Source organism: Dermochelys coriacea, chromosome 3 (genome assembly GCF_009764565.3).
Source record: "Dermochelys coriacea isolate rDerCor1 chromosome 3, rDerCor1.pri.v4, whole genome shotgun sequence".
NCBI classification, from domain to species: Eukaryota; Metazoa; Chordata; order Testudines; family Dermochelyidae; genus Dermochelys; species Dermochelys coriacea.
The window spans coordinates 31,995,111-32,258,626 of record NC_050070.1 but is presented as its reverse complement, the minus strand read 5'-3'; the positions used below and the strand labels follow the sequence as shown (position 1 = coordinate 32,258,626).

Genomic DNA, 263,516 nt, shown 5'->3' with positions numbered 1-263,516 from the left:
TCTGACCTCCTCTATACACAGGAGATAAACCTTCCCCGAATAATTCCTAGCGCATATCTTTTAGAAAAATATCCAATGTAGATTTAAAAAGTGATCAGTGATGGAAATCCACCATGATCCTTGGTAAATTATTCCAATGGTCAATTATTCTCACCATCAAAAATTCTGACTTATTTCTACCCTGAATTTGGTCTAGCTTCAACTTCCAGCCCTGGATTGTGTTATACCAATCTCTAATAGATTGAAAAGCCATTATTAAATAGTTGTCCCTGTGCAGATACTTATAAACTGTAATCAAGTCACCCCTTAATCTTCTCTGTTTCACAGAATCATAGGACTGGAAGGGACCTCAAGAGGTCATCTAATCCAGTTCTCGCACTCATGGCAGGACTAAGTATTATCATTCTAGATTAGAGGTGGGCAACCTATGGCCCACGGGCCACACCTGGCCCGCAGGACCGTCCTGCCCAGCCCCTGAGCGCCTGCCCCCGGCCCCTCCTCCACTGTCCCCCCTTCCCCGCAGCCACGTTGCTGCGTGGGGAGCCCTCTGGGCAGCAGGGCCGTGCGCTCCTGCAGTGCAGAGCGGCAGCGTGTCAACCTCTGGCCCGGCGACGCAGCTGCCAGACATGCTGCTCTGAGAAGCATGGTAAGGGGGTGGGGGTTTGGGTAAGGGCAGGGTCAGTTGGATGGGGCAGAGGTTCTTGGGCAGGGGCAAGGGACGGGGAATTCTAGGGGGGCAGTTTATGGGTGGGGGTCCCGGGAGGGGGCAGTCAGGGGACAAGGAGCGGTGGGGTTGGAGGGGTGGGGAGTTCTGAGGGGGGCAGTGGGAGAGGCCAGATAGGGGCGGGGGCCAGGCTGTTTGGGAGGCACAGCCTTCCGTACCAGGCCCTCCATACAGTTTCACACCTCGATATGGCCCTTGGGCCAAAAAGTTTGCTCACCCCCGTTCTAGATCATCCCTGATAGATGTTTGTCTAACCTGCTCTTAAAAATCTCCAATGATGGAGATTCCACAGCCTCCCAAGGCAATTCATTCCAGGGCTTAACCGCTCTGACAGTTAGGAAGTTTTTCCTAATGTCCAACCTAAACCTCCTTTGCTGCAGTTTAAGCCCATTGCTTCTTGTCCTATCCTCAGAGGTTAAGAACAACAATTTTCTCCCTCCCGCTTGTAACAACCTTTTATGTACTTGAAACTATGTCCCTTCTCAGTCCTTTGCTTTTCCAGACTAAACAAACCCAATTTTTTCCATCTTCCCTCAAAGGTCAGGTTTTCTAGACCTTTGATCATTTGTTGTTGCTCTCTCTTGACTTTCTCCAATTTGTCCATATCTTTCCTGAAATGTGGAACCCAGAACTGGACACAATACTCCAGTTGAAGCTAATCAGTGCGGAGTAGAGCAAAAGAATTACTTCTCTTGTCTGCATACGACACTCCTGTTACAACATCCAAGAATGATGTTCGCTTTTTTTGCAACAGTGTTACATTGTTGACTCATATTTAGTTTTTGGTCCACTATGACCTAATCTCCCTGTAAGCTGCGCAGCGGCCTACTTGGCACTGTGCAAGTGCTCAGGAAACCCACCCGGGACCTGCTGCAGCTGGATGGGACCGCGCAGGGGTGCCCCACCCCACCTGCCATGGCCAGGTACCCTCTGTCGGCCCCAACTTTGCTGTGGGCCTCAGATGCAGGCAGCCCAACCCAACATATGGCCGGAGTTGGCCCACCCGGCCCAGACCCAGGCATGACCCAGCCATGCTGCGGCCAGGGAAGGGGCACCTATCCTGAAGCCCCAGCCCCAGAACTCCCATGGCAGGGAGAGACACCTCTCCCCCCAGCCCAGGTCCTGCTGCAGGGACAGAGAGCTGGGTGGAGACTTCTCTTCCCGCTGTAGCCCTGGAGCACCCTCCTACACCCCAATCCCCTCTGCCCCAGCCCTGAGCCCCTCATCCCAGGCCCCACAGCAGAGCCCACACCCCCAGCTGGAACCCTCACACCCCAACACTCTGCCCCAGCCTGAGCCCCCTCCCGCACTCCAAACCCCTCAGCCATATCCCCACCACATGAATTTTGTTATGTGCACCAATATGGAGGTGATATGTCACACATCATCTCCATATTGGTACACATAACAAAATTCATTCCACACATGGGTGGGAAAAATTAGAGGGAACACTGACTCTGACCCCCAGATCCCTTCCACAGTACTCCTTCCTAGGCAGTCATTTCCCATTTTGTATGTGTGCAACTGATTGGTTCCTTCCTACGTGGAGTACTTTGCATTTGTCCCTTGTTGAATTTCATCCTATTTACTTCAGACCATTTCTCCAGTTTGTCCAGATCATTTTGAATTGTAATCCTATCCTCCAAAGCTCTTGCAATCCCTCCCATCTTGGTATCGTCCACAGACTTTATATGTATACTCTCTCTGCCATTATCTAAATCATTGATGAAGATATTGAACAGAATCGGACCCAGAACTGATCCCTGCAGGGCCCCACTCATCATGCCCTTCCAGCACGACTGTGACCACAGATATGCACCCACTTATAGTAGCTCCATCTGAGTCGCATTTCCCTTGTTTGTTTATGAGAAGGTCATGCGAGACCGCATCAAAGCTTTACTAAAGTCAAGATATACCACGTCTACCACTTCCCTTCATCCACAAGGCTTGTTACCCTGTCAAAGAAAGCTACCAGGTTGGTTTGACATGATTTGTTCTTGACAAATCCAGCTGACTGTTACTTATCACCTTATGTCATAAATAGAAAGGGAAGGGTAACAACCTTTATGTACGCAGTAAAATAAAATCCCTCTTGGCCAGAGGTACAGAAACCCTTACCTGTAAGGGTTTATCAGTTCAATTAAACCCGGTTGGCACCAGACCTGAAGGACCAATGGGGAAAGAAGATACTTTCAAATCTGGGGGCTTCGTTTTTGTGCTCTGTGTGTGTTCTCTTGGGAGACAAAGAGAGAGACCAAACACGTAATCCAGCTCCTACTGATTGATACATCTAAAATTACAGGAATAGTAAGTAATAGCAAGGAAATGCGTTAAAGTATTTTTTATTTTAGCTTGTGAATTTTTCTTATGCTTAGAGGGAGGTTTATCCCTGTTTTTCGTAACTTTAAAGTTTTGCTTAGAGGGTAATTCTCAGTGTTTTGAATCTGATTACCCTGTAAAATTACCTTCCATCCTGATTTTATAGAGGTGCTTCTTTTACTTTTTTTTCTTGATAATAAAGTTCTGGGTTTTTTTTAAGAATCTAATTGGTTTTAATGTCCTAAAAACTCAGGGATTTGGTCTGTGCTCACCTGTACCAATAGGTGAGGATATTATTCTCAAGCCTCCACAGGAAATGGGGTGAAGAGGCTTGGGGGGGAATATTTTGGGGAACAGGAACACCAAGTGATTCTTTTCTCTCTAACTCACTTGGTCATGGCAGTGAATACCGTCCAAGGACAAGAAGGGATTCGTGCCTTGGGGAAGTTTTAACCTAAGCTGGTAGAAATAAGTTGAGGGGGTCTTTCATGTGGGTCCCCACATCTTTACCCCAGAGTTCAGAGTGAGGAGGGAACCCTCACACCTTATTATCTTCTAGACGTTTGCAAATTGATTGCTTTATTATTTGCTCCATTATCTTTCCGGGTACAGAAGTTAAGCCGACTGGTCCGTAACTCCCCAGGTTGTCCTTATTTCCTTTTTTATAGATTGGCACTATATTTGTCCTTTTCCAGTCTTCCTGAATCTCTCCCATCTTCCATGACTTTTCAAAGATATCGCCAATGGCTCAGATATCTCCTCAATCAGCTCCTTGAGTATTGTAGGATGCATTTCATCAGGCCCTGGTAACTTGAAGAAATCCAACTTGTTTAATAATTTTTAACTTATTCTTTCCCTACTTTAGCCTCTGATCCTACCTCATTTTCACTGGCATTCACTACGTTAGACGTCCACTCACCACCAACCTCCTTGGTGAAAACCGAAAAGTCATTAAGCACCTCCGCACTTCCACATTTTCTGTAGTGTTTTTCCCGCCTCATTGAGTAACAGGCCTACCCTATCCTTGGTCTTCTCTGCTTCTAATGTATTTGTAGAATATTAAACTAAACAGATTGAGCTCATCGCTCTAAGGACTGTTTTCTAATCCTTAATGATCATTCTTGTGGCTCTTCTTTCAACCAACCTCTCCAGTTTATCTATATCCTTTTGAATTGTAGATAGCAGCGGCAGTTGGGAACCAATGCCAACATAGAGATCAATTCTCTCTATTCCTACTTGAGATTCCCTTGTTTCTGCATAGAAGGATCACATTAACTCTTTCGGCCACAACGTCATACTAGGAGTTCATGTTCAGCTGATTATTCACCACAACCCCCAAATCTTTTTCAGAGTCACTGTTTCCCAAGATAGAGTCCCCCCTCCTTGAAGTATGGCCTACACTCTTTGTTCCCAGATGTATACATTTACATTGGCTGTATTAGAATGCATATGTTTGCTTGCACTTAGTTTGCAATCGATCCATATCCCTCTGAATCAGTGACCTGCCCTCTTTATTACTTACCACTCCCCTAATTTTTGTGTTGTGTTATCTGCAAACTTTATCAGTGATAATTTTCCAGATCACTGATAAAAATGTCAATAGCGTAGGGTCAAGAATTGATCCCTGACGGCCCCACTGAAAACACTGTGATTCAATGACAATTCCCCATTTACAATTACATTTTGACACCAGTTCGGCAGTTTGTGCGTACATCATGTTAATTTATATCATTTTAGTTTTTTTAATCAAAATATTGCGTGGTACCACGTCTTAATATGCTACATCAACGTTATTATCTTTGTCAGGCAAACTTGTAACCTCATTTTAAAAAAAATCAAGTTAGTTTGACAGGATCTGTTTACCACAAACCAGTGGTTTTCAACCTTTTTTTTCATTTACAGACCCCCTAAAACATTTCAAATGGGTATGCAGACCTCTTTGAAAATCTTAGATATAGTCAGCAGACCCCCCAGGGGCCCACAGACCACAGGTTGAAATTTATTGCCATAAGCCAATGTTGATTTGCATGAACTACATTACCCTCCTTTAATTCTTTATTAAGCAAGTTCCATATCAGCCACTCCATTACCTTGCCTGGGATCAATGTCAGGGTGACAGGCCAACAATTACCCGGGTCGTCCCATTTACCCTTTTTAAAAACTGGCACAACATTAATAAGACCCTATGAAATCTGTGTTAATGAGAACACAGACCAAATCGCAGAATCAAAACATTAATGTGGAATCCTGCTCTCTCCGGCACTAGAACCACAGAGGCAGGCAGACAGGGCAGATTGCACAACTGAGCTACGTGCAGCTGCACTTGAGAGTCAAGCTGCTCTGGATCAGAGCCTCCTGATCTGCTGCGTAGAGCTGGGCAGGATAGGGGGCTGTCAGGGTGTCCCCCGCCTGTATACCTGGTCTCTGCTGAGCCAGGGTAGGGGAATAAGGGAGCACCTGTCTGTGCACCAGCCTCAGGCTCAGGAGCGGTTGCAGTTGTCTGAACAAGCGTTTGTTAACAAGTGCTTAACAAGAAAGCAGTGAACACACTCCCTCACTCCACACACACAGATGTATACTCCCTCCTCCCCCACAGACACAGGTCAGTGGACTTCTTGTGTTACTGTTTAACAATGTCAGTTTGGTCATATTACCTAGTACTACTTTAAAAAGTGATTTAAAACATGTTACTTTTACCATATACTTATACTGTATAACTGTTTAAATTGTAGGGTTTTGGGTTTTTTTTTTCAAAATCAGTTTTTCACACTGCAGTCCAATTCTGAACACTTTTATGCATTTATAGTAAGGCTACTTATTTGTTGTCAATGTAGCAAACAGTTTTGATTTAAAAAATACCATAAAAATGGAAAAAAAACAAAATCAGAAAATAAATCCAAAAATCCACAATAATAAAAAGGATTTCATAGGGCCCTACAGTAGCTTTCTTTCCAGTCTTCTGGAACTTCTCCAGTGCTCCAAGACTTAGTGAAATCAACATTAATGGTTCAATGAGAATCTCAGCCAGCTCTTTTAAAATTCTTGGATGAAAGTTATCTGGATCTGCTGATATGAAAATGTCTAATTTTAGAAGCTTCTGTTTAACATCCTCCAGAGATACTAGTGGAATGGAAAGAAAGTCTCATGAAATGGCGATAACAATCTCATCTGTTTGTCCCCAAAAATAGAACAGAAATATTAAAATGCTTCTGCCTTACTGTTTACAACTATATCATTTCCATCTACTAATGGACCAATACCATGTCTCCTCACAACTAAAATGTAACCCTTCATGTCCTTAATGAGGATAGGTAGGCATATCATCCCAATTCTTCTTGGCTGCTGTACTGATAACATCCAGTAATTATGGCAACGCAAATCAATGCTACCTACCCTACAGTGATTCTGTCTTACCTCATTAATTAGGTTGGTGCCAAATCTTGGCATCTTCACCCATGCCTGCTGCACATGCAGTGTACATAATAGACAACAGCAATTCCTCAATGACAGAAAGTCATGTGATATCCAGAAGGGTATAATTTCCTGAAGTCAGCACGGACACCAAAACCTGTACCCAGGCAACCCAGCATTTAATGAAGCATGGAAAATTTTCTACTCAAACATCTCTACACAATCACAGAAAAAGCACAACAATCTCAAAGCTTCTATGGATTCATTTTATGCTGCTGTCCTCATCCACAAGAATGAGGATGATCTTGTGATTCGGGCAGTGGACTAGGACACTGGAAAAGATCTGGGTTCTATTTACAGCTCTTCCACAGACTGCATGACTTTAGACTAGTCACTTAATCTCTATATACCTCAATTATCCATCTGAAAGTCATGATTTAATGACATTATGGAAGGCCACTTAGGATAAATACAAAATTAAAGAATTAGAATTAGCTAATGTGTGTGTGTGTGACACTCTGTACCGCGGGGGAACACCTAGCACCCCCATGTTCATCCTTGTAAAATGATTGTGTGGTATCCTATGCAAAGTTTGTCATGTCAGGTGTCTTCGGAAGGCTCATGATGCACTGAGCATTGTTGTTACAGTGATGTTATAGTAATGTTGTTATAGGTTGTAATTTCATGTATATAGTTATAAGGCTGACAATGTATCCTTCATGGCTTAAAATAAGCCCAGGCAAAAACTCTCCAGGAGCAGAGAGGCAGTTCACACCTCATCAGGGCAGGTATGGGACAAACCCAGCCCAGCCTCACAGGAACAAAGGACACTGGCCTAGGCAACAACAAAAGAATCTGTTAAGACTCTTGAGGGAGTCACCCCCCTTCCTCTGGTCAGTTTGGAACTACAATGAGGTAATGCTCACCTGACTCTGAAGGTGGTGGAGGGGCAAAGCCAAGAGGAAAGAAAGGACATGATAAAAGGGAGAGACATTTGCCATGCTCTTCCTCTCTCTTCCACTAACTCTACAGACACCATACCAAGTGACTGAAGCACTGATCAAACAGGAGAGCCTGGCTGAAGAGGAACCAGCCAGCCTGTGATGAGAAGCATCTAAGTTTGTACGGTCATGGAAAGTGTTAAGATCAGCTTAGAATGCATTTTGCTTTTATTTCATTTGACCAAATCTGACTTGTTATGTTTTGACTTATAATCATTTAAAATCTATCTTTATAGTTAATAAATGTGTTTGTTTATTCTACCTGAAGCAGCGCGTCTGGTTTGAAGCATGTCAGAGGCTCCCCTTGGGATAACAGGCCTGGTACATATCAATGTCTTTGTTAAATTGACAAACTCATACAAGCTTGCAGCGTCCACTGGGCATAACTGGGCACTGCAAGACAGAGGTTCCTGGGGTTGTGTCTGGGACTAGAGATATTGGCTAGTGTCATTCAGTTGCACAATCCAAGGAGCAGTTTACATGCCAGAAGCTGTGCGTGAACAGCCCAGGGGTGGGGGTTCTCACAGTAGAGCAGGGTAAAGCTGGTTCCCAGATTCAAGGATTGAAGTGACCTAGCAGATCACCAGTCTGGATAACACTGGAGGGGAACGTCACAGTGTGTGTGTTGTAAAGAAAGACCCTGACTAGCAAGTAGAAGGAAGGACTTGAAAATAATGAGTTATAAAGCCAGAAGGAATGAAGTAGGGAAGATGTCTGGTTAAAAGAATAACTAATGAGATAAGGGGAATTTCTAAAAAGAAGACCTCACTCTGACCAATAGGGATGACTACAGATGGTTTTAAATAAGAAAACAAGAATGTCTTAAAAGGAGCCAACATAGACCCTTCTACACCACATACCAGTGTTATCTTAAAAGTAAAGCCTATTTGAAACCAAGTCTGAGCAAAAAAAAAAGGTGATGGTCAGCAGAAGAGACAACGAGAAAAGACCTTAGGGAGAAAGGAGGTTGGAAATGTTATCTAAATTAAATCTGGAAATAAAGATGGTGGAACTGTCTCAAATTGGTTTGTTAGCTAAAATGGTAATTGGCTATGCCATTTGTTTGTTAAAGAGTATAACTCTTGTTACGAATTTGTGGGTTCTTTGTCAGACCCTACCTCCTCATGCTGGAGCACACCAGGATGAGACAGTTTTCCTAGGTCTGGGCTATTTATGAGTATACTGATCACATGCTTATGAATACTTTGTTAGTGTATTGGATGTAGTGACTGCTTATTTTTAGGCTGTTTGGAGCAATTATATAAAGCACAATTTGGTCTTTAGACTACTTAAAGGAATTTATGGTTAAATTGGTGTCCGGTGGTCTCCCATATTAATATTAAAAATTTATATTATTAATAATTCCAACAGACATAATTTAAAAATTACAATCCGTTCCAGACAAACAGTATATAAGCATCCATTATTATAATAATGGGCCCCATTGTGCTAGGCTCTATACAAGCACAAAAGTAGATAGTCCCTGCCCCAAAGTATGCACAATCTAAATAGACATATCAGACACAGGGTATGTGAAAGGAGTATAATATACAAGCACAGTGAACAATGTGATGATGGCAAATATCCTGTTAATTCCACTTGTGAAGGTAGTGTTCTGGGGCAGTGGTTCTCAACCAGGTGTCTGGGGCCCACTGGGGGGCCGCCACGCAGGGCCAGCATTAGACTCGCTGGAACCCAGGGTAGAAAGCCGAAGCCCCACTGCATGGGGCTGAAGCCCAGGGCTCTGAGCTCCACCACCCGGGGCCGAAGCCAAAGCTTGAGCAATGTAGCTTCGTGGGGGCCCCTGTGGCATGGAGCCCAGGCAACTGCCCTGCTGGCTACCCCCGAATGCTGGCCTTGGCATTTATATGCAAAAAAACAGTTATAGTGGTACAGGTGGGCTATGGAGTTTTTATAGCATGTTTGGGGGGCCTCAGAAAGAAAAAGGTTGAGAACCTCTGTGTTAGGGGATAGTTAGGAAAGCTTAAGATAAAATTAAAGAAAAGTGAAGGTGATGAGCAGATTAGGGCAGGGGGAAAGAGAAGGGCAAGAGGGGTAGGTGTGGAGTGAGGCTGAAATTAAGAAACTGTTAGAGAGGGGGCAGATGGGAGTTGGAGCAAATTGTTGATCAGCACAAGGCAGAGTAAGTCTGGTCAAAACTGCAGAAATTTCTTGGAGATCAGTGTAGAGGAGTCCCCCCTTTAGCTGCTCCTATCAGCTAGTTTCTGGCTGGCTTGGGCCTGCAGTTTCTTTTCTCAAGGCCAGATAGCAGGTTGGTTCCTAGGGCTTGGGAGAGGAGTGTCTCCCCTGCACAGTTCTAGGTATGGATTGTGGTGGGGTAGCCCTGGTTGGGGCCCATTTCCCCCCCCCCCCCCGCCCCTTCTCCCAGTGCAGCAGTCCCTGCTTCAGCCATTTCTGCAGTGGTTCCTATCAGCTTTTGTCGCTTTGTTGCCATGAGGGCCGGACAGTCACAGGACAAAAACAGAAATGTGAGTTTTTTCCATCCCATAAGAAACTATGGATGAGTAGTCAGCTGCCACAATATATCACAAAGAGGAACAATACAGACAATCAAAAGTTCACATCCTGAGCATGCTATGATGTGACCAACATACAAAGGGGTTTGATATCCCCTCCAAACAAAATCATACAAAAGGCATCAACAGAATTAGGGCTTGTCTACACTGGCACTTTATAGCACTTCAACTTTCTCGCTCAGAGGTGTGAAATAACACACCCCTGAGCACTGCAAGTTTCAACACTGTAAAGTGCCAGTGTAGACAATGCACCAGTGCTGGGAGCTACGCCCTTCATGGAGGTGGTTTGTTAAAATGCTGTGACTACACAAGCTACGTTAAAGTACTGCCATGGTATAGACTGCCACAGTACATACTAAGGAAAACATTACTTCCATCCACCATTTTCAGCACTAGAGCTCTAATTCACAAGGTACTTAATCCCATGCCAAATGGAATATTCACATGCTTAAAGTTAAACAAGGGTTAAGTACCTTGCTGTATGAAGGCCTAATAGCCCAATAAGGAAAAAACTGCCACAGTAACATTTATCAACCATTGCAACAATAGGCACTGCAAACACAAAACTTTTCAGTTAACATTAAACTTTTAAAATTATATTTTGTAATTCCAACAAAACTATTTTTTTAAGTCTACTGATTAGCCTTCTACTCTATCATTTTTTACATATTATTCTGGCATTTTCTTGAAAACATTCTGCCAGAGGAACAAATATTTCTATACCAAAAAGAGTTGCAATAAATAAAATGTATTAGCAAAAAATGATGAATGTTTTCAGAATAAATTACACTACATATTTGTGGTCAACATTTTATCAGCAAATTCTCAGTTAGCATTCTACAGTGAGTATGAGGGAACACAGTATTCAGCATACCTCCCCTACTGAAAGCAAGATTCTTCCCTTAACGTAACTGACTTCCACATTTCAAAAGTGCAAAGACAGTCCTGTTGCACTGTAGATAAATGCACAGTCTTGTAAATGATTCAACTGGTGAACATTCTGATTTAATGTAGATTTTTATCCCTGAGATATCAATTAAACCTTCAGAAAATAGCTAAATAACTGACATTGCAGTCCTCAGGAAAAAAAATATCAACAGTGGCTTAAAACAAATCTGTTATGTTAGATGCACTTTGAAGTTTTACTTTTTGAAATGCTAAGCACCATGAAATAAACCATTTCTTAACAGCACAGTAAAACTGTTGTTTAGGGTTCCCACACGTCATGGACATAAAATAATTACCTCCTTAAAATTAAGACTTTCCCCTTTTAGGAATAAAATCCTGAAAGTATGATTAAGCCTAATTTCTAAATTGTTCTTCCTCCTTGTTTAGCCATTTTTTCTTGTAAGTTCTATAAGGCAGGCGATCAATCAGCATCTATACAGTAAAACTACTGCAATTGAGCAGTGATCCTCCTGATTGGGGACTCTGAAGTAAATATGGATGCACCCAGTTGCAACTACATAAATTAGGATTGCATTCTAAATTGGGCTCAAAATGCGACAAATTCCTGTTAAGTCTAAAAGCAGTAGGTCAATCAGTGTGGAATTTCACACAGGGGTAGTTTTTATGCTCTTTGAATTTTGTGTAGTTTTATTTTGGTTTCTTTTGTAAATTTTGAATAGAGAAGTCAAGTGGATAAAATTCAAGTTTTGTTAATACAAAAATAATTTATTTAAATCAAAAATGTTTATTTTTCATTTTTAAAATAAACCTACTTAATGTTAAATTTGAAATTATGACAACCTATGTTAAGGCCTAATCTTATTATTCAAGCAGTTAATCTGTGCTGTCAACGTTTTATAGAAAGTCAAGCCACTGAACTAGTGGAGAGTTTGTTGAAGTACCAAATTATTTTTGACTTCAGTAGCTTTTTCGGCAGGTCCAGAGAACATATTTTGAAATCATTTCAGCTGATTCAACTAGTTCATTCAAAGTTGTGAAACCAAATGGGCAAAACTCATCTGTGATCTTAAAAACATGAGAGAATAAACTCTGTGAGAGTATATTGAGTGACTGCAAAGGTTAACATGAAATAACATTTTTTTCCCTCTATGGAATTTGAAACTGGTGTGAGTAGGATTGTGAGAGTAAATAGAAGCTTACAGGTTTTGTTTGTGAGGTTTGTTTGTGAGCTACCTGTGCAGCTAGCTTTAGGAGCATTTGCAGTTTAGATAGACTAGATTTCTGATAAATCAGCAAATCATTGCTGTTTTTACTGAGAGTGGTAATCTCTTTTGAAGCTCAGGAAATGTGAGCTTTACAAAAAAAATGCTGCAATTTACTGTCTGAGTTGCCTAGTCTAATTTTAAACATTTTTTCCCTATCATTCCATATTTTGCAATAATAGCATCAGAGTAAAACATAGGACTAGAAGGAACCTCAGAAGTGACCAAATCCTTCCCTCTGCAATGAGGCTATACCGAGTAAACCTAGACCATCCCTGACCGGTGTTTTTCCAACCTGTTCCTAAAAACCTCCAATGATGAGGATTTCACAACCTCTTACGTAAACCTATTTCAGAGCTCAACTACTCTTATAGTAAGTAAGCAAGCTTTTCCTTATATCTGACCTACATATCCGTGTGATGGGGTGTATAAGCCCCACACTGGGGAACCAAGGATTAAAGAGGAGCTCTGGGCCCAGAAGGCCCTACCCAGCTGCACCTGCTGGACATGTTCAAAACAGTGGACACAAAGCTGGGCAGAGTAAGGAAGAAATCCTAAACTGTTTGCTACTGCAGAGAGGCCAGAGGAGCTCCACACCATCCAGACCAGACCCTGTTTCTGAGCCACCCCATGGAGACCTACCAAATCACTGTCAGGGAGAACTCCCTTGGCAACAGGTAGAAAGTGACTCAGGGAGCAGGCTTGTGGCATCTGCCCCGAGGTCACATATCCAATGTGCCAATCACAAGGCCTGGGGCGGAACCTGATGAAGCAGGACTGGCCTGGGTTTCCCTACCCCCAGCCCCACAGACTCTCGTCGCAGGCCGATACCACTGGACTCTGACGAAAATCCCTTCCCCACTCCATCCCAGTGACAACTGGAGGAGAATGCAGGCACCAGCCCTGTCCTGTTAGAAGGACAGCAGATGTACCAGCATATCCACCCAAGAAGAGAGCCAACAATAGCAACCATTCCAGCAACAGCAGGGTCAGTTACTGCCCAGAAGCAACAGCAAGCGATCCAACAGCAGCAGCAGCTACTCCAAGAGGTGTTGGCAAAGCAGCAGGAACTATAGCCACACCTAATTCAGCAGGTAGCAACACTCCTGCAGCCGCAGGTTGCATCTAATGTCATGGCACCAGGACCCTCAGATAATGTCCTCCACCCATCAGGCAGCCCATCAGACTCTCAAAAATGGGCCCGGCAACCAAGAAGCGTTCTTGGTCAGCTTTGAGCGGATAGTCTTGTTGATTTCAGATCAATTCTCCAATTTGTCAAGATCATTTTGAATTCTAATCCTGTCCTCCATAGTGCCTGCAACCCCTCCCAGCTTGGTGTCATCCACAAATACTCTCCAATCCATTATCCAAGTCATTAATGAAAATGTTTAATTGTACTGGACCAAAGACTGCCCCCTGTGATACTCCACCAGACATGCCCTCCCAGTTTGACAGCAAACCGTTGATAACTACTCTTTGAGTACAGTTTTTCACCCACCTTAACAGTAATTTTACCTACCCACATTTTCCTAGTTTCTTAGTTATGGGGATGTCATATGTGACTGTGTGAAAAGCCTTAAAAAAATTAAAATACAACATGTCTAGTGCTTCCCCCCTACTCCTTAGGCCAGGAACTCTGTCAAAGAAGGATGTTAGGTTGGTTTGGCATAATTTGTTCTTGACAAATCCATGCTGACTATTCCTTATAAACCCATTATCCTCTAGGTGCTTAAAAACTGATTAATAATTTGTTACAGTATCTTTCCAGGCATTGAAGTTAGGCTGACCAGTCTATAATTCCCCAGATCCTCTCTTTTCTTTTTAAATATAGGTATTATATTTGCCCTTCTTCAGTCTTCTGGGACCTCACCCATCCTCCAGGAGTTTTCAAAGATAATTGCTAATGGTTCCAAGATTGCTTCAATACCTTAAGTACTTAGAATGAATTTTATCAGGACCTTCCAACTTGAACACATCCGACTCATCTAAATAGTCTTTAACCTGTTCTTTCATTATTTTGGCATATGTTCTTTCCCCCGGTGGTTAATGGTAATTGTGTTACATATCTGGTCACCATTAAACTTTCTGGTGAAGACTAAAGCAAAACCAGGCATCTAACACCTCAGCCATCTTGATGTCATCAGTTAGTAGCTATCCTGCCATGCTAATAGTGGACCTACACTTTACTTCATGTTTCTCTTGTTCCTAATGTATTTAATGGTTATTCAATTGATAACAAATATGATTTATTGACATAATATCAACCCATCTGAGCGTCTAATAGATGAAGAGGAATAGATAATATTGGAGCAGGGACTGCCTGACACAGTGGAAGGAGCAAGAGGGTTCAACTTGAACTGGTCATATGGAATAGAAAAGCAGCAACTATTTTCACCAGGAAGTACCAGAGTATTATAATAACCAATACTGTATCACAGTAAGAATGATCTAACTAGGTAATGTTGCAGGTACCATGTGAAAGAAGTGCTGCCTCCTTTTGAATACACTTCAGTAGGTCCTGAGGACTAATATAAGATTTTTGGTCAGAATTCTAATTAACATCTAATTATAATCAAATTTTCATACAGCTCTCCTGCCAAAGGATGGACAAGAGGTTGGAGACAAGGGCTTGGGAAGATCTAATTCTGGCCCTCAGGAAAAGGGAGGATGAATGTTTGCGAAAACACCTCAATCATCCTCTCCTGAATCATCATCTTCCCCTTGTCTCAATTCCCCTCCTGACTAATACCCTATGTTGATTGTTATCTTTTCTCAGCATTTGAAAGCATTTTTTTCAACCATGTTTGAATGAGTCAGTTAAGGAATAAGGAGAAATCAGACAACCTTTATAAAAACTACGTATCAGAGTCAAAAAATTTCTGAAGAGTCACTGAGAATTGGGAAGGTACCAAAAGACTGGAACAAAGCAAATGCAGTATATATTTTAAGCAAAGGCTAAAAAGTGGTAATTACTATCTTATAAATCTAACTTCCCTGCTTAATAAAAAGAGCAAACATTAAAAGAAAATGAACATCTAGCAGATAACAGACCCATGAACAGCATGTGACAAGGGTTTATAAAGCATAAATCTTGCCAGAAAAATCTTGCACTCTTAAGACAGAATTTAAATATTGGTGGATGAACAACAAATGATTGATCCAATATATTTGGATTTTAGTAAAATATTGCACTACCTATTTCCTATAATACACTGAAAACTTCTACATAATAAAAGCATTACTATTATATGTCATTTTCTGTTTCAAACAATTTTTAAAGAAAAATAAAAAGTTTCAAAGCAAACAAAAGTACCAATGTGAACTATCTCAAATGACTGTAGTAAGGAAGAATAATCCATTCTGTGTGATCTTTGTACCAAGTGGAATCCAAGTGTGGCCCAGAAAATAAGCCTGCTTACACACTATTTCTTGCCGACAACATGATTCTCTAAATCACATTCAGGATATAGAGTACTTAGATTTTCAGAAAGCCTTTGACAAGGTCCCTCACCAAAAGCAAGCAAAGTAAGCAGTCATTGGATAAGAAGGAAGGTCCTCTCATGGATTGGTAACTGGTTAGATAGGAAACAAAGGGTAGGAATAAATGGTCTGTTTTCAGAATGGAGAGAGATAAGAAGTGATGTCTCCCAGAGGTCTACAGTGGGACAAGTCCTATTCAACATATTCATAAATGATCTGGAAAAAAGGGTAAACAGTGATGTGGCAAAATTTGCAGATGATACAAAACTACTCAAGATAGTTAAGCAGATTCCAAAGAGCTACAAAAGGATCTCACAAAACTGGGTGACTGGGCAATAAAATGGCAGATGAAATTCAATGTTGATAAATGCAAAGTAATGCACATGGGAAAACATAATTCCAACTATACATATAAAATGATGGGGTCTAAATTAGCTGTTACCACTCAAGAAAGAGATCTTGGAGTCATTGTGGATAGTTCTCTGAAAACATCCACTCAATGTGCAGCGGCAGTCAAAAAAGCCAACAGAATGTTGGGAATCATTAAGAAAGGGATAAATAATAAGACAGAAAATATCATATTGCCTCTATACAAATCCATAGTATGCCCACCTCTTGAATACTCATGCAGATGTGGTCGCTCCATCTCAAAAAAGATGTATTGGGCTTGGAAAAAGTTCAGAAAAGGGCAACAAAAATTATTCAGGGTACAGAACGGCTTCCATATTAGGAGAGATTAATAAGACTGGGACTTTTCAGCTTGGAAAAGAGATGGCTAAGGGGAGATATTTTTTATCTCAATCATATAAAATCATGACTGGTGTAGAGAAAGTAGATAAGGAAGTGTTGTTTACTCCTTCTCATAACAGAAAAACTAAGGGTCACCAACTGAAATTAATAGGCAGCAAGTATAAAACAAACAAAAGGAAGTATTTTTTCACATAATGCACAGGCAACATGTGGAACTTCTTGCCAGGCCAAGATTATAGCAGGATTCAGAAAAGAACTAGATAAATACATGGAGGATAAGTCCATCAATGGCTATGAGCCAGGATGGGCGGGGATGGTGTCCCTAGCCTCTGTTTGCCAGAAGCTGAAAATGGGCAACAGAGGATGGATAACTTGATGATTGCCTGTTCTGTTAATTCCCTCTGGGGCACGTGGCATTGGCCACTGTCAGAAAACAGGATACTGGGCTAGATGGACCTTTGGTCTGACCCAGTATGGCCGTTCTTATGTAAAAATCATGACTTTCCCATTTGACTGTTTTTGGTTTTTTTCCCCCAAGAAAAACAAATCAGCCTCCTTCAAGATCATAGTACCTAATGATGGAAGCGTCTCATTCCCTGCCAGAACAAGACAGTTGTCTATAGTACACTTTCTAATATTTTGACCAGATTTTAGCCTGCCAAGCAACATAGTGCTTATTAGACTTTGGAATATTCTCTCTTCAGGAAGTTTTCCACGATATTCAGCCAAAAGATCAGATCATTCCTCTCCATCCTAACCAGCACGGGATTCATGCATGGGTTATGTCTTGCCTTGACTCACTCACTATTCCTTTCTGGTTTCATGGATTTCTGCTCGCAGCTTTTCATTCCCAACATGTTACTGCTAACATCTTTTTCTTTACTAACAGTAAATGCCTAGTTGATTCCTAAAACAGACAGTGCATTTTATAGTACATAGTTACTAAAATCTACACTCGTGCCTCAGATGTGCAATGGGGAAGAAATACTCATTAAAAAAGATATATGATCTATGAATATAGGGAACAATTATACGTACAATTCTTTGTCTACAGACAGAACCAATGACCTAATTTCCGACACTGTACAAAATAGCTGAATGGTTGGGTAATAGCGCAGATTACTTTCTGCTCTGGTAAAAAAGCGAACACTGAGTCTATATCATATTCCACTAGTGTATTTTATCATTTGTTAGCTTTCAACATTAACACTACTCATCATACACGTATCCCATATAGCATTAATGACAAGTCCATAAACTTTTAAATTAACAAGAAAAACAAAGGTATCAGAGTAGCAGCCATGTTAGTCTGTATTCCCAAAAAGAAAAGGAGTACTTGTGGAACCTTAGAGACTAACAAATTTATTTGAGCATAAGCTTTCGTGAGCTACAACTCACTTCATCAGATGCATTCCACTGAAAGCTTATGCTCAAATAAATCAGTTAGTCTCTAAGGTGCCACAAGTACTCCTTTTCTTTTTAAGAAAAACAAAGTGTTCAACTCTGACTATTAAAACATCCAACTGCCAACAAAACAATCTAGATACATGCAAAAAAAACAGGCATTTACAGCTATTCTGACAACAATTACTGAAGATAATCAAACAAAATTAAAATGATATATAATATATTAAAAGCTAAAGATCTAAGGTTTTTAAAAATTGTTTTGATTCTTATCTTGTATGTATGAACATGTTTATTCACCATGAAAAATAACTGCACCAAGATCCCTATCTTTCCAACTGATCCATATGGGCAAACCTCTGTGCTTACATGGAGCCTCAGTGAATTCACCAGTGCTTCATGCCAACACGGGAGTCTACCCGCAGTGATACATTTACTGGATTGAAGCCTAAATTACCACTTTGTGTCACCTAGTGCATCTTGTGCAATCTATGTTTTAGACTAACTCCTTGCAGCAGTTTCCTTGTCAATTTCCCATCTCGTTGTCAGTTTCCCATCTTTACATGTTTACTGTTAACTCATTTCTTTTTATCATTTAATGAGATTTCAAAAAGACAGAGACTTCATTTCTCATATTTATACAACTAACAAGCTGTAAAACAGCAAATTTGTTAGATTATAGCATTTCATGTATGCTATAATCTATTAATTCACTTCAATGGCTCGTTCAAATGACACTGTCTCTATAATAGGAGTACTTGTGGCACCTTAGAGACTAACAAATTTATTAGAGCATAAGCTTTCGTGAGCTACAGCTCACTTCATCAAGAAAAGGAGTACCGGTGGCACCTTAGAGACTAACAAATTTATTAGAGCATAAGCTTTCGTGAGCTACAGCTCACTTCATTGGATGCATTTGGTGGAAAAAACAGAGGAGAGATTTATTGTGTGTGTGTATATAAATCTCTCCTCTGTTTTTTCCACCAAATGCATCCGATGAAGTGAGCTGTAGCTCACGAAAGCTTATGCTCTAATAAATTTGTTAGTCTCTAAGGTGCCACCGGTACTCCTTTTCTTTTTGCAAATACAGACTAACACGGCTGCTACTCTGAAGCTCACTTCATCGGATGCATTTTCGATGAAGTGAGCTGTAGCTCACGAAAGCTTATGCTCTAATAAATTTGTTAGTCTCTAAGGTGCCACAAGTACTCCTATTCTTTTTGCAAATACAGACTAACACGGCTGCTACCCTGAAACCTGTCTCTATAATGTAAAAACATGTTTAACCCTTTAAAAAAAATTATATTACTTGCCTAACAGATGTTAAAGTTCTTGAAGTTGGTCCAATAAAAGATATTACCTCACCCCGTCTCTCAAGTATATTTTAGACATTTAAAAAGCATCTACCCAGAAAATCTATAATTACTTTTACTTTTTTATATGGTTTTTGGATTTGAAGAGCAATTCCCTTTCCCTTTGTTATGTTGTCTTTCCACCTGCTCTGCTGCTTATTTTTTTTTTTTAAATTTTCTGCAACATGGCATGAGTAAGCAGGTTTGACTGAGAGTTATACCTTGCATCAAGACCATGTTTGTCTTCGCACATTAGCAATAATGAAAAAAAAAAAATTAGAAGACAGATGCTCTGGAGTGGCTGACAGCCGTGCTCGTTCATGACTGTAGTGTCCCATGAGCTGTTCATTAAACGGGTGCTTGTGCATGGGCAAGTGCGTGTGGTGAAGGGGTGTAAATGAAAATTCCCTACACGGGGGTGGTGAAAGGGTATAAATGCAAATTCACTGCACAGGGGTGTAAATGGACCAAGGACGGGCCCGGGCAGCGCTCTGCCTTGACACACACACACACACACACACACACACACACGCGCTGCTGAGAGAGCTGGAGGAACAGAGCAGGCGGGCGGTGCCTCTCCCTGGACAGCCTCGCCGCCGCCCTGCCCACCCCCAGGCAGCGGGCGGCGCACGGGGCCGGGACGTTACCCAAGGTCCGGCCGCAGACAGGGCAGAGCCGGCAGCCGCCGCCGCCGCCGCCGCCGAGGGGTCAAGGCGCCTCCCTCGCGCCCTTCGTGTGACAGCTCCGCGCTCTCCCGCTATTTACCCTTAGCCGGCGGGACTCGACCCCCGCGGGCGGCCTCTCGGGTCCTGGGAGATTCTGCCGAGGCGGCGCTGGCGGCAGCTCCAAGGGCGCCTCACTTGCACCCGGCAGCGGCGGCCATGTTGCCTCCTCCTTGTCCCCCTCCCTCCTCGGAGCCGGTCACGTGAGCCCTCCCGTCGCCGAGGGCACCGGAGGGGCGGGGGAGGGCAGGGAGGCGGCTGGCCTAGCCCTTGGTGCCGGACTCGGAGCCGGAGGGGCGGGGTTCGAACCGCCGCGGGGGGCAGCGGGAACCCAGCAGCCTCCCCTTCTCCTCGAGGGAATTCCTCCTTCGACAGACTCCGCCTCAGCGGCTGCCGGCTCAGACACCTGCCCGGGATGCCCCGCTCGGAGTTCTGCGCCAGCGCCCCTGCTGGCCTCCGGCCGCGGCCGCCGGTCCCTGGGCAGAGCGGGCGGGATTGGCCCGGCTGCTGAATGTTCCCGGCCTCAGCACCAGGACCGTGTCGTTTGGGCCGCTGAGAGGGCTAGTAAGATAAGCAAGTTGGTGCGTGCGCCGGCAGCAGGCGGGCTGGGGCGCTGCCCGCCCCCGAAGGCCGAGCTCTGACCGCTGGGCCGCTGGGTGAGTGTCAGACGTTATTTTAGCGAACGGGTTCTTCCACCGCACGCCTCTCACCGTGGTGTCTGGGGCTCGAGGAGTCCCTGCAGCGGAGACTGCAACTGCACTCTTGTCTCAAGCCCAGCTGATGCGGCAAGACTGAACACAGACAGTCAACTTGTGCAGCCCTCAGGATAGGGGATCTGAGCATGTATTAAAAACAGACCTGATTACTTTTTTTTTTTTTTTTTTTTTTTTTTTTGGAAATCACCAGAAAAGAAAGCTGCAGTCGTTGTGCTCAGCTCGGTAATCTGAATTCACAAGGGAGATGCGGCTCATTGTGAATTCATTTAAATGGGCTTGAACTCAAACATTTTAAGAGCAAACGCAATTGTTATTTCTGAGCTTTCAGCTAGCAGCGGCCATCTGAGAAGTGAGATGCACCTAAGGGTTTACCAAGGCGAGAAAACCGGCTCCCTGTGCTGAAGAGCGTCAGTGCCAGGTCGTGATTCTTGAAACACCTACAAGATTTTATCCACATAAGTAGTTCCATTAGTGTACTCTCTCTCTCTTGTGTTAACCTCCTGAGCTTTATGGAGTTGCAAACATTTCGCAGACATAATTAGCTCTTTTCACAATTCAACGTGTTCCATTGTGTCTGAATCTAAGCAGCTGGAGGACTTGGTGATGCTATGCAGAAAGTTATTGTTTTTAGCCTTCTGCGCATATTACTTCTCCCTTCTGTAGTTTATCAAAAGTGTTGCTTCTAAAATCATCTCAAACTTCACTACCACCACCCCCCTTTTCAAGTCCCTTGACAAGGTTCCCATCTTTTTCCAATTTGTCCTCATCTTCTAGGTCCTTCACAACTTTGTCCTACCTATATATATTTTCTGATCTCTTTTGCTCTCAATACTCCTACAGTCCTGTCTCACTTTTATGCTATCACCTACTCGTGGAACAGCCGTCCCTTGCCTCACACAGAGGCACTATTGAAGTCAACGCCACACTTCCACTGAATTCCAGTGCGGCCAGGATTTCAACCCTAAGCATCATCCTTCTCCTCCTTCAAATCCAATTTTTTTGTAAAACCTTTAAACACTAATCTCAACAGACATCCCAACATCATCTTGAATTTGTTATGTCGTCCAGTGGTCATTTGTCTGAGCTAGATTGCTAGCTGCTCAGGTTAGGATGTTTTCAGATTTTGTAAAGTGCCATTTACCTTACCCTTAGGTTGTTTATAAATATAGTATGATCAATATTAATGCTTGCAAACTAGTGCAGTTGGGGATATGGTCCATAGAAACCTAAAAAAATTTTCACCCAGCACATTTACCTCCTCTTCCCCCCATCAAGGATTTATATTTGAAGTTTGATGCATATGTTAAAATTAAGTTTGGGGGCGGGGGTTGAACACAAACAGAAAAACTAGGAAAGGACCCAACTCAGTCTACAACCTGATTCAAGCAATGTGATATGGAACTCCACCTCTTCAGAGGTTCTTCTACCATCTGACTACAAGCTAGTTGCTTTTATAGTTTGTGTGTGTACGCATATGCATGTGTGGGAGAGAGGAAGGGAATGAAGGACTGAGTCTCAAATCCAGGACCTTGTGAAAGATGTATAGCTCACTTGCAATAACACTATGTTAACCATCCTTTAAAAAAACAGCCCAGCAAAAAAAAAAAATGTAAAAAAAAATCCCAACCCTTTTCAGAGCTTGAAAATTAAACATTAGTTTAAATGTTTGGCATTTTTCTCGTCCCTTCAAACAAGAGGCCAAAATGTTAAATACTATGAAAACAATATTAAAGACACCAAACACTTCTCTCCAGTCCCAACCAGAGTTGATGGTTGGATCCAGTAAAATAACCCTTACAACACAAGCAAACTACGCAATGGCTGGCAGGAAAATCCAAGAGCACAAACAGTGGCAACAAAATCAATCAATCAATCTCATGAATCTCACAAACAAAAATGCGTGGTTTCATTTCTTACCCCTCTCCTTGAGATGCATTTGCTTTGTCTCGGTTTGGAACTGCACCAAATGCATCCGATGAAGTGAGCTGTAGCTCACGAAAGCTTATGCTCTAATAAATTTGTTAGTCTCTAAGGTGCCACAAGTACTCCTTTTCTTCTTGCTCACACACACATCCTGGAGATGAATACGTGGCTGCACAGATGGTGTCAGCAGGAGGGCTTTGGCTTCCTTGACCAGGGATGCTGTTCTGGCAATGAGGATTGCTGGCAAGAGATCGGATCCACCTAACTAAGAATGGGAAGAGCAGTGTTGTAAGCAAGACACAAGAAGTAATTCTTCCGCTCTATTGCGTGCTGATTAGGTTTCAGTTGGAGTTTTGTGTTCAGTTCTGGTGCCACATCTCAGGAAAGATGTGAACAAATAGGAGAAAGTCCGGAGAAGAGCAACAAAAATTATCAAAGGTCTAGAAAACATAACCTATGAGGGAAGATTGAAAAAACGGGATTTGTTTAGTCTGAAGCAGAGAAGACTTAAAGGGGACATAACAGTTTTCAAGTACATAAAAGATTGTTATAAGGAGAAGGGAGAAAAATTGTTCTCCTTAACCATAGGACAAGAAGCAATGGGCTTAAATTGCAGCAAAGGAGGTTTAGGTTGAACATTAGGAAAACCTTCCTAACTGTCAGGGTGATTAAGCACTGGAATTAATTGCCTAGAGAGGCTGTGATGTTACTCCAAAATTTGAATTTAAGGCATCCCAACACTGGACTGCCTATAAGGAGCTAAATCTACCATTACTTTCTTTGAGGAGTAAGTGGGGTCTATTATCAATTGTTTCTTGATATCTTCCTTTACTACATATGGGCCAACATCGATTGAGGTTTAGATATCCAAAGAACAGTAAAAATATAATTAATTTGAAGGCCCATAATTCTCTATGTTCCACTTCATGCCTTTTTGTTATGTTCATATTACCTTCACACCAATAGTGAATTAAAAGTTGGCCTCTATTTTCTTCTGTATACTTACTGGTTTTTATTATATGCGTATACCAGGGTACCTGAAACTTTAATTGCTTCCAAAATATAATTTCAGTTTGTAATTTACATTGAATATTTTACTAATTCCTTCTCATGGATCAATGATCTGAAATTTAGCTTCCATTTTATTAATAAGATTATGATACCATTGTATAATTGATACCATTAATAAGATTGATACCATTGTGTATTATGATACCATTGTGTATATTACATCACTGTTTTTTTATTTATTGCAATCCATATAGGTACATACCATGCTATAATAGCACATGAAGAATTCTGGTCTGGTCTATTATAAGATTATATGAGCATGCGATTTTTATAGATCCATCAATGTGAAAGATCACTGCACATTGCCATTGCCCAGTTTTCCCCATATTTTATATACATTATCAATAGCGTCTCAATTGCATCTTGAGGATTTTGGCAAAGTATGGTAATCCAAGTGGGTCATTAAATGTCCTTGTCCTTGAAAGGCATAGGTAATAGAACATTTATGAGCATCATAATATATAATAAGCGTTTTACCTTTCTGATTCTGTGCACCAGACTTTATAATCCCCATGGTCCCCATTATAATCGTACAGATACAGACAGACATCATCTTCCTTTCCAAATGCAAACAGATGGATGTCGTACCAAAAGGACTAAAGGTAAAAAATCCATTACAATCTACATCACATAGACTATGCTGAGAGATTGTGCCACACACTCTCAAAGAAACTGCAAAACCACCTAATCAACATCCTATACAGCAAACAGAGAAAGATTAAGAATAAGCTCTCAAAACTGGACACTCTCATAAAAAATCAACCTTCCACACAAACTTCCTCATGGATAGATTTTATACAAACTAGACAAGCCATTTGACAACTAGACAACACAAATTTTGCTTCTCTACAAAGGAAAAGGGACACTAAACTATCTAAACTGTTACAAGCCACAAGGAGCTACAAGAGTAGTTCCCTTAAGCCAACCAACAATATTGTTAATCTTTCCAGCTATACTCTTAGCCCGGCAGAAGAGATTGTCCTATCTCGTGGCCTCTCCTTTTGTCCCTCCAGGGCCACAAACATGATACTGTTCTGTGGTGACCTAGAATCCTACTTTCGATGTCTCTGACAGAAAGAATATTTCCAACACACCTCTGAACAAAGTAACCTACAGAATCCTTCCTACCAACACTACAAAAAGAAGGATTTGGACTCCTCCTGAAGGTCGAAACAACAGACTGGACTTGTACATAGATTGCTTCTGTCGACATGCACAGGCTGAAATTGTGGAAAAGCAGCATCACTTGCCCCATAACCTCAGCCGTGCTGAACACAATGTCATCAACAGCCTCAGGAACAACTCTGACATCATAATCAAAGGTTTCAGAGTAGCAGCCGTGTTAGTCTGTATTCGCAAAAAGAAAAGGAGTACTTGTGGCACCTTAGAGACTAACAAATTTATTAGAGCATAAGCTTTCGTGAGCTACAGCTCACTTCATCGGATGCATTTGGTGGAAAAAACCACCACTCACGAAAGCTTATGCTCTAATAAATTTGTTAGTCTCTAAGGTGCCACAAGTACTCCTTTTCTTTTTATCATAATCAAAAAGGCTGACAAAGGAGGTGCTGTCATCATCATGAATAAGTTGGAATATGAACAAGAGGCCGCTAGGCAGCTCTCTAACTCCACATTCTACAGGCCATTACCCTCTGAACCCACAGGATTACCAAAAAAAAGTACACCATCTGCTCAAGAAACTCCCTGAAAAAGCACAGGAAGAGATCTGTGCTGACACATGCCTAGAACCCCGACCAGAGTTATTCTGTTTGCTACCCAAGATCCATAAACCTGGAAATCCTGGATGCCCCATCATCTCAGGCATTGGCACCCTAACAGCAGGATTGTCTGGTTATGTGGACTCTCTCCTCAGGCCCTACGCTAACAGCACTCCCAGCTATCTTTGGGACACCACTGACTTCCTGAGGAAACTACAATCCATCGGTGATCTTCCAGAAAACACCATCCTGGCCACTGTGGATGTAGAAGCCCTCTACACCAACATTCCACACAAAGATGGACTACAAGCTATCAAGAACAGTATCCCCGATAATGTCATGGCAAAGCTGGTGGCTGACATTTGTGACTATGTCCTCACCAACAACTGTTTCACATTTGGGGCAATATATACCTTCAAGTCAGTGGCACTGCTATGGGTACCCACATGGCCCACATTATGCCAACATTTTTATGGCTGACTTAGAACAACGCTTCCTCAGCTCTCGTCCCCTAACGCCCCTACTCTACTTGAGCTACATTGATGACATCTTCATCATCTGGACCCATGGAAAAGAAGCCCTTGAGGAATTCCACCATGATTTCAACAATTTCCATCCCACCATCAACCTCAGCCTAGACTAATCCACACAAGTGGTCCATTTCCTGGACACTACTATGCTAATAAGCGATGGTCACATAAACACCACCCTATACCAGAAACCTACTGACTGCTATACTTACCTACACGTCTCCAGCTTCCATCCAGGACACATCACACGATCCATTGTCTACAGCCAAGCTCTACGATAGAACCGCATTTGCTCCAGTCCCTTAGACAGAGACAAACACATACAAGATCTCCTATCAAGCATTCTTACAACTACAATACCCACCTGCTGAAGTGAAAAAAACATATTGACAGAGCCAGAAGAGTACCCAGAAGGCACCTACTACAGGACAGGTCCAACAAAGAAAATAACAGAATGCCACTAGCTGTCACTTTCAGCCCCCAGCTAAAACCTCTCCAGCACATCATCAAAGATTTACAACCTATCCTGAAAAATGATCCCTCACTCTCACAGATCTTGAGAGACAGACCAGTCATTGCTTACAGACAGCCCCCCAACCTGAAGCAAATACTCAGCAGCAACCACACACCACACAACAAAAACACTAACCCAGGAACCTATCCTTGCAACAAAGCCCGATGCCAACTCTGTCCATATATTTATTCAAGTGACACTATCATAGGACCTAATCACATTAGCCATGCCATTAGGGGCTCGTTCACCTGCACATCTACCAATGCATCCGATGAAGTGAGCTGTAGCTCACGAAAGCTTATGCTCTAATAAATTTGTTAGTCTCTAAGGTGCCACAAGTACTCCTTTTCTTTTTACATCTACCAATGTGATATATGCCATCATGTGCCAGCAATGCCCCTCTGCCATGTACATTGGCCAAACCAGAAAGTCTCTACACAAAAGAATAAATGGACACAAATCTGACATCAGGAATCATAACATTCAAAAACTGGTAGGAGAACACTTCAACCTCTGTGGCCACTCAGTAAAAGATTTAAGGGTGGCAATTTTGCAACAGAAAAGCTTCAAAAACAGACTCCAACGAGAAACTGCTGAGCTTGAATTAATATGCACACTAGATACCATTAACTTGGGTTTGAATAGAGACTGGGAGTGGCTGGGTCATTACACATATTGAATCTATTTCCCTATGTTAAGTATCCTCACATCTTCTTGTCAACTGTCTAAATGGGTCATCTTGATTATCACTCAGAGTTTTTTTTTCTCCTACTGTTAATAGCTCATCTTAATTAATTAGCCTTTTACAGTTTGTATGGCAACTTCTTACTATATGTTCCTTTCTATGCATCCGATGAAGTGGACTGTAGCCCATAAAAGCTTATGCTCTTATAAATTTGTTAATCTCTAAGGTGCCACAAGTACTCCTATTCTTATTATAATCATTATTACTCTGAGCTTATTTTTTTGAATTGTAAAAATTCACTCTTGAATACTATTGACATTAGCTATTTTATTGGATTTGATTCAACGTATGGTTTTCGTATCTGAATCTACTGTTCTTTTTGAACTTATCAAGAGATTTGGTGAGCTTCCAATCATTTTTAATCCTTCTATTAGTGCACACTCCCACAGTCCAACTCTTAATGCTCTACCGTGTATTGTACCTATCCCTTCCTGAGACTTCTATGTACATTCTGAGGTTGTGGTACATTTTTGCCATATCTTTGGGCCATTAGATTTTCTTTGCCTTGAGCATCAAATAAAATATTGTACTTATGGGCATCATCAGTAATAAGTTTTCTACCAATATGATTTTGTGCAATGAATTCTATAATTCGGACAGGTCTCATTATCACTTTTATCACCCTTGGCTTATTTTCTATTCTTGGAATTGTAAAAACACCTTCCTCAGTATTATTGGCAACAGCTTCATTACTGAGATGGGACTTGGTCCACTATTGTAATAACAAACTTTTCAAAAATAACTTTTAATAACAATCGCTTTTCTTAAAATCTATTATTTACATTACTTATCCTACCTATATCTATTTTAATCCAATGATTAAGTATGTTATTCTAATTCTAATATGTATTAAAGCACATCTTAACTAATCACATTATACTATCTTAATACACATTACTGACTAATACAGACAATATACATATAACATACAACTTTGTAATTTAAAAAAACAAAAGCAAAAACAGCTGTATTCCACAGTGCCCTGTGTCCCACATCAATAAAACAATTCAATATCCTTATCGCATCTATTCCTATGATCCCTTAGGACGCCACTCCATGGTCCATCAGACTGAGGTGGACATTAGTTAATTGCCATGCTCCTATGCTGATCGATATGGACTGGGTCAAAATCATGGGGACTTGTTCTCTTATGACTCCCAGGATCATGTATATATCCTGAGATGCACAGTGCCTTAAATCAAAGTTTATTGTGGTGTTCAATATAGAAATACTTGACCCTGTGTCCAGGTAACATAACATTCCGACACCTATCTCTGCCGTATTGAAAACAATTGGAACTAAGGGTCTTCCAGATGGGTCAAGATACAGTCGAGAAATCAACGCCTGGCCTAGATTCTCTTCCTCTCCCTTGTCTGTATCTATGCCACTATCCTCGCTGTTTTCCCTTCTTCTTCCATTAAATCTAATAATTCTTCTTTTTCCATTTCAAGTAAGTCCAATATTTCCTCTTCATTTGCCTCTGGGAGATTCTGGAACAATTGCCTGCCATTTTCTCCTGTCTTTCTCACTTTTTTTCTTTCTTTCTTTTCTACCTCTCTCTCTTTTTTACTTGTTACTTTCCTTTTTCCCTATTTATTTAAAACAAAAAGTATTCTTATTATTTTTAATTTATGTAATTATACTATTACTTGTTATAATTTTTTCCATTACTATCACTTGTCGTATTGTCTACATAATCTTTTTCTATTCTTACTGCTATCATTAAACTTATTCCATATTTATAGTTATTATTATTGCAAAACTTAATACTTACTAACTTTATCTACTACATCAGCTGTTCTCAAGGTTTAACAACCCAAGGACTCCCATTTTTATTTTAAAATTTTGGGGACCTCCCATCCTCCCCCCAACCAGTCCTTGCTCTGCCCCTTCTCTGAGACCCCACCTGTGCTCACGCTATCCCCACTCCTATGTGGCTCGCTGTCCCCCACCCTCACTCACTTTCACCAGGCTGGGGCAGGGGGTTGGGGTGCAGGAGGTGGGTGCAGGGTGCAGGCTCTGGGACAGAAGTTGGGTGTAGGAGGGGTTTGGGGTGCAAGCTCTGGGAGTTTAGGGTGCGGGCTCTGGGCTGAGGCAGGGGGTTGGTTGGGTGCAGGAGGGAATGAGGGGGATGGGCTCCTGCCAGGTGGCACTTACCTCTGGCAGCTCCCGAAAGTGACTGGCACATCCTTCTGGCTGCGTCTCCTAGGCAGGGGTCCAGGGGGTCTCTGTGCGCTGCCCCTTGCACGCAGGAACTGCCCTTGCATCTCCCATTGGCCAGGAACTGTGGCCAATGGGATCTGCGGAGTCAGCGCTCGTAGCAGGGGCAGCATGCAGAGACCCCTTGCCACCTCCCCCCAGGGGCTGCAGGGATATGCCAGCCACTTCCAGGAGTGGCATGGAGCCAGGGCAGGTAGGAAGACTGCCTTAGCTCCATTGCACCGCTGAACTTTTAGCGTGCAGGAGTTGAGGGAGGGCGGGGGAGGAGTTGATCAGCAAGGCCCCTGGGGAATCCTCGAGGACTCCCAGGCGTCCATGGATGCCAGTTTGAGAAACGATGTACTACATGCTTATTTATTCATTTCTCTTAGAAGTATTGTTCTATTCACCTGCATTCCACAGTACTTTTACATTTATATCAATCATACAATTCAAATTTTTTTTATATCTATTCCCATAAGCCTTCTACTGCTGATTCTCATGTTTGCCAAATCTTACATTTTCTCTCCATCTAATACCTAGGCTGACAGATAGAGGAATACTTAAAGGAATGGGTATCTGTTCTCCCAATACTCCTGTAAGCGTATACATGTCTCCTGACATATATTGTGTAATATCTATATCTATCACTGTATTAATGAAATTAATGACCTAATATCCATATAACAAAGTGTTTCAATTTCTGCTTCAATGACTTGAATGGGGTCAAATGGTCCAGATATATCACAGATACAATTAATGGAGAGATTCCTTCCTCTTTGGGCTTATAGATTCCACTTTCTTCATCATCTGTTGCATCTGTCTATGCTAGTTTTATAAATTCATCTACTGCATATCTAGATTCCACTTTCTTCATCATCTGTTGCATCTGTCTATGCTAGTTTTATAAATTCATCTACTGCATATAGATTCATCTACTGCATATCTAGATATACTTTCTCATCTCGTCTTAATCCATCAGATTTCCCATTTCTTCTTCATTCATATCTGGCACTTCCCCAAACCATTATGCCATTTTTTTTATCTATCTATTCTATTCTTCCCTTTTCTTTTTCTATCAAGTAATAAAAATGAAAAAAAATACTATGTACATATATACGTACACATTTTTTATTTTACCTATTTTTATACTACTGTCTATAAAATATTTCTTTCTAAGTCTATTGGGCATTGTAGTGCCATAAGAATAACCATTCCCATTATTCCAAGTCCATTCTCTCCTAGATTTTTGACCCCAGAACATATACCATATACTGTCACATTTCCCACCTTAACTATTAATGGTGTTACCCCAAAATCTCTGTTATAGAATAATAAGGAGGTGACATATAAATAACAGGTTCAACTGCTACCAGCATCTATCAACTGGAAGAGTTAGAAATCTGTGTGCCTCCCGCCCATGCTGCATTGAAATAAAGGATAGAGAGTATATCCTTACACAGAAAGATGATTTATTAAGGGGTAGTTACAACTGGGGAGAAAGAACCACTAAGGGGATTATTACAAATACCCAAGAATAGATTCCAGCAAGGGCATAAAGCCCAGACCTTTAAACCATCCCTTGGTTAAACTATTAAGTGCCCAAAAAACAATTACTGTCTCTCTTTCACTGCAGATGGAGATCACCGGCAACTGATGGACCCTCTCAGGAACATCAGAGGATCTGGCTGTCTACCACCAAAGCAGGAGATAAACAGATCTGGGCTGACGGCAAAGTCTTCACTGGATCCTTTAATGGAATACAGGAATCGGATATCAGGTAAGTATCAAAGTCCTTGGCAAGTGTTAGTAGCTGAAGTCTTGATCTGATGGCCACGCAAAGAAACTGGACTTGGCTGTCTAGATGGTGGACAACCCCGTGTCATCAATGACAGTTCCTTATATGCTCTCTGTGGTGCGAATTCCTGAGGCACATTCTGCCCCCAACTGGTTCCAGCCAGCTCTCAGTCTCTCAAGTTATGGCGAGAAACAGAGTTTTGGAGGGAAAATGCCATGAAGAAAGGATAACAAGATGGAGTTCAAACCTTTCTTGCCACATGCACCATCTTGAATTCTTAGACTCCATTTTGAATTGCAGCAACATTTATTATAATACATGACAAAAGTATAACCATACACCAATAACACCTTACATATCCCCTCCTTGAAAGATGTGACCACCTTTAATAAACATCTGACATTATTGTTACATCAATACCATTGAACATCGCCCCCATAATGTGGTTCTGCAGGTTGACATATTACAAAAGGCATTACTGTAAAATCTTTAGATTTCTTTTTACACACATACACATATAATTACTAGGTATACAATTATAACCAGCTGCATGAGTAATATTTTTACAATTGGATGGAGCATGATTTCCCAAGCCTTTTTATATTCACCCAATCTAGCTATTAAAAGATCTTCCCATCAATAGAATGATATGGCTTTACCACCAATTCTTTTTAACACCTTTGTGATTTGACCCACAGAATGATGTACAGTGAGTAAGGTGTGAAATCCTTGAGCCTGAAGCTGCTTTAGGTGATAAACCATATCCTTATAGTGCATTAAATGTTGTAATGCTTGGAAATTTGCTCATATATGAATAGGTTGAAGATAGTCATAGATCGAGTAAGATGCCATTGTGTTCTGCACTTCCACTTCTGACGGTAATATTTATATCGCAGCCCATCGCAGAAAAGACTGCACATAAACATATTATCTCCTGCATCGTGTTCTATGTGATAAAAGCCATTAATTAACACATTTTTACATAAAGTTCTTACACACAGATGGTGACAATTAGCAACCATTCTAGCGGAATTTTGAAAATATATAGGATGATGGAGGTGGTAATTAAATTTTCCTTCATGGGAATCTAAACGTATACGAGTTTCCTTCCATACTGCGGTGGTACAGGTAAAACCCAATTTGTCTTGCTCCACACAAGCTTGTAAATTTAAAGAATAATATTGCTCTCCTCTTCCATGTACCCATTTGGCATTTTCCATAGGCATCATTAGGGAATTGATCACAAACATTCGCAAAGGAATCAGGGGGTGAATCCTTTCCTCCTTGGAATTCTTTAAATTAAGTATGTATGCCACAATAGTCTCATTAGCATGGTCATAGGTGAAATTCACCATTTTCCACCATTGCTGCTTTTCTTTTTCAAATTTGGTGGCATGAGACCAGATAATGTATTTAATTTCCTGTGGCACTATAGCATTATAACCATTCCTGAGTATAGCCTTTGCAATATCGAGAAGCAACTGCTGTACTTGCATAGTGCCTCTGTTAGATTAGACTGCAGTTTGTCCAGTGCTCCTATAATCTCCAGGTGGTCCATTTCTTGCACTTCTAACCATGTTGGTAATGTATTAGGAATATTAAATTCTAACTTACCCAAGTCATGTGTTTTAGTAGCTAATGTCAATCCTCTTTCATGCTGCCAAATTTTCCATCCCCGGTGTTTTCCTTTCTACACCAATTTTTTTTTATCTCTGGATCTTTTCTTTGTAATGCTACTAAATTGACCTGTTCTATTTTCTTTTCTTCTATTTTAGCTATTGGGACCAATTGGAATTTTGGCTGCCATGCTATCCCCTCTTTGGCTCTTTCTTTAGCCTGTTCATCTGCCTTCTCGTTCCATTGAGCTCCTTCAACATTCTTCCAGTGGGCTTTTACCTTGCCCATTAATACAGGCTGTGTTCTTTGTTAAATCCCAAAAATAAGTTAATTTTTCAACATGAGGGATGGGTTTACAATCTGCTGATTTCATGCCCCTCTGGCCACTTAGGCATCCAGTTCCCAATACCCATTCAGAATCTGTAAAAATAGCCACAGTTTCATCCATTGATGTATTTTCCAATGCCACTGCTACAATTTCAGCAGCTTGTGCCGAATGAGGTGAGCATTGTCCCTTAAAAAATTTTAATCGGATATTCTTACGCTGCATATCCAGTATATGGTTTACCATTCTTGTAAAAGCTAGAACCATCCACAAACCAAATTACATCTACTGTATCTATGACTTCGTTTAAGATTGCTCCACCTTGGAACAATATAGTTCCTTTGGGAGGAATTTCTGGTAAGGGACACTCATGTTGTTCCCCTTCAATTATAAGACCATAAGGAACTGGTGATAAACTTGGGACCTTCAATAAAGCTAACGTCCATTTTGCTAATCTAAGGCTAGAAACATGTCCATCATGAATCTTTCCTGTTTATACACATCTCACAGGAGAATGGGATGTTTTAAGAAGCACTAGGGATATTCCTACTAAATATTCCCAAAGTTGTAAAGCCCAAACTAAGGCTAATACCTCTTTTTCACAAGGAGTGAATCCTTGTTCTACTCCATTCAGGATCTTAGAGGCATATGCTACTGGTCGAAGACCTGTACCATGATCTTGGCTTAATACAGCACTCATTCCAGTGCTAATGGTAGCGAATTGGAGCACAAAAAGTTGTCCTACTTTTGCATATGCTAAAGCTGGGGCTTGTACTAATCCCTTTATAAGATGAGTAAAGCTTTCTGCTGTTCTAATCCCCATTCCCAATTTTTACCTTTCTTTAATAACTCATACAATGGACTGGCTTTTTCAGCATAATTTTCTATAAAATCTCTGAATTTTCTATAAAATCCCTAAAAATGACCTTAAAGTAGATATATCTGTCTGGGATCGTAACTTTTGCAATAATTCCACCTTTTGCTTATCTGGTGATCATCCTTCTTCTCCCAACATTATTCCTAAATAATTTACTTGCTGCTGGAATATTTGAACCTTCTCTGGACTAACCTTAAACCCTGTTTCCTTTTATCTTTTGTAAAATCTGATCTAATATTTCTAAGTTTTCTTCCCTAGTTTTTGTACAATAAGGATATCATTTATGTGCGATATGATGCTATCCTTATTAGGCATTTTATCCCACATCTTATTTACGTGTATATGACAAATAGCTGGTGAATTTTGAAAACTCTGTGGAGTCCGAGTGAAACAGAACTGTAATCCTTGGAATGTAAAAGCAAATTTATACAAGCTGCATGGTTTCTTTTTTTCTTTTCACCTGCATCCGAGAGTATTACTCTAATTGCAGCTTGCCTATCCATTGCTTTATGCTTCCATTCCTCAACTTCTTTCATTGACTTTTCCTGTTCTTCTTTTATTTTGCTCATTTTGGGACTCCACAATTTGTACTGTTTGAGTCAACATTGAGAGCAACTATATATCAACTTCTGCTTTTAAATTAGCTAACTCTTCATCCTTACTTTTTTTTTCTTTTTAATTCTTGTATTTCTTTTAATAACATATCCATTTCTGCATCTAAAGTTCCAGCTATAATCTGGAGCCCTTGCAAGGCAGCTTATTTTTTCTCCTTCTTACTTGGTTCTCCTGAGAAAAAGCCTTTTTTCTTAGGCTGAACCCATTGGTCCCATAGTCTGCAGAGTTGCTAATAAGCACCAGGCCTAATGAACACATTTTCCTTCCAAGGACCACATCCTACCTTTCTATCAAAATCTTTCAAATTGTTTCCTAACATTTCTAAAATGCTATCGTGCCTTGGTTTCCCTTTTGCTGTCATTTTTGAAGTTACTTGCTTGGCCAGGTAGTGGTATCCAGGTATGATTACAACCCCAGCCACACCTGAGTTGGTAATTTTTCTCAAAACCTACAAACTGCTGCTAGCCCTTAAAAATTTCACTTCTGTATGATCACCCTATCCCCTTTTTTTTATTTAAAAGTTTTACTATTAATCCTTAATCTCTAATATTCTACTCATTTCACTTTTTCAACTCTTGGAATAAAGCCAGCCTGCCTCCCTCAAGCCTTCTGCTGTAGATGCTTGACCCTGTTCTCTGAGTTTGTGGGATAAAGTCTGCCTCCCTAGCCTCTGTTTGCCAGAAGCTGGGAATGGGAGACAGGGAATGCATCACCTGATGATTACCTGTTCTGTTCATTCCCTCTGGGCCACCTGGCATTGGCCACTGTTGGAAGACAGGATACTGGACTAGATTGACGTTTGGTCTGATCTAATATGGCCCGTTCTTATGTCCTTCCTATCCTCGGTGTCTGACCCCAGAATCTGCCTTCCTTAGGCCTTATGTGCCTGATTCTGTTTCCCGTGGGTCTGATTGCCCTTCTTCCGGCCTGAAAACATTTACCTAGGCTTTTTCACTTTGACTCAAATGACTTACTAGGTGAAAATTTGAGTTGTGATGCTTGCTTTGCACCTACAATTGTATCTTCTAAATCTAACCTACAACACTATACCTACTGTGATCTTGATCTTGACTGCAGCTGTTTACTGAATTACGACAATCCCTGTGTTCTGAGTATGACAGCTCAAACTAATAGACAGCTCAGCCTTAGCCACTCACCAGGGCATGATGACCCCGTGCTAAGGTATGATGGCCTGAATTAATGAGTGACCCTACCTTAGCTATTCACGGGGGCATAACGACCCCTACACTCGAGTATGATGGCCTGAACTAATGAATAGCCTGATCACAACTATACTGACCCTTCCACCAGTCCTTAAACATTTACCTGGGCTTCCTAATTCTATTAGGATTATGGCTCCAGCAGCAGTATAAACAAAAATTCCTAGTAAGGTACCTTTTAGATCTTCTAACTGAAAGCTTTCACTTACCTTTAGTTACTTACCCTTAGCATGCTTCATGAAAAACTGGTTTTTAAGATAAACGGCAGAAAAAGGTAAAAAGAATGAGAAAGAAGGGAGAAAAGAAAATGTACTGCTTGGTGTCAATCATCCTTCTATCCAATAGGAGGCATATTTATCTTAAACTAATGCCTCAAGCCCACCCAGAGACGCCAGTTTGCTACCCTAAAATTTAAACTTAAGGCATCCCAACACTGGACTGCCTATAACCATAAATTGATTGTCAACTTATTCTGCCCAGAGGGGTAATAAGAAAGTGACCTGCCTTAGAGGAATTGCCAAGATATTACCAGGGAGTTTGTCTCTGACCTGCAGAGGACTCCCCAGATAACACTAGTTCTGCTAACTCTTGGGAAGACACGGATATAGCCTTCCATTCAAAGGATTGACATACAAGCAGCAATTCTTTGAAAAGTCTTATTTATTAAGAGAAAATTAGGCAATTACAGTATATTCAATAAGCAAGAAAGCAAGCATTACAGCATATAATAGGTAGTAAGGCAATTACATTCCACTTAAAGATCATATATTCAAATGGCACAGAAGACTACATTGACTGTATGACAAATACAGTGTTGCATTATTGGTACATACTGACCCTTTCAAACATATGCATAAGGCCTTTAATACAATAACATTAGACTCATTACAATGTAGCATACAAATACCCTATGCACGTGTATAAAATAACATTAACATTAAAGAAACACTGAGTAGTTAAGATTACCATTCTGTGAACGGTGATCAAACAGATCACACTGAGAAACAGGTATTCAGCTTTATTGACAGGCATACCCAGTTTTTCCTTAGGAATCATCATAAAAATCAGACTTAGACTTCTTCTATAATCCTGCCATATCGTTTCAGTTCTTCTGTTCTATTGCTACTGCTGCCTACGATCTTCTCCCTCTGCTGCTTTTCTCTACTCTCTGTTCTCCTTTTGCTGTCTTCTTCTTCTGCTACTTCTTCTTCTTCTTCTCAGATACACCAACCTGTCAGCTGTCCTTATATTCAGCTTCCAGCCTTCTCTAATTGGTTGGTAATTAACATGGATCCTCCCCTTGATCCTCCCTGTGTGGGTGGCAACTGTTCAACCAATCAGCTCCGCCTGTCACTCTAGCTACTCCTGCTCCTAAAGTCTCCCTTCAAGTATTTTGGCATGGGTTGGGTCATCCCTGTTTGAACTTTATTTTACCCTTCTTTCTGATCTGCTATTGGTCAATTTAGTCTGTGTCCTCCATTTTTGATGTTTTCTAATATAAAATCAGTGTGGCCACCATTTTAGATTTTTAGTAAAACTACAATTAATTATAACTCATCTAAAGCCTCAAATCTAAAACTAACTACTGTTCTCTGCAAACTAAAACATTATGATGCTTTCACTACCTTCGTTATGCTAATTGGGAGAGGTGAATTGTTCAGGATGTGTCTCACCCCCACCTCTGACTGTCAGTATCTTTATGCCTGTCCCTACCCTGGATGCTGCAATCTTCATTCAGGATCAAAGGAGGTAAAAACCTCTTGTAACAGTGGAATCTTCACCACTGGAAATTTTTAAGAGTAGGTTAGAGACAAACATCTGCCAAGGATGGTCTAGATAATACTTAGTCCTGCCATGAGTTCAGGGGCCTGGATTAGAAGACTTCTTGATGTCCCTTCCAATCCTACAATTCTATAAATGCTGGGGATGGAGAGGGAGTGGAAAATTATAATAGAATCATAGGAGTAACCATAGGGATAACTGTGGGGATCTGCTAAACATCATAAATATCTATACATAAATGCAAGGCATATGGGGACTAAACAGAAAAAACTGGAAGTATTAGTCTATAAGCTAAATTATTACTTAATTGGCATCACAGATGCCACATTTGGTGGGATAAATCTCATTACTGGAGTATTGGTATAGAGGGATATAGCTTATTCCAAAAGGACATGTGGGGGCTGGGGGGAAGGGAGGTGTTCCATTTTACATCAAGAATGTACACAATTGTCCTGAGGGCCAGAAAGATGAAACAAACCAGTTGAAAGTCTCCAGGTGAAGACAAAAGGGGGAAAAATAAACATGATGTCATGGTAAGGATCTACTTACCAAGAGATGTCAAGAGTAACAAGAAGGGTTTCTTCAGGTATGTTGGCAACAAGAAGAAAGCCAAGGAAAGTGTGGGCCCCTTACTGAATGAGGGAGGCAAGCTAGTGACAGAGGATGTGGAAAAAGCTAATGTACTCAATGCTTTTTTTGCCTCTGTTTTCACTAACAAGGTCAGCTCCCAGACTGCTGTGCTGGGCAACACAAAATGGGGAAGAGATGGCCAGCCCTCTGTAGAGATAGAGGTGGTTAGGGACTATTTAGAAAAGCTGGACGTGCACAAGTCCATGGGGCCGGACGAATTGCATCCGAGAGTGCTGAAGGAATTGGCGGCTGTGATTGCAGAGCCCTTGGCCATTATCTTTGAAAACTCGTGGCGAACGGGGGAAGTCCCGGATGACTGGAAAAAGGCTAATGTAGTGCCCATCTTTAAAAAAGGGAAGAAGGAGGATCCTGGGAACTACAGGCCGGTCAGCCTCACCTCAGTCCCTGGAAAAATCATGGAGCAGGTCCTCAAAGAATCAATCCTGAAGCACTTAGAGGAGAGGAAAGTGATCAGGAACAGTCAGCATGGATTCACCAAGGGAAGGTCATGCCTGACTAATCTAATCGCCTTTTATGATGAGATTACTGGTTCTGTGGATGAAGGGAAAGCAGTGGATGTATTGTTTCTTGACTTTAGCAAAGCTTTTGACACGGTCTCCCACAGCATTCTTGTCAGCAAGTTAAGGAAGTATGGGCTGGATGAATGCACTATAAGGTGGGTAGAAAGCTGGCTAGATTGTCGGGCTCAACGGGTAGTGATCAATGGCTCCATGTCTAGTTGGCAGCCGGTGTCAAGTGGAGTGCCCCAGGGGTCGGTCCTGGGGCCCGTTTTGTTCAATATCTTCATAAATGATCTGGAGGATGGTGTGGATTGCACTCTCAGCAAATTTGCGGATGATACTAAACTGGGAGGAGTGGTAGATACGCTGGAGGGGAGGGATAGGATACAGAAGGACCTAGACAAATTGGAGGATTGGGCCAAAAGAAATCTAATGAGGTTCAATAAGGATAAATGCAGGGTCCTGCACTTAGGATGGAAGAATCCAATGCACCGCTACAGACTAGGGACCGAATGGCTCGGCAGCAGTTCTGCGGAAAAGGACCTAGGGGTGACAGTGGACGAGAAGCTGGATATGAGTCAGCAGTGTGCCCTTGTTGCCAAGAAGGCCAATGGCATTTTGGGTTGTATAAGTAGGGGCATAGCGAGCAGATCGAGGGACGTGATCGTTCCCCTCTATTCGACACTGGTGAGGCCTCATCTGGAGTACTGTGTCCAGTTTTGGGCCCCACACTACAGGAAGGATGTGGATAAATTGGAAAGAGTACAACGAAGGGCAACGAAAATGATTAGGGGTCTAGAGCACATGACTTATGAGGAGAGGCTGAGGGAGCTGGGATTGTTTAGTCTGCAGAAGAGAAGAATGAGGGGGGATTTGATAGCTGCTTTCAACTACCTGAAAGGGGGTTTCAAAGAGGATGGCTCTAGACTGTTCTCAATGGTAGCAGATGACAGAACGAGGAGTAATGGTCTCAAGTTGCAATGGGGGAGGTTTAGATTGGATATTAGGAAAAACTTTTTCACTAAGAGGGTGGTGAAACACTGGAATGCGTTACCTAGGGAGGTGGTAGAATCTCCTTCCTTAGAGGTTTTTAAGGTCAGGCTTGACAAAGCCCTAGCTGGGATGATTTAACTGGGACTTGGTCCTGCTTTGAGCAGGGGGTTGGACTAGATGACCTTCTGGGGTCCCTTCCAACCCTGATATTCTATGATTCTATGATTCTACTACAGATCACCAAATCAGGTAGAGGTGAATGAGGCATTTCCAGAACAAATAAAAGCTACAGCTCAGATTTTTTGTAACCTTTTTATAATTTTTGTTGTTCTCTTCTGGACTCTCCAAATTTTGTCCACAGTTCTGCACCTCAGGCCTTATCAGTGTCAAATAGTGTGGAACAATAACCTCCCATGTCTTACATGTGACACTCCTGTTAATACATTGCAGAATGATATTAGCCTTTTTTGCAACTGCATCACATTGTTGACTCATTTTCAATTTATGATCCATTATAACCTCAGATCCTGTTTAGCAGTACTACTGCCTAGCCAGTTATTCCCCATCTTGTAGTTGTGCATTTGATTTTTCCTTCCTAATGAAATATACTTTGCACTTGTCTTTACTGAATTTCATCTGATCAATTTCATATAAATTCTCCAATTTATAAAGGTCACTTCAAATTCTATTCCTGTCTTCCAAAGTGCTTGCAACCCCTTCAAGCTTGGTGTCATGTGCAAATACTCTCCACTCCATTACCAAGTTATTGATGAAAATACTGAATAGTACTGGACCCAGGACTGGAGGACCTGACAAGATATGTGCCCCCAGTTTGACAGCAAATGATTGATAACTACTCTTTTAAGTAGTCTTTTGACCAGTTTTACACATACCTTATAATAATTTCATTTAGACTATACTTCCCGAGTTTGTTTACAAGAATGTTATGCGACTGTGTCAAAAGCCTACTAAAAAAAATCAAGATACTTCTTCATGTCTACTGTTTCCCTCCTATCCACTAGTCCAGGAAACCTGTGAAGGAAGGACATTAGATTAGTTTAGCATGACTGGTTTTTGACAAATCCATGCTAGCTATTCCTTATAATCCTATTACCCTCTAGGTGTTTACAAATTAAACAAATAGGTCTGCCTACAAATAAATAAGCTAAATGCTGTGTTCCTATGCCTGTAGTTGGACTTCATTATATCTAAGTTGGAAACAGTATGCCCTTGGGGAGTATCAATGGTACTGCTCATTTTGTACAACAATATATATTGGCAAAGAGCAACATTTTACCAAATCTGCTTTAAATATTATTGTTAGCCAACAAGGACAAGGTAAGTCCTAATACCAGAGCAAAAACTGCTGAAGCTCTGATGCATTCGAGATGCATTTTAACAATCCTATTTCTTTGGGATGGGTGAACCAAATAAGTAGTTTGTTAAACAATATGAATGTTGAGCCATTTGAGTGAGGCTATTTCAAAATATCAAGCTGAAGATATTTGGGTGGTTGCATATTCAGGAATGTATCCACCTAGGTGGGTTGAGAGGGAGATTTCAAAGTTTTGTGAGAGTGTCATCCAACTAGTCAGTGGATGGATTTGGAGTAGCCTTACAAAATTCTGCTCACCCACTCATTCTTTGGGGTAATTACTGTACACACACAAATATATTTACATGTCTGTAAAATTATTTTTTAGAGCAGAGGTGGGTGAACTATGGCCTGTGGGCCACATCTGGCCTGTGGGACCATCCTGCCTGGCCCTTGAGCTCCCGGCCGGGGAGGCTAGCCCCTGGCCCCTCCCCTGCTGTCCTCCCTCCCCCGCAGCCTCAGCTCATCATGCCACCAATGCTCTGGGTGGCGGGACTGTGAGCTCCTGCCAGGCAGTGCGGCGGTGTGGCTGGCTCCGGCCAGGCAGCACAACTGCCAGGCCGGCTGCTCTGAGTGGCATGGTAAGGGGGTGGGGAGCCAGGGGGTTGGATAAGGGGCAGGGGGTTCTGGGGGGCATTCAGGGGACACGGGGCAGTTGCATGGGGTGGAGGTTGGGGGGTGGTCAGGGAACAGGGAGATTGGATAGGTGTGGGAATCCCGGGGGGCCGGGCAGGGGTGTGGATGGGGTCAGGGCAGTCAGGGGACAGAGAGCAGGGGGGGTTGGATAGGTGGTGGGGTTCCAGAGGGGAAGTTAGGGGTGGGGGGGGGTCCTGGGAGAGGGCAGTCAGGGGACAAGGAGCAGGAGGGGTGGATGGGTCTGGGATTCTGAGGAGGGCGGGGGCAGTCAGGTGGTGGGAAGTGGGAGGGGGCAGATAGGGGGCACGGGCCAGTCTGTTTGAGGAGGGACAGACTTCCCTACCCAGCCCTCCATACAGTTTTGGAACCCCAATGTGGCCTTCAGGCCAAAAAGTTTGCTCACCTGTGGTTTAGAGAGATACGTGGGTGAGGTAATATCTTTTATTGGACCAACTTCTGCTGGTGAGAGACAAGCTTTCAAGCTTACACCGAGCTCTTCCTCACGTCTGGGAAACTTACTTGGTGTCACAGCTAACTTGCGGAACAAGTTATTTAGCACAAGTAGTTAACACATATTGTAAGATGCAGTGTTGTTGTAGCTGTGTTGATCCCAGGATATTAAATGACAAGGTGGGTGAAGTAATATCTTTTATTGGACTAATTTCTGTTCATGAGAAAGAGAAGCTTTTTTTCAAGTTTACACAGAGCTTTTCTTCAGGTAAGTTTCCCACATCTGAAGAAGAGTTCTGTGTAAGCTCAAAAACTTCTCTCTCCCTTCAGAAGTTGGTTCAATAAAATATATTATCTCACCCACCTTGTCTCTCACATACTATAAGAGACCATTCTAGGTGAAGTGATCAGTTAACACATCTGCAGTCACAGGGGAGGAGGCTAGTGTGTTACAGATTGTTGTAATGAGCCATAAATCCAGTGAGTTAATTCAAGAGAACAGTGATGGTCTTATTTCACCCACATGTGAAGGATGTTACACTTTACTATATCTACAACAATACAATTTTTTGTGAGGTCATTTTCACTAATCCCCACACAGCAAATGACAGGTCAGTTGATTTTGTGCCTGGTAAATTATCATAACAGCTTTGCAAAGTTGATTTAGGCTCAGTCATGTAGCTTAAGTATTTAAAAGTCATCCCTAACTCATTTGGGGTATTGGCTGGGAGAAGTGTTTCTGTGCCCTGTAGTCTCACTATTGTGAAATTTACACAGATACCATAAAAACAAAATTTTTATAATAAATATTATATATACACACACACAGCGTTCCTTTCTTCTCTGCCTGTTACTGTGATCTTGCTACCAGGATCTGGTCATGTACCATGTCCACTCAGTGCTGCCTGAATCACTTTGCCATTACCTCCTCTTGAAGGATACACAGACACTCGGTGAAAAAACTCAGTTCTTTCTCACTATTTCTGTGAGGCTGGTGTTGATGCCATCCTAACTACACTGGCGATCATAGCTCACATTTTACCCCCTATTAGTTCCATTATAGTTTTTTCCCATATCCCTAAAATCGATAACCCTTAATATTCAGTTTGAATTAAATTATTTGGAGGCTCTTCATCCATCCCTACTATTCCTTCATTATTATTTTTAACATTGTTAGATAGTCTAACTGTAGTGGTGAATAGTTCAGGTATCAGAGGTCTGATCTCCTGGTGAAGAAAACATTTCTTTTTTAGCAAAGGGTCTACTTAGCTTGTTAGATCTCATGGTTTGCTGCAATGCACTGAATAACTTTACTACTTAGCAGTTATTTAAGACACAAATGAAATTAGCAGAACAAATTCAAGGTTTCTTTAAACTACTGTTTAATCAGATTTTAAAGACACAAATTAGAAAACATTTATATGCAAGTTAAAAACACCTTTAAAACATAACAACTTGCTACCTGTGCAGCAATGCTGAGACAAATTAGAAATGAGTAATTATTAAAATATCACATAACAGTGTAACTAACACAGTGGTATTTTAATTTACCATACATCAAGATCTAGGTTTATGGATCTGTTGAAAAATAACACTTTTTAAAAAATATATATTTTGGAATAATAAAAATGAAATTCACGGACAATGCATTATATTCTGAACCAGAAAAGGCAAGTTGAGGAATACTCATATAACTATCCACTTTTAGGCCTATTTTCTCAACTCTCTGTGTGGGTATTTGGGTGCATAACTATGTCTGCACTGAGGTAAATAATATACCTTTAAATATGTAACCAAGACAGGAAAGAACTAAATTTCATATTTTAGATTCTTAAATTGAATAATTTATTACATCATCTTATATTGTTTGAATAATGCTATGTTCACCCATCTTGACTTAAACTAGTTTCCATTCAATACATTTGGAATTTTCTTTTCTAACTGATCTAGAATACTCTTGAGGTCTGGAATTTAAAAATAACTACCTAGTAACTACTAAATCATATTACACCATTTGTCACTCTAAGACGTGTCAGAAGACTCTTCATAGAAATAGTCAATATCACTGGTCAAGAAAACTTGTATGAAATGAGAAACTTGTTAATAAAAAAAAAGTTAAGAGAACTGAAACACACAAAAAGGCAAAAAAGAAACCTGTAGGCAAATATCCTTTTCTTTAACCCATTGTGACAAAATGTTGCTGCACCATTGATATGCTATGCCATACTGTTTAGAGATTTCCAGTACTTGGCACTCTGTTTCATTAAGCTGTGATTGTAATTAGTTGGACATACAAACCCTTTTCAGGGTTTGGAGGAAAGAGAATTAAAATCATAACCCTGGATGAACCAATGGCGTCTGCTCACATTGTAAATTTTGGTAAGAACTCTACCATGAATCCAAGTTGGGTGTTCTTCCTGACTCAGTCTAGTTCCCATGCCAGGTCAATATCTCAGTGAATTAAACCTCTTTCTCCAAAATCTCCTTTCCTTATTCACTTCCCTTCTCTGATGGAGCAATTGGAAAAGGTCCACCTGAAAGCAGCCCTACATTGTTTTCCATTCAAATAATTTGGCAATGGGAAGTCAAATTTTGTGTTCAAAGACTGGGCTGCGGGCAATCTTTAAGTGGAGATTGTTTTGAAACTTCAGCTGAGACCTTTACTTTGCATTTGGATTCTGGCTTAACAGTTATATTTTCACTTTAGGATACTGATCAGGAGATCATTTTTGCCACAGCCCAGTCGAGTCCTTTCATACATTTTATTCAGACCTTAATGTGACTGACATTCTGAGGTTTATCTTTTCTTTGAAGTAGCAGCATAAAAACAGAACTTAATTCAGTGGTGTATGATATATGATCCGAGGGGAACAAACTAGTTTTGTGTAAATAGTTATAAAGACACTTACATATGGTTATGCACACCACAGACCATAACAGTTTCTCGGTCCAGAGAGTTGCATTTTCACAATTTTATAAGGATATACATAATAAATTATGAAAACATGTCATTTTTTATTTTTAAAATACTAAACCAGGACTAATCCATTGAAGACTAATAGCCTGGAGAAAGATACAAGAGGATGAACTGGCCAACTTACTGGTACAGTTATTTGCTTACTTTTGCACTCTTCTGTAACCAAAATGCTTCCAAAAGAATTTAAAATATTGTTAAAGGGAATACAAATAGGCTTGAAATGCAGGTTTTGGTAACCAAAGAAATACAAAAATCTAATCAGAAATCTATGAAATTAAAATATTAAAAAGTAATTTTAGTTTATTTTATTAATCACCCCCTGCAGTTTTTCTGTTTGAAACACCGCATCATTGAGGAAGGCCCCAATTTAGCAGTGTACTTAAGTACCTGCTTAAGTTCATCCTTATTCAGCACAGAACTTAGGCACATTCTTCATCTCAAACAAACAGTTATTAAGTCCCATTGACTTCAGTTGGATTTAATCACATACCTAAGTGCTGTGCTGAATAAGGATGGGGTTAAGAACATATCTGAGGCTAAACATGTACTTAAATGCTGTATACAACTGGAATATTAATGCACGAGAACTATGGATGTAAAATATTTTCCATTAAATCTGAAAACTTCACATTTAATTGTGATTTTGTAAAATTGGTTAATTTTCAGGAAAAAAGGCAACATTTCAATTTTTCATTTGAAAACACATCTATTTTTAGGAAAAACCTTGAAATTTTCAAGGCTGATTTCACATAACCCCAATGAGAATTAGAAACATTAAACACACCAAGGTAGTTACAAAGCAAAGTTTAACAAACATTGCGATTGTTGAGGAGGAAATTACATTATACTTTTAAACTTCTTTATGTTTTATCTAAGGCCAGGTTTTTAAAGTTTATGTAAGCCCATATTCAGATACTTGCATGCACACATGGAGAAGAGGTAGCCATATGTGTATGCTGATATACAGTTTGCACTCATGGGGTAAAATTTTGGCCCCAATAAAGTCAATGGGAGTTTTGCCATTGACTTCAAAGAGGCCAGGATTTCATCCATGATATCTTAGTACTTAGGTTTGTCTTTACTTAACAGTTGTACTGTACTATAACTATATCAGTATTATTAATATGGTATAATTCTCTCCCCAGTGTGGATGCACTTCAATTGATATAAAGGATTTTATACTGGTATGGCTTATTCGCCTAAGGGCAGAGGAATAAACTACTGTGTTATAAGCACTTTTATATAAACTAGCAGTATAATGGAGTCCACTCTAGGTGTTACCATATATGTATTTTGATAAAATAGCCACATTGTTAACCAAAATGCTTATACAAAATCTGTGTGTAGACCAGGGCACATGCAATTATTTATATGCACCTCTCTTTGAACATCTTCTCTCTTAAGGTGTTATTTGAAATAGACAAGACTATTTTTAAAGAAAATATCTTTTCACATGTCCCTTTAAAAAAACCTTTACCTGTGCAGAAATCTTGTATGATAAGTGTCTGTTGAAATGTCTATGGCTGAATAAAACAGGATTTATATACATTTTTAAAACTAACAGATCTTTCACTCTAGTGACAGTAGTAGGCACCACTCAAAGTATTCTTCTTTAAATTTCTTTTCTTCAACGAATGCATAAGCGTAAAATATTAAAAATAATTAGTGAACAGTTACTATGAGGGATACTACATTTAAAAATGAGCATTAACTCTTCATTAAGTGCCCAGAAGAACTGTCCTCAATATGCAACTGTCTAAAAAGCACCATAACATTACAAACAAGGATGAGTTATATTTAGCCCTCATAAAAATGTTTAATTGGAATTCAATATAATCCCTCATCTAATGTGTATATGAGGCAGTAAATAAAATGAGACTGAATATTTAAAAGCAGATGACTTTTGTATGTGATAAACTTCAAATTTCTTCTTAAAGATTACAATATCACTAAAATAGCCATCTAAAAAGATTACATAAGCCTTTAAAGTGAAATACTGTTCTTAAATATTTCTTATCTGAATAACCTTTAAATAATTAAATTTACTGAAGGCTGCTCTTGAACTTAATTCACAAACAGAATTTGGTATTTTTAATTTGTTATAGCAAAGTAAGTAACAAAAAGCAGAGAAAGCAACAGTATAAAGCATGAAGACTGAAGGCTGCCCTGAGATAAACATACACAACTCCCATTGCAATCAATAGGAGGTATTCTCATCTAAGAGCAGAATTTGGCTCTATGTATTTTCATGTTCACAGATGAGCATATTACAAAGAGATAAAATTCTAAGGGTACTAATTCTACCCAAGACTAATGAAATTCATTTTCTTTTGTTTCTTATGCAGCAATGGTAACATTTGTGGAATTTCAAAATTCCAAATTGGAATCAAGAGTGATAAATATGACATTAAATGCAGAAGCAGACAGATATGTCCAATTTAAAGCTAGCAATCTTGCAGATAGTGCTCAATTGGTGCATGTACATAGTTGCTTAACTATCTATACTCCCTCATATCCAAGTATTAAATGATACTGTATCTATGCCAATTCCCCAGGAAGTTAAGGGCCAGCACAAATTGTATTTGCATCAGAAGCCTGCTTAATTCTGTGAGTGCTTTCTTCTACAGGATATTCACTCTTGTTACTGCAAATGCACAACTAATGGCAAATGTCTTTTTAAAAGTGATGATGTCTACTGGCGTGCATACCAAAAGAAAATACCAGATTACTAAGGGAGAAGGAGACATTTTGGTTTGAGGCTACCAAATAAAGATTGTATTGCATTGGCATCCTGGCAAATCTGTTTGCATATGTAGTGCTTATACATGTAGATATGTATATGACGTGCCAGATTAGACTCTATGCCATTTGGGAGAGGGCCCGGGTTCTGAAGGAGAGGACCCAGCTCAACAACAACAGAAAGGGACAAACCAAACGAAGCTGAGAAGTGTGTTCAATGTCGACTAGTCTCCTGTTTAGTCTGATATCCTTTCAGAAAGAGAAAATGCAAGCGATGTTACAGATTTATGGGTAAGATCCGCACCTGGCTAGATTGTCGGGCTCAACGGGTAGTGATCAATGGCTCCATGTCTAGTTGGCAGCCGGTGTCAAGTGGAGTGCCCCAGGGGTCGGTCCTGGGGCCCGTTTTGTTCAATATCTTCATAAATGATCTGGAGGATGGTGTGGATTGCACTCTCAGCAAATTTGCGGATAATACTAAACTGGGAGGAGTGGTAGATACGCTGGAGGGGAGGGATAGGATACAGAAGGACCTAGACAAATTGGAGGATTGGGCCAAAAGAAATCTAATGAGGTTCAATAAGGATAAGTGCAGGGTCCTGCACTTAGGATGGAAGAATCCAATGCACCGCTACAGACTAGGGACCGAATGGCTCGGCAGCAGTTCTGCGGAAAAGGACCTAGGGGTGACAGTGGACGAGAAGCTGGATATGAGTCAGCAGTGTGCCCTTGTTGCCAAGAAGGCCAATGGCATTTTGGGATGTATAAGTAGGGGCATAGCGAGCAGATCGAGGGACGTGATCGTTCCCCTCTATTCGACACTGGTGAGGCCTCATCTGGAGTACTGTGTCCAGTTTTGGGCCCCACACTACAAGAAGGATGTGGATAAATTGGAAAGAGTACAACGAAGGGCAACGAAAATGATTAGGGGTCTAGAGCACATGACTTATGAGGAGAGGCTGAGGGAGCTGGGATTGTTTAGTCTGCAGAAGAGAAGAATGAGGGGGGATTTGATAGCTGCTTTCAACTACCTGAAAGGGGGTTTCAAAGAGGATGGCTCTAGACTGTTCTCAATGGTAGCAGATGACAGAACGAGGAGTAATGGTCTCAAGTTGCAATGGGGGAGGTTTAGATTGGATATTAGGAAAAACTTTTTCACTAAGAGGGTGGTGAAACACTGGAATGCGTTACCTAGGGAGGTGGTAGAATCTCCTTCCTTAGAGGTTTTTAAGGTCAGGCTTGACAAAGCCCTGGCTGGGATGATTTAACTGGGACTTGGTCCTGCTTTGAGCAGGGGGTTGGACTAGATGACCTTCTGGGGTCCCTTCCAACCCTGATATTCTATGATTCTATGCTTTTTTGTGGAATAAGATAGATCAACCTGCCCTTAGCCATATACTATGTGAAAAGATAGATGTGTTTGGGAAAAACAAGGTATGATAACCATTGCCCAGTGGATGGAGTGGTCTGTTTGCATAACCATGGTAGGAGTTTACAAATCTGTTCATTTTCTTTTAAGGGTGATCATTTTCAGTTACACGGACTGCCAGTATCCAAGCCATTTTTGAAGTGCAGAGTTAACTGCTCTCTCAGGGTATGTCTATACTGCAATATGACCCATGGGTTAGCTCTGGCTCGCTCAGATCAGCTCACTTGGGCTTGCAGGTCTCAGGCTGCAGGACTACAAAATTGCAGTGCACATGTTCAGGCTTTGGCATCCTCACCCATGGAGGGGGTCTCAGAGCCCAGGCTCCAGCCTGACTCCGAATGTCTACACTGCAATTTTATAGTCCACAGACTGAGCCCCCCGAGTTGGAGTCACCTGACCCATGCCAGCCACGGGTCTTATATTGCAGTGTTGATATATCCTGAGACCCTGCAAGGGGGGAGGGTCTCAGAGCCTGCAGTCCAGTCCAAGCTCAAACATCCACACTGCTATTTTTAGCCCTGTAGCCTGAGCCTTGGGAGTCTGAGTCAGCTGATCTGGGCTCAGACTCAGTGCCATGGGGTTTTTAATGTAGTGTAGACATATCCAGGGTATACTCAGTTCTGCCTAGCTGTGTGGATTGATAGATTTGTGCTAATATCCACATGTAAGAGAAGCTTGTCTTCATCTTCCTTGGAATTTTGGGAACGTAATTCTGACCCAGCTCAAGAGTAGGTTCTGTGGAAACTGAGCTGAAGAAGCCTTCTGACATTTAGATGACGAGAAGACTATATTTTTTCTTGTTAGTGTCCCTAAAAGCTAAAAATTGCCTTTTTTGTACTCATTCACAATATTCAGTCAACTAATGTTGGAAGATGCATAACCAAGAAGTTTTTAGGATCCAAAATATTAATCAAGAAATTTATTACTCACCTCATTTGCCGGTTGTTTGATAATAAGTTTCATTACTGTTGCTCTGGCATTTTTTGTACAAGTTTCAAAGTTAAAACACCATGTGGATAAACACAGTTTGCATTTACTAAAAATCATATGAAAATAATACAGAATATAAGCAAATAAAAACATAGCCCTTTAAACACATTTTTTTCTCTAGCAGACGCCATTACCACAATACATGTCTGTTACAGATATTATCACAACATTACTTCCTTGATATAATTTCAAAATGAAATATCAGTCCCACATTCCCGAACACTGCTTTCTCCCATGATCTTACCTAAAAGTGTAGTATGAATTCTGCATCTGAAATCTTAATTTAAAAAAAAAAAGCTTTTCTTAAAGCCCACAGGCATTTTGGGGTGAAGGGCCATGGATGACCAAGATGAAGCATACAGTGCCTTACTGACATATGATTTCATCTTTTGTTTTCTATTAACTTGAGTTACAACCTCAAGGTAATCTGGTTATATTTATGTGATATGGTAAGCACCTTCAACTAACCATTTTATGTCTGAGAAACTTCAGAGGGGCTTCTTAAAGATTATAAAATCACTATTTGTAAAATGTTTAAGTGCTAGAATAAGGAACTCCAGTAGCTGAGGGTAAGAAGCACTTTCACTGATGGAAAGCCTGGTGGCTTGCGCAGTGTCTTCATCTGTATTCTACTATGGCTGCCATTTTGTCTCTAGCTTCAAAGTCCACTTAGTGTTTTAAAAACAACAAAATAAAATAAACCTAGAACAGAGCTATTAGCCCTGGCAAAAAAGGTGAATCTTTAATTTTAAAAAAATCCTTTCAGAAGGGCTCTTTGTAATTAGACTCTCTTTATCAAGCTAAGCTATAATTTGGCATTGGTAACGTTTACAGTTCCGCAACATACTGTAATAGTTTGAGATCTAAGAAAACCCTCCAAATACTGAGATGTTTATTGCAATACCTTTTTAAATATTCACAGCCTTTCAACAGTTTCCCATTTCATAGTCCTGTCTTTTTTTAAAACAGCACCCAACGTTATACAGTTTCCACATAATATTAAACATGAAATTACCATTTAGAAACAATATTTCAGTAGATAGAGGGTTTAAGGCAAGTCATTCATTTGGAAAAGTTAATTTCCATGTGTTAATTTAGACTGACACAGCTGTTTTCCACCCCATCAGTGCCTTGGGATACACAACGTACATTCAGCAAAGGGGCACACATCTGACCCTATGGACATACGTTGTAAGTCCTGAGTGCCCATTGAAATAATGGTAATATTTTTATATAAGGCATGACCCACAGGGACACGGCATAGGAGGGGTTAATTTGCTTTGTTTCCAGTCTTACTATTGTATATGATATTCCCTAGGCAACAGCATTCTTTTCTTACTAAACACCTTTGCAAACAAATACAAACCCCTTTAAAAGGTGCTAAAAATGGGTTTTGAAAACATACAAAATATATTCATCATAGTATTTCCCAATCATTGCTTTAGTGCTGGATATCTGCAGGTTATTTCTCGTTTCTGATTGAAACTATTATTTGTTGTGGAATAACTGTTCTGTCCCAAAACATTTTCTTCTTCTAGTTTTTTGGGCCATGAGGACTTGATGCTTTCCTGCTCTATACTTCCTTTTTGAGTTCTTTTCAATGGCAATATCAGCAACACTAAGATGCAGGCAATGTGAAGACAGAAATACCAGGAGCTAAACAAAGAAGAAGAATAAAAAAAATAATTAATCAGAACTTTGGCCACTATTATAGCTACTTTAAATACCTGACTGCCCATACATATGCCGTATATATGATCTTTAGCAGCAAGGCATCAACATTTCCACTAGCGTTCTTTCAAATATCTTTTATTGTACTGGAGAGTAGAGTGGGAATCAATAAGAAGTGAACTCTCTCCCAGTATATTTACTGCTAGAATGTAAAATAGACAATTCTGGACTATAACCAGCTTCAAAGTAAAATGCTACATTTACCATAGCAAAATTTAATTTTTGGTGACCCCTCACTCTGCTATAAGCTGTAATGGACATAACCCAGCTTTGTAGTCACACATGTCATTGGATATTTTGGAAGTATGATATATTTTGATGTATTCCATACTCTGGCCTGTCTCCCAAGATCTGAGAGAGTGACAACAACGAAAGTAACAGAATGTCACTAGCCGTCACTTTCAGCCCCCAACTAAAACCTCTCCAACGCATCATCAAGGATCTACAACCTATCCTGAAGGACAATCCCTCACTCTCGCAGATCTTGGGAGACAGGCCAGTCCTCGCTTACAGACAGCCCCCCAACCTGAAGCAAATACTCACCAGCAACCACACACCACACAACAAAAACATTAACCCAGGAACCTATCCTTGCAACAAAGCCTGATGCCAACTCTGTCCACATATCTACTCAAGGGACACCATCATAAGACCTAATCACATCAACCACATCATCAGGGGCTCGTTCACTTGCACATCTACCAATGTGATATATGCCATCATGTGCTAGCAATGCCCCTCTGCCATGTACATTGACCAGACCGGACACTCTCTACACAAAAGAATAAATGGACACAAATCAGACGTCAAGAATTATAACATTCAAAAACCAGTCAGAGAATACTTCAGCGTTCCTGGATACTCAATTACAGACCTAAAAGTTGCAATCCTTCAACAAAAAAAACTTCAAAAACAGACTCCAACGAGAAACTGCAGAACTGGAATTAATTTGCAAACTGGACACCATTAAAATAGGCTTGAATAAAGACTGGGAGTGGATGAGTCATTACACAAACTAAAAACTATTTCCTCATGCTAATTTTTCCCCTACTGTCACTCACACCTTCTTGTCAACTGTTTGAAATGGGCCATACTGATTATCACTACAAAAGTTTTTTTTCTCCTGCTGATAATAGCCCACGTTAATTGATGAGTCTCGTTAGGGTTGGTATGGCAACACCCATTTTTAATGTTCTCTGTATATGTATATCTTCCTACTGTATTTACCACTGCATGCATCTGATGAAGTGGGTTTTAGCCCACGAAAGCTTATGCTCAAATAAATTTGTTAGTCTCTAAGGTGCCACAAGTACTCCCCGTTCTTTTCTCACACTGTATAATATGTTAAATATCTGTGTCACTTTAAAACTGCAAACAAATAATGCAAAGAAAAAGAATGGTTTTCCTGCTACATTTAAGAGCCTTCTGTGAAGCACTTTCTCTCTTTTGAGAAATATATGCCTATTTACCCTTTTATCGCTGGTTATTCATGAGAGTTACTTTAGGCAGTGGTCACTTATTTCTGTTGCTCTGTGCCCCTTAACCCATTTTCTAATCCTAGATGTGTGCTCTGAATGGCTCCTAGTCCAGTAAATTCAAGAGTGCACTTGTGCTCTGTGTGCTTAAGAAACTAGGAAAATTGTTACTTATTTTGTTTGTTCAAACTGGATGACAACTCACTTAGTTGGCAAGGTAGTGATCCAAATACTAAATTTTTATCACCACTCAAAGGAGATCTTCTGCCACAAGAATAATTTAACTTGCCTCTGAGTTCAGTGATTTTTAAAAAACCCGTGAAGTGTACTTACCTGTAAAACATGAAAGAGGGTTTTACAGAGAGCAGCACAAATGGCACAACTGTGTAACTTATTGCTACTTGAGTTGCTATCCATGTGATGACATCGTAACATAATTTAACAGGAGGAGATTCAACAAAGTAGTGTCTAATGTTGTTTCTCATCTAAAAAAAAAACAGATAACAGTAATCAGTATTAGTAACTAAAACGTTGTTATTGAGAGCTAGTTTTATTGTATTTTGTTTGTTCCATTGCCATGAAAGCCCTCAGGCACTAAAGACTTCATCTTATCTCCAGTCTCTTTCCTCTTCTCACTTTGTCCTGAAGTACACCTGATGGGGAAAGGGTTTCATATACTTTATGCTGAGACAAGGAACCTGTTGGAAAGAAGATTCCAATGCCACTCTATATGTAAGTCAAAGGATTCATCCAAGAACACTGCAGCTGGTACATGTGCATCCAAACCATACCCAGCATCCACTGGCCTAGGGTACAGATAGCTTGCACACCTGGCCTTCAGCTTACCATGCATTATCTGGCCTAGGAATTTAGTATTAGAATTTAGTATTTTCAATATTTCCAATCTAAATTGAGACTTCTTGTCCGATTGAAACAGCCTTGTTTTACAGTAAGTGACATCTAATTTTCTGTAAATGTACATTTGTGAATAATATGAAAATAGAATACTTCAGCAAAAGTCTCCTTATGGTAAGCCATTCCCATACACTCATTGACAGGATTACAGTCCAAAGCATTAAAAAGCATCCTGTTTGATCTAAATGTAAGAAATTTTAATTGTGTATTTCAGAAGTCTCAATAATGTAGTAGTTAATATAACAAAATATGTACATAACACATTCACACACAGCTCCTGTAAGTTTCTTTGAGAACCTTGTGTAACCCAGGGATCTCTTGGTGCTAGGGTTGCCAACTTCCTGTTTGCCTTCTCCGAGGCCCCACACCCTGCTTACTCCATTTACCACCCCCCAACACTGTCGCTCACTCTCCCCATCCTAACTCACTCGCTCATTTTCACCGGGCTGGGGCAGGGGGTTGAGATGTGGGAGGAGGTGAGGGCTCTGGTTAGGGCGTGTGGGCTCCAGGGTGGGGCCAGAAATGAGTAGTCCATGGTGTGAGAGGGTGTCTGGAGTGGAGCCAAGGGATTCAGAGTATGGGAGGGGGCTCTGGGCTGGGGGTGCGGGTTCCAGGGTGGGGCCAGAAATGAGGGGTTCAGGGTGTGGCAGGGGGCTCCTGGCTGGGTCAGGGGGTTGGCGTGCACGGGGCGGGGGTGAGGGTTCCGGCTGGGTATGCAGGCTCTTGTGTGGGGCCAGGGATGAAGAATTTGAGGTGCAAGAGGGGGCTCCGGGCTGGGGCAGGGGGTTGGGGTATAGGGGTTGTGAGGGCTCCAACTTGGGGTGCAGGCTCTGGGGTGGGACTGGGCATGAGGGCTTTGGGGTGTAGGAGTGTGCTCTGGGCTGGGACCGAGGGGTTCAGAGGGCAGGAGGGGGATCAGGGCTGGGGAGGGGATTGGGGAACGGAAGGGGGTCATGGGTGCAGGCCCTCACTGGCGCTTACCTCAGGCAGCTCCTGGAAGCAGCGGCATGCCCCCCCCCCGACTTCTAAGTGATGGTGCAGCCAGGCAGCTCTGCGCGCTGCCCCATCTGCAGGCGTCACCCCCGCAGCTCCCATTGGCCGTAGTTCCTGGCCAATGGGAGCTGCAGAGCTGGAGCTTGTGGCCCCCTGGCTGTCCTTACAAGTAGGAGCCAGAAGGGGGACATGCCATTGCTTCCAAGAGCCATGCAGAGCCATGGCAGGCAGGGAGCCTGCCTTAGCCCCACTGCTCTGTCAACTGGACTTGTAACAACCTGGTCAGTGGTGCTGACCAGAGCCGCCAGGGTCCCTTTTCGACCAGGTGTTCCGGTGGAAAACTAGATACCTGACAACCGTATTTGGTGCCAACTGACAGAGTTCACAGGGGTGCATAAGGGTTACGGGGTTTTGGGAGCAAAGGTATATTTAGGATTGAGAGAAACCTGCTGTGAATTTTAAGTGTCTGGTCTGATCACGTTTAACAGCATAAGCGTAAGTAGAACTGTGCATGTGTAAAATTATAGAGTAATCATGTTTAGTGTTGTGCATGCGTAACAAATTTCAGAGAAATCATGTTTGTGAGTGTGGCAGGGTGGACTAGGTCTGGAGGCACCCTGCTGGAGACCTCGTGGCCCTGTATCACCCTGTCCCAGAACAAAGCAGCAAGAAGTCCTCCAAACAGTCTAGAGTGGCTGCCGAAGAGCGGCCAATCGGAGGGGCTGCTGGAGCAACCAATAAGGGGCCAGAAAGGCCAGATAAAAGGCAAACAGCAGAGCAGAGCCTTCAGTGACTGTGTGGAGCTTGACAAGGGAGGATGGAGAACCTGGCCGATTAGACAAACGGTAGGACTGTAGCTAGCTCACCAGACAGAACAGAGTGCAACAACAGGCTACCAAAGATCAGGTGTCTGTCTGGATAGAATAGCAGTGAAGCCGTCAAAAGGTCAGTGTGGGCAGGCTGAGCCTGGGGGACTCAGCATAAAACCTAGCCAGACAAGGTTGTTGGTCTGGTAGCAGACTGAGCCGAGGGAGGGCTGCTGAAAAGGACACCAGTTGAGATGTGACCCGGTGTGCCTAGGGCAGTCCTCACTAGAAATGCCAAGGTCAGGGCAGGCTGTAAAAGGGAGAGCAGATACCCACCAGTCTTGGGAGTAACACTGAATTTAAAGTCACAAACTGTGCTTCTGATTCCCCACACTGGTTATCAAAAAGCAAAAAAAGAAATCATACAGCCCCCTTATTGCATTCCAGTTCTCTGGCTCCCAATCAGCACCTAGGTGCAGTACAGTGAGAAGTTATTTAAAAAAACTCTGCTCACATATACAAAATGTTCTTCTGACCCCAAAGGGTCGGCCACTTTGCCAGGTCAGCATAGGTTTGGATCTTACCCAAAATACCATGCTGCCAGCCAATCCTTTAGTGTCTAAAACTAAAGGTTTGTTGTTAAGAAAGGGGGGGAACAAGCACAAAAAGAGAGATGTTAAATGGTAAAGCAGTCACATACATACAAAGACTTCAAAGTCCATATTTCAGGTTCCTAGCAGTATTGGTGAGTTTGCTGGCTTGAAACTCCTTCTGGAACACATCCACAGCTTGGATGGGTCATTCAGTCCTTTGTTCAGAGCTTCATTTGTAGAAAGCTTACTCCAGAGGTAAGAAGCAGGACTGAAGACAAAATGGAGAAGATGCAGCTGCCTTTTATAGTCTTTTGCCATGCAGCTTGTATTTCTTTTGTTACAAACACAAGCTGCCCACACATGGCCTGGAAGCCTTAGAGTTCTGTCCATAGGCATGCCCTTGCATGCCTTGCTGAGTCATAAAATGTAGCCTTTGCCCTCTCTCAATAGGTCAATTGTATAGCTGATGTCCCTTGATGGGCCATCAAGAAGTCTATGCAGTGCTAATGCCAATCTGTCTGGGGGTGTCACCCAGACACACAGCACAAATTTGAACTACAGACCTACCATACATGTAACTTATAATACAAAGGTGATGCAAACAAACAAGATTACCATATCTGGCAAATTATAACATTTTTGCATATACCTTACATGGCATATCTGATTGCAATTTCACAATATTGGTATTCATAATATCCTAAAGTGTCCCACAAATTCCATACAGCATCACAGAGGGTACTAAGATGGGCCCCGGCTAGGTGTCAGAAGAAGGCAGTGCCTCTGGGAAGAAGCCTAAGAGCTACAGCCCCATACCAGGGCTGAGATAAGAACTCGGGATGACATACCCTGGAAGGGGGGACCATGTGTGTGGCTCGACCAGAGGGCTAAACTACGAAAGACCAGCTGAGAGAACCAGCGGCCGGGGGCTCCTCACAAGAGGCAGGTACCATCCTGAGGTAAGACCAAAAAAGAAAAGCAGGCTCATGCCTAACCGAGAGAAAGGGGGCCATCCATGATAGGTGGGTTCCCCTCCCCATGAAAAGAACTGTGTTTGCAGGCACTGTCGGCTAGAGAAAAGGGGGCACACACAAGAAGTGGGTGCTGATCCCATTACAGTGAGAAAAAGAAAAGATGACTAATACACACATACTTATATAAATAAGAAAAGATAACAGAGTTATAAATAAGTGAGTGTAACAAAGGGAGGTTGAAGCTATATTGTGTGGTGCTTGAGGCGACTGTGATGAGATCATCCTGATGAGTTTCCCATTCTTAAGTAACCACTAACTGCTGAGTGTTTTGCCTGAATAAAGATTTGTTAGACACATCTTGAGTAAGGAAAAGGAGTACTTGTGGCACCTTAGAGACTAACAAATTTATTAGAGCATAAGCTTTCGTGAGCTACAGCTCACTTCATCTAATGCATCTGATGAAGTGAGCTGTAGCTCATGAAAACTTATGCTCTAATAAATTTGTTAGTCTCTAAGGTGCCACAAGTACTCCTTTTCTTTTTGCGAATACAGACTAACACGGCTGCTACTCTGAAACCTATCTTGAGTAAGGGAATCACAAACCAACACTGAGGTCCCCGGGTCTGGTAGCTACATACGAATTTGCCAAAGACCATCAAAAATTCTCTACTGAAAGCCTGTTTCACACTGATAATCATAATAGTTGTGAAATGTACATACAGATGATATGTAAGGAGTTACGTGTGTGTATATATATACTGAAAACTGTGGTTTTAAGGTATGTAAACATGTTCTATTCAGTCAAGTCAGACTGAGATTTGTTTACAGGTCATAAAATGAGATAAACTAAGCAGTGGATCCTAAAACCTGATTTCCCTTTTCCCCCACTCTCATCCCCCTCTCATATTCTTCCTCAACCTCTTCCTTTCTTTAGGTTCATTCCCCTTACACACAAGCATGCGTTGTCTTTATCTCTCACATCATTAAAAATATCCATCGTGAACTCCACTTCCCTTTCCAACTATTGCCTGATCTTCCTTCTCTTCTTCATCTGACATGCTGGATAAAGTTTTCAAAACACTGAAATGTCTAAATCACTTTTGAAAATAGGATATAGGTGCCTAAGTGATATAGATTCCATTGAAAATTTTACTTGCTGTCTGTAATTGCCATCCGCAGTTTTTCCTTTTAGTTTCCATCTTGCCCTTCTTCAATCTGGCTTCTACCCTCTACATTCCACCAAAACTGCTCTCCCCCAGATCTCTAATGACCTCCTCTTGATGAAAGCTTGGGTTCTTTATCCTTGACCACCTTGACCTCTTGGAGATTTCTGACACTGTCAACCAGTCCTGACTTCTTGAAATTTTGTCCTCCATTGACTTTCGTAGCTCTCACTCTCACAATTTTTCCACCTCTCCAATTAGTCCTTCAGGGTCTCACCTGTTGGGTTATCTTCCTTCTCCCCCCTCCTATTCTGAGGAGGCATCCCACAACTCTGTAATTAATCCACAAGTCTGGCTCTATCAGTTTTATGCTACTAACTCACAAATCTACCTTTCTACAGATGAGCTATCCTCCTCCTACTAAGACAGCATATCTGTCTGCCTTTCTAATATTTCTCTATAGACGTCCAATTGTCATCTTAATTTGAACGTGGCCCAAACTGAGCTTTGCTCTTTCCTCTCAAGCCTTTCCCTTCTCCATCATTTTTCACATCACCCACCTCCTAGTCACACAAGCACTTAAACTAAGAGTCATTTTGATTTTCTCTCTACACCCTCCGTTCAAACTCTGTGTAAACACTGCAGATTTTTCTACAGAATATCTAAGATCCAACCTTTCTTCTTTCCACACACCTTAACTCTCACCCAGGCCCTCATCTCTCACCTTGACTATGGGAACCTCCTCCCTAAGAGCACCCCAGTGCCCGGGGGGCAAGAGGCTCACTGGTATCAGACAGTGAGTTTCAGCTGGTCTGACCAGTTTAGTTCACTTACGTCATAATCTGTATCTAATAGGTGTTGTGTAAGGTGTAATTGGAAAACCAATAAATTAATTATCATTACTATTGCATTGTGCGTATATGGTAAATCCCCAAAGGACTGTACAAATGTGAAAGAAATATGGGACTAAATGTGTATGAACCAGATAAGTCTGGGGAGTGGGTAAATAAATTTTTCCAGACAAAGAAAAGACCAATGCCTCCATCCAGGTGCAATCACAGACAAATGACAGAGTCATTCATTGGTACATCAGAGGCTGCATGGACAAGTCAATTTGCATTGTAGAAAGCACCAGCAGTGAAAAAGAAATATGGAACCCTCTCCATCATACTCCCTGGCACCTTTCCCTACAGCAGGGGCACTTGAACTTTAAGGATACATTTTAAAAATTCACTGGACTATAAAAGAATCTCCTAGTGACTGTTCACCTCAGAAGACAAAGGAACTGAGCACTTAGGACTTTGTGGAACATCCTGAGTAAGGCAGTGGTCAGCCATCTTGCTGGAAGGAAGTGTGGTAAGAATCTTAACAAAACTATGGTCTTGGTTCAAGGTAAGTCTTAGTCACTGGAGCGTGTTTTTTACTTTTATTTATTGGTAGCTATTTCTGACCTTAACCATCATAATTTCTCTTTACAGGAGCAATGTACCTTATTACTCCTCTGAGTGTTCCAGGTGAGGGCTGGACATTTCAGGGCAGATAATTTTGTAGTAATTCAGGACTGGGTGTGTGCTGGACTAGTAATAACCAAGGGTACGGGAGACCAGAGTGTGGCTATAGTGTAACAAACAGTCTTCTGGAGTCAGAGCTGCTGAACAGGGCTGCTCAACACACGGACACTTAGAGTGCATGCATGTATGCTGACTGGGACAGCAGCCAGACAGGGAGCTACAGCAGCAGAGCATTTTAAGGCACTGAGGGTTACAAGACAAGCCATGACAACCTCTCACTGGTCTGGGTTGAACTTCAAATCATGGCATTCCCCCCCCCCCCGACCCTCCTTACTGTGACAAATGCCATCTTGCCCTTCTCAAACCCATTCAAAACTCTGCTGCCAAGATCACATTCCTGGATTCTTGTTGTGACTAAGCCATACTGGCTTACCTCCACTGACTTCCTGTTCTCCACAGCAAACACACAACAACTACTCAAAAAAACCCACAACAACCTTTAAAGCCCTTCATTGTTTAACCCTGCAATTCTAATAAAGAACGGAGCGACTGATTTGCATCTCAGCTGTGCCAACGATCCCAGCCCCTATCATTTAGTCCAGTTTTCTTTCAAGAACTTTTGTGTTTCTTCCAATGTGGCTCCTTCAGCATGACAGGAGGAGCTCCTTTTAAAATACCATAAGGTAACTATGCTGTCATCCTTCACATCCTTCAAGACTCATCACCTCAGACATGATGTCAATTAAACACTTGACAACTACAGTTGGTGTCCTGAAACTACTACTTACTATACCAAACAATGTCACTGTTGCTTTGTCCTCCCCATGCTCCCTGTTGTATGTTCTTTGTTTTGCTGTTGTATGCACACTTGCTGTGTTTTGTTATTGCTTAGATTGTAAACTCTCTGCAGCAAGAATGTGTTTTTTTTTTCCCTTCCCCCTCTTTCATTATGGATGGATAGTGAGTGCCTAGCTAGCACACAGTGGAGGCTTGATCTCTGGGGCCCCTATGGATCACAAGAAAACAAATGAGTACTGTGGATGACATTTAAAACACAGTCTGGAAAAAAGTATGCAATTTTTAGTAAAACGAAATTCTAGTACCATAAGTCAGATATAAAGTACCCATTAGATCATATAGTCCAGAACCTGCCCAAGCACAATTGTCCTGTACATACATCTTGTGCTTTGAACAGCATAGTTTTACATTTTTCTATGGATTAGGCTTCCACCACTTCCTTGGGAATATGATTATTCCAGTTTCTCCTTCCCAATAAGCTACTGCAATCTTTTACGTGTGTATGCAAGTATTTTGGACAATTTTTTGTGGATGCTATTTGTTGATTACTTACTTAAGTACTCTGCAAACAAATGTATAACATACTAGATTTGTTGCCTGACCCTTTTTGAGGTTAATGATGTTTGAATTGATGGCCAATTGATCTAACTATGATGAAGTTCTTACCCCAGAATCAGTCTACAGAGAAGTAACACTACAGAGTTCAATATCTTGTGGAGAGTCTCCAGGTGGATGACAAGGACACTCACACTGAGGGCAAAGTAAAACCTTAGATATCTTTATTGAAATAATGAACAAAGACAGAAAGGACCCAAGTCTCATAAAAAGGTAGAAATAATACAATATTGGAATTATCTGTGGTAGCATTCTTTGCATAAGCTCTTTAGAATTGCATACTCAAACCCTTCCTTGAGGACTTGGTGGTAAGAGACAAAGGGGTCAGCCCTGACTCTGGTATGCATGCCATAGTGTCTGATGGTCCAAGTTCCTCAATGAATTGAAGGAACAAGTAGTGGAAAGTAGACAGGGATGGAAGAAGCCCAGAAAAGAACAAGCCCCAGACCACATGGTTGCTGCCCTGTTATAAGGCTTGAACATCATCTGCTCATGTTCAGTCTTCCATACCTAAATTTAGCCTTTTCACCCACATAATATTGAGGTGTAATTTCTCTGTAGGTTAACATATTGATACGTGTAACTGCCATCTTAGCTCATTATCATACACATCACCCCTTGCTTAAGCAGATTTGTGGTTATTACTTCCATGTTCTTTATGGTAGCATTTACTGGTACATTCTAACTCCTACCATTGAGCAAGCTCTCCTAACTTCCCAAAAGGGAAAGATAACCTGTGATAGGGCATCTGCCCCACACTGGTAGAGAAAGGGTTAAAAGCATCCCTGAGGAGGCTGTGCAGCAGACAGCCAATCAGAGAGGGGCTGCAATGAGCATCCAATTAGGGCAGAGCAGGCCCATATATAAAGAGAGCTGTAGGGCAGAGGGGGCAGTTCCCTCTTGGAAGCCCAGGGAGAAAGGACTGGGTCCCTGAAGGGCTAAGGGAACTGCCAGCACCGTGGACAGAACAAGGCTGGGCTGGGCTGGGCTGGGTCAGGTCAGGGGAGCGAGAGGGATCTCCAGCCTGACTGGCTGAAAGACTAAAGCCCAGATAGGGCTATGGGGAAGTGGCCCAGGGAAATGGAGGGCGGGGGCTGAAGGAGACGCAGCACATGGCTGCTGCCTAAAGGGTCTCTGGATCGGGACCTAGAGTAGTGGGAGGGCCCAGGTCTCCTTTCCTGCTCCATTGCCCCCACTTGCCACTGAAAGGAGTGGCCAGTGAAAGGCTGCAGTTTGCCACGGAGGCGAGTGGCTAGACGGGGCAGTTGTTCCCCTGGAATGGGGGGGAGGGGGGAATGGAATGGGGCATGGCGGGACGGCTGTGTCCTGAAGAGGATGCTGCGATCCTTGAGGTGATGCGGATCCAGTGCAGAAATGATGGTGAAGAGACTGAGCTAATTCCCAGAACGACCAGCAGGAGGCGCCATGGTGGTGAGTCAGCACAATTACATAACCATTAAGCCATTTATCTAAGCCAAGGGTTATGGCATACTTAACGACCCTTATGCTAATTTATGCTTAAACTAATGTTTTACAGGATACAGACCTGTAGGTTTCTTGCATTACAATTGAATATAATGAAAGCAGCTAACTATAATGAAGGCAAGTCAGGGAATAATAGGCAAGCTTGCCCTACAGGCTTCAGATTTTAACAGCCACTGTTAAATATTTAAACACTGTATTAATCCATAGTATAAATTTATCACATTTAAAGAAATATGCAAAAAGTACTATGAAAAAAATTAGTCATATTAAAAGCTTTGTGATTCCAAGACCTTGTCAGCACTGGATGGCTCTCATAAGTTTATTCAGGGCCACAAGGTTAAGCTGACAGCAGTGAGGACTGATTCGGGAGGTTTCTAGTTCAACACATAGGTGGCAGGATATATTTGGGTTCTCATTTTTTGGGCTAAAAGTTGAAGTCTGTAGGGCCAGAAATTGCACAGCATGTTGAGAGAGTAGAAGATGGAGCATTTTTGAAGTCTTGGGCCTTAGCTATGGGAAAGGGCAGAAAAATTCTTTCTTCCTGTAATGTCCACAAAGTCACAGTTAACAAAACTAATCAGGCTGCTCACCACTTAGAACAATCTGGCTGTCTCATATTAGCCCAGACCTGTAGAAGAACTCTGTGTAAATTGGAAAGCTGAAGCTGGTCCAATAAAAGACATTACCTCACCCACCTTATCTCTCTAATTGGGAAAGAGTTGTACGTATCTTAGGAGATTTTTCTACCTATTTGGGGATAAATTCTATCAGTATTTGGACAGTATTGTCTAGAAAATGGTTGACTTGTGGCTGGATGAAACAATCACTGGATGGCCCATCACTCTCACAGATCTTGGGAGACAGGCCAGTCCTTGCTTACAGACAGCCCCCCAATCTGAAGCAAATACTCACCAGCAACCACACAACAGAACCACTAACCCAGGAACCTATCCTTGCAACAAAGCCTGTTGCCAACTCTGTCCACATAACTATTCAGGGGACACCATCATAGGGCCTAATCACATCAGCCACGCTATCAGAGGCTCGTTCACCTGCACATCTACCAATGTGATATATGCCATCGTGCCAGCAATGCCCCTCTCCCATGTACATTGGTCAAACTGGACTGTCTCTACGTAAAAGAATGAATGGACACAAATCAGACGTCAAGAATTAGAACATTCAAAAACCAGTTGGAGAACACTTCAATCTCTCTGGTCACTCGATTACAGACCTAAGAGTGGCTATCCTTCAACAAAAAAAGCTTCAAAAACAGACTCCAACGAGAGACTGCTGAATTGGAATTAATTTGCAAACTGGATACAATTAATTTACGCTTGAATAAAGACTGGGAGTAGATGTATCATTACACAAAGTAAAACTATATTTCCCCACTCCTACTGTTCTTGTACAGTGCTGGAAATGGCCCACCTTGATTATTACTACAAAAGGTCCCCCCCACCCCACCCCGCTCTTCTACTGGTAATAGCTCACCTTTCTTGATCACTCTTGTTACAGTCTGTATGGTAACACCCATTGTTTCATGTTCTCTGTGTATATAAAATCTCCCCACTATATTTTCCACTGTATGCATCCGATGAAGTGAGCTGTAGCTCATGAAAGCTTATGCTCTAATAAATTTGTTAGTCTCTAAGGTGCCACAAGTACTCCTTTTCTCCATATCGTTGAGTACTGACTGTTTTTACCTACTGAGGATCAGTGACCTACAATAAGCAATATGCAGTCATGCCCCTCATGGTTATTAAAGACAAGCAGAGTGGAAGGGTTAGGATTATTATTGACAAATACTGTTAACACTTTCTTATGGAAGGGCAAGATGCCCGCTTCCCTCTAATGAATAGTAGTTTGTCCTTTGTCTTCACTTAGATCATTTTGCCAGTTACCGACCTGTACCGTCAGATTTTGTATGTTTGTGGTTTTTTGGAGGGGTAGTGGTGATAAAGCAGTTCTTCTATCATCTGCAGCCTTCTTACAGACCCCTTTCAAACTGGCTTTGAATCTAGGTACAGGCAGTTTTTGCTTCCCTGTCATATCTCAAAAAACAACTGCAACAAAACATGCTCTTGTGAATTTGTAAATTACTTTACATCCTGAGATCTTGAGTGTCATTTTAAGCCAAGGTTAAATATTCATATTTCAGTTACAATTCCCATAAAAAAGTGTGGTTATAAATTGTACCTGCAGCATACTATTATGGCAATTGTAACACATACTAAGGTCTAAATGCACAAACAGAGAGAAAAAGCACACAAAGTATATTTTAAATGATTATTCTTTCATTGGCCAAAGAGCTGCTTCTTAATGACAGAGACACCCCTTGAGGGAGGGAGGGGTCATGGTACAGGCACTGGCATTTTCATTTGCCCAGGGGTGCTCATCTCCTGCTCAGCCCCAGGCCTCACCCCCACTCCACCCCTTCCCCCAAGCCCCACCTCCGCCCTGCTTCTTCCCACCCAGTTCCGCCCCCTCTCCCAAGGCCCCACCCTGCCTCTTTCCATCCTGCCTTTTCCCACCCAGTTCTGCCCCCTCCCCTGAGCATGCCCCATCCCCCCTCCTCCCCTTCCCTCTCAGTGCCTCTTGCACACCTTGAAACAGCTGATCACGGCTGCTGGGAGGGAAGGGGAGGAGTTGATCAGTGGGGCAGCCGGCAGGTGGGAGGTGTTGGGGGGGGGGGAGGGAAGCTAGCTGCCGTTAGGTGCCAAGCACCTGCTAATTTTTTTTTTCTGTGTGCGCTCCAGCCCTGGAGCACCCATGGAGTTGGCGCCTATGGCAGAGCATGAAAGAGCTCATTACAGGTGAGTTGGCCCAGCTGCAGGGTCAGTTACAGTAATATCCCTTAAGAACCTCACAAGACTGGAAGATCAGTGTACTTTCATTCCATCCTACCCCACTCCCCTGTCACACCTCTTACCCTTGGTTGGTTACCTTTTCCAACAAAAGAGTTTTCCTTCACAAGGGGTATTACTTATCACCAGAATCCTGTCCCTTTGTGCCACCTGAGCAGTGCAACAGTGTCACATCATAGTGGATAATCTGGCCATGGGCATAATGCCCTGTGCACATGACTCAAAAGAACTCCTAAACCCAAATCTTGGGATTATATACATTTCTTCCATGGTCTTAGAAAAGTCATGCCGCTCTGTTTCAGTCAATACTGAAATGAGATTAAGGCTTTCTTATCTCACAGGATTATGAAGATTGTTGAAGATGAAAAAGTGCTATACAATTACTACATATGATTATCATGATTGTCATATCCTGTTCAATGAAATGCCTCAGCAAGTTTCCTCCCAACATCACACCCATCACAGAATTGTGTGGAGCCTGTGTTGAACAGGAAGATATGGTCCACTTCCTCTCCCACTCTCCAAAGATGCCATGTTTTAATGATGCAATAAAAAATAAGGGCTTTTTTTTAAAAAAAAGTATATATTATACATAAACAATTGTACCTTTAATTTGTATGCACAACTACAACTGCACGTGAAAAATTCAAGTAACCAAGTTACTTATATGGCTCCCATCAACATAATACCTGAGTGCCTCACAATCTTAAGTTTTTATCCTCACAACCCCACTGTGAGGCAGGAAGTGCTATATTCCATTTTACAGAAGGGAATGGGGGCACACAGAGGCTAAGTGACTTGACCAAGGTCACAAAGGAAGTTTGTGGTAGAGCAGGGAATTAAACCCAAGTCTCCCCAAATCCTAAATTAGCATCCTATCCATTGGGCCATTCATCTGCTTTAGTTGTTCAAGAAAATGGTCAGTTATGCATCTACATGGCCATTTGTGCCAATCTGTAGTAAATTGAAGTAAATTAGTAAAATTGTATATGCAGTTTAAAAAAAATCAGCCCAAATTTATCATCCAAATTCTACAGAGTTAGCTGCATAGAAATCTAGGTTATTTACACTTGAAAGGATTAGATTTTAATTAGTAAATGTCATTAATAAGGAATTGAGAGGAAGGTGGTGATCACACAGAATCTGATATTTACTGTCCCTTGTTAAGTCTGTGAACTGACATGATAAAACACCTCAACCTGTTTTCGATAGTCAGTCAGTACTACTAAAATACTTGCACACAAACACAAGTTCTGAAAATTAGAGGGTTAAACATACCCGTGAGAGAGATGAAATATGGCAGTGAGGGATGCTCCACCAGAGAGTGGAGTGTTGCAATTTGTGCCAGGGAACTGTTCATGGGCCTTGTCTGGGGCTCTAGCTTTTGTATCAGCCTGGCTGAAAAGTGCAAAGATCCACCCCTCTAGTGGCAGGAAAGGGGAAGGGCATTTATGTCTATATACTGCTCCTCCAGAGACGGCTGTTAGGAAAGGGTCACAGCTGTAAAATGGGACAATAATGCTAACCCATGTTTGTAAAATGCTTTGAGATATATGGAGGAAAGTATTACATGTTTTATTAGTAGGAGGAGGAGTCTGATCAACTGAAGCTCCAGCTCCCACTAGCAGTTGGAAGGTGCAGAGAGTCTTCTGTTCCATCTCTCTCTCTCCCCTTCACAGTCTCCTGCCTGCTCTGATGGCAAAGAGGTCTCTGTTACTGTATCCCTCCCTGCTCAGCCTCCATTTTTGGGGTCCTCTTCCTCCTTGATTAACTCAAATACCGACTTTCCCAAGCAGCACTGTGACACTGACAAATTTCTTGACAGGTTTACTTCTTTAGTTTCTGGGTTTATTTTTCTGGATCCACAGGGTTCTGAATAGCAGCAGTAAAACTGACCCGAATCTTATTAACGTCACTCTGCTGTTGCTTGGCAGAACTCTGAGCAGCAAATGTACTAGAGACGTTTGTCTGCTGGCTGAGGAGAACACTGCTTTACTTTAATAGCTTTACAAAAGTACCAAACACAAGTTTATTTTAAAATTATTAAATTCTACAGAAATTGTTAGCTTAGACCTCCAAACCCTAAGGAAAGATTCCTCCTCCTCACTGGCATGTAAATGACTTTTTAATATCACTTTAACTATCTCTGTTCACATCACAGTAATATTGTACGAGATCGTCAGTGCAGCTTGAGAACTTCACATGAAAGATGTGCTACAAATGCACTAACAGCAATGTAGTCCTTCCTCTCGTCTTTCCTCCCATCCCTCCCTTCTATTCATCACTCCCACTGCTGTTACATCTAAAATATAAATTATATTTTTTGGGCCCAGACTGTGTCTGAGTTTTCCTTGTGATATACACACCTGCGGGCATGGTAGCATAGTCACTTTGCTTTTACAAAACTAATTACTCATTAAAATACATGGTTGGTACTTACGGCTCGTGCTGCTAATGTCATTAGTACTCCTGTTAAAAATGTTAAATAATATCCTGGGTACACACCATGCCAAATAGCTGAAAGGATGAAGGTCTGGATCGTAGGACTGAAGGAAGCTCGCTCATAGCATACTCTAAGAAGCATAAATAACATAAAATAAACATATTAAAGGCAAAGGGTATAAGGGAGGGAAGATGATCAACAATAGTGCCAATAACCATTTAAAACCTAGCAAGCCATAGATTAAATAGCAGTTGCTATTTGATTACATAGTTCTATTGAATCTTGGATTTAAACATTAACATATTATGATTTACAGAAAATGCTGTAACTTTACTCTCAGCTTTGATACCAGATCTCAGTGCTACCATGTATGCTCCTTCACAATGGCATGACACCACTCCTCAAAGGCAGAACTCTACTGGCCAGCTACTATAGCTGGATGGGAAATGCATTATCTGTCTGAGAATTTTGAGATTTCAAAAAAAAAAAAAAAAAAAAAAAAAAAAAAAGTTCCCATCCCAAACTGGGATGAAAATGTTCATGTACCAAAAATCTGAAGAAATTCTGATTGCCTCAATTGAAATGTTTCATTGCAATAATTTCAAAACATTTAATTTCAATATTGACCTTTTGTTTCTTTAAGCCTTTTTTCTTCACTATAAATTAACTTAATTTTGAAATGAAGTCATTATGACCCCAAAACTGGAGCTTTTCCAGAAATAGGAAAACACAGAAATGGAGAAACACAGAAACACATCTCAACAATTTCAATTTTTTTTTCAAAATGAGAAACTTATTAAAACCAACCCTTTGCAGAAAACAGTTTTGGTTTTGACAAACTGGCATATTCTGATTAAAAAAGGTTTTGTTGAAAAATTCCCAACCAGCCCGAGTAGGGAGTACGTCTCTAGACCCTGAGCTATATGTGCGACTGCACCTTCTTGCTGACTTCTCTGATAATAAATTCTATGACGACATGAGTTTTGGCTTGCAAATAGGTGTTTACATTAGCAGACATAACTTGATCTTCCCTGCAATAAAATTTAAATTATTAAAACCATTTCTGCTTTTCAAGGATAGAACAAATGTTTGGGGAGGAAGGTGTACACCCTTACACACACTCCTCTTGTAAGGAGAGAAAATTTGAGGGATACACCTTACTTTCTGGAAGAGGCAGTTGCGGGTGTGTTCCACTATGAGACGAGCACGTTTACATTTGCTGGGAGCCCTTTCCCTGTTATGAGCAGTGTTGGACTTGGAGGGAGGAGTTCGATTAGACAGAGCAACTACAAAGTCAAAGAGCTCCTATTAGCATGTATGCCTTCCCTAATCACTGCACTAGATCTGGTATTACAGCAAGATTGTAATACTTGCACTGAGAATGAGTATCAATCTACTCTACAGGCTTTATTCCATATTTCCACCATACCATTGGAAAGGCATTGCTAATTCAAGAGGCCAATCCAGCAGAATACATAAGAATCAACCACAGGTTGCAGAAGACTGTAGTTACTGTCTTTACACAGGTTGTCTATTCAGAGATGCTAATCATCTTTTGAATAGTGCCAAAACTTAGGAAAGACATTTCACAACTAGAAGTGACTTCATAGAACAGGAATCTTATATAAATTAGCTTCTCCTGATTACCAACATCCTATTTCCTGGACCTGTGGCTATTAAGCTTCTGCAGTCCGAAGTGTTTAGTAAAGGCATATGTAAGGCTCCAAGATGTGGTCTACCCAGGCTGCCAGCTATTAATAAAGTTTTTCTGCTGAGGGGAAAATAGACCTGCCTCAATATAATTGCCAAGAAGGATGGCCATTTTCTGCCTTCTATTCACCTAGCTGAAGTGGTATGTTTCATTTGGCTCTATATTCATCCACCCTCACAATCATTTCAAGGGGGAACAGCAGGGAAGCATTAGCCCATTGGAAACCATCTCCTATTTCTGGCCAAGCCTGGGAACAATGAATCTACCATTTACACGAGGGAACTGAAGAAAACAATGTGCACACAGCATAATCTCCCAACAGCATTCTTATGTGGTTTAGAGCTTGCAGTGTAGTTTCTAGGAAGGGAGAGGATATAGACAGTTCCCATTCATAATACAGGGAAGATTCTGTGACTGGGTAGTTAAAGAAGATCATAGGGTCCTCCACAGGCCAGCAGCCAGAGGCAGATAACGCTATAATTAAAGCGTACCATCGATTATGCAGCTGCACTGGTTTAGAATTTCTAATAACACGTATTCATAGATTTTTAAAGATAAGTAATAAAGAAACTTCAAAGCAGAAAAGCTTTCTTTTAAGAAATACAATACCTTTTAAGCCAAAGAGCTGTTTGAATATTCCAGTTATCAAGAAACATCTTGAAACTTGTTGAAAACTGTAAAACCAAAACATTAATTATTTCTGCAAAACATAAAGACACCATATTAAAGAGTCATGCTGTATTTCAGAATAGTGTGATACACAAACCAAGTATTCTTTGGGGATGAGCTGAATAAGGACAGCAGGAAGTTACTTAACAGCTCTATTATGAGCCGGCTTTTATTCCTTCATTTGTAACTCTACATTTAGAGTGTTCATAATCACAAAAAAATTCCACAAGCTAGTTGGCTTGCAGAAGATATCCAAAATGTATGTGATTTGTCACTCCTTCCCCTATACACTGATTGTCACCTCTGATTTGTGACACCTTTGGAATCCTGAGAATAGAAAAAGCGTAAGACAATTTAATGCCTTTAAAATTTTCTACATGAGGACAATTTTATTTGAAAGAGCCATGAACAAACCTCTATATGCTCGATTCTTAGATTTGATATTAAATCCCAGCGTGATGCTCCATTTTTGTCATATCCTCTAAAACCAAACCCTGCTGCATTATTAATTGCATCTGCTGCAATGAAACAAGAGAAAACAATTGACGTAACTACATTACAAATATTGTGCATCCTACGACAAGTACTTTGTATACATGATCTGTTGTATTAATGTACTTTTTTGGCTGTATATTTAAATGTTTAGAAGCACCTAGAGTCACTGGATTAGGCACTTAACTATCAAGAGAAAAGAATAAGACAAATAAGGATATATGTTTGCAAACCAAGTTATTTTCAATCTTAAAATAATTTTTATAAAAAAAAGAAAAGCAAACAGGAATATAATACACCAGCAGTTTCACAATGTAGGCATCTTCTCCTATCAGTCCATTTATTTCTATTTGGTCCTTTCTTTCTACTTGGGAGAGGGTATCTTTGCCTTCCAGTATGCCTGTTTGATCAAACTGCCAGAGAAACCCATTCAAGCTCACTGTGATGCATGGTATTAACTACCACCCAAAGAGAAGAGAAAAATTGGAATTCGATCAGTTCTATTTTGAATATAAACTGAACTCAATTTAAGATTAGAAAGCACAGGCATATCCACTGGTTGCAGTGGTTTGAGAAAGTGTCCCAGTGTTAAGATGCCTTCCTTCACTTTGTGAGGGATACACAAGCTGAATCTGTAAACATAAAAATAAAAAATGTCTCACTGCATGATGTTTCAGATAGCATACCAAAGTCTGATGCTCTAAATATGTGCCTGTTAAAAATCAATCGGGAAAAATGAATTACTGAGAAAGACATGATTTCTAATGTGTACTCAAAATTTCTTCTAATAGTACAAGTCCTGATATCAGGACAGCCCACAGTTCTTTCTGATGATTCAGGGGCCCCTGAAGAAAAAATAGGGGAAGCAAAAGTGGCTCTGAAGAGGCAATATAATCCAAGTACTCCAATAGAGCTGGTGTGGCTGCGGTGGATTTGAGGATGAGCTCTCGCTACCTAGAAAATGCTTCATGCAGCAAGTGTAATATATAGCCTCTGACAGCTAAATTATTACCACTTGCCTTGTCATGGTGCAGGTGTTTTTCACTGAAAGTGGGGGCATGAAAGGCAGGCATCTGTTACCTTGTAACAAAATTGCTCCAGGCAGATGGGACTCATTTGCTGTGATATGCAGTCCACCTACAAGAAGGGATGCTGATTTCAAACCAAAAACGTCAGGCCTGAAAGCCAGTTTGTAAACGTTGTGCCTATCACACATGCTGTATGGGCCTTGGTCTTCAGGGAGTATACCAGTACCACGCTAGTACAACACTTACACCCCTGTAAGTGACTGACAATCTCTTCGCCTGATGCCTGTGGAAAATGGAGAAAGGCTACCACATTCTGGGCACATGTGGCTAAAGAAGTGAGACCATAGTGAGACTATGTTTGGCTTCCCTGAATACGGGAACAGTGCCTGGGAAATCAAGAGAAATAACTGAGATGTTGAAAAGAAGGAGAGTGCATATTGCCTGTATACAAGAGAAAAAATGAAAGGGATTAATATCCATGACCATCAGGGGAAGGCTACAAGATAATGTATCATTGTTCAGCAGCAAGGAGAAATGGAGAAGTTATAATCTTAGCAGAAATATAACAGGATAAGGTATGGACATCCAAAGGAAGAGTGACCAGCTGATGGAATTTAGAATAGCATTGAGTAGAGAATATTTAATGTTGTATGTGAATATATGTGCAGGTTGGTTGTATGATTGAGGAGAAGGAGGAATTCCACATAGTGCTGGACCAAGTGATAGGTGAAATACCACAAGCTGAGTGCTTGATTATGGGAGCAGATTGCAACAGACGTGTGGGGGAACACAGGGATAGGTACAATAATTGTCACAGAGGATATCGGTTTGTAACCAGAAATGAAACTGGTGAGGATAACTTAGAGTTAACCAGAGCCCATGGCCTGATTGATGCCAATATATACTTTGTAAAAAGGCGAAGCACTTAATTATATACAAGAGTGGTGCCACCAGCCCCAGATTGATTATTTTCTGACAAGAGGATGTGATAAAAAACATGAGACTGTAAAGTGATCCTGGGAGAATAGATTGAGGACAATATAGATTGCTTGTAATGGACTTCTGATTGAAAAGGCCAGTGGGGGACAAAAGACAAGTTGTGAAACAAAGGATAAAGCAGTGGAGGTTCACAGATAGGGAAGTTAGTCTGAGATTTAAGGATGAGATCTTTGGAGGTTGGACAATGACCAAATCGACCACACTGATACCAGTGAAGTTTGGGAGAAAATATCAAAACATATTATAGAAAATGCGCAAATGTGTGGCCAAATGAAAGGATGGAAATGTCATGGCAATGAGACATGGTGGTGATCCATCAATGTGCCAGAGGCAGTGAAGAAAGAAAGGTTTAAGCAACAGCAGAAAGTAAAAATGGTAGAAAGTTATGAGGAATGCAAGCTTGTAAAGGTAACAATACAAACAGCAGTTGCAGAAACTAAGGGTCAGATATTTAAAGACTTGTAAGCAGTACTACTGATGAAGGAAGGGGGAAAAGGAATGTATAAATTAGCCAAGAATAGGAATAGAAGCACAGAACTTGGGAACTATAAAGTGTGTCAAAGATGAACATGGAAGAGTACTGGTGGAAGATGGTGATACCACTAGGAGGTGGCAGTTGTTTTATGAGAAGCTGCTCAGTGACAGTGCTCATTACTCAGATAATGTGAAGAAACCACCGAAGGAAGTTTGTGCAAGAAACAGCCTCACAAGAACTTTCATCATGGTGGAGACTCAGACAGGGTTCAAGGTTACAAAACTGGTAAGGCAGTGGGATCGGCCAACATACCAATTGAGGGAATGGTGACAATGGTGAAGTTTTTTTCAACTTATTTTTCTGCACTGGAAAAAGGCCAATGAGTGGAGGAAGAGCACATTGTTTCCTATCTTTAAGTGTAAAGGAGATGTGCAAGAAAGTAGTACTTAGCAACCCATCAAATTAATGAGTCACACTTTGAAATGGCTGGTAAGAATTATCGAGAAAAGACTTTGGGAGGAGCTGGAACATCAAATAAGCAACAACCAATTCAGGTTTATGCAAGGAAGGTCAACACAGGATACAGTGTTTTCAGCCCAAATATTACAGAAGTACAGCGAGAAATGCAAGAGATTGCACATAGTGTTTGTGGATTCAGAAAAGGCTTATGACAGAGTTCCTAGAGAACTGTTATGGTGAGGCCTGTGGTCATGCAATCTGCAAGAAACATATGTTAAAACTATCATGGATATGTATGAGAGAAGCACAACAGTAGTGAGAAGAAGCAGTGGCTACAGTGAATCATTCGCTGTGGGGGATAGGTCTACATCAAGGATCAGCCGTGAACCGATTCCTAGTTCCGATCATAATAGACACAGGAGATTAGGAGAGAGGCTCCATGGAGCATGGTTTTTGCCGACATGTTGTGCCATGAAGATTAATACAAACTGGAAAGGGACCTAGAACAATGGAGGGCTACAATAGAAGAAAATGGCTTACAAAAGACAGACTACATATAAAGTTTAATTGAGAGGAACAATGAGAAATAATAAAGTTAGATGGTATAGAGTTAAATTCTGAACCTCAGTTCAGTGTTGAGCCATGATGAGAATGTGGATGCAGATTTTCGGAGCTGCAGGCAGAGTGGGTGGTATAAATGTAGGGAGTTGATGGGGATTATATGTGCCAAGTACACTAGAGCAAAGTGTAGAAGATCATGACTAGGCCAGCCATGATACATGGGTTGGAACGCTGGTCAATGAGGAAGAGAGAAGAACACTACTTCATACTGCCAAAACAAGAATGTTCAGGTGGACACTGAGAAAGACAACAGCTGCTAAGCTATGCAAATAAATGGTATGAGCTATGATATAAGCAGCCTCCATTATGGAAAAGCTGAAGGAGTACAGGCTGAGATGGCCGGGTCACATGACCTGGCAAGATGCGAGATACATTGGCCAGAGAGTACAAGAACTAGCAATCATGAGCCAAAGACCTAGATGCTGAAGGAAGACACGAAGGAGGTTGGCGTCATCTTGGATGGCACATTTGACAAGAATGCTTAGAGATGAAGAACGAGAACCACCGACCCGATTGACAGGACAAGGTAAAAGAAAAGATTAGTTACAGCGGAATAACCTTCCTTTCTTCTTTGAAAAATTGCCTTTAACTTGTGTTAGTTCACTAGGAGTCTAGAATAAAACAAATAAAAACAATATATTTAAGTTGCAATAGGAAATACAAATGTAGAAGACAGAACACTGGATGTATACTACTGGGCTAAAGTAAGTGTACTTTACATGATAGTGGAATATACCTGAAATCCTTAACCTTTTTATTCCCCTTTTCCTAACAGCTGCTCTAAAACAACTTAACTTCTTTTGCTCACTAATCCATACCCATGATATCCGACAAGTCTGTGGGATAATTTTTTTTTCCCATTTTCTGAGAGGCCACATAGTAAAACTTTCCCCTTTTATATCTATTGCCATCATTTGCACAACACATTTCCTCCACCAGGGAGAGGCTATTTTTCCTTCCTTGGTATCCTACTGTTAATTGAATTGTCTTGTTAGACTGACCTCACACTTGGCAAGGCAACTTCCATCTTTTCATGTATTTATACCTGCTCCTGTATTTTTCACTCCATGCATCTGATGAAGTGGGTTCTAGCGCATGAAAGCTTATGCCCAAATAAATTTGTTAGTCTCTAAGGTGCCACAAGGAATCCTCATTGTTTTTACATTTCACTCAGTTATTCAGCTGTCAAGGAAGTCTGACACCGCTTATCTAAAATATTTTTCTGACCTCTACTGGCCCACAAGACAAAATTTATGATATTTAAAAAATAACCTAATAATTTCTCATTCTATTGCACCACCAATGAACATTTATTAAATTATTTTTTTTGTAAATAAGTAGAACACCTGCTACTCTATCTGAGGCCATGCATAAAAAGTATCAGCTTGCCACACTTTTTTAGGGTCAAGGTAGAAATACCAGAAAGTAACACCAATTCCATAACAACTTCCTAACTAAAGGAGGAAACACTGCTGATAGCATACACATCAGTATTCATTTTAAAATATTTGTAAAAGAGCTTTAGCATTTGAAAGGAATAAAAATAGATTAAAAACCCCAAAGCATTGCATTCAGCAAAACACCCGTGTCATCATGCATTCTGCTCAGGCCCTTAGAGCGGTTACAATAAAGTAGCAGCAAAAGAGGGCAAGAACTAAATGAAGCACTGATCCAATAAAGTTTATGGCCTTCCATATTTTATCAAAGCCATAGAAACCTCTCTGAGGAGATACTCCAACAGTGCAAGTTTAGGCACTTTTCAGCTGGTTTCCATCCTTGACAGATGATAATACTCATGTTTTTAGGCACAATATTCCAAAGTAGTCATTCTTCAACAAAACCTAGAATTATTCTGTACCCAGACAGGCTAAAAATACTTCATTCACTGAACAGGAATTAAACTAGCAGCTGAAAGTGAGTCATGCTATTCCACTAAACTCTTTTTTTCATGCAGAGTTATGCAACAAATATATAATGAAATATATAATATATAATCAAAAATATAATTATTTCCATGGCACAAACTTCTGGAAGTTGAATATTTTTTCCCTATATGACTTGGAAAGGAAAAATATTGTTTAAAATACAACATCCATTTAGTGCCTCAAACAAGGGCAATATATATGTATTCTGCTTTTAGCAGGTCATTAAAGTTTTTACTAAGAACAAGGTGAAATGTTTACCATCAATATAGGAAACAACTGCTGTCAAGGTTCCTTCCCCACTCTGAACTCTAGAGTACAGATATGGGGACCTGCATGGAAGACCCCCTCAGCTTATTCTTACCAGCTTAGGTTAAAAACTTCCCCAAGTTACAAACTTTGCCTTGTCCTTGAACTGTATGCTGCCACCACCAAGCGTGTAAAAGAACAGGGAAAGAGCCCACTTGCAGACATCTTCTCCCAAAATATCTCCCCAAGCCCTACACCCCCTTTCCTGGAGAATGCTTGATAAAAATCCTCACCAATTTGTTCAGGTGAACACAGACCCAAACCCTGGGATCTTAAGAACAATGAAAAATCAATCCGGTTCTTAAAAGAAGAATTTTAATTAAAGAAAAAATAAAAAGAATCACCTCTGTAAAATCAGAATGGTAAATACCTTACAGGGTAATCAGATTCAAAACAGAGAATCCCTCTAGGCAAAACCTTAAGTTACAAAAAGACACAAAAACAGGAATATACATTCCATCCAGCACAGCTATTTTACCAGCCATTAAACAAAAGGAAATCTAACATATTTCTAGCTAGATTACTTACTAACAGAAGTTCTGAGACTGCCTTCCTGATCTGTTCCTGGCAAAAGCATCACAGAGTCAGACAAACCCTTTGTTTTCCCAGCTCCAGTATCTTGTCTCCTCATTGGTCATTTTGGTTAGGTGCCAGCGAGGTTATCTTAGCTTCTTAACCCTTTACAGGTGAAAGGGTTTTGCCTCTGGCCAGGAGGGATTTTATAGCACTGTATACAGAAAGATGGTTACCCTTCCCTTTATATTTATGACAACTGCACTTTACTTTATTGCTGATCATATTCTGGCCTCTGGCCTCTGGCCAGGAGGGATTTTATACAGAAAGGTGGTTACCCTTCCCTTTATATTTATGACAACTGCACTTTACTTTATTGCTGATCATATTCCTATACACTACAATATATCCATATCAAGTTATGCAGTTTGTTCTTGCAGTTGGGCTATTCTAAATAGAATTTTTTTTCAACTGACTGCAAGGAAGAGGTTTATAATTGGATATAAACGGGTGTGAAAAGTAAAGTACAGAAGTCTTAAATTAAAATGCACTATGTAATCTAGTTTTAAGGCAATTTTAAAGGGATAAAAATACCGTTTTTCTTTAAAAGATATCAAATACATGTTTTATTGAGGTATCTATTCATCAGGCCGTGGAATCTAGTTTGCAAAATACACTTCTATCCTTAAGTTTATGTTAATGGGCAACTATAAAATAAACCCATTCATTCATTGTCCCTTGCCTAAAGTCTCATGTTCTAAAATTACTAATTACTAAAATAAGACCCCAAGAGGGCACTCTCTCTTTTAAATTCATACCCAACATACAGTACTTTTAACTGTAAAGAAAAGTACACACATTTTTAGTTGCTTACCTAAAGTCCATGCAAAATAGTATTTGGGTCTGGCAGCCATTAGAGACACGTACAGGTAGATAATCCTCATGGGCAAAGATACTGTAGCTCTGAAGTTATCATCAATGTTGTATTCCACAGGTAAAGTTTTTGTGACAGTCATATGAAATAATAAGGAGAGCCCACAGATTAAGAGTTTCTGTGTCACAGCTATCTGAAAAGTGCAATAAAGGAGAGTTTGTGAATCATCTTTTTTATTAAGCTTCCTGAAACAAAAGTAATTGATGATCTTCCCTAAATAGGTGTACAAATGTATGTCACTTCCCAATAAACACATGCTATGACATTTAAGTTTTTAATGACATTTGCAAGCTAAAAGGATAAGAGGAAAAGGAAATATTCCTGCCTGGATTATGCTATGACCATCCCATCTTAAAGGAGGAATTGTTAAATCAAAGTCTGACAGCAATTAAGAACCTTGAAAAATTCCTTGAATAAATGGAAACACTGTTCATGCTGCTTTTCATAATGGTATCAAGAATGATCTAAACAGATAAAAAATTAAGATGTCATCATCAAGATAATCAATATACTATAGGTCATTTGAGGTTAGTGCATCTTCTTCACAGAACCCACAGACAGACAAGGGCAAAGAGTCCCCTTCTCCACTTTTAATGACATACCACTCAAACATCAGTTGCAGTTTATTCAAGCCTATAAGTACTAGTATCTCCTTGTTTTCAGTTCCTTTCAGTAATTCTTAGAAAGAAGATGTAAAATGTTGTCTAAGTCAATATATTAAGTACCTCTGCTGAGGATGTTTCATTGTATTATATACAAGATTTGAAATGTTGAAATAACAATTTCTAAATGTATATAACTGGGATTTACAATGGAATCCTTCCCTCTGGTTTTATGAGGCCTTGTTTTCCAGCTAGAATGACCAAGGCAGAAGATGGTCAAGTAACTCACCCAAAGACGCACAGATTCTGACCCAGTATCCCTCAAAGCCCAGTCCTTTTGCTCCTGTTATTTTTTTAAAAAGTATATCGGGTTCCATTATAAAATGCACACAAGCATAGGTACTGAAACTAGGGCTGCTGGGGGTGCAGCAGCACCCCCTGACTTGAAGTGATCTCTATCGTCTACAGGGTTTACAGTTTGGTTCACTGGCTCTCAGCACCCCTGCACATAATGAGTAACACACAACATTTGCAGTTTTAAATACATAGTCTACTCTATTTTCCAAGGACAAAAGGTCCCATATGGTGTGTAAGTTGCTGAAGTATCTTTCATATACTAAAGAAGCACCTGAAGTGTCCATGCACAAGTTAATCATTGACAGAGTTGCAGTCATTTAGGCTCTACTTGTATTCAAAATTCTCCATTTCTCTCAATAGTTTAATTGAGACTAAAATACAGATATACATTTACCATTATAATTCTATTAATATTAAACTTGCCAGGAAAATAATTCAATGTGGCCTGATTTTGGCAAAAAAAGTGTTAGAACAGGTAAGAGATAGCTAGTTCCTTGTTCTCTCCACTATACTTCCAATATTTTCCAGTACTTTCAGAGACAATGTCCTATTTCAAATATTGTGTAATCATACACAAAGATCTAAGATAACAAGATAACTTCACAACCACCATGAATGAAAATACTTCAGAAAATACAGTAATGAAATGATTAATATTGTTTTCCCATCTTAGAAATTACTGTCTCTCCTCCTTCCCATTCAACCACACTGTTCTCTCCTGTGCCCTCTGTTCAAGTTGTTTACCTTCTTGTGTGATGTGCAGAGCGAAAGATCGCTATAATCCTGATATTTCGCATAATCAACAGATAGCACTTCAGAGATCAAGATTTTAGCAAGCTTTATTTTGCTAGCCTAACTAAAATGTATTAAGATGCCTGATGAAGAATTCATCACATCCAATAATCTACAAGTAATGCTGCTTCCAGGAGATGGAAAGAACTGCTGCAATGGAGAATATAATGGAAACTATTTATAACACCCCATAATGTTCGAAAGACAAAAAAAATCTTATTTGATACAACAATTTGTAGACCTTTACCTTTACAAGAAATTAAATCTCACTGTTAAAAATCTATGCCTTATTTCCAAACTTAATTACTCTCACAGTTAAAAATCTATGTCTTATTTCCAAACTGAATTTGGTTAGCTTCTACTTCCAGCCATTGGATCGTAATTAACCACTGGAACAATTGATTACGGTGGATTCATCATCATCACTGGCAATTTTTAAAATCAAGAGTGGATTTTTTTCTTAAAGATATGCTCTAGAAATTATTTTGGGGAAGTTCTATGACCTGTGTTATAAAGGAGGTCATATTAAATGATCACAATGGTTCCTTCTGGCCTTAGAATCTATGAATTTATGAAAAACAATGCTTTCTGTGTCAGGAATAACATGGAGTTTCCCTTGTTCAGCATGAGTCCCAGAAGATTGAAGAGACAAACTATAAACTGGACATGTCAGAGAACCTGATGCTCAGATCTGCCTCCCACTAACCAATCATCTACGTAAGGGAAGATGTGAATCCTTTACATCCTCAGGTAGGCCACCATTATTGCTGCCATGCACTTGGTGAATACTCATGGGGCTGACAACAGGCAAAAGGAAGCACTGTATATAGATAATGTTGGCCTGCCACTATGAATCTAAAACTTCTTGTGACTTGGCAATACTGCCACATGGAAGTAGCTGTCCTGGAGATCGAGGGCAGCACAACAACTGTAATCTAGCAAGGGAAGGATGGATGCTAGGATAAGTATATGAAATCTTATATATTTGAAATACTTGTAGAGATTTTGAAGATGGAATATGGGTCTCAGACCCCTCTTGGACCTGGTGATCAAAGTACTGTGAATAAAACCCCTTTCCTGATGTTGAAGGGGGACTTCTTCTATGTTCCCTTGTGGGAATAGAGTCTGAATTTCTTGAAAGAGCATTGTCTTGTAAGATGGATCCCTGAAAAGGAATGGGGTAGGTGGTGAAGAAGAAGTGGATGGAGAGGAATTGGACAGAATATCCCATTCTCACAGTGCTCAGGACCCATTTGGCCATCATTATGGCTTCCTAAGCACTGAGGAAGTGGGACAATCTCTCCCAAAATGGGGAATAAATAGCAGAATGGATCACCGGTGACACTATCACTGTCATCGAGGGAGAAGCCAAATGTGCTGCTTCTGCACCGCTGAGTGAAGACAGGATGGCTGATTTTAGTTGGAGTCCTTCTCTGTGATTTCTGCTTCCTCCTCAAAGTCTTGTTGCCTTTGTGGATATCCAGGTTGTCTACAATATTGCTGGGAGCACTGTTGCAGTGCCCTATACTGACACCTTTGGGGGCTGAAAAATATGCCCCCAACAAATGGAGCCTTTAAATGAATGCAAAGTCTCATCAGTTTTGTATGAAAACAAAAACTGTGCATCAAAAGGAAGATCATCTAAGACTTGCTGGCTGTCAGAGGTTATACCAGAGTTATATCAAGCGACATCAAGCGCACACTGGAGTGGCCACCAAGCGGTCTTCTACCAGGAAGAAATCCTAAATTCTTCCCATGCACCTTCCAGCAGCTTGTCAGTAAATTCAGATATACAAAATCATATTTAGTTAACAGCACCTGTTGGTAAGCTATGCACCGGGAGAAAAATCTGTTCCACGTCCTAACAAATCAAGTCTCTTGGACTCTTTTTCTTTGGGAGTTGATTTGAATCTCCCCTCCCCAAATTATTAACTAATCAGTTTGTAAGCAACTAGAGGATAATAGGGCCATAAGGAATAGCCAAAGGATTTGTCAAAAACAGATCATGCCAAATCAACCTAATTTCCTTTTTTGGCAGGGTTACTAATGGGCAGGAGATAGCAGCAGACGTGATATATCTTGATTTTTATTAAGGTTTTTGATACAATCCTACATGACATTCTCATAAGGAAAATAGGTAAATATGGTCTAAATGAAATTACTATAAGGTGGATGTACAACTGGTTGAAAGACTGTACTAAAAGAGTAGTTATCAATGGTTCACTATCAAAATGGGAGCGTGCATTTAATGGGATTCCTCAGGGGGTCAGTCCTGGATCCGCTACTAGTCAATCTTTTCATTAATGACTTGGATAATGGAGCAATGTGTTTTTACAAAATTTACAGAAGACACCAAGCTGGAGGTTGGAGGCAGGATTAGAATTTAAAATGACCTTGACAAATTGGAGAAATTGCTATGAAATCAACAAGATGAAAAATAAAGATAAGTGTAAAGTACTTAAAAAGAAAAAATCAAATGCTCATCTACAAAATGGGGACTAACTGGGTTGGTGGTAGAAATGCTGAAAAAGATCTGGGGGTTATAGTGGATCACAAATTGAATACGAGTTAACAACGTGATGCAGTTGCAAAAAAGCTAATATTCTGGGGCGTATTAACAGGAGTATCATATGTAAGACAAGGGAGGTAATTGTCCCACTCTGCTTGGCACGATGAGAACTCAGCTGTACAGCTGTGTCCAGGTCTGGGCTCCAAACTTTAGGAAAAAAGTGGATAAACTGGAGAGAGCCCAGAGGAGGGCAACAAAAATTATAAAATGTTTAGAAAACCAGACCTATGAGGGAAGGTTAAAACCATATTTAGTCTTGAGAAAGGAAGACTAAAGGAGGCCCTGATGACAATCTTCAAATATGTTAGGGTCTGCTATAAATCAATTGTTCTCCATGTCTACTGAAAGTAGCACAAACTGTAGCAAGGGACATTAAGATTAGATATTAGGAAAGCTTTTTAACTATAAGGGTAATTAAGCCCTGGATCAGGCTTCCAAGGGAGGTTGTGTAATCCCCATAATTGGAGGTTTCTATGAAAGGGTTGAACAAAACACCTGGAAGGGATGGTCTAGGTTTACTTGGTCCTGCCTCAGCACAGGGGGCTGCTCTTGATAACCTCTCAAAATCCCTTCTGGCACTACAATTCTATGATTCTATCATGTGACCTCTCATTGGCAGCAGGGACCACATGGAAATTTGGGGCAGTATGGGAATAAAAACACTTGAAGCCTTGCACTGGGACATGGTATCATTTGTGTATGCACTTAGCTGCAAGAACTAAGGAGGTTGGTGTGTGACATACGGTCTTTGCAGGTTCTAAAAGAGCCTCATTAATAGGATGGGCTACCCTTCCAGGGGCCACCGCCTGGAGAATGTCCAAAACTTTGAGTGTTCTCTTGCACAAGCTCAGCTTGCATACCCAAAGCTGCAGCCATTCTCCTCAGCAGATCCAATAAGATTGAAAATCCTCCAGAACTGGAGAGGAGTCATCCAGGGTCACTGAGTCAGGAGGCAAGGAAGATGACAGATCACTTGTGGCAGAACCAGCTCCTCTGATTCATCCTGAATCAGTTCTGGCTTTGGAAGGTGCATAGCAAACAGTCCCTTTTGAGTGGACCAGTGATCAAGACATTGGGGACCAGCTATATGAATGGTCCTGTTCCCTGTACCAATGCTCTCCTTCTGGGAGTGGTATAGAAGACTTGCTAGTCCAACCGTGCCTAGGTAGGGATGTCAATGGTGGATACTCTGAACCCAACTATGAGGAGCCACCTGAATAATGATCAGTAGGCATCGAGTATGCCAATCCTGATGAGGCCTTAGGTGATCTGATTTATCTGTAGTCCATTGTGAAGAGGTCAGTATCAGAACCAATGCTGGCATGGTAGTTGTACCACAAATTTGCTCCAAGATGTGGAGGATATTGCATTGAGACTTGATACCAGGAAATATTTTTGTGGTCAGTGCCAAAGGGTAAGCTATGGTCAGTGGCCATTCTGACTACCATCTCAGTATCATGGTACTGAGGCCACAGGTGCAGAGGCAGAAGATCATACCAGTTCCGACTGGTGTGCATAGGTGCCAGGGTCAAGATTTTATTGTATTGCTTAGCAGGTACCGACTCTGGTACAACTCAGTCTCTGTATCTGAGCCAAAGATTGGGACAGGATGGGAAGAGCAAGAGGCGCCACCTATGCAATGGCCTTTGCAGCCTCATAAGCTTGTGAGGTCATCAGTACTCATAATGCTGGTGCTGAAACAGTGTCTTTTGGTACTGGACTCAATGGATGTCTCACAGATAGTACTGGAGTCAACAGCATGATACCAATATTTTCCCTCTGTAGTACTGGGAGACACAGGTCAATGGCCCACCTCTACCATGAGTACTCAAGGAGTGCTGGTGAGGTTCTGAGTCCTTTGAAAAAAAATAATGCTTCTTTGGTCTGTTTAATGGGTCCTCCTTTGAGGAAGCCCAACCCCTTTTTTCTTTGAGAAGAGTGTGAAACCAGGGGTCTGCCATGACACCACTGCAGTCTCTCTGGCATAGTGTTTGCAGAAGGCAAAACATTCAGTCAAATGCCTTGGAGCTGAGGTGGGTCTCATAGCCTGTTCCAGGAGGTATTGCTTGAGGTGCAGATCCCTGGAAATTTGCATTCTTTTCTTGAAAGAACCACAGATACTTCACCTCTCTTTAATGTGCCCCTTGTCGAGTCACAAGAGGCAGCATGTGAGTGGGTGGGTGTTACTACTGGAATAAACACTTCATATGATGGGCAGTAATTAAAGCCCAGTGAGCGCTGCATGCCAACAGTGCCTCGCACCAAAAATTTTTTATTAACTAACAAAAAAAAAATTAAAACAATAAAAGAAGCCTAACTACTGGGTACTAACTGCTAACTCATTATTCACAGGAAAAGAGGAGAGCTGAACATGCTGACTGCACATTTAAAAAAAAGACTAAGGTAAACTACTGGGGAGCTCTGATTCAGGCCATGGGTGGTGAGAAAAGAAACTGAAGGTTTCAAGGTGGCAGTGCCTTTATATAACTTTCAGGAGGGGCTACAAGGAGGTGCAGGGCATGTGCGCTGCCCCAAAACGTAGAGCTTCAGAGAAGGCTCTGGCACACTGGGCATGGGCATCTCTAAATGGAATACACGTGTGCAGCCACTTAAAGACAAATAGGTGCTCCACCCTCTTCCTCCTCAAGTTGTCGTCTGTCTTTGACACAGTTAACCAATGTTGTCTTCCCTTGGCTTTCAGGATCCTGTCCTTTTCTGCTCATCCTCCTACTCTCTCCTCTAATCTCTCCTTTCGCTAGGAGGATCCTTTTCATCCGCCCTCTAGCTTTCTAGGAGGTTCCACATTTCTCCATTCTTGCCCCCCTCTTCTTGTCCAGCTGCACTTCATCTCTAGGCAGTCTCATTTGCAAACATTTCAACTATCAACTCTATGCTGATCTCTATCTCTCTCTACTCTGGACCTGTCTCCTTCTGCCCAGACTAAGGCTGTGACTACATTGTCACTTTCAGTGCTAAACTTCTGTCATTCACGGGTGTGAAAAAAACACACCCCTGAGTGACAAAAGTTTTAGCGCGGAAAAGCACCAGTACAGACAGCGCTTTATCGCCAGGAGCTGCACTCCCGGCGATAAAACTACCACTGCTCATTCAGGGTGGGGTTTTTTATCGCTGAGAGAGCTCTTCCCCACGTGATAAAGCGTATCTAAACTGTACACGTCACAGCGCTGCTACAACAGCGTTGCCACAGCCGCGCTGTAACATGGGCAGGGTAGACATACCCTAAAATCTCTCTTTCTGAGATTTCCTTGTGTATGTCATTGTTACGTTCAACATAAGTAAAACAGAGCTCTTAATCTTTCCTCCCACTCCAAAATAGTCACCACTCCCTCCCTCTCAGACCCCATGGACATCACCGCGACCCTGCCTGTCACTCAGGCATGTAATCTGGGCATTCTATTCATTTTGGTCTCTAGAGCCTCATATCCAGGTCATGTATGAATTCTGTATTTCTTAACTATGTGTATGGAGGGCCAGGTAGGGAAGGCTGTGCCTCCCCAAACAGCCTGGTCCCCGCCCCCTGACTGCCCACCTCAGAAACCCCGACCCATCCAACCCCCCTTGCTCCTTGTCCCCTGACCGCCCCCGCTGGGATCTACCCCCATCCAACCCTCCCAGCTCCGTGTCCCCTGACTGCTCCGACCCCTATCCACACCCACGCTGCCTGACAGGCCTCTGGGGACTCCCATGCCTATCCAACCCCCCCTCGTTTTCCATCCCCTAACTGCTCCCCCAGAACCTCCACCCCATCCAACCACCCCCTGCTTCCTGACTGCCCGCAGAGACCCCTACCCCTTATCCAACCCCCCCGCTCCGCGCTCCCTTACCATGCCACTCAGAGTGGCAGGACTAGCAGCTGCACCACTGTACTGCCCAGCAGGAGCCAGACATGCCGCCCAGAGCGCTGATGGCATGGCAACCTGAGGCTGCGAGGGAGGGGCTGGGGGCTAGCCTCCCCGACCGGGAGCTCAAGGGCCTGGCAAGATGGTCCCATGGGCCAGATATGGCCCGTGGGCTGTAGTTTGCCCACCTCTGCTTTAGCATATTAAATACACTACTAATCTTTGCTTTTAAGGTCCTTCATGGTCTATCCCTCCTATTCATATCTTATACACTACTGAGATGCTGACTGCTGCTCCTGTTCTTGCCAGCTGGCCTTCACGCATTTACTACATTTTCAAATAAATACTTTCATGCTCCTTCCTATGCTGCTCCTAATACATGGGATGAGCTCCCTGTAAACATCTGCAAAGTCACTCCTTCAAATCTCTCCTTAAAGTCTCCTCCGCCATGAGGTCAGTGCATCATTCAGAGAAGGAATCTTCTCTTCCTCTTTCAAACGAGCAGAAATCTGACCAACACTGAAGAAACCCATCATGGATACTTCAGTCCTAGCCAATTCCCAACCAGTGTCAAACCTCTGATTCCTTACAAGCTCATAGCTAGCAAAAGTCTAACTACAAGCAGATATAACTGAAGCTAACATTCTAGACATGATGCATTCTGGATTCAGGCCAGGACATGGAAATGAAATTGCTTTAGTGGCACTGATGGATATCTCCTCCTGTCAACAGACAGAAGCAGTACTTCATATTTTTGACCATGAGATATGGCTGTATCATCTGAGAGGTGGCAGGGATCCAAGGTGATGAACTAAAATTATTTGGGTTCTTCCTATAGGCATATCCAACAAGTAGTGACAGGAAACTGCACCTCCATTACTAGACCCCCTCATCTGTAGAGTTCTACAAGGATCAGTTCTCTCTCTGGTCCTTTCCAAGATCTATATGCAACCACTAGCTTAACTGGTCAGACAACATGGACTCTAGTGGCACCAATATGCAAGTGACACACCACTCTACCTTCCGTTCACCCCATGTGATTGCACCACTACAACCAAGATGGCCAGTGCTTTAATGAGACCAGCTCATGAATGAAGAACAGTTGGCCAAAGCAAAGCCGAGGTGATGGTGGGCAGAAAGGAAAGTATTCTGAAGAGTTTTCAGCCATGATGTTGTCTCCTTTGGCAGGATGTTCACATCCAATTTAGTCTGTAGTCTAGGAGTACCCTTGGACTCCTCACTGACTCTAAGCACTGGTTGGCTAGGAGTCTCCTTCCCATCTTGGTGAAAAAAGATTGAGCCTCAGTTATTCATTCCTTCTTCACTTTTTGGCTGGCCTACAGCAGTGCTACATACTTGGGCCTGAAACCGCCAGCACTCAGAAAACTCCAACAACTACAAAATGATGCAGTGCAAAACAGGCTACTCAAATATTTGTGAACAAATCTTATCTGTCCTCCGCTCTCTACACTGGCTTCCCATTGAATTTAGAATCAATTTCAAGGTCTCGGTCTTATCTTCAAAATGCTCCATGGCTTGGGTCCAGGATACCTAAAAGGCCACATAACCACCAGGTCAAAGACCATGGTTGACAACTTTGCTCCTGTGAAGTGATGGAACTCTCAACAATAAAAGTCAAGCTTGTCTATGTGGGAGACACAACCTTCTCAAGGACTGTCCAAGACTGTGTCCAAACCTCACTACCTTTCACTCCAACTACAAGCCACCTTGCTTTCTTTAACAAAAACACATAGCAACAGGTATGTTTATATAATAATATAATGTTTATATAATAGTAATAATAATAATAAACCCTACCAAAACAATACATGCCACTGTGTGCACACGCCTCCTTCTGGGGAGAGGATGAAAGAACAAACGTGTCAGAAATTAGTTATGTTGCTTAATGCACTACTGGAAGGTAAGCTCAGATACCATGGTGATGAAGGTAGTATAAAAACCTATATAGAACAGTGGCCAAGAATACTGGTTAAATACTTCAGACTTTCAATATTTCAAATTTATAATCCTTAAAAAAATGTTAAGTACCCAAACCTGCAAAACTGCCATGTGACCTCTTTCCTCTAAGTGACTCTTACATCCTTCATATTGTCAAAGATTTAAGATTAGATTACTGAAGATACTGGCATATCTGCATAAACGTTAAGTGTTTCACATGAGCTCTTGCGCTTTCTAGTGGCGAAGGGAGATGGTAAGCAGAGGGAACACTGAGGGGGTGTGGTTAGTGACTTTTACGTATCACAGAACTGTGTGAGAGAATTGTCTCAAAAGAGGTTTTAAAGCAAGATAATGAAATGATTCAAAAGAATTAAATAAACTGCTTGGATAATTCAGCAGAAAAGCAGTTGGAGTCAGCAAGGTTTCTTCCTCAAGGGTTGGTGTTTATCACAAAAGTAAAATAATTATCAGAAAATAAGCAGGAAAAAAACCTTTTTTAATGTTCAACTCCATCCTGAGACTTCTCGGTGAGGAGCCTTAATTTCCCAAAAGTATTCTTCCCTTTGTCTCCCATCAGCCACTCTTCTAGTCCTTCCCCTGAGTTCCTGTTCAAGGGAAGGGAAAAGCTGAACAGCATTAATCCCTTGTTCTCTGGGGATGTAAACAAAGGGCTGAATTTCCACAAGTTACTCACAAATGTTGAAACGTGTAATTTACCTAAACAAATACCTAATCTCTACACACAAACCATTTATTTGCATGTGCACACAGTCATTGCAAATACATGGGCGCAAATCCAAGGCATTTGTACTAACACAAATTTATGGACAGTTGTGATCACTTAACTTTGAAAATCCAATCTATAATTGAAAAACGGGCATTCACTCTTTACTATAAGAGACAGTAGCTATAATTTATGAATTGGTAACAATATTAATCCTCTACATTTGTATAGTATTTTTCATTCAAGATCTCAAAGTGCTCTCACAACATTAATTAAGCTTCAACATCCTTCTGAGCTAAGTAACCTTACTTCTCAAATCAAATGAATATTTCTCTCTCTTATAAGCTGGACTCTGTCTTTCTTACTCTAAGCAATACTTGGTTTCTCTATGGAGAATTTTAACTTTTTTTCTTCTGGATGAGTGCGGAGTCCTTGTCCTAGAAGAAGTGTAGTGACTCCTTCAAGGAAAACAAAAGTTCCTATTTCAAGAGGTGACTGCTATGTAGTAGATGCTGTCTAATGTGAAATGTAGATAATATTGGGAGTTTTGCTGGAACTAAGTTCACTTCTTAAAATCCAAATCATAAAACTAGGAAGCTGGTGAGTTTGGTCTACAAGTGTGAGAAAATAATGTGTCCAAAAATTATTCTGTTTAAATATTATATTTACACTGTACATTTTAGGATAAATGTCTCAGTAAGAAGACAACTTGTCCTAATTTTATTACGTTTTTGCTTATTATGTTTTTTATGTTAATAATACTGTTTCATTATTGTTCTTGTGTATTATTTGTATGACAGTAAACCCCAGAGATCCCCAGTCAGGTTCAGTGACCCATTATTCTAGCACTTTACAAACACAGGAGAAGACAGTCCCTGCCTTTAACAGAATCTGAGGTTAACTCATAGCATATAGATTTTGAATTAGTTTGTGTGAGAAGAATAGTGATCCTCACCCAAGATCACAAAAGCTGCAACTCAATTTCCTATACAAGTGTGCTTTTGAAAAATGTGAATTCACTTAAGAGTATCAGAATAACCAGTTCATGTTATCCAGGTAGTCTGTCAAAGCATATAACAAGTAAAGTCCTTTCTAAAACTTATAATTCTGATTTAGAGGAGGGCTAATGAGATGTTGCTATTAGCTTCTGCCATTTAAAATGTTTGTCAAATCTTCCACTTTAAAAAGTCTCTATATAACAGGAAAGCTGCTTTTTTTCAGCATAAACCACAAATACCCTCATCTTAAAAACATTTATCTGATCTATTCGTTACCTAAACACAAAGCCGTTTGAGACCATATTTGCTGGTCAGACACTGCCATAGCTTCATGGTGACACAGCATTACATATGTATCAATATCATTCTTGAAAGATGTTCAGTCATTCAAGTCAATTTTGTAGTCCTTGGCCCTGATCTCCACAAAGTTTAAGTTTGCTATGGTCTTTACTGCTCCAGTACCCGACTGATAACTGTCATATTAAGTAACAGACCAACCAAGCGGGATCTCACAATTCTATTTCATTATGAATTTGGAAAAATGAGATCACCAAGCCTGACAAAAAAATTCTGTTGGGCAATCTTGTTATCCTTTCAGCACCGAGGGCTTCATCCAAAGCCCACTGATGTCTATAGGAAGAATCTTGCTGATTTCATTGAGTTTTGGATCAGGCCTTAAGCAACTAAAACTTCCAGGCAAACTTTTAGACTTCTATTGGAATGGATTCATGTTTAAATCTTCTTGGGTGATACACAAACAAAAATTAGTTCAGTAAACTAATGAACTATAATAAAGCTTACTACATGTGAGATTACTATACAATCAGTTAGTTAAAAACTGCAGGCAATTAGCAAGAGCTTCAACATATAAAAATAGTCTGTCTAAGAAAAAGCCAAAGCAAGGGGACTTTTTTTCCACAGGAATCCTGTATTTTAAGGATAACTAATAGCTATAATAAAAGTAAACTTACGAAGATAGATATTAATTTCTGAATGTTGACACCACTTTGAGCACCAACAAATGATAGCTTGTAAAAAGGCATAACAGGAGGGAGATATGAAATAAATCATTTAAAAATGTTGACTAGATTCAGTTAACATGCAATTACCACAGTAAAATGGTAAACTAGATTCATGTCATGCACTGAACACAAGTGTACAGGAGGAGATTGGCATAAATATTTGATGTTATAGAAATAAAATTGGACATGAAAAGAATCTTATAGTAAATTTCATCTAAGATATTAACATTTGCTGATCCTCATTAAGTTTCTTATTTTGACGAGTTACCTAAATTTTTTTCTTTAAAAAATAAAATTAATATGAGAATCTAAGAAAATATCTTTAGCTAGTGTTTTAGTAATATAACAGAATTGGAACATGAGTCATAACAAAACAATCAAGGTTGTAATTGATACAGCAAATGCAGTAAACAAATATATAATCCACATTTTTTTCAAAAGCACGCAATATTCACTGGTGTTATAAAATGCAGCCAAATTTGTCTAACACCAGTTGGGACATGAATTATCAGGAGCACAGACAGTTTATCTTAATCTTAATGTCAAGAAGCTAATGCAGCATAAACTACAAAAAAATAAAAATAAATAAATAAATCAAGCACTATATGAGCAACACAAATTAAGGGAAATTGCTTACCTGCAGCTAGACTATTTTGAGGGTAGAATCCTTTATAGATTCACACATATATTGGCCTTGTGACCTTCAGATGCTTGAGAGCATACTAGCAAGTTTATGTGGTAAAGTTTAGTACCACTTTGAGGCATATGCACAAGCATATCTATATCAGGCAAGCACACGGGACTCACCCTCACTTCCCAACTACCTGCCCAGAAATAAGATTCAAAATTAAGCAGGGAAAAGGTAAGTTGGAAGCGGATTCGGGGGGGCAATATATTTGGAGATCTCCAGTTCTTTCACAATAACTTAAGTCTGTTATCTGTTTGAGGTGATAACTGTATCTTGGACTAAAATTCAAATGTGTACATATATATAGTCAGACGAATTCATGTGTAGGAGGATGGAAAAATATGTTTAGCATCCTTAATGTGAAACTGATCAGTTTTTAAAAAGGGTAATGTACAAAATGTCAGTAGTCATTGGTCTTAATTCAAATCATATGTGCATCTTTTGCAACAGATGATCAACAGGCCTTTCATTCATGTGTGTCTGGACCCCCCCCACTCTGATAAGGGAGCAAATAAAATTAGCATACCCTAATATGCATGGATTCTGGGTGCAGTGTGGTATAATGATACAAGTATGTCACTGGTATTGCGTCTGTACAACAAACAATCTGTTTACTTGTCCTTCATATGAATAAAGAAATGAAAAAAAAATTAAGACTGGAAAAAGTTCCTATAAACATGTTAAAGCTCTCTCTTGCCTAAGAAAGACCTGATCAGAGAGGCTTGTTACATGTAAATGTGCAGTTTTAGCCTGAAATACAGAAAGAAGCTAACAAAAAAGTTTGAGACTTTGAAGTAGCTTATAAATCTTCCATTCAATTTCCGTGGACAAAATGCATGCAGTTTTCCCCATTATTTCCGCTCATTTTCAGAAGCAGTTCATACAGACTAACAGGTTTGTAAGGAAGTGCACATGAACTGCTTCATCTGAAGGTGGTATTTTACCATATAAGCTTATTAGGCAGCTTCAAGATTTTCTTTTGTTCAGAAGACCCAACAGTGGGAATCTATGCAGAACACCTACCTTTCAGGAAAAAGATTTTTTTTTTTTTTTTTTTTTAAAAAGAGAGAACTGTACCATTGAATAAACTCCAGATATATCTGAGAAGTTATGCCTGTAAATGAATAATGCAAACCAAGCTTTTCATGCAATGACTATATATATATATATAGCAGCACTGCAAAAAAATCATAGTTCTTACATTTGGTGAGGGATCTGTTTGTTCATATTTTACATCTTCTTTCCCATTTGCTTCAGACTGTGTCAGTTGGTATGATCTGCCTTCAATGAAAGTAATATAGTCTTTATAAGAGCATAATGGGCCTGCCAGGATACCCATGAAATTACAGTTGTAACTTAAATACTCCAGTAGACTTGGCATGCGTCTGTAATTCAAAGACAAGCAACTTGTGAGAGGTACTCTATGCTTTTAAAACAGTCCACTGTAGGAATAATAATTTATTTTATTACTTATTCTAATTCCAATTAAAACACATACAGTGAAGCAATCTAGTTACATTTTATAACTACAATTTAAAATATAAATGAATGTTTCTTCATCAGTCTGTACTGAGCGTTTCCAGACTGATTTGCCTACCCACAGGGACTTTCTCAAAGCCCAAAAACATACCATCAGTTTTTAAGTAGATCTCCCCACTGTGATCAATGAGAAACTTTGCTTAAAAATCAGTGATATAATATAACTGTGCAATTAGATAAAGGGCTCTTGTCAGTCTAAATTCAGTTTGTCTCTAGGGTACTATCAACTGAAGTTCACTGGAGTGAGAGACTGAAGGATCTTTTATGGTAGCACAGGTTATTATATATATAGTATATACGTACATATGTGTATAGGCGCACACACCCCCTTCTGCACCACCCTAAGTACAATAATGCAGACAAAAAAGCACACTTAAAAAAAATAGAACAGCTTTGGTCCTCTGTCAAAATTGTGGTAAAAATTTCTGAAATTGACAAAGAATTCCAAATGGTTTTCTTATGGAAGTGACATGAAGAATAGAAAAATATTGAATAAAGGAGTACATTTTCTACCTGCATGTCCTAATAGATGGTACAAAAATGATATTTAAATAAATAAGAACTGCCTGTAAAACCCCCACTTGGGATTTCTTTTCGAAAGGACATAGTTACAAGCATAAATGTCAACACCTCACATAAATTATAGGTCCTCCCATTCTGTAAGTTGGTATTTATTTCTCCCGATTTTTTTTTTTTAAAAGAGAAGGGAGGCACTCAATTCTTCAGTAGCTGTCATTGAACCATTATTTCAGTGATAATAAAATGAGTATTAAAGAATTGTGATGTTCCCTTATTCAGTTTTTGAAAAGCACACTATATACCAACTACTTTCCCTAAGAACTGCTAATGTAATCTTTCAATAGCTTAAAAAGTGCCGAGAATGATTTCTACTGCACACTCAAGTCATTTTGAAGATTTCAGTTCAATCAGGACTCAAATTTATGATAACAGGAAGCCTAAAATCAATGCATTCAAATGAATGTACTAGTTCAAACTTTCCCTATATACTTCATCAGTATGATTTTTCCAGTGTAGTAAACACCAGGATAGGTTGACTTCTTGGTCTACTAGAGTTTAGGTCGCAGAACATCTTGCATTTAGACTTAAATTCAATTCCCAACTTCATTAACTTCATGCACACACAAAATCTACATATTTTTAAATTATTCTTACAGCATACATGGTGTGGCTATCACCAACGGAGGTAAGATAGGAATACTCAAACCTTATCCAAAATGAGACACATCATCACCTGCAGTTCAATTCTCACTGGAATCCATGACCAAATTTCCCAAAGACTGTTTTCCACCTGCTACTATTTCATTTATGCCACAGAAAAGCAATCTTTATATTTTTAACCAGTTCAAATTCCCTTAGTGCATAACTCAGGAGTTGGAGTAGTCAGCTGATCAAAACAGAGAATTCTGAAGAGTTTAAACATAATATAGCAATCTCTTCTTTTACAGAAGATGCAGCTGAGGATCTGCCCCTGGCCTCAATCTCAGAACAGGTACCAGAAAGAGTTTAAAAAAAAAAGTTACTAACTTTTCCATAACTGTTTTTCGAGATGTATTGCACCCATCCACTCCGCTGTTGGTGTGTGTGTGTGTGCCCCAAGCACAGTCGATGGAAATTTTTCCCTCGATGAAACCCATCAGGGCAGCTTGGGCGCCCTCTGGTGCTGCATGCTCATAGTGCAGGTATAAAGGGCCCAGTGTACCACCAAAAAGAAAAGGAATACTTGTGGCACTTTAGAGACTAACAAATTTATTTGAGCATAAGCTTTCGTGAGCTGCAGTTCACTTCATCGGATGCATTTGGTGGAAAAAAACAGTTTCTTCTTTCCAGGCAACTCCGACATAGAGGGGGATGGGTCGTGGAATGGACACGTGCAACACATTTCAAAGAACAACAGTTACAGAAAGGTTAGTAAACGTTTTTTCTTCTTTGAGTGCTTGTACATGTCCATTCCACTGTAGGTGACTCCCAAGCAGTTGCATAGAAGGTGGGATTGGAGCTCATGGACATGCTGACTGCAAAACAGCTCAGACAAATCTGGCATCGTCCCTAGACTGTTGGCGTACTGAGAAGAGAACATATGCACTGATGACCAAGTCACTGCTCTGCAAATGTCCTGAATAGGGATGTGAGCTAAGAATGCCGTTGATGATGCTTGTGCTCTCGTGGAGTGGGCAGTCAGGATAGCTGGTGGTGGAACACCATCTGCTCGTAATACTTGCAAATGCACAATGTGATCCAAGACTAAATTTTCTGACCAGAGATGAGAAGATCTCATCCTGTCAGCTATCGCGATAAACAATTGGGTGGATTTATGGAATGGTTTGGTACTTTCTATGTAGAATGCTAGGGCATGTCTAACATCCAATGAGTGAAGCTGCTGTAATTCTCTATTTGCATGTGGTTTCAGATAGAAAACGGATAGGAAGGTTGCCTGATTGCTATGAAACTGGGAAACCACCTTTGGGAGGAAACTAGGGTGAGGTTGTACCTGCACCTCGTCCTTAAAGAAGACTGTGTATGGAAGTTCTGATGTGAGGGCGCAGATCTCCGAGACCATTCTAGCAGAAGTAATGGCCACTAAGAAAGCCACCTTCCATTGAAGATATAACAAGGGTCATGTTGCCAATGGTTCAAATAGGGGATTCATATGTTAAGATCGGGTTTAGGTCCCATGGAGGGAGAAGTTCTCGCACTTGGGGATATAGTCTTTCTAGGCCCTTGAGAAAACAGATATTACTGCAAGGTGAACCTTGATTGAGGAGATCGCTAAACCTTCCTGTTTCAGGTGTAACAAGAACTCGAGAATGTCCTGAAGTGACGACTGTGTGGGCGAGACTCTGTGTTGGGAAGCCAAGATGGAGAACTTTAAAAAAGTTAAGTAGCCCTGGTGGATGGCTTCCTGCTACCTACTAGGGAGATTTTAGTGGACCGCCAAAATGCCTGGACCACTATCAATAACTGGAATATTGATTGTCATGCTTATTGCCAAAAGCGGCTAAATCAGCAGGTCTTAGCAGGCTTCTGCAACGGCTTTAGCATATCTAGCAAGAAGCCAGGATGGGAGGGGGCCCTGTGTCCTTTCTGATAAGATCTCTGTTGAAATTGCTGAGGTATGTGTTTTAGAAAAACAGGAAACTTATCTATATCTGCCCTTTGGGATGCGTTTGTCAGGTCCCTCAAGATATGTGGATTCTGCAAATACACCTCTGTCTAATTAATGGTTTGAGGAAACCTCTTGCTTAAACTTTGAAATTGTTTGCTTAACAGGATTTTTTTTATTGACATGTTATTGTTACACTAACCCAAATAAATAATGAGTGAAAATATGGGGTAGATGAACTCTTCAGAGACACTTCATGGACACTGCTTAGGGTCCCCAACAGCACCTGAAAAAGTGGCCAATTAGAAAGCTGTCATTGTACCACTCAACGAGCCCTCCAGATTTCAGTAATTATTGATTTTTGGGGTGTCTTACTAACCTGTTGCGAATGTGTGTAAGTGCTTGAGACTAAAATAAAGCACAGCTTTAAGTGAAAGAACTCTTGTATTATACTGTTTGTGCCAGCCATCTATCGGTCAGATGGCTGTTGTCTTCAGTGATTTATTTCCTGCTACTACCTCATCAAGGGCAATAGTTACCAAGAGCTTTTAGTTTTTAGATTCACAGTAACAATAGGACCTAACAAACCTGCTCCGAGCAAGCCAGCTCTCTGGGATTTAGCCATGGCATTTATTCCAGGCTGTCAGATGGAGCAGATGACCATGATGCTGAGAGATCAGGTCCAGATGTAGAGAAAGCAGGATCATAGTCACCATGGAGAATCCTAGTAGTGTGGCCAACCAATGCTGATGTGGCCAAGCTGGAGATATTAGAATGACCCATGCCTGGTCCCAGTTGATCTTGAGCAGAAACTTCTGCATGAGTGGGATAGGAGGGAAAGCGTAATATAGGAGACCTGTCCACAGGAGTAAGAAGGCATCCATGAGCAATCCCAGGCTGAGATCTCGCAGGGAGTAGAATTGGTGACACTTCCTGCTGTGCCTGGTTGCAAACAGACCTACCCAGGGAGTCCCCGACTGCTGGAAAATGTCTCTTGCGATGTCCAGGCGAAGGGACCACTTGTATGATTGGAGAAAGACCTGCTGCGGTGATTTGCCCACTCGTTCTGCACTCCTGAAAGGTGAGAAGCCTCGAGGTGGATTGAGCGAGTCATGCAGCACTCACATAGCTGAACTGCTTCTCAACATGGGGGAGGGGGGGAAGAGCAAGCTCCTCCCTGCCTGTTGAGATAGAACATGGCTGCAGTGCTGTCCGTAAGAACCAACAAGCTCTTCCCCATAATGTGAGGCAGGAATGTCTGATAGGCCAGGTGAACTGCCCTAAGCTCTCTGACTTTTTAGTGAGAGCTCTTCCAGAGATCAAAGGCCTTCAGTCCTGAGGGGAGCCAGGTGAGCTCCCCAGCCTAGCATTGATGCGTCTGAGATCAGGGATAATGATGGTTGGGGCCCTGAAAGGGGAATGCCCACACAAACCACCAGCGGGTCCAGCCACTAGTTGAGGGAGGTGAGGACCAGGGAAAGTATTGTGAGATCAGAGTCCAGATGGTGGCAGTTTGGTGAGTACACTAAGGCCAGTCATGTCTGAAAGGGTCTGTGGTGTAGTCTTGCGTGCTGCACTACATACGTACATACGTGGCCCAAAAGCATGAGATAGTCCAGGGCTATTGTAATTGGGTGGCCCTTGAGGTGTATCATCAGGGATGTGATAGTCAGTTTTGACAATCTGGGAGGAAAGCTCTGGCCTGGGTAGAATCAAGCACCACTACAATAAACTCTATCCTCTGTACTGGAGTGAGGGTAGATTTCTGTACATTTATTAGCAAGCCCAGAGCCTGGAATGTCAACGGGATGAGGAGGATGCTGGACTTTACCTGATCCTTAGATCGGCCTCTGACTAGCCAGTCATCCAGGTACGGGTAAACTTGCACCCCTCACCTCCTCAGGAAGGGCGCCATTACCCCCATGCATTCTGTAAACACCTGTGGAGCTGCTGACAGGCTGAATGGGAGTATCATGAATTGGTAGTGCGTGTGGTTCATGACGAATGTAAAGAACCTTCTATGGCCTTGGAAGATCGATATACGGAAGTGAGTGTCTTTTAAATGGAGGGCAGCATATCAATCCCAGGGATCCAGGGAGGGAATAATAGAAGCCAGGGAAACTATGAGGAGCTTTAATTTATTGAGATAGCTGTTAAACTGGCACAGGTCTAGAATAGTTCCGAGACCGCCCTTGGCTTTTGGAATTAAGAAATAATGGGAGTAGAACCTCTTCTCCATTAGATTTTGTGGACCCTCTTTCACCACTCCCACCTAAAGAGGACATTGAACTTTCTCAACCAGAAGTTGCTCTTGAGAGGGGTCCCTGAAGAGGGACAGGGAGGGAGGGTGTGAAGAAGGGGTAGAAATGAATTGGAGAATATATCCCACTTCCACCATGTTCAGCACCCAATGGTCTGTAGTGATACAAGAGACTATGCACGGATGAAGTGGATACGCAGTCTGCAAATAAAGGGAAAACAGGATCCAGAAACATGGAACCTGGTAAAACATCCTTGAGCATCCCATCAAAAGGCCTTTTTGGAGCCTCCTGGGGGGGGACAGACATTGTCTCTGAGGTAGAAGGGAGTGGTGATCTATTCCTAAAGCCCCTGCTCCTTTTCCTCTGTGGGTCTTGAGTAGCCGGTGTGGTGGAGTACTGGGAGGACTGCTGAGGTCTGTAGTGCTTCCTAGAAGTTGCTACGGTATACAATCCCAGGGACATAAGAGTCACCCTGGAGTCCATCAGTCCATGAAGTTTCACGTCGGTCTGCTCCAAGAAGAGCTAAGCTCCCTAGAAGGGAAGGTCTTGGAGGGTTTGTTGGAACCTCCTGCAGGAGGCTGGAGGACAGTAGCCATAAACTCCTATGCTTGGCTACTGTGGAAGCCTGGACCTGACTGCCGAATCTGCTGCATCTAAGGCAGCTTGCGGGGAAGCCCTCGTTATGCATTTCCCCTCATCTGCCAGCAAGAAGTACTCCAGCCTGGTCTCTTGCAGCAGCAAATCTCTGATCATCAACACGGAGTCACACATGTTTAAGTCGTACCTGCACACAAGCACCTGCTGGTTAGCAGTCCTGAGCTTCAGACTCCCAGTAGCGTAGACTTTTCTACTGAATAAGTCCAACTTTTTGGAGTCCTTTGCTTTAGGTGTTGCACCATGCAGACACTGCCTTTCCCTTTCATTGGCAGCAGAATCCAACGGAGATCCTGGGGGCCGTGTGGGAAAGAGTGCACAGGAACTCATAACCCTGGGAAAGAACAAAGTATTTCCTCTTGGCTCTCTGATGTAGGGGGAAGAGATATGGGGTTTGCAAAGAGGCTTCCACAAGGTCCATGTTAGCCTCATAGAGAGGCAGGGCTACTTTTGACAGATCCATCATGGTCAGAATGTCAGCCAGACTATGGGAGGACTCCTTTACTACCTCCACCTGTAACCACAAATATAAGGCCACCCTCATCAGCAAATTCTGGTGTGCCTTATAATCATAGTGGGTAAGGCAACATGCCCTCCCCAACATAGCCTTGTCTGGAGAGGAGGCCAGCACTGGCTGAGGGCACTCCTCTTCTCCCGCTGTGCTGACAGTATCCCCCAAAGCCGGTTCCTGAAAGTTGGCACTGGATTTGGTACTGGAATCCTGGTCATATGCTGCCCAATGAGACGGAGGTGCCCTTCTCTTGGAGGCCACCGAATAAGAGTGTCTCGAATGGGGTCCACTGGTTCCAAAAGGGTCATGGCCCACTAGGCCAAGCACTCAATGGCATTACTGTGCCCAGGTCCATGACAGGGTAGAGATGACAAAGACTAGCAGGGGCGGCTCCTCAGACAAGAGGAGTGTTGACTCAACCTCTGATTCCAGCGACAATGAGCCTCCCTCCAGTGACCAGGGAAGTGCAGTTCCCACCAGTGCTGGAGACGAGTGCCAAGGTGGGAAAGCCTGCATTCAGGCCAGCACGGTCAGTTTCCCATTAGCTGGTACTGTGGGCCCTGGAACCAAACCGTAATTAGGAGCCATGTGCTCCCTCCTGCCTCCCAGCCCCAATACAACTGACTCCTGTACTGTCGGTGATGCCAGTATCAACAGCGATAGCAGATCTCTGGCTGCAGCAAATGCCTCCAGCATGGATGGCACTGCAATAGCGCGGGCATCACACTGTCCCTCAGGTGCTAATGGTTCATCCGGTACTAGACTCTATGGTGCTGACTGCTGTGATGCTGAAGCAGAGAAGTGGCCTGACTTAGGTTGAACTCCGCTTTGCTCCCTATGCCTGGCCTTTGGCATCAGGGAACATCCCCTCAGTTTCTCATGCCTCCTCCTCGGCACTGGGGATGGTGAACGGTGAATCTTGCCTGATGAAAGGAATGCTCCTCACTGACGCCCAGATGCTTGGTGCCAAGTCCGACTGTTTCAGAGGAAGGTCTCAGCACTGCCTCTATAAGCAGGAACTTCAACCTGGCCTCCCGATCCTTCCTCATACGAGGTTTAAAGTCCCTGCAAATCTAACAATGATCCCTGACGTGAGTCTCACCCAAGCACTTTAGGCAACTAGAAAGCGGGTCGCTCAGGGGCATAGCCTTGTTACAGGAGGCACAAGGCTGGAAGCTTGGTGACTGAGGCATGACTTGGCACCGAGTACAGATGAAATTCCGCTAACGAACAGAGAAACACAAACTATACTAACGAAGACCAACTACAATATTTACAACTACTAACTATAAAAACTATCAGAAAAATGAATTCCACTCAGAAAGCTTGCCGTAGCAAGAAGCACAGTTCCAGCGACCATCATGGCCAGTAAGAAGGAACTGAGGGGGTGCGGGGTTGGCTGATCCCTTTAAACCGGCGCTATGAGTGTGTGTGGCATCAGAGGGCACCCAAGCCACCCCAATGGGTACCAATGAGAGAAAAATTTCTGGCAACTGGGCTCAGGGCATGTACACACCTACATTGGAACGGACATGTGCTAGCATTTGAAGAAGTTTTATACTCCATTCTAATAACAAATGTGGTCAGCATGAATATGCTGCAATAGAATGCCCTCCTTCCTTTTAGTGTTCCAAGACTCATCTTCTCACAATGCTACAACAACAAGAGGATTTCTCTTGTCTCATTTCATTTTGTGTGAGGGAAATAGTAAGGAATTTGAAATTATTTTTTTTAAAGTTGCTGGGTTTTTTTAGTCCAATTATCTTCATGCCATTAAGATTTCTGAAATAATGGGTACTAAAAAGAAAAAGATTTCTGAAGAGCAAAAATTCTCCACTTAGCTGATTTGTCCACCACAGAAATGGTCTAGACTTCAGACGTTAGATACTTAAATCCTTCAAAAGCTATAATTACACTGTCAAATAAAATAATCCAAAGCACTTGTGTACTTCTTTGATTGGACAGACACTGTGGCATAAACTAGGGTACTGACATCTATTAAAAAGTCTTCCAAATAAATAAAGGAGGGAAAGAATCAAACTAAAAGTTGTAAAAGAGAAATCAGAGAAAAGCATTTTGTTTCTTTTATGGCTGTAACTCACATGTGCTATGCAATTATCAATCAGTGACAAAAGAGTACATGCTTTTATTCTTCATTGTCAAGAAAAAAAACTTTAATGAAAAATTGTCTGTTTTAGTAAAAGCCTCGTAAGTAAAATGTAAAGTCTATCAGTAGATATCTTCCAAGTGCAAAAAAACCCACATGAAATTAAATTACAAATGTACTGTACATGCAATCTAAACCAGAGCCAGCTTTAGATAATTGGACATCTTATGTATCAGCTGCATCAGAGCTACAAAAGTCTTCATAATCCATGCAAATCATCCAAAACAGAAATTAGACTCATAAGCATAAGAAAGCCTACCTTACAGCCAAGCATCTCTGTGATGGAGTCAATTCTTCTTCCTTTCGAAACATTCCTGTAGAAGAGGGAAGAAATAAGCACTAGTTAATCATTTGTTTACCAGAGAGAACGGGGTTTCCTTGTGTCACAGTTTAGGCAACTGTACCTGTATTTGCCCCCCCCCTTTGTGGTTCCTCGAGGGCACCCACTATATGCTCCCGGCTGCTCAGCCATCAGCTCTTTTGCAGTAGTGCTGAAACTAGGGGTGCTGCTTGAAGTAATAACAACAAGTGCCACATACATGGTTTCCATTGTTTCCATCATCAGCAATCCCACCATTAAAACTGCTCCAGCACCTCTGCTCTCTTAGGCAGACACTCATGTTCCTCTGTCTCCTGACCGGGAGCTTACCAGGCTGCACCGTTTCCTGCCCACATCATGATATTCCCAGCAAGCCAGACTGCCTAAACAGGCCAGCATTTACACTTTGCTTTCTCTCTAAGGGCCTGCAGTTACAAGCTACCATGCAGCTCTTTTCTAAGCGAGCTCCTTTATTCTTACCATGAAAACATTACAGAGTTAACATATTAAAAACAATAAAAGAACCTACACTCATGCTAATAAGTTTACCAGAGATCACCCCTCCCACAACTCCAAAAAGGGCTCTGGTTTGAGTCAGTCCTTCAACCCTCACAACGGGGTTTTTCTGTGGTTACAAGTTCATAACAGCCTTAGCTCAGAATTAGTCCACCTATGCATAGTCTAGTCTTTCCTTTATTACCGCTTGAGCTTTTGATCTTGAAATGCTGGGAGAGTAATCAGTAGACAATGGTTCCCTTTTCAGGGAGTACCTTCAAAAGGCTGGGTTTTGCATAATTGGAAATGGGGAATTTGCATTCATCTCCCCTTAGAGATTTCCCAAGCAAACCATTTGCTGCTGTTAGTCCCAAAAGTCCATTCTTGTCTAGCACATTGTTCAATATAGTCCTTTGAATTTCATAACGCTTCCCAGGGTTCACAGCCCATCCCTCCCCAAAGAGAAGTTACATACAATCCTGTCCCACAATCATACATAAACTATTCATTGAATACAGTGGTTTTTAACCTATGGTCTGTGGACCCCAGGGGAGTCAGTGTCTGCAGACTATGTCTAAGGAGTCCGCGAAAGGGTGTTGTTACCATAGAACAGTGGGTTTTAACTTGTGGTCTGCGGATCCCTAGGGGTCCGTAGATGTTGTCTAAGATTTCCGAAGGGGTCTGCACCTCCATGCAAAATTTTTTAGAGATTGCAAATTAAAAACAGTTGAAAACCACTGATTTAATACAATGGGCCCCATAACACACTTAAACTTAATTCAATAAGGCCTCCCAAAAATACTGCAGGAAACTGCCACATCTGTCACTCCTTGGTGATCCAATGTAGTTTCTCAGGTTTCAGAGTAGCAGCCGTGTTAGTCTGTTTCCACAAAAAGAAAAGGAATACTTGTGGCACCTTAGAGACTAACAAATTTATTTGACCATAAACTTTCGTGAGCATCCGATGAAGTGAGCAGTAGCTCACGAAAGCTTATGCTCAAATACATTTGTTAGTCTCTAAGGTGCCAAAAGTACTCCTTTCTTTTTGTAGTTTCTCAGTTCCTCAAAAATCTTGCTAACCAGAGACATCAGAACTAAACTCCGATCCACATCCAGAAGTACATTATCATGCCATTACACTGCTCAAGACGGCTATTCATTACACGTTTGAATCACAAAATTGTTAGAGTCAGAGACAGATTAAGGCAATCCTGAGCCCTAGATACACCATAACTGGGGCCTAGTGCAGTACCACCCTTGCACTATGGTCGCACTCCAACTTAAAGTGGCAGTGAGACAGGGACAGCATCATAGATCCATTTAATCTCTTTTAGGAGCAACAACAGGTGTCCCCAGCCATCTGGAAAAGCAGAGTCAGCAATTCAGGGACCCTCTAATCCTACCTCAGTAGCCAACATATATCTGTATGTGTGCTCATACCCTCCTGCCACGCACGGTGCCCTTTACTGGTGATGTTGGCAGGGGGTTCCCCGAGTAATGGATCTTGGCATTAACATCCCACTAAGAAGCAAGGGCAGTTCACAAATCTCTGGGCTGTGAGCTCAGGCTGTCTGCAGACTCAGACAGATATTGTTGCATCACAAACTTAGTTCAGATTTTCAAACTCTTCTTTGAAATTAATGAGGGCTGGACACTTATTTTTTTAAAATGAAAGATCAAATTCTGTTGTCTCCATGTGACTCTACGAGCAGGCTATGCCTTACTTCGGCTTTATTTAAAGTAGGGTCTTTACAACCACTTATATGCATGGTGAATTCCACCACGAATCTCTCATGAAGCAGAACCATATGAACCAGTTATGAACCATAACTGGGGCAGCCTTTCACAGCCCCATCTCTTTCTTCTAAGCAGACCTGTGAGAATAGTTTATCTTGGTCCTGACCCTTCACACTGGAATGGGAAGCTGCCAAAGTCACTTCTTCCAACATCCAAATGAAGAGTGAAAGAAGTAGATGGCATCCCACTAAATTTTCACCTCGAAATAGGGGAATCAGCCAGGTGGCACCTCCTCTTTCCCACCATCACAATTTCACCTCACCTCTGTACCCTGACACTACAGCAGAGACAAAAGTGCTGCATCACATAGACCCACACTGGAACACAGCCATAGGAGGGTGAACTTTCAAAAGTGACTTCCAATCCCACACAAGGGACTGAACCTACTTTGAATTCACCACAACCAAGCCAAAATAAAAATTTGATGTGGAAAGACTTTTATACTTATAGTACCTATCGTATGTACATAAGAGAGAGTAGCCTGTACAGTTGTAGAATCATAGAACTGGAAGGGACCTCAAGAGGTCATCTAGTCCAGTCCCCTGTACTCAAGGGAGGACTAAATATTATCTAGACTATCCCGACAGGTGTTTTTCCAACCTGTTCTTAAAAATCCCTAATAATGGAGATTCCACAACCTCCCTAGGCAATTTATTCCAGTGCTTAAGAACTCTGACAGTTAGGAAGTTTTTTCTAATGTCCAACCTAAACCACCCTTGCTGCAATTTAAGCCCATTGCTTCTTGTCCTATCCTCAGAGGTTAAGAAGAACAATTTTTCTCCCTCCTCCTTGTAAAAACCTTTTATGTACTTGAAAACTGTTATCAGGTCCCGTCTCAGTCTTCTCTTCTCCAGACTAAACAAACACATATTTTTCAATCTTCCCTGATAGTTCATGTTTTCTAAACCTTTAATCATTTTTGTTGTTCTTCTCTGGACTTTCTGTAATTTGTCCACATCTTTCCTGAAATGTGGTGCCCAGAACTCGACACATCACTCCAGTCAGGGCCATCCCAACCCATACGCAAAGTACGCAGCTGCATAGGGCACCAGGAAATTTGGATTTATTGTGCAATTTTGTATGTTATATAGAAATTGCAATATATTTAACAACCACATTTATTTTTGCATTCAAACACCGCTAATAGGAGTATGGTGCATACGTCTCACAGAAGTACAAATACAGTCTCCCAATGTTATGAATTCCCACACACTGCCTGTTTTGGCCTTCTTCCATTCGTTGCATGGCTCCTAATATAACATTCATGTTTGTACCGAAGTGATCTTATTCATTCAGTAAAAGAACCTCAACAGCAATCTCAGCCCAGGAACAGAGATATAAATAGTTTAGGGCCCAGTCCTGCAAGGTCTTACACATGTGCTTAGCTTTATGCTCAGGAATCGTCTCATTAAACTCTATGTGGCTACACATAGCATGAAGTTATGCATGTGCATAAGTGTTTGCAGGATCAAGACCCAACCCCTTTTCACTTATACCCCTTATTAACTGTACGACGACTGTTTGGCTACCTCTTATAGTTTCACCAACCTTCGAAAGGTTAGGGTCATTCAGGAATTATCATCGTGGTCCCAAAATAGTTGGGATATAAACACAGAGCACTAGTCTGAAAGTCAGGAAAACTTGCTCTATTCCCATGTCCGGCAGAGACCTGCTATGTGACCTTAGGCAAATCATTTCACTCTTCTGTGCCTGAGTTTTTCCATTAGTAAAGTGAGGATAATACTTACCCTTCTTTGTAAAAGGATATTATAACTATTACTAAGTTTTAACGTGGTCATTTCATAATGCATGGGTTTTGAAAATATTTTGATCCCCTACAGGGGTTCACATCAGCATGACAGTGAAGCCATCATTGACAGATCCAATGTGAGCAACTTTGTCCCTCTCCAACGTGCAGCTGTTACAGCTGATTCACACAAAGCAGCTTCTTCTAAACCCGTGTACAAAGCACAGCAACAGAAGCCGAATTAAGCACTCCTATCCTCTATGGAGCAGTCAGCTTCACGTCCATGACATTGCTAGGTTAGGAAACCAAACTTCTAATCAGGATTGTTTTCTGGTCTTTGAGTTCCCCTCACTGCAGCACAAAGAGATACTCACCAGCCTCCCATTTAGCCTGCTTGAAAGTTTTCACCTTTATGTGTTCAAGGAAATCTGGTGATACAGTCATTCAGAATAGTCACATTTCTAAAAAACTGTTAAGCATAAGGAAGTGTGGGGAGCATATCACAGGCTGAGCTGGACCTAAAAAGGATTTCAGTTTGAGGTGTTCAAATAGGTCTCCAACTACAGTCTACTTCTGATTTTCCAAAATCCTATTATCCAAAGCTCTGCATTATGTGAATCCTTTCTTTCTCCCCCATGCTTGGATAATGCGGAAGTTCGGATAACAGAGCAGAGATCCCCGGCCATGGGGGAGTCCATCCTGCTGCTAAATGGCTCCTGTGGCAGCCCAGGGAGCCCTATGCAGCTCTGATGTCATGGGAGTGAGTGAGAGAGAACTGTGACAGCAGAGCCACCGAGGACTCCCTGTGCTGCCGGTCCTGCCCTCACAATTATTCGAACTCCCAATTATCTGAATCAAACCCAGGTTTCCCATGCTCAGTGATGAATTAGGCACTGGGCCAATGGGGCCTGTGCCCAGAAGCCCCAGTCAACGGAGACGCCTGGAAAAAATCTGATGCCGGGTGGTAGAAGCTTGAAGCACTGGCTGCCGGGCAGGCAGGCAGGGCAGGGCAGGGGAAGCCCACGTACCCCAACCCTGCTCCCTCGCATCAGTGCCAGGCGGGCGGGATGTGGGGAAGCCCGCACATCCTGGCAGCAGCAGCAGCAGGTGAGGTAGGGGAAACCCTGGCACTCCGATCCCGCTCCCCAACAGCAGCACTGGGCAGGCGCGGTGGGAGAAGCCCCCAGCACTCCCTGACCCAGGCAGAAGCCGCTGGGTGGCGAGGGGAAGCCACCAACACCCCCGAACCCTATCAGAAGCCATGGGGCAGTGGAGGAAGCCCCCAGCACCCCCAACCCTGTCAGAAGCCATGTGGCTCATCCCCAGCAGAAGCCACGGGGTGGTGGGATAAGCCCCAGTGCCCCAACCCTGGTCCCCTGCAGAAGCGTAGGGGATGCCGGGGGGGAAGCCCCAACACCCAGACCCCCACTGCGGCCCCGGGACTAGAGGAGCTCTCACTCCCTGCCACAGCCTCAGGACTGGAAGAACTCTCACTTCCCATTGTGGCCGAAAGGCTGTGGCATGGGGACAGAGCTTCTCCAGTCTTGGGGCCACGGGGGAGAGGAGGAGCAGAAAGGAGCAAACAAGTTGCGGGGGGCTGCAGTGAGGGCAAAATGGGGGGACACTGGTTGGAACAGGGGCAGGCAGAGAAGGGACAAAAAGGGGTGGGGTCGCAGGCAGAAGGGGTGAGGAGGGGCCCCCCCACTTGCTCTGGTCCAGGGCCCCAGAAAACCTTAATCCACCTCTGCCCTTGCTATGTAGATAATCGGGAGTTTACTGTAATCTCAAATCCTTACTGTTTGTAAAATATTATACATTATAGTCCAAAAGAAAAGACAGGAGATAACAGTTTTTGTTGTCAGCATGGCATTGGCAGCAACAAACGCAAACAGAACACAGATGTCAGTTGAATAAAATAGCACAGGCATGTATTGTAATCATGAAGTTCCTCTTTTGAAAGTGATACTAAGGCATTAACCAAAATGTTGTCATCGAAAGAGCAAAAGTTGCATGAGAGTTGCAAAATAAGTTATAGATCTAGAAGCACTAAAAGAAAGGAAATAATCCCTAGTTTCCAAGAGGAGGAAGAGTTAAGTTACTAAAAAATAATCTAGGTTCACTGATTTATTTAAAGCCAAACGAAATAGAGCAGGTGCATTTGAGAAACACAGTCATGGGAAAACAGCTGCTACTTTTTGTTGTGAACCTGCTAACATTTATTAAATGGGAACTCATCTTGTCATGATGGTCCATGAACAAAAGAGATGTAATATGTAGTAGACTTGGAAAACAAAATGTAATTTCTAAAATTTTCATTATGGTGTCTAAATTTTTTTTTAAAAAAAACTATATTTAAAAAGCAAGTGAAAGGATGGAGGGCTACTTATAGGATTCCTGGGATTTAAGACACGCTAAACTAGTGCTAAAGGTATTTGAAGGTTTTGAATGATGTGCTGGAGTTCTTTTACTAAACACAAAGAGTGTATGAAATTGGAAAAAGAAGAGGGTGAAGAAAGGCTCAAGATAAACAAAAACAGGAGGGAATTATTTATATCAATTATGGAAAGAAACATTCTTCAGAACTTAAGTTTATGAGAATTAATAATGACTGCCAGAACTACTGTTACAAGTACATCTGATATGGTACTATGCACCACAATTTGAGTGGGCAGCTAGTCAAATTTCCAGTTGCTACCAACCAATGTGAACTGTACTGTATTTATGATTTGTTTTTTCCCCTTCAGCTATCTCCATAGTTTTTATTGTGCAACTCATCTTTAAAAGATGCCATGATTAGACTGTTACCTATATAAATGTCTAATCCATTCTCAAATTTCTATAAACTCCGTGCCTCAATGATGTCATATAGCAATGAGTTCCACAGTTTAATGGCATTGCATTGAAAAATATTTGTCTACCAGCTTTTGAGCCACTGCCTTTCACTTTCATTGCACATTCCTTTGTATGTTGGAGATTCCTGTATTATGACAGAGGGTAAATAGAAAGACCTGATTACCCTATATACACGCCTTTGGAGTATCTCTGTATCTCTGCACTGGTATTTATTAACCACAACTCCATAATTATTCTTCCCCAAGTGCATTACCTTTTATTTGTCAACAATACATTTCTCTGCCGCTGTGCTCCTATACACCCAGTTTTGTTAGGCCATATCTACACTACAGACTTCTGCCAGTTTTGCTATGTCAGTCAGGGGGGTGAAGAGGTGTGATTCTTGACCAACTTAGTCATGTTAGCAAAAATCCCTGGTGGAGATGCAGTTATACAGGAACAACCACAAGTTTACAAGTATATTATTAATTATTTATATTACCATGGCAACTAGAAGCCTTAGTCATAGACCAAGACCCCAGTCATAGATCAGGACCCCATTGTGCTTGTCATAGGCGATTCCTTGCAGCTCTATTGTCTTCCATAAAATGACCACTGGTGGATCCACAGGTGGCTAATGATACCTGGGATCCACAGATCTTGTCACAATTGAGGCAGACATTTCCCAATGGAAAGGGTAGAGCTGGATTGTTGAGGTGGACTGCAGCGTGTTCTTTCTGCTTTTCCTTGTTCTCCATTTCCTGTTGTCTCTCGAAATACTGGGATCCTTGCCACAAGGTCCTTTTCCATTTTGGTCAGTCAAGAGCTTGGGTTTCCCATGAGTTTATGTCAATATTGCACTTCTTCATGTTGTCTTTGAAGCGCTTTTTTTGCCTGACCTTTGTCTATTGACCACGGCTCAGTTGTGAGAACATGACCTGCTTTGGGAGTCAATTTTCTGGCATTCAAAGAACATAACCAGCCCAACAGAGTTGGTAGTAGATAATCATAGTTTCAATGCTAGAGGTTTCGGCTTGGAACAGAACACGGATATTGGTGTGTCAGTCATCCCACTTGATTTGGAGGATCCTGCAGTGGTAGCATTAATTATATTGTTCAAGAATCTTGAGGCATCTACTGTACATGACACAGGTTTCGGCACTGTACAACAGAGCAGGGATAACAACAGCCTGGTACACAGGAAGCTTGGTTTGATTCTTGATGCCATGATCTTCGAAGGCATGTTTTCTCAAGCATTCGAAAGCTGCACTGGCACATTGAAGGCAGTGTTGAATTTCCTTGTCAATGTCAGCTTTCTGTGACAGAGAGCTGCTGAGGTAAAGGAAGTGCTCGACATTCTCCAGGGTCTTTTTATTGATCTGAATTACAGGAGCAGGATCGTGGTGATCTGGAACCTGTTGGTGGAGCACTTTAGTTTTCTTGTTGTTGAGTCTGAGGCCGAGTTGGTTGTAGGCCCCAGAGAAAATGTCGACTATTTTTTGAAGATCTTCTTCTGAGTGGGCACACAAAGCACAGTCATCCACATGTTGGAGTTAAATGACTGATTTGATGATAGTCTTTATCATGGATTGGAGACAAATGAGGTTAAAGAGCTGCTGCCCATTCTATATTGAATGTCAAGTCTGGAGGAGAGCTTGTTAGCCATGAGAAGGAGGGTGACAGTAAGGAAGATGGAGAAAAGGGTTCGAGCAATGACACAGCCTTGCTTAACTTCTGTCTGTACTAGGAAGGGCTCCATTTCGGATTCATTGCTGGTGACCATGTTTGTTTGTCAATGATAGATGTTTGTTTTCATTTTAGGAGCAGAGAGAGAGAGAGAACCATTTTTTTTACATACATTTGATGTATCATATAAAATTACACAGCAAAATGAGAAACATTTTGGCATAAAAAAGAATCAACTTTAACCCATGCTAACATTCATCCATCTATGCAGCTAGCCACCCACATATTCACTCACAGTGTCTCACTCACCCCAGTCTGTTACTTATTCTTTTCTAGATTGTGTTACCAATTATTCTCTTAGATCTTACACTCACCCCTAAATAATTTTAATCCTCGATTCTACCATTTACTTTATATAGGAGATGCTTTTTAAAAAATTAAATCTCTGCCATTTTTTGTAGCCAGCTTATGAAAATGAAAACATTCTTCTATCTCCCTCATAATGGGCCTTGTGGTACAAAAAAGCAATTGTAATTCATTTATTCAACGTATTGATTGTTTTGCATATTACCAAAATAAATCATTTGATATAACTCAGGTCTGTGACACTGTACAAGCCAGATTTCCTATTTTTGTGTTTGTGATGTCAGTCCATTTATACAGTCACCTGTTCCCACACACAAACTCTACCCTCAAGGCTGCGCTGCCCTTTTCTTCCCAAGCACACAAAAACCCACCACACAGTTCATCTAAGTCTTCCTCAAGCAACAAAGAATAAGTATGAATGGGAACACAGTTTCCCATGGTACTCAAACTTTTAAATAGGGAAGTGCGTCATACCCAAGGTGCAACAGAATCAAGTTTAAGACTTAATCATAATGTGCAAAGTTCTATGCTAATTTACAATACATGTGTGATGGTGCCTCCGATAAAGCTTTATGGAAATATGCTTATGAATGTGTGTATATATGACATAACTGGAATATGTTTTATGCTACATATGCCATGTAATATATCTCTGTAAAGGTTATGATCTACTGAATATATTCATCCTACTTGTACACGTGTCATTGTTGTATTCGGAGTTATGAATATTGGCTGTATACTTGTCTGATTTTAAATAACCGTAATAAGGCATTTGGTCAGCTTCTTTAGAAAGGACTTTGCAAAGTTAAGTGTCCAGTCAAGAAGCATTTAACAAACAAGGAATGTTGGAAGGCTCCAATCCACATAAGAAGTCTTCCTGGAGACATCCACAATCCATATGGACAATGGCTGCTGCCTGTAAAAAACTGAGTCATGCACGGACATGTGACCTGCCCAGGTGACACCAAAACTCCATCTTGGAGCTGGACGTTGCATAGGAGAGAGGAGGGGGTCTCCACCCACAAAAGAAAGTCTATTTAAGCCCGTGGGAGACCCCTCCATTTTGTCTTCAGCTGGCTAGAGAGCCTCTCTACCCCCAAGAAAGAAACTGAAACAAAGGGCAACAACTACAGGGGGTGTGAGTGATTGCTGGACCTGGACTAGAAGGAGATCAGTCTGTAAAAGGAAGCTTATTTGAATTCCTCCAAGGGTGAGGTTTTTAACTGTATTCAGAGTTCTTACTATATTAGACATAGACTTGCATGTTCTATTTTATTTTGCTTGGTAATTCACTTTGTTCTGTCTGCTATTACTTGGAATCACTTAAATCCTACTTTCCTTATTTAATAAAGTCACTTTTTACTTATTAATGAACCCAGAGTATGTATTAATACCTGGGGGGTGGGGGGAAACAACTGTGTATCTCTTTCTATCAGTGTTATAGAGGGCGAACAATTTACAAGTTTACCCTGTAAACCCCACTGGGAGTTGGACATCTGAGTGTCAAAGACAGGAACATTTCTTAAGCTGCTTTCAGTTAAGTCTGCAGCTTTGGGGCACGTGGTTCAGACCCTGGGTCGTTGGAGCAGACTGGAGTGTCTGGCTCAGCAAGACAGGGCACTGGAGTCTCAAGCTGGCAGGGAAAGCAGGGGCAGAAGTAGTCTTGGCACATCAGTTGGCAGCCCCAAGGGGGTTTCTGTGATCCAACCCATCACAACATGCAATATTACTGAAGTCAGAGAAGCATAGAATGGGAGCCAGGTTAGAATTTGCCCCTACAAAATTAGTACAGAGTCTTCATTTTAAAAGAATGCACACTAGGCCCACAGAAAGCAAATATAGATTGTAACAAATGTAGCAATGTTCTTTAATAATCATTAATATGGTATATGGTATCTTCACTGGTGTGATGTTTCTGTACTGTATACGGGAATGGATATTTCACCCTCAGGGTATGACAGGATAGCAGAGCCTAACTATATGACTGCATCCGATGAAGTGAACTGTAGCTCATGAAAGCTTATGCTCAAATAAATTTGTTAGTCTCTAAGGTGCCACAAGTACTCCTTTTCTTTTTGCGAATACAGACTAACACAGCTGCTACTTTGAAACCTATCTAGGGAAAGAGGCTCTTTCTAATAATCAGATAACTTACACTGAAGGATTGTTCAGAGATAATGCTAGAATGAGTAGCCCGAGTGATTCTAACTTGCTGTCCCTGGTGGTGGTGGTGGGGAACAATGAGAGCAGTTTGAACAAGATGTGGCAGACTGACAGATCCCGACTGAGAATCCCAAAGTGCTTGTCTTCACTGCAAAGGTAACTTGAGTTATAACTCAAGTCCTGTCGACACACAGAAACCCTTCAACTCCAATTCAATGGTGTTAGTGCTTTTAACTCAAGTTGGCTGCCCTGAGAGGTGGCATAGGCTAAAGCTTGAGCTAACACAATTAGCCATCTCTAAGATGGCATTCTAAGGGGGAGTGACTAGTGCCACTCAAATATTGCCAATTCACCAATGTCTTCCCACAATTCCCTGGGACCATATTCTCTTGCCATCTGCCTATTCTTTATTTCTGATCTGGAAGTCACCTATCAATTCATATAGGTCAATTTAGTGTTTTGGAACTCACATTAACTCAGTGCTTCCAGCAGCTGCACTTGTACTGCTCTAGTACAGAACTCTGCTTGATTGGAATGTGGCCAGGAAGACATCCCCAGGATACTACCAGATGGCCAGGGCCTGACATTTTGGTTCCGGGTGGAAAGGAACAGGATTTCAAGACGAAAACCCAGAATTCAAAGTTCTATCACGATGACTTCTCCAAGAAGCTGGGAGAGAAATAGGAGGATCTGGATTCATTAGGAGAAGCTGGTTCTGTTCTGTTCTGGTAACTTAAAAGAAAAGCCTATCTAACTTATATTGTAGTGAAGCATTAGATCAGATGAGAGTTAACGTTACTTGTTTTAAATACCTTTTCCCTCTCGTGCTTTGTTCCAACTACTACATAAAAATACTTTGTTTGAAGAAAGTTATTGGCCAATATCACTGGTCCCTAAAGGGAGGAAGCACAGGCACCCAAAACCCAGTTGCACCTGCATGGTGATAAGTGTGACATACCAGGTGCAATCCAAAGTAATGAGTAGCTCTGTCACCCCTGCCCTGTAACCTTGCTGCTGTAGCCATGCGCCTGGACTGCTCACAAACAGCCTCCAGCATGTAAGTCACTCCCAACTTTGTCCTTGTGTGCTGCATCTTACCAGCTTTAAAGACTACCTCAGAATCATAGATACTAAGGTCAGAAGGGACCATTCTGATCATCTAGTCCGACCTCCTGCACAGCGCAGGCCACAGAATCTCACCCACCCACTCTTACGAAAAACCTCACCTATGTCTGAGCTATTGAAGTCCTCAAATCGTGGTTTAAAGACTTCAAGGAGCAGAGAAGCCTCCCCCTCAAGTGACCCGTGCCCCATGCTACAGAGGAAGGCGAAAAACCTCCAGGGCCTCTCCAATCTGCCCTGGAGGAAAATTCCTTCCCGACCCCAAATATGGCAATCAGCTAAACCCTGAGCACATGGGCAAGATTCACCAGCCAGATACTACAGAAAATTCTTTCCTGGGTAACTCAGATCCCATCCATCTAATATCCCATCTCAGGGGATTAGTCCTATTTACCCTGAATATTTAAAGATCAGTTACTTACCAAAATCCCATTATCCCATCATACCATCTCCTCCATAAACTTATCGAGTAGAATCTTAAAACCAGATAGATCTTTTGCCCCCACTGCTTCCCTTGGAAGGCTATTCCAAAACTTCACTCCTCTGATGGTTAAAAACCTTCGTCTGATTTCAAGTCTAAACTTCCTGGTGGCCAGTTTATACCCATTTGTTCTTGTGTCCACATTGGTGCTGAGCTTAAATAATTCCTCTCCCTCTCCTGTATTTATCCCTCTGATATATTTATAGAGAGCAATCATATCTCCCCTCAACCTTCTTTTAGTTAGGCTAAACAAGCCAAGCTCCTTAAGTCTCCTTTCATAAAACAAGTTTTCTGTTCCTCGGATCATCCTAGTAGCCTTTCTCTGTACCTGATCCAGTTTGAATTCATCCTTTTTAAACATGGGAGATCAGAACCACACACCCCAACACACTCCCAGTCTCAGATTTTGCCTCAGAAACTTGGACAGCACAAATATACTGAGTCTGTTATTATAATATGCACACAACTTGCTACTCCAAATGGAGTTACGCAGACATTTCATCTTGAACACACTGGATTCAATAAAACCATAAAACAAGTTTATTAACTACAAAGGGAGAGATTTTAAGTGAGTACAAGTAACGAAGCATAAAAGTCAGAAATGGTTACCAGGAAAATAAAGATAAAACACTTACTAATGCTTAACTGAAACTACATTAGATTCATAGCAAAGTTTTCTCACCACATGCTTTTAGCAGTTTTAATGACCAAACTCTTTAGGTCAGGAGGATTTCTCCCAAGAATCCAAAGGCTGTTTCCTTTGTCTCTTCAGGAATAGTGAACGTGATGGATGAGGGTGGGGCAGGTACCTGGGGTGTTTGTCCCTCCTTTTTATGGTTCCAGTCCCACTCTTGAAAAACATTTCCAGCTGAGACCCAGGTGACAGAAAGTCTATGTGAAAGGATATTCCCTGCTGTTTTTTTCACCTGTTTGGATTTCCTTTGCCCTCCCACCCCGCCCCACTTCTTTATGACTCCGTTTACTTCTTAAATGCCAATAAGGCAAGCACACATTCCTTCCTCTGTTTAGGACAGACCTGACTTCTGCCTGGGCAGGGCTGTTGGTTTGGAACTTGCATCATCATCATCATACAGGGGAATCTCTACATACTGCATTGCCACACATATTTAATCAGGATAATACTGGCTAGCAAAGTATGAGTTTTCAAATTGTACCTTACAAGGCATACCTTATACATAGATTATTACAAAAGTGTGTAGGGTCTGAACATGGGTATATTCTGCCACAATAAGCAGTTGATAAATAGTACTCAATAGTGTATTCAGGTCCCAATACAAGAGCAGAAGAATCACAAAATTCCACCTGAGACCAGACAGGGGACAACGGTGCAGCTAACCCCATAATTGTGACACATGTTCACCAGATATTTTTACATTACTTATTTAACTGCAAAGAACTGTACCACTTTAATGAACACTCAGTGAGAAATGTTCATGCTTGCCACCACACTTAATCAGCACTCCTATGTTTATTGCATAATGTACCCCACCATTTGTACATTATGCAAATGAATTCAAAACAGCTCATTTCTTTAGCAAGATAAAGTTAGTAAATAAGACTTTCACTAAAATGATGAGTGTGAGGCTTCCCAGGGTACCCAGGGTTGTGAGGCACCTCGCTACCACCTGCCCTTAGCATGACGAAGCCTTGTCTGTATCTGCCGGGAGTCAGCTCCCCATCTCCACCAGCTTTAGGCAACACATGTACTTCCCTCTAGGCCTTACAGGACCCGCTGTCATTCTACAGATTAACGAGTGGCACACTCCAAACCTCAAGCCTTCTGAGCATCTCCCTGGAGCATCCAGACCCTGGTCCATGAGACACTGGTAGTATTCACAGATTTGCTGCTTCCAAAGAAATAGCACATTCCAGCTTACCAGTTCCACCTCAGATCACAGCTCCACTTAACACACAACACTTAGATATGTTTATAGTGAAATCATGTATACTTTTTTTTAGCAAAGCATACAGATTCAAACAGTAGCAAGTGAACATATAGGAAACAAATGGTTACATATAAAATAAAATCATAATGGGAAATCTAGACCCTAGACTTAATTAACAAGACTCTCTCATCTCTAACCAGGTATTGCTCACCCAAAATCCTTGCAATGCTTTGCAGCTAGGCTGGCTATGGACCTCCTTTTCTGAGACAAGCACAATGTTAGCTTGCATCCTAGGTGAAGGATTCCATGTGTTCCTCTTCATGCCAAGATATACTGGAACAATCCCTTGTCTTGATTCATAAACAGAACACCCTCATGCTGTTTATTTATTCCCACAGATTTCCTCTCTTGTATATTTTGCGATCTCTCATTTAGCCCATGGCTAAGTACACAAATAAGCATACACAGTCAGGCATATAATGCCTGTTACCTCCTGCCTGGAAGGAACATTTCCAAGGTATGTCACCTCCGGTGACCTGCCTTAATTCCAAAACGTTAAGAACATAATTTTCAGTATTGATACATAACTTTTTAAATATTATCCATACATACATTTTGCAATGGTTACAATAACCAGTGGAATACTGACTCTCAGTAGAGACTTCACATGCCACCGTTCAGTGAACTATTGTGCAAATATCCAATCCAAAAGATCTCTGTAAAACCCTATGCACCCATTGTGCCCTCAGCCAGTTGGCAACAAAGGGTCCCTGGATCACAATGAGTTCTTTAGAGTAATAAGTGACTCAAAAACTCTGGGTATTTAGTAATCATTATTATAGTCTGTGAAATCTATACTTTTGAATGTATTTTCCTCTGAAAGAGCTCAACTAACCACCACCCTCTCTGATCTATTGTACATACTTTGCATTCTTTCCCCTTGACTGAATAGAGCTCAACTTCTCTTTTCCCCTATAAAAATATGGTATTGAAAGAAAGTGTAGTGAGTTGAGATATTCTGTGCCATATCTCAGCCTGGAGCAAATGTTTGACTATTTTATAAATTTTAAAATTTAGAGGCAAGAAGAGGAAGAAAGTGTGACAAGCTAATCTTGACACACCAGTGCAAACCCGATACTGCTACAGTGGGAACCATTTAAAAAATTAACCTTTGCGCAAAGAGGCCAAAGACAGAGTGAGAGAAAGTCACTGACAGAGTGACACAGCACAGTTAAAGATGCAGAATATCTTAACTTGAATCTTCTAAAACGAATCTGTGGAACTTTGGAATTCAAACTGTAATCTTTAAAATAGATATTTTAAAAGTTACCGACTTGTTGTAAGGGCTGTAATAGATGTAAGAATAGTTTACACAATCATCTCTTTGAATTAGTCTCTTTGAAATCTGAGAGACTCTGAAGTGAAACAGTCATAGGTGTGACACCAGTTATGACTGAGTGAATGGGAGGGGCAAAGTCCTTGTGCTTTGCACTGATAAGGTATAAATACAGAACTAACGGGAGAGAGGCTAGTTAGTCATTGTCATTCTTTCCTCTCCCTCCTACATTGTCAACATTAGCTGTGTTCAATATAGATTGCAAGATACTTAGGGTATGTCTACACTTACCATTTAAAGGGCAAAAAGTCCATTTATTGCGCTAAAACTGTGGGAGCATTTACACTTGTTAATGACTTTTTGTAGTAAAACTCAGAAGTTTCACGAGAGGCATACAGCTCTTACCACTGTTCTTTTTGCACGGCTATGAAAGTGAAGACACGTTCTAGCAGTATAAACGCCCTTTGGCCTCCGGAGGATATCCCACGGTTCCAAAAGCAACCACTTTGGCCAGCATTTCCACTGCTCCGATGCCCACCCCTCCCTCTGTAAGCCCAAAGAAGTTTGAAGCTCCCTTTCCCTTTGTTTGTAGATGTGGTGGGGAAAGCAGCCAGAGAGCAGGAGGTTTTAAAAATAATGCCACGGAAGAAATCAGGAAGTAATGGGGCTCCTGAGACATGAAGCAGGGCAGCACGGGGCACTTGGCAGGGACCCAGAATGCCTTCCACTCACCCCCCCTTCCCACAAGACCTATCCCGAGAGCTGCACTGTGGGATAGCTGCCCTACAGCACTGCTCTCATCGGCGATGGAAGTGCTGGTAGTGTAAACACTCTATGACGCCTGAGGAATTGAGTGAGTACACAAACCAGCATTTTACTTTCATCTGTTCCCTATCACCGGAGAACCTTACAGTGCAAAAACTCTAAGTTTAGACATACCCTTAGAGTAGAGGCCCATCCTTATGCATGTAAAGAGACATGCAAATCTAGGGGGTTGAAGCAATAACATTTAATTCCTGTAGCCTGATATTCTACAATTCAATAAATAAAATGGATCCAGACAACAGAGACTGGAGGACACCATTACAGACAGTTGGAAAATTTGACTTATATATTTGTAAAACAAACCCCAATTATTTTACAACAAATGCATTTATTTAAAAATTCTCTCACAGGACTAGTCTCATGAGATATACATCACATTTTCATGAATTTTCCAAGGGGAAACAATCACACAGCTTATTCAAGCATACTTCAGTGCGACACGAACAATATAATGCACAACAGTTGAAATAACAGAGGATTGTCTAGCCACCATTTCAGTTCATTTTACACAAACAAGGCTTTTAAAAACAGTGGATCAGAAGTTTCTTAACCCTGTTTCAATGGAACAGGTAAATTTACCCCAGCTGCTTGTAGCTATAATCCCAGAAGTCATCCTTTCATTATTTAATCTGGTCTCTAAGCACTTTAAAATTGATGAAAGTAGTTTGAGTGGAAAGTACATTGTCAGTCTTTTTCATGGTCCACACTATCATTCTTACTTATCAAAGTGACCAAAAAATCAAAAAGAAAAAGAGGACTCGTGGCACCTTAGAGACTAACAAATTTCGTCTCTAAGATGCCACAAGTCCTCCTTTTCTTTTAGCAGATACAGACTAACACGGCTGCTACTTTGAAACAAGAAATCAAACTAGCTCATAAAATAACCTGATACCAATAGTTTCTTTCAGTCCCACCCTTAAGACTCACTTATATATATTGTCACACACTGGGACAATCACCTCCTGTGAACTTTTCTCTAATCTTTTGAGACATTTTATTTATATATATATATATTATATAAAACTATGCAGCCTCTTTGTTCATGCCTAAACATGTTAATAATATACAATTGACGTATTATAGTTCTGTTCATATTATATCCACTAAAAAATTAAAATTCATAGAGTCTTATACAAAATAATTAAACATAGCATAGAACAAGATTAGGAAAAGGAGAAAAAAGTATAAAGTCTTTCTTCTCTACTTACTCCCTTTTTAGCAAAAGTGGTATTTATGTCATGTAAAGTCACAGCAACTAGTGCCTGTTCTACAAATTTCTGAATCCAACGCTGAACTCTGAATTTGGAGATTCTGTTTTGCTAACTCATTAGGGATCCATGCCCCAGCCCAAGAGCCCCGAGAGCATAACAGGCCAAACTTTTAGTGACGTGGTATCTTCTGAACAATGAGATTTGTTTTCAGAGCTTGCATTCTGTGAAAGCTACCATGATTTTTGCTGAATTGGTCCCTTAGAAAATATTTAAAGAACCAACAATTGAGTTACCAAAACAAATCTCTCCCACCAGTCCCCCCCCAAATGTGTAGCAGGATAATAAAATTCACAGCACAAACTCGTGGTTTAATTTTCTGAAAAAATAAACTGAAGGGAAATTATAAAAAATATATTTGTGAAGAATTAAAGTCAAAGAATGCAGTTCAAAAAGTCTTACCATCATGAATCTCATAAGCCAGACTAGTGATCTTCTGTGTAATTATCATCATTGGGCTGTTACAAGGGAAAACAAAGACATTTTAAATAAGAATATCCATGTTTTAATTTCACATTTAAAATTGGGAATCGGTTAAACTAGCAATTCCCACTGGAAGAGGACAAAATGTCTAACCACTGGAGCTTAGATCTGTAAAAGTTTCTTGGTCTTACATTTACACAGTGAAGAGAAAATATTCCTTACATACAGCAGGTCAGTCCACCGAAGAGTCAAGATCTATAACTATTGAGGATTTAAGCAGTTCGGTAAAGCAATGCATATATTTTTCTGAATTGGGTCCTAAATGTTTAAATAAATAAGAGAAAATTTCCAGAAATTCAACTGAAGAAAATATAAATTCACTGAAGGGGGAGGGAAATTGGGGAGGTGTTATTTATTTATTTTAAGAGGGAGGAGTAAGGGGCAAAAGGCACAGAAGACTATTTCGTTGTTATAAATTAGCAGCAGCAGTTATATGCATCGGAGAATAGCAATCCCTGAAGTGAATATATGGCTATAATTCACTTAAGAAGCTCAGCTGAAATCAAAATCCAGGACAGCAGATCTCAAGAATTAATTTGGCCACATATTCACAACAAAAACATCTTTTTTAATAATATATAACTAACTTTGAAAAATTGAAGTAATTTATTTAGATGTAATAAAGAAGTAACACGATATGAAACAGAGAACTATGTATTTTGGCTATCTAAGGATATCTTAGTACATCTAATTTTTCTATATAAAGATTTTACTGTAAATATATTCTATTGACTAGCTGTATAGCTTTTCTTCCCATATTCAAAAGAAAATACAACAAGCTGGAACTTTTAACTTAATAAACCACCTTTCATTTGCACGGGTGTCTAATGTTTAGAAAATTATTACCAAAAATCAGAAGTACGTATTAATATACATATTTTTCCTAAGTTTACAACAGCTAGTTCTACACTTTCAAAGATGATCAAATTACTAAAGAAGTTTGCAATAGTTCATGCTGATGTGATTTCTGAAGTCATATTGCAGGCACGTTATATAAACTATGCTGTTCTTGACCTTATCCTTACTATTTTTTTTTACTTTGGTTATTTATCCTTTTATTAATATAGAGTGAAGGTTGAAAGTACATATTGATAATTTAGGGTATGTCACCACTGCAGTTCAAGGTATAATGACATCATTAGTACTCATGCCTGCACTAGCTTTACTCACGTTAGCACAGCCAAAAATAGCAGTGTAGCAGCGCAGGCTTCCGCAAACACACCTCGGGCTGCAGTGTAGACATACCGTTACAGGTTTAGAAAAGCAAGTTACAGAGATGTTGCAGCTGTCACAAAACCAAACATTACAAACCCAGGAAATTTAGAGTTAAAGCACTACTGGTGATTATTCCTCCTCTGTTTATATACTTGAATCATTTGACTTTTAGCTGTTATATGCCCAGGAATGCCGTTTCAAAGAGCAGTAGGAATGTGAAGTTAGCTGCTGCTTAGGTCATGGTGACTTAAGATTTAGTATACAGTTGCAATCCTAGTAATACAGTAACCTACTCATCTTCTACATTATGCCCAGTCTGTAATATTTTTTAATCTGTGTTGTGTGTTCTGAACTGTAGTATTTTTCTTATACTGTATTCTGTTGGTACTGAATATCTACTGAGCATTTCTAGTATGCCCATCACATGGTAGCTAGATGCCTACATGATTATGCCACCAATCCCCAAACAACTAAGAGTCTGGAAGGTAAACCACATGTCCAATTAATGTTGCAATATATATGGGTATTTTCCTGCAACTGCCTGTTCCAGTTTTTACAGAGTTGTGCCCCTGTTCGAGGCAGCTTAGTCCGCAGTTCATTGGCCCTATCCATCACTGTGTAGCCCTGCCAGTAATTCTTATGTTTTAGTAGGTCAAAGTGTTTACTGTGTATGAATTTTTTTATTACTTTTTTTTTTTAGAAGACTGTGCAGCTAGAACAGGGTTGGAGATTCTCACACACACACACACACACACACACACACACACACACACACACGGTAACAGTTTACAGAACAGGAATATGAGCAATAAAGTCCCTGGCCTCCAAGTAACAAAATATAATTGCATAGGAACAGGAAAGCACCACCTGAGTTAAGAAAGAGCTGGAAGAAATAATTGGACTGGGCAATTCCCTTCTATTAAGTATGTATTTTTAAAAGACACAGACTACAATACATCTGGGCCTAAGTGGAATTTCTACTTGTTTCAACCAAATATTCTGCGTCTAAATTAATTTCTGATGTAAATTCACCAATATCAGTGGAGTTAAATCTGAAATAAATTTCATCTATTCTGTTTTATCACACTTCAAACTCTATTTGAAACTCTTATTCATTGTACCAAGTAACATCAACATCTGCTTTGGAGACTAAATAATTGATGACAAAAAATAATTATGGGACTGCATCTAACCAATGGCTTAGTATGTTTTTTGCCCATACATGAATCTCAATATTGCCAACCCGAGCATTCATAACACAAGTCAGATCCTCTGAAGTTATAAGCCTGGCTTTAAAATAATAAGATCTGAAATATAATAAATTTTATATTTGCCTTCAGGTTCGTGAGCCTTTAGAATTCACATTTTTAAGCTTTTCTCCATAGTCATGAGAGCTAGAAGCTTTCAGTCTTAAAAAAAGTAAACTTTTTTTAAGTAAAAAAAGTAAAAGATTATCATGTAATCACCTCTCACCAGGAGCTGGGACTTTAAAGGGGAAAAAACCTATTATTGTGAGACTCTGCTTCTTTGGAAGCAAACTCTACAGTTCCTATTTGATATACTGGTCCCATCTCTACCTTAAATTGGATGACTCTAGCAGCAGCCCCCTGCAAGAGCTCCATAGATAGATCACTAGATGCCATTCTTCATCGTCTTTCTATTTCTACCTCTCCTCATAATAATTAATGTTTAAATCAGTCTTCTACTAAGAATTCTTTCAGCTGTGTCTTGCAAAATACAAGTCCCTCTCATTCTCATCTTCTGTTATACTCACAACCATTGATCTGGCAGAAGATTCTATGCAAAGCAGACACCAACAGGATATCACAGATCTGATAAGGGGGAAGAACACTGTAACAACCTCAACCTTTCCTCCCAAAAAACAGTCTTTGTCTTTGCCACTCTCAATGCTCAGACAGATCCTTTGCTTTACACCCCAAAATCTTATTTCTTAGTCTATAAAATTCAAATGACAGAGCACTGAGGAACTTGCTGGTGAACAATGGGTCTCAATTCAGCTTCCACAAATGCTCCTGGACGTTCTATAAATTGGTTCTGAAGAAGAGGAGGATGCTTTTGGGAAGGTCAGGCTCTACATTCGGAATCATTGGATGAGGGTGGACCCCAAGTTGCAAAGTTTTGTTTCCTGTCCTGCTTACGATCACTTCTTTTCATTTTTTGTTTTAGTGCTATTTCTTAAAATAAAAGATGTGCTATCTACCGCTATGTTTTTCTGATGGAACATTCCACCCACTTACCAGTTCCCGGAAAACATATATTGAACTATATAAGTTTGTGAATCCGGTAAAACTCAGTAAATCTTGAGTTTGAAATCAATGTGCTTCAAATTCCAACAGTTATCACAGTAGAATACAGGATACAACAATAGTCTCCAGCACTTCAGATACTATTGAAGCTCTTGATAAGTTTTCACATTTTAAATCAGAAGCTACTGTAAATAATGCAAATTATGCCAAAAAATGCTTGTCACTTTTCAGATTCCACTAGTATTCCCAAACCAGTACTGTATGGATTTGATCCAAAACCCATTCACTTCCATGGGAGGCTTTCATTGAGTTCAATGAGCTTTGGATGAGCACTTATATACCTGAAGGAAGTTAGTTAGTTATTCTTGGTGGGCAAATGGCACTATTTGAACTATTTAGTATAAATTCTATATTTCCTGACAGAATTTTTTAATATTAATACATTGTGTGCTCCCTTTTGCTTTCTGACTTCAAGTCCAGAAGTCTGGTATGAAAAATAGCATAATAAATAATATCAAATAGCTCTTATATAGTGTTTTTCAGCAGTAGATCTCAAAGCAATTAAAGGAGGCCAGTGTCATAATTCCAATTCTCAGATGGGGAAACTGAGGCACACAGCAGGAAAGTGTCTTGCTCAAGGTCACCCAAGAGGCCACCAACAGAACTGGGAACAGAACCCTCGTCTCCTGAGTCCCAATCAAGGGCTCCACTAGGGAATATGGCATTCGACTTTTAAACTTTCACTTTTAGATCAAATTAGTATGTAAATACCGTTGAATTAGTGCTTTTTAAAGCTGTGCCTTTCAAAAATAGATTTGCTGTAAAACCACTTATTGGATTTTTTTGCTGCCCAAACACTGCAGGTAGTGATAGAAACTTAGTAATTGAAATTCGAGTTATTCTATCATTCAACAATTTACAGTAAGAGTAAATACAGTATCACATCAGACAGACAAGCTCTACTATATGTTGTTGTTGGGGTGGGGGGAAATGGAGTATATAATTTTTTCTTACCCAGAAAAATCAGCAGAATATTGTCCATAATCAAAGATATAGACTCTAGTAATTTGGCACATAGTGAGGTATCCCAAAGCAAAAACAAAGCAATATCTGAAAAGGAAAAACAATTATATTTTATTTAGTTACTCCAAAAAGGCTATTAATCATTGAAAACATATTGCTCCAATGTTCCAAGTCACTTGCAGTTTGTTTTTGGACTAAAAACATTCACATTTTATCTATTATGGCAGAGCAGTTAGTTAAATAGATTCATTTTTTCATACATTTTTGGCAAGTATTACACAATTTCAAGTTTTAATGAACCCAAATTCTATATACGGTACCACAATACCATTAAAAATTTGACAGGTTTCGAGTAGCAGCCGTGTTAGTCTGTATTCGCAAAAAGAAAAGGAGTACTTGTGGCACCTTAGAGACTAACAAATTTATTAGAGCATAAGCTTTCGTGAGCTACAGCTCACTTCATCGGACGCATTTATTTTTTCCACCAAATGCATCCGATGAAGTGAGCTGTAGCTCACGAAAGCTTATGCTCTAATAAATGTGTTAGTCTCTAAGGTGCCACAAGTACTCCTTTTCTTTTTATTAAAAATTTGCTATCCTATGACAAACATTGTTTCATTTTCCATAGGTGTGCAAAACATATCACAGAAAGCATCTATTGTGGTAATTTGTTGAGAGTGTGTGTACCTTCATATACATACATGTAACCGTAATTCAAACTGCTGTTATAAAATCTGCAAGTGCTATAACAATGGAAAGAATCCAGTCAACAACATTTATCCTTTTCATCTCCCTTAAAGTTTAACAACAAAAAATTGATACACAAACATTCTGTTAATTCATATATTAAACTCCTTCTCAGTGAGATTCCTTGATTCTACTACACGCAAAACCTGAGCACTGTACATCCAGTGCAGCTGTTCTGGCAGGGATTAGAGCAGGTAATTAACTTCTGTTTCAAACAAGCACATTAATGCATTTATTGAAAAACAGTGCATTTATGTCTCAAGTTAGAATTGAGATATAAGAAACCACAGATGTATAACAAACACATTTTACATAAATGTTGACACATTGCATGTGGCGGCATTAGAACAACTTTGAAAGTAGGGTTGTGGGGGGGAGCTGCACAGTGATCTCCCACATCTGTGCAGCATGCCCTGTGCTCCCCAATGCCATGCTAGAGTCTCCACATTTATTTGACCAATAAAATTTGCAGAATTTTTCAGAATTTTAAAATATTGTGCTCAGAATTTTTATTTTATTGGTGCAGAATTTTAATTTTTTTGGTGCAGAATGCCCTCAGGATGACCACCAACACCTTACAATCTTAAGCCTTGATCCTTCAAACACTTAAGCATATATTTCACTGCCATGAGTAGTCCCATTGTTACAATCACACGAGTCAAGTTAAGCATGCATATAAATGTTTGCAAGATCAGGGCTGTAGGTCGTGACACGGGTTCTTGATAGACATAGGGGTCTAACTGAAATCAAAATCATACACAGCATAACCAGGAAATTCAAAACAGAAGGGAGAGAATAGAAGAAATAGGGTAGAGATTAGATATTAGAGTGATGGACATTATAGTAAATCCTTAGATAGAATGTACACAGATTATAAATGCTAAATAACAAGGAAAAAATGGGTTAAAAAAATTACATAATGCACTCTGTAAACTTAAAGTTCACACTCTTGTCAGAAAACATTACCCACTATTGTTACAACACCTAAGATTACAACCTACAAGAAAAGACAAAAATATTGTGCTGCAGGACTAGAGGGGGGAAAAATTAAAGAGAAAACGCAATTTTTTTTTAAAAGGCAATAAAAATCAGGGGAACACATAGTACTTAAACACTTAACCAATATTTTAAAGTGACAAGATTTCAAGTTAATAGATTAGATTAACTAAAGGGATTCTATCATTTTAGGTACCCTAACACCATGCAATTCAATGAAAAATGTTGAATTATTTGTATATATAGTTAAATTATGTTATGATCACAAACAGAATAAATTAAATAATTCAGCATTTTTTTCTTTGAATTGTAAAGTGTTTCATACCTAAGCTGATATAGAAATTGTGTATTTTATCGATTGTTTCTATTAGTAAAGTTGGAGACAACATGACATAGAGCAACTAAGATGGGGTGGGCAAAATTTTTGGCCTGAAGGCCACATCTGGGTATGGAAATTGTATGGCAGGCCATGAATGCACACGAAATTGGGCTTAATTTGACTGGGGCATGGGTGTGGGGGGTTGGAGAGGTGAGGGCTCTGGCTGGGAGTGCAGGGTCTGGGGATGAGGGGTTGGCGTGCAAGAGGGTGCTCCAGGTTGAGACGGCGGGTTTCAGAGGGCAGGAAGAGGATCAGGGCTGGGGCAGGGAGTTGGGGCGTGGGAGGAGGTCAGGGGTGCAGGCTCTGGACGGCGTTGGAAGCAGCTCCTGGAAGCAATGGCATGTCCCTCCTCCAGCTCCTATGCGGAGGCACGGTCAGGTGGCTCTGTGCACTGCCCCGTCCCTGCAGCTCTCGGAAGCAGTGGCATATCCCCTCTCCAGCTCCTCCACAGAGGTGCGGCGTTGGTCAGGTCCTCTGCACGCTGCCTCATCCACAGGCACTGCCCCTGCAGCTCCCACTGGCCACGGTTCCCAGCCAATGGGAGCTGTGGGGGCAGCGCTTGGGGCAAGGGCAGTATGCAAAGCCCCCTGGCTGCCCCTACGTGTAGGAGCTGGAGGGGGGACATGTCGCTGCTTCCAGAAGCCGTGCGGTGCCACAGCATGCATGGAGCAGGGCAAGCCCCCTGACCCTACTCCCTGGCTGGAGCACCAGAGCAGGGCAAACCCCAGACCCCACTCCCCAGCGGAAGCTCGAGGGCCGGATTAAAAGGTCTGATGGGCTGGATGTGGTCCACGGGCCATAGTTTGCCCATCCCTGAACTAAGATAATAAATGGTATGAAGAGACCAATTAATTGACTTAAAACAAATAGGTAGCAACATGACAGAAGTATTTAAACCATATAGAGATTTTTATAAAATTAAGCACTATCTAGTATTTAAGGTTGGCTGCAGGTACCAAAATTTAAACATATGTCAAGTAGTTAGAGGAATGATATTGTAGCCAATTATTTTAGTTTATCCATTTATTGTGTGATGTTATGATCAATCAATATGTTATGCCATATATGTTCATTGTATGTTAATTTGAGTTGATTATAGGATTATAAAAGAATAAGATTGATCGGTATTTAGAGGAATTATGTAGTAGACATGAGTAAGAGAAGCTGAAACACAAAACTGTGGGCCAAGGTCTGTAAGACTTTGGCTTAGCTATTTTAGACCTTGGAGACAAGAAATGATGGCATAAATTAATGACCAAGAAATAACCTGAAAAATTATGGGAAAAGAAGTACCAACTGGTAATATCGTGAAAGTGTAGCTGGTAAAGTTAAATTATAACATGTGCCTTAACATTAAGATAAAGTTGGTATGTCAACGAGAACCTACACAGCCTATAGAATTTGGTGTCACTTGTGTTTCTAAGGGACACAGACCAATAAGAAAGAGAGGCTTGACACTTCCATGTACATGTGCAGAATGTAGGTTTAGACTGATTCACAGTATAAAAAAGGTGCCCATAGCAGGAAAATTGAGCTTCCTATGGGAAACTCCAGTAGGAACCACTCCCGTATTGATGATCAATCCATGAGAGGGCTACAGACTCTAACACCATCTAGGAGGATGTGAATATGTCTGTAGGTATAACTGGTACATTGTACTTATCTTTAGGAAATGTATATGCTGTGACATTTATAACTTTGTTGGTAACTTTAATAAAACTACTAAAGATAAATGCTCTTGTAATTGTATGTTATTTGCCTATGGTTTCATGTGTTCCTATGGGCTCTAGATCTAGAGCAGAGATAACTTTGTTGAACTTGAGACTGTAGCTGCCAGAGCAGAATCCACTGGAGTATAATCAACATTAAATAGAATAAAAGGCTACAATATGTAAAAATAAAATTATTTGGCAGAGAGTAATACTTAATAGCATCAATAAGGGAAGACTTTTGCCTATACTCTTTCCTGGATGCTTTAAGAGAAATCACCAAAAAAACAGAGTTCTTATGTAGTTCATTACCACCTGTCCCTTCATTTCTCTCTTTTTAAGGTAATTCCTGAAAACATAATTAATGAAGAAAAATTGTTAATTTCAAGGAGGTAAAGTTGCTAACTATGTCTCTCACTTTCTAATCAGCAATAGACCATCTTAGTTACTGTACAACTCTTAAATATGTAAAGGTTTGGAAATTCTTACTTTAAGTTTGTCAGAAAATATTATGATCTTATGGTTAGTTTGTAAGTTTTGTAGTAAGCCAATTGTTATAAGTGGGAAAGAATAGAGTAACATTTCCCCCCAGCAAAGAGGTCATCACATGCTTCCCTGCAGAATGTGCATGAAGACAAGCTTGCAAGTGTTCTTCAAAAGAAGCCTTGTCTGTATGTAACGAAGTCACCAAAACCATCCAAGATTATTCAACCTCCTGGTCAAAGACAGATGGAAATAAGAACTGCTGATCATCACATTACCTGAGCATTCATGAGCTGTCATGAATCTCACTAACAAAGCTTGGTGTAACCCCTCCTTCAGTAATCAATATAATCACAATATTACACACTCTAGATGCTACCCACCCAAAAGCAGTCACTCAAGTCTCAACATGCTAACCAAACCCAGGTAAGACAAATAAATGACACCATCCAGATACAAGGAGACAAAAGAAATGGAATTTTAAATATTGATGTCACTTCAGCCCTGAGAGCATGTAAGAAACTGTCCAACACCACATTTTCAGATCCCACAGAAAGGAAAAATCTGAGAAACTGTTGTGAAACGCCATTCCAGCCTGTCAGGGTCCACAAGCAGCTCAACAAAACCTCACAGTCAATGGTACAGAAGTCATCTCAGAGATTTGGGGAGGATGAGCATACACACTTGATCTCTTGGCAACACCAAGTCATTGATCAACCACCAGTGAAATTATTGCAATCTCCTAAACAGGTGCCTAATTAAAAGGGTCAAGTAAATTACAAGACACCAGATGGCACTGCTTTGCCACAACTTAGCCCAATCATCTTCTTCTAAAGAGAAGGTTAGAATGTTCATTGCCTAGACTGTCAATGTTTAGAAATAGATTCTAAAACAGATGCCTTCCTGGCACAATGACCTCAGGGAAGATACTAATCTCTATCAAAGCTGGTCTCAACATTCCTCACTCCCATCCCTCTTGATTTCACCAGCCACAAGGGGCAGAGTTTCATTGCATAGCTTTGTTGTATTAGAGACAAGATGGATGAGTTAATATCTTTTATTGGACCAACTTCAGTTGGTGAGAGAGACAAGCGACCACTCTGTATCTGAATCATAGAATATTAGGGTTGGAAGAGACCCCAGGAGGTCATCTAGTCCAACCCCCTGCTCAGAGCAAGACCAACCCCAACTATATCATCCCAGCCAGGGCTTTGTCTATCAGTCCTCATCCTCAAAGGAAACCTGCAGAACACTTTCAAAAGACAAGCCTGGAAACTTAAATTTATAATTCTGCTAGACACTAAGAATCATTAGCTGAACAGAGACACTGGATTTATGGCTTATTGAAATAATCTGTAACCCACTAACCCCCTTTTTTTGTCCTGTGACTGGAGAGGTGTTAATGGGCCAGTCTATCTTGAATATGTGCTAAGTACTTATGCTAAACAATCTGTTCCACCTTGGAGATAGCTGTGATGCTCGGAATACCTTTCCCAGACCTGAAGCAGAGCTGTGTGTAAGTGCAAAAGCTTGTTTCTCTCACCAACAGAAGTTGGTCCAATAAAAAAATATTACCTCACCTCACCCACCTTGTCTCACCAATATCCTGAGGCTGACACAGCTACAACTACACTGCATACAACTCTCTTGTATGAAACTCCTATATTAAAACAGAGTTTTAATACACTACTACACGTTCCACCATTTCCCAGTTTCATGCTAACAGAGCACAGTATTCTTAGTTTCGATGTACCAGAACAATCTGCTCAGGCAAGAAAAGTATTTTCGGCTAACCAACTGGACACATGCTAACCATCATAACCTGTGTGATTACATTTCTTGTGCAGATATCTGTATGCATTTTAAAATTTTAAATGACACCTATTGGTAATTAGACTGTAGGAGTATAGCAAAATAATGTCTAAATTTTGTAAACAAAACTTACCTTCATACATATAGTACTGATCTTGCCTCAATATTGTTTATGTTACCTGAAAACTCAGTACAGTAACTCCTCACTTAACGACAGGTTTCAGAGTAGCAGCCGTGTTAGTCTGTATTTGCAAAAAGAAAAGGAGTACTTGTGGCACCTTAGAGACTAACAAATTTATTTGAGCATAAGCTTTCGTGAGCTACAGCTCACTTCATCGGATCCCTATAATTTCAGTCTCTTCTTCCCACAGGCCCAGGAGATCCAATATCTCCCATCTAGTCCAGGCAGGAGCATGTCTGGAACATGTAGATGGCATGGTCACCTGGGCAGTTGCATTTAACCACAGAGAACTGCCAGGTCTGCTTGCCAAGCTGGGCAATCAGGAAAGGGAATTTCAAAAATACAAGGGGCTTTTAAGGGGGAGTGGGAGGGCTTTCAGTCTATGTAGCCCTTGGGCAGCAGAGTTCACAATGGTGACTAAAGCGGTCAGCATGGGCCATTGTGACAGTTACCAGAGGCCAGTAATGGTTGACGTAAGTAAGGCAGCGTCTATCTAACTACATCGACCATGACTCTACACCGCTTGGGGAGTGGGGGGTGTTATTTGCTTTATAAAAAATATATATGTAAATTATGAACAACTTGTGGGATTCCTGCTCTTCCACCACTCTTCATGTATTGCTCACCTTTGATTGTACATTCTTCAGGGCAAGGACCAAATCTATGTCTATGGACAGCACCTAGCAAAATGGGGCTCCAAACCCAATCAGGGCACCTGAGCTCTACCAAAGTATAAACATTGCAACTAAGTAACTTACTTTTCTTGTAGGGGGTAGGGGTGGCTACACATTTTGTGTAATGGCAGGACAACTGTATAATATTTTGCCTGAAGAATGGTGGGCATAGTTCTACAGAATTTGTATTTCAAAGTGGATTTCACGTCTATGTATTAAGAGCCCCTTCTTCTGTTATATAAAGGCAACACCATGAATCTTAATGTCTCTATGTATATTACGTTATTCTACTTAAAAAGGCAGCCTCTACCACAGTGTAACATGAAATTGCTTTGATTTTTTTAGAAAATGAGGCTGAATAGCCTCAGCATAATTTGCTCATGCCAGTACCCCGATGCTCCACTTCAGTGCCCAAAATGCTGCTGCTTCTTCTATTGCGTGTGCCAATGCACATTTATTAGAAAACAAATTCTTGTCTCCAAGGGCAGAACTGAATATGTAGTAATATGCATACACATGAACTGTGTTAATTCTAATGATCATAACTAAATTTCATGATTCAGATTATTAATAAAAGATATTTGAAAAGTGTTTTGAGTACTTTATTTGTCACATATTTGTCTTCACCCTACCTAAAGGAGAAAACACCCTATGTGCTCAAGACAATCAGTGAGGCTAATAATTTGTCATTACTCACCCAAAACTGTAATGACAGTCTTCAAGCATAAATCAATACATATTCCAATAAATATTTATAATTTTGACTAATATTTTGTTTTCATGCCATGAGTCAACTAGCACCAAACAATGCTGGCTACACTTCTGGGAGACACCTTTTAAAATACCATAAATTCTACCACGGATACAATATTGAGATGCAGCAACTGTAGCCACTGAAGCAGGAAACAAGAATTCTGGAGAGCAAAGTGAATCAGCAGCAGAGTCAAGAAAAGAACCTGTGATCTCGGGCAAATCATAAGCCTCTTTGTGTTTCAATTGATCAGTCTGTGAATTGAGGAAAATATTCATCTTCACAGGCAGCGGGTGAAGTTTCCCCTTGGGAGGCTATCCCTCCCCCACCTCTTCCATCTGTGGCCCTGCCTTTTCTGGTCAAGGCCTCACCCCAGCCCTCTGCTCTCAGCCCACATCGTGGCCCCAGCCAGGGTGGAGAAGGGCAGCTGAGAGCTCGGCCCCTCCCCACATGGCCCTGGCTGGGGTAGGGGGGTGGAGGGCTGAGAGATCAGCCTAGGTCAGGGTCGAGCTCTCAGCCTCGGCCAGGATAAGGCTTTTTCCAAGGTTCAGAACAGCAACAGAAAGAGCTTATTAATTAAAACATTACTATGTGTAAATATAACCATTCTCTCTCAGATCACTTGAAATATAAACAGCCATGCCTATATTAGCATAAAATTTGATCTTAGAATTTTTAAAAAATAATAATTGCAGTATTTTAGTACTTCAGCAGTACTTAAATCACCCTACACATACACACACAAATCCCCTATTCATTTTACAGTGTGTAGCATTTGAGGCATTATTCTCTATTGACTTCAGAGATTGCCTTTGAATGACAGATGTTTTCAACTGTTCCAAGGGAGGTGAAGTATCATAATGGAGAATCCGAATCTGCCATTTTGTAATTCACAAAAATCTGCTCCTAGACTGGTGTGTGAAATAATCCTAGAATTTCGAAGCATTTTGCTCATACCATATTTCTACCTACAGTATCTGCCTACCTACTTACGCGGCACCACCAGCACCATAACAGCCAAGTGCTTTATTCTCCCTTTTATTTAGTCACATGACATTTGAGTGGCACAAACAGATAAATGTAGTAGTCAAAGAGTTACCCAGAAACATTCTCCATTGCAAACTAGCAGAGGGTTGAGGAACACTGCACAGCTGGAGAGCAAGTCAGATATATTAGCCCTTTCCTTTTGGGACCTCAGTATATTGGTCAATGAAAAACAAAACAGAAAACACTTATTCTGCAGGAATTTAAAAACTTAACACAAAATTCATTATGTACATGCTACCTTACCTACATACTACACTTGCATAAAGACAGCATTTTAAAAAAATGTATCAAAACTCTATCACCCCTATTGACTTGACAAATCTGATCTGAAACTGGTATGGGGCACAATATCAAAAAGGTGTATGAGTGAAGAATAACAAAATTAATTTTTAAACATAATTTTAGCTCAACATGCCGTAAGATCTTATATAAATACAGTGGAATAAATTCTCTGATAGCAAAACTCCAGCAAAATCAAGCATTCACATTAAAAAGCCAAAATCTTTTTAACAAGTACCAGCCTGTAGGACTAAAGTCAAAGCGAGCTGATACTTTTCCTTCACCTGCTCCTCACTCTGCTTTGGCCATACACCCACATTCACATCCAGACACATTCCACTTGTCACAGCTGTTGCCTTTTTCTGACTCAGGCTGGGATTCTCTCTCCTGCTGCTTGAATAGGAATCCCAGCTGATTCCACTCATGAATTCTAGTACTACCCACACTCTTCCCTCTACACAGATGCACAGCAGCCCTTTTGGGACAGAGGGAGACTGCTGCTGCAATGTTAGGAGTGAGAGGGAAGATTTACCAAAAGCCAGGGATGAAGTCAGCTGGAATTCAACTTCAGGCAACAGGAGAGACATTTTTTGCATGTGTGGAGGAGGGCAGCAGCTGTGAAATGTGTGGAATTTGACCTGCTGAAGTTGAGTGGGTTTGTGGCCAGAAAAGTGCATTGAGGGAAGTGAAAAGATTAAAAGACATCCTACACACTGCAAAATGGATGTTACAAGATGGAAGATCAGAGCTACTTACAATAACAAAGTCTGAAACATCCACATGCACCACTTAGCTCCTCTGTTATTTATGAATGTTAAATGATGGATTCTTTTAATACTACCTATCTGTACCACTGGTGTTAACACAGTTGCATTTTCCTTTAAACTGCGTATTTGCAGAGACAAAATATTCTCTATTCAAGGGAGATGTCTGCATCATAGGAATATCAATCTATGCTGGGCAAGTATGGAGTCGCACTTAGTCGTAGGAAGTAAGCGGTCTCAGCCTCTTAGCCAGGGATTCCAAGGAGAGGGTAGAAAACAGTCAGTGACTCCATCCTGCAAGCTGGTCTTAATTGACACTACCAGTCCCTGACAGAACAAGTCTCATTTTGAGGATCCCCCTTCCTATATCATAACATTTTTTTTTCTGAGACAGAAGAAAAAGCATCAATTGGCTAAGTGCCCAGATTTGAAAAATTCCATACAGGGACTGGTGAGGATCAGAGTGGAGTAACTCGATGGTGAGCCTCTGACAAAACAGTGGTTTGTGGTCAGTAGTAGTCTTACTAATTTTCAGAGGAAGAATAAGAAAAGTCTGTGGAGGCACGAGTAGGCAGGACAACCGTTCCCCCTCCCAGGTATATAGATGAGAAACAAAATAAGGAAAGAACACAAACATTTTTTCATTCCTATAGTTAATGTAACAAGCCCTTATCAATTTGCCCATCAAGACTAATATGACAATCAAAAATCATGTGGCTTACAGGGTTAATTTATACTGCAAAAAACCTACCACCACCACCAAGTCTCAGAGCACAGGTCTATAACCTCAGATTCATGCTATGGCACTAAAAATAGCCATGTAGACATACCCGCTTAGTCCAGAGCTTAGGCTTTGTAACACCCCTTCCCCACCCCAGGCTTCGAAGACCAAGCTCCAGCCTGAGCGGGAACATCTGCATGGCTATTTTTAGTCCTGTAATGCAAGCCCTGTGAGTCTGAATCTGTATATGTGAGCTCTGCAGGTTGTTTTGTGGGGTGGGGTGGTTTGCAGTGTAGACACAAAAAGAAAAGGAATACCGGTGGCACCTTAGAGACTAACAAATTTATTAGAGCATAAGCTTTCGTGAGCTACAGCTCACTTCATCGGATGCATCCGATGAAGTGAGCTGTAGCTCACGAAAGCTTATGCTCTAATAAATTTGTTAGTCTCTAAGGTGCCACCGGTACTCCTTTTCTTTTTGCGAATACAGACTAACACGGCTGCTACTCTGAAACCAGTGTAGACACAGTCACACAAGCATCACGCATTAAAACACAAGTACGCACGTAATGATTCAAAGCAACATTTAACTTCCCTAGAAATTCATCAGTAAACATATATATTCACTGCAGAGTTAACTCAGATTTTTACTCAGGTGTTGCCTCTAATCCCCCTCTCCTTAACTAGCTGGCTCATCTGGGGCTGTAGGGTAAAACCCAGTGATTCTTTCACATAGGCTGCTAAAGAGCCCACTTTGCAGTGAGAATGTAGACTAAATCACTGAGTGCTGATGGTCCTCCAATACTTTTCCCATAGTTTCCCTGTGTACCCACAAGGACATACAAGTTCTTCCACAATTCACTGGGAAAGAACTGCAGGACAAACAACAATGGGAGATGCCCCCATGAGTCATAACAACAAACGTGGGTGTGTGCAGCACCAGTGAGGTGTATTTAAAGTGTCTGTATGAGGGGCAGGGAGCAACAGGGATGAGGTAGGGTGGAAAGAGAAGCAGCACCACAGTGATGGGCCCCAGGAACTCACTGCACCACCAGAGAGACTTTCCCAACCTCACTGACTGTCACTTCTTTCCCCAATTCCCAAGAGTCTCCCAACCCCACTATCAATTCACACTGGCTCCAGAGGTACCCCGACACCACTGTCACTTCTTCTCCAGCCTGAGGGACCCCATCCCACTGAATATCACCATCCTCTTGATCCCATATCCTCAGAGAGACACCCCTAATCCCAGAAATCCTGAACGCCAGAGAGACTCCCACTCAACCCCACTGAATCTCAGTACACCTCAGCCCCCTATTCCTAGAGAAACCCCAACCATACTGAACTTCACTAAACCCCCAAACACTCCCATCCCGCAAACTCACAGGATGTATTTTCTTTTAATAATGTGAATAAGGCCTGTTGCTTCATTTAAAAACAACAATAAATAAGTATAAATAGCTTAATAAGATAAAAATTTAATGTGATTATGTAATATATGTATAAAGCATTATGAATTACCTATATCAAGTGCAAAAAGTTTTACTTTGTCTGGGAATATAATCCCCCCTCCCTGCTTTTTTTCCCCCCAAACCACTAAGCATTGCCAGTGAGGTCACAGGAACTTGGGTAAGCCTTTGCAGTGTGGCTTCTCACAAACATATGCCAATCACCCAAGTCAGCTCTTTAGAGAAGCCGCACCCCATAACCACAAACTGTCCCTTTACACTGAAGCAGCAACTGAAACAATTTTTAAAACAATTCACAAAACATAATGCCTACTATCAGAAAATCTTAAGTAGATGTTGTGACGGGTTGCCGCCCCCACACGGGGTGCCACCTGATAATATACTCGGGTACCACTGAACCCACCTATGCCACCAATCTGGGTTCCCTTACACTTTCCTACTGAGCCAGGCCCTTATGGAAGAGGCTGCATTTCCGTATATGAAGAAAATAAGTTTCAATTCTACACACTGAAGCTTCCCTTTCACTCCCTCTCCCCCTCCACACTTTTACTTTTCCCTCTCTCCTGCTATCATTCACTCCTGTTATCCACATTCATTATTGTCCCACATGGATTCTCTTTTCACACCTCATCCTGTCAATATGCATACACCAACCCCAGTCACTGAATTTCAAACTTGCTTATGACTCTCCAAGTCTCTTTTCTTCTCCCCCACCCATTTCCTACAACTGTCCTATCACAAACTCCTCCTTCCACCTCCATTTCATTCTCCCCTAAATCAAATCAATTAAATTCTTCCACATCAAGAAACTGAGTTGATTCCCATCCCATCAAGTTCCCATTCCCATTCATTAAATTAATTCATATATTTACTTGATGTGTGGAATACTTTCTTCGCAACCATAATTATTTTAAAATTAGTGTTTAGATTCTGCTTATTAACCTCATTAATCATATGACCAACCTTGTCTGTAATGTAATGTTTTAGGACTAGCTATGCTACTAATTGTAGATGTCTGTGTCAAGGGGAAATTTATCTTTACTCCTGTGATCAAATCAACCCTTAAGCTTCTCTGTTAAACAGATTTGAGCTCCTGAGTCTTTCTATAAGGCATGTTTTCCAATCCCTTTAAATCAATTATATATTTCAGACATAAGAGAGAAATATTTAGCGCATGGAATCAAGGACGCATTCACTACCTCATGGCTATGCACAACTTCCTTTATGACTTAACACAACTATACTGTTCTCTGCTTCTGAAGACAAAGATACAACAAATAGAGTAAAAAGAGTAGTGAGTGCAGGGAGAAGAGAAAGTGAGTAAGATCAATCTTGGGGAAGACGAGCAGGAGAGAAGAGAATAAGTTCAATGCCCAAGATACCACTTTCAAGGTTACATGAGGCAGTTTAGAAGACAGCACCACCCAAAGCTAATACTAAAGATAACAGGGCACTACCTTTGCCACTTTCCGTGACAGGAATTTACCTGTAACAATCCTAAATTTTTCAACTGTATTTACTATAGTATTTGTAGAAGCACTGCACACAACCTACAAGGAAGCTATGCTATATTAGTCATATCATCAGAATCTGTATTATAATAACAGAAGCAGCAGCTATGCCAGCTTTAGCCACTAATAAATTAAAAACTGTGCCACTGCCAAAAAACAGCAGCACTCTCTTCACTTATTTTTACTTATGACAAAAAAGCAAGAGACACCATTAGGGAATTATGACATGTTACAGTATGTCCTTGGGGCCAAGTTCACTGTTGTGACTAGATATGGATGAGTTCCACCTCTACCACTAACTTCCCTTTCTGGAATGACTTCAACAATGAGGCAATAAAACCTTTGAAAGCAAAAAATCTCCATTGACATAAGCAAAATAAGCAGGAATAAGCTGTTGGCACTTCTGCTGAAAGCAATGATTGCAAGGTAGAGGACAGAGTGCAGATTATATCTATAAAAAACAATCACTGTCCAGATCATCATGAAACTTCTGCAAAAAGCACTGGTAAGCTAGAACTCTGGCTGGGGAAGGGATTTCAACTATCAGAATTACCACAGCAAAACCCATTGCTTTGTGGTTTCTTTTGCTGACCTGCTGAACTAAAAAGTTGTATTTCATACAATGGTAATAAAATAAATAATTTAAATAAATGTTTTTTGAATACTGACAAACTAATGGGTTGTTTGTGTTTTCTTTTTCAAGGCAGAAAGCCACATATAATCAAATAGAAAGGGCCAATATTTTCCTCTCTGCCAACTCTCTCAGTGGGTTACTTGTAGGCTATTGCACATTGGTGGACATCCATTTAATAGCATTAGGGTAAATGTAGCAAGAAAAGCTAATTATTGAAAACAGTATCTGACTAGATGTAAGGCAGCTACTTCCAACACAAAAGCATTAAGAGAATCTTGGGTGACATTCTTATATATTCATAGGCAAACCTAGAGCCTTAAAGGCAGTGCTCCTTTTCATATATGGTAAGAGGGTGTGTTCCCTTCTCTGGAAGAACCAAACTAAAAGACTCCAACTGAACATTGTTCCCAAATGGACATGAGACTGTCTGGCTGAGGAGAAAGCAAGTGTTACATTTGGAACAGGGTTAATGCAGAGAGAAAGCAATAAGGAACAGCGTTAGAAGCATGACATGAAAATTTTTTTAAATACATTTAATTAAAACATACTAAGACATGGTAGCGTCTCCATCGCTGACAAGTTTTAAATCAAGATTGGATGTTTTTCTAGAAGATGTGCTCTAGGAATTATTTTTGGGAAGTTCTATGGCCTGTGTTACATAGGAGGTCAGACTAGATGATGAAAATGGTCCCTTCTGGCCTGGGAATCTAAGAACTGAGAGTTGTGTTTTGCTGGAGGTATGAAGTTCAAGGAACTACAGAATAAGCTTTGGGTTGCATCTGACAAAGTGAACAAGAACTGAGGTTATATATAAAAAAAAAGAGACAAAATGTCTTGAGTCTATATCTACACATTTCTTTTAAAAAAGGAATTAACACTTGTCAGGGTTCCCTCCCCACTCTGAACTCTGGGGTACAGATGTGGGGACCCGCATGAAAGACCCCCTACGCTTATTTCTACCAGCTTAGGTTAAAACTTCCCCAAGGCACAAATACTTTCCTTGTCCTTGGACGGTATTGCTGCCACCACCAAGTGATTTAGACAAAAATTCAGGGAAATGGCCACTTGGAGTCCCTATTTCTTCTAAATATTCCCCCAAGCCCCTTCACCCCCTTTCCTGGGGAGGCTTGAGAATAATATCGTAACCAATTGTGAGCACAGACCAAACCCCTTGGTTTTTAGGACACTGAAAATCAATCAGGTTCTTAAAAGAAGAATTTTATTTAAAAAAAAAAGTAAAATGATCACACTTGCAAAAATCAGGATGGAAAGTACTTTTTACAGAGTAATAAGAAGATTTAAAACACAGAGGATTCCCCTCTACCTCAGCTTCAAAGTTACAAAAAAAAACAGGAATAAAACTCACTCTTAGCGTAGGGAAAATTCAAAAACTAAAACAAAAAATAATCTAATGCATTTCCTTGCCATTACTTATTTTTGTAATTTTAGGTGCTCATTTCAGGTATGTTTTCAGGATATGTTTTTCCAGCCTGGTCTCTTTCTCCATCCAGAGAGGGAACAAACAAACCCTCCCCTTCTCTCCCCCTCTCCTCCCCTCCCCCAGATTTGAAAGTATCTTCTTTTGGTTAGATGCCAACTAGGTTATTTGAGCTTCTTACCCCTTACAGGTAAAGATTCAGTACAGCTACCCAGGAGGGATTTTATGCTACCCTTATCTGTATGTTTATGACAACCCTCCTCAGGAGCCTAATCTTTCTGTCCTAGATTCCAAACGGCCAAGAGTTCAATAAGAATAAACTGAAAGCTCTCTCTGTCTGGAGGAAAATAGGTTCCAAGGTGAACTGAGTTATATTGGGTTTTAGCCCACGAAAGCTTATGCCCAAATACATTTGTTAGTCTCTAAGGTGCCACAAGGACTCCTCGTTGTTTTTTGCTGATCCTGACTAACATGTCTACCACTCTGAAACCTGGGTTATATTGGTAGGAGTTATGGTGTTGTATCAGGAGGAGTGTAGTCTTATATATAAATAAGACCAGTGAGGCCTGAACATGTAATTTTATCCAACAGTAGACATTTTCCCCAGATAATTGTGTTTAAATGTGATAAAGCACACCATGTTTATAGAACAGTACATACATACCTATTGTGAACTTTTAAATCCAAACCAATTTTAACTACAAACGTAAATCACCAAGAAAGGCTGAATGGATTATTTATAATTTCTCAAATTTGCTTCTGGAAAGGATAGACGATGCAAAAGAGATTGTGAGACATACTCTGCATACTCTGTGGTCACCATAGATCACGATCAACTGATTGATCCTGGAGCCTCTGCCAGTTGATCGCATATCTCCGGATGCTAAAAGTCCGGTGGCGCAGCAGAGCTAAGGCAAGCTCCCTGCCTGTCCCAGCCCCACGTTGCTCCAAGAAGCAGCCAACACACCCCTGCAGCCCCTGGAGGTGGGCAGGGGTCTCCACGTGATGCTCCTGCCTGCAAGCACCACCCCGCAGATCCCATTGGCCAGGAACAGGAAACTGCAGCCTGCCTTAGCCTCACTGGGCTGCCTCCCAGGAGCCACCCGAGGTAAGTGCCGCCCAGCGGGAGCCCACACCCCAACCCCCAGCCCTGAGCCCCCTCCCGGAGCCAGCAGCCCATACCTCCCTCCTACACCCCAACACTCTGCCCCAGCCTGGAGCCCCCTCCTTCACCCAAACTCCCTCCCAGAGCTTGCACCCCTCACCCTCTCCTGCACCCCAACCCCCTGCCCCAGACTCAGCCCAGAGCCCCCTCCCACACTCCAAACCCCTCAGCCCCAGCCCAGAGCCCACACCCCCTCCTGAACCCCAACCCTCTGCTGCAGCCCAGTGAAAGTCAGTGAGAGTAGGGGAGAGCGAGCAATGGAGGGAGAGGGGGATGGAGGGAGCAGGAAGCAGGGCTTTGGGGTAGGGGTGGGGCCTCGGGGATAGATCCTGGGTTGCACTTAAATTAAAAAAAGTGATCCTGTGCATAAAAATGTTGGAGACCACTGCTCTACAAGCACAGTTCTAAGTCATAGGCTTGTTTTCTTGCTCCCCAGAACACAGTCTTGAGATTTTTCAGCCCTAAAGGAACATTTGAAAAATAGAGGTGAAAATGAGAGTGTCATCTCATTCTTAACTATAGCATTGCCATGAAGACAGATTAGAGAAAGTGCAAAAACACTTACATAAAATGTGATTAAAGATGTCACAGATTCATAAAAAGATGATACTGGAAATTCTAATTAGAGATGTGACAGAGGAGCTCCTTGAGAGAAATGAATATAGATAAAACATGGTTTGCGCTGGTTCTCAGAAAGACAAGTTATGCTCAAAATATTCATTAAGATTCTGTTGAGGAAAACATAAAAAAAAAATAGACACCTAATCAAGGTAAATTTATGTCTAAAATCTTAAAATCCCAAAAGATATTCTGGAACTATTTAACCAATTCCTATTTTCCATACTGGATTAGACCCGTTATTCATATAGTCCTGTCTGTTGTCTGACAACTGCCAGCATGGAATGACACAGAGGTAAGTGAAATAACCCCACTGGTAGGTAGATCTGGGATAATCAAGATCAAAAGGTGACTTGATCACAGTGTATAAATAATTTATGGGGAGAAAATACCAGGTTCCAAAGGGCTATTTAATCTATCAGGCAAAGGTGTAAGAAGAAACAATGGCTAGAATTTAAAATGAGACAATTTAAGTTGGAAGTAAGGCACATTTTTGAAACAATGAAGGTAATTAACAACTGGAACAAAGTAACTAATCCACCACTTTCCTTGGTATGTCTTAATGTTTTCAAATCAAGACTGAATGCTTTTCTGGAGGATATGCTTTAGCCAAACATAAGTTACTGGGCTCAATATGAGAGGTATTTGGGTGAAGCTCTATGGTCTGTGTTATACAAGAAGTCAGACTAGATGATCTAATTGTCTCTCTTGTGTTAAAATCCATTAATCCAACCTGCCTTCATGAAGGTTTAATCCTAATCCTGAATAGTTAGAGAAGGGTTTAAAGCATCAAACATGATGTTTATGTAACTTTTAAAACTCTTTGTTTGTATTACCTGTTGTAACAGTACATGGATAACAAGAAAATCCAAACGTAAATTCCTTCTTTGAATTCAAATTCTTGGACTCAATGTGGCAATGATTTTGTGACCCAAATGCATGAGTTAAGAAGTATTTCCTTTTATCAGTTTTGAATTTACTAGCTTTCAATTTAATTTAATGTCCCCTTGTTCTTGTGTTGTGGCAAAGGGAGAATAAAAGAGCTCAAACTACCTTCTCTACACCATTCATTCATTACATATATATTAACAGTCTTAAAAGTCTCTTTTTCTCTTTAACCCTCTTAATAGTCTCCTTTTCAACATAAAGATTCCAAATCTTTCCAAATTCTCTTTACATGAAAATTTTTCCATGCCTAATCATTCTCAGTGGCTTTTTCTAAATCCCCCTTCATTCTACAATATCCTTTCTGAGATGGGATGTCCAGTACTGCACACAGTATTCTAGAAGAGGCCACAACATTCATTTGTGTAACTGCATTGTAATATTTTCCATCTTATTCTCCAATCCAAACTTATGCATCCTAGCATCCTGTTTGCTTTTACAAGTCTTCCCTGTGCTGTCCACAGTGATGATCAGAGCACCCTTTCCTCAGTTAATCCAGTTACTTTAGAAACCTGTAGGTTATAAGAGTAGTTTAAATTTTCTCTCCCATGCACATCCCTTAGCATTTATCAAAGCTGAACTTCATCTGCTATAATGTTGGTCATTTACTGAGCTTGATTAAGTCCCTCTGAAGTTCTTCACAGGCTTCTCTAGTCTTGACTAACCCAACAACTTTGTTGCATCTACAATTTTTGTTGCCTCGCCACTGAGTCCCTTTTATTAATATATTTAATAACACTGGACTTAGTATGAATCATGAAGGCACCCCACTACTAATCTTTTGCCATGAAGAAAATTAGGCTCTCTCAGTTTGTTTCCCATCTCTCATATGCTTTTGAGTCCATGACAACACTTTGCCTCACTCCATGACTGCTGATATTTTGGAGTAGCCATTTGTGAGGGACCCTGTCAAAGGCCTTTCAAAAGTCTATATTAATTATGATTCACCAGTTCATCTTTTATTAATTACTATAATGACATATTAAAAGATTTCTAGTACATTAATGAGACCATTTCTCTTTGCAGACACCATGCTAGTGTTAGGGTAAGAACCAAAATAGTATCTGTAAAGTCAACACACACAGCAAAGAGGTATGAAGAACTACCCAATCACCAAAGAACATTATACTAAGTTGTAGCCATCCAGAGGTATCAAGTGGAGTGCAACTAGTATTAGTGCTAGTTCTAATTTTGTTTGCTGCAGACACTAACAAACCAGAAGGATCCATGCAGTAAGAAGTGAACTCTAAACAGCAAAAAAAAAAAAACTAGAAAGAAGGTTAGTTAATGTTAAAGAGAGCAACTAAATGTAGAATGATATGGAGAAGTTAGAACAACAAATGTGCAGGTAACTGGGGACACCTCTTCCCAAAAAAACCCCATGACCAAGAAGAGAATATATCCTCAAAAGTCATTCTAATGCCAAAAATGCCAAAAGTCCGGACAACTGTTCTAGTTCATTGCAGAGAATCCTAACAAAAAGTTTAACACAATTCTTAGAATGAGTAAACGAAGCACAGAAAAGAAAAATATTTTAGATAGCAACAGTTCTATCATAAAGCCATCCAAAGCAGTTCCCCCTGAGAAAAAGTGAGAAAATTAAACTGAAAAGTAATACATTTTCTTCATTACAGTTGTGCACTTATTCAAAACTGTTTACTATTTCAACTTCTCAGATTAATGATACATATGGGGGCATCTTCTCTGGTGATTCAGATTATATGCTAATGTTTCAGTTGAAGAGTCCAAAGCTTTAACAGAACCACTTCGATTTTATACCACATCCATCACAGTGGTATCTGAGCACTTCTTAAAGGTGACACTGTAACTTGGAGCAAATGGCCACAGCAGAAAATGAGAGCAATATTTAAGTGTCCTTAGTTAACCAGTACACATTCAGCTAAGTATGGCCAAATTGAAATTGAGCCAGCAATGATATTTCAATACAGTATGTAGGTGAGGCAACATCTGGAATATTTTTTTTAAATTTAGCTTATTATAAATACATTATTAAGATGGAGAAGCTACAGTGAAGGGCAATTAAGATGACCAAACTGTGGAAACTGGCAGAACAACGCTAAAGAAAATTGATGGGAATAAAAAACACAGACCATGCAGTAAAGAACAGTTGGATCTTACACCGCACAGAAAGAACCAGATCTTCAGACAACTCAGATTTGTTTTTAATCATCATTTCAGTCTGAGGGACTAATATCCTGCAAAGTTTTTGCATATTGCACTAAGTATTGCACATTTATATTTAACCAACTATTTTACGTACTAACAGTAAAAGCTGTTAGTGTTTGCTATAGATAAGAGTAGCAAAGGTCAGTCACATTGTGAAAGCAAGTAATCAGTGGTTGAATTTTCTATTTTAAAAGATTATTTCGGTTTAGAACGCAAGTGAGAATGAGACTGTGGCACTAGCGATATGCAAAAATGCTTGTATGAAGTAGGGAGATTACCCATGACCCCCTTAGTTCACAGATTAATATATAGAAACCAGTATTGGATAAGATCCTTTGCAATAAATCCCAGAAACCAGAGACAATAAAAGGAATACAGAATGTAAAGGAACAAACAGGGGAACCATTTTCATGTATATTAATGTGCATTTTAATTAATGTTATGTAATCTGAAACAAGGAAATAGCAGTCATTAATATTCTGTTATTACAAGACAATCTGTCTAATGCTGAGTCTGAATGTGTGTTTGTGTATAAAAATATATGATCTTAGCATTGACATCTGCTTGGCAGTAACAGTTATTAATAAGTGGTATTAATTTAAATTCTTGTTTACAGCAAATTATTTCAGCAATAAAAAACAAAAAGTGTATGATTCTTCGGAAGTAACCATACAACCGAAAGCCCCTCATGAGGCCCAATGCTGAGCTGAACATTAAACAGCAATATGGTAGACTGGGGAACATTACACCGGATAAAAGCCCAACTTTAACTGTATTCATATGTATATTTCCCTAATCTTACTTCCCAAATCGTACCAGAAAGCACAGAAAGCACACTTCTTCCCTCCTGATCCTTCTTTTTAATGCAGATAGTTTGTTCTCTATTTCAAAGTCACTGTTTAAATATTCTATCTTTTCCTGTGCTGTGACAACCTATTGACTCTGTCTATGTGCAGCTTACAAATTCTGGTTGATGTTATGAAGTTATGAAATTCTTGTGTCATGGAATGTGTCAATGCGCATATGGAGTTATGCTGTAACAGCTCTAGCAACCCCTCCCAGACCAGGTACAACAATGGGTAGTTAGACCTTTATTGGTCACCTATTAAGATAGAAGAACCTCTGGGTAATGGGTTGGCTGAAGCCTAGGGAAACCAGTTCAACCTCTGCAGGAGGCTCGTGAAGTGGAAAGTGGAAAATTCTTAGCAGCTGATCAAAGAAATCTATGTGTTGATGCCAGCGTTTAAAAACTACAGCGGCTGTGTGAGTCAGTGAATACTCAAGGAAACAAGGATAAAGCTTGGGCAGGAGAGAGGGGCAAGCTTTCATAGCAGGGGTCTTCTGTTAACTAAAGGACCAACCAAGGTAGAAAGTAAGGAAACTGACCTGAATGTGAGAAAGAGGGAGAGAGAGACAATAATTTTGAAGAGAAGCCATGTGCAGAAGAGGAAATCTGGACTCCCCAGAGGACTCTGTCCTAAGACCAAAGAACTCTCCAGAGTGGTGTGGAAACTGAAGCAGGGAAATGTATACAAGTGTGTGATTACTTTGTCTACCACTGTGTATTTCTGATGATAATTAAAGAGTAACTATGTTTGGAATCCTGTCTCTGTGTCTCTTTCCTTCCCTATCACATATACCTGAAGTAGTAAATTATAAACCCAGTTAACCCACATGGCTGGAGCCATGGGAAATTCAGAGGGGTCAGCACTAGTCCCAATAGCTAGGCAGCAATAACCCAGGATCTGAACTTTCAGAAGGGCAGTTAATTATTATGACAGTCAATCTGCACCTGAGAGTATGCCTAGAGACACCAATCAGCAGCAGCACTTGTACAGATCAGACTCATCAGGTTTAAAGCACAGGGGAACCATTGAGGTGGGGCCTACAAACAATACCGTGGTGTGTCAAACAAGACAGAGCTCTACCAAGCTCTGTGTGCGTGTGACAAGTGTACTGTAGTTTTAAAATACTAAATGCCATATTATAACACATCAATGGTCCATTTAGCCAAGCATACAGGGTGTAGCAAAGCATATGCTATGGCACACACATTTCATCCAGTTAGAGAGAGCACTTCCCTTCTAACTGGCAACAGGATAGGGCCTAGAGAAGGAGCTCTTGAGGGAGGGAAGAAATATCATGGCACTGAAGAAAAGCTGGATGGCAACATAAAATAGGTTTGTACACTCATTTCAAAAGCTAGCTACATCCTTGTAAGCATCTTCATATCTATCTACAGCATACCTACACTGGATTATAATGGCTTCTTCTCCTAAAAGGGTTTTTATTTTATGTTCTTATAACAGCAGAATGTTTCATATTATGGGACCACAGTAATGGTCCCCAGCATAACAAATACTTAGTTTGGAGCAAGCTGGGGAGGAAATCTATCTGACACTAGCCTGCCACACATTAACTGTCCGTGTGGACCCTAGTACTGTGTGTTAAAATGTCCCTAATATGCTTTAATATACTCCATTTCAAAGCAGAGTAGATCAAAGTGTACTAGGGAAATTTTAGGCATGGCACCAAGTTCAACATGGATAGTGAGTGGGTGGCACGTAAGTGAGAGGTAGATTTACATCCCAGCTCACCACAAAACTAAGCATTCATATAGACAAGCCACAAGAGTACATGCTGGCTTCCCTTATGTGGGCATATATTTAAATAACAATACCACTACCTGATCTTCATAAAAAAATTCCTTTAGTCTTCAATTTCATTATTAACCTCAGGATAAAAACACAATTTCTGTGAGAAGTCTGAAGTAAAAAAAAATACACTTTTTTTGATAAGGCAATTAAAATAAAAGTTCTTAATCGTTTTAAAGCCAAAACCAGAAAAGTTTAGTTTCCAGAGTTCAGACTTCCCATGCTCTAAATCAGTCCTTCAAAGTGAAAATAGCTTTGGTTTTGTAACATTCTGTAAGTCTATTACACTGAAGGACACAAGTTGTTTATCTTGAAGCTACTTTCCAAAGGACTATTTTGCTAATTTAGAAAGTCAGGTCAGATCAACTGAAGTGATCTGACAATCACTGGCAAGATAGATACTGGTGTGTATTATAACTTCTGATTTTGAAAAAATCAAGGAAGGAGAGATTTGTTGCACAGGTAAGAAATGTCTAATCCAATACCCACTGCTACACAGTCCTTAACATAGAAAAAGCTGACACTCACTTGGAGAAAAAAAAAAAGTACTTCAGGTGCTTTTCTCCCTTCTGTGGTAACTATTATTTGTCTCTTCTATATCTGTAGCCATCACAAAGTTAAAGTCTATGACAAGAAAAAAAAAACAGTTTCTTGCCTGTAAAATGTATTTCTCCAACAAACATAGTCATTCTGTAACTTAATGAGTTTTTTTACAAGTGAAATTTAGGCAGGTGTGATTCAAAAAGAGTTATTCATCTTCTCATAACTATGGTTCTTTGAGATGTGCTGCATATTCCATTATACCCATGTCCTATGCACTAGTGGCAGAGAGTTTTCCCTAATAGTACCTTCCAGGGAAGCCCCACTCACACCCTGGCTCCTCATGCTCCGAACAGAGGGTATAATGGGCAGAGCCACCCTCTCCCCCCCGCAACACACACACTTCAGTTCCTTCACACCAAAAGTTGATGGTACATCAGGGAAGAAGGGTGGGTTATGTATGGACATAGGCAACACATCTTGAAGAACATCACTTACAAGAAGGTGAGTAAGTGTATTTTTTTCTTTGAGTGCTTTGTCTTTGGGGGTAGCCTTAGTCAAACCCTTAGGGCTTCTCTCATTCACCACTGCCACAACTAATAAGCTAAACACGGCGAACAAATAAAATTGCTCAAACACCTGGAACAGAATTAGATATTTACATTCTGTTCGTTTCGCCACAGGTGGAACAGAGGAAGAGTTTTGCCAGAGTGTTTTGGCCAGCTGCATAAAGGTCTCATTTATAGGCAATACTACCTTTTCTGTCACAGTAGAATTGAGAATGTCAATGAACTTGAGGATATTCTCTTCCTATAGTTCCATTTGAATGTTCCAAGGAGGTGCCATTCTCCTGAGAAGTTCTTGATATACCTTAAAGTCATCTGGTACCGAGGATGATGCCTCCAGTATCACAGCCTCATCAGGAAATGAGGGGGAAGCATGAAGCAGAAGCAAAGGAGACAGCTCCCAAGACTATTCTTGCAATACCAGGACCAGCTACAGCTCTAGAGCAGATTGAAGTGAGTCCAGTACCAACTGTCACATGTTTCTCAGTACTGGCAAGAGAAATCTCCGCCAGAGGGGATCTACCCATACAACATGTCAGTGAGAAGATATGACTTATGGGGGCATCCCCCAGTGCATCAAATAGAGCCACAGAAGTGGCTGGTATGGTACCAGACCCCAGGCATGTCTGGCCAAAGCGTCCCCATCCTCTATACAGTGTAGGAAAATAAACAAAAAACAAAAAATCCACACACCCCAATCTTTTGGTCTCCACCACAGCCTTTGGGACCTTTAAAACTCTCAGATATGAAATTATGCAAAATAGTTGTGTTTTATTGTTTTTGTACTTATCTACAATATTTTTACTGGACACCGTCTCGTCTACAACATACAGCACTTCTATTCTGTTTAACTCCAGTTTATACATTTAATGATTACCGCATACATATTCAGTATGTATGTTTCTACAAGCCTGCCTTGGATCGAAAGTCGAAACACAAAGCCAAGCACATTTACAGCATTTTTAAACTTTCACTCTGATCTTCATTGCATAAAAAATGGTCTTGTCTGCAAGTCTTAATTAAATGTATAACATTGACAGTTTAAATCTGTTGATAGTTTAAAACCATTGAAAGTTTAAATTTGTTCTGCGGACAACAAAACCATGTGCAAGATGGTAGCTAATTTTCAACGGCCGTTATAACAAAAACGGCCTTTGTATTTATAACCATGACTAATTTATCCAAAAGGAGAGTTCAGTCTAACTTCGACGTTGACTAACCTGCTGCAGCCTTGCCAGTTTAAAGTTGTTCCAAACCATCCGTGGTCGGCGCTAAAATGTGGGTTTTATCAAATTACATACATACAGTACATTGTCTGTACAAATGTGCATGTATCAAAATGGTGGAACGAATATGCAACAATGAGAAGGCAGGGGTAAACGTATGTTGCCTACCCATGGCCCCATTAGGTGTTCTCATCTCTCCCGCCTATTTTAATCTCATTTCTAAATTGTGTGCAGTATAGACTAAGCTTAGGTTGTCTCGCTAGTTGTATTTTGGAAACATTGTAACTCTGCGCTGACATTTTCTGAACAATTAAAAAAATTGTTAGCATTAATATTAAAATACCATTGACATGACGGCAAGTAGTTCACAGCCATGGAAACAAAAGGCATGGACAGTCAAAGAAAAATGGGAAGCTTTGGACAGACTGAAATCAGGAATGAGCCAAACGAAGGTCTCAAAAGAACTCGGAGTGAGGGAATCAACATTAAGAGGGTGGATCAAAGATGAGGAAAAATTATGATCAATGCTAGCTGAACTGGATGAAAGTGAAAGCCTGGAAAGGAAGCACCTAAAAACTGCCCAGGATAACCAACTAGATAGAGCAGTATTTACGTGGTTTACCCAAGAACGCTCTGACAGCACGCCAATTTCCGATGACACTATAAGAAAACAAGCGGAGAAATTGAAGAAGGATCGCAATTTTAAACACGCGGGCAAGGACACTTCTGCACATCAAGGTAACCAATTTAAAGCTAGCAGTGGATGGCTTAATCATTTTTTAAAACATCATAGCATTCAGCAAGTCACAATTTCAGGAGAGATGCACTCCACAGATATAAAAGCTTGCAACGAATACCCGCTAAAGTTACAAGAGATCATCATCGAGGGTGGCTATGCTCCAGAGCAAATCTATAATGCTGATGAAACCAGCTAATATTACCATATGCGGTCGGATAGAACACTTGCTTCTAGGACCAAAGAACAAAAGGCCGAAGGTTTTAAGGTGATAAAAGAGAGAGTGACAATACTTTTCTGTGTGAATAAAACCGATTCACATAAACTTAAATCTCTGTGCCTAGGCAAATCCAGGTCACCTAGGGCTTTCTGCCATAAGAACATGGATTTGCTTTCATTAATTTATCACGATTCAGAAAATGCTTGGATGACATCGGATATTTTCAAGGAATGGTTTAATAAATATTTTGTACCAGTTGTCTGGAGCCACTTACGTAGACAGAACCTGGAGCCAAAGGCATTACTCCTACTTGACAACGGTCCCACCCACCCCCGAGTTGAGACCTTAACTAGCAAAAACAGGAAGATAAAGGTGAGCTACCTTCCTAAGAACATGACATCCAAAATACAGCCCCTCAATCAAGGCATTATAGCCACTTTTAAAATGAACTATCGTAAAGCCTTAGTAAAGAAAATTGTTGAGGACAACAGTAGCATAACGGATGTAATCAACAAATTGAACTTGCTGGATGTATTTAACTTATGTGAGAGAGCCTGGCTAGGAATCACTCTGTCAATGATAGCGAAATGTTGGCATCATGGTCTCAAAAGTGCTTTTGTCACTGAAAGTGACAACAATCAAGATGAGGAAAAAGATGAAGATGAAAACAACTTTGAAGGTTTTACAGAAGAAGAGGCCATGGAGGCAGAACGAATCTACAGGGAACTTATGGCTCAAAGTGGGATAGTTGATGTTCTAGAGTGGATGGAGGTGGATGTTATGCATCCAACCTATGAATGACTTACAGATGTAGATATAATTCATAATGTTGCCCCTCAAACACCTGGTGCCTCAGAAAATGTGTCTAACCCTGATGAAGAACCCTCGGAACCTCCCTCCAAAGCTGCTGATGCAGTTGTAGGGTTAGAGATTGGTCGTAAGTGGCTAGAAAGCCAGGATGTGGATAGACTGCAAATACTGCAGTTAAAATCCATAGTTGACCTGGCAAAGAAAAAGGCTTGCATTGGCATGAAGCAACAAAATATAACAAGTTTTTTTAAAAATTAAAAAAAAATTAAGGGGTGCATCTTAAATAAGAAAACATCTTGTACACCAAAAAAAGGTATTTACCATTTTATCAATGTCTCTAAAACTTGATTACTTTACCTTTTTAGCTTCATTTTAACCTTTTCTATAAGTAAAAACTCCCATTTCCAAAATGTTTTCAAACTATTTAATAGTTAACAGCTCATATTACTTAACAATCTACATATAACATAGTTGGCTAAGTGACAAAGGAGCTCATGCTCCTATTTGCTAAAATACCAACATCCTTTTTTACAACAATTTGTAAGCATGTATAATTAAAATCATTTTCTGATATTTTATGTGAATTTTGCATTTTCCTAATCATTACATGCAGACCAAACAATTGATGTATGATGAAACTTAGCTCACATGGTTGCATTTAGCAGTGTTTAGTACCTGTATTGTTAATACAGTGTATCTTCTAAGTAAGCTTATAAAATAATTGTTGTAATTAAAGAAAGGAGATACAATTTAACCATTGTAGAACAGATTTATTTACTGCATACACTGTTAGTTCTAACAAAAATGATTTGCTGACTATTAATAACAGAAATGTTCGAGGCCAAAACAAGTTTGATATAACGCGGTTTCACCTATAACGTGGTAAGATTTATTGGTTCCCAAGAAGCGCGTTATATCGGGGTTGAGGTGTATTACGTGAAGAAAGTCAATATTCTCAAGAGAAAAAGCCCTGTCCTATAATGGATACTGTAATGGAGACTCCTCCTCCTGACACTAGTCAGCTCTGTGTTTTTGGGAAACCAGGGTGCAGTATCCAGCCTAACTCATGAAGGACACCCTTCCCGCACCCCAGCCTCTGCCTGAACCAAAATCGATCAGAGAAAAGCCTTGCAGAGAGCAGTGCAAGGCAGTGGGAGACACACCTAGACCCCTCCTGACAAGGGTGATAGGATTAAGGCAACTCCCCTAGCCTCATCTGCATCAAAGATGGGTCAGGGAGGCATCTCCATTAGCATAAAGAATGGAGAACAGAGATTCCAAGGCAAGAATCACACTGAACTCTGGGACCAGAAAAGCAGGGAAGCACTGCATCCTGGGGGATCTCCGCTCCAGATGTTAATGAACCTACGCCTGCATACACCCAGCTCAGCAGTTATCAGACCAATTCTATTCCAAAATACTGAAGCTGCCTAATTGCATTGTGAGTTCCCTGGAAAGAACACCACCCATAGCCAAGAGTGATCAGCTCCTATTATCTAGCCTAAAGAAAACCCTAGAGTCATCAGTTTACCCATAAACAAATGTAGTGTTTTCCCTTGAACCATTGTTGTTTCCCTACAAAAAAAGACCCTAACCACACTCCAGTAAGTGTTCTGATGCATGGATCCAAACTCTGTATCAGTTCCACTGGGATTTCATCTTCTCCTGACTGATCCTGCTGGGGGCTCTGCCTGTCTCCAGCACTCAGGACCCTGAGCTACCACGATCACCTGGGAACCCTGACCAGTGCAACTTCATGGAAGTGGTGAGATCTCTCTCTCTCTGTATAACTTTCTCAAGTATAACTTTCTGACCCTGACTTGTTTGATCAAGTATAGTTTTCTATACATGACTTTTGTAACCTTTAATAATGTGACTGTTATGTTGGTTTAGGCTCTCCTTGCATAGTTATCACTATTATTCAATAAATAACTTTTATGGTTAAGTTGGTGTCTTCCCTCTCTGAACTTTACTCTTTTGTGTTTTTAGCTTCCCCATTCACTCTGCAGCAACGCTTCTCTTACCTAAGCTGAAGATCCCTGCAGCGCCCCAAAATACTGCAGGGTTTGCTCATCAAGTGGGTTACTACCAGTACAATTGTAACGTGAAAGTGGGGATAGGGATGTGCTGAACCTGTGACATACGAGGGTGACAGCTTGGAAGCGCTGCTCAATCCAGACTACTAAATCCAGGGGTGTATAAGGATGGCAGCTTGAAAGTGCTGCTTGACTCAGTCCGCTGAGTCCAGGGGCACATAAGGGTGGCAGCCTGAAAGCGCTCAGGCTTACTCTATTCCGGTGCGGTACCTGTGGCCCATAAGGGTGGCAGGTTAAAAGTGCTGCTTGACCCAGCCCACTGAGTCCAGGGACATATAAGGGGTCAGCTTGAAAGTGCTGATTGACCCAGTCCACTCAGACTTGCTCTGTTAACGTGTGTGTGTGTTCATTCATCCAATTCTGGGGCTGGAGGAACCCAGCCCTGGGGAATTTATGTCCTGCAGGATAGCTCCATTGGGAGGGGACTAGCAGAAAGGAGAAATAGAGCTCCATAAAAAAACACAAGTGACACAATCAGTACATTGATAGAATTACAGACCCCCCCCCGAAAAGTAACCCTAATAAATGAGCATACCCCAAAGTAATGGGCACATCTGGTAACACTCCCTTCTATCAACAACTAATCTGAGGAGAGAAAAGAATTCCGCATAATAAAGCAGTGTTTGACAAATTCTTTAGACATAAAAAGATTTTGAGAGTTTCCCCCACTCAGACAATTTAAAGAAGAGAGGGACATATCCTACATATATTCCCATCCGGAAGGGTGAAAATCATTACGTTGAGTCTCCAATGAAAGAAATATTTTGATAATGCTGGGGTTAAGCTTAGGCTGCATTCTCGTGATGCCTGCTGGAGGAGGGGTTTGGGATGAAACCATCTTCAACCCAGCAGCTGCCATGCCATTCTCTTAGATTCTGCAACGATACTGTCCTGTTTGGAGAGGTGAAGTCTCTAGTGGGAAGCTGGTAGCTGAACTTTTCTTTGTGGGAGGTAAGCTCTTGCAACAAGCAGGTAGAACCCGCTACATTGGAAATCTCTCTGTCTGTCAGTGTCATGGCACTCTCAAAAGATATTTTATCTGCCATAAGCCTACTCTGAACCACTGCAGTCAAAACAGAAAACCCGGAAGTGAGAACAAGGGAAGTTCCAGATGGTACAAAGGCAACACAATGGGTGAGTTTTTCACCCTGACACAGGTCCCTTTATGCTGCATAAGAGCAGCACATAAAGAAGCTCTAAAACCCCCACTTTCTAGCTGGAGGAGGATTCCCCTGGTGCAGCTGCTGAAGAAGAAAAACTTAAGGCCGCCTTCTGAGAACTCTATTAAGTCCTGGCAAAGATAGCATGCTAAGGGTGGGAGAAATGTGCCACAGGCAGGGCCATAGCACGTGGAGATTCAGATAGCATGCCTGATACAGACAGCAGTGTGGACATTCCAAGCAGCACTGCGGTCCACTAGGCAACCCAGGGAGGCTGCTGAAACTTAGAGGGACAATGTCAGCAACTAGGGGCCTGTCTAACAAAAACCTTTCAATGTATACGTTTTACAAAACATTGCTATATGCTGAGCAGATTTTCTACCGTCAGTCTCTTAGCTGCAAATTTCAGAGCAAGAACATATTATGATTAATTTGCTTTAAATATTCCCAATACATTTCCCTTTCTGAAATCTTAGATGTTTTTTTAAAAAAGACAATGAATTAAGACAAGATGATCTCATTCCAAGTGGACCCCTGTGCAGAGTCTCACTGAAGTCAATGGAGGTCTGCCCATGGGACTTAAATTTGGTCTTTCAATTTTCTCCCTATGACACATGGCATGAAGTACTTGTGGCACCTTAGAGACTAACAAATTTATTTGAGCATAAGCTTTCGTGAGCTACAGCTCTGCTACTCTGAAACATGGCATGAAGTGTAATTTAATCTGAGCCACTTGTATAAGATTACTTTCTTTACTAAAAAAGCAAATCACTACAACATTTATAGGGACAAAGTTGCTGGTTTACAATGCTGAACAGAATCCATAAATGACTATGTGAAAGGTGTTGTTGTTTTTAAATTGGAAAACTTAAAAAACCTAAAACCTAAAAAGCATGAATTGTTCCAGAGGTATTCATGAAAGCTGTGACAAGACCAGCATTGACGAAGGGCTCACAGGAGAATAAACAGAATCCATGTAACTACAGACACCGCCAGAAGCGTTGGCTAACTCTTTATTTTGAAGGCTAATATTTAAAGATATTAGGGGAAGTTAGCTCAATAAAAACAGTGGGAGAAAGTTAGTGGTTACTGTCCATAGTGTCTTTTATTTATTTATTTTCGAAAAGCATGCTTCAGATTACAGCTTCTTACTATAGTTACTTCATTCAATTAAATGTTAGTTAAATAACAAGCTTTCAAATAACTATTAAACAGCCCTTTTAAAATGTATTTTTAAAAATCATTTTGTGATAAAGTGGCACTCTAATGTAGGCATTATGGAGGGAGATTAGCATCTCATAGGGCATTGAAGACACTAAGCTTCAGTTGCTTGTAAATCAAAATAATGGACAGATGCACATAAATCTCAGTGTTAATGAGAATTATACATTTATGTGGTTGGAAACATTCAGATCTCTAGCAGAAGAGAGACCCCATGTCAAAAATAAGACTAGACCTTGATTTTATTTATCCATCAAATTGGATTAAATCTCCTTGATTTCATTGCTGAAGGACGGTAGGTAAAATTAGATACAGATATTCTATTTTTTTCGAAAAAGTATAAACTTACCACTATTGCTTTCTCAGAACCCCTATTCATGTCTGAATAGAGATTAGCCTATAGAGGAAACAGTCTGATCTAATCACTTATTTGTTTTTAAGAGAAGCACATAACAGTTCATGTATACATTTGAACTCTTCCTGTCCTTTTCCTTCCCTAAGGCATATCACAAAGAAGGAAATCCATTAATTATACTAACATTCTAGGTCAGGATTACCAGCAGCAAGCTAGTTTCACAAGGGGAGATACTCATTTATCATAACATAGAGGGTGCACAATATGCAAAAAAAAATATTTTAAAGTGTCTGTGATTATAGAAAAGGTTTATTTTGAAATGTGGGTCAAATACAGTAGAATTTCTCTAATCTGTATTTTGCTAATCTGTACAATTTATAATCTTCACAAAAATGAGGCACTGTCCCCATTTTGCGGCAAATATTTAAGAGGAGTCCCAATTTAGTGGTGTCCCTAAGATTAATTTTATAATTCATATTAAATATTTATTAGCATATTATGAAATATCAAATTAACACTAAAAGGTATAATTACAACAGTAGGTGAACAAAACACTTTGTTATGCCTTGTTTCAGAGTAGTCTGTGTTAGTCTGTATTCGCAAAAAAGAAAAGGAGTACTTGTGGCACCTTAGAGACTAACAAATTTATTTGAGCATAAGCTTTCATGAGCTACAGCTCACTTCATCGGATACACTCCTTTTCCGTTATGCCTTGGTTTGATTTCGCAAGCTGTACAACACCGAAGTCCAGTTGATGTCAGAATTTGCGGGACACTTAGTACCTTGCACAACTGGAGTTTACATTAATTGGCAAAATTTAGTCACTCACATTCATAATGTGTCTCTCAGTCACCAGCAATATTCTAGCATATGTTAATTATGTATATATTACTTTTCTCCTCATTGTGAAGATAATCGTAGAAAATTTTATTCCTGTATCCTTTAACATGTAAGAAATTCAAGTACAGGTAGCTAAATGGAAAGCAATTTTAAAAAATGCAAAAGATTAGAGTCCAGTCTTCAGAGAAAATCATTCCTTATATTTCTTAAATTATATTTTCTCTTTGAGAGAAGTATTAACACAAAAGTAGTATGATTAGAAATGAACAGCTATGGTCCATCAACAAGATTTAGCCAATATTTTCTTGCCAGACATTTATTGGAACCCTGCAACTACAATCGTAAAGTGGTTAACTGCTTCAAACGCTGATAGTAAAGCTGTTTAATGCAATGTATTTTTGATCCTCACTCTGAAGAAGGGAACAGCAGAATGAATGATCACATGATCTTGGTTTATTTACATCAGATATTTCAATGGCATCCTCAGTACCACTCCTACTATCCTCTCTCTCCTGTTGAGATCATAAGAAGTAATCTCAACAAGGAAAAAGCAGAACTTGTTGCTGAAAACAAGGGGCTGTACTTTCAAAGAGCTACAATTCAAGAAAATTCCTAATGTGAGTGTGATGAGAGGGGACAGTCAGGGACAGAAATGTCTGCCAGGCTAAAATGGGAGGAGCAGAGAGAACCACCTTCATCCTCCTTCTCCCCCCAAAATAAATATGCCTACTAATGTAGTCAGTATATCAATGATACAGGCAACATAAATAGGCAGTTTAGAATATCCTTGGGCTTGTCTGAACAAACAGTTACTAGCTGAGAAATTTCAGAATTATGAATTCTTCCAGAACATTATCTTTGATTGCATCATGAAATTAAATGAAGTCTTTCCGGTATAACTGCTAGCATTGGTTGTATATGAAGAATAACTTTGATCTACATCACTGTACTCTAGACTTAGAACTGCAGGAATCTATTTAAAATAAAGCCTTTTATCTGAAGCAATCTCCACGTACATCTGACATCTTCCCACTGAGAACTATTGGCCTAAAAAAGGTAATGGTACCTAAAAAGGTATCTCTCATTGCAGTTCATTTTATTCTTCTAGAAACTCAAACCTAATATTTATCAAAAAGAAACTTTTACTAAATTAGTTAAACATTTAGGGAGAATCCAAAATATTTATTTTTTCAAGTTCATGAAAATACGAGATTTTAGGGAAATAAAGTCCTCCCAAGTTAAATCTTAATTGTGAAAAAAATTAAAAGGTTTTGTATCTATTCACTGTAGTCAGTTATTTACAATATGACCTACTCTACTGAACACAGACGAAGAAGTGAGAAGTTCAGTAGCAAGGTTAACTCCAAGATTAAGGTGCAGATGTGCTTCTGCGTACCCATTCACAGTACACAGAAGTAAAGGGAAATCATGCCTCACCAATCTATTTTGATTCTATGAGGGGGTCAACAAACCTGGACAAGGATGATCCAGTGGGTACAGTGTATTTGGATTTTCAGAAAGCCTTCGACAAGGTCCTTCACCAAAGGATCTTAAGCAAAGTAAGCAGTCATGGGATAAGAGGGACTCTCATGGATTAATAACTGGTTAAAAGATAGGAAACAAAGAGTAGGAATACATGGTCAGTTTTCAGAATGGAGAGAGGCAAAAAGTGGTGTCCCCCATTGATCTGTACTGAGATCAGTACTGTTCAACATATTCATAAACGATCTGGAAAAAGGGGTAAACAGTGAGATGGTAAAATTTGCAGACGTTACAAAATTACTCAAGATAGTTAAGTCCAAAGCAGACTGTGAAGAGATACAAAGGGATCGTACAAAAGTGAGTGACTAGGCAACAAAATGGCAGATGAAATTCAGTGTTGGTAAATGCAAAGTAATGCACATCAGAAAACATAATGCCAACCATACATAAAAAATGATGGGATGAGTTGTTACCACTCAAGAAAGTTCTTGAAGTCACTGTGAATAGTTCTCTAAACACATCTGCTCAATGTGCAGCAGCAGTCAAAAAGGCTAACAGAATGTTAGGAATCATTAGGAAAGGGACAGACAGTATGACAGAAACTATCACAAGGCCACTATATAAATCCATGGTACTCCCACACCTTGAATGTTGTGTGCAGTTCTGTTTGCCCCATCTCAAAAAAGACACATTAGAATTGGAAAAGGCATATATAGAGAAGGCAACAAAAACGGTTAAGAGTATGGAACAGCTTCCATATTAGGAGAGATTAAAAAGAGCAGGACTTTTCAGTTTGGAAAAGAGGTGACTAAGGGGGCATGCGATAGACGTCTATAAAATCATGAATGGTGTGGAGAGAGTGAATAAGGAAGCATTATTTACTCCAATTAATAAGACAAGAATCAGGGATCACCCAATTAAATTAACAGGCAGTAGGTTTAAAACAAACAAAGACACACAATGCACAGTCAACCTGTGGAACTCATAGCCAGGGGATGTTGTGAAGGCCAAAACTATAAACAGGGTTCAAAAAACAAAATCAGCTAAGTTTGTGAGAGATAGACCCATCAATGACTATTGGCCAAGATGGTCAGAGATGAAATCCCATGTTCTGGGTGTCCCTAGCCTCTGACTGTCAGATGCTGGGACTGTACAACAGCAGATGGACCACTTAACAACTGCAACGTGCTGTTCATTTCCTCAGAAGCACCTGGCACTGGCCACTGTTGGAAGATAGGATACTAGGATAGATGGACCACTGGTCTGACCCAGTATGGCTGTTCTTATGAAGTAACAACTTTGGTACAAAATCTGTAGAAAGTTACCAGTTAAGTGGCTGTTATCAATAAATATCTTTTTTATAGCACAACTATAATTGTGGTTAAAGGGGCTTTTTTATTTCAGCACTGTTTTTCAGGCAGTTTTAACTTTCAGAAAACTTTTCCTTTAGAATGATGTTCTCCATAACTGTTTTCTGCACAGATAATAAGTTTCAGTAACTACATTTCACAGCTGCTGCAGGAAGCAAAGCTCTTTCCACGTGGCCTCTTCTGACTGTGACCACAGAGCATCAAAAGCTCATGGAAGCCTTGTCCTTGTCTGGTTATGCTGGAGCTGCCTGCCTCTCTTCCTTCCTTTAATGCAGTCATATCATTTGTTTTATTTTCATTGATCTTATCCTATGAGAATCTGGAAGAGATTTCAAGAAAGTGGAAAGGGGGGCAAAACTTTGGTACACTGTTGCTGCACCAGTTTTCTCTGATTGTAAGTCACTAATCGTGTATTCATAAAATTCCCTCTTTCCTTGTTTATGTTTGAGGGCCAATTTTCCAGTGGATCCTACCATAAGATTTTCCTAGTGTCTATGGGGAATTTTTCTCCTTTACTATGCATTTTTGTGCGCCAGAATACTTTGCTCTCTCACCCCCACTAGGTTTCTTTCAAGAAATCAGAGAGTCAAGGAGGGAGTAGCAATAGAAAAATTCATGTTAGCTGACTTAATCACAACACCAAAAGGAACTAATGATGGAAGACATTTTTTGTGCTTTCCCATTTCTCTCCATGGCCTGTGCTAGGCATTACTGCTTTTCAGAGACCTACACCCTAAAACTGAAAGAACTGTTGCCTTCATTAGAAACAATTTGGCAGCTATTTCAACCACACATTCTATAGCTGATTTGATTAAAATGGATCTAATTTTGATTAAATCAAAAAGTGTACATTTACACTGCAGCTTTAGACACATACCAGCTGACTCAGGGTTGCTGGGCTCAGTTAAGGAACTGTTTAATTGTTGTGTAGACATTTGGGCTCAGGTTGCAGCCTGAGCTTTGGGACCCTCCCACCTCACAGGTTCCTAGACCCCAGACCAAGCCCAAATGTCTACACCACAATTAAGCAGCCCCTTAGCCTGAACCCCACAGCCAGCACAGGCCAATTGCAGGTTTTTAACTGCAATGTAGACATACCTTAAGAAAACATTAACGATGTACAGGAGCAAAATGGGAGTACTAAATCTCTAGCAGAAGTTTTATTTAAAGATAATGCTTTTGTACATTGGAAAATTAAGTTTATGAAAAGCTTTGCCTACAATTCTTATTAGTTGATTCTATCATCTGATAACTCTGGAAGGGGAATAATGTAATTTACCTGTTTATTGTATTCTCTTACAAAATGTAACCTATACTACATATTCTAAATATGTAATGTTGGTCCCAGGACATTAGGGAGACAAGGTGGGTGAGGAAATATCTTTTATTGGACCAACTTCTGTGGCGGGAGACAAGCTTTCAAGTTGACACAGCGCTCTTCTTCACATCACCTATTATAGTCGTGTTTTTTATCACAGAGACGCACAAGTCATTGTAACTACTGCAGTTGAGATAGATGAGGCAAACAATTATTTAACTGGGCTACAATTCCAAGTTACACAAAATACCTTTAGAACAGGGATCTCAAACTCAATTTATCTTAGGGCCAGGACCAGTCCTCAAATCCTCCCAGTAGGCCAATGTCACTGAAGATGGCGTTCAGAAAAGAAAAAGGTTTATATTCTATTTTTTTATTTTGAATATCTTAGAAATATTAAAACTGTCATACAACTTTATACAATTCTTCATCTGCCAGAGAGTTTTTGGTGTTTGCCAGACACTCAGCGACGTTTCAGTTCTGTCTGTTTGTTGTTGTTTGGCCTCAGTGACTGAGCAGTTGAAAACTTCAGGATTGCAGCAAGGTGTGCATCAGATAGTTGTGTTTGGTATTTTGACGTTTATATTCATTGTGGAAAAAAGTAACGCTGCCTCCATGGCAACTAATGATGCTGCCTCCACGGCTGACACTAGTGATGATATTGCTATCCCTCTCCCCCAGCCAATGGGAGCCGTGGGGGGCGGCGCCTGCAGCATATATTGGGCGGCACGTCTGCATGTGTCTCTCCTCCGCAGGCCACAGTGGGGAGGTTCTCAGACCACAGATGGCCCCGGGCTGGGACTTTGAGACCCCTTCTTTAGAACATGTAGCAAGACAAGGGGGATGAGATAATAGAAGCTGGTCCAATGAGAGGTATTACCTCACCCACCTTGTCTTGCTACATGTTCTAGAGGTATTTTGTATACCTCAGAACTTTAGTCCAGTTAAATAGTTGTTTGCCTCACCTATCTCAACTGCAATAGTTACAATGACTCATGCATCATTGGGACCAAAAACATGACTATAATAATTGATGAGGCACAGCAAGACAAAAATTTTAGGTTAAAATACCTATTTTTTCTGCAATTAGCAACTTAGTCTAACAAAAAGACTGGTACTAGTCCTCGAATTTTTGTTACTGATTTTCAAGCTTCCTAGAGGTGTATGCAAAAGCAGACAGACACTTATTAAACGGGGGGGGGGGGGAGGAGGGTGAGAAGACACCATTCCCCACCCCTCTTTTTTTGTTTTCTTTTTTTAAAAATACAACTATGTCAAAGTCTTCCTATTAAAACAATTAGACTGAAAGGAAGATGTATATTCTGAGAAAGAAATTTTGGATAGTTATGTAACCTGACTATGGATATGTGTCACCATTAATGGTAAACTGATTTCATATATTCATTTGAGAGTTTAAAATAAATAAGAACCTTTTGATCTGGTCTTTAAATTGCTTACAGTTTTTCCTTTTTATCCTTATGGTGGTTTAGTGGACTTTTCACCTGCGTTTGGGATTTGAGCTCCTTGTAATTATTCAGCTATTGTAATACTTGTCTGCTTCCCAAAAACAGATTTTATATATTACATAAAATACAGCTTTGTTCTAAGCTTCAAAAATGTGGCACGTCATATACAGGTCCTCCAAGAGGAATGCAAGCATTACTAAGACTGAAAACGGATTTAGTAGAATAGTGACAGTACATTGTTAGTAGTACACTATGCATGTGGCTCATTTCATTTTCTTTACCAATTTCACTACCATTACGTGTAGTCTACCGACAAAAATACACAGCCACATTTGTTTAATTAGATATGCAGACTCACAATACACAGCAATACAGTTCTCACAACCACCTCCATTCCTTAAAAAAAAAAACTTTGCAGTAAACATAAGTATTGATTAAAAAACATGACATTTCAATAAATGCTTTGGGGGAGCATGTTATGGTGGCTGTAAGCACAATAGCTTTGAATATCCTGAGTTTTTTATATTTAAATTTGAAAAAAATGTTACATAGCAGATTTTTTAAATTGAATTAAATACTTTTGTGCTGAATATGATCAGTACCACATTTAACAGGCACAACTTGGGCCCCTCCTGTCAAGTAGTATTTCCACGTTTAAACTTTCTGCACTGTGATAAGTCTTATTGAAGACAATGGGACTATTCACAGTATGAGTCGTCAAGCATGTAGAATTGAGCATTCGTAAGCAGTTATAAAAAGTTATTTTTTGTACAGCACTGAACTACTGTGTAACCTCTGACTGATTACTCCAAATACTTGATAAGCTGCCATGCAACCAAACACACTTCATGACACACATGCACATGCGGATTCATGCATCTGGGACTGGTTTGCTTCTAATACTGCTGAGATTCAGGCCATGAGTAACTGCCCTGAGAAGTTCTGCAGTCTCAAGAAAAAGTTTGACTTTAAAGACTGGCAAATATGCAATTATTATATGCTTTTTACAATGACAAAAATCAGAGCCTCATTTGTTTCTTCAATCACTGTATCAGTACTGTGAAGATCATCCAGAACAATAGTTCAGGAAACTCAGAACAAGATTAGAAAACTGTTAAATAGAAAATTTGTTTTTCTCGGTTTCTCTGAACCACCATTACCTTCATTTTAAAATCTAAAAAAAGATTACTTAACCTAGATTTTTATCATTCCCTCCAACTTTTTATCAAAATTCAACAGAGAAAGCATGGAGAAAGCAACTTCCAGTAACTAGGTTTTACAACTTACTTTAGAGACAAGTTTCTTGCTATAAAAAAGAAATAATAAATAATAATAATCCACTGATGCCCCTTCCACCATCCCTTCAATTCTTTACCTTAGTGAGATCTGGCCCATAACTTTTGCGCCTAAAAATAAAATCTAATGTTTTTAACATGTTAAAAATAAACAAAAGGACTGAGAAAACAAATTATCACAACTTTGTAAACACTGAAACTAGCCACCATTTATAGCCACCTTATTCTAGTTTATTCACCTCTTGAACAGTTTGTACTGTACCAACTGCCCAGTTAGAAGCTGCAATATTTCCTGTATCTTAATCCTGTCAGGTATACTGGTAGCTAAAGATTGTACAAACCAGGCTCAAATGATTTGTGAAGTTTTCAAGGTCATGGGGACACCTGGTTAAGGATGCACACTAGCTAAGTGACCTGATTAGATGGATTTTTTTTTACTCAGAGAGTTGCTAAATAACTGTATATAAATATAAATAAAAATCATTAAAAGGTTACAACTTTAAGTTTCCCAGATCTGTATTCAAACAAAATCCTTGGGTTTATAAATGGCTATTTCCAAGGATTCTCTCTTCAAAACTGTAATGGAGATATTAAAAATTACCCGAGTACAACTATTCGGTTCAACATGTAGATCCAAGGCAATTTCTGGCTTACCTAAGGATATGTACTAGAGACAGTAATCTCTAAAACAATGATGAAACTACAAAGTACAATATTCTTGTGCAGAAAAAATTAACTCAGGAAACATCAGTTCACATGTATAAAATGGCAAATGAAGCACCAGGCAGAGCTCTAGAACTGGGAATTGTCTGATGAATTTATCTACTAATGCGTTCTGAACACAGAAGATGCAGGGCCAGCAGCATGATACTGTGACAAATACAGTGAGTCCAGAGGCGAATGCCTCCTGACAAAGCTGAGATGACCTGGTCTCCTCCTTACCTGTTGACATAATGTATAGCTGGAGTTGTCTGCCAGCAGTTGAATTGTTAATCACTGGAACAGAAGCAGAAAAGTTTTGCATGCCTGGGTAAATGGTTGTGAAATTTAGGACATTTATGTGCAGACTAGTTTCCATAGGCCCCGTGTTGATATAAACAACCTTCCTATCCCTGAGCAGAGGTGTTCATCAGAGTCTTGGTAGCCAGAAGTGCAAAGAAGCATGCAGGGGACTTTTTGTGGGACTATGATCTCATGTCTATGTGATGTCTGCTGGACAGATACAGTTTGATTTCAACTATCCTTGCATGAAGTGGAGGTGAAGTCTGGCAAACCGTCACACAGATGCATGAACCTATGTATCCCGGAAGTTTAAGGCATGCTCTTAGCGAGGTCTTTGGGTGAACACCCTTGAAGAGGGTGGATCAGGTCTACTATAGTTTGGAATCTCTCTCATTGAAGATAAGCTCTCACTGATCTGGACATCCAATGAGCTCTACTCTATGCTTTGAGTCAGAATAAGTACCGATTCTTCTCTGATGACTTTGAGGTCCAGTGTGGCGAAAGCTTTAAGATTACTTGAACCAAGTTGATCTGCTGTTGGGGTGATTTTCCTCACAATAACTTGTTGGCAGGATAAGAGTAGTCCTGGAACCCTTGGCTTCTTAAATGAGCTCCTATGACTGTCCAGTATTTGGTGAACATCCTCAGTGTGGAAAGACAAAGACCAGGATCCTGTACTGGTAAATAAGATGTTCCTACTAGGAACCTGAGGCAGTTTCTACAAGCCAGAACTATGCTGTTGAGATGTCAAAGGTCCAGAATAGGACAGCTCCCCTCTCCTTCCTTGAAATGAAATAATAGGACTAAAACCCCTTGTCCCCTTTCTCTAAAGGTGCATCTTCCGGTTTGCTGAGATGTAGGTAAGAGTCCACCTCTTGCTACAAAAGTATTTTGTGAGAGGGATCATTGAAGAGGGATGAGAAAAGTGGGTGGGAGGCAAGAAGGGATTGGCATTGTGTAAAGCACCCACTGTGACAATCTCCAAAACCCAGTGGTCCACAGTGATCCCAATCCTGGCTTCAAGGGGGAAAAGAGAAAATAAGAAAGGCAGTTGCCAAAAGCGTGGGAGGGAAAGGGAACAGATCCCGCAACGGTTCTGTCAGCTCTTGACTGTTGAGCGGAAGACAATGAGTATACCATAACTGAAGAAGAGGTGCTGGGTTGCCTGGGTTAAAAACCTCTGCTTCTCACTCAGTGGCTTGGATACTGTCTGTACTATAATGGTCTAAAAGAGATGCACACTGTCTGAAGGAGGTTTGAAGTCTGGTTTGCTTCATCCTGGGGGCTGGAGTGTTCAAGCCCAGGGGAGACAAAGTGGCTCAACCGTCCTTTAATGAGTGGAGGGTCTTGTTGGTTTTTTAGTTGAAGAGGTCTAAGCCCTTATTTGGGCCTCCTTGGGGAGTCCCAATGACCAGAGAAAACACCAACACCAATACATCCTGGGTACATACAGAAGTATCAGATGCATCCAAAGCAGCCTGCAGGAAATTCTCGCTCTCAGCTTTCCCTTTAGCATGAGGGCTTTTAAATTCCCTATGCACTTGTGGGAATCTTTCCATAAACTGAGACACTGTCCCAGGTGCAGATAATCACACTTTGCCAGAAGTGTGTGTTAGCTGGCAATGTGCATATGGAGACTGGCAAAGGGATAGACTTTTCTGCAAAACAGATCCACTCTTAGGGTATGTCTACACTGTAAATACTACAGAGGCACAGCTGCAATGCTGCAGCTATGGCGGTGTAGCACAGATGCTAACAACTGGGACAGTAGGGTTTTTTTTGTCACTATAGTAAATCCCCCTCTCCAACAGGTGGGAAGTAGGACAACTGAAGAACTCTTTTGCTGACCTATGTGTGTTTACAGTGGGGGTTAGGTCGACCAAACTATGTTGTGAAATTTTTCACATCCCTGAGCGATGTAGCTAGGTTGACCTAAGTTTTAGGTGTAGACAAGGCCTTTGGATCCTTTTCCCTTACTGTTGTTTTAGGAGGTCCTTGGCTCTTTCCTGAACAGCTGCTACAACAAGTGACCCTACAAATAACTATCAAGGTGCTGGGCACGATAGGTACTGAGGTGCTGGGTACTGAAAGAATCTGTATTTGAGAATCAGTGCCAGAGGAAAAGGTAGTCAGCAGATTTAGCTGGCACCACAGGAACTCTCGTCATAGCCAGTATCAAGGCACCAGAGGAACCCATCTAAGACCAACAGCTGCCCTTCCGCAGTGGAGCTTGAGACGAGTGTAACACATGGCAACTCTTGCGTCAAAGTTTCTCAGTGTCCCAGAGGAGGGAGACCTATGTCTCATCTCTGGTGCAATAGTTTCTACTCTTTCTTGAAGGATCAGCACATGTTTTGATGTTGACAAGTGGGTCTTTTACACATCTCAGCTCTGGACCTCATGATGGACTCATGGCGACTAACTGAAAGGGAATGGAGGAAGGACTGAGCCTTAGCTACTTCCCTTGATCTCTGTGTCCAAGGAGGCTTTCATGTAGCATTCCAGAAGAATTAATTTTAAGTAGACATCATTATTCTTCTGAGACCACTTGGAAAAAGAGTGGCAGACAGAGCCATGGTCAGGGATATGCCCTTCATCTAAACTACAAGGAATTTAGAATGCCCATTGTTGAGTGGCAAAGTATGAAAACTTGAAGTTTTAGCTTCCACCATCAAGACTTGAGTTCTGTACCGGGGAGTCCAAGCTTATCAGAATAAAAACTAGGGCTGTCAAGTGATTAAAAAAATGAATTGCGATTAATCGCACTGTTAATAATAGAATACCATTTATTTACATACTTTGGATGTTTTCCACATTTTCAAATATATTGATTTCAATTATAACACAGAATACAAAGGTTTCAGAGTAGCCGCCGTGTTAGTCTGTATTCGCAAAAAGAAAGGGAGTACTTGTGGCACCTTAGAGACTAACAAATTTATTTGAGCATAAGCTTTCGTGAGCTACAGCTCACTTCATCGGATGCATTCAGTGGAAAATACAGTGGGGAGATTTATATACATAGAGAACATGAAACAATGGGTGTCACCATACACACTGTAACAAGAGTGATCACTTAAGATGAGCTATTACCAGCAGGAGAGCGGGGAGGGGGGAGGAAAAACCTTTTGTAGTGATAATCAAGGTGGGTCATTTCCAGCAGTTGACAAGAACAGTGGTTGTTGGTGAGTATTTGCTTCAGGTTGGGGGGCTGTCTGTAAGCAAGGACTGGCCTGTCTCCCAAGATCTGTGAGCGTGATGGATCTTCCTTCAGGATAGGTTGTAGATCCTTGATGATGCATTGGAGAGGTTTTAAAGTTGGGGGCTGAAGGTGATGGCTGTGGCATTCTGTTATTTTCTTTGTTGGGCCTGTCCTATAGTAGGTGACTTCTGGGTACTCTTCTGGTTCTGTCAACCTGAAGCAAATACCCACCAGCAACCACACACCACACAACAGAACCACTAACCCAGGAACCTATCCTTGCAACAAAGCCCATTGCCAGCTGTGTCCACATATCTATTCAGGAGACACCATCATAGGGCCTAATCACATCAGCCACACTATCAGAGGGTCATTCACCTGCACATCTACCAATGTGATATATGCCATCATGTGCCAGCAATGCCCCTCTGCCATGTACGTTGGTCAAACTAGACAGTTTCTACGTAAAAGAATAAACGGTCACAAATCAGACGTCAAGAATTATAACATTCAAAAACCAGTTGGAGAACACTTCAATCTCTCTGGTCACTCGATCACAGACCTAAAAGTTGCAATTCTTCAACAAAAAAAAACTTCAAAATCGGACTCCAACAAGAGACTGCTGAATTGGAATTAATTTGTAAACTGGATACAATTAACTTAGGCTTGAATAGAGACTGGGAGAGGATGGGTCATTACACAAAGTAAAACTATTTCCCCATGTTTATACCCCCCCACACACCATTCCTCAGACGTTCTTGTCAACTGCTGGAAATGGCCCACCTTGATTATCACTACAAAGGTTCCCCCCCCCCCCCCGCTCTCCTGCTGATAATAGCTCACCTTAAGTGATCACTCTTGTTACAGTGTGTATGGTAACACTCATTGTTTCATGTTCTCTCTATATATAAATCTCCCCACTGTATTTTCCACTGAATGCATCCGATGAAGTGATCAAATAAATTTGTTAGTCTCTAAGGTGCCACAAGTACTCCTTTTCTTTTTACAGAATACAAAGCGTACGCTGCTCACTTTATATTTATTTTTGATTACAAATATTTGCACGGTAAAAACAAAATAGTATTTTTCAATTGACCTAATACAAGTACTGTAGTGTAATCTCTTTATCATGAAAGTTGAACTTATCAATGTAGATTATGTACAAAAAAATAACCATTCAAAAATGTAAAACAAACGTAAAACTTTAGAGCCTACAAGTCCAGTCAGCCCTATTTCTTGTTCAGCCAATCGCTCAGTCAAAAACAAATTTGTTCACATTTGCAGGAGATGATGCTGCACGCTTCTCGTTCACGTCATCTGAAAGCGAGAACAGGTGTTTGCATGGCACTGGTGTAGCTGGTGTTGCAAGATATTTACATGCCAGATGTGCTAAAGATTCATATGTCCCTTCATGCTTCAACCACCATTCCAAAGGACATGCGTCCATGCTAATCACAAGTTCTGCTCGATAACAATCCAAAGCAGTGCAGACCAACTCATGTTCATTTTCATCATCATGAGTCAGATGCCACCAGCAGAAGGTTGATTTTGTTTTTTGGTGGTTCAGGTTCTGTAGTTTCTATATTAGAGTGTTGCTCTTTTCAGACTTCTGAAAGCATACTCCACAGCTCATCCCCCTCAGATTTTGGAAGGCACTTCAGATTCTTAAACCTTGGGTCAAGTGCTGTAGCTATCTTTAGAAATCTCACTGTGACATTGCACTCTAAATGATTTTATAAAAATATGCTAATGAGTATGAATATAATGTAACTGGAATATGCTTCATGTAAAAGCTCTCTTGTAAGGTATCATTACAAAGCTTATAATCTACTGAGTGTAGTCATCCTATTTGTATAAATGTATCACTCTTGTATCTGAAACTAGAAATATGAAATATAACTGAGGTCCTATTGTAGTTATGCAAAGTGTGGGCCATTAATGGTGGTTTGGAATCTTAATGGCTCCTATTAATCAGGACAATTGATTGTAGATGGCTCCGTTTTACTTGTAAGTCTTCCTGTATACCGGTGTGCTGGCAAGTGGGTAATGAAGTCTTATAGTGACAGTTGATCACGTCACCTGAACTGGAATCCATCTTTAACCTGGAGCTTTTCCATTGAGAAGGAGGGGTGGGAACCCACAGGGACAAAGGATTCCAGCCTTATGCAAAAAGATATACAAGTGGATGGAACAGAACAAAGGGGGCAGCCACCAAGAGAAATCCCCTAGCTACCACCTGAGGTGGAACAAGGGCTGTACCACAATTGTGCCCAGACTAGGAAGGCGTCCAGTTTATGAAAGAAACATATTGACACATCTCCGAGGGTGGGAGTTTATCTGTATTCAGTTTCTTACTGTAGTAGACATAGACTTGCATGTTTTATTTTATTTTACTTGGTAATTCACTTTGCTCTGTCTGTTACTACTTGAAACCACTTAAATCATACTTTCTGTATTTAATAAAATCACATTTTACTTATTAATTAACCTAGAGTATGTATTAATACCTGTGGGGGGGCAAACAGCTGTGCAGATCTCTCTATCAGTATTATAGAGGGTGAACAATTTATGAGTTTACCCTGCATAAGCTTTATACAGGGTAAAACTAATTTATTTGGGGTTTGGACTGTACTGGGAGTTGACATCTGAGCATTAAAGATAGGAACACTTCTTAAGTTGCTTTCAGTTAAGTCTGCCACTGTGGGGCACATGGTTCAGACCTCGGGTCTGTGTTGGAACAGACTGGCGTGTCTGGCTCAGCAAGACAGGGTGCTGGAGTCCCAAACTGGCAGGGAAAGCAGGGGCAAAAATAGTCTTGGCACATCAGTTGGCAGCTCCCAGGGGGTTTCTGTGATCCAACCCGAAATCTTGTGCTGTAGCTATCTTTAGAAATCTCACATTGATACCTTCTTTGCTTTTTGCCAAATCTGCAGTGAAAAATGTTCTTAAAATGAACAACATGTACTGAGTCATCATTTGAGAATACTATAACATGAAATATATGGCAGAATACAGGTAAAATAGAGCCGAGACATACAGTTCTCCCCCTAGGAGTTCAGTAACAATGCATTAATTACTTTTTTAATGAGTGTCATTAGCATGGAAGCATGTCATTTGGAATGGTGGCCGAAGCATGAATGGGGCATATGAATGTTTAACATATCTGGCATGTAGATACCTTGCAATGCCAGCTACAAAAGTCACATGTGAATGCCTGTTCTCACTTTCTGATGACATTGTAAATAAGAACTGGGCAGCATTATCTCCTGTAAATGTCAACAAACTTGTTTGTCTTAATGATTGGCTGAACGAGAAGTAGAACTGGGTGAACTTGTAGGCTCTAAAGTTTTACTTTTTGGGCAGGAGTGCAGTTATGTAACGAAAAAAAAATCTATATTTGTAAATTGCACTTTCATGATAAAGAGATTGCTCCACAGAACTTGTATGAGGTGAATTGAAAAATACTGTTTCTTTTCTTTATTTTTTTTACGGTGCAAATATTTTTAACCAAAAATAATAATATAAAATCAGCAGGGTAAACTTTGTATTCTGTGTTGTACTTGAAATCAATATATTTGAAAATGTAGAAAAACATCCAAAAATATTTAATAAATTTCAATTGGTATTCTATTGTTTAACAGTGCAATTAATTGTGATTCATTTTTTTAATTGCAATTAAATTTTTTAGTTAATTGTATGAGTTAACTGTGATTAATAGACAGCCCTCGTAAAAACAAATTAAAAAAATATTGTAAGCCAACAGGCAAACTAAAAGTTAACTACCTAATCACTAACGTTAATCACAACAGAGTCATAGAGAAGAAGGCACACACTGTAAGACTTCCGTCTCGTTGTCACTGGTGACAAGAGGGAACTGAGGGACATTTGGGCCCACTCTGCCCTTTATGCACTCAAGTGTGGAGTCATGAGGACATCTAGGCACAACCCCAGTGGAAACTTATGGCCAAAAGAATCTGATCTTGTGACCATAGCGTGCATGTTCACCAAGAGTAGAATCCATGAGGAAAATCTCTTGAAGAAGAGCCATCAAGGGATTCCAGGGGCCAACCCTAATTCATGGAATAGAATTATGAATAACCATTGATCTTTATGAAAATATCAATGGCAGACTTCTTACACTGCTAGACACAGCCTGCAGGAGGTGACTTCTTGGTTAGATAAAGATGTTAATTTTAAGCCACATGGGTCAGACAGGTATCTGCATGGGTGTCCTGATGAAACTCAATTACAGACAAAAAGAACAGGGAGTACTTGTAGCACCTTAGAGACTAACAAATTAATTTAAGCATAAGCTTTCGTGGGCTAAAACCTGACAAACCCTGTGAAACAATACCAATATTTATGCAGTCATTCACCTCACTTTTCTCTATTATGTATGTTTATAGAAATGTCTGCTCAATGGCTGTGATGGAGGAAGTACAACTGTTAACAGATATGAACAATCAAAAAACCATTTCCTATGTCTTCACTTCACCATTGGCAGTAGGAGAATCTGTCACCTGAAGAAACAGAATCAAGTATTTGATTAGGATGTTCGTGAAGAGGTATCATTATAGCTAACCAGATAACTATTTCCTTCCTTGTCTTCCTATATGTTTGCATTTTATAACAAACAAATTTAATGATACAACATTACAGCTCTGATAAGCTATTCCAAATAATAGATGCTGAGTGCATCGTTCAGGAACAACTTTCTGGGAAACACTCCAAGGACACATAAGATGCTCTTGTTCCTGTAGAGATGAACTGAACTAAAATGAGGAACGGGAATGAACAGAACAAGTAGAAGAGTTCTATTTAAAGTAGAGTCCATGGGGGGTTTTTTTTGTTTTGTTTCTTTTAAAAAAAACACTAGGTTGTGGTGCTAGTCTTCTCTTTGTAACAGGGATGAAATTAACATCCCAACACCTACAATTACTTCTACAACTGCCCATTCTGTGTACCTTTGGAGGAAGAAGTTAATATTCATAAAAAGACATCTGCTTCGTGATATAGAACATCAATATTTATTACTTTCATAGGATTTTGGAGATTGATAGTTCCCTGTTAAACACACTACACTTGGATTGAAAGTCCTGCGTCCAGCTTCCTGTGAGTTTTTGAGCAAGTCTGTTACACACTGTATCTCAGCTTCCATTTTACAGAATGGGGATGTTGAGAGTATAAATATCTAGAACAGACCCTGTCAGGATCTATAAAAGTATGCACTGAGTAATAACATGTGGTGCCAACTACTGATTTAAAATTGTATTTTATTTTATTTTTTTGGTGATCAATTTGTTCCTAGTGGTAATTTAACTACAGGGTGCCTTAGCATCTTTTTTGCTTAGATAATGTTTTTATTAATTAATTAGCACATATATAGTGCTTTACATCATAAGAGTACTGTACAAACATTAACTAATCTTTTCAATTGCACAGGTGGGGAAAAGTGCCAGAGAAGTTAATTGAGTTGCCCAAGGCCATGAAGTCAATGCAAAGCCAGAATCAGAGCTCAAGTTTCATTCAGAATGTTTGTTCCAACTTGCTTATCAGAAGGTAGTTGTGATTTAAGCCTGCGGGGTAAGGAGAGATTGCCCCTCTGAAAGAGAGGTAATACCATCTCACATACTTAAGTTAGGAGGCATCATACTTGGAGGATATGACATGATGTGGGTGGTGTTGAATCAAATAATGGTTTTGCTATATTATCTACAAAATGTGTGCTAATATCACTCTTACCTCCCCACAGCTAGTGGTAATGAGGGTGCGGAGGCTTAACTTCTCACTAAAGCTTTGTCCCTGGACCTATCCGATGAGGTCCGTCTTGTAAATTTTTTAGACCCTAACAACAGGGGATTGCCTCTAATCACTTCAGCTTTGCATTGACCAAAATAATTTTGCCAGTGTGGACAGTAAAATTCTTAGCTGCTTGTTTCTGGGGCAACTGAATCTACATTAGTCAGGTGAGCATCTCCCATAGTTGTCCTTGAATAGCTCCTTTATATTCAAGCACTACATGAGATTTCTCCAATAAAGTTGCAGAAGTCACTGCAACAATATAGAACATTTTAATCAGACTTGTAAAGCTGAAACTTGACACGAATAGCCCATTTCAAAACACAGAAATGAGCTCAGGATAAGTCTCCAGAAAAGATCTTTTGAAACTGTTGGGGTTCTGTCTCCAACTGAACAAAAAAATTGATTAATATCACTAAACAATACAAAATAAAAAAAGGTGCAACTGGTCACAACATGCACGAGTGGAATGTGCCTTTGCCTGATTTTGTCAGATATTCTTATTCAGACTATTAAGCATTACCAAAAATTCCCATTCCCATTAAAATGGCAGTTCTTAGATGGCAAGGTTTTAGGCCAGTTCTCATTTTATCAAACTATTCATCCCTATCTTACAAGAGGCATTTAAAAGGTTCAGTAAATTATAAAGAACTCTGAAATGAAAACACGAAAGTAACATTGATATTAATCATGAAAATCCTGACAACTGACATAAATGAGTTTAATAAAATAGCAGCAGACAGTGAATTTTTGCACATGTTATGGTGCCACAGTAATAGGATCTATCACATCACAAAACAAGCTATCCACAGTAACAACATAACAAGCTTTCAAACATTTGTTAATTTTTTAGTTCTAGATATTATTAAGATGAGGCAAAACTAACATTGGCAACAGTCAAGCAAAGAATTAAGATACAGAGGAAATTCTACAATATGCTACATTCTGAAATTCAACAGACCAATATTTCTATAACAAATCTATCCTACACAGAGACTAACCAACTATCCAGAGAGACAAGGTGGGTGAGGCAATATCTTTTATTGGACCAACTTCTGTTGGTCAGAGAGACAAGCTTTCGAGTCGTACAGAGCTCTTCTTCAGTCTGGGAAAGGTATTCAGTGTCACAGCCAACTCCAAGGTGGAACAGATTGTTTAGCATAAGTAGTTAGCACATATGCTAAGGGACCATTGAAGATACAGTAGAGTGGCCTGTTACCACTTATTTTTGTCCTCTGACTGAAGAGATGTTTAGTGGATTGCAGATTGTTGTAGTAAATCATAAAACTAGTGTGTTTGATCAGATACTTGTCTCCAATATTTACAGATATCTAGCCCAAACACATTGCCAAACTCATCCATTTCAACCTCACCTATAACAATTTTACATTCAACAAACATTTTTCCCAAACCATGGGTACAGCCATGGATACTAGGTTGGCCCCCCAATATGCCACCCTCTTCATGGGCCACCTAGAAGAAATGGACCATGAAACCAATGATATACTTGAGATATACTGATGATATTTTCATCCTCTGGACAGACAACTTAAACTTCCTCAGATTTCCACCACAACTGCAGTAGTAGGATTTTGTGTGTGTGTTTTGTATAATTTAAAATGAAAAATAAATAATAATAATAAAACATGTATTAAGTGTATGATTTGACCATATTTTGCCAGCTACCCTTTCTGAAAGCAGAAAGGAATGGCCTAATGGGCCATTGGTAAAGATGCATTAGCCAGAATTTGCGTCTGGAGCTGATTTTAAGGCAGTGACAGACCTTTAGGGTCACCACTTTGTTGTAGGTTTAGCATTTTAAAATAAGTAAAAGAATGCAATGATTGTTTTCACCTGCATTGTAATTTAATGTTTCTGTTCAAATGCTCTGTGTACATCAATCCTGTTTTGTGTGTGAATGAGTAATGTGTGTGTTAGAAGTTAGTGTGAAGGCCATCACCGGACCAGATGTTCTAGGGAGGAACTGAGGACAGACGTAAGAGCTCCAGGAGATTGCAATCATTCTGTATTTGACTTTTCATTCCTCATTCTCAAAGGAAATCTGTACAACACTTTGAAAAGATATGAGCCTGTGAGCTTACATTCATAATTTTATTGGACACTAAAAATCATGGTCTTAATAAAAGACACTGGATTTATGTTATTACAACAATCTGGAACTCACTAAACCCCTCTTTTTCGTCTTATGACTGCAGAGCTGTTAACTGCCCACTTCACCTTGAACAGTCCCTTAGACGATGCCCTAACAACTTATGATAAACAATTTATCCCACCTTGCATTTAGCTAGGACACTCAGAATACCTTTTCCAAACCTGAAGAATAGTTCTGCATGGCTCAAAAGCTTGTCACTCTCACAAACAGAAGTTGGTCCAATAAAAGATATTACTTCACTCACCTTGTCTCCAGTGTCCTGGAACCAACATGGCTATAACTATGCTACATACAATTACCCAAAAGCATTCATGCTCAGCAATCATGTGGGAAAGTTACCACAGTGAATGGATCATCATCTCACCTAGCAACTATGATGTACGACAAGCTGTCTTTCCCCACTTAGCACTAAGGACTAGTCTACATTAGAAGTGCTCTATCAGCGCAGCTGCACCGATGCAGCTGTAGCACATGTAGTGAAGATGATCTTAGCTGACTGGAGAGAACTCTCCCATTGACATAATAAATCCACCTCCACAAGAGGCGGTAGCTATGTTGGTGGGAGAAGCTCTCCTGCTGACATAGCACTGTCCAGACTGGCACTTAGGTCAGTGTAACTTACGTCGCTCACACTCCTGAGTGACGGTAAGTTATACCGAAGTAAATGGTACTGTACACCAGTGTTCCGTCTAATTTTTCCCACCCATGTGCGGAATTAATTTTGTTATGTGCACCAATATGGAGGTGATGTGTGACACATCAGCTTCACATTGATGCACATAAAATTGATGTGGTGAGGTGGGGCCGAGGGGTTTGGAATGTGGCAGGGGGCTCAGGGCTGGGCCAGAGGGTTGAGTGCAGGGCATGAGGGCTCCAGCTGGGGGTGTGGGCTCTGGGATGAGGCCCAGGATGAGGGGTTTGGGGTGCAGGAGAGTGCTCCAGGGCTACGGCGAGGAGAGGGGACTCCCAGTAGCTCTCTCTCCCTGCAGCAGCACCTGGGCTGGAGGGGAGGGGAAGTGCCTCTTCCCACCCTGGCAGATCCAGGGCTGGGGCCGCAGGATAGGCGCCCCTCCCCTGGCAGGTCTGGGCCGGAGCTGGGTTCATGCCGGGGGAGGGGCACCAGAGCAGGTCTAGGCCGGGGCTCGGTTCGGGTTACCCCAGCTGCGGCTGGGTCCAGGCCTAGCCGGGCCACCCCGGCTGGGTTCAGGTCGAGGTAAGGGTGCCCCAGCTGCAGCTGAGTTCAGGCTGGGGTAGGTGCACCCCAGCCAGTCTGGGCGCCTCGGCTGTGACAGAGTCATGGCTGGGGGAAGGGCACCCCAGCCACGGCAGGTCCGGCCACACGGCCAGTAGGTTGGGGGCCAGGCTGGGTTGGGGCCGGGGGAGATGTGCCCCTCCCCCGGCCACAGCAGGTCCCCAGGCGGGTTCCCTAGGCGCTTGTGCGGCACCAAGAAGTTCTGCTGCGCAGCTTACAGGGAACATAGGTGTAAACCTGGCCTGACACAATAGGAGGCATTTACAAGCTTCCTAAAATACTTATCCTTGTTCTATTTAAAGTTGACACGTTTCACTTATGTTGGACTGAAGCACTACGAGTGTGTTAGGTACAGCTATTTTATCAAGTTTGTATTATGATAATGTTATTTGTAAAAAAATGCACCCAAAATTAAAATCCTTGGACATTCTTATATGGCAGAATGTCCTGAAGTAATCCCTGTGGCTCACTATTCTGTCAAGCGTAGGACTCCGTCTATTAAATATCATTCTACAAAATAATTCACTGCATTAGCTATATTTTAAGAGCTTGGCAGTCTAGTTTCCTTTCCTTAATGCACATTGATACCAGCACTCAAGTGACACGAGGAAAAATAAACTGAGCCAAGAGAAACAAACTTGATCGAACATTAAGCCTGAAGACTCCCTGAGGAAGTAGATTGTGCCAGATGTAGCTCAAAGAAAACAACAAAGCCAATCCCAAAATGGGCAACACAACAGGGAGGGAGAGTGATTCATGAGCTTGTTCAAATTATATTTGATATATTTACATAGTGTATTTGCATGTGATACACCTATTAATAAAGCATTATAATATTTACCCATTTAGTTATCACACATTAGAATACCCACAGCTTCCTTAGTAATGCTACTGTCTAGCCAACATTCTATTCTTCAGTTGGGTATCTGATTAGCACTTACTATGCAAACAAAATTATAACTATTTATTGACTCTCTTATTGATTTCAACCCATTTCTGCAATTCAAGATCAAGGTATATTTTAAACCTATCTTCCAAGGTATTTTTATATATGAGGAGGCTGAAGGGAAAAGCTCAGACTTGCAGATGGAAGCAGGACCGAAGAACTCTGAGGGAATGCTGCTGGGTGAGGAAAGTGGACAGTGGAAGCATGTGACTAAAGAGAACCAGGCAGACGAGAAGACGGGCTAGTGAAGTAGAAACAGAGCTCAGGAACAGGTTTGTGGAGCTGGAAAATGAAGCAGCACAGCAGGTGGACACTGAAAGTGAGAGGGAAAGGAAGAAGAGAACAGCAGCTAATTCCATAGGAAGAGGGCAAGAGTCAATGGAGGTAACACCACCAAGTATGAGCCCCAGGAGGATATGGGATAGGTTGCAGAGGATTGCAAGGGACAATAGGAATCAAGAGGATTTGCGGCCAGAGGGAACAGAGCATAGACTGGAGAATCGCACCATCGCCAGGAAAAGGCAGGCCTATGTGATTGGGGACTCCTTACTGAGAAGAACTAATCCAGAGAACAGAGGGGTGTGCTGTCTGCCAGGTGCTAAGATATGACATGTGGACCTGAGGCTGAAGCGTATCCTAACGGGAACGGGAAAGACCCACTCCTGAACCATACTTTTTTTTCCAATTACTACTTTAAAATAGTTTTCCGTGGTTCTAATATTTCTGTTTGTTCCTTCAGTACTTAGTCCTGCCGTGAGTGCATGGGACTGGATTAGATGACCTCTCAAGGTCCCTTCCAGTGCTGTGATTCCCAATTCAGGAAAGCATCTCTGTTCAGGACAGTACTGAAGCACGAGTATGTGCTTAGTTTACATTGTAAGTGCTTTTCTGAACTGACACCATAGTGTTCTAATCAATCATTTTCAAAAACACTTGCTCATCACTACTCCATATAACATCCTCCCACCAACGTGGGTGACAGCATTCCAAGCCATTAGACACTTCCTCCGTTATCCACTTTCTATTGTGCAGTAACTCTACTGCACTTGAATTATGTTTTCAAGATAGCAACAGTAAGAAGGTCTAAGTTTCAGCTTTGCTCCTCCACAAAGCTATTTTATCTGCAAAATATTTCAACTGACCATCCATAAGGGTTTGTCGTCATTTTCAATAAAAACACTATCTGAAGCTTTTATTACTGCTCCATTTTTAGTGTGTGCTTAACTGTGACTTGATACACGTTCTTAGTCCAAGGAAACATAAATAACATTTTGAAAAGAAAAGTATCAAGCTTTTTATTTCTTTTAAAAACACTTAAGAGCATCAAAACATGGTTTGTTTTTGTTTGCTCCCACTTAAATTGCATTTTAAAAACTCAAGCTTTCCCAGCACCTTATTTATTTTGTTCCCTTTCTTACTGAGAGACTTGCCACAACTGCAGTCAGTGGAAGTGTTCAAACTGAATTGCTTTTAGTATAAAAGAAAGGAATCTACCAGCATGGCCCTTGCATTTTCTGGAACTTGCTCCCTCCCACTTAGTCACTAAATCCAAGCCTATTGAATCTGGCCTTCTGGGCATAATGCAAAAGCCATTTGTTTGTCGGGGTTTTGAGAGGAGGATAAGGGGACATTCCTGGGTGTCATTTGAGCAAAGAAAGGCTTTTCTGGAGTTTTTCATTTTTACCATCTGCTGGCTAAAGCAAATCACCATCTTAATTTAAAATACCCAAGGCTTATGGAGTTAATTTATTTGTATGTATGCTGGTAGGTGGTTACTGTAAGTTTAATTGTAAAGCTTGCAGAACTTTGTTTTTCTTGATTTGATATGGAAAAAAGGTCATGTAAAGGAATCCTTTGATATTTTCTAGATTTATAAAATGACAGTACTCTAAGGATTGTGTGCTGAATCCAAAGCTTTTCTATCAAAGGTAAAATGCTGGGCCTATTGAAGTCAAAGGCAAAACTCTTATTGACTTCAATGGAGTCAGGATTTCACCCAAGATTTTTTAGGGGTAAATTTTTGTTTATTATTATATCAGGGGAAAAAATGGGATTTTGTAACAATATTTCCCAAAAAGAAAACCTGTTGTTAAAAGCGTTTTAGTATTCAGTACCCAATCTATGTCACACTAAAAAGGTTTAGTTAACCTAGAGAGATGTTAAATATACACATTTCAATATTTTGTCCTTGCAAATTTTCTGTGCAAAGTGCTTTATTATAATATATGAATTTATTATTAGTGTCTAGATTTTATTGTCTGTGGGGCTGGTGATACAACTGTAATAACGGTTCAAAGAGAATTACAAAGTCATCCAATTTTCTTCTTGGACGAATAAAGTACCTCCTCCTAGAACAGGAGCTCTCATACTCATAGGTGCTGGAACTAGGAATGCTGGTGGTGCTGCCACATCCCCTAGCTTGAAGTAGTAACAACCACCAAAATACATGGATCCAGCCTTCAGCACCCCGCTATAAAAATTGTTCAGCACCACTGCTCATACTTATTGTAATGTAGATCCCATCTTAACAGAACGGCTCATGAACCACTTCGGCTTCAATCCATGATTGTGAATGGGAACAGTAATAGTCTGCACAATCATAACATCCTTTGGTAACCACAACAATATCAGGAAGATATTCTACACATATTTAGCTGCCTTTTAATTAGTTGAGTTTCTGGGAAAGTACAAATTAATTTTCTACGCCACTGAAGAACATCGCTCCTGAGAGAAAATCTGGAGTCTGCAGAATTAGTGGTGCACTAGGGTTTGATTTGTACACATATTTTTGTGGTGCAACTTAGAACTAGAGTTTTGAAAGTTTAGCCTTAAAATAATTAATACAGTTTTCAAAACACAGCTTGATTAATTTAAAGGCACAGGAAATTCTAAATGAAGGGCACAACACCATCCTTAGTATAGAATATCAAGGCAAGGTATTTGCCACACACAATATAAAGCAACATATACATCTGAGAATCCTGCCATTCTTAAGGACAACACATAGAAGATAAAGATGGACAGCAACAGGATGAGTTGATATTTTTTGTTTTAGTAGTTTAAATGTCAGACAATTAATACACATTTAAAATTAAATATATTCTACATCTAAATATACTATTATTTGCAAACCAGCAGCTTAGACACAAAATGAGATTTACGCACAGTCCCCTACTCTCCAGCCAGATATTTTGTGTGCAACACACACAACACTGTCGCAGAAAGTAGTTATAGTTCCTATTCAGCAGCTTTACTACAGAAACTGAAATGATGCCTCCTGATGACCCACTCAGTAAGTCAAACGAAGCTTATCTCAAGTAAGTTACTCTACAAAAGAATATAAAAAAGTGTTTAACACCAACTTAGCAAATATTAGCTGATACTGTCAAACTCAAACAAAGTCAAGTCTTTTAATCAAAACAGTAAGCGTATTACCCCCACCATTCCTAACAGTAGCACTGATTTAGTTCATTCACAATGGTGTACGACCAGAATTTTTAATCAAATCTTATTAGCAGTTCTACTATGCCATAAGGATGCTGAAGAGGAATAAAAGTTTTATTGAATTCTCCTAGGTGCAACTTATGCTGCCACTTCATTTTGTAGGGTGTCTGATTTGACAGCAATAGTTTGTTGAAGTAATAAAGCATGCAACAGTGATACCATGACTCAGAGCTCATTTGCTTGCAGTCAGGTTGTTTGGCAACATGACAGGAGAAGTAATGTGCCTTGCAGAAGTATCAGTGGATGTTCTGGCTTTCAAGGATTACTGAATAAACAGTGTCCAGAAAACATGACTTTTCTCTTCTAAAGTTGCTTGCAGTTTTCTCTTGCTTGATTAAAAGCACAGCTTTATACATCCAGACACAGAAGCAAAATGAGGACAGACACATGGATGGATTTTAAGCAGCAGGCTGCAATTTTTATTAAATTGGGGGTTACAAGGCGTCTTCTACCATATAACCCGTGATTCAGAGTAGGTTCTCCTCAGCCTGCTCCCCAACCCAAGGACTCGGCTCAATGAGTCCTACCACCATCACTACCCTATGAAGGGGACAGAGAGTGCAGAAAGGTGGTAACCTCAGCCTGCAAGGGCCACCAGCTCTTACCCTCCACCACAAGCCCAAAGCACATCACTAAAATCCCAGATCTTCTGCCTCCGTTGGAATGGAACCAAAAGAGACTTCATACCAACCCAACTCCAGGATAAATTCTTTGAGCTGGGTAATGCTGGCCAATCAGCACCCCTCACCCTACCTGGCCAATGGATGCCAGATACTCCAATAGGATGGGGGTGAGGAGAGGAGCTATCTCCCTCCCTCCTGCTGGGGCTGTCCCCTTTCAGCACCAGCCCCTGTTGAAGCGGGTTGGTCGCATTTCTGGGTACTGTGCCAAAAGAAGTACTGTGAAGATGATGCACCAAAGACTAAAGAGTGATATGCACTCAGTACAGTAGATCAGATGGATTTCAGTACAGCCACTTTTCATTGCTCCCGACACTTACCTTTCCAAAAAGTGTTTCTGTTCATGGATGAACACAGTCTAGATACACACACAAGTTGAGCGCTATTTAAAATTTCTGAAAAGGTAGGAAGAAAACTACCTGCTTAGAGTTTAGAGAACTAGGAAAACCCATTTTAAGTTAACATTTTAAATACCTTTAATTTACACCCACATCATAAAAAGAAATCTAGTAACTGTCACTTGCATTCTTTCAAGGATGCCTACAGGATATTATACTGTATTTCTGGATATTTGCCTGCAGTGTTATGAAGATGAGTATCCTTCTAGGGATTATTTGGCTTGAATGGTACCAATTTAAGGTTGAGAGAGAGAGAGAGAGAGAAACACCTAACAAATTTAGAGTATTTTAGAAGATACAACAACCAAAAATCATTCCAGCCACATGAAAATGACCAGAAAAGGAAATATAAATATAAAACCAAATATAAATAGTGATATAGGACACTTAAAATATAAGAGCTGGGAACAAAAAGGCCAATTTTACAGAATGCGTAGAAAAACAGATGAAATGATTGCGAAATAGAAGAAAGTTTCAACCAATAAGGATTTTTTTTCCATATATTTTGAACACATGAAAGAAAATATCCATTTAACCACTGAAAATTGAGAGCAGAGTGATTTTTTTTTACCAGTGGATAAGGAAATCAAATTGTTCCACTACTTTACTCCTGTCATTATGGAGAAATGGGGCAGATATCCAAGTCAGTTCAATTTCACAAGAATGATAACTAAGTGCCACAGATAACAAATGGCTACATGCATTTAATTTAAACAGTGTGATCCTGTGGCCAAAAGAGCTAATGTGATCCTGGGATGCATAAACATAGGAATCTCAAGAGGTTATTTCATCTCTATTTGGCACTAGTGCGACCATTGCTGGAATACTGTGTCCACAACTCAAGGAGAATGCTGATAAACTGGGGACAGTTCAAAGAGCCATGAGAATGATTAGAAAACATGCTTTACAGCAATGGACTCAAAGAACAACATCTACTTAGCTTAACAAAAAAAGAAAGAAGAATAGGGGGGGGGTCATGGTCACAGTCTGCAAGCACCTACATGTGGAATAAATTTTTAATAATGGGCTCTTGCAACTAGCAGAGAAAGATATTACATGGCTGGAAATTGAAGCAAGACAAATTCAGACTAAAAAGAAGGCCTACATTTAACAGTGGGAGTAATTAACCATTGGCGCAATTTACCAAGGGTCATAGTGGACTCTCCATCACTGACAATGTTTACATCAAGACAGGATGTTCTTCTAAAAGATCTGCTCTAGGAATTATTTTGGGGAAGTTCTATGGCCTGTGTTATACAGGAGGTCAGACTAGATGATCACTTCTGGTCTTGGAATCTGTGAATCTATACAAAGCACCAAGTCCAATCACCAGAATACATTCAGAAGCGTTAAAGGAAGTGAACAAAGTGGCTGAAACCTGTAACAGATATTTCTGATACCTCACTTGTTTCAATAGAAATTACTGAAGATTATCGGAAACTACTGCACAGCTATTTACTGGATCATGTGCTTTATTTCATATCAAGACCACCTGTGTATTCACATGATTATTCACATGCAGGGTACAGGGGAGCTCTGCCTGTTGCTAGGCAGCACTTCCATTCACAACAGTAGGAGTAAACAGGGAGTCTGGTAGAATTGTATGATGCAAAAGGTAATAAAGGTATAGAAAAAATTATCAGAGAAGTCAAACAGTAGGGTATATAAATAAACATCAGAGACAGATTTATTTCTAGAGACTTGGAGATGGAAAACAACGAACGAAGTAGCAACTGGACCAAAATGAATTTTAGAGGTAGGCCTTTGGAACAGAAAGGTCCTAAAATGTCTTATACCTTTGAAAGGGAGATGTACTTTATATTACATAGGAATATGCAGGAAGCTAACATTTCTACAAGGATTGTATTTACACGGCACCGTAGATATGCACGACACTTTGCAATAGAACATGAAATGATCTGTATGATGAACAGGATAGGGACAAGATAGAAATGGCTTACAGAGATAAGTCACAGGGGAGAACAAAAATGGATGAAGGTCACAAAATACTTAGTTGTATGCATAATATATGAAACATGCTACTTGTTTTAAAATTTGTGCAGGAGTGGGTGGTCAGTATTGAAAGTTAAACTGTAAGTCGGTTTTAAGGAGTGATTTGATTGAAACAAGGTGCAAAGGTTTAAAAGAGTAGGCACACACATTTCTCCTATCTTGTAACAAGTCACAACCAAATATCCCAAGAGAACCTGCTTCAATATATAAATAAAACCCCCTCTGACCACACACCTCTATTGTCACTTCCCACTGGAATCCATACCCGGTATCATCAAACAACTACAATCCATACCTGATTGGGACCCCATCCTGAAATAAGTCTTTCCTGAACCCCCATTTCTGGCCTTCAAACAATCCCTAACCTCACCAAGCTCAGCTGTGAGGAATGGCTAGAAAGGGTTAAAAATACTGCAAAATAAATAACCCTCAAAAGACATGTGGGGAGATGCTGTTTGTGTTCTTGTGTATTTACATATGTATGAGTAGGGTCGACAATGTAATCAACAGTCCCCGTCTATGCTGTATTCTGATAATTCAGAAGTCAAAAGAAGATCCTAGTATTTAAATGAATTGTAAACATGGGATGTCTCAGTATTCATCTCTCTTTGAAATGTACTGTGAATGGTGGAGGAAAAAGCAAATGGGCTATTGTTAATTCGTGTAGCTAAGTACCAGTGATGGACCTCCTTCAAAGTCATCCTAATTACCTTTTGTTCCCCGAGAAAATCCCAACTTATCAAAAGACATGAAATTGTATAAAAGATCCTTGGGTCCTGATTCTGTCATCTCAGATCTGCTTAGACTTCATCAGGGGAAGTTTAAGTCACAAGCATGAGGTCCCAGTTACGCTGCTACACCCTGAATATGAGATTTGGACATTGGACTATGACCTATGAACTGAATGCTAAAGGAACTCTTTGCAACTACAAAGCTCACCATCTCTCCTGTGAATCTGAACCTCAGGTGAATTGAACTCATGTCTGTATGTATACTGATCTTTTAACCATACTCTCTTGTTTTTTAATAAATTGTAGTTTAGTTTAGTGTAGTTTAGTAGAATGGGCTGTAGCGCGTATTTGGGTAAGATCTGAAACCTTTGTTTCCGATCCTTTGGGACTGGTAGAACCTTTTCTTTTATATGATGAAATAAGTTTTACAAAAATTTTCATCATATTTGACGTGGGTACCTGGATGGAGGCCTGAGGCTGGATCACTTTAAGGGAACTGTGTTGTTTGGACTTCTGAGTAACCAGTAAGGTAATAAAGAAACTGTTTTATGCTGGCTTGGTGAATCTAAGTACTGGAATATCCACCAGCTTTTGGGGGTTTGGCTGCCCCATTCTTTGAAGTTTACCCAAATTGAGTGACCAGAGCTGGCCCCCACTAGACCCTGGTCACATCAGCATCAGAAGCAAGCTCCCTGCAGACCAGGACACACCAACTCAAAGTGGCACCAATCTTGCTAGAACAGATGAAAAACCTGCAGATACATCTCCACTGCTACAATGACCCCCTCCTCACCCCCACACCATTCTTTTCAAGATCCCTCATCCTACACATCCCTATCACAATACGGGGTGTACCTCATCCAGTGCACTACATGCCCCAGTAGCAACTATTTGGGTGAAACCAGTCAATCACTATGTTCTTGAATGAACTCCCACAAGAAAATGTTAAACAAAAACACCACATCATCTGTGGGTGAACACTTTTCATAAAGCAATCACTTTATATGTGACTTATCAGTCCTCATCCTCAAAGAAATCCTGTACAACACTTTCAAAACACACCTGGGAGCTTAAATTCATAACTTTGCTAGACACTAAAATCATGGACTGAATAGACACTTATGGTTTAATACAACAATCTATAACCCACTAACAACCCCAAGAGATGCTTCCGCCCCCTTCCTTCCTTTCCTCCCTATGACTAGAGCCACTTCATCTTGAATGGTCCTCCGAAATATGTGTTAACTACTTATGCAAAACAATCCATTCCCCCTTGTATTTAGCTGTGATACTTTAAGACATTTCCTACACTACAACTTATTTCAGTATAACTTACATTGCTCAGGGGTGTAAATAATTCAAACCCTGAGTGACGTAAGTTATACTAACCTACGCGCCGGTGTCAAAAGCGCTATGTCAGCAGGAGAGCTTCTCCTGCCAACACAGATAACGCCTCTCATGGGAGGTGGAGTAATTAAACCAAAGTAAATAACCAACTCTCCCGTCGCCTTAGGGCATCTGCACCACAAGTGCTACACTGGGGCAGCTGCACCACTCTAAGTAGTGTAGTGTAGACTCAGCCTAAGTTTTCCAGACCTGAAGAAGAGCTCTGTGTAATTTCAAAAGCTCGTCTCTCTCACCAACAGAAGTTGGTCCAATAAAAGATATTAATTCATCCATCTTGTCTCTCTTATAACAAGGTAGTAAGGAAAGCACTATTATTTTCAAAAGATAAGTTTCAAGCCAACAAAATGTTCTGGTGACAACTGGAGAGATTTTAGGTGTACTTGAATCAATCTGAGTTGATTTCTTTCTGACTTTTCCAGGTATCTTGTAAGAAAATAGCCTAAAAACACCAAACTACCAAAATAATTGTCAATTTGTTGGGATCCTCGGAGCCCCATCCACCCTCATTATTATGTGAGCTACCCCTAGCAAAATTTTTCACAGGCTGCCAACTAACCATCTGTCGACTGGGGGGGAAAAAAAACAAACAAAAATAAAACCAGGGGAATAAGTTGGTAGAGAAAAAGCCAGGGGGAAGAGAGAAAGAATCTGCAAAAAGGAGAAAGCAAGAGGCTGAGGAACTGACAAGAGGGGAAACTGGATAGATAGAACAGAGAGATAAAGGAGAGAACTGAGCGCAGAGAAAGTAGGATAGAATTGGGGGGAAGGTAACACATTTAAAATGGAAATACAAATCCGTAACAGTTGAATTATGACTTGTTAGGGTTAAGAAGTTTAAAAATTTAGGTTTCAGAGTAGCAGCCGTGTTAGTCTGTAGCCACAAAAAGAAAAGGAGTACTTGTGGCACCTTAGCAACTAACAAATTTATTTGAGCATAAGCTTTCATGAGCTACAGCTCACTCCATTGGATGAATGCAGTGGAAAATACAGTAGGGAGATTTTATATACACAGAGAACATGAAACAATGGGTGTTACCATACACATTGCAATGAGAGTAATCAGGTAAGGTGAGCTATTACCAGCAGGAGAGGGAAAAAAAAAAACCTTTTGTAGTGATAATCAAGGTGGGCCATTTCCAGCAGTTGACAAGAACGTGTACAAAAAGTTTTTTTTCTCTCCTGCTGGTAATAGCTCACCTTACCTAATCACTCTCATTACAATGTGTATGGTAACACCCATTGTTTCATGTTCTCTGTGTATATAAAATCTCCCTACTGTATTTTCCACTGCATGCATCTGACGAAGTGAGCTGTAGCTCACGAAAAGCTTAGGCTCAAATAAATTTGTTAGTCTCTAAGGTGCCACGAGTACTCCTTTTCTTTTTAAAAATTTAGCTGGACTGAATCTGCAACTAATCAGAATATTTCCTATAGTTGAGTCAACCAATAAGCATTTCACTTTTGCCACACCCCCATACTATTCTTACAACTACTGACTTATCACAAATACAAAGAACAGAGTTGCAACCCTTATTTACTCAAGAACATTTACATGTATGACTAGTGTATTTATTTAGTCAACCATGTGGGGAATGAAAGTTTAATACCACTACTCACACACCTAACTCTTCTTTTCAAAATGTATGTAACTCAAAAGCTGAGGTTGATACTTGTCCTTAACTCATGCCATTGGGCAGGTATATGAGAGAGCACAATATTTTAAGATAAAGATGGAGAGTCAGCCTTAGGTTTGAGAAATATTTTTATTTTGAAAACTGACAGACAGGTCTGCTGAAATGACGACAGCGAGATAAAAGAATCTACGTAACTAGGACAGTGCAGTTTAATAAGGGAATGCTTTCAACATTATAACAAACATTACTTATGTATAAAACGTGTGTTTAAAACAAGTAACATCCAAGATTACTTTAACTGAAAGATCAAAGAAGGTATATTTTCCATATTTCTAGTATATGTAGTTGACAACAGTTGTGTGCAATCAGTTTCTTCTGTTTGTGCAGGTAGTTTACCTAGCAACACAGATAAATATCAATTTAAAATAGGAAACTATGGAAGATGCACAAAAACTAGCCAGGGGACTCGAGAGTAGGTGTAGCAGCTGAAACTACTACTTCCTCCTTTTTTAAAATTGATTCAGCTTCTAAATTGATTGCGTCATTTTAATATACCACATACGTATAACTGGGAGGGAGGGGGACATTAAAGAGACATCTTCGGACATCCCACTAGAGCATCCCACTCTTTTTTCAGCCAGGGTGTGCTGAGAGAGCAAAAGGATTACCTGTTTGTTCAAGATTTCTTTATCTAAAACACCTCACCGCTGTTAGTTAGCAGCCTTCCCAGGGGAGAATAGGATTGTTGTCATTAGCCTTCCCCTACAGGAACTCCTGCTGAGCCACTAACTCTTGATAATTAACTGCACGCAGACAGATTAAATGGCTCCATTCTGCTGCAATCCTGACAATTTTTTGGCAGAGGCAGAAAACCTCTCGCAGACATTCTATTTTGAGCTTTTCTTTTGAAACTCATTAGTTGATGGTCTCAGGTCCTTGGAGGCATGATTCCCCACCATTTCACCTTCTTAGATAGTAGAAAGTCCCTGGAATGTAACACTTTCCCTCCTTCCACTGGCCATTAGCCCAAAGGCATTTCCGTAGCTAGTTCCAGCTGAACTCCTTTCTAATCAGTAATACGCAAGAACAAAGTTTCTGTTTGTTGGATGAGTGGGGATGAGAAAAGTGAGTACAGCTTCTCATTCCTATGAAAATTCTCCTCCGCTCTTCTTCCCTTTGTCCTTCTCTTGCCCCTCTTTCCCGTCACAAGATCTGTCTTGCCAACCCCCAGTCCTGGTTCACTGCTAGCATTAGCTTCCCCTCATGCTGCCGAGCTTCTTTGGCAGAAATCCCATGACTAGACTGACTTCCTCCACTACAAACTTGTAATCTTCCTAGCTAACAACTCCATTTCTCTAAATTAGTTGAATCTCACACCTACCTTTGACTCACTCCTTAAACCCTCTTCTACCTTCTGACTCCACTTTTCTCCCCAAACAGGACCACCCCAAATTCTTCCAAGAGAACATTGACAAAAATATGGTGCAACCTTCCCCCTCCCCTTAGTGTCCCTTCCCTTCCGACAACTCTCTAGGTCTCCTTCTCCCGTCACAGACACAAAGTTTCTCTTTTTCTTTCCACCTCTAACCCTCCACTTGCCCCAGTGACCCCATCTCATCTCCTGAGGTCTCTCGTGTCCACTCCCATTCCCTACCTTCTCATTAACCTCTCTTCCTTCACAAGTATGCTCTAGTCCAGTGGTTCTCAAACTAGGGCCGCCGCTTGTTCAGGGAAAGCCCCTGGCGGGCCGGGCCGATTTGTATACCTGCCACGTCCACAGGTTCGGCTGATCGTGGCTCCCACTGGCCGCGGTTCGCCGCTCCAGGTCAATGGGGGCTACGGGAAGAGCAGCCAGCACATCCCTCGGCCAGTGCTGCTTCCCGCAGCCCCCATTGGCCTGGAGCGCTGAACCACAGCCAGTGGGAGCCACGATCGTCCGAACCCCTGGATGAGGCAGGTACACAAACCGGCCCGGCCCGCCAGGGGCTTTCCCTGAACAAGCGGCGGCCCTAGTTTGAGAACCACTGCTCTAGTGTCTCTCATCTTAAAAAACCTATATTTGACCCCACTTGTCTTTCAGCTACTACCTCATCTCTCTTTCATCTCTACACTCCTTGAACATGCTGTTTACAATCCCTGTGCAGAGTTCCTCTCCTCCAGTTCCATTCCAGACCCCCTCCAATCTGGCTTTTCCCTGATTACACCCCACTGAAGCCCCTCTCACCAAGGTCTCTATGACACTGCATCCCATATTCTTCACAGTGATATTATGACATAATTATGATATATTTAACAAAATAAATCATGTGAGATGTCTGGAAAAGTTATGATTTGCTGAATAAGATTATCCTATTTGTATGCATGTATCATTTTTGTATAGAAAGTTATGAATATTGACTATGTATCTGTATTTCAAATATAGTTACACCCATAAACGCCCATTAGACAAGATGCTTTAAATGTAGATAGTGGGTGGGGAAGGGCATATTCGGGGCAATGGGCCATTAGGTAAAAACAATAGACCTTAGGAAAAGCTTATCTCCCAGCTGGTGTGCCTTCCTGAGAACACTCCAAACAGTCTCTGAGTAGTAGCTGCTATAACTCTACAAGGACATGTGATCAGACCACATGATGCTGGACTCCATCTTGGGATGTCAGTATTTTTCCACCAACTAATCTGGAAACCGAGCTTTGAAAAAAACGGTTACCGCCATATGCAAAAGTTATACAAGGCAGGGAGTGATAATCTGGTGTTGTTCATTCCCCACACAAGCGGGCTCCTGGAAACAGCTGAGGAACAGAGACTGAACTTGGGGAAGTGCTAAAGGAATTTCTAGCCTGTGAATGAAACACATGGGGATTCCAAGCAGTAAAGCAAGTGCAGCTTGCCCCTTAAGAATCTGCAGCCTGTTTATATCATCTCTTAGGGTGAGAATCTGTTATTCATGTCCAATCTATTTAGTATATTAATACTTAGTTTGCGTTTTTTGTTTATTTGCTAGTTAATCTGCTATCTGTTTGCTATCACTTAGAATCACTTACAATCTATCTTTTGTAATTAATAAACTTGTTTTTGCTTTATTTAAGCAGTGAGTTGGAGCGAAGTGTGTGGGAATCATAACTCAGGGGTAAAGACTGTTGCATTTTCCTCTCCACATTGAGGGAGGGGGCGTATTTTATGAGCTTACGCTGTACAGTTCCCTGTGCAGTGGAAGACTATATAATTTTCGGTTTATACTCCAGAAGGGACATATACCTGGGGAGCAGAGAGTACCCTTAGCTGTAGCCTTCCGATGCAAGGGTTGGTCAGAGAGTCTCCATGTAACTGAAGCTGGGGGTGTTCCTACCTGCATATATGCTGGTAAAAGTGAAAGCTAGAGGACTTTGTAGCTTGTCTCAGCAGCACAGTTTGAGAGGGAGACCAGTGTGGTAGGTCAGGGGCTCAGTGGTGCCCCAGTTCCAGGTGGTTCCCCAAGAGGGGAACCCATCATAACCTCTTTCTAGCCAAAGCTCAGAACCAGTACTCCATCCTCATCCTCTGTGACCCGTCAGCTGCTCTTCTTGAAATCTTGTTCTCCCTTGGCTTCAATGACTGTCCTCTGGTTTTCCTGCCATCTCTCTAATTGCTGCTTCAACACATCTTTTGGAAGATATTCCTCCCCCCTCAGCTTTTTGGGAGAAGGGATTTCTCGGAGCTATCCTGGATCCACTTTTCTTTTCCCTTTATATCTTATCTGTGTGGAACCTCATGCACAAGCACAAGTTCAACTACCATCTCTATGCTGACAATTTTGAGATTTACTTCCTTACTTCTGCTAAATAAAATCTAAGCCTGACTTTCAGACGCCTCCTCATGAATGTCTAGTCATCAGCTCGAGCTCAATGTGGCTAAAAACAGACCGTCTCATGTTCCTCTCTGCTCCCACTACCTCCTTTCTCTGCCACCATCAACAAAACTGCACCATCCTTCTCATCTCTCAGACATGTAACCTGGATGTCATCTTCAATTCAGACCTCTCTTTCTGCCCTCATTTCCAGGCTATGTTTAAATCTTACTGATTCTTTCTGTGTAACATCTCTAAGAGATGGTCTTTCTTATTCACCCACACAACTAAAAATCTTCTACAGACTTATCTCAATTATTGCAACATTCTTCTTTCCGGCCTTGACAAATGCTATCTTGCCCCACTCGTGTGTATTCAGCATGCTGCTGCAAAGATCATTTTCCTAGGCCATCACTTTGACCACGTCACCTGTTTCTTCGCAACTCTCCACCCTTCTCTATCACATCTAATAAATAACTTGTCTTCACTTTCTACGTCCTTCACAGTCTCTCAAATCACTTTTGAGATGTTGACTCCTGTCACCAAACAGCCAAGGATACCAGCCTCCATCATCCACTTGTTAAATTTTCAAACAAGTACCCTTGTGCTTTCTCCTGTGCTCCCCTCACACTTGGGAGGAGTGCCTAGTAAACATCTGCAAAGCTACCTCGTTATCCTCCTTCTAAACCCTTCTTAACTCTCTCCTTTTCCATGAAAGCTTGACAGCAGCTAGACTGCTGGTATGCTAAGACCACTTCTGATCAAGTTGACAAGCATTGTGTTATTGTTTCCTTGTCCTACTCCATCTGTCTGTATCCATCAGCTGTTGCCTCTAGTATTATACTGTAAGTTCTTTGGGGCAGGGACAAATCTTTTTTGTTTTTCATTTGTACAGTGCTTAGCACAAATGGTCCTGGTACATGACTAGGGCTTCTAGGTGTTACAACAATACACATAAGTCCCTTTCCTAACAGAAAATATATTTTTCATACTTTACAATCCTAAAGACTGAACTCTATATAATAGAGTCAAGTTAAAAGAAACAAAAAATTTATTCAGCAATAAACACAAACATTCCCAACTGCTATACTTGCTTAGTACACTAACATAGTATTACTTTGTAGTGTATGTAATGCCACAGTAATCAGGTACTTATACTAAATTAAAAACACCAACTAGACAGAACTAACCCATGTGGAGCCTCATTTAAGAACCCCTATTGCCAGCTTCTACTGCCAGCTATTCAAGTAGAAGCAATTATGTTGTCAGGAATAAGGGATAAAGAACTAACTGACAATCAATTAGTATGTTAAAAAAGAGCTTTGAAGATGAAAACATTAAGTATTAATAAACATACACACCCATAATCTAATGATAATGTCTTGCATCATGCCCTGAAGGAACCACATATAAGATTTGGCCAGCTTAAAGGGAAGTAAATTCTAAAGGCAAGAGATAGTCATTGAGATTGTCTTGCTGTTGATCTGTTAAAGGTACAACAAGTGCGTTTATACCTTTTTAGGGGAAAATGAGATTGGCATCTGGTCAATGGTATCAAAGGACTGCTGACAGATGTCAGAGGGTCATAATGACAAAAAAAAACCTGCTAAGCAGAGATCCAATTCAGTGTCAATACTTTAAAAAAAAAAATAAGAAGCCATAATGTTAAAAGAGTCCAGGTGACAGAGAAATCTGAATCTTAAAAGAGGAAGAACAGAAGGAACACTGATGCCTGTGCCAATATGTTGCTCCAGGGAGCACCAAAATCTTGACTTGCAAATTGATCCAAATATCTGAGGGACATAAGAGGAGGAGAATAACTGCAACTGGGGGGAGGGGGCATAGCAAGTCTATTTCAGATCTTTTTTCCCATAAAGTACAGTTAACTGGTAAAAGCTCCTCCACATTTAACACAGATCAAATTCCTGATGTTCATGGGAAAAATAATCTTGTTTTTTTAGAAAGTATCTCCATCTTCTTCCTGGCAGCCAGAGATTTATAGCCCGTGTCATCTTAGTCAGGTTCCTCAGTTATCTTTGTGAGATTCCTTGGGAGCTTTATAAGGCAGGGAACTTTTCCCACCTATATATGATCACGATTTGACCCTAAATGCACAGTATCTGCTTTACACAAAAAGGTTTTGTTCTGTTTAACATGCTCTAAGAGGCCAAGATTTCCAATGCTTTTCTCCTTCTGCAGCTGTTGGGATTTTTTTTTTTGGCATCTTATCACTTCCTTAATCAAAGCTGGGAACGTTTGCTTGGCCCATTCTGTATTTCACTCCAAATATGACTTAGGAAAAAAGAAATTTTACTCCCATCTTAGCTTTCACGGCAATTCAAATTATATTCTATCCTACAGTTAAACTTGTCTTTGAGCCCATGACATTTAGTGAAATTTGTGTGTCAAATGTTCAATAAACACCTCATTTAGCTTACTAAGCGAGCTAGTTCAAATTGAGGAACAAAGCTTTTGCTTATTTCAGCTTTAACCTGACTTTAGGCATTAAACAATTTTTTCTGTGTACTCCACGACTTTTAAAATCTTTCACTGACTGTAATTTTGCTCTTTGAGTTGGGTAATATAATACTCTAATGCCAAATTTAAAAAAAAAAAAGGATTACAAGAAACAAACCTAGGAAAAATATTTTTATTCTGATTTACCTACAGAAGTGTGTCCATCTAGACTGTTATCTCCAGCCTCCTTCTCCTTGTCTTTCTGTGCCTTTATCCACTTAAAAAATTTAACAGCCCACATGTTTCACACCACCCCACCCACACAATAAGAAATTGATGTCGCAGGACTCTGATTTCATTCCATACCAAGCTTATTTGTACAGATTTCTCAGGTGCCGATTGTAGCTGTACTTCTACCATAAAAGGTGAAAAATAGGGATTTGCCAGAGGCTTTATTTGTAATCTATTTATGTAATATGATACCTCTTGCAGATGCTGCTCCAGTTCACTAACAAAATGACCATTAAAGTGAAGCATGGGAAGCAGCATTGTTGGACTGCACTGGGGAGGACCACAAGGTGTGGCTTCAACACCTGTGTTTCGTCATCCATACTGGTGTTACACTAGCATAGACAACCACCAGCAGGCAGAGGAAGCAGGCTTACCCTGAGAAGATAAACTTGGACCAGTATTGAAAACAGTTGTACAACACCCAGGAGCATTTTTTTAAATACAAGGGCATCTTATGTGCATTAAAGGCTGAAAGCATTGGTGACAGAAGCAACTCCTTTTCTCCCGTATAGAGCATTACAGAATAAAAAAAACAACTTCCCCTTGAAGGAAACCCTATAACTGAACTTCCACACTCCTGAGTGTTTAAAATCTCAACTATGGTGTTTCATTAATAGTTTTTTACTTTTAGAAGAAGCATAACCATGTCAATAATCTAGACACTAAACAAGATGTGCAAGTACATTTCAGGTTTTAGCTTTAAATCTGTTATAGTACAGCTGTTTTAGTACACTTAAAGGCTACCTACTCTAAGATCCAAATACTGTTTTCCACATGCAGACTGATTTAGTGGATGTGTTAGGGCAATACATCGCACTGGGTCAAATTTATCCCGGTTTTGATTTACCACAACTCTGCTGATTTCATGGGAGTTGTGCCTCCTTATGCTAGGGATGAACTTGATTCACTAGGACGCATACAATTAAATTAAACAAGAGGGTGCTGAAACAAAAATACTGATTGAATATTTTTCCTTTAATCCTTCAGCATTTGTGCTAACTAAAAGGAAGTTATGTTTCAATACTAAAATAATTTATGTTTCCATTTATTTATTTCAAATTTATTCTCTTTGGGATTTACTGCAATTGACAGAGCTTTTTATGAACAAAAAATATTAAGATGAAACATTAACTGCATATTTCTTTTGTCCTTTGGCATCAGCTTTGAAAAAAAAAAAAAGGATTTCATGTGCAGAAATTAATATTTTTAAATTAAAAGATAAAAGCTGCCCAGTGTTATCTAAATCTAGTAAACACCTGCACCTGTCATGCAGGAGATAAAGACTGCTAAATCAAATATGGGTTTCTCCCTCCCACTACGGCAATGGCAGTAAATGGTACAGGGTACATGTATGCGGCCCACAGTGGAAGGGAGATTCTTGTGCTGCGTGACATGGCAACTGTTTTGGACACGTTATTGATTGGCTCTCCAGGGATCTCCATTCCATCCTTTTGACAATGATTTGGGGCAAGAAACCAGAGAGCTGAACTTTGAGGAACCTTGGAGCTCTGACAGAGGAACCCCCTTCCTGTGTGGGGGTCAGGAATAAGAAGGTGTAATAGGTTAATAGGATGCCAGATTCTAAAATCTCGCAGAGTTTTTGCTGCTAAATCGAACTAGGTGGATTCCGTTGACTGCAACACAGGAATATAAAGTGCACGTGTGTGTGTGTGTGTGTGTGTGTGTGTGTCTCTCTCTCTCTCTCTCTCTCGCGCGCGCGCACCCCCCCCCCAGGGAATTGAACACTTAGACTCTCCCTCGAAGACAATCTGGGGCAACTGAGAGACATCAGCAGTACAAAAACAAAATTACATCTCCTTTCCGTTTCCCCTCCCTTGCTTTGCCTGTGTTGTTTTTTTAAGTAACCTCTTCAGGGAATTAAGTCTCTTACTTTGCATTTGTCTGGGCCTAGTACAATGGGGCCCTAAACTCAGTTGGGGCCTTTATCTAAAGTATACATACAATTCATTTTTAAAATATTCTTTTTTGTTTGTTTCCTTTAAAGGAAAACAAAACAAAAAAAACACCATGTAAATGCTATTACATAGTTAGGTCTCTATTTTAGCTTTAAATTGCAGCAAAGGAGATTCAGGTTAGACATTGGCAAAACTTCCTAACTGTAAGAGTAGCTAAGCACTGAAATAAATCACTTAAGGAGGTTGTAGAATCTCTGTCACTGGAGCATGTTAAGAACAGCGTAGACAAATATCGGTCAGAGATGATGTAGATAATACTTAGTACTGCCTCAGTGCAAGGGATTGGACTACATGACCTTTCAAGGTCCCTTCCAATCCTACATTTCTATGATTCTATTATTATCAGACTAAAATTGTGTCCTAATGTGAATACCTTTCCATGTTTCTTTTCCTTTTTTAAAACAACAGAGCAAACAAAAAATGATGGCATTTTAAATGAATTAATATTTACTTTCATCACACATACCCTCTTCTCATCCAGGATCTTTTCCTTCCATTAGTATTGAGAACTATAAAATTGTATTAATATGGATTAATCATGTATTTGCAATCTAAGACCATTTATGATTAAGCAATGAGAAACGTATTAACAGCTATACACTGAGAATTACAATGCTGCCTTAGCATTTCTTTCTGCAGACAGTGAGATAAGTGCTTGGCATTTCAAACAGACAAAGCAGACAAAAAAGGTTTTTCCGTATAAACAAGCTATCTTTAGCGTAATTCAAATACTGAAATGTTTTGATATTCTAATGCCAATAGCAACATGACATACTAGGCACAGTTACAAGAATAAAGTGTGTCAGTAAGAGAAATGTATGCAGATATAAACCTTATTTGTTCTTATAAACAGCTATACAACAACTTTCTAAATAACTGTTTATATTCTTCATTTAAATAACTTTAAATTTAAATAAAGAAACCTAATACTTACTTGTGCATACTTTCCACTCCTATTATGATCATGATATAGTAGGAAATTCCACTTTGTACAACAAAATGTAAGGCATACCTAGAAAAAATTATAATAGTCACTCCAGGCAATCATTTTCCATTACCAAAAGTCTAGCACAGACATATGTTTTCCTTACTTGAAATGAAAAGATAGATTTTTTTTAATCCATCAGTTGTTGTTACACGCTTAACAAGATCACCTTTAAACTTACTTTAAGGTAGGTAACTGAAAAGCAAAAAACCCACCAACTTTTGCCCTTTAGTATTTTCTTATAAAAATATCTGTTTGAGGGTTTTTTGCATTCAAAATATCAGGTCCCTTATCCACTCTCTTTTACAGAGGCCCTTTACATCTTTAAATTATCTGAGCAGTTGTCTCACACAAGCCTATAACCTGAGTGGAGCTCTCCCTTATCTCAACAAGAAGAGCATGCTGGCAGCTTGAGTTGTGAGAATTAGTCTTCGCACATCATACACAAACAGTAGAGGATGAAAGTAAAGTTCACATTTTGCAGTTCACTTTTCCACATAAAGGGAAAATATGACAATTGAAGTTCCACACCAACAGTCATGGAGACTAATGTTCTACTTATCCAAAGAACAGGTACAGCATGGCAAGAACAATGATGTTTTCCTAGACCAGGGGTTGGCAACCTTCAGCACGCAGCCCATCAGGACAGGGGTTCTCAAACTTGGTTCACGGCTTGTTCAGGGTAAGCCCTTGACAGGATGCAAGACGCTTTGTCTACCTGAGCATCCGCAGGTATGACCGCTCACAGTCCCAGTGGCCGCAATTCGCCATTCCTGGCCAATGGGAGCTGCGGGAACTGATGAGGGCCGGGCCACTCCCATCAAGTTATTTCATACTGGCAACCAAATCACCATCAGTTGGTGAAGATTCAGTGATTAAAACAGTTTTGACGATCTGTACATTTTCTTCATTGTTTTTACATAACATGGTGGTAGAAAGTCATTTTTCAACAGGAAAGTAGGATATTGGTAACAAATTTCCCTCTTAAGTTTATTTTCTTAATAGTATTTGTGACACTATGCCCCATATTCTTCAAAGAAATATGTTTATGATATGAATATGGCATAACTAAGATGTAGTTTATGCAAGATGGGTCATGTGAGATATCATTGGAAATGTTATGATTTACTGAATGTGATTATCTTATTTGTATGCATGTATCATTTCTGTATCTGAAGTTAGGAATATTAACTATGTATCAATTATAAGAGTGTTCTGGGGAACGCTCACCAGACAGAAAGCAATAAGTCTGGATGGGCCATTAGGGAGAACAATAAGATTCTGAACATGCTAATCCCTCACCTTCCTGAGAAGTTTCCTGGGATGTTGCTGTGACACTGCAGAGTCACGTGATCATGTCACCTGGTACTGGATTCCATCTTGGACTACTAGTATTTTTTCACTGGGGGAGGGGAGGGAAAAAAATCACACTCAGACAAAAGGATTCCCACCATATATAAATCCTTTTTAAGGCAGTGAAGTGAGGTAATCAGGGTGGGTTCTTTACTGAATCCCCACCCAAGATGACTGCTGGAAACACCTCAGACTGATCTCGGGAAGAGAAGAACTGGACCCAGGCTATAAGGTATCTGGCCCATGAAAAGAATATCTGGAATTCTAAGCTGCAAACAAGAAAAGTTTGTCTTCAAAAATCTCTGCAACTGCTTACAATGACATTTAGGGTGAGAAATTACTATTTGTACCCAGTAGTACATTAAGTTGAGTTTATGTGTTTGCTTTATTTGCTCAGTAATCTACTTTGATTTGTTTCCTATCCAGTATAATCACTTAAAATCTGTTCTTTGTAGTTAATAAACTTGTTTTTGTTTTTTATAAACCAGTTTGTGAAATTCATAACGGGGGGGGGGGGGAGGGGGGCGGCAAAAAGCTGTGCATATCTTCCTCCACATTGAGGGAGGGGGCGATTTTCATGAGCTTATGCTGTACAGATTTCTGTGTATTGTGTGTGTATTAGAGGAGGCTTGAGGGCCTGGAACAGCAAGGCAGGGTGAGGGAACCCCGGCTGGTGGAATGGGTGGGCCCAGTTCAGCAGGTGGCTCCCTGAAGTGGGGGCAACACGTTATCTATGAGGAAAATGTGTTCGATCTTCACTAGGTAAACTCTCTCTCTCCCCTTTTGGGACCGTCTTAATCAAAAGAGATCAAACAGTTAAAATACCACTAATTTATTTGGAAATTTTCTTTTCCATACAAATACAACCTAAAAATCAGCTGCTGTTGCTAGTCACCTTCAGCTCAGTTATCACAGACATAAGACAGGTTTTCCTATAAATCTTGGTCATTCATTTCTTTCAAAAACTGCCTGGTCTTTCTGATATAAAAGCAGGTCCGATTCACATGGATCTTCATGATTACAAAAAGATCCTTGCATCAGCAGGAGCTAGCCTATTAGAGATATAAGAAGGCTAATATTCATATTGGCTTTGATGTAACACTCAATTTTTTTTAAAGAAATAAATGCTACACTGAATATTTTAAGAGTATTGTAAAGATATTTTATCCACTTATCCATCTCATTTTATGGCAATTAATACTAAGAAGGAAAAGCATTTATTTTTAAAAAAGCTAAAATTATCAATACTATTTTCTATTTCAAGTCCTTATTAGTTACAATGAATTCCATAACTACATTTTCTTTTTTAATTCAAAAGCTCAAGATCAGGAACAAGATTATGCATTTTCAAGAAACCCCACAAATACTTTACTGTAAAAAGCATGCCTTGTGGTGGAATTGCAATCCATATTAGCAAGTTAACACTCAGTATCTAAAAGTATTAATTCTTTTATACAAAAACAGAAAGGTAATACTAGCAGTGTGATTGATCTTTGAGTCATATGCAATTCAATTACAACAGCATTGAAATGAACAATAAATCTAAATATTTTAAATTAACCCATTTAGCTATGTGCTAGGTACACTCCAAGGGTGCTTCAATATTTACTTTCAAAGAGGACACTATGACCTTTCTTCGTGCCCCAAATCACCTTGCCAGTGTGATAAAGGTGATTTAATACTCTGTGGAGTTCACTTGAGGCAAGCAGGTTATATTATTAGTTAAATACATTCGCGGAGGATGGTAGATTCCAAATTATTCCCTGCATTTGGAGTTTCTGAGAGTGCAATTGGGGATTCAGGACAGAAAAAAGAAGAGTTACTCCCTCTGGAGCTGGATTTACTATACACCACCATCTAATCAGACAACTGAGTAGCTGGAGAGGAGGTTGGTAGATTTTATTAAAGTGAAATTTTAGTGTATTGGAATTGTATTCATTTTAAAATGTAATTTGGTTTTTTGAGAGTCTTTGAATTTTACTGTAAACACTGTAGAAAATAATAGGTTAAGGTTCTCTCTAATCTGTATATAGGTGATGACATAACCAAAAGAGATTCTCTGTACTGTCTCCATTTGCAGGCAGGAATGATACCAAACTATTTGGATTGACAGAAAAGATCAAAGACAGAATAAAAAGTTGCCTTTTACTCCTAAACTAAGAAAGGACTAATGTTTTTGACTGAGATGCGGGGCAGCAGAAATTTGTAACCTAATATGCTTACTTATTGCCTTGGAAAAAGATAAGATGAAGTTATTTTATTCATATTTAACTACTGGAAACTATCAGGATATGCATAAGACAAACCTCATATCCAGCATTTCAGATTGCAAATTATTTAAAAATCTCTGAATTACAGAGGAGATACTGTTTTTTTCTGTTTTATTAGGCTTTTTTTTGGCTTCCTTTATAAAACTTTTATTTTCTAAATTAAGAGATAATTACTTAGGACCACATTCAGTAAAGCCAAATCAAAACCAATGACACCCTAATTCATCAGTCTGGATGAAATTGCCAATGAAGGGTTTCCACAAATCTTCAGTTCTGTACTTATTGTGTAGTTTTCTGTCTTTCAACAGTAAATTTTAGAAATCCAAATTTAGAAGGAACAATACATTTTCATTTATTTTGAAATAATCTTGTTACTTTTCCTCAAAGGAGAGGTGTGAATTATCTTTTTGTTATAAAAACACCATATCGCTGCACTATATGTTTGCCATATTTGATAAAAGGAGAGTAAGTGTAGGGTTGCCAACTTTGGTTGGACAAATTCCTGGAGATTTCATACTAATCTTTAATTCCTGGAGACTCCGGGTCAATCCTGGAGGGTTGGCAACCCTAAATGTACAGCATATTCCACATTACTAGAGTATTGGGTAGAGAAGGGTACAGCTTGCTAAGGAAGTACAGGCAGTGTAAAAAGGGAGAAGATGTTGCCTTATATATTAAAAACGTATACACTTGGAGTTTGGTTGAGATTGAAAAAGGAGACAGACTTCTTGAAAGTCTCTGGGTAAGGATAAAAGGGGTTAAAAAATTTAAAAAAAAAAAAACAAAAACAAAAACAAACAAGGGTGATGTCATGGTAGGGGTCTACTATAGTCCACCTAACCAGGAAGAAGAGGTGGAGAAGGCTTTTTTTAAAACTAACAAAATCTTCTAAAGCACAGGACTTGGTGCTGGTGGTGGAGGACTTCAACTACCCAGACATCTGTTAGAAAAACAACAGAGCAGGACACAGATTATCCAACAAGTTCTTGGACTGTACTGGAGACGTTTTTATTTCAGAAGGTGGAGAAAACTACTAGGGGAGAGGCTGTTTTACATATTATTTTGGCAAACAGGGAGGAACTGGTTGAGAATTTGAAAACGGAAGGCAGCTTAGGTGAAAGTGATCATGAAATGGTAGAGTTCACAATTCTAAGGAATGGTAGGAGGGAAAACAGCCCAATAAAAATAATGGATTTCAAGAAGGCAGATTTTAATAAACTCATGGAATTGTTAGGTAAGATTCCATGGGAAGCAAGTCTTAGAGGAAAAACAGTTCTCATAAACAATCTAGGAAAATAAAACCTAGATGGAGCTACTATAAAGTAGGTGCATACCTGGTTGGAAAACCTTTCCCAGAGAGTAGTTATCAGTGGTTCACAGCCAAGCCGGAAGAGTACTCCACTTAGGAAGGAACAATCAGTTGCACACATACAAAATAGAAAATGACTGCCCTGGAAGGAGTACTGAGGAAAGGGATCTGGGAGACATAGTGGATCACAAGCTAAATATGAGTCAACATTATAACACTGTTGGAAAAAAAGCAATCATCATTCTGGGATGTATTAGCAAGAGTATTGTAAGCAAGACACAAGAAGTAATTCTTCTGCTCTACTCTGCACTGATTAGGCCTCAACTGGAGAATTATTCTGGGTGCCACATTTCATTTGTGGATAAATTGGAGAAAGTCCAGAGAACAGCAACAAAAATGATTAAAGGTCTAGAAAATATGACCCATGAGGGAGGACTGAAAAAACTGGGTTTGTTTAGTCTGGAAAAGGGAAGACTGAGAGGGGACATGATAACCTTTTATGTACTTGAAAATTATTATTACAAGGAGGAGGAGAAAAATTGTTTTCGTTAACCTCAGAGAATAGAACAAGAAGCAATGGGCTTCAATTCAGCAAGGACAGTTTAGATTGGACATTAGGAAAACCCTCCTGTCAGAGTAGTTAAGCACTGGAATAGATTGCATAGGCTATATGGGGAGATCTTGGCAGACCGGTAAAGTGAGCAGACCACTACTGCTTATTGCTAACGTTAACCAAGCCAGCAGGCCGTAAGTGAGCCTACGCTGCAGCCTTATCATGACCGAGTCAAGAGGGGAGGGGTTTTGAACTACCACAAAAAGGACAGCTTGACCCAGAGTCCTTCCTGATAACTTGTGTTGAAACTGCTGAGGTATGCGTTTAAGAAAAAACAAGAAGTTTATCTATATGTGCCCTCAGGGATGTGTCTGTCAAGCCCTCAAGGCATGCAAACTCTGCAAAAACACATCTGGCTAATTAGTAATCAGAGGGAATTCTCTTGCTTAACCTTTGAAATTGCTTGCTTAACAAGTTTTATTTGAGTGACGTGTTATTGTAATACTACGGAATAAATAAGGGAAGAAAGTTTGGGGTAGTTGGATTCTTCAGAGACTCTTCTTCTGGACACATCTTGAGGGTCTCACCAGCAGACACAAGATTGGCCATCGGAAAGCTGCCGCTATGCCACTGGAGAGCCACACCCAACGTTAGTAATTATTGAGGGTTGGGGGTGTTTTACTAACCTGTTGCGGACATGTGTAAGTGTCTGACACTAAGTTAAGTATAGCTTTAAGTGAAAGCACTCTTGTATTGTCCTGTTTGTGCCAGTCATCTATCGGTCAGACAGCCATGTCTCCATTGATTTATTTCCTGACACCAACTTGCACAGAGTAAAGCTACCAAGAGCTTTGGGTTGAAAGAACCCTACAGGTAACAAGGGCAGTTGTGAAATCTCCATCATGGAGATTTTTAAGGTTAGACAAATGCCTTTCAGGGATGGTCTAGATAATACTTAGCCCTGCTTTAAGTGAAGGGGACTGGACTAGATTACCTCTCGAGGTCCCTTCCAGACTTCCGTGATTATGTGCATGTGTATAAATAATAAACTGCAAACTTACACACATAAAACTGAAAGATAACATTAATTAAGAATAAGCCTAACTTTCTGATTTCCTGAATCTATAAGCAATGTCTGCAGCAAGCAGATGTTCAGGTATCTGTGTGGCTAAACTGAATATAGGGGCCACAATTGTAGTTCAGAATTCAAGAACTATGCAAACGGAAGGGGGAGTGGCATTAGCTCATCCTATCTTCTTAATGTTTTTAAATGTTGCCAGAATATTTTAGTTAATTAAGAAAATGCCTTGGCCAATATATACCAGTGCCTCAAGAGAAAGTTGGACTAGCTGTTGTGCCACACACCAATTAAGACAACTCCCTCTTATTTCATCCTGAACTAGCCTGATAAGTACTGAGTCACACTGCACTGAAACAACTAGATTATTCAGTCTGTAGTGTAATTTATCTACATAAAAGTAAATGCATTTCTTGTATTGCCCCTACTGCTGTTCTGGCCAGTTACAGCTTGAGTATATAAAATGGTGAAGAGTATATGGCAGAAGAACCTATATAGAATATCATATATTGGGATATCCTAACAGCAGTCACAACTGAATCTGAAAACGACACCTGTCGGAGTCCACTTCCTTCCAGGCCCTCCCTGGTGCCAGAGAAACAATCTAGATCAAAAATTCTGTTCACCTCCCCTTTCCCTGGTATTCAAATCTGTATTCAGTATTCAACAAAAAACAATGCAAGCTAATTGATACTTTGAGATTAAGAAGTGGTATCTAGGCATTAATTTAGTATTGCCTCATAGCTTGGCTTGGACATACTAGTTTTATTGAGAAGTGTTGGTAAATGTTGATTTCACTGTTATACATACATACATACATACATACATACACACACCCACACCCACACCCAAAGTATGTCCATAAATGATAATAAAAATGTATAGACAAGCAAAAGAAAAAAAAATACAGCTTGAGAATTTATCAGAGTTTGATTTCAGGATACTTATTTTGTATACTTTGACCTGTGATATTGACAGTTTGCATTTTAACAGTTATAGAGCTTTAATTTTTTTAATCTCAAAGTCTGTCATTAAATAATTTCCTGCAATTGTGAAAATTTAAATCAATAAAAACAGAAAAAAGAGACACTGATATTATCCATTGAAGCTATTAAAAAAAAAAAAAAGGACTTTCTGCAACACCTACTCAGAGCAGTATGTTACACAAATTTGTCACAAGTTGTACAAGTCACAAAATTAGTTTTTATTTTCGCTCTTCCTCTCTCTCTCTCCTCCCAAAAACAGCTGCAAGATACAATCCTTTGAAAAGACCTTCAGAGAATTAAATAATGTGGCATTTGGAATACTTTCCATCTCAGTTACACTGGGTGGAGCATATATTACTTCGTTTCTTTCTGTACATTTGTGTACAGCAACCAAAAGAGAACACAGAAAGTAGTAAATTTAACTGTAATAAACTTCAGCAGCACTAAATACCAAAATGTATGTAACAAAACACATGAAACAGTTGAAAAAGAAGATAAAATGTTACTTACCATCCAAAACAAAAAAGTGCAAGATAAAGGCCTAAAAGTGTGGCAACAACATGTCTTATAAATGAGCTAGTTTTGCTTGAATGAAGGTACGTTCGAAACCAAATAGCCGCAAGCAAGGCAAAGAGTTGGCACACTACAAAGTTGACCTGCAGAGAAAAGACAGCGGTTATTCTACACAATCATCATACACTGAAGCATCTCACAATTTTAAAGAAATAATCTTCACACCACATTCCTAAGGTAGGAAAGTCTATACCCATTTTACAGATGGAAAACTAAAAGGAACAGAGAGGCTGATTCATCAAGATTACAGAGGAAGTCTGTGACAGATCCAGAAACTGAACCAAAATAACGCAAGTCCCAGACCAGTGCCTTAACCAGAAAGCCATTCTTCCACGTCTGATAACTCAACTTTGTTTTTGAATTGGGATATCATTTTTAGAATGCAGCCTTTTTTAGTCTGAGACTAGAGCTGACCTCTGCTCCCATCAGGGTAGAGAGCCTACTTTGATGATCTGTACTCAGATCTAAAAGAACCAGTGGAAGTTTTCAGAGTAGCAGCCATGTGAGACTTTATCCGCAAAAAAAAAAAAAAAAAGGAGGAGGACTGGTGGCACCTTAGAGACTAACAAATTTATTTGAGCATAAGCTTTCGTGAGCTACAGCTCACTTCATCGGAAGTTTTGGAACTGAACAGAGGCAGACTGTTCTGCAGCCAGATCCTCAAATCAAAATCATGGCTGGATACTATGTTTATCTTATGTTCTTTGACATCCTAAAGACTCCTTTCCTTTTACTGTGCTGTCCTCACCGGCAAGTTGACTTATAATACAGGTGACCTGCCATTCTGCTGTAGGTGAAATGATTAGGAAGGCAGCTATAGCACTGGAAACAGAAGTTACATTCCGAGTCAAACTGATTGTGGCAAGAAGAGTTTTCAAAGTCTTATGACAAAGCTGTGATGAAGTGGTTCTCTTCCTCTAGCATAGCAATCACGGAGTTGTGCCAGCAGAACTGTCTTGGGCTATGGATAGCCTGATAAACTGAGTTCTCTTTACTGAGAATAGAATGTTTCTAACAGTCACAAATTTTCCATCTATTTTGCAGACCAGATTATTCCAAATCTATTTTTATATCAGCTGAACACTGTCAGGACTTGGCAGAATTATGGTCTCTTCTCTATTTACATTTCCACCCAAGTTATTCACTAGTTCTGTAGGCGTTTGGGTAGCTTCACTCTGCAACCTGAAATTTGGACACATGCCCCTCCTTTTCATAAAAATTGTTGAAGTTTACATTGATACACTGCTCTTAATGGTGGAGACTACTGTGGTTTCCTTCAAGAAAACATGGTACCAACATAAGACACATGAGAAATTGTTAAGCCATTTCACTTGTTGACATTCTGTAGTCTTCCTTTTTTGGGAAAATTATGGAACATGTTACAGCACAACACAGCAACTGTATATCCAGAGTCCTCAAACTTCCTTAATACCTTTCAATTTGCTCTGGTCTTGTTGCAAGACAATCTCCTGGTGACATATACAGATCAAATATCCATGCAGACCCTCATGTCTTCCAGAAACCTGAGACTCAACTGAACATGGAAGTCTTGTCGATATGCCATGGTATCCTGGCAGGAAATGACAGAGTGGCATTGGATTGGCTCATTTCTTTCCTCTCTGGGAAGCCGCAGAAGGCAGCATTGAGAGTCTGTCCATTTGCCCCAAAGTTTCTCTCAAGAGTGGTACTGAAGGGTTCAGGTGCATCACCCTCCTCTCAACAATCAGTCAACAAAAAGTCTGATCCACATTTATCCATTCTCTTATCTTACTTCTAAATATTTCATTTTAACTTTTCAACAGCTACCCAGCCTCCACTCCAACATCAGTGCCAGCCTCAATCGCCAGCTTGTCTGTTTCACCCATAAGTGTCTCCATGCATTCTCCCATTAAACAGGGAAAGCCAATCCCACATCCATCTTCAAGTATCCCCTTAAAACTCATTTCAAAAGTGCCATCTGACGACGGCTAGCAAAGCAGTGAGTAGTGATTAGTGCTACCAATTTTACACAATTCATGGTCAAAGCTAGTTTTTGCTCAAACATTCTATTATTTTTGTACCCTATTCTCTCTGTCCACCCCCTTCCTCATCACCATGTCTTTGTTTCCTCCACCTGCACTGTCTTTAGACTCTAAGCTCTTTGGGGAAGGAACTGTCATGTATTATATGTTTGTATAGTACATAGCATAATGGGCCACTAACCTGGTTGAAGCCACTTGGCACCATGATAATATACATGTCAAATATTATTAATACATACGAGTGGGTGGGTTGCAAAACCATCTGTATTTTTGATGACGACACTTTGCTCTACATCTCCGTTTCTCCAGACCCAGACGGAGAGTTGGTCAGTTTTTTTAGTGTGGCACAGAAAGATGCTTGAATTAAATCTAGTTGACTCAAGATCAATCCAGATAAAACAGATTAAAGATGTTTCATAAAAATAGGCCTAACATGGACGCCTGGAACACCTTTGACAACAAAATACAAAAAGTTTGTAAGGACCTTGTACTTATGGCCATTCAGCCAGTTTTCAGTCTATGACAGTGCATTTATTAAATTAGTTTGTCAAGTAGAAATTGAATACCACCAGCTTCCTCTGTAACCCTCATTTAATCTGTATCACAGATTCTCCATTTTTACAAATGTCAATGCCCACTTTTGTAAGACACACTGAGACCTTATGTAAGTGCAAAGTTTATTATCGCTAAGATGTTATAAAATTTGAATTTACATCTATTGCTTTCCTTCAATTAATTTTAAACTGAAAAAAGTCACACAGAACTTGACTGCCATAATATGTTCTTTATAAAACCATTTAACATTATCCTGCAGATACTGTGTTCCCCTGCCATCTTCTATTTTATTATGTTAGTAGAGAAAGAAGTTAGGAGTTATGGGATAGTAAATTGCCAGGATCAGTCTTTTTAAATTAAAGTCCTCATATAAAGCTGTGCAACCCCCACTGCCCTAGATTATGTTATCAGCAAACCTGCACAACCCTAAATGAAGACAATGATGTTGCACAAGGTGCCAATTAAGGCCATAATCTTCATTACTGGTGATGAAGCAAAAGAAACAATAGACCTAGCTTGACTGTCCCTGGATGAGTTTGCAAGTCCGGAAACAAAAAAACAAAAACTCTTGTTCTTGTAAAAGGAGGAAGTCTTGTATGGAGTCACTAAAATAGAACTCAAGTCCATAATTTTTTTTTAATAGAGTAGAGCCAAACTGAGTAATTACAACAAATGAAAACACCAACATTCATCCTAGTTAATATCAAATTTGATGGAACTGAATCAGACACCTCCCCCCCACATCAAGATATTTTATTTGAGAATTGCATAGTAAGAATGTAGGATTTCATACCTTTCCTCAGGAACAGCAGAGCCCAAGCCTGCATCCGTTCCACATGCGAACACTCTTACTAATGTCAACAGAAGTTCCAAGCACAGAGATGTAGGACTTTTACCAAAGTTATATTGTTGAACCTATTCCTTAAAAACTACCCAAAATGACTCAAATTCACAGTGAGCATATTTAGCTGTATATGTCCTAAAGTTCACATACATGCACCCAAAAATGCAATCAAGATGTGTACACAATGTTGTGTTTCCTTTCAACTGTTCATTACACATACCTCACTGCATCTTATCTGACACTTAGATTACAGGTTTCAGAGTGGCAGCTGTGTTAGTCTGTATCAGTAGAAACAACAAGGAGTCCTTGTGGCACCTTAGAGACTAACAAATTTATTTGGGCATAAGCTTTTGTGGGCTAAAACACACTTCATCACATGCATGGAGCGGAAAATTCAGTAAGCAGGTATAAATACACAGCACATGAAAAGATGGGAGTTGCCTTACCAAGTGGGGGTCAGTGCTAACGAGCCAATTCAATTAAGGTGGAAGTGGCCTATTCTCAACAGTTGAGGGAGGGGAAATCACTTTTGTAATGCTAATGAGGTCAATGCAATCAAGGTGGCCCATTTCAAACAGTTGACAAGAAGGTGTGAGTATCAGCAGAGGGAAATTTGTTTTTATAGTGACCCATCCACTCCCAGTCTTTATTCAGGCCTAATTTGATGGTGTCAAGTTTGTAAATTAATTCCAGTTCTGCAGTTTCTCACTGGAGTCTGTTTTGAAGTTTTTTTGTTGAAGAATTGCCACTTTTAAGTCTGTTATTGAGTGTCCAGGGAGACTGAAGTGTTCTCCGACTTGTTTTTGAATGTTATAATTCTAGATGTCTGATTTGTGTCCATTTATTCTTTTGCGTAGAGACTGCCCTGTTTGGCCAATGTACATGGCAGAGGGGCATTGCTGGCACATGATGGCATATATCACATTGGTAGACGCGCAGGTGAACAAACCCCTGCTGGTGTGGCTAGGTCCTATCATAGTGTCCCTTGAATAGATATGCGGACAGTGTTGGTGACTGGGTTTGTTGCAGGGATTGGTTAGATTATAAGCTCTCCTGGGCAGAGACTGTGTTTTTAAGGTACTTGTAGTTAATTATAGCATGTCTGTTAAAAAGAACCTTAAGTTTTCAAAATGCAGCACTCAAAAGTTAGGAAATGCCAGAATTAAGGTTGCCTGTGCAACCTTAATTCACCCTTTTTGGGCATACACATTATGATATTGTTTTTAACTACACAACCAAATACTTCCCCCCCCCCAAACCTCTGCCTCATTCAGTGAGCAGTTAGTTTATTTACTGTTTCTTCCTTCTCTTTCTGTCTGTAACCTCAGGCCTTATTTCAACACACATCACTCAACCCTCATTTCCATGGAGCTCTCACCAGACTGAGTGCTGCACAAACAATGAATTCACCTTCATAACACCTCTGTAAAATTAGGTGCTACTCCCCCAGTTTTACAGATGGGCATCTGAAGTACAGAGTGATTAAGACCAAAGTGTCTACTAATTTTGGGTGCCCAACTTGAGACACCTAGGGCCTGATTTTTTCAGAGTACTTAGCATTTTTATTAACACTTTATATGTCAAAGCACAATTCCAGTTGCTCTGCGGGAATGACACCTGTGCAGCCCCGTTGGTATATATGAGCTGTGTGGGAATGCAATATGCACAGTAAAAACTATCTTTGGAGAATTTAGCTGCCAAACTAATAACACTCAATGAGAATGTGAGCACAGAAAATTTTTAATGGATGCCAGTAACTTGGCCAAATTTGGGTGGACGATTTAGTTTTTTTTTTTTTTAAAACGTCGGCACCCTGGAGACCTCCTGCTCTTATTCCACCCCCAAAAGCCCAGGAAATTTTGAGTTCCCACTTCAAAGCATGCACAAACTCTACTGTCTCAATGAAACAGTTGCAGATTTACACACACACACACACACACACACACACACACAATTTTAGCTGAAACATTCTGGAAATAAAAAATCTGCCTGAGGCTCACATCCAGCATGGACTGATTAAAGTTTGGCAAGGTTATAAACAACTAAAACAGGGTCTTATACTGGGAAGCAACAAGCAACCCTAACTATAGGCAGCACTAACATCTCCCTCTATAATTACAGTAGCACTTAGAGGTCTCAACATGTGCAAGGCAGTGTACATACTAGGGCTGTGGATTAATCACAGTTAACTCAAATAAATTAATGATTAATTTTTTTATCACCATTAATCGTAGTTTTAATTGCGCTGTTAAACAATAGAATACCAATTGAAATTTATTAAATATTTTGGATGTTTTTCTACATTTTCATATATATTGTATTCTGCATTGTAATTGAAATCAAAGTGTATATTTTTATTACAAATATTTGCACTGTAAAAATTTATAAAATAGTATTTTTCAATTCACCACATACAAGTACCGTAGTGCAATCTCTTTGTCGTGAAAGTGCGATTTACAAATGTAGATTTTTTTTGTTACATAACTCTACTCAAAACCAAAACACTGTAGAACTTCAGAGCCTATAAGTACACTCAGTCCTATTTCTTGTTCAGCCAATCTTTAAGACAAACAAGTTTGTTTACAGGAGATAATGCTGCCCTCTTGTTATTTACAATGTCAAGAGAAAGTGAGAACAGGCATTTGCATGGCACTTTTGTAGCTGGCATTACAAAGTATTTATGTGCCAGATATGCTAAACATCGTATGGCCCTTCGTGCTTCAGCCACCATTCCAGAGGACATGCTTCCATGCTGAAGACGCTTATTGAAAAAATTACTGTGTTAATTAAATTTGCACTGAACTCCTTAGGGGAGAAGTGTATGTCCCCTGCTCTGTTTTACCCGCTTTCTGCCTTATATTTCATGTTATAGCAGTCTTGGATGATGACCCAGCACATGTTCGTTTTAAGAACACTTTCACTGGATATTTCACAAAATGCAAAGACGGTATCTTTAGAAATGTGAGATTTCTAAAGATATCTACAGCACTCAACCCAAGATGTAAGAATCTGAAGTGCCTTCCAAAATCTGAGTGGGACAACGTGTGGAGCATGCTTTCAGAAGTCTTTCAAGAGCAATATTCTAATGCCGAAACTACAGAACCCAAACCACCAAAAAAGAAAATCAACCATCTGCTGGTGGGATCTAACTCAGATGATGAAAATGAACATGCGCCAGTCTGCTCTGGATTGTTATCGAGCAGAACCCATCATCAGCATGGATGCATGGCCTCTGGAATGGTGGTTGAAGCATGAAGGGACACATGAATCTTTAGAGCATCCGGCACATAAATATCTTGTGACATCGGCTACAACAATGTCATGCGAACCCCTGTTCTCACTTTCAGGTGACACTGTGAACAGGAAGCGGGCAGCATTATCTCCTGCAAATGTAAACAAACTTGTTTGTCTTAGTGATTGGCTGAATAAGAAGTAGGACTGAGTGCACTTGCAGACTCTAAAATTTTACATTGTTTTATTTTTGAATGCAGTTTTTTTGTACCTAATTCTACATTTGTAAGTTCAACTTTCATGATAAAGAGATTGCAGTACAGTAATTGTATTAGGTGAATTGAAAAATACTATTTCTTTTGTTTTTTTACAGTGCAAATACTTGTAATCATAAATAAATATAAAGTAAGCACCGGTACACTTTTTATTCTGTGTTGTAATTGAAATCAATATATTTGAAAATGTAGAAAACATCCAAAAATATTTAAATAGTATTCTATTATTGTTTAATTGTACAATTAATAGCGCAATTAATTTTTTAATCGCTTGGTAGCTCTAGTACATACACATAGTAAAAGACAGTGACTCCACTAAAAAAAACTTACAATCACAAAGCTAAATGTTTAGTACGTTTATGGTTACTGAATGAGTGAGTGCACACTAAAAGGTACTTTAACTATATTAGATATACTTACACATACATACATGCAAATATATATGCCACACCACATATACTGTACGTAGATAATTTGTTATCTTAGAATTATTTGTGTATAGGGTAATTTCAGCCCCTGTTTAAGGTGATGGTATGGCATAAAGATACCTGACATACCTGAACCATGATTTACCCATTTGCCAAAAAAAGAAGATTGCCTCTCTGTGTCTGTGTCTCTCTCTCTCACGCACACACTTTTCAGTGCAGAGTTGAAGCATCCCAACAGATTTTTGTGGTAAATGGAATCCTAAAGAGTGAAATGCTGATTTACAGTTTCATGTTAGATCTACAAATGCTTCTATGCCAGCAAACTTGTCTTGCTATAGAATACATTGTGGTTATATAAAAATCAATGTGCCATTTGCACAAATTGTAGGAGGTTTAATATAAAAGTCTAATAGACCATTTAGTTTTGTTTATGTCACATATAATTTTTTTTTATTCTGAATGAAAAATATGAAGATTCTTATCAATTTTACGATCCTTGAGGAAGCATTCACTTTTAACATTTTGCTGTCTAAATCCTAGGAGAACAAGAAAAAAAGGCACCTTTTGCTTTGAAGATTTTCTCACCACCTGGAAAGAATTTCTGGAAGAAATCTGAGTTCAGCTAAAAGTCTCCACACATCCTCCAACAAACTAGATCCTTATAAGTCCAAGAAGGAAAAACTAAATGTTCCATGCGTTAAAAGACCAATAAGAAGGAAAGCCTTATAATTATTAAAAACAAAGATGTAGGAGAATTAAGTACTTTATATTTAATTTTTTCATTTAACTAAGGCCTCGTCTACGCTACAAAATTAAGTTGACCTAAGTTAAGTCGACGTACAGCCACTGCAGTAATTACTGCAGTGGTTCATGTCCACACTACAGCAACTCAGTTGGTGGTTTGTGTCCTTACCAGGAGCACTTCCTCCAACTTAAGTGTGAGGTACTGACAACTGGACCCCCTCCGCTTCCTGCCCCGGCGCTGACAGCCTGAGCAGGGTGGCCAGACTCCAGACAGGCAAAGTAAGTAACACAGTGTCTACACAGACACCACATCGCCCTAACTACATCAACCTAAGCACTACACCTCTTGCGGAAGTGAAGTTATTAGACTGGTATAGTGGGCAACTTACATCAGTAGGAGCAACACTATAGTGTAGACTCTTACGGAGCTAGGTTGACGTAAGTTGCCTTACATCAACCTAACTCTGTCATGTAGACCAAGCCTAAGAGTTTAGACTCATTATGCTCTCAACAGTAGCTACACAGTGTGTGTGTAGCCAGGAGATACAGGAAACCCATCCAATCTCCCACACTACTTCATAATGGAGGAATCACTGTAGGGGCATCTGCCCAATTGAGAAAAATAAAACAAAGTAAATTTACTAATACACATGGTTGTTAATTGGATGGTACAGATTAAGTGTCCCAGACTGCAGAGGGTACATTTCTCATGGGACCCGCAATGTCACAGCAACAAAACTGTAGTTAACAGCTTGGCAGTAACAGTAGAAAAAAAGGTTTCAGAGTAGCAGCTGTGTTAGTCTGTATTTGCAAAAAGAAAAGGAGTACTTGTGGCACCTTAGAGACTAACAAATTTATTAGAGCATAAGCTTTCGTGAGCTACAGCTCACTTCATCATGCATCCGATGAAGTGAGCTGTAGCTCACGAAAGCTTATGCTCTAATAAATTTGTTAGTCTCTAAGGTGCCACAAGTACTCCTTTTCTTTTTAGTAGAAAAAAAGGTTACTAATCTTTCCTAACTGTTGTTCTTCGAGAGGTGTTGCTCATGTCCATTCCACATTAGGTGTGTGCACGTTGCGTGCACCGTTGCTGGGGATTTCTCCCTCAGTGGTATCCGTTGGGCCAGCTCTAGTGCCCTCTGGTGCTGGGCATTTATGCGGGGTGCCGTTGGCCAGGCACACACCCTTGATTTCTCTTTTGTGGATCCCCTGCTTGCAGCCTGCCTTTCCTTTAGGTGAAGAATTGCGTGGCACGCACATGGCCACTAAAAGGAAGGAGGCATTAAGCCATTTGTAGAGCAAGCAGTCTTTCTGAAGAAAGCCATTGAATTTTTCAAGCAAAAACTTTCAATGATGTAAACCCATAAAGCCATTTTATTAATGGCATCATATTTAGTGACATTGCAAATAACAAAAACTGCCAAGCCACATTATAATTCAGGAAACAATGACTTTTCTCTCAAATATCAGTGTTAGATTGGAATCTCTTGCTGTGATTTAAGTCAATGCAATTTTCCTCTCCAATCAAGTAGTCAGTTGATGAATTCATGACATGGCTTCAGATATTTGTGAACAGATGCTTAAAAATCAGGAGAACCACTAGTTTTCCACAGAATGAGATAAAACCACAAGTGTGACTTATGCTGGACAAATGTAAAACGTTGAGTGGAATGAGTTGGAAGGAGCCATACATGAGGCCTGATTGATAGAACATGCTATAGGAAAAAAAGATATTTGAAGCTTTATAAACAACTGGCTCTTGAAGAAAGCTGTCTGCAATCACTGTATTGGTATTTACACTCACTGTGTAAATCAGCAGTCCTTCCAAAATAGAATTCATTGGATTTAATGAGGCAAATTTTAAAGTCATGTGATCAAGCTCAGAGATGAAGCAAAGATTTTCCTTACTGTACATGTCTCTGTCCTTGCAGAACACTTCACTGATCATCACTGGCTTGCTCTGAAAGCTTCTCCCCAAGAATGAAATATATGGTGTACATTCTCAATCTGGAGGGTCACAAACAGATGCCAGTGGGTTGCAAATATCCTGCCTTTCCTAGATTGTGGGGGTCCAGATGTGGAAGAGATTGAACCAATTATTTAGACTAAGTTCTTTGGAGAAAAAGACCATCTTGCCAGGTATCTGTGCAGTGCCCAGCATGATGGGAAACCTCCCTTGATTTCAGTTTGGGTTTGGAGCCCTACTTTAATCATAACATAATAAATAAATAAAATAGCAGCTTTTTAAAGATCTGCAGTCACCACTAGTCTTGCTCAACTTTACCAAGACTGGCAGCAGCTTCTTTTGTCCAACTAATAATAAACCCCATCATTTTAAAATAAATGTGACGATCAGGACCACTAGCCATTCTCATTTACATTCTGAATGCTTCTTTTCCAGTATTTGCTCATTTTAGTCCAAAACAATATACAGCAAAACAGACAATTTGTTAACTATATATTTCTAGCTAACTTTTTCAATTTTTGGCAAATAATTACTTAATTATGCCAGGAACAAGTATTGAAGAATACGATCTAGGCACTAATAATCTGGTTGCTGCAATAAATGAGCATCAAATCCAATGAGCCTTTTAAATAGGGCTTCCTAAGTCTTTATTCAAAATCACTACAAGGAAAGAAAAAATGTACAACTAAGGATTTAAAATGATGTGTCATTTTGAGTAAAAGTAGCTTTAAACATTTTCAGAGTGAGAACAAGCCAATATCCAGACTCATTGGGGAAGATGAGATTCAAGCAGAAGGTAATATCTCTCAGTGACTTAGCATCATTGGTTCTCAGCAATCTGTGGCTCCGTGCAGCTACCTATGCACAGGAACAGCCAAACCCTAGGAAACCAATTTGGTTTAAAAGTGGAATTGGAATAAGAATGCTGATGCTTTTTAAAAAACAAAAATGAGACAGAAGAAAAACATGACCTATGGTAGCACTTTTTCTGAAAGGAAACTGGTTTGGCCAGTTAAGGGCTCAGTAACTCAAATTGCAAATGAAAAGCATTTACAACTTCAATACACAAACGAGTGTGGGTTTAAACGGTCAAGATACATTTCCAAGCAAAGCGTAATTTAACTAATGAATTCACAGACAGAAATGTGTTTCGTCACCTACATAAACAAGTTATGGAATTTCACTGAGAAACAATATACTGAAAATTGTTATTTACATTTTGATCAGAATAGTTAAATGGCCAGGGAAACAATTATGTATTTAGCAAATCACTCACTATTAGGCCTTATAGATATTAACTTATAGTAACTGAAATACATGTTTTTTTAGGATTCCTTAATACTGTCATACAAATGAACTTTCTAGTACAGAAGCCTAACCCAAACTCAGTTTGATAGTCAAGAGTACGATACAAAGAAACAAAGGAAGACTTTGAGGGTATATCTACAAAGTAACTGAGACTATGCTTTCCCGCACAAGATAGACAGATTACTCCTGGGGAGGATTCTACACTACTGCGCAAGTGCAGAATTCATGTGCTGAGCAGATTTCCGCAACACCCCCCCCCGAAAATAACTTCTGCTGGAAAGTTGCTGCAGTTATGCCTTTTGCCCAGTAGGGGCCGCGGTGGGACTAGAATAGAGCAGACATTCCCAAGCCAGCCCCAGCTGCTGATGGGAAAAAGAAGGCAACATCCTGCCAGTGGGACCAGGTCAGGAAGCTGGGGGTATGGGGATAGACAGTGTGGGGCACATGGGGCTGCTGCGGGAGGGTCACAGACTGGGGTTCAAAAGGGCTATTGGGGAAGGACAGACAGTGGCAGGGGCTGAATGGGAGTGGAGGTGCAGGGCCACATGGGGATGGAGGAGGGTGCAGGGCCAAATGGAGACAGGGGATGGGCAGGGGAGGGGGCTGGCTGAGTGGGGGTGCAGAGCCACATGGGGTGCAGAGAGTGGCTGAGTAGGTGTAGGGACACATGGGATGGCTGAGTGGGGGGTGCAGGGACACATGGGGATGAGGGGGCAGATGAGCCTGACTGAATAGGAGAGGCTAGGAGTCAGACAGGATCTGCATGGGAGAGGCTCCCTAACAATCCCTCCCCACTCCCCAAAAAAAACCTGTTCCATACTTCTCTCACCCACACCCAACTACCCTCAAGTTCACACCCTGGCCCCTTCCTAGCAATTACATCCCTCTCCCTCACCTCCTTCATTACCCCTGACTCCCCCAAGCCTTTACACTATTTCTGAGTGATGCGTGGGAAATACGGTTCTGTATTGTAGTTAAATAAATTACTCAGAGTTCTGTATTAATATGCCTAGTAAGGAATCTATTTGTCAAAAACCATTTCCTGAATCTTTTTCATTGTCCATATTGTCATGGACATACTTGTTGACAGGTATTTTGAAATAAAATTACCAAAATAATTGAAATTGATGTGATTATATTGTGTTATTTTGACAAAATACTCAGAATTTTAAAATACTGTGCACAGAATTTTTTATTTTTTGGCGCAGTAATAGATGCACACTAAAAATAGCAAATGTCTGTGGCCACAGTGGCTCAGGTTAGACACCCAAGTACGTGTACCAGGGGGTCAGGCAGGTTTGTACTTGGGTGGCTAGTTTAAGCCATTGGCAATGCCACCACAGCCATACTGCTATTTTTAGCATGCTAGTTCAAGTACAGCTAGCACATCTGTCTACTGGCTCTCGAAAGCAGCTTCCTAGCTGCAATGCAGACATACCCAAAGCAACTGAAAGGACAGCAAAATTTTTTTCAAAGTAGTATGAAATTGTCTGGAAAAAAAAAAACTATACTTAGTAATTTTTAATTAACATTCACTGCTTTTTTTCCATTTTATCCTTGCTTAGCAGCCTATATATTAGGATTCTTTAAGCAACTGATTAATGTCACTTAAACACTTTGCCAAACACTTTTCTACCAGTGTGGGTTTTTTTTTGGGGGGGGGGAGGGGTTTGGGCAGGCATGGCAATGAGGAGGGAGGTAAAACTAATGATAATAAGTAGTAATAATTGCTAAGTCAGCACCCAAATACCCCAAAAAAATATGAGATATACAGAAATAAAACCCCTTCCGACCACACAGCCCTAGTTGTCACCTACTACCCCACACTGGAACCCATACGGGGTATCAAACAACTACAACCTATATTCGATGGGGACCCTATCTTGAAAGAAATCTTTCCTGAACCCCCACTTCTGGCCTTCAAAACAACCCTCCAATCTCATCATCAGAAGCAAGCTCTCCACAGACCAGGACATACCAACTCAAAGCAGCACCAGATCCTGCCAGAACAAAAGATGCAAAACCTGCAGACATATCTCCACTACTACAATGATCAGTATCCCACATGGCATACTTTTCAAGATCCCCGTGTCCTACCTGTCTCTCACAGTATGTAGCGCACCTCATCTAGTGCATTAAATGCCCCAGCAACAACTTTGTGGGTGAAACCTAAAAATCACTACGCTCTCGAATGAACTCACACAGGAAAAGATTAAAAACACTGTATCACCTGTGGGTGAACACTGTTTACGAAGTGATCACTCTCTATCTGACCTATTAATCCTCATCCTCAAAGAAAACCTGCACAGCACTTTCAAAAGACAAACTTGGGAGCTTAAATTCACAATTCTGCTAGACACTAAAAATCATGAGAGTCTTAATAAAGAATCTGAATTTATGGCTTATTACAACAATTTGTAACTCACTAACCCTGTTTTTTGTCCTATGACTACAGGGGTATTAAGGGGCCACATCATCTCAAATGATCCCCTATTATATGTGCTAAACTATCTGTTTGTCACAGCTAAATGAAGATCATTCTGAGTACATTTCCCAGACATGAAAAAGAGCTCTGTGTAGCTCAAAAGTTTGTTTCTCTCACCAACAGAAGTTGGTTCTACTTTGTCAATGTAATATACTGGGACTATCTAATATAACACGGCATAAATCAGCTCCCAGTCATTTTAGGCTTGGAAGGATTAGTTTTTAATGAATAAAATGTTAGTAAACGTCTAATATCACTGCACACACACAAACTAACAAAAAATATTTCCCTCTATATTAACAGAAGTTTACAGACAGGAAGTAAGGAAAACACTGCTTGAGAACTTTTATTAGAATTTGATTTAAGGATATTTACTTTGTATATTTTGACATGATAATGACAATGTGTGTTTTAATACATAAGGTTTTTTGAATCTCAATGACTACTCTCGTTAAACAATTATTGTCTGATTCCCCCTTCCACCCATAATTTCCTGCAACTTTGAAAATGTAAATAAAAAAAATTAAAAGTGCTTAAACACTGATATTCATAAAAAATTGTAAAAATTAAATTCTGCCAAGCCTAACTATACCATAACTTTAAAAAGATTTAGGCATGAAATACAGACTCACTGTATCCATATTAACCTGTTTTTTACAAAGGTGACTTGAAGGAGCGGGGGAAAGATGAACTTGTGACTTTTTTGCCATTTTATACATAAAGGTTCATTAAAACAAAATTAACATTAGAAATTTAAATCTTCACTAGTTCTCAAAATAGAACTATAGTCTTCCAGAATAGAGATGTTGGGGTAAATACAAGAGACGTAAAGGGGAGCAACTGAGATGGGAATGATTTAAAAAAAAAAAAAACCAAAAACATCAACATGCACTTTACTTCTATGCTTGATGATGAACACTTGGAAGAAAATGTTTGTTAGAATTTCTATCATTACTTGAATGGAGAGGCAGATAGAGAGAGTTAATAAAATATATTCCAGCTTTCCCCCCCCCCCCCCGAAAGGAGATTTGAGCCAGGAATAAAAAAAATGCTCTTCTTGGACTAAGTTTTAAAAAGAACAGTTTTACTGATGGCAGATCATGGGTGTAGAAAATAAAAGGATAGAAAGACATTTGATTTTACTGTCCTGGGGAGTATGAAGGAAGCCCTGCACAGCACCAAAAGACGTCAGTTCTTCTGCCTCTGAAATTCACTGCTTGATATGCCCGTGCTAATCCATCAATGGAGTCCACTAGAAATTTTCTCCACAAAGGCAAGGAGAAAATACACAGTACATTATGCCAGATGGCCCCATCCTGCACAGGACACGGCAGGACAACTTAGTAAGAAGCATCTCCTAGAAGTCTCTTCAAATTATTCCTTCGAGGAGAAGGGATAGAAGCCTTGGGAGGGGGCACAGGGGAAATTAAGCTCTGACCAGCATTCAATCCCAATTCGATTTCAACACAGAAATCTAGAGAGATTGCAGTTAGCAGTGCCACAAAACATGACTGTTCCTCTGCTCCAAACCCTCCAAGGGCCTCAGCAAACGGACTTCTGCAATGAAGAATATATGGGTGGGTGAGGTTCTGTGGCCTGCAATTTGCAGGAGGTCAGACTAGATGATCATGATGGTCCCTCTGACCTTAAAGTCTATGAGCTAAGTCTATGATGGACTGTGCCATGAAGGTAGCACTCCCTCCCTCTCTATACCAGCAGGGGGAGATCCATGAACAAAGTAGCCTACCACACACAAATCCCAAAGTGAACAATCCTGTTGCTGTCAGATCCTGAAAGCACATTAACGAAAGCATCTGTCATGGATGGGAAACTTCCAAAACATGCCTTCCACAGATCCTATCTTAAAAACTGATTGCAGCAATTATTTTCCTCTCTGACAGAACACTTCCCTGCAGCTCCAGCTACATTATTTCCTCATCTCTATTGTTCATATTGGGAGGTTTAGCACAGAGACACAGGCAATTTGTTAGAGAGGGAGGGAGGAGGATGTTGGGCAGTTGTTACTTTTATTTAAACCCAAGGAAATTCCCTTTGAAAACCTTATTAACACAGTATTAAGACAACTAAACTTACCAATTTAGTATAAAGAAAATTAAGAGCTTATTTAAACTCTTACACTTATGCATCAAGCATAACCCCTTCTTTCCTTATCAGGCTTTGGTTTAGTTAATCAGGAGTTCCTGAGGGAGTTAGGAGAAAAGAAAGGAGCAGTGGGCACAGCAGAAGCGTAAGGCGGAGAAGAGCAATAGGGAGACTCAAAAAAGTTGCTGGCCAACACGTGGTCAGCACATACAGTACACTAACCAGCCTAAGAAGGGAATGGGAGCTGCATATAGATGTCATGCATCATGTGGATGTTGTGTACTACTTTTGGGAGGGGGGTGTCAAGGTTCCTTCCCCACTCTGAACTCTAGGGTACAAATGTGGGGACCTGCATGAAAACTTCCTACGCTTACTTTTACCAGCTTAGGTTAAAACTTTTTTACCTTTTGCCCTTGGACTTTATCGCTGCCACCACCAAATGTCTAACAGGTATATAATTGGGAAAGAGCCCATTTGGAAACATCTTTCCTCCCAAAATCCTCCCAAACTTTATACCCCCTTTCCAAGGGAAGGTTTGATAAAAATCCTCACCAATTTGCATAGGTGAACACAGACCCAAACCCTTGGATCTTAAGAACAATGAAAAAGCATTCTGATTCTTAAAAGAAGAATTTTAATAGAAGTAAAAGAATCACCTCTGGAAAATCAGGATGGTAAATACCTTACAGGGTAATCAGATTCAAAACATAGAGAATCCCTCTAGGCAAAACCTTAAGTTACAAAAAGACACAAAAACAGGAATATACATTCTATCCAGCATAGCTTATTTTCTCAGCCATTTAAAGAAATCAGAATCTAACGCATATCTAGCTAGATTACTTACTAAGTTCTAAGACTCCATTCCTGTTCTGTCCCCGGCAAAAGCATCACACAGACAGACACAGAGGCTTTGTTTCTTCCTCCCCGCAGCTTCTGAAAGTATCTGGTCTCCTCATTAGTCATTTTGGTCACGTGCCAGCAAGGTTATCCTAGTTTCTTAACCCTTTACAGGTGAAAGGGTTTTTCCTTTAGCCAGGAGGGATTTTAAAGGTGTTTACCCTTCCCTTTATATTTATGACAGGGGAAGTAGAGGCAAGAATTACAAAGGAAAGAAGCAACCTCTGCTTCCTGTCAACATAGCTCCCCTTTAGGTATATGCTTTAAGAGACCCATTTGAATACACAGAGTCTGAAAAGCTCCAAATGGCATGCAATCCACGGTTTCAGGGGAGGCAAGAGGAGAATGGCAGAACAGCCAAAAATGTATCTTTTCTGGGATTATCCAAGCCTCATGTACCTTGTAAAATCACTGCCAGACAGGCCCAAGAGCATTCTAATTTCAAAATGTAGCAGGCCCAACTCTAGCACATGCTGATAGAAGTATGTCAAAACTTCCCCCAGACTCTGGCTGCTGGGAGTGGGGATGGGGCCTACTTTTTTTTCGCCTCCAATAAAAAAAAAAAAAACTGTCCCTTTTTTAAAACTTAGTCCAAGAAAACTATATTTTTATTCCTAGCTCAAGTCTCCTACTAACTGCTACCGTTCATAACCTTGAGTACAATTGGTCCATCTTTCCCAATCCTTATTTGCAATGAACAACTGAAGGCCCCAATCCATAGTAGCTGACTGTTTTCTCTTCCTGCTACTGACTGCTAGAGTTTAGGCAAACTGATGAGGCAGCATAGGGAACCTTGCTGTCCAAAAGAGGCCTTTCCACCAAGAAGATTCTTGTACACAGCAGGATGACAGACCTGCTTTACTCACTTACAGAGATCGTTAATACACTACCAAGTGGGGGGAAGGGGAAGCTCATACCAGCTGTGCTCATTTGAATGTGTGATCTCATCAAAAAAAGAAAAGAAAAGAAAATTAACCTTTGAACAGCACCATTTTCTATAACCTTAGATGCACATGCAGCATTTGGAAGGCTATTTGCATTAGCCACAAGAAAGATTGTAAAGTCTAATAGGGTACAGATATTAGCAAGTGCAGGCTTCCCAAAGTGATTTAAAGTTTCAATTTGTCAAGAACCAAAACAAGTATCAGCAGTTTATACTGGACTACTGTTCAGCCAGGTAACGTCTTTTAATTCTTGCATCCAACTGAGCCACCTACCAACTCTGTTCTTCCTATGTGATATTTAGCTTAGCCAAATAAGGGCTCAGGCCTGAGAATAGGTCGACATGATTCAATGACCAATGAAAAACCTTGTACCATAAAATATGCTGTTACAGTAAATAGATGTGTTGAGTGCTGATGTTTAGGAAAAATGTACTGCAATGTACCAGTCCAAATCATAATAAAGCCAGCTGTATCATTTGGGGGATTTTTGTAAAAATAGGGTGTTAGCAATATGCTAACTGCAATTTGCTATGGTGATTAATTGATGTAAATGTTAATGAACATAAAGGAATTGATGACTTAGCCTATGTAAAAACAGGGCACATGTAAAAGCAGGGGGGGAAGACACATAAGGAGACACTCAACTGACCATCACCTGATGATCACTCGGGCTCTGGGGTTCCCAAAATTGAAATGTGTAATGCAAGAATTAATGCTGGATGTTCATTATTATCTCACTTTCTTCTGTTAGGATTCGCTGACAGTCGCATTCATTATCTGCTTAATAAAAATTATTAATAAATGGATACTTCTTTCCTGAGGTGTTCCTAGAATCTCTCAAGCTATGCCTACAATAGCACTTTTGTCGGTAAAACTTTTGTTGGTCAGGAGTTGTGTCGACAGTGCCATGTCAGGTGGGAGATGCTCTCCCGCCGACAAAACTACTGCTGCTCATTGCGGGGGTGGGGGGGGAGGTTTAATTATGCTGGCAGGAGAAAATTCTCATTGGTATAGAGCAGCTACAAGGGAAACCTTACAGTGGTGCAGCTGCAGCAGTGCCACTTTAAGGTCTGTAGTGTAGACATAGCCTCACTCTAATGATAGTCCTGTGGGTGATTCTGACCTTATGGCTCTACATACTGTAGCCAATTGAGAGCACAAACCTGCATCAACCTCCACTGTAGTGTAAAGTGTAAACCATGATTTGATTACACCCCATAAATTAGATTATAAAAAGCTACATCATCTTACATTAAGGGCAAAATGTTCAACAAGCCTCTATGTCAGACAAATCTATTTCCACATGCAAAACCTACAACTACCAGTGTAAATCAAACAGTGACATTTGTGGGCAGTTATTTGACTAGTGGGCAGAAACATACACAACTAGAAGTTAATTACTGAAAGCTAGAGAAATAAAGTTATATTTTCAATACTCCTCAACATAATTGACTGTATATGTCCAGATTATGAAGTGGCACAAAACCAGTTGACAGTTACATTTCTTATTCCCTGTAGTTCATAGATTATTTCTTATTCTATTTCCTCAGCCCACAATTTCATCAGTGACTACACTAAACAGTAAGTATGAAACAGAGATAAAATGTATCATGAAAAAATATCAAAAGATGTTTATTTCATAGTCTCTTTTCCTTCTTAGACGAGGCTTTGATGTAGCAGTTTGTCCAGATACCTTGTATTATATATGAACTCCATAAATATAGATTTATGCTACCTGGTTAACATTGCATTTAAAAAAAAAATGCTGTTATGTGTTTACATTGGGCCGTATCCTACAAGTGAACTTTTCAAGCAAGCTGCCCCAACAGCTTCTATCTACATGAACAAGTCTAGCAGACCTGAATAAGTCTACCAGAGTAGTACCTGCTTGGACCCTGATCCTGCAAACACTTCAACATAGTAATGCCACTGATGAAAAGTCACTCAAGTATCCATTTTCAGGATCAGAACCTATTATTTTAAAGTACACAAAATTCTAACAAATCCAAAAAAAGGAAGAAATTTTGAATGAAAGAAAATTGACAGACCAAATTTGCCCCAAAATTTAGGTTTTGTAAAATAAGTTTATACAAAATTTAGTATTTACAGAAATATTCTCTTTTTTCCTTTTTAAATCCTACGAGAAATTAACATTCCTCCTTCAATGTTTACAATGTGAATATTGCCACACACTACTAATGCATGAGAACCTGAAAGTCAAACTCATACAAGATACGTGTAGCAGCAAAAAGGTGTTCGACACAATCCTGATCCTAAAATATAGAACCTGACTTCTCCTTTTCCCTACTCCATTATAGAGAGGCATTTTAATTATTCCCCTCCCTTGACTGACTATTGCTCTTCCCCATTGCTGCCATCCCCTCATCTCTCGTCACCTCTTGTTTTTCCCAGCCCACCCACTATCCATCTCCCTCAGTTGTCTCCTGCTTTCTGTTGGACTCTTTGCTAGCCTTGGACATCCAGGAAGTAACAATGGAAAAAATGCTGGATGTTCATTATTATCTCACTTTCTTATCTCTTTTTCTTTTCAGAAAAAGAGCATTTGTTGTTTTTATCATTTCAACGTTCCATATAAGTGTTTGCAATCCAAGTACTGAACAACTGTGTTAATGCTAAGAAGCCATAGAATGAAGTGTGCTAAATAGACTAGCTTCAGAAATTCACTTAAGACTATGCTTGACATGCCCACACTCAGACAGCTTACTCAGGCTTGTCCATAAGAGCCTGCTCCATTGCTCTGCCCCCAACACAGACCCCATCTATTCTATTGTAAAACGGCATCCTTCTATTTATCCTTTTAAAATCACCTTGCTCAAGTATTTGTTCCCTGGGGATGAGATCTGTTTGTTAATCAGTCACACACAGTATTCCTGCAATAAATAGTTTATTTCCACCTCCTAGTGAAATGAAAAAAAACAAAACAAACCATAGAAGCAACAGAAAATTATTTAGGATTGTTTCTCCCCACACCACCTTCACACACAATTGAATTCAATTTTCATAATCTAAGGTTTTAGTAACAGTATTTTTAATATGATTCTTAATCTACATCCATACCTTTAAAGACACATATTTGTCCCTGTAGTTTAAGGCTAGACCCTTTATACAACTTGATGCCACAACTGGCAAGGGGCCATACACATCACCTTTCCTGCACATTACCATAGATTCTGGCAAACCTACAAGCTGTACTCAGATCTTCAGCCCCCCTTTTACAGGTGCCACTTTTAATCCCTACTGCTTCTTTTAACACAGAGAGACAGGAAGCCTTAAGATCAAGACTCAGCAAACAGGTGGGTCAGAGAGACCAGAGACATGTCTACACAGGAAAATTTCCTGGCATCTTATCACTAGAGTATTCTGCTATTGCTCCCTGTGGGACACGCTTTTTCCAGAATAAGGGTACCTTTTTCTGGTTTAGTTTATGTTGCCTAAACAAAACCAGAATAAAGCACTTAAAGGACTTGTCTACTTGGGAAAACCGACTGGCAGAACTATAGCTGTATAATTACACTGGTATAGCCGTAGCATTGTAACTCAGTATTGTCAACCTTAAGTTTCAAAAAGCTCAAGTCAGACCTCCAAGGATCATGAGATTTAAAAAAAAAAAAAAAAAAAAATCATGATTTTTGGGCCAAATAAAAATTATATCCTGTTTTTGGTTTTCTTGATTTTTGAACCCCTCACCTCCCTCCAATGCATATGACAGTGACAATTTGAGTTGCCAACGCTTGCAAGTTTATTAAGGTGACTTTGGCTCCTGCTGCAAACCTCTCACCCTTACTCCTTCCTCCTGCCCAGCAATTAATTCTGCCCCTAACTCTCCATCAATTCTACCCTCATCAGTTCTGCTACCCCCACCTCACTTCCACTCCTTCTGAAGCTCTTCACTCCTCTCTCCCTGCTCTTTCCTAGTCATGGTGTTGCAGGGAGGGAGAGAGGAGGGGAAGAGAAGCCATCCCTTTGGTCACAGGCATCCTGCAGGGATCAATTCTTGATCCCACGCTATTTAACATTTTTGTCGGTGACCTGGAAGAAAATATAAAATCATCACTGATAAAGTTTTCAGAGGACACAAAGATTGAAGGAGTAGTAAATAATGAAGCCAGGTCACGGATACACAGTGATCTGGAAGGCTTGATAAGCTGGACTCAAGCAAACAATATGCATTTTAATATGGCCAAATATATATATAAGAATAAAGAACACAGGCCACACTTACAGGATGGGGGACTCTATCCTGGGAAGTAGTGACTCAACCAGATTTGGAGGTTGTGGTGCATCATCAGCTGCACATGAACTCCGAGACTTCCCCTCCCCATGCTAGAGCCAAGAGGTCTAATGCAATCCTTGGACGTATACATAGGGGAATCTCAAATAGGATCAGAGAGATTATATTCCCTCTGTATTCGGCACTGATGCAGCCAATGCTGGGATACTGTGTCCAGCCCTGGTGTCCACAATTTAAGAGGGATACTGATAAATTGGAGAGGGTTCAGAGAAGAGCCACAAGAATGATTAAAGAACAAGCATTATAGTAAAAGACACAAGGAGTTCAATCTATTCAGTTTATCAAAGAATAGGTTTAAGGGTGATTTGATCAACTGATAAGTACCTACTTGGGGAACCAATATTTGATAATGGGATCTTCAGTCTAGCAGACAAAAGGTGTAACAAGATCCAGTGGCTGGAAGTTGAAGCTAGACAAATTCAGACTGGAAACAAGATAATTAGCCATTGAAACAATTTACCAAAAGCTATGGTAGATTCTGCATCACTGGAAATTTTAAAATCAAGACTGGACGTCTTTCTAAAATATTTGTTCTAGTTCACACAGGAACTAATTCAGGGAAATCCTGTACCCTGTGTTATACAGAAGGTCAGACTGGATGATCACAGTGGCCCCTTCTGGCCTTGGAATCTACAAATTTTTGAATAAGAAGGGGAGGACAGAGCAGAGCTGCTGGGCTCTTTCTTCTCCCTCCCTCCCCACCTTTCCTATTAGAATAATGTGGGCTCCTGAGAGGAGGAAGGAGGGAAGAAAGTTCTTCAGGCTTTCTGCAGCAGTACTGATTGGCTGCTTTTCCCCAGGGGGCAGGGCTGCGAGGAAGGCAGCCAATCAGAAGAGCTCTCCTCTCCCTGAGAGAGCTGAAATTCACAAGAGGTCATAAGACCCACATACCCAGTTCAATAGATAAGTGCAGGCATAGTTAGTTCCAAAATATCCCTCCAGGAAAGGCTGTGGAATTCCCACCATTGGAAGTTTTTACAAACAGGCTGGAAAACCACTTGTCAGGGATAGTTCAGGTTTACTTTATCCTGTCTCAGTACAGAGAGCTAGATTTGTGGCCCTTTTGAGGTCCCTTCAAGCCCTACATTACTCTGTTTCCATGATCCTCAGAGGAACTTTTGTCCACTCACACTCAGTTTGTGCTGGACTCATGAGTCCTTCTGGGTAGCTAAATCCCTGTGAGGCCCAGTGGCTTCTCCTTCTGCCTCCACTGCCCCATTGACCTTCTCAACTACCACATAGCTCATCTCATCTCCTCTCCCACTACTGCCTGTTTCTATGGCAACAAAGGCAAAAATGCCACAAGTCATCTTTATCTGCCACTGCGGGAGGCAGAGGGAGCAGGCACTATGCCTTGAATAGACAAAGTGTCATCCTACAGAGACCTAGAATCAATACAGGAGCCCCTTCCATGAGCAAAGACAAGGTGAAAGGGTATGGATGGCAAAGTGGAGGCAAGGGCAATGAAAAAGGGAACACAGACTTGTAGGAGAAAGAAGGTAAATACAGTAACTCCACACTTAACATTGTAGTTATGTTCTTGAAAAATGAGACTTTAAGCAAAATGATGTTAAGCGAATCCAAGTTCCCCATAAGAATTAATGTAAATGGGGTGGAGGGGTTAGGTTGCAGGGAAATTATTTTCGCCAGACAAAAGACTTATATACATATACAGAATAAGTTTTACACAATTTTAAACAAACAATGTAATACTGTACTCAGCAATGATGATTGTGAAGCTTGGTTGAGTCAGAGGGTGAAAGAGGGTTTGATCATCCAGCTGTTCCTCTTGCTCTTCTTTTCCAAGTGCCAGGGTGTGCTCAACCCCAGCTCTGCCCCAGGCCCTCTACCACTCCACCCCTTCCCCCAAGGCCCCACCCCACCTCTTCCCACCACTGTTCCACCCCCTACCCTGAGCACACCACATCCTCGCTCCTCCCCCTTCCCCCAGCATCCTGAATGCCGCGAAACAGCTGACTGCTGCAGGCGGGAGATGCAGAAAGGGAGGCTGTGCACCTCCCACCCACAGTAATCAGCTGTTTCTCGACATTCAGAAGGCTCTTGGGGGGGAAGGGAGAGGATGAGCACTGCGTTCTTGCTGCTCCTCCCCAGAACTTCCTGAATGCCACAATACAGCTGATTGCTGCTGGCGGGAGGCATGGGGAGGGAAGAGGAAGTTGCTGATCCGCCCGGCTGCCAGCGGGCAGGAGGTGCTTGAGGGGGCAGTGGAGGGGAGTCTGATAGGGTGGCTGCTGGCCCACCCTGGTTCCAAGCCCCTATGGCCAAATGTTATAAGCAAACATTGTGCAACTTTAAAGGAGTATGTTCTCTAATAGATCAGCGACGTAACAAAGAAACAGCATTAACTGGGATGATGTTAAGTGAGGCGTTATTTGGATCCCCTCAAATACTTGGAAAGTTGGATCCCCTCAAATATTAATTCTCTCCCAGATTTTCTTTTTTAATTCTCACCCTTCCCACACCTATTTGCAGGACTATCAGAGATGGCTGCAAAAACCTTCTGAACAAAAGTTAAAATAAAGCCCTGGTATTCTTATGTATTCAAATTAATTCTGTAAATTTTCAAGACTTGAAAGTTCACTCAACAGTGGCCAATGACAAGCTCTCCCAGACGAGTATGGGAACTTCCATTATCAATTTCTTCAGAATTTAAGTTTTTATTTTTAATAGTGTTACATATCTAGTCCCTAGTTTGCAATTATAACTTTTCACATGCAGATCCTTATGCCTTATTTCATATATGACTTATGTTGAATGGTCTTCCCAAATCTATTGAGAGAAAGCTCTGGTGATTTTGCCACTGCTCAGAACTTTGCCAAGCACCACCAGAGTGAAATTAGAAAAACTCTGCTCAGATTCTCTTCTGATATCCAAAACCCTTCACGGAGCTGTGCAATTATCAAGAAACACATTAGTGTTCTGAAGTAGCAACTTCAGTAAATCAGAGCAGGAGGACTTAAAAACAGAGCCTTAGGGAGAGGTAGCGCAGTAGAAATCCCCCCTCCTTGATATCAGGGGGCTATGTATGGGGTTGGGGGAAAAGAAACAGAAAGCTCCTGACCCTTCCAACAACTAGAGAAGCTGGAACTTCAAATTTATAAAAATCCCAGCTGCCACAGTTCAGGGGTAATGCACCTGTATTTCACTCACATGGTCCAACAAGGGCACCCAGTCTAGGCTCCCAGCCCCTCAGTCATCCATTTTGGGAAGAGACCCACGTCTCTCTCCCTCTTGATCAGGGTTTTTTCAGGGTGCACAATTCTCTACCTACACTGCGAGTTCCCTAGAAAGCCAGAATGCCTTAATAGGTCAGAGGTTGCTCTTTACTTTCTCTCCAAAGACTATGAACAACCGTAACTGCCAACAGTCACAAACTACCACACAGGTCTTTATAAGCAAGTACATTTATTCATAAGGTGAAAGTACGACAGAGAAAAAATATTAAAGACAACAGAAGAACCTACACACACGTTAAAAAGCTTACTAGAGACTCCAACTCCAACCTCGGGTTCTGGTAGGTGTCAGTTCTTCAAAAGCCACAATAGGGTTTTCATCATGGTTACAAGTTTGTAACTGTCTAAGATTCAGAACCAGAACACCCATGAATAATTCAGGCTTTCCTTTATACGACTTGGGTCTTTGATGTTGGCCTCAAGTAAGAGGAACAGCAAACAACAGTCCACTCCGCAGGGCAGAGCTTCATAAGGCTGTGTTTTGGCATAACCAGCGGTGGGAAATTTGCAATCACCTCCCACTAGATATTCCCCAGGAAAACAACACTTTTTGTTCCACGAGTCCATTCTTGTCTGGCACATTGTTCAATGTAGTTTTTTGAAACCCCAGGTCTGACATTTGTCATATTTCCCACCCTTGAGCGGGTCCATACAATCCTGGCCAACAGTAATACATAAATAGGGCCCTACCAAATTCATGGTCAATTTCATGGCCATAGGATTTTAAAAATCATGAATTTCATGACTTCAGAAATTTAAATTTGGAATGTCACAGTGTTGTAATTGTAGGGGTCCTGACCCAAAAAGAAGCTGTGGGTAGGGTTGCAAGGTTACTGTAGGGGGAAGTGCAGTACTGCTACCCTTACTTCTACGCTCCTGCTGGCGGTGGCGCTGCCTTCATACCTGGGTGGCTGAAGAGCAGCAGCTGCAGTTTGGGAGTCCAGTTCTGAAGGCAATACCGCCACCAGCAGCAGCGCAGAAGTAAGGATGGCATGGTATGGTCTTGCCACCCTTACTTCTATGCTGCTGCTGCAGGGCACTGCCTTCAGAGCAGGGCACCTGGCCAGCAGCTGATGCTCCTTGGCCACCCAGCTCTGAAGGCAGTGCAGAAATAAGGGTGGAAATACCACAACCCCTGCTACAATAACCTTGCAAACAACCCCCCACAGCCTTCTTTTGGGTCAGGACCCCCAGTTTGAGAAATGCTGGTCTCCCCCCATGAAATCTGTAACGTACAGGGTAAAAGCACACAAAAGACCCGATTTCACAGGGGGAGACCAGATTTCATGGTCTGTGACATGTTTTTCATGGCCCTGAATTTGGTAGGGCCCTATATGTAAATCATTAAATTTAATAAAATGGACCCCAAATAAACTTTATTCAATAAAGTCTCCCTAGGATTTTGCAGGAAATTGCCACATCTGCCACAACAGCTTTCCCCCCTTTCGCCACAGCTGAGGAAAATGGGGGGACTGGTCCTCTCACTAAGTGGTTGACTTTGAAACTCTCGGGTAGATCCATCCTTTCCTGTCTTTCAAATATAACTCTGGCTAGTAGGTACTTGGTTAATTTTTCAAGCCTTGGCTGTACTGAGTGTTTTTCTAAGTAGTATCTCTAAATCCATTTTAAAGCCTGGTCTACATACATATTTTCATATAAGTATTTCTGTAAAAAATCATACCCTTAATCAAAGTTTTAGGCTGTCTTCACAGACAAAAAATATTTTTATTTAAATTTATTTTAAACAGGTGTTAGCCATACTTCTGTAAGATTCTAGTGGAGACAAGACACAAGAGGTTTTTACTAAAGTATAGTTAGACGAAGTCAACATTATATCCCCCATCTGGGCTTAATCTCACCTAGCTACATCACTGTAAAAACTATAGAGCCTTGTCTCCACTATGATTTTTACAGAAAACACATATTACCTATCTCACTGTAAAAACCCATCTTTCTTGAGAGTGAAGACACAGCCAAACTGGTACAACTCCCACAAAAGGGATTTGTGTAGCTTTAACTGTAACAGTATAGTTACTCCTTTTGTACTTCCTTGTTCAACCAGATTTGCTTTTTATAATCCCTAGTGTTTGTACAATATTGTTGAAAGGCATACATAACCTTTGCACATACACCAATTTATCCAAACGCTTTCCGTTTCCTTTTAGTCTTTTCTCTCCACTGCTTCATCCCATTTGATTACATCCAACATTAATGTTCTCTCCCTAATTAAACATTTCTTTATGCATCTGTCTTGTGATGAAACTTGTTATACAAAAATCTCAGCTTTAAAGATTTTTTTTAAAGTAGTACTCCAATAAATATAACTTCTTACAGAGTTGTATAATTTTACAAAGCCTTAAATCCATACTCTAATCAACATTACTATTGCTTAAATCATGGCTAATGAAAATACACAGCAATTTTCCTTTGTACACATCTACGTATCAACATTAATAGTCCATAGGGCAGGGCAATATAAAAATGAGCCGAGGGGGAAGTATTTTAATGTTCTTGTTACAGACCTTCTAAACTACACACACAGTTTTCATCAAAATTGTCCTGGAAGCTTCCATGTAGCTTCCTAGATAAGGGCAAGGTATTTTTCATAAAGCACCTATCTTACAGAAGCATCTGTTGCAGAACACTAGAACAATACAGGTTATAATCCGTATATTGATTAAGACTCTAGATGGAGGCCTTCCAGCCTCTTGGATAAATCATTTTAATTGATTATCAGCAATATTTATAAAAACGAGTTTGAACAAGTGACCATATGCCACAAAGTGATGAAAGTTGTAATGAATGCCAACATCCTGGAATCATGCCATAAATGAGGAGTTACCTATTATTTGTTTTACAACATCCAAGTGAGTTCTAGGTGCTTTACAGAAATAGAGAAGGTGTGGTTCCTGCTTTAAGAGTTTAAAATCTAGAAATAAGAGAGTTCAGATACTAGGCCATATACTCCCCTTGCTACCAGTATGAGATGCATACTGAATCAACTGAAGTTCTACATAGTATCTAGCTACTGGTGTCAGAATTCACTAGAATTGCCTGTTTTGGGGAGTTTCTATAACAGCCATATATGTTTAGAAGCCACAGAATTAGGATATTTTTAGCCTCTTGTATTAGTGGAATAGAAAAATTTAAAACTAAAACTCTTTTTTCTAGAGATTTCAGAGTAGCAGCTGTGTTAGTCTGTATTCACAAAAAAGAAAAGGAGTACTTGTGGCACCTTAGAGACTAACAAATTTATTTGAGCATAAGCTTTCGTGAGCTACAGCTTTCCTTTCCTCAATATTTAGTCCCCACTGATTTTTACTTGTGAAGTTTCGTTTAGTTATGCCCCTTAAATGTAAAACTCCCTCTATGTACATATAATAGGAGTTCTTCTATTTTCCTTACCTGGCTTCCTTTATTTGCATACTATCACCTTAGAAACTTAGACACTCTGCCCCAAATCAGCCTTTACACATGGTTTTTCTTGTTATTCTTCCTTCTAAATTGTCTCTCTGCCCATACATCACAGTATCACTACATTTTTAATGAACATTACATATATATTTGTAAAAGTGTTTATCCTTGGAGTTAGAAGATCCAAGTTTTATTTCCATTTCTTTCACAAACATATTATATGACCTTCGGTAAGTCACTCAACTTGTACATCTCAGTTTCCCTATCTGTAAGCGAGGAATAACACTTTCTGCTTTACCTGTAGAGAGCGACATAAGGCATCAGGTATTTACACATCCTGAGATAAAAGGCACTAGGGAAGTGCAGTGCCCACAGGTATATATTAATTATTAAACATTCTGTTTATATAAACAGATACATATATATGCACAAAATAAATCATACATAAATGCAGAGTAAGTGTGTTCCATGAATTGCAGAAATTAACTACACTCATGACACCCTTGGGAGGTCAAATCAATATTATCCCCCCTTTCCAGATGAAAAAAACAAACAAAAAAACAAAAACAAAAAAAGAGATTAAATGTCTTCCCCGAGGCCATACAGAGTTAATTACAAAACCAGGAAAAGAAAGTATGGCTTCTACCAGTCCCCTGGTATAACGACTAACCCACACGCACAGGGGTCAACCACCACCATACCAATTTGTAAATACACATATAATTATATTATGTACACAGTTTTATTACAGATGTGTAATACAGTTTAGAACAAGCGTTGCAATTAAAAATACCATCTGATGTATGCTTTTGTATTCATCAAAACACTGAGGTACACCATGTGCACCTGCACAAATAGCATTGTTGTCGCCTATTCTCATACCAGATGCACACTCATGTTCATCACATCTTGCACACACACTAGTGTCAGAGATGGGTGGATGCAGGCACAAGCGTTCCTGCACACACAAAGGGCTGGATTATGCACACAGGCACCCCGGTGCCTGGGCACGCACGGGGGAAGGTGCTGGGGGCTGTCCCCAGACACACACAGAGACGTGCCATGGGCTGCGGGGGGGAGAGGGGGGGTTCATGCAGGGAGAGATGCCACGGCTGGGATGAGGAGGGGAGGGGTGGGGGATGGGATGGCGTGGAGGGGGCCAAACCCAGCCAGCCCCCTCTCCCCACAGGAAGCCGAACAGGGTGGGCGCCTCCCCATCCTCACCTGGTCTATGGGCAGCCGCACGGCGTTGCTGAGGGGCTGCAGCAGCGTGGAGCCCGTGGTGCTGGTGGCCATGGCGAGGGCGCCGCCCCCGGCCCAGGAGAACGGGGACTGGTCGGGGCGGGGGGAGGAGGAGGAGGAGGAGAAGCCGCTTTTCCCTCCCGTCTCCCCACACCAGCGGCAACAGCGCGAAGAGCCCGAGCGACGTCGTGACAACAAGGGGCCGGAGGAGGCGGCGGGAGCGGCCCAGCCGCGGAGTGACAGTCCCGCTGCCCACTCCACACGCGGCCAAGGTGTTGAGTGACAGACGGCGGCTCCCAATGCCCGCCCAGCAGGAGGGCGGGACCAAGCCACCAGTCGTCACCTCCCCCTCAGCGCCGTTGGGGGCCGCGGGATCGGCTTGGGGGCCGTTGGGCTGGGTTAGGGACTGTCACTGCAGTGACCCCCTTCGCCTTCTGTTGGGGGAGTGGCTGCGGGACCCACAATGGAGAAGGGTCAACAGAACAGGGGGCCACGGCAATGCCTGGGGAAGAGTAATGAGACCCCAGCATTGGGAGGGGGCGTGGCAATGGGGGGGGTTAATGGAGGCCTCACCCCAGCACTGGGGAAGGGGCACTGACAATGGGGAGATAATGAGGAGACCCCAGCATTGGGAGGGGGCGTGGCAATGGGGGGGGGGTTAATGGAGGCCTCACCCCAGCACTGGGGAAGGGGCACTGACAATGGGGAGGTAATGAGGAGACTCCATCATTGGGAGGGGGGTGCTGACTATGGGGGGAGGGGTTAATGAGGATGCCTCAGCATTGGAAGGGGGTTACCGGCAATGGGGAGGGCTGGTTATGGGGAAGCTTGTGCTTTGGGAGTGGTACTGGCAATGGTGGGGTTAATGGGCCTCTACCAGCAATAGCAAAGTTAATGAGGGTCACCAGCACTGAGTGGAAGGGACAGTAGATTAAGGAGAGTATTTGGTAGGGTTGAAGTGTGGAGGATATCAGCACTTGATGGGGCCAGTTGAGGGGTTCAGGTCTGGTAATGCTGGGGCAGCAGCACTAGATAGAGGGTAGTACCTACCCTAAAGATTACATTGGTATCAGCACTTGCCAGGAGTTTGTACCTTGACAAAATGGGATGGGAAAAGATGGGGGGCCACAGCATTAGAGAGTATTGGTCCCCACTGAAAAGGAAATGGCAATTGCCTGAGGAACCAAACTGCTACCCTGATAGCTATTGGCCCAATTTGGGCTAGGAAAATCACAGTGGGTGCTACTATGGTGGAGGTTTACAAAACTGTTTGTTGTAGGAGCATGTGGATGTGATAAAGGTGGACAAGGTACCAGAGATTATTAAGGAATATAAACAATTGGCTTTTTCTAACAGTGCAAGAGCAATGTGCCTATTCTTCTCCTAACTTCTCTCAAACATCCAAGAGTTTATGCGCTCCACAGGAAGGAATATTACTCCATGGTTATGCAGACATTAGTGGATCATTTTGGTAAGATTTTGGATGTTTACATGTTATACGATGGCCAAGCAAAGTGCATTGTAACAGAATTTTTAAAAAAAGGCTTGTAAAAAGATGGCAAAGGGGACTCTGTTCCCGCTGAACAACACTGATATTCCCGCACTTCAAACCCCTTGGCCCCAACTCCACCCCAGAGCCTAGAGGAATTTCTGTTGTAGGTTTACATGACTCTGCTCCATAAAAGAGTACAGACATGATGCTGATGTTTAAAATTCATATTTTTGTATCGGTGCCAATCATACTAATTTTTCTAAATCTTTTTTCAAGTTTATAAAAGTTGTTTGCTGCTTTTGATATTTGTTGCTTGACATATAGTATGGTGTCACCATCATTGCACATCTCATTCCTTAGATAGGTAACATGACCTGATTCTTCTAGTATTACTCCATCTACTGTGGTGGTTGCATTTGGGACATTGATAGCCATATATTTTGTCTTTCCCTTTTTGAAAAAAAACCAACTTGTTCTGGGTGCATCTGCCGAAAGCTTGGTCGTCCCCCCCCCCCATTAAGCAATATGTAGAACTAAGCAGGACAGTGTCATCAGCAAAAATGAGGTTGTCATAAATATAAAGGGAAGGGTAACCATCTTTCTGTATACAGTGCTATAAAATCCCTCCTGGCCAGAGGCAAAACCCTTTCACCTGTAAAGGGTTAAGAAGCTAAGATAACCTCGCTGGCACCTGTCCCAAAATGACCAATGAGGGGACAAGATACTTTCAAATCTGGAGGGGGGCATGGAACAAAGGGTTTGTCTGTCTGTGTGATTTTGCTGGGTACAGATCAGGAATGCAGCCTTACAACTCTTGTTAAGTTAGTAAGTAATCTAGCTAGAAATGCGTTAGATTTCCTTTTGTTCAATGGCTGGTAAAATAAGCTGTGCTGGATGGAATGTATATTCCTGTTTTTGTGTCTTTTTGTAACTTAAGGTTTTGCCTCTGGCTAGGAAGGATTTTATAGCACTGTATACAGAAAGGTGGTTACCCTTCGCTTTATATTTGACAGAGGTAATCTAATTGTGCTTTATCATTTGTCCATAAAATTCCTCAGTTGCCTTCTGCAATTATGTTCCTCATGACATAGTCAATGACCAGTGCAAACAATTGTGGGGCGTAACACCTTGTGACTTACTCCATCAGCTAATGGTTTGCGGTGGCAACTGATGTCACCTCCTGACTGCACATGAGTCATGGTGAATATGGCTGATTAAAACTGGCAATATTTAGGGCACCTTTTCTATCCCCTTTCCTTTCTAGAAATGTTGAAAAAGAGCTACTCAGTCACCTGGGCTGTTGTCAGAAATCCTTGCTGCCCATGATTCAAAGATGAGCAACCAGAGTCCCAGGTTACCTATGTGCAGGTTTGTGAGTGTGACCCCCAGTGTTGATCTACACCAGTGGTTCTCAATCAGGGGTCTGGGGCCCCCTGGGGGGCTGCAAGTGGGTTTCAAGGGGTGTACCAAGCAGGGTCAGTGTTAGACTCACTAGGGTCCAGGGCAGAAAGCCCAAGCCCCACCGCATGGGACTGAAGCCTGGGTCCCTGAGCAATGTAGTTTTGTGGGGGGCCCTGTGGCTTGGGGCCCAAGACAATTGCCCTGTTTGCTCCCCCCTAATGCCAGCTTTTATATGCAGAAAGCCAGTTGTGGCACAACCAGGCATTGCGTTTTTACAGCATGTTTGGGGGGGGCCTCAGAAGGAAAAAGGTTGAGAGCCCCTGATGTACACCACTCAACCATTGCTGCAGGACTTTCTTAATGATGCATGAATGCCTGGGTGGGAGGGGTTTGTTTTAAGTAAGACCACCATTGCACAAAGACAATCTCACTCTCTTGCCTGCTGGAGTCAAAGGCCAGTGGCATAAAAGGTCACAATGACTAAGAACATCATTAACTGCAGTGGATAGCTGTTGATATCTTTTGTTTCTTGTCAGGCATTACATATTCTATAGTATGGTGTTGCAATACTTTTCCATCTCTTGGTCCAAGAGGTATCCCTCACGTCATCTGCCAAAGCAGACGTAGTATGCTGGGAATAGGCATTTTCTCTCATGGCTACTGTCTACCTGGTTTAACTCACCAGTGTCCCAATATGTGGCTGCTACTGCATACTAGCAACTACTTGGAGCCATGGGTAAAAGCTGGATAAGAAGTGAGGACCAGTGAAAGAGAACCACTCAAAAAGTGTGATTGTCCTGATTTTCGGAGGTACTACCTCTCCTTCTGGGAGGTATAATCAAGTAAGCTAGTGATGGTTGCATATTGTTCAAAAAATACTATAATTATGTTTACCTTGTTCATAAAAGTAGTTAGTTTGATGTCTTTGGGAGTACATGCATTAGTAGGATGAGCATAATTTGATCCATAATAAGAGAATCCATTTATTTCTATACCGCTCATCAATATAGTATCTGAGTATCTAATTTCAGAGCCAAATTACACTGTTTTTTAGAGTAGCAACAAGACTTTTTAAAAGGTGTATAATAAGTTTGCTAGTACCAGAATACTTTGCTCTTTCAAGCATGTTCCTTTGTATTTTGTGCTGCTTGTTGTATATCTGGAAACATGACTTCAGGCCACACACACAATTACTGCAAAAATATACTCCATGACATTATATTGCACAGAGATTAGTTCTTCTAAAAAGTATTAACAAGTAATGAGACTGTTTAAGCATCGTAATATTCATGGCACATATACCATATGGACAAAAGTGCCTACTGCTAACCTTTAACACTTAGGGAAAAATTTGTAAAACTTAATCCCCGATGTAACTCCATGAATTTTATTGGAGTTATACCAAGAATGAATTGACCCAACATGTCTCCCTGGGTTTTGCATTCATATTTTACTTAATTTCTCCTGCAGCCTAAGGCAGATTCTATTGAGAAATTAATTTGGTCTTAAACTCATAGCTTTCAACTGTATCGGGTAACAAAGTACAATCACTCATTGTATACCCAAATGTACCTTTGTCACACAAACTTGGTCTGGTGCTGCTTATTAGTGCTATAAACTAGTGATGATAAAAATTCTGAACTTTGAAACAAGTTACACAAAGTGTGAAGCAGATGCAGTGTGGTTTACAGAAATGAGTACAGATTTAGAAGCCAAAAACATCTACATTCTAATCCCACCTAAACTTTATACATGTGAATTATCCCATTAAAGTCAAAGGGAGCACAGGTGTAAGTGTCTCCAGGATTGAGACCTTAGTTTCTATTTTTTACTGGGATCCAGCTATTTAAAACACAACTCTTTAGAAATCTTTAGTTAGATTTTGGGGTAAAGTTTCAGGAGGACTGCTTTAGAGACAGCTTTTGCTAACTCTGAGTCATTGTCTAGTGGCAATCAGTGTTTATTCTAGTACATGGAAACCTACAGAGGTGTTGATAGTTATTACATGATGCATAAACTATTCATAGCAAATAATTTACCCAATGAATGTAGCCCTTATTTCTTATTCTCAAATTTTCTTTGAGAAAACTCACCATGCCACAGCAAAAAGTGCCATTTTGAGAGGTACCTTAATAGCCTGTAATTTTAATATAAAAATAAGTTTATAGTCTTCTGTCAGTATATGTGCACTATCTGTACTCAAAGTATAAAAAGTATGTTTCAGCACCAAATTGGGCTGGGATCTTATGACAGGAGTTACAGGAATGTGTATTACAAGTCTCAGAACAATAATGCCTTGCACCTAACCAGAGAAACTGGTTGTTCTGTTTACATGAAGTAAAAAGATAATCCCTTCCCCAAATAACTTACATTCTAGGTTCATAATAAGACACGCCATGTGTGAGTGGCAGACAAGGTTTACAGCGAAACAAGCACGTTTTGAATGAGAAAGAGAAGTAACAATTTTCTACTTGTCTACCCATTGTCAGTGGGCAGAGTTTTTGCAGATATCACAGCAGAAATGAGTCTTAAGGTGGGATTTGAAAGAAGATGGCTTTAGGATGTTTTTGGGAAGTTTGCAGGGAGGAGGGGACAGCAACCTATCTGAGGGAGAAGCTGAGAATCTTGGTAGAGCAAAGGTGGCAGATGACATCACAAAAAATCAGTAGAGCAAGTAAGTATGGCAAGGCTAAATCCTGAAGGGACTTAAAGACATGAACAAATTGTGCATTTGATTTAGGGGACAAGGGGGAACCAGTGGACTCATGAAAAAGCGTACTGATATGGTCAGAGTGATAAGCCTGGGAAATTTGGCTTTTGCTTTCAATCGATTCGACAAGCATTACATTCACTCTCAAATTGGGGGAAAAGGGTATATTTTGTTTAATTGTTTATAACAGTTACATATCCAGTTAGGGAAAAAAGATCTGTGCACCAAAGGCCCTCTTTGATAAAAAGCTGTGTCGTGCATAGAGAGATTTATGCTGATTAATTAATTCCAGGAAAATAACTATGTATAACACAAACCTCTGCCAGTGTGCTACTATTATTATTTAACTTTCTACCATGCCTTTATATTTTTCTGTAAAATGCTAATAAACACCTATGGCAAGTGTGACGGTGTTCCCCATAAGGCTTTGTCATATATATATTCATAAGCATATTTTGACATAACTGGAATATGTTCTATGCTACATATGCCATGTAACATATCTATGTAAAAGTTATGATCTACTGAATCTATTGATCCTATTTGTATGCATGTATCACTTTTCTGTGCAAAGTTATGAATATTGGCCATGTACTGGCTTGATTTCTAAATAATCTTAGTAGAATATTTGGTCAGTTCCTGGAGAAAGGAACTGGCAAAGTTAAGTGCCCAAAGTTAAGTGTGGCCTTGTAGGCTCTGAAGTTTTACATTTGTTTTGTTTTTGAGTGCAGTTAAGTGCACTTAAGGAACAATGCATCTTGGAATGCTCCAATGCATATAAGAAGTCTTCCTGGAGACATTCAAGATACCATGTGGGTTATGGCTTCTGCCTACAAAAACTGTGAGTCATGCATGGACATGTGACTTGCCCAGGTGACTCCAGAACTCCATTTTGGAGCTGGACTTTGCATAGGAGAGAGGAGGGGGTCTCCACCCACAAGAGAAAGTCTGTTTAAGCCCATGGGAGACCCCTCCATTTTGTCTTCAGCTGGCTAAAGAGAGAGCCTCTTTCCACCTCTAAGAAAGAAACTGGAACAAAGGGCAATAACTACAGGGGGTGTGAGTGATTGCTGGACCCGGACTAGAAGCAGATCAGTCTGTGAAAGGAAGCCTACTGGAACTGGTGAGATTTTGTCTGTATTCAGTTTTATTAGACATAGAATTGCGGGTTTTATTTTATTTTGCTTGATAATTCACTTTGTTCTGTCTGTTACTACTTGGAAACACTTAAATCCTACTTTCTGTATTTAATAAAATCACTTTTTACTTACTAATTAATCCAGAGTATGTATTTGCCCCCCGCCCCGCCCGGGGATTAACAGCTGTGCATATCTCTCTATTAGTGTTATAGAGGGCGAACAATTTGAGTTTACCCTGTATAAGCTTTATACAGAGTAAAATGGATTTATTCAGGGTTTTGGCCCCATTGGGAGTTGGGCATCTGAGTGTCAAGGACAGGAACACTTCTGTAAGCTGCTTTCAATTAAACCTACAGCTGTTAGGTTCAGACCTGGGTCTGGGTTTGCAGCAGGCTCAAACCAGGCAGGGCATCGAAGTCCTAAGCTGACTGGGCAGGAAAGCAGGGGCAGAAGTAGTCTTGGCACATCAGTTGGCAGCTCCCAGGGGGTTTCTGTGATCCAACCTGTAACAGCAAGTACCAACCCTAAAGAGATTACAATCACCCTGTGGGCCCAATCCAAGAAGGTTTTGAGTGCTTCCTGAAAATTGCATTTAGTTCAGTGACAGTTGAGGATGCTCATCACTTTGCAGGAACAATCCCTGAATTAGACAGGTTAGGATAACAAGGAAAGGATATGGTGAGGACAAGGGTTACAACATTGAAAAATTATGACATGCTTTATCATATACACATCTTGTTCCTCTGTTTATATTACATGCACATATTTTAATCAGGGCTGTCAAGCGATTAAAAAAATGAATTGCAATTAATCGTGCCATTAATCATGCTGTTAAACTATAATAAAATACAATTTATTTAAACATTTGTGGGTGTTTTCTACATTTTCAAATATATTTATTTCAATTACAACAGAGACTACAAAGTGTACAGTGCTTACTTCATATTTATTTTTGATTACAAATTTTTGCACTGTAAAAAACAAAAGAAATAGTATTTTTCAATTCACCTAATACAAGTACTGTAGTGCAATCTCTTTATCATGAAAGTTGAACTCAAATTTAGAATTATGTACAAAAAAATAATTGCATTCAAAAATAAAACAATGTAAAACTTTAGAGCCTACAAATCCTCTCAGTCCTACTTCAGCCAATCGCTCAGACAAATAAGTTTGGTTACAATTTGCAGCAGATAATGCTGCCCGCTTCTTGTTTGCACCTGAAAGTGAGAACAGGCATTCACATTGCACTGTTGTAGCCGGTGTCACAAGGTATTTACATACCAGATGCGCTAAAGATTCATATGTCCTATTCCAGAAGACATGCGTCCATGCTGATGATGGGTTCTGCTCGATAACCATCTAAAGCAGAGCGGACTGACGCATGTTCATTTTAAGCATCTGAATCAGATGCCACCAGCAGAAGGTTGATTTTTCTTTTTTTGGTGGTTCAGGATCTGTAGTTTTGGCATTTGAATGTTCTTCTTTTAAGACTTTTGAAAACATGCTCCACACCTTGTCCCTCTCAGATTTTGGAAGCACTTCAGATTCTTAAACCTTGGGTTGAGTGCTGTAGCTATTTTTAGAAATCACACGTTGGTACCTTCTTCGCGTTTTGTCAAATCTGTGAAAGTGATCTTAAAATGAACATGTGCTGGGTCATCATCCGAGACTGCTACAACATGAAATATATGGCAGAATGGTACAATAAAACAGGAGACATACAATTGTCCCCCAAGGAGTTCAGTCACAAATTTAATTAACACTTTTTTTTCAAACGGTATGGAAGCATGTCCTCTGGAATGGTGGCCGAAGCATGAAGGGGCATACAAATGTTTAGCATATCTGGCATGTAAATACCTTGCAGAGCCAGCTATAAAAGTGCCATGCAAATGCCTGTTCTCACTTTCTGGTGACATTGTAAATAAGAAGCAGGTGACTGGCTGAACAAGTAGGACTGAGCGGCCTTGTAGGCTCTGAAGTTTTACATTGTTTTGTTTTTGAGTGCAGTTATGTAACAAAAAAAAATCTACATTTGGAAGTTACACTTTCACAGTAAAGAGATTTCACTATGGTACTTGTATGAGATAAAACAGTATTTTTCAATCTATCATTTTACAGTACAAATATTTGAAATCAAAATAATATAAAGTGAGCACTGTAGCCTGTATTCTGTGTTGTAATTGAAATCAACATATTTGAAAATGTAGAAAAGCATCCAAAAATATTTATTTAATAAATTTCAGTTGGTATTCTAGTGTTTAACAGTGTGATTAATCGCGATTAATTTTTTTGAGTTAATTGCATAAGTTAACTGCAATTAATTGACAGCCCTAATTGTAATAATATAGTTTGAGGGGGCCTAGTGCATAAAGAGGAGGGAAAAAAATCCTTTCAAAAGTAGCTATATAGATTTCATATAAAAAGGTGGTTGCAAGTCTTCATTATAAAGTCCTGACTTAGCCCCCTTATACCTCTTGGGTTTGGAAAATTAATTTGGCCTGGAAATTGTCAGATCTACTGTTAAGTAATGAAAAAGGTTTTTGCAAAGTCTGAAGAAAATTAAACTGTGTTATAGAGCAGTAAAATAATACCCTGATTTGAAATGTTGACTTTTGTCTGATGTCTTCATCAACGTCTAGCTCAAAAGCTACTTGTTACTATCCCCACTTGAAACATTCCATATAATAAAGTCTCTTTCAAAATGTGGGTGCCAGCTATTTCTGAGATAATATAGGCTGTAATTAGAGTTGGTTGTTGTCATGGACAGTTTGGGGCCCAAATCTTCTCCCACGATGCCAATAGAAATTGTTTGCCAGTCTTCAGTAGTAGCAGAATCAAGTTGAGATATGTGTGTAAGCACCGTGCCCTCTATTGTCTGTTTGCATTTATTTTTCTCAAGGCAGGAGGTCTTTGAATTAAGTCTGTCTGTGCCCCTAGGCAAATCTCCCCAGGGAGGCCCCCCACAAGTCTTGTCCCAGCAGTGTGGCACTGCTCCAGATTGGGGTGGTAGTGACAGGAGCCACCCACATATGAGCTGTGTGGTGGGGTTTCAATACCATCACCACGCTTTGAGCAGGCTAAGACCTCCCTCCCTCCACGGATCATCACTCCATCTTCAGACAACCTGAGGTCTATCTCACTCAAGGGAAGACTAGTCCCCACCCACCTGATTAGAGGACTTCATGCATGGAGTCCCTTGCCAACACCACACCAGCGTATCCATGTTGCGGTGGAAACAATCAAGGCACCCACGCAGATGGAATCCTCCGCAGGGGTGGTGTCATAATCCCTGCCCCCAAGAGTAGTGGACTAGCAGCACATTTAAGCCTGCCCTACATACAGTTTTTGTGCCAGGATAATTAGGGCAGTTATGATTTTTACTAATATAGTTGTACCAGTACAACTCCTATTGTGGACACAGTCATACTGGTATAAATGTCCTTATAATGGTATAGCTCAGCAGTTCTCAAACTTTAGCACCCTAAGGACCCCCATTTTGTTTTAAAATTTTTCAGGAACCCCCAAATCCTTCCCCACTCAGCCCTTGCCTTGCCCCCTTCTCAAGGCCCCACCTCTTCTCCGAGGCTCTGCCCCCACTCACTCCATTCCCCACTCCTTCCGTCACTCGCTCTCCCCCACCCTCACTTTCCCCAGACTGGGGCAGGGGGTTGGGCGCAGGATGGGGTGCAGGGTGCAGGCTCTGGGAGGGAGTTTGGATGGAGGGGGGGTGTAGGCTCTGGGCTGGGCCAGGGGTTTGGGGTGCAGGAAGGGGTGAGGGGTGTGGGCTCTGGGAGGGAGTTTGGAAGCAGGAGGGGGCTGGGGGTGAGCTCTAGGAGGGAGTTTGGGGTGCAGGAGGGGGTGCAGGCTCTAGGCTGGGCCATGGGATTGGGGTATGGGGGTGAGGAGTGTGGGCTCTCGGAGGGAGTTTGGGTACAGGAGGGTGTGCTGGGTGCAGGCTCTGGGAGGGAGTTTGGTTGCCGGAGAAGATGCAGGGTGCGGACTCTGGGGGGGGGGGTTTAGGTGCAGGCGGTGGGGTGAGGGGTGTGGTCTTTGGGAAAGAGTTTATGTGCAGAAGGAGGTGCAGGCTCCAGGAGGGAGTATGGATGCAGGAGGGGGTGAGGAGTGCGGGCTCTGGAAGGGAGTTTGGGTGCAGGAGTGGGTGGGGGTGCAAGGTCTGGGAGGGTATTTGGGTGCGGGAGGGAATTTGGTGCGGGGTGTAGGCTCTGGGCTGGGGGAGGGGGTTGGGGTGCAGGAGGGGGTGAGGGGTGTGGGCTCCGGCTGGGCGGTGCTTACCTCAGGAGGCTCTGGAAAGCTACCAGCACATCCATCTGGCAACGTCTCCTAGACAGGACAGCCAGGGGGTCTGCACACACTGCCCCTGCCAGTTCCTGGCCAATGGGAACTATGGAGCTGGTGCTCGGGGTGAGGGCAGCACACAGAGACCCCCCTCTCCTCACAGGGGCTGCGGGGATGTGCCAGTCGCTTCCGGGAGCGGCACAAAGCTGTGGCAGGTAGGAAGTTGCACCACCAGACTTTTAGCATGCAGAAGGCACTGGGAGGGAGGGGGAGGAGTTGATCGGGAACCCCAGGGGTCCACGGACCTCAGTTTGAGAAATGCGGGTATAGCATATTCCCCTTCCCTTATGAGAACTTTATATCAGTATAAACACATTTAAACTTGTATAACTACATACATACCTGGGGAGGCATGTGGTTAACACTTTCACTATACAAGTATAGTTAAAGTACTACAACATTTGTGTGTAGACAAGGCCTAAGATGAATAGGAGAGTGCACATCTCTCAGAGAGGCTGCATATAGACTCAGGTGGACATTCCATTGAAGTCAATGGGACTACTCGTGCTTAAAGCTAGACGTGCTAAAGTAGCTTGTTATCCTGGCCCCAGTGATCCAATAAGCCTTCTCTGTCTCTAGATGTACAGTATACAAAAAAATTAAGTATTTAAGAAAGAAGGGGATGCAGTTTGATAAATCAGCAAATGTACAAATTTATGCATAAAGGCAAGTTAAACTTGTTTGTCTTGGCAGTTCAATTAAATTATCATTATGAGATTTTTTTCTTCTGCAAGTACTACATTAAATGTGAGTTTCTGCCCTCATATATCTCAGTGTATGAGAACAGAATTTGGCTCCACCATTTTCCTTATTAATGTTCATAATGCTCTCTTTATCTGGAATTCTTTATCTGCTTGTTTCTAAATAGTATAATAAGAGGAGAGCATTCTAAATGGTGCATTGAAAGGTTAAATAGCATGAGTCAGTTGGCATCATTCTATCTCTCACTCTAAATTGGCAGCAGCTTCATTTTTTCCTAACAAAAAATTAAATATATGTATCTGCCTACAAAAAAACCAATTCATAATGACAATCAACTCCACCCTTCACATTCAACTCCGGTAGATAACATTCCACATGCATAGTTGTAGTGAACAAACCACTCTGACACCTTACTGCTTCATTATTATTTTATTTAACTGTGTGTGGGTTTTGCTTTATTTTGCACTGACATTTTAAAAATTATGGCAATACCATACTATGGTTACAAAGGGTTTTTTTTCAAAAATAATGAAATGTAAAAATTAAAGCTCCTATAGCAACATTGCCTTGGACTATATTTCCTGTTTTGATTTTAACTGTGAGTGAGGTATATAATTATTGCTGTGGGAAAAGTTAGTAAAAAGTTACTGTATACCTTTTCTCTCAAAAATAGTTTAAGGGCACACCCAATGAAATTAAGTAAGGAAATATAAAACACTATTTTTTTTTACACAATATGTAATTAATCTGTGGCACCCACTGCCACAAGATAGAGGCTCAGAGCTTAGCAAGATTGAAAGAAAAGAGTTAGACATGTATAGGAATAATAAGAACATAATTACATTATACTTGATATATAGTTATAAGGGATATAAATCCCTATTCTCCAGGGCTTAATAACTAGTCTTAATAAGACCAACACTAACAGTGAGATTTGTGAGAAATTTCCCCCCGGCTCAGTTATTATGCGATTAACCATTATAAGGTTACTTGCATCGTTTGAGAGAGGATACTGAATTAGATGAACCATTGATCTATTTTCCCATTAGGCACAATTTCTCTTTTAAATATTTTATTCAACCATATTTCTATAGTAGGTATTTGGTTTTGCATCCATAATGCTGAAATACATTGAGACCTGGATTCTGCAACTGATAGCATGCTGATGGACTCCTCTGCCTGTGTGTGGAGCTCCATTCTGCAGCAGGCCTCCCATAAACTATTTGGGTCTGATGGGCTGTAATCAGCAGGATTCTAAACAGGAATCTGTTCTATCTTCATTTCATTTCAGGAAATCAGGACACTTCCTTAAACCACAGTTACAGGAATTTGAGTCCTGAATACAGAGGCAGATTACAATTTTGTGGGGCCCAGGCCTAGAGCAAATGAGAGCCCCTCCCCACCCCTTCTGCCTGTAGTCCCCCGGTGCCCACCCCAGTGCTTCTGCCAGGGAGTGGGGTCAGAGTGTGGGGGCTTATCCCGCGCCCCAGCAGGAGCACTGGGTGGGAGGAGTGGGGCAAGTTCCCACACCCCGACCCTGCTCCCTGGCAGGAGCGCCGGGTAGAGCGGAGCAAGCCCCCACGCCCCGACCTGCCTCCCCCCCCGCCCCAGCAGGAGTGCCAGGCATAACAGGTCTGGGTGTGGAGGCATCACAGTTGGCCGGGGCCCCTGGGCACAGGCCCCGTTGGCCCAGTGGCTAATCTGCCATTGCCTACATAATTTTATATAAATTTTCTAACACCAGATCAGAAACTTTTCAGTCTCAGTATGAAGATGTTTTCTGATACTATGGCATGTTCTTCAACATTTTGCTGCAAATGTTGTGTCTAATTTGTTTTGTAAAACTAATGGGAAAATAATCAAATCCTAATTTTCCTTTGCTAATCTCTCCACAGTATTTGTAGCAGCTAGTGCTATATCCTTCCAATCTTCTGAGAAATTTGTTCATTCATTTCCTTTTTCCGGACTAGCTTCATGTTCTCAATATCACTCTGTAGTTCTGCAGAAAAATGTACATATCTATTTGTTACAACTAATTATCTCATAATTGTCTGATGGAGATAAATCTAATTTAAACATTTTCTAATCCTTATGGCAGTGGTGGGAAACCTGCTGCCCGTGGGCCATATGCGGCTCATCAGGGTAATCTGCTGGTTAGTATTGTGCTGAGCTAGTTTGTGTGGGTACCACTGTCCTCTATTTAATGGAATCAAAACTACTTAATTGTGTTTTAGCCTCTATACTGCTAGCAGCTATTAAAGATTCTTTTTTGTTGTAGAAATAGGAGTTTCATAGTTCTGTCCCCACTGTTACTATGAAGTTTCAAATGTCATGATATGGTGCAGTGACAACTGACATCCTAGATGGCCAACAGATTTTTTTACAGTCTAAGAGCGTTTGAATGCAAGTATTTAGCTTATCCTGGAAATGTCAAGTCTGTTTGATAACAGCTTACGTAGCTAATATTCTGCCTTGAAAACTACTTTCACAAATTCAAGATTTTCAAAATTGATAAATGAGTGCCTGAAAAATAACTATGGTAATATTAATAATTAGGAAAGTTAACATTCATGGTTCTAATAGGATTCTTTGTATCTTATGACCTAAGAAGCAGTTTACATCTGTTTTTGGTCTATTGTTTAGTATGTTCAAATCCTCTTGTTTTTTTTTTTAAATAAATTTACACAGACAAGAAAAGTGTCAGCAGTGTACATTGCATTAATTATGGGGATGATGGAAGACCTCTTTGCCTAGCAGAGGGAATATGACTTGATCTGAGGAAGAGATGCATCTTTTTCTCAGATTTATCTGAAGATAGTTTTTGAGGCTAGATAAAAAGGCACCTTGAATTATATTTGACATATTGGTACTCCCACTATGGAGAACACCTTGAATTATATTTGACATATTGGTACTCCCACTATGGAGTAAATTAGAAATTTTCCTACCTCACATTTGGCTTCACAGCCTCACTATATTGACCAAAATTCACTCAAGATCAGAATCTTTTGGCCAGCAGTGTTTGGACTGCACCTGCACCCTGAGTGCTCCCATTCTCCCTACCTCAGGACATAAATGGCAGAGCAGGGTCAGTCGCCCCTTAATTTCTTTGACGATACATAGTCCAGGTATTACAGGATGCTATAACAGCAGGGAAAGATTAAAAAAAAAGTCATTCTTAGTACCAGGCAGGGAATAGAATTCTTAAGGGCAGTTCTAGGCTCGTCAACAGCAAGAGCAAACCTCTATCGAGACAGATTCAACATCATGATAGATCTCAGTCAATCAATTACAAAATGATCCTCAAATATATGTAAGAATGTGTATGACAGTTCTCAGTCACTTAGCCTCTTTCATGTTCATCACATATCCCCATGCTAATCTTCACCTTCAGGGCATAAAAGAATTGTTGAAATTCATCTACCTTCCAAACAGGCACCACACTGATATGAAAGTTCAGGTTCCTCGAGAAATTTGTCCCACTAATTGACCCTCCAAAATTAAAGATTTGAGCTCTTCTCAGGTATCTGAAGCTTAACTTAAAAATCAGACACCATATGCGAATTTAAATAGTAATATTTAGACAATAATGCCTAATACACCTCTACCCTGATATAACATGACCCAATATAACACTAATTCGGATATAACGTGGTAAAGCAGCACTCCAGGGGGACGGGGCTGCACGCTCTGGTGGCTCAAAGCAAGTTCAATATAACACAGTAAGATTTTTTGGCTCCCGAGGACAGCGTTATATCGGGTAGAGGTGTAATTGGGAATCCAAAGTTGGAGGCTTGCAGAGGAGTATCTCTTCTTCCAAAATAAGTCCAAACATTTTGGTTCTTTTTCCTTGGCTGTCGTCTTAGGTCCTTGCTGCCTAGATATCTCCCGGGCACCTCTCTGAACTAAAAAACTAGGGACCAGATATGTATAGAAATATTCAAATTCAGATGAAGGCACCTGCTACCACCTGTCAGCTGTTTTAGGTGTAGGTGGAACAGAAGCTGGTGTCTGTCATAAATGGAGCCTGTGCAACAAAAGTCCTTTGTTGATTGGCGTAGACAACCATTCTGGCACTGAGGAGAATGTTTAAAAATTTTGGGGATTTCTCCTGCACTACCTCAACCAGTACCTCTAGCATGTCTACCATACAACAGAGTTGATACTGGAATGCTTTGTAGTCATCAGGATGGGATTGTGTAGCAGGGACTCCAGCCTCAACTGGGGAAGATAAGGAGATAGCTGCTGCAATAAGCTTTGCTGCCCTTGTGTTTTTCGTGATGTGCCTGTTCCTGATGCAACTCAGTGTGTGTCATCTGGAATGGTGGTTGTTGCACCCCAAGAGATCTTACGGGGGAAGGAGAACTAACCCTGGAGGAGGCATTTGAGGTTAGCTTCCTTGCAGGTTGGAAACCCATAGGGCCAAGAGTGAGTGCCCTAAGGAAGGGTAGCAGGGAACCGTGGGGGTGGATATCAGTCAGTGCCCTTCTCTAGATCCCTTATGTCCATGGGGGTAATAATAGGACTTGGACTCCCTGTCTGAAACATACTCTGCTCCAAGGCTGAGAGAGAGAAGGAATATTCCTCCTCATGGGGCAGAGCTGATTTAAGAGGGGTCCTGGGATGCACCACAGGTAGTTAATGCCGTAGAAGTACTCAGTACTGCGGCTGAGGTAGTGCCCAGTCGTGGTGGCTCATGCAGAACTGATACCATGAGAGGTTTCAGAATAGCAGCCGTGTTAGACTGTATCCTCAAAAAGAACGAGGAGTACTTGTGGCACATTAGAGACTAACAAATTTATTTGGGCATAAGCTTTCATGGGCTAAAACCCACTTCATTGGATGCATGCAGTGGAAAATACAGTAGGAAGATATATATATATACACAGAGTAAATGAAAAAATGGGTGTTATCATACACACTATAATGAGTGATCAGTTAAGGTGAGCTATTACCAGAAGGAAAGAAAAAAAACCTTTTGTAGTGATAATCAAGATGGGCCATTTCCAGCAGTTGACAAGAACGTGTGAGGAACAGGGGGTGGGGGGAAAACATGGGGAAATAGTTTTACTTTGTGTAATGACACATCCACTCCCAGTCTTTATTCAAGCCTAATTTAATGGTGTCCAGTTTGCAAATTAATTCCAATTCAGCAGTCTCTCGTTGATATCATGAGGTTAATCAGGGATGAGAAGTTCGGCACTGTAAGTGTCAGGATCCTGACAAGGGTATTCTGGGCCAAGGGTCAGAGCAGGGGCAAACCTGAAGCAAGGAGTAGCAGAGGAGTTCATAGTCAGGTTCAGGCCAGGGTCAATACCAAGGATCAGTGTCCGAGTCAGGAAGTAAAGTCCAAATAAAACCAAGGTCAAACCAAGAATTCAAGAGCAAGGAGCAGGAATGATCATGGCAGCTATAGAAGATCCACAGTATTGCCTGGACACTTCTTGGAATGCCCCTTAAATGTATATAGGGCAGGTTGCCAACCAGAACCTGTGGGGCTGCTGTCTGTCAAACTCTTGAAGTTGAAGCAGAATTTCCCATGGTCTGTGTCCTCAGAGAGGCATGGGAAGTGGAGTGCAACTTGGTTACAGCTGCCGCTGAGTGGCAGCCTGGAGATGTTAGCTGTCTGGTAATTCTACAGTACTAGACCCATGGGCCTTACAATAAGCAGTGTATTGGAGACCCTCAGCACTGGTGTACTAGAGGGTGCTGAGTATATCAGCACTGATACAGCTGATGCCTGTACCAACAGTCCCAGAGATGGTCCTGCAGAGTCAGCACTGGAGGCAACCTGCTCCTTAGATGGCACCACAGCTCAGGGACTGGACTCCTTCACAGTCCTATTCTAGGCATTGATCTACCCTTCAAGAAAGCAGAATGGAGAGACGTCTGCATCTTCTTACTAAGTTCCTGAGAAGGCGACCTTTGTCTATGCTCTTTAGAAGAGGGGTGCTGTTTCCTACGTCTCGACAGATAATGAAGTCGATTTGTTAGAAGTCACAACCAAGGAGGATGTTTTAGAAGCAGGGCCCTGGGAGCTGGCAGTCAAGCCAGAGCTCACAAGAGCACTTTTAGATGTAGATTGCTCAGATCCAGGATGACCAGGTTTACCCAATCAGAAGCATACTCATTGATATGTTCAGCAGAAAAACTTCAGGCAAACCTCTCTCACCATCTGAATTTGTTTGGAAAATGAAGCACAGATGGAGCAGTTTTCCAGAATATGCCTCTACCCAAGCAAAACAGGCATCTCGAGTAGTGATTGTTAAGAGGCATAGCTGCCTCACAAAAGGGTAGTATTTAAAACACAGAGATTTTAACTCACCGTATGGACTAGAATCCAGTACTAGGTACTAACAATGTTTTTAAACTAACAAAAATTAATCCTCACACTACACCTGTACTGTTGTGAGGGGGTATACCATGCATGCATGGAAAAAGCAAGGATTAAAGAACAGTTCTTGGCCCAAGAGGCCATGCTCTCTAACCCCTGCTGGGTATGCTTCCAGTGGAGGGAGCATTTACAAGGGAGCAGCTCAGCTCCGTCTCAGCTGACTGAGGAGATGAGCGGTTGTGTGCCACAGCCTCTCGCCAGGAAGCCACCAGGACTCTAAACCGCTGAGGGTCAAGCCTCTTAGCTGCATCCCAGGGAGCCAGCCGAATGCAGGAGCCAGGTGGGATGGCTTGCTGTTGTCAGCTGTGGAGCTGCTAGAGACAAAGCAGAAAGGACACAAGAGAGACCCCCACATCCAACCCTAGAGATGATGCCAGAGCAACTGGGACTAGGGTAGGAAATGACCCATGGAACATGCTTGGGCCGGGACAACCAGACAACCCCTGACAACTAAATACTAAAAGTACATACAATTAGATGGATTGAGTCGGAAAAGGCACAAGAGAAAGTGAATATTGCTAGCATTTCCATCTCGCAGCTATAGGTGGCAAGAAGGTACTAAAGGATGGTCACCCCCATTCTGCCTTTTATGGCCTAGGGTGGGAGGCATGAGGATAGAAAGGTCGCAGGCATGGTCCCAATATATACCAATGGCCAAAAGATTCTTGTTAGGAACCAGGACGTAGGTGATCTGGCCTAATGGTCAGAGTGAACGTCAGAGTCAGCCCTTGAGCCAAAGATCAGAGTCAGGAGTCTGAGCCAATGGGTAGGAGCAAGCTGTAGTGAGTGGCAGGAACCGGAGACAAGGCAAGGATCAGGCACAGAGCAGGACCAAAACAGAAACTAGCAACAGGAGCAGAACGGGAATAGGGTTGCATGCAGATTGCAGGAGGCAGGTAAAGAGCGGGATCTGATGCAGCAGAAACAGGGAGTCTGCACTGTTGCTCAGACAAGTCACCTGGCTCACTTCCTGGCTTAAGTAATGAGTATGAGCCAATCAGATGCCCCAGACTCTGGGTCATCCCAATAGAACTTCCTGTGGGGCCTGACCTTCCAAGATGAAGACAGACAAAGCAGCCCCTCATTCCTTGGTGGCAATGAGGCAGTGTCATAAGCTTATAGTCCTACTGCCCTGGGTTCTAGATTCACAAAAACTGAGGATCTGTGCCCTCAGATCCTTACAATCCTGATCTTGAGTGTATGAGGTCCATATGCACCGGAAGTGAAATACGGACAAGCACTCAAAAGAAGAGTAATTGGATTTCTACTACTGCCTTTTTGATTCCATCTGCTTTGAACTGGACTTTCCAGTGTCAAAGAGGCCATTGACTGAGAGAGTCATATTCCTTTTTAATTTGTGTTGATCAGTGATTCAAGAAAGCACACTAACTCCTGATATTCCTGCTGGGAAACATATTGTGAACTAAATATGCATGGCCTTGTGTCTTCAAAATATGTTTAAAGAACTTGATTAAACTACCAACTCCAAGAAGTAACTAATTATGTCTCTTTTGTGTATAAACCGCTATTACTAAGTGACAGAGAGAACCAGTAAGAAATCCTTCTCCCATCCTCTTTTGGAAATGCTTGTTTACTAGCTCATTCACAATTCAAGACCTTTGGGGCTGTCTGGGCTAACATCCAGTTCTTATTAGAAACTTCTATAGGTGATGGCCAGGGAAACCACTCATTGGGCTGGCACTTGGGAAACAAGATAATCCCTGTCCTGTATCTACTTCAGATCACATTTTCCTCCCTTATTTTTGCCTCTTTCCCTCCTATTTTGTCCTTTTTCCTCCTTATTGCTCTCATTATTTCCTTTGTCCTTTTTAGGTGGTTGTATGTCATATTTAATTTCTTCTCCCCAAAATTTACCCCCTTCTTTGAGTTGTGGTGAATCCCACCTTCCAGCACCACTTGTTTGTATATTAGCTTTAATTCTATTTTTGTTTTATTTTACTATTACTATTATGCAATATTTAGATCACAGCAGTACCCAGGGAACCCAGTGTCCTGGTCAGTGTACACATATATAAAGAGACGTGGTCAGTGTCCTAAGGATTTTGCTTAAGTGATCAGTAGCTAATCTACATTTAGAATTTTACACATGTTGGGCCACATCTTGAGGTTTTGACTTTTGGGGCATTTAACTGGATAAAAATTGAAAAAGAAGCACAGGATTTGATCCACAGAATGTTGTATGCATTGTAATTGTAGCATTAATAAATTAGAATTTATATATGGGGGAGTAGTAATGTAAGTGTAAATATTTTTTGTGTAAGAACTGGCAGAGCTATATTTAATGGCAGAGCTATATTTTCCTTCTTGTCCTGTTAAGATCTGGAACTGTATAAAGAGATCAAAGGGACACAGCTCTGGTGAACAGAATGTGGTCATAAAAGTTTGTTCAGTATTATGGAAGATTTTCCAGCAGTGGGCTTGTGCAAGCTATGTTTGGTGTTGTTGGATTATGGTAAAAGTTTAATAAATGCTCCAGTTCTAAACAGTAACTTGGTCTGAGCATGTAACATAGTCAGATCCTGATTATTCTTTCTACTTCTCTGATAGTGGAGTTCCCATATTTTGTATTTTTAGGCTATCTCTTGCATTATGATTCTCATTTTTGATATTTGCCTTTACAATTTACTTAACTTTCCCACTGGACCATTAGATGATGATTGCTTTAGACGATTAATATTTCATACTAATCTCAATCTCTCTTTTAATTGTGCATAAGTAAATATGTTACTAATACATAAAGATACAGAGGGATTCAGCTATTATATTTATGGTCAGTTACAACCATTTTATAAAATAGTCTACTTATATTACGTATAATGTATTCAGTCTTTTTTCTGTCCATATTCTGTCGGAGGACAAATTGTCAATACTTGTATAAAAAGCTGTGAAAATAAGAAGGATATATTTAGAAGGTATCAAGTATAGGTCATGTATGTGAGAAGAGATGTAAAAGGGGAAAAAGTCACTCATCTCACATTTAGTGAGATGGGAAATATTTGTTGGTTCTAATCTGAACTTTAAATATATAATAATTATTATTCATTGCATTTATACAGCTCCTTCTACCCTAGGATCTCAGAACACTTTACAAACATCGGTGAACTAAGCCTCCCAACACCAAAAAAAATTAAGTAAGCAAATGTACAGTGCAAAAAGAAAAGGAGTACTTGTGGCACCTTACAGACTAACAAATTTATTTGAGCATAAGCTTTCGTGAGTTACAGCTCACTTCATCACGAAAGCTTATGGTCAAATAAATTTGTTAGTCTCTAACTATAGTGTGTGTGTGTGTGTGTGTGTGTGTGTGTGTGTGTATATATATATATACACACACACACACTATAAGTTTTAAACAAACAAATTAATACTGTACACAGCAATGATGATTGTGAAGCTTTGTTGAGGTGGTGGAGTCAGAGGGTGGGATATTTCCCAGGGAATGCCTTGCTGCTAAATGATGAACTAGCACTCAGATGAGCTCTCAAGGGTTAACACTTTGTTAATGTAGCCTCATACTCTACAAGGCAGTACAAATGGAGGGAGGGGAGATAGCATGGGCAGACAGACACAGAGACACACACCTATGTGTGTGAGAGAGAGAAATGCGCATTGCCCCTTTAAGTACGCTGACTCCACTCTAAGTACATTGCCTTTTTAAGTAGATCAGCAAGTTGAGACAGCAGCTGCTGCCAGCAAGCTCCCTCCATCCTGAGCCCTGTCGTTTGTCCCCCCTCCCAGCTCTATGGAGATGGAGTAAGCGGGGAGCAGGAGCGGGGGGAGGGGAACACCCTGACATTAGCCCCCCTCTTACCCCTCCCACCCCACACAGCAAGCAGGAGGCTCCAGGGAGCAGCTCCAAGGCAGAGGGGCAGGAGCAGCAAATGGCAGTGGGGGAGGGACAACTGAACTGCTGGCAATTGATAGCCTGCTGGGTGGCTGCTGCACAGGGAACTTAGGGGAGTGGGTAGCTGATAGGGAGGCTGCCGATCCACCCTGGTTCTAAGTCCCTACCAGCTCCCTCCTATGGCTGCTCTTTCTGCAACCAGTGGACAAAGCAGGCGGCTGCCAAACAATGTTATAAGGGAGCATTGCACAACTTTAAACAAGCATGTTCTCTAATTGATCAACAAAACAACGTTAACCAGGACGACTTTAAGTGAGGAGTTACTGTACTGTTTAGGCTGGCACTGTTTGCATGAAATAGCCCCGTTGGCAGTTGTTGATTCCTAGTGAAATAGTTAAGTGATTTATGCTTATTTGCCAAGGCAGTTGGCTCATTACCCCACCTAGGATTAAAGAAGATGGGAGTGACACTCTGGGGCTAGGAGAAAAGGAGTACTTGTGGCACCTTAGAGACTAACAAATTTATTAGAGCATAAGCTTTCGTGAGCTACAGCTCACTTCATCGGATGCATCCGATGAAGTGAGCTGTAGCTCACGAAAGCTTATGCTCTAATAAATTTGTTAGTCTCTAAGGTGCCACAAGTACTCCTTTTCTTTTTGCGAATACAGACTAACACGGCTGCTACTCTGAAATCTGGGGCTAGGAGTGATTGAAGTGTGCATTAAGAGTGACTAAATTGAGAGGTAGGAAACGTATGAGTACTGTGTAGAATGTCTGAGCTGACCCTTACCTTACCTCTACTGTTTTATTTAATTTTAATTCATTTTATTGTTAATAAAGTAAAAAATCAAGAAGGAGTTAGTTATATTGATTGGACTATGCTGTAGAGCAGGGTGGGATAGATACCTGCTCAAAGTAATATTGTTTCTGTTTTAAAGATTAGGAAACTGAAGCACAGAGAGCGTTACGTAGTAAGTGAGTGCTAGGGCTGGGAATAGGAACCTAAATAATATGTGAATCCCTAATCATGAGACTACACTTCCTCTTTCTAGATTTCTATCTTGAGCTTTCTTAATTAAAAGTACATATTCGAATTGTGTTGTTAACTTTGTATGGAGTAGCACAACAGAGCTTCCAGCATGCTCTCTCAAAGCTATTTCTACATTTTAACCTTTTAAATTATCCTTATTATTGTGTTTTCCTCTTTCGTTGCCAATACCCTGAAGTTGTCCCCTGGGCTGATTAAAACATTATTCCATTATAAACATGAGTCAGGGGGTTTTAAATAATAATTCATAGCCACCTCATCATCATCACCACCACCACCACTAGCAGCAGCAGTAATTAATGCCACAATTTAACTACTCCAGTGTGAGGAAGAGGAGAAGGCCACTATGAAATTACAAAACTTAATCAATGGATTAGTTCCATTAAGAATTTCCTTTTAAAAAGCAGCCAGATACCTTTACTAGAGACTATTCTAATACCTTCCCCTACACAACACACATACACAAGCTCTTCTCAATTCTCAAAATGAATCATAAAAACATGTTTGCAAGTTTAAAAGAGATAAGTGAAAAAGCCAATAAATAAAATAGATTTCAGAGAGAAAGGGAGATATAGCACCCTCGCTGTGAGTGCTACTTGAAGGACAATTGTAGCCAGTTTGAGAAGAGTATCCCAAGAAGGCCAGCTAGTTTTGTTTGTTGTTTTTGGAGAGATGGAAAAAGTCACATACTGGAGCAGTGCTAGTGTATGTCTTTCTGAGCAGCTGCTTCTTTCTGGTTTATTTCATGGCCCTAATGTTAAGTTACACTTACTTCCATGGAAATATAGTCTTATGGTTCAGGGAAGGCACTCAGTCAGAACTGCTGGGTTCTATTCACAGCTCTGCTTCCTGTTCATGGTGTGACCTTGAACAAGTCAGTCTCTAAAATGAATACAACTTTCTTACCTACTTTGTAGGTATTACAAAACTTAGGCCTTGCTCCTGCTCTCAATAGGAGCATGAATGACCATTTAGATCAGGGATCTCAAACTCAAATTACCAGGAGGGCCACATGAAGACTAATACATTGGCCTAAGGGCCGCGTCACTGACACTGCCCTGCCCCGCTGCCTCTGGCCCCGCCCCCACTGCACCCCTTCCATGAAGCCCCACCCTGCCCCTCCTCTTCCCACCCCTTTCCTGCCCCCATTCCAACCCCTTCCCCAAATCCCCGCTCCTGCCCCGCCTCTTCTCCGCCTCCTCCCCGAGCATGCGGCTTCCCCTCCTCCCCCCTCCCTCCTGGAAACTGCTAAGTGCCACCAAACAGCTGTTTGGCAGCGGGAAGCGCCTGGAGGTAGGTAGAGGAGCGGTGATAAGGTGTGCGGGGGGCAGTGGGAGAGGGGAGCTTGGCAGCCATAGGAAATAACTGCGGGGGGGGCATGGGGAGCTTGGTGGGCCGCAGCAAATAGCTTCGCAGGCTGCGTGTTTGAGACCCCTGATTTAGATAGTTAATATTTATAAAGTGCTTGGAGATTCTTAGGTGACAGATATTATCATTTATTATTTGTATTACTGTAGCACCTAGGGGCAATAGTCATGGAGCATTGGTTGGACCTGATTCTGCTATACAAACACAAAGCAAAAAGATGGTCTCTGCCCCAAGGGGCATACGATCTTAAGTATAAGACAAGAGACAACAGATGGGGGAGTACAAGTAAACAATGAGACAGTATTGGTCAGCATGCCAGGCAGCATCTCTGCACATAAGCAGCCTAACTGTTGTCAAGCTTTTTGTAGGCAACATGGCAAAGAAGAGCTTTGAGGAGATATTTGGAGGAGTATAATGAGGTAGCTTTGTGGATGTTTACAAGAAGCCCCTACTGAACATGTGGGCAGCATGGGAGAAAGCATGAAGGTGTTTGAAAATTTAACAAGTGGGCGGTAGAGTCCGGCATCATGAGCCAATCAGCTCAATAGTGAAAGAGAGATGATCGGTAGGATGGGAATTGAGTATGAAGAGCTGTGAAAGGGCAGGCAAGCAGCTTGTGTTTGATGCAATAAAGCGGGGGATTCACTGGAGAGATTCAAAGAGAGGGGTAATGTGGTAAGCAACGGGTTGGGAAAATTATCTTAGCAGAAGAAGTATCCAGAATGGATGTGAGTGAGACAAGATGGCATTTGTCAAGGCCAGAAGGAAGAATGTTGCAGTAATTCAACCAGGAGATGATTAAACTTGAATGGGTTTTAGCTGTGTGGATGGATAGGAAAGGC

The 263,516-nt window shown here is 40.7% G+C and overlaps 1 protein-coding gene across 6 annotated transcripts; it reads right to left on the bottom strand.

Annotated features, from left to right (window-relative positions):
- Window positions 1-43,491: 43,491 nt before the first annotated feature.
- On the bottom strand, window positions 43,492-238,475 carry MBOAT2 (membrane bound O-acyltransferase domain containing 2). 6 transcript variants are annotated; one of them, XM_038396463.2, is made up of 14 exons: window positions 238,182-238,475; window positions 208,114-208,259; window positions 200,004-200,081; window positions 125,910-126,005; window positions 121,333-121,388; window positions 102,846-102,900; window positions 93,535-93,718; window positions 78,703-78,895; window positions 71,425-71,528; window positions 70,951-71,015; window positions 68,628-68,760; window positions 53,801-53,952; window positions 49,198-51,917; window positions 43,492-48,150 (listed from the first exon to the last, which is right to left on the bottom strand). In XM_038396463.2, the coding sequence occupies exons 1-13, from the start codon at window positions 238,251-238,253 to the stop codon at window positions 51,695-51,697; spliced, it is 1,557 nt and encodes a 518-aa protein (XP_038252391.1). In that variant the 5' UTR covers window positions 238,254-238,475; the 3' UTR covers window positions 43,492-48,150; window positions 49,198-51,694. The 6 variants fall into 6 exon arrangements, with proteins under 6 accessions (XP_038252391.1, XP_038252393.1, XP_043366209.1 ...); XM_038396465.2 differs by lacking the exon at window positions 238,182-238,475 and adding an exon at window positions 209,609-210,999; XM_043510274.1 differs by lacking the exon at window positions 53,801-53,952 and having other exon boundaries at window positions 238,182-238,448.
- Between the last annotated feature and the right edge of the window lie 25,041 nt (window positions 238,476-263,516).

Bases quoted from the DNA above. Each gene is read 5' to 3' on its own strand.
- MBOAT2 (XM_038396463.2), bottom strand. From the start codon at position 238,253: ATGGCCACCAGCACCACGGGCTCCACGCTGCTGCAGCCCCTCAGCAAC. The intron at 102,901-121,332 runs GTAAGACTTTTT...CCTCTTCTACAG, and splicing joins GGCTTATGAGATTCATGATG to GAATGTTTCGAAAGGAAGAA. The intron at 93,719-102,845 runs GTAGGCTTTCTT...TTTGAATTACAG, and splicing joins CAGAGATGCTTGGCTGTAAG to ACGCATGCCAAGTCTACTGG.